The following is a 206,610-nucleotide window of genomic DNA, read 5'->3' on the forward strand; positions in this document are numbered from 1 at the left end:
ATCAATTTGCCTATAATAGGCATTTATCAGTTGGCAGAATCAATGGAGGGATGATCTAGAAATGATCTTGAAGATAATACTGGATGGTTTCACTCTATTTTCCCCAAAGATTCGACGAGAGCTTGGTCTAAAAGGTTAAACGTTGACAAAAGTTTTGACGTGGGACTACGTCTAACCGGAATATATGGGGGGTAAAATGGAAACATAAACACTGAACATGTAGGAATAATGCAAGATTTCGAATGCTTATAACTCGAACATTTTCTACTGGATCGGAAAGATGTTTGCATCAATTGATAGGGAATATTTCTACGCATCTATCGCAATTAATAAAATGTTATTTTTCATTAGGTAAATAACTGAATAACTGTAAAATGTTAAGCGTTATCTAAACGCCTTAACTGCCTCGTTTCGATTGGCCCGCTTTACGGTTTCCCTAACACAGACTTCAAACCCAAGCAGCCTTGGGGAAATCGGAATTGCAAATACACGAAAGTAGGGGGACTTTCGTTCTCTCCGAAATGTATTCCCTAACACAGACTTCAAAACCAAGTAGCGTTGGAAAAATTGACATTGCAAATACATGAAAGTAGGGGGAGCTTTTGTTCCCACCGAAATGTGTTTCCCTAACACCGACTTCAAATTCATGGAGCGTGGGGAAGTTGGCATTGCAAATACATGCAAGTCGGGGGCATTTTTGTTCCGATTAAAATATGTTTCCTCGACACAGGCTTCAGAACCAAGGTGTCTAGGGAAATTGGGATTGCAAATTCATGCGTGTCGGGAGTATTTTTGTTCCGATTGAATCTGTTTACCTATAAAGACTTCTAAACCAAGGTGTCTGGGGAAATTGGCATTCCAAATACATGCAAACTACGAGTACATTTGGACTCGCTTGCCTTTGTGCAGACCAGAGTGCGTTTCCCTAACACGGTCTCCTAAAACTGGTAAAATCGTGCAGACACTAGAGTCATGGTATTTGCTCAAACTTTTTACTTACAACGCAAATATATTGAATTCAATCCAATTCGGAAATTGTTTCATTTAATCAAAAATTTTATCAATACAAACAAATGATTACTAAGCTAAGGTAGTCCCACGTCAACCTTGCGGTTATATCATAGATACAACCCACCCTTTTTTTTTTTAGATTGAAGTTTAGGTTGTTTGCAATCAATCCGTGCTCAATTAACGTTTTATCGTGTACGTCTTGCCACTAACAATTTATGTAATTGTGGTCCAGGATATCATTATATCGATTGCAATTAGTTAACTCGAAAAAGAATTTCGAAAGGATATTTTTTGACGTAGGACTACGTCTAACCGTTCAATATAGGAACCCATTTCAATAATTCGATGTGAAAAAGTGTTCAGTTTTTGAACGTTAATACCTCTTCAACTAATAAATGGATTTTGATTCCAAATACACACATTAATAAGAAATATCCTCAGCAATTATTTATATGCTATACATTACGGTTTTCAGCTCACATAAAGTTCAAATTGATGAAAAATTGGAAGAAAGAAATCCATACTTTCCCATACATTTTGTCTGCGCTCTCGCAGCGAACAGCTATTCATTACAAGCAACCACGGGTACGGGCGAAACGTATGGACAAGGGGAACGTGGAGGACGAGAAAGAGATAACAATTAAATATAGGCGGTCGCTACAACGTAAACTATATGGCTATATAAAGAGAGCGATGGTGGTGCTTGGCCACATTCTATCATCGGATGGCAAGCAGGAAAGACACCGAGGAGCGATTATGAACGCAAAAACGTTTGTGCCAAAATAGCGGCCGCTACGAATGGCGGATTACAGATTTTCTCATAACTTCATAAATATGGGTAACAAATGAAAGGGATTGACTAGTAGAATACATATATTTATGAAGAATACAAATTCAAAATGGCCGCCACCACAAAATGATGGATTACATATTTTCTCAAAACTGCACCAATATGGGTATCAAATGAAGGACTTGTCATGAGGAATGCAAATCCAAAATGGCCTGCGGTATTTCCGCGAGGTGTCGTTGTAAGCGCGTAGTTCTAGTTGTATTCATTGTATCGAGTCATACTATAGCTTGTTGGAAAGGTATTTTTAATATAGCTATAATATAGTCCTTGACAGTGTTTTGTTTGGTTAAGTCGTTCGTGAGTTATAGTGTCGCAAATATGGAGCAAAATAAAGAGAAAATCCGACATATTTTACAGTACTACTATGACAAAGGCAAAAATGCATCTCAAGCTGCCAATCAAATTTGTGCAGTTTATAGACCCGATACAGTTTCCATTTCCACCGCACAACGATGGTTTCAACGTTTTCGTTCTGGTGTAGAGGTCGTCGAAGATGCGCCACACTCCGGAAGGCATATCGTCGAAAATTGCGACAAAATCGCTGAATTAGCCGAGAAAGACCGGCATAGTAGCAGCCGTAGCATCGGCCAAGAGCTCGTGATAAGTCATCAAACCGTTATTAACCATTTGAAGAAGCTTGGATTCACAAAGAAGCTCGATATATGGGTGCCACACACGTTGACGCAAAAAACATCTTTGACCGTATCGACGCATGTGAATCGCTGCTGAATCGCAACAAAATCGACCCGTTTCTGAAGCGGATGGTGACTGGCGATGAAAAGTGGGTCACTTAACGGGTGTTAAATAAAAAATGAGAATTTTTTCAATACCTTTCAGTAACTCAAATAAAGAGCGTAAAATTTTCTTTCTCCAAGAAAATTGCTCTTTGGGCTCCCTAGAAACATTAGGCGTGTTTGGTTTTGCTAGTTTGAATTTAGTCAAAGCAAAGATGGCGTCGAAACAGCACGTGCTCCGCGAACGCATTGTACGGTTCTACGAAACGCATTTCCAGCAAGGAAAAAAGTTCACGGTGGCACATTTTAAGGAAGAAAATGTACCTATCAGTACGGTATATCGTATCCTGGGTTCCCTGAACGTAGAGCGGAAGGTCGGAAGTGGTCGTCCGGTGACGATAATGACGAAGCAGAGGAAGACATCGTTAAAGAAGCTGTTTGACAACAAGGACGCCACCAGCCTGCGTGACGCCGGTCGGAAATATGGCTGCTCCCACGTATTGATCCATCGGACCCTCAAGATGGAAGGAATCGTCTGCAGGAAGAAGACGAGGTCGCCGGAGTACACGGAGGAGCAAATTGAAACGGTTAAATCATAGTGTCGGTGGATGACCAAAAAATACCGTGGGACGTCTTTCGTTCTGGACGACGAAAGCTATTTTCCGCTGTCCAAAACGCATATTCCAGGAAATGATAATTACTACTCCAGCGACAAGTCATCCACACCGCCTGAAGTGAAATACAAGTTCAAGCACAAGTTTGAAAAAAGGGTTATGTTGTACATCGTCATTTTCGACCGGGGCATTTTAAAGCCTTGGTTTAAGCCGAGTGGTCTGGCAATCAACCAACAAATCTATCGAGAAGAGTGCCACGATAAAATTCTGCTGCCGTTCCTGAACGAGCATCACGCGGATGGGAAGTACGTCTTCTGGCCGGACAAGGCGTCTTCCCATTACGCCAAGAAGACGCTGGCGTATCTTGAGGAGAAAAAGATACCGTTCGTGCCGAAAGATCGTAACCCAACAAACTTGCCCCAGTGCCGCCCAATAGAGGATTTCTTTGGCTCACTCAGTGCCCTAGTGTATAAAAACAATTGGAGGGCCAAGGACACGAAGTAACTGACTACAAGAATGCGGAATTGTATCCGGAAAATGGACGTAAGTGCCGTACAACGTTCTTGTGAGAGCATCGCGACAAAGTTGCGTCGAACAGCAGACCACGGCCCTTACTCAAACATTCACTGACATTTTTTTGAAGAAAATACATTATGTTATTAATAAAAAATACTGAAACCGATGAAAAAAATTAATAATTTTCTTTATATGTGATTGAAAAAATTCTCATTTTTTTTATTTAACACCCGTTACGACAACGTGAAGCGCAAACGGTCGTTGTCGAAGCCCGCTGAAGCGGCTCAGACGGTGGCCAAGCCCTCATTAACGGCCAGGAAGGTTCTGCTGTGTGTTTGGTGGGATTGTCAAGGAATAATATATTATGAGCTGCTTCCCTATGGCCAAATGCTCAATTCGGACCTGTACTGCCAACAACTGGACCGCTTGAAGGTAGCACTCATGAAGAAGAGGCCATCTTTGATAAACAGAGGCCGCATTGTCTTCCATCAGGACAACGCCAGGCCACACACTTCTTTGGTGACGCGCCAGAAGCTCCGGGAGCTCGGATGGGAGGTTCTTTTGCATCCGCCGTATAGTCCGGACCTTGCACCAAGTGACTACCACCTGTTTTTGTCCATGGCGAACGAGCTAGGTAGTCAGAAGTTAGTCACAAAAGAGGCCTGTGAAAATTGGCTATCCGAGTTTTTTGCCAATAAGGAAGCGAGCTTCTATAACAGGGGTATTATGAAGTTGGCATCTCGTTGGGAACAAGTCATCGAACAAAACGGCGCATATTTGACTTAAAACAGATTTTTTTTTTTATCCAAAATATATATTTTTATTAAGGCTCATATGGCGTCAGCCTAACGGGGCCGGGAGTTCAATTTTTCTACAATGTTTGCTTACAACTATGTTAGTAATATGTAACCGATTACTCGCGGTTGGCTCGAGGTTAGTATTACAAGTGTTCTCATAATTGGTATGTTGCAGTCTTCGATGCTCTGTACGTGTGCCCGACACGGGATACCTGCTATTGGGATGCAGCTGACCATTAATCAGCAACGCCCCCCTAGTCTGTACCCCATATCTAGCGTGGTGCGTCTTTCTCGACTCGAGGAATCCAGGATAGAATGGTCACTAGCCGGCGCAATCATCAGCTTGTGTAGAGTTGTCATAAGCGGTACAACCTTTGGCTCTTGTTGAATGATCAGTGGACTGCACAACCTTTGGCCCGTGTATCTGTAAAGAGTGTGTGTATGTATTGCCGCGACTAAGTAAAAGTTTATCGTTTGGATAGGAGGGATATGAAACGGGGACACAACGAAGGAAACATCATTAAACGTTGACATCGGCGTTTCTGAGGAACAGGTATAGATGAAGCAGAAGATCAGGATCACGGCTACCTAAGATATCCCGGACGGGGATATCCGATTGTCTGCCTTGTGCTCTCAGTGCTCTAGAGAGCTGAGAGCGAGCAGCATGGAACCGGATACACGACCAGACAACATGCTCGATGTCGTGGTAGCCATCGCCACAATCACAAAGATTGTTTGCTGCGAGCCCAATGCGATAGAGATGCGCGTTTAGGTTGTAGTGATTGGACATAAGCCGAGATATCACGCGAATGAAATCACGACCTACATTCAATCCCTTGAACCATGCACTCGTCGAGACCTTAGGGATAATCGTGTGTAACGAACGACCGAACTCATCTTCACTCCACATGCGCTACCAACTTACGAGCGTATACTGACGAGGAATGTGGAAAAATTCATTATAAGCAATTTGCCTTTCAAAAAGTGTGCCTTCTGAAGCGCCCACCTTAGCTAGCGAGTCCGCTTTCTCATTCCCCGGTATTGAGCAATGAGAGGGAACCCATGCTAAGGTAATCTTGAATAATTTTTCGACCAAAACACTCAATAGTTGTCTTATTCTTGTTAGGAAATAAGTTGAGCATTTATCAACTTTCATTGAGCGGATTGCCTCTATTGAGCTGAGACTGTCTGAAAAAATAAAATAGTGGTCGATGGGCAATGTTTCAATGATCCCTAATGCGTAATATATCGCACCCAGTTCAGCGACATACACGGAACAAGGATCTTTGAGTTTGAAAGAGGCACTGGAATTTTCATTGAAGATGCCGAAGCCAGTGGACCCGTTTATGAATGAACCGTCAGTAAAGAACATTTTATCAGATCTAACTTTCCCATATTCTGCCGAAAATATCGGCGGAATAGAATCGGAGCGTAGGTGATCTGGGATTCCATGGATTTTTTGTCGCATGGACAGATCAAAAATGACAGAGGAATTGCAGAAGTATGGGAAGCAAACTTGGTTGGAGATGCCTGGTGAAGGGTGCACGTCGTGGGTAAGGTACTCATGGTATAAAGACATAAAACTTGACTGAGGAGTCAGTTGGAGTAGATTTTCGAAGTTATCAATCACCAATGGATTCATGATCTTGCAACGGATGAGAAATCTGTAGGATAATTCTGTGAACCGAAGAGTAAGCGGGGGTACTCCTGCCAAAACTTCGAGACTCATCGTATGTGTCGAATGCAAACACCCCATGGCTATACGCAAGCAACGATATTGTATTCTCTCCAGCTTGAGAATATGAATCCTGGCAGCTGATCGGAAGCAAAAACTGCCATATTCTAACACTGATAATATCGTTGTTTTGTACAACTGAATGAGGTCTCCTGGATGGGCACCCCACCATGTTCCGGTAATTGTTTGGAGAAAATTGATTCTTTGCTGGCATTTCTGTTTCAAATACGCAATGTGTCTCCCCCAGGTACACTTAGAATCAAAATATACACCCAGGTATTTGAAAAACATAGAGTGTTGGATCGTTTTGCCGGATAAGTGAAGCTGGAATTGGGCGGGTTCGTGCTTCCTAGAAAAAACGACCATTTCAGTTTTCTCCGTAGAGAATTCGATACCCAGCTTGAGGGCCCACGTGAACAGATTGTTCAGGGTATCTTGCAACGACTTTTGCAGAACGACGGGATTAGTACCCGTGATGGAAATAACTCCATCGTCTGCAAGTTGTCTCAACGTGCAGTCTCTAGTTAGACAATCATCCATATCATTGACGTAAAAACTGTACAAGAGGGGGCTTAGGCAGGAGCCTTGTGGTAGGCCCATAAAACTGTAACGAGAAGATTTCGAGCTGCCATGAGAGAAAATCATGTGCTTTTCTGACAGTAAATTGTACAGGAAATTATTGAGAATTGGTGAAAGTCCACGATTATGAAGCTTCTCTGAGAGAATTTCCATGGAAACTGAATCAAATGCCCCTTTGATATCGAGAAAAACGGAAGCCATTTGTTCTTTGCGAGCAAATGCGATTTGGATTTCAGAAGATAGCAGCGCGAGACAATCATTTGTCCCTTTACCTCGGCGGAAGCCAAACTGCGTATTTGACAGCAAATTGTTCGTTTCGACCCACTTGTCCAAACGAAGTAGAATCATTTTCTCTAACAATTTACGAATACAGGATAACATTGAAATCGGCCTATACGAGTTGTGATCGCTAGCCGGCTTGTTGGGTTTCCGTATGGCTATCACTCTCACTTGTCTCCAGTCATGCGGGACAATATTCAGCTCCAGAAACTTGTTGAACAAGTTCAGCAAACGCTGTTTTGCCAAGTCGGGAAGATTCTTCAACAAGTTGAATTTAATCTTGTCCGACCCCGGAGCTGAATTGTTACATGAGAGAAGGGCAATTGAGAATTCCACCATCGAAAAATTCTTATAATCGCTTTGAAGTGGAATGTCGCGTACGACGTTTTGTACAGGAACGGTGTCGGGGCAAACCTTCCTTGCAAAGTTAAAAATCCAACGGTCAGAGTATTCCTCACTTTCGTTTGTATGGTTCCAGCCACGCATTTTCCTAGCCGTATTCCAAAGAGTGCTCATAGCGGTCTCCCTTGACAAACCATTGACGAACTTCCGCCAATATCCACGCTTTTTTGCTTTAATCAAACCTTTTAGTTTGGCTTCTAGAGCTTGGCACTTTAGAAACCATTCCACTAATCCAGTTTTCCTGAATTTTTTGAAAGCGGATGATTTTTCAAGGTAGACCTTTGAACATTCCTTGTCCCACCAAAGTGATGGAGGACGACGTCGGAAAGTGGTAGCCGGTACACGTTTCTTTTGAGCTTGAAGTGCGCTTTCGTAAATCAAACTCGATATAAAGTTATACTCTTCGAGTGGAGGAAGTTCATGCATTGAAACAATTGCTTCAGATATTATTTCCGCAAATGTTCTCCAGTCAATATTCTTCGTGAGGTCATACGAAATATTGACTGACTCACGAAAGCTTGATTCATTAGCGATCGATAAAATTATTGGTAGGTGATCACTACCGTGGGGATCTTGGATTACCTTCCACATGCAATCCAGGGATAACGAAGAAGAGCATAGAGATATGTCTAGCATGCTTGCCCGTGCAGGAGGTTTGGCTATTCTGGTTGCTTCCCCAGTATTCAAAACTGTCAATTTGAAGTTGTCGCACAGATCATAAATCAAAGTGGCACGGTTGTCATCGTAGAGTGATCCCCATGCTGTTCCATGGGAGTTGAAATCACCTAAGATTAACCGCGGCTCCGGCATTGCCTCGATAGTATCAAAGAACTGATGGCGACCTACCGTAGTTCTGGGAGGGATATATATCGAAGCAATGCAGAGGTCTTTGCCATTGATTTGTGTCTGGCAAGCAACAACTTCAATGCCTGTCATCGATGGGAGAGTGACTCTATAGAAGGAGTGACATAATAGGCACTCAAAAATGTGTACATCGTACGTGCTGTACGATGTGCAATATGCGTTCAACTTGTCGGTGTTCATGTGTCCTGCAGTTCACATTCTGACGCGCATTTAGCTGCGGTCTTCATCGATCCACGAGTCGAGTGATCCCCTGCCTAGGGTTTAAAACAGATGATTGTAACTAATTTTATGAACAAATGAAAATTCAAAAAAAATACCGCAGGACTTTTTTGACAGCCTAATATATATATATTTTTTCCGAACCTCTCATCAATATTGGTATCAAATGAAAGGGCTTGACCAGTAGAACACGGTTATTCATGAAAAATGTAAATCCAAAATGGCCGCCACCATAAAATGGTGTCCGCAGTAACAGAATAACCAACTCCAAAATAGCGCACACATACTTTTTTAAACGGTTTCAGCCAACTTGACCTGTTTGTATGTCTGTAGGGTTTTCTCACATTAGTAGAAAATTTCCACCGTTCCTTCTGACTAATTGATTTGAAATTTTGAACACACCTTTATCTCTGCTGTCAAAATAATACTGCGTATTCCATTATCTTGAAATCCAATTTGACCGCCGCTATAAAATGACATTGGTTTAGTCCTACGTTTTAAGTTTGAAGTCTCTATAATACAATACCTTCCTTCCTTCCTTCCTACGTTTCTCCGGTTATGTCCCGGACATTACCCATCCGTCTTTTTTAATCAAAAGAGAAAAAATACAGATTTTGAACAACGAAACACTCAAATCAAATGCAATTACTACACACAATCATAGTTCTATATCAAAATCTCTTCCGTGCCTCTAGGCCCACACCCTCAACTTTTTTTCGTTGTACTTGGAATATTATTTCAATATTTTACTTTACCAAAAACTTCTAAAGGTATCGGGCAATACTCCAATTTTTCTTGGGCTGCTAAAAATGTACGAATTTTGTTCAAATTCATTGAAAATGCAACAAGTTAATAAGTTTTTCATCGTAATCATACTATTAAGATCTACTGTGTAAGATCATGCAGTTTTTTCAATCAAATAAATGGTGTATTTGAAGGAAAAATCAAATTTTATTTTTTTTCTTTGAAACTTTATATAAAATACCGTTTTTTCGCTGCCCTAGAAATATTGTTTTAATTTTGCATAACCAAAGACGCAATAAAGTGAATTTACAAGGCAGCGGCAAACAGTGTTTTTGGGGTTAATGAGCAGTGGCAGCTATATTACCACCAATTTCCACTGTTTCACTTTTTTTCTCAGTATTAAATATGTGTTTCCCTCATGTAAGGATTATGTTCTCTGAAGTTGGTGTCGATTCGTTGCCTAGTTTCCACGACCTTATAAAGGGTTAAACTTCAAAAATATATTTATTTAAATATGGCTTCCGTGGTAACATTTATCGGTGACTTACACATTCGGTGTACTCACATACATAAATTTTGGGTGAAGGAATACTATGTTTTATAAAAGTTGAATAATATTTTTACCACACAAACAAATCCAATTTAGGTTTAGTAATCTAAGTTTGGATATTTTGCAATCTGTAAAAAGTTAATCTTCAGAAGCCACTGTTTCTAGTATGAGTTTCGCTTTCTAACAAGAAGAAGGATTTTAATACTATTTTGGGCAAGAGATCCATTTTCCAGAATGAAGAGATACCGTCGACCAAACGGCTAAATTTCTTTATTTTTTTTTCTTTATTTCGTTCATATAAAATTCAAAACCAATACACACAAAATTCATTACCAGTTCAAAAACTTTGCGGTTTGTTAAGTAAGTAAACTCATTTTTTTTTCATCAATGAATAGACATAAAATTCAGTAAATATCAAGTTAATAACTATTAATGCGGAGGTCGTTCAAAAAATAAGTTTCAGTGCCTCAGAAATCGCGGAAAAATAGAGTTAGGACAAAAAACAAGGTGATTTCCGTAATTTACGTTTTATTTTCTTTTTTTCTACATAATCGCCGTAAGTTCGAGGCATTTTTCATATCGTGGCACGAGTTTTTCTATTCCGTGCGCGAAGTGCATAGCGTCCAACTTTTTGAAGTACGATGTAACTGCGTCACGAATTTCTTCGAATCGTTGACCGTACTATTGTGAAGTTTTGGACCGGATAAGAACCGCGATTAAGAAAAAAAGGCCAGGTTTATTGACGAAAGGAGTGTTGCTCATCCACGATAATGCGCGGCCCCATTCTGCTCGCGTAACTCAACAGCAATTGAAAAAATTCAAATGAACGGTGTTCGAACCCCTAGCGACTATAACTTATTCCCGGTGATAAAACAGGCGTTCGGCGGTCAACGATTCGATAACACTGAATAAATTCGTGACGCAGTTACATCGTACTTCAAAAAGTTGGACGCTACGCACTTCGCGCTTGGAATAAAAAAACTCGTGCCACGATATGAAAAATGCCTCGCACGTTACGGCGATTATGTAGAAAAACAGAAAATAAAATGTAGATTACGAATATCACCTTGTTTTTTGTCCTAACTTTATTTTTCCGCGATTTCTAAGGCACTGAAACTTACTTTTTGAACTACCCTCGTACAAATTACAACAATTATTTACACAAAAATATTAGTAATTTTTATAACAAGATGGTTTACACAACTTATACAGTATCTTTCATGCTCCAAATAAGAACTTTTATTAATTAATAGGAGTCGTTTACGTCGACCTCTGGGAAATCACTTTGAGAAAGCCTAATCTAGAATCCTAGATGAGAGCCTAATCGTTGGTAAAAGTAGGCCTCTTTAATCTTCTCTTTTCTGATCGCTGACAGCTCTTACATCTCACATTCGTCATTGACATTTGACGTTGTTGTTGAATATGGGTGACCATGTGAAACGTAAACTTGGAACAGTGCACCCAGCAGCAACCGACACAACACTTACAATTTGGTTGTATGGTGATATTCTTCCTGCTCTCTTCACTCTGTGATGTCAACGCCATGTTGTATTTTCAGGGTTTTCAGTGCGCATTACGAACGATACACTAATACAAATAATAAAATTTAAAAAATGCAAAGAATAATGTTCATAGTTAGTTTCTGACCACTTTTTTATAACAAGTTGAAAATATATTCCTGATTTAGCGTCAGTACATTTCTTTTATTGCACTCTATACCCCGCCAACTTATGGATAACGTTATGAAGGAGTCATACTACACAATTAAATGCTGATGTCACCAGAAAATTAGACAATGTGCCAGATTTGAAATGTTGCGTTGGCTCTTTCTTTGTATTTCATAGCGTCTATTAAATTGGAACGGTAGCAGTTCATTTTATTGTTGACAAGCGCGCGATAAAAATCGTTTGGCGCCCATATTTTACGCGATTAAGTAAAAACAAGTAGGAGTGATTTCTGTGCATTTTTGGGTTATTCCATTTGGATGACGAGGTCTTTTAGGTTGACGTCAACACTATAGGATACCAGAGTTTTAATACCCTGAAGAATCCCATTCACCGAGAACAAAAGGTGGAGCGATCAAAATTTGGTTGATAAAAAATGCGTGTAGAAGTGCTGTCGATGGCGGTGAGAATGGGCCAAAAACGGAAAAAGTTACTATTAGTAAAATCTTGACAAATATTGCTAATGTTTCTGAAAGCTCTGAGCCGTTTAACAGGAGACATATTTTCAATACTTCCAATGCATAATACTTAACTGTAGTACAATTAGTTATTATTTAAATATTCATCAAAGTTTGATGTGTAGATAGCCATCAAGTAACACACAACACAAGTAACATGCCCAGAATAATACAGAACTACTATAATGTTGAATAGTGGATAGAATGATTCTTTTAAGTCTTGCCAGATGAGTTATTGCTGATTTTGTGGCTTCCTTCCACATAGCCATTTTGATCGTCAAATTGTTTCACTTTTTTACTATATTTTCTGTTCATGTTTCAAGCAAAAAATTACTGGATAAATTTCCTGTCTAATGTTATATAGCACAACAGATGTCGCAATAACGAATTTAAATAATATGCGTTTGAAATCTCTTAATGAATCGTTACATTTTTCGTAGAGTGACAATGGATGTATGGGAGAAAAGTGACCTTCGAGTTTTCAAACGGAACTTGATTAAAATAGTTGATTCCCACGAAAAACTACCCTATGCCAGATATCAGCTCAATCGGATTTCATTTACTAGTGTCGCACAGCCGTCAAAGTACGAATTTTGCGTAATTTTTCGATTTTCAGAAAATTTAAATTTTGACATCTGCAACAATACACTCTGTCCAACTTCTATAAGACCAGGTGATGACCTTGCTGCTTTGTGTCATTGTGAACAAACAATGCTTCAAGTTATATTCTAGGGTATTTTATTGGTGACTACCATAAACTGCATGATTTTCGTATGTGTGTGTGCAAGCTTTGAGCGTAAACGAATGTTTTCATATTTTTCAAGTGTAACATTTCTATAAGACCAGTTACATCTTCCGTTGTTTTAGTTGTTTCGATCAATAAATCTGGAAAATGAACTCTGTGAAGTGAAAGTGTTCATTCCCGTTTATAAGAGACATGTCAGTTGCATAATGGCGGTTGTTTGAACGTTGTGTCGGTTGCATAATTTCGGACGCTTGAACGTTATATAGGTGAATTTATACAGCGTATGAGATAATGGGCCTTATCACGAACATCACTGTCAAAATCACTGTGTTTTTGTGTCTATCATCATTGTCACGGACAGTTGCGTGTAAAAAAAAACTCCGTGAAGTGAAAGAGTTCATTCCCGTTTATAAGAGACATGTCAGTTGCATAATTTCGGGCGTTTGAACGTTATGTCGGCTGCATAATTTCGGACGTTTGAACGTTATGTAGGTAAAATTAATAAGTGTATGAGATAATATTCTATTTAATTGAACGTATGTTTCAGAATAACAAGTTTGCGATTATATCTTGATGATTCGGTATTTCAATCTATCTATTCGGACTCATTCCATGAATCATTTGCTTGGTGCGTTAGTTTGCTGAATCAAACGCTGGCAATGATGAGGAGAAATACTTGTTTGCTCTTGAATAATGTAGTTGTTGAACATATGGGAATGTAATTTTATTTTTTCTCTCTATAAATTACTCTAGAGGTAAAGCATGACTATCATGAGTTTAATAATCGATATCTCGCATACTCTTGTACTCAGCTCTGTTTTACTCGTTTGAGTGGTGATAAGTATTGAGTATAGGTCAACGTTAGAATCATTTTTTAAGAGCCATTTCTACAATTTTGATGAATAATAATATCTTCTATATCTCAGAATAAACCCGAATTTATCCATCTCATGATCAGTACTCATTTTTTCCTTGTTTGAAACTTATTATCACTTTTTTAATATTTTTTCATTCAAAGTATGTCTTCAAAACAATAGAGTTGAGAATATCTATTACGTAAAAAAACAAAAGCCTTATTTGTTATAACTATCGTCCTCTTTCGGATCTTGTCTACCAATTGCGAATGTTTGAATTACAAAACCAGCTCTGCAATGTTGGAAAAATTTTATAGTTATTATTTAATACTCAAAATATCAACAAATCAATATTATACATAATCAATCATGATGATCATTCTTTCTGATAGGAGATTATTAATTATTGTTTCTTTACACAATTATAGCGTATTTGGGCCAGTGGCCCATTTTATTGTGTTGCAACTCTCTGTTGGTCTAATCCTAAAAATAGAAACAAAGAATTGCTATTCATTCAGGATAATCGGAAGTAGACCTTTCGCCATTGTTCAATGGGTCTTCGGGAACTACATTTTTAGTCCCTTATTACATTCCATAGCGCATTTACGAATCCAAATAAACAAATTTACGTTTTCTGGATAAGTCAGGATTTCGTTCTAAAAATACCACCAGGCGGGTAAATTGCTGCTTGTTTATCTTTTGTTTCTTAAACAAGACAAGACAATATTCAAAATATTAGCAAAAAAGCTAAATAAAGACAAAATTAACCTTACTTCATTCCGCGTGACCAGCTTTCACCATCTAAAACACAAGTCTGTTTTTCTCCGTGACATGACAGTATCGTGGTACTCATAATAACACCGAGTTCATCAAAGTTGTCACGACGGATGAACTCTTCTGTATTCTACACACACGGTGACAGCCGTAATAAGGTTGTATACAATTCACTTCGTTTTCACCGTGAAGTGACGTTCGTGATCAGGTCCATCATCATATTTAAGCACAATAAATGAACAAACAGCTCTTTTGAACGAAATTGACGTTAAATATACTTTATTATAAGCATTCAACAATGTATGAATAGAATCAGGGTGGTCTTATAGAAGTTGGACAGAGTGTAGTAATTGAAGTCCGATTGAGCTAATATTTCGTTATGACGATTTTCATTGGCACCCTAAACCATACGTTTTGCCTCCTATTCCGGAAAAACTATCGATTTTTGACCAAAAAAATTTAAAGATGGCAGTAGATCATGCGTTTCCTGCAATTAGAAGAAATTTGGCATCAGATTTTTTTTTTCGAAAACCCTAATTTCCTTTATGCCCCCCCTTGGGTTTTTTTTCGGTTTTCAAAAAACTCAAACTTTCACGGCTGTGCGACATCAGTAATTGAAGTCCAATTGAGCTATGTCAAAAAACAATTTTTCATTGAAAACATCGGCTGGTTTTAGGTTTTCAACAAATATGAGAGAAAAATTGGTGTTTGAGTTATCCAAATTTAGTGTTAGTGTTCGATTTTTTCCAAAACAATTTTTTTCTTCTCAGTGTATATTTTTCCATGATGGCTTACTGGTTATCTACAAATCGTTCCTAGACAGTTTTTCTACACAACCAATTGTTTCCAATCTCTATTCCTTTCAATAACCTACATGCGAAAATGAATATGCATTTTAAAATATTCTTGAGTCCAAAAAGGCTTGAATTTTGTTGATCCATCATTCGGCGTTGAAATGATCACATTGGAGAAACTTGACAAAAATAATGAAAATTTTAACCCACCGGAAAAGTTGCGAAAATTCCAAAGATGCTTTAAACTACATTCGTAAATGCAGAGGGTTCTGAAGGTACTGTGAATTTGAAAGAGTGATGCTTCGAAGTTACATCACATATTAATCTTTCGGCAGCAAAAATTCAAAGACGAAATAATTCAAGCTGAATTTGGTATCAGCAACGTGATGCTCTTGCTGGTTGTGTAAATGACAATTGATTCAGTTGTCTAAATACAAAAAATGATGTGTATGTCATGGCTATTTATGAAATGCACATGAAAACTATTCTTCTTGAACGCGAGGAATATGTATTAACTTCACTATGAGAATCCGTATAAATATCTAAACGCAAGGTTTGGTATTCTTTTATTTCATTGCTGACTTTACGCATAGAGGAATATAAATTGGTTTGGTTTAATATTTCATTATATGTTTTTAAAGAATACTCCAACGATGAAATAATCGATCGTTGAACATCATCACTGCGGTTCGGTTCAAAATATACTGAATATTGCGCATGTTTCATGAACACGAACTACTCGAAGCAACAGCAAATATAACAGTTTGGATTCGACAACCGCCAAGTCGCCAAACCAGTTTGAACCGGATTTTCTGTGGTGTTTCCACGCTGCTATATCACGTGATATTGACGTTTTATAATTCAAAATCTTTTTTCGGTGAAAGTCAAACCAATGGTAATAGTTTATCGTGCTTTTTGGGGGAGGCGGAAAGAACTGACGCTTGCCACCTTGATCGCTATGTTGTTGATTCGTTCTGCACAAATCTTCAGAATATTTAATAAATCCTAAGTAAAATAAAGCTTAGTTTAACTAGCAGAAATTTTTCAATATGTCCAGATAGACATGGTTCTGCAATTTTTATTTCTTCCCTGAGAAATATGAATTATTTTTTGTTCTTATGATATCTCTGATGGTTTGAAATACATAGTATAAAATATCTTGAATTATAATGCATGTGAAAAATGAGTATGTATACTCAGTGAATTTATGATATTTTTTTGCGTTATCTGTTAAATACATTTTGAACACGTTGCCCAGTCTTAATGAACACGTTTTCATTTCGGAATACTTTTTCCAAGAGCACAAGATTCACAAGATTTTTTTTATTTATTTATTGTAATTTGTAATTTGGGCTGTTCAAGATAAATTGGCTAAAAATTTGCGCTACGAAGCGTCATTCATATTACAGAGGAACAATGTTGAAAAATCGATATTGTTCAATCCACGTAATTTGTTTGAACATCTCACATGCCGACACTAAGCTTTGGTCACTGCTGTCCAATCTTGTCACACAGTCAATCGTACCCAATGAACCGTGAAACGAGTACCATCCAATCCCATTTTAACATCCCATTTTTCTATGGCGAAACAATCACTGATAGCACACCAGAAGGCACGTAGAACGAACGGCAGCTTCGCAGCAGCAGCAGGGTCTCCGAAAGCACAGCTCAGACTCACCAGTACTCGTCGGACTCTAATCGAGCGTGGTTCGCGTTCGTTGACAGTGTTTCAAGCAACCGTTTTGAATTGATCGCAACGTGGTCGGAGCTAATGGTATTCAAATTGGGTGAATTATTGAATCTATTTTGCAGCCGGTGAGGTACATTTAGTACCGTTTTAATTATCCGTCGTGCATCAAGAGTGAATAAATAACCGGTTCGTGAAAATCATTGGATTATATCATGGGAATCACTACGCCGCAAGTGATAGTTCTGAGCCTGAGCAAAACAATATTATCGAATGCAGTGATTGGGAATGAGTTAAATAATAGAAACTGGGAAGCCCGTAAGAAGATTCTGTATTCAGTGGATGGGAAAGGGATCCTCAAGTATGCGATTATTGTCAATAGTGCTTTCAAAAAATTTATGTGCGAAAATTATTGTTTGTTTTAGGTTAAATGTACTGTACAAATGTGAGCAATTCCAAATGAAATCGACAAATGAAAAAACATGAGTGTTTTTGATTCGAATGAAGTTGAAGTATGAGTTTTCCACAGCATTTGGGAATTTTTTAACTCAAGTGTAATTTTTGAAAAGGACGTATCGATATTAGTAAGAGAAATCTTTGATAATTTATATCAATTTTTGATTTTTTTCATATAAAATTATAAAAAAGAAGTCATGTAGAAAATTAAAAAAAAAGAGTACAAGTACGTAACTCCTAAATACAGGTCGGACTCGATTATCCTGAATATTGATTTTATTTTTCACTCCGGATAATCGAGTCATAAAAAAACGAATTTTCTCTCGGTAAACGTAATGTAATTATGATTTGCACTTATTTATTAAACGATTTTATCTAGGTTGACCCGTTTGTTTGTTTGTGACTTCGAAACTTTGTAACTTTGTCTGCAGCGCTGTATCACATTAATATAAATTTCACCCCCTTCCTGTTGGCCGATTTATCTGAAATTTGGAACACATCTTTATCTCTGGTGTCATTGTAAAACTGCGTATTCTATGATCTTAAAAAATTCAATTTGGCAGTCGCAAAAAAAATGGCTGAATGACTTGACTTGGAGAACACGAAACATAATAAGCAACATATATTCAAAAAGGTCACCGCCACTAAATGGTCGACTATGTATTTTTTGCAATCCCCTCAATATGGGTATCGAATGAAAAGATTTGATTAATAGAATACAGTACATCATGAAAATATTCCGAAGAAAATTAGGAAAGAAATGAACGTTGGATTTTCATTATCCACAGTTTGTTGTTTCATCATATACCCCACGATTTTATTTTTGTCTCACCATTGCCCTAGACCAGGGGTTTTCAGATTTTTTTTTATAGCCAAAATATTTGACGGAGCACCTGAATTTTTTAGTCAATAAAATAAATATTATTTGCGTTGTTATTACCCAACTGGGAACAACTCTATTTCGATTGCGCGTCCAAGTTACACTACATTTGAGCCGGAGTAAACAAGATAAATCTCTATATGTCCAGTGAAATGCAATTGAAGAATGTTTTTCTCGAGTTCGGTTTTCAAGTGGGAGCATTTGCTATAAATTCACGGAGCACAAATTTCCCGCGGAGCACCATTTGAAAACCCATGCCCTAGGACCAATGAAGGAACGGATGTGATAACTACTAACTGCTACTTGTCTAATTATTTTCTAGCTTTTAGTACATTAAACCGTTTAACTTCAAAAGTTTTTTTTTACTTATTTTATTTTCTAGTTTTTAGTAAATTATCTGTATCATTAGTATACTTCTCTACATTAAAACCGTTCAACCTTTTTATTTATTTTTATTTCTTACCCAACATTCTTCGGAATATTTTGATGATGTACTGTATTCTATTAGTCAAATCATTTCATTTGATACCAATATTGAGGAGATTGCAAAAAATACATAGTCGGCGATCTTTTCTAATTTATGTTGTTCATAGTGTAGTGTATTCTTCAAGTCAAGCCATTCAGCCATTTTTTAGCGGCGGCTAAATTGAATTTTTCAAGATAACGGAATACGCAGTTTTAAAATGACAGTAAAATCAAAGGTATGTACCAAATTTAAGATCAATCAGTCATCTGGAACGGGGTCAATTTTCTATTAATGTGAGACAACCCTACAAACACTCAAACATACATATAAACAGGGCAAGCTGAATGGAACCATTAAAAATTAATGGTTTATTTGAGAACTGCGGTCATCTTGGATTTGGATTTTTCATGATCTACTGTGTTCTACCAGTCTAGCACTTTTATTTGATACCCATATTGATGGGGTTTTGAGAAAATGTGTTTGCCATTTTGTAGTGGCCGCCATCTTGGATTTGCATTTTTCATAAATAACTGTATTCTACTAGTCAAGCCCTTTCATTTGATACCCATATTGATAGGGTTCTGAGAACATATAAAATCCGCCATTTTGGATTTGCATTTTTCATGAATAACTGCATTCTTCTAGTCAAGCCCTTTCAGTTGATACCCATATTAGCTATTCAATATGGAATTATTATACAAATTATTCAAAATTTCCGACCTGTATATAGTTTTACCATAATGATGTATTTGGAAAAGTTGTTGAAAATTATAAGCAAATTCATCAAGTTTTATGAGCATGGCGGTATAATACGACAAATATATCAGAAAAGTCTATTTACTATAAAAAAGACAATAAATTAGAAATATTTTTTCAAATATCTCGATAATGGCTGCATTTAGGAGGAGATTGACAAAGAGCTTTTTTATTTTAAATTACATCAGAATTCATAACTTGTAGCTAAAAAGGATTGCTAACATACAAAAATTTGAAATTTCAAAAATTCTTAAAAATTCGATGTTCCACAAAGTTCGTCAAAAATAGTTTCACCATCTTGTACTCATTTTTATCATTTTCTACATGACTTTTATTTTATATGAAAAAATTGAAAAAAACTAAAAAATGCATACATAAATTAAAAAAGAAATTAAAATTGAAATAGACAAAAAAAGAAATGTTTTTTAAATTATCTCAAGAATGGCTGCATTTAGAAGGACATTGATAAAGAGCTTTTTTATTTGAAATCACATCAGGATTCATAATTTGTGGCTAAAATGATTGTTAACATACAAAAATTCAAAGTTTCGAAAATTCATAAAAATTCGATGTTCCACAAAGTTCGTCAAAAAAGTTTTACCATCTTGTAATCATTTTTAAAAATTGTCTACATAACTTCTATTTTATATGAAAAAAAATTAAAAATAATAATGTATTTTAGATATTGCAAATTAAAGTTTTTTTTTTGTAAATAAAAAAACTTTTTTTTCTCAGTGTATATTTTAATCATGTTTTAACATCAATACTCTATAACTCTTTCTAAGACTCTATTTCGGTACGACTCATAGTTTTTGTGATATATTCTTTTTTTTTTTTGCTGTATTATAGTGACTTTCAGCCTTTGGCTGGTTCATCACTTGGACCAACGAATTTATTCCGTTGGAAGAATGTTGGGAGTGAGAATTGAACTCGTGACCTTTAGAGGTACGTGAGAGGTACGGATGTTAACTACTATGCCAGATCGCCTCCTCATTTTTGAGATATAAATTATCAAAAATTTCTCTTACTACAATCGATACGCCCTTTTCAAAGGTTACACTTGAGTCAAAAAATTCCCAAATGCTGTGGAGAACTCATATTTCCTCCAACCCAAACGGAATACAAACTTTCGTTCGAATCAAAAATACAAGTTCTTAAAATCTGAATTTTTAGTTCGATTTTGTTTGGAATTGCACACGTACAAGTTTGTTATTTTTCGTTAGTTTTCTTATTCTCAATTTTTCAATTTTTAATGATTTTATAAATAGCGATTTTTGCTGAAAAAACAGCTAGTTTGTATTCAAATGACCGCCATTTTGGTATTTTTTAAATGTACAAGAACCGTTACGTAACCCTAACTTATATAGATTTTAAAATTCTGAAAAAAAAATTCAGACAGATCGATATACAAGATTCTAAAGAAAACATACCACCACCAAGGAACTGTTTTAGAGAGAGAGTGTGCTTGTGTGAATTAAAGTAAGGCGCATTTCAGTCCGAATATGAGAAATGTATTCTCCAGCGGTGAATGCTGTATTATTCGGTGGAAAACTGAAAGTGAAAATTCGTTGATGTAAAGAGTTCATTCTGTTTTATAGCCGAGAATAATTTGGTGTTTTTAGGTCAACAATGCGGTTCTGTCACGGACAGCACCCTTCTATTTTTTTATACAGGACTTTCAGAATCAACGCTCACGCGAAAAAAATTGGACAGCTCCTTCTAAAATTTTGTTTTCGCTCCGTCGATGGTATTCTCCACTTCAGGACAATAATAATATATAATAACATATAATAGTTCAGTCTGATCGGATGGTTTTTAGTGTCAAGATGTACAATTTACAAGAACGTGTATTTACAAGAACCGGAACCTTAATAAAACTTTGTCGTCTTTTGATAAGAATTTCAACTCGTAGTTGCTTAATAAGCCACAAAATTTCGAGGTACTTAAAGAAGAAATAACTCGGATTTTCAACAGCATCGAAGTCGTATTATTAGAGTTCTGCATGAAGAATTTTGTTCACCGTTTAAAACTCGTTATCGAAAAAAGGGGTGGTCACATCGAAAATGTTCTGAAATATGCTTTATTTTTGTTTTTCAAAATTGAAAATCGGTTCACTTTTGTAGGAGTTATTAAAATTTGTTGCGTGAGCGTTTGATCTGAAAGACCCTGTATTATAGAAGTTTTAAAAGTTGAAGTTCTATCCTTGGAATATTATGAAGCGTCTGATGAGACACGACCATACTGCTGACGTAAGATTACGGAATTAGTTACTTCAATTTGTCGGCCTTTCAGTTCGAGTATTTTCTTAAAAAGAAACTAAATATAATAATTAATTCTTCAGCAGATATTTTTAAAAGTGAATGGTTTGCATGATTTAATCGCAGCTCTCTCATATACTTCAAAAATCCAATTTGATAATTTCACACTTAACACTCAACTCAGACATGAGGTGTTCAATGCTCGGAGACCAGAGTGAAACTGAGATCGAAATCATAAAAGACACATTTTATATTCTCGCTCGGTGCAGGTGCTGTACGAGTACAATGAGCAGGGTGAACGATTTGCACAACGGTCAAGTAACATATATTTTAAATTCTGAAATATTGATTGTCTGGGACAATACTGGGATAGAAATGGAAAATTACATCTATGATACTTTTGTCTTGTGAATTGAGCCTCTTATTATTTACACCTTCTTGTTAAACGTAGTCCTACACTAAAAGTATAACCAACTCTGTTGTAGATTTTAAGATTTCAGGATCTTCTCTTTTTCACGACGTACGTTGCCGATGAAATATTCTAAACGATTGCAATCTACAATCTGATCTCATTAATTCAATGTTTTGATAAAACTTATGGTTCCTAACCATGCACATGGCAGATTCGAATTAAAATTATTCATCAGTTGTATTTTTCACATATTTTAGCAATCATCGGGATTGATTCAAGTCTAAACGTATAACAACATAGTAAGTAGCGCAACCTCGACCCACGACCTCGCCTTTTTTGCACGAACCATACAACCATACAACGGCCATACAACTTATCTATCAGATAAACAGATTGTCGCAAACTTCCCCGATCCATCATACCTATTCCAAAAGATCCGCACAACATTCTTCCCATTAATAATATTTTGGCCTGAAAGAACGTTGCAAATAATCGCAGAAAAAACGAGCATCCCTCAACACAGACTGTACAGAACAGAACATGTGCTAGGAGTGCCAAATGCTTTAGGGGTCAATTTGAATTGGAATCAGTGCGTTGGAGATTTCGCCGCGTACACAAATCGGATCGGATCATCAAACCGGAAATGCATTGTGTTAATGTGTGTACCTCATATACTGCGCCAAAGATTTACCGGTGATGATGTGTATGTAAATTGATCTCGAAATGAATGCAAAATCAAATCGGGAATCGTGCTCGGTACATTGTTCCGAACGTCCGGGGTGTTGGGGAACAATTTGTTATTTTAATGTATATAATCGGACTCGCGTGAATCGATTAAGGGCTGTGATGTGCACACGAAAAAAGTAGCTAAAGACGTCAGTGCAATCGAGTGAAATGTCGTGAATATGGAAACACCGGCCAATCTCGGTCAAATTCGCGCGAAACGCGTATCAGTGAAGTGATCCCCGAATCCTATAAATCGCCGATTGTTTGTCACAATCACAAGCAGAATGGGGTATCAAACCAGAAGATGTGAAATTCAAAGTGATATACAACATCACCAAGAGAAACCCATATTAAGCGGAGTCGACAGTTTTCAAATACACAGCTGATTAGAATAAATGATCATTGTCGGGCGGTTAACTAAGAGTTGAATAGCTAACAATAAGTTCCAGTCACGATCACGGGGAATTTTGTGTTTAAAACTTGTTTTCTCCACCAACGTTTGCAGCTTCATCGTATGGCATCGAAGCGGGCAGCAATTAGAGTGGTGTGTGCCAACCATATCAAAGGCTGCCTAATTACTTGAGTACAAATTGCTCATCTTCTCTTGGTGCATAGTGACTTAATGGCTCTTAGTGTCTCCATAGTAATGGAGGCAATGCATCTAACTTGAAACTATCATCTTCTACATAATATTTTTGCTTGATCGTTTCGATGCAGTTCATTTCTCATTAAATATTGTTGGTCGTTTATCATATTTCCATTTTTCCATTTGTAGGCTCCACTGAATTTTCGTAGGTATAAGTTTGGAAAAGTTAAAGAGAAGAAAAAAATAATTGGGTAATGTACATGTCTCAACGAACAAGATTTCAACATTTTTCATTGAGTTGCGGAAAAAACGTCTTTCGGGATAATTGAATATATTCTTCGGAATTTCTCGATCAAACATAGAACAAGGGCAGCACAAACTTGTCCTAAGGGAATCACGAATTACGGACAACAGTGAGAGTGTCTCTCAACGAGTCTACCACTTGAAAGTATGTTGAACCAGGTAAAATCGGAAGTGACCTCTTAATCATGGGAACCACAGGGTTTATTACTCATGAGCTATAATAACACTTCATTATTTTATCGGTACTTCACTTCGGTCTATGAAATAAAATTGGAGAGTTTACAATCCTATATTTATAGATAACAATTCTCGCCGTTGGCAAATTCGAAATTTCATGTGATCAAGTACCTGTAAATGACACATTAACGGGTGTTCAATAAAAAAATAGATTTTCTTCAGTGATATAGTGAAAAAATTATAAAGTTATTTCAAGCAATTAAGTATTTTTTATTAAAAACATAACGGTTATTCAGCCGTACGGCGCAACTTGATGGAGATGCTCTCACAAGAGCGCTGGACGGCATTGATATCCATCTTCCGGATGCGATTCCGGATCCTCGTGGTCAGCTGCTTGGTTTCCGTGGCCCGCCAATTATTCTTGTACACCAGGGCACTGAGGAAGCCGAGGAAATTGTCGATCGGACGGCACTGAGTCTGGTTGGTCGGGTTCCGTTTCTTGGGTACGTACGGTAAATGTTTTTCCTCGAGGTACACCAACGCCTTCTTTGCGTAGTGGGAAGATGCCTTGTCCGGCCAGAAGACGTACTTCCCATCAGAATTATGCTCCTCTAAGAACGGAACCAGAATCCTCTCCAGGCCCTCCTCCTGGTACAACTTCTGTTTGATGGCAAGTCCGCTCGGCTCGGCAGAACCATAAGATGTCCAAGACTAAATATTCCAAAACTACACAATATTTTAGGTATTCTGAGTATAAAGTAAGAGAATATCACCAGAAAAACATAGCAAGGTGTATAGGTTTCCAATAATTTCATGGGAAATATTTTTCCCAATGGACCATAAAAGTAAATAAATGAAGAGTTAATTTTTTTTTATATTGGTATTTTATTTATTGCTTTGTAATACAAAAAAAAAACATAATAAAAATTATTAAAAAAGTAAAATAAATAGTTAGTTATGGTATTCTACAAAAAAAATCGTTCACTTGTGAAGCACAAGTGTACATTGCACATAACACATTCAATATGTGGTCTCCGTTAAGTCAGATCGGACCATGTTCGACAGTTCTTCTTTTTTTCGGTTCAGAAATACTGCTGCCTTGGACATACGTTTTATTTTGACATTAATAATCGATAATGATTTTTGTAGAAGGAAAAAAATATTTCCCTTGGTCGTGAAAGGGTTAAACCAGGGCTTTGAAATTCCTTTGTCGGAGATTGCAATATACAGCATAACTCTCATCTCAAACTTATGCTTGTATTCGTACTTCACCACGGGGGTGTGAATGCCTTGTCACTGGTATAGTACCGGTGATTGCCGGGAATGTGGGGAAATAACTCTCGTCGTCCAGGACGAACGACGTCCCGCGATAGTTCTTCATCATCTACAGGCACTGAGATTTCACGGTCGCTATCTGCTTGTCCGTGTACTCTGGGGACCTAGTCTTCTTCCGACAGACGATGCCGTCCTGCTTGAGAGTTCTGTGGATGTAAGAATGGGAGCAGCGAAATTTTTGGCCGGCGTTACGCAAACTCGTACCGTCCTTGTTGTCGAACAGCTTTTTCGGAGATTGCTTCTTTTTCGTCATAATCTTCGCCGGACGGCCACTACCGGTCTTCCGCTTGACGTTCCAGGATGGCAGGATTCGGTAAACAGTGCTCACCGGCATATTTTCTGCCCGAAAATGGTCTACTGTAAACTTTTTTCCTCGACTTTCACGCGTTCCGAAGAACCGTACAACGCGCTCGCGGAGTGCTTGTTGTTTCGAAGCTATCTTTGATTGAACTGACAGCACCCGAGCAAAAAGAAACGAGCATCCCATCTCTAGGAATCCCAGAGAGCAATTCTCTCGGCCAGAAAAATATATACGCTCTTTACTTTTTTTCAGAAAGGTATTGAAATCATTCTCATTTTTAATTGAACACCCGTTAAATAATGAACTAAAATAAACTAAAAAAAAAATGGAATCAATTTTCCTTAAATGAATAAGTAAAGAGCAAATTGAAATTAATTAAAACATTATTCAAAGTATTGGCCATCTCAAGCTACTTCTTTTCCCCCATCGAATTCTGTCGAGAAGCGTTCATCTTTTGAGCTTGAGCTTGGGTGGACTGTACACTTCGTAGTTGCCCTCCGTGATTGACCTGAAAAACTAATTTGCACAAAGAACACGATAAATGACGCTTGGAATTAGCGAATCATTCTCATTGTGTAAGTTTCGGTGATTCGAGCTTTGAATAGTCAATAACGACGCCGGTTACGTCCTTACAGTCACCAGGGGAAGGGGAAGAATGTTAGTATGATATTCGTCGTTAGAAAATCGCAAGGGTCGTCTGTATAGCGTGATTCGCTTGCGATTATCATGAGAGGGAAAATTGTTAGTGGGAATGGGTGAGAGGAATCAGGATCATCCATTCTGACTTGAGAAGGTCACTGAGAAAACTGCTTTAGAAGCTCTCGAACTTTATTTTTTTATTCATCGCGCGAATTACATTTCAAATTTTTCCAACAATTCTTGACTTTTTGACTTCCTGAGAAGGTTGCCGAGAAACTCCTTTGATATTTCTCTAATGGACGATATATTTTTCAACGGAGGGAGTTTCTGACTTGAGGGTTTATCCATAATAACCATGGCTAACAGCTATTACAACCATCCTGCTTAGGGGCTTTGGACCCTCTGCTCAGGTTCTCAATAGTTTCAGGTTCTTTTTTGGACATGCTACTATAGAGATCCTTCATTCACAGGCGGAGTTGCAAAAGAAGCATCATATTTTGAAGCCAAGAACGAATCCAGCCAATTTTTGATACCCTGTTTTGAATTAAGGGGGGACCCCGGTCATCGAAAAAATAGAATTTTCGTTTTTTGCATTTTTGGGCAGCTTATGTCCTCAGAAATGTTATCCTAAAATGATTTTTCGATATTTGATTTCGTTGGAAAATTACAGTCATAATGTGAAGTCATCTCAAGGGATACAGTATTGTTGTACGAATTGTCAAACGCGTGTTTCTCTTCAACTAGTGGTATCGATATCTTTTTTTTCAGCATGTAAAACTGAATCATCTAAAGCGTTACGTTTAATATCTCATTCTTTCGACTTTTTATGAGCAGCGATTTTTCATGAAAAATAACTTATTTTTAACTGCCATTTGGCAATTTTTCGAATTTTCAAAAACCTTTATATAAAATTTATCTTCAAATATGACTTAAACAATAACCAAAATACTCAAACTCTTCAGTTTATTTGTAACATCTGAAAAAAAAGGCTATAGAACGGGTGAACAAGAACTTCCCACCCACTATTTTCCAAATAGTTTTTAAAATGAACAGCGACATGAGGTCAAGCGTTGTCATGATGGAATATTATCGACTCGTGTCTGGTTGCACAAGCTGGTCGTTTTTATGCAAGAGCTCACTTTAAACGGACCAACGGATTCGGATACTTTTTGACTTTAACATCAAAATCATTATTTTTAAAACGTCTAAACCATTCCCAAGTGGTGCTTATTCGCTACGAAACTCGACATTTTCAACGCAGTAAAAATTGCACTAGTTGTACAAAACTCAATGACTTGTGAACAATATTTGGTTGACAGCTGTCGACACTTCACGATTCAGCCTTACTGTATCGTTACTAGTATATATACATTTTTCCTTAATTCTAATATTAATAACGTAGAAATCCGATTACTCGCGGTCGACTCGAGTTTAGAAGGGTGACATATTTTTTTCAGGAAAAGGAGGGGGTATAAACTAACTGCTTTGTTCTCTACCATGAAAGCATATTCTGATAAAGAAGCAACTGTACGAAAAAGAATATCATTCTTGAAAATGTTATTATAAAATTTGTCAAATTCCAGATCAAAGTTCGTTCAGTAATTACAACTGGCACGGATCTTTGTTCCATCTTTTTATCTCATTAATTACAATTCCTTCAATCATTGTTCGCTCATCAAACAAAATGTTTTCATCTATCTGAACAGGAAGGTTTTTCAATAATGCTACTTTGAAACTGTTTTGAGAAATTTTGCCTCCTGTATTCCACCTGAATGAACTAGATTTATTAGAATAGTTTGCACTCCATTAGTGAAAAACATTTCCTCCGTTGTATGTTGAAGAATTGTAATGAAATAATCAAAATTAACCCAAATCACCCAAGGGGAGAGTAAAGGAAATCGGAGTTTTCGAAATTTTTTTTACTGTCTTCTCGAAATTCTTTTTTTGTCAAAGATCGACACTCTGAGACTTAGTCATTTTTTCGGAACACGACACAGAACGTATGGCTTAGGGTGTCAATGAAACTCGTCATATCGATTTTTCATACGGGACTCCCTGCGAATTGTTGGTTTGCGCGATTCATTTACTATTGTCGTAGATCTCAAAATTTAAGTTTTCTGAAAATCGGAAAATCACCCAAGGGGGGAGTAAAGGAATTCGGGGTTTTCAAAAAAAGTTTTTTGATGGCAAATGTCTTAAAATCGCATGAAACGTCGAGATTTACTGTTATCTCGAAAAAAAAAATCGTCAAAAATCGACTTTTCAGACAAAAACAACCAAGTGCCGAAAAGTCAAGTTTTGACAAAAAAAAATTTGAGATAACAGTAAATCTCGACGTTTCATGCAATTCTTAGACATTTGGCATTAAAAAAACTTTTTTCGAAAGCCCCGCATTCCTTTACTCCTCCCTTGGGTGATTTTCCGATTTTCAGAAAACTAAAATTTTGAGATCTGTGACAATGAAGTCCGTATGAGCCAATATTTTGCAGAGAGTATTTTATCGTGCAAATCAACATTCCGCAGGGAGTCCCGTATCAAAAATCGATATGCCGTTTGCATTGGCACCCCAAACCATACGTTTTGCCTCGTATTCCGAAAAAACGACCCAAAGTGTCGATTTCTGACAAAAAAATTTTTTCGAGATGACAGTAGATCTCGACATTTCATGCAATTTGAAGACATATGGCATCAAAATTTTTTTTTCGAAAACCCCGATTTCCTCCGATTTTCACCCAAGGGGGGAGGGTGATTTTTCGGTTTTCAAAAAACTCAAACTTTGACCGCTGTGCGACACTAGTAAATGAAGTTCGATTGAGCTGATATTTTGCATAGGGTGGTTTTTCGTGGGAATCAACATTTTTAATTAAATTCGAGATGGCCATTTTCATTGGCACTCTAATGTATATATTTAATACTCAAAATACGGTACAGATTGGTAAAAAGACGGGACAACAAAAAATGGTCAAAAAAACGGTACTGTCCCGTTTAAAACGGTTCGTTTGGTCAGCCAAGTCCTACGTATCCAACATAATCCACCGTCTTTTCTACATGAAAATGGCTCCCAAATTAATATGGTACTTTTTCAGCAGCCCTAAAAAATTGAAGTATTGTCAGACACCTTTAGAAATCTTTGGTTAAGGAAAACATTGAAATAACATTTCATGAGCGGCGAAGAAAAAAATATTGTGGGTAGCTATATACACCCATACCTCGCTTTACGGTCTAGATACGTTCCACGAAATTCGGCCGCAATGCGAAAAGCCGTATAACGAATCAATTATTCTAATACAAACTCATACAAACATGCTTAATTTGTATGTTGCTTAAGCTATTGTCTCGCAAATATTTTTTCACTTCTGTAAAAAAGGGATTTTTGAACCAATCCTCATTCAGGCCGTAAATCTAAAACGTGCCCGAATTGAAGAGGACCGTTATAGCGAAATGCCGTATAAAGAGCGACCGTATAGCGAGGTATGGGTGTAGTTGTCACGGCCTTATAAAGGATGAAAAGAAATAAAAAGTCGTCAAATCGAACTTTTTTCCCATTTAGATTTATGCGTTTTTCTTATCTAAATTTGTTGAAAAAACTTATTTAAATAGTAGTTACATAAATAAAATAAATTGGGCCTTGGAGTCGTAATTAACATTTTCTAGTATGTACAAAGACGTAGTAAGAAACACAAAAGGCAGGCTTTAAAGAGGCTGGGTTTTGGTTGGGGTGGTAATTTTTTTCCGGGTCAATGCCACAAGAGGAACCCCTTGAAGAGCAACATGTGATAAGATATATTAACTTTAGAAAACATAACATTGCAGGTCGTTATCCAATGATGGCTCATTTTACTCTCAAACAACAACATAATTTTGAATACGAATTAATCGCTGAAATCAAACAAAATAACTGCTTACCTCTCCATACAGATGCTTTGTAGAAGATATCAGTTCGAATAATCTAAAGTTCACAGAAATCAAATGTAGAATTTTCAGCAATCCACATCTGTTTCGAAAAAAATCACTAATTTTTATGAATTAAATACGAACTTGTTTATTTTTGAGGTGATATGTGAGATATTTCATGGAACTTCATAAATAAATACATGCTAGAGTAGGAGTTTGAAGGAAGTGGGAGTAAGACAAAAAAAACCTTACAGACTCCTCAAACAGCTGATAACAGGCAGTTACAATTCATCGCCCCCAACTACAACCCTGCATTTTCGCTATCACAAAGGCACTACCTCTCAATTGCTGACCGCTTCGATCGGACATGCTCTTGTAGTATCGTTCGTACCCTCGACCGCGCGCGTTTTAACTAGCTCTATTGCTGTGTATATTTCTCTCCCTCTCTCTCCTACTATGGCGACTAGTAACCGCTCCACATTGGTCAAGTGCAGTCCAACATCAGCGTTCTGATGAATCGTTCGGGGGGTTTTCTAGACGAACTCGGTTTGGAAAGATATCTTCAATTTCTTGGTAGTGAAACTCTGGACATAAGTACATATATTGAAAAACAAATTAATCGCTCGCCGGTTGTGTATTACTGGGCCTTACAACACATTGAGCCGAAGTTCTTAGATGTGCCGGGGTAGAACGGAAATTTGCAATATCTTTTGCCGCGGTCTATGATCAACTCTCTGCAGTATCCATGTTTATACATGGTAACAGGTTGTTTGTGATATCGTCGATAATTGCTGTTTAAGTGTAACACGAGTGTGTTTGTAGATGTGTACCTCCGAGATGAATGAGAACAGCTATTACAAGTTTTAATTTTTAGTGTTTTATGAGTGATTACTTGTGTTTACGAAAACTAGATAAGAAAATAAAGTGTGTCAAAAATTCCAAAAATTATAAATCGAAAGTGAATCTACATATTTAACAAATATCGCTTCGTGAAATCAACAAAGGAAACGTCAACAATAGTGCTGGTGAACAAAAGCATTCCAGCAAGGATTGACACTTCTCCCGAGAAGCAGCTGATAAATACCCGTTCTATCACGTCGAGTACGTGAGCTGCGCGGATCGTTGAAACATGACATCAATTGCTGCGGTTCCACATATAGAGACGCCCCCGTAAGTAGCTACTCTTTCCCTTCCCTTTTGGTACATATAGTTTCTCATAGCCGAACAATATTGAAACCAATAAATGATTATCGCATGGCAGGTAAACAAGTGAAAACAGAATCAAAGCTGAAGGAAAATGAGAGCTTCGAATGACATGAACTGTACAGTCTTCATTGCTGCCGCGCGGTTAAGCAACTGCCCCACCACCGCAACCACCCACGCTCCTAGCGTGTAACTATCCGCGGATATAATTATGGGTTGCTTGTGGTGTTTTTAAATTGTTCGGCTTTCGTGTCAGTTAACCGGCAATGGAGAAATGCTCAAGGTAGACCCGCATAAATTAGGTTTTTGAGGCCTAGGATTTTCGAAATTTGTGAACGTATACATTCATAGGAAAAGCAGTTGAATGAAATGAATAGCAAGAGTTTCTGTATTTCCTTGATGCTTTCATGCAAACTATTCCATGAATTACGAAGTTAGATTTAATTCAGTTAATTGACATTTAAGGGCATTTGTTGCAATCTCGGAAGATGCGTTGCGATTCTCTAAATTCCCGAGACTCATCGAAAAAACTCCTAACTAATTTCGAAAACTTCGAAAAAGTATATACAGGTCGGACTCGATTATCTGGAGTATTGATTTTTCTTTCACTCCGGATAATCGAATCCTCGGGATAATCGAGTCATAAAAATAAAACGAATTTTCTCTCGGTAAACGTAATATAATTATGATTTGCACTTATTTATTAAACGGTTTTATCTAGGTTGACCTGTTTGTATGTTTGTGACTTCGTAACTTTGTAACTTTGTAACTTTGTCTGTAGCGCTGCACCTTATTAATAGAAATTTAACCCGATTCCTGTTGACCGTTTGATCTGAAATTTGGAACACATCTTTATGTCTGGTTTCATTATAAAACTGCGTATTCCATGATCTAGAAAATACAAGATGGCGGCCGGTACAAAATGACGGATTATGTACATATTTTCTCAAAATCCCATCAATATGTGGTTTCCCAAAACCTCGTCAATATGGGTATCAAATGAAACGGCTTTACTGGTAGAACACAGTTATTTATGAAAAAATGCAAATCCGGAATGTCCGTCACCACAAGATGGCGCCATAGATATTTTTTCACAATCCCATCAATATGGGTATCTTGACTTGTAAACTCAATTTGGCCGCCGCTAAAAAATGGCTGATGTTTTGATGATGTACTGTATTCTATTTGTTGTCAAATCATTTCATTGCAAATTGCAAAAAATACATAGTCGACCATTTTGTGGCGGCAACCTTTTCGAATTTATGTTTATTTATTTATTTATTTAACATCGTCCGCGATTACTCGCACAGACTGAACTTAACACTAAGTATAATTCCCAATCCTATTTTTAAAATTTTGTTTCGTTAAATTAAAGGCGAATTCATCACATACGGCATTGAACTGTCGAATACACGAGTCAAGAGGGTTATTGTAGCCGTAGTTAGTCCTATGATACGGGACTGCTAACAAAAATGAGTTCCGAAAACGACGGGGGGGGGGGGTAGTGTTCAGCGAAATCTGTGCGAGAAGTTCAGGGCAGTCAATACATCCATCCTTGAATTATGTCAAAAATGAGCATTCGCTGCATTGTAGTGCGCCTGGAACTTAATGATTCCAATCCTAATAGCTTAAATCGGTCGGAATACGGAGGAAGATTGGCTGGATCGTTCCATGGAAGTCGTCTCAGAGCAAACCGTAAAAAGTTTCTCTCTGCACCCGTTCGATTGACAAAGCGTGAACTACGTAATAGGGGGACCAAATTGGAGCAGCATACTCTAAAATACCAGGAAATGATCCTGCATTTTTTGTCGTTGACCTGCATTCCATTATCGCCTCACCATATGAGCATTGTATTAATGTCCTCTTGAAGAGCAAAGCAATCCGAAAGCGATGAAATCACCCTGTAGATTTTCAGGTAATCGGCGAATGCAAGCTTAAATGATGAAAGCAGTAAGCTCAGATCATAGATAAAGATGTTGAACAATAGTGGTCCAAGAAGCTTCCTTGTGGTACTCCAGAAGTGATGCTGAAACTGCGAGATCTAGATGAATTGACCAAGACATATGCAGTGCGATCGCGGAGATATGAACTAGTTTTCGACTAGTAAGACGTGTGGGACAGTGTCAAAAGCTTTCGCAAAGTCAATGCACCCTGCGTCGATTTGTCGCCTTTTTCCAACTTCACGGAACAGTGTGGTAACGTAGCACATCAGATTTGCTGTGGTGGAACGATGCTTCATGAATCCATGCTGACCGTCGAAGATTATAGGAAACACCACGTTGTATAAGAGATTGCGCATCAGTCTTTCGAACACTTTGTTGAGACAGCAAAGAATGGATACTCTGCGATAATTCGTCACCTGCTAACAGTTGCCGGAATGATGTAAACAGTTTTCCAAGACGCTCGAAATGTTCTTTCCTGAAGCGACCAGATAAATAGATACGCAATGGGATTCGGAAGTTCTCTAGAGCAGTTTTTCAGTAGCAAAGGTGGTATACCGTCCGTGCCACATCCTTTTTTGATGTCTAGGCTATCAATGGCTTTCATTACTTCGTCTTCGGAAAATTCAATTACGGGTAGATTGATGTTGAACGAAGGGATGTGGGCAAAACAGTCACTTTTTGGCACATGTGACGCTTTGCTGAACACGCTCTCAAAAAAATTATCAAACATATTTGAGGCATCCGCATTCGTATTAGTCTGGTTCCCATTGAATGTGACGTTCGTGGAATGCGAGTGAAATTTTGTCGTTTCTTCACGAAATCCCAAAAGCACGATGGATCCTCTTTAACGCTGGCTTGGATCCTCAACAAGTAGTTCTTATAGCTGGTTGATAGCAATGTTTGTGTTGTTCATAATGTAGTGTATTCTCCAAGTCAAGCCATTCAGCCATTTTTTTAGCAGCAGCCAAATTGAATATTTCAAGATCGTGAAATACGCAGTTTTATAATGGCAGTAGAATTAAAGGTATGTTCCAAATTTCAGATCAATCAGTAATCAGAGGTCAAATTTCAATTAATGTGGGACAATCCTACAAACACTCAAACATACATACAAACAGGGCAAGCTGAATGAAACCATTAAAAAGTAATCGTTTATTTGGGAACTGCGGCCATCTTGGACTTTGATTTTCCATGATCTACTGTGTTCTATCGAGCACTTTCATTTGATATCCATATTGTCGGGGCTTTAAAAAAAATATGGCGCCATTTTGTGGTGGTGGCCATTTTGGATTTGCATTTTTCATAAATAACTGTTTTCTATTAATCAAGCGTTATCATGTGATACCCATTTTGATGGGATCAAGCCCTTTTATTTGATACCCATATTGATGGGATTGTGAAAAAAATATGTAATTCGCCATTCTGTAGTGGCCGCCATCTTGGATTTGCATTTTTCATAAATAATTGTGTTCAACTAGTCAAGCCCTTTCATTTGATACCCACATTGATGGGATTGTGAAAAAAATGTGTAATCCGCCATTTTGTAGTGGCCGCCATCTTGGATTTGCATTTTTCATAAATAACGGTATTCTACTTGTCAAGCCCTTTCATTTGATACCCATATTGGTTATTCAATTTTACAAATTACAAATTTTTTTATTATACAGATTATTCAAAATTTCCGAAAATCAAAAATAAAATACTCCGGATAATCGAGTCTAAAATTCCAGATAATCGAATCCCGGATAATCGAGTCTCCGGATAATCGAGTCCGACTTGTATTCCATAATACTGGTTTGTCCATTTCGTGTTTCAAAAAGTAAACAAAGGTTAGTTACGTTACGGCCAAACGTTTCTGTGTGCTCCTATGACTGGGGGAGAATTTGTTTTGTGAAGCTCAAAGTAAATTATCCATCGTTTCAGTTGTTTGCTTCATTTTTTAAGTGATAAATCATATGCCGAATACGCTATTACAATCAACTAATGTGACACGCATGAAATTTGATCGACTTTCTCAGATTCAACATTAAACGTGCATTCATTCATTGGACTTTCATGCCATTCTTCGATATAAATAAATAAGAAGAACGACAAGCACAGGAAAAAAACATTGTACATTCCAATAAATAATATATGAGTATAAATTATCACATACCAATGAATTTTAAAATTCAACTACATTCTATCCGTATATTTTACAATTGATATTATCTCAGGTGGTATATCTCAATGAAAATGTTTGTTTATGATTCAGGATATTGGAAGAATCGAGTAAATTAAGCTTTAATCATATTTGTTTCATTCAATTTTGTCTCCGAATCAGACTGTTCGTACTGGTCATGAGATTTTGTATATAATTGGATTTTTTTATTGTATTCATTTCTTATGATGTTATCGAGTATTCTGTTTCATGAGTGCTCCTAAATCGACCACAGCTTCGGTGTATTAGGAGGAAGACATTTTTCTGCGCGAAATCGATATTATTTGTCTTATTTGGCTCTCGTAATGGCATTTTTTTTTCAAACATACCACAATAAGTGCGCCGAGTCTTCTGCACGAACAATTTACTTGCTAATCATGATTTTCTTAGCGAACTTCGACAAATGATACAATTTTATCGTGGACATCCTTCAATACTAAGTAATTCCTGGACGAACTAAATTTCCAGAAAATTCATTTTCGTAGCAAACATTCAATAGATCAATATAAAATTTGGCTCTCGAGTACAAGTAGGGGGGTGGGGGTAAAACGGACATGTTAAGAAGAACTTCAATCATATCTTTGGAAACTCGTCTTCTTCTTCAATGGCACTAACGTTCCTAGAGGAACTTCACCGTCTCAACGTAGTATTACTTGCGTCATTTTTATTAGTACTTAGTTGAGATTTCTATGCCAAATAACACGCCTTGAATGCATTCTGAGTGGCAAGCTCTAGAATACGCGTGATCACAGTGCAAGTCGGAGGAAATTTCTTAGACGAAAAATTCCCCCGACCAGAACGGGAATCGAACCCGAACACCTGGCATGTTAGTTATGACGCTAACCACTCGGCCAAGGGAGCACCCCATCTTTGGAAACTCATGTTTCCCAAAACTTTGATGCAGTTTCTTGCAATTCAATATACTGTTTTTCTACCTAGTTGGCCAAAAATTTCACAAAAAAGGGTTTTTCGGTGTTTTTACTGAAATTAAAACAGACCGAAAAGTACAACTTTTTTTTTCGATGCGGGTAATATGGACATGTAGTGGGGGTAATATGGACAAGTTTGTAATATATGAAGCGTAGAGAGGAATAATTTTATTCAACCAAGGTCTGAACTCATCCCGCATGTCCGTTGTATAATGAAAAAATCGAATTAATCCACCTAGACGTGATATCGTGCTTTTCAGCAGTATAAACGAACAGACTCTCAATTATTTTGCTTTTGGTTCCAGTCAGCTTCTAAACAGTCCACATTTGGCGATTCGATTTTCATTTATAGACGCAGGGCATTCCGTAGGAACAGATTAAACATACTTTTCACAGTCCATCTAACTCCCACTGGCAACGGTCCGTTTTACCCCAGCTGTACAATTATTTCAACAATTTAAATTTTAAACTCAAAAATGAATTTACTTTTCCGTACATACCTAATATCGCTTCTCTGTTAACTTACAAACCGAAATATAACCATCAGCGAATTGAATTTTGATATTAAACCACTCAAAATGCTTAACATCGAAGCAGCTAAAATTACATCCACACCTGTCCGCATTACCCGCAGTTCCCCATGTTATTTATTCATTCAACTATGGGAAGAGAGATTGTAGAAATCGTGGAGGCGATCTGGCGTAGTGGCAACATCCGTACCTCTAACGCTAAAGATCACGAGCACTGTTGCTACATTTTCATCTGTACCGGAAAAGTTAAAAATATTTTATCATCTTTAATTTTTCTTTGAGGGTATTCTGCAAGCAGTCTAAGTTTTGCCACAATCATTCTTAAAATTATTTTCATCTGTACTATTTCTTTAAAAATCTGTATCGCAATCTGTACAATTCAGAATGTTTGTTGCATAGCAAAATATGTTGAAAAAATAGTATTCAAGCATCAAATTACTCATTTCTGTGTTTACACACTCTTACTAAACTTTGACTGCATCAGTTTTCAAAAGTTTCGTGCTGCTCGCCCTGCCAGTTTGATGAAATGCACTCGACAGTTGCCGAGAAGTGAAGCATAGTATGAATATGTGAGCGAACTGTCATTTCAGGCAACCGATTTTTGTCCAACAGAGATTTTTACGGAGCTATTTCATATTCAAGCACGATTTTAATTTCCCGTCACAAAAACCAAAAATCGTTTCCATAATCTGTACCAAAAAATCGAAAAAAAATTACCTTTCCAGATAAATCTGTACGAGTGATCACGAGCAAATAAAAGTCGACGAAAGTAAAAGAAGTAACGTGACGAACTAGCCAAAAGTGTTGAAAGTCACTATAATACGAAAAAAGATTGTAGAAATTTATCTCGCATATCTGTAATCTATGCATTAGGGTACCAATGAAAAAATCGACCCTTAAATTTAAAAAAGTTACCCCATACAAAACGTTCACCACCTCGAAAAAACATCTCAGGGACTGTCCACATACCACGTGGACAACTTTTGGGGGGGGGGGGGGGGGGTTTGGTATGGGTTATTAAGCTGTCCACGTTTGTCCACGGTCCACGGTCCACGGTGAGGAGGGAGGGGGTACAGATAATTTCCACGTGGACACATAAAATGATTTTTTTACGGCTGATCTGTAAGTTTCTCGTTTCTAATTTATTCAACCAATTCAGTAGTTACTGGTACTGTGTAGAGAGGCTAACAAACTGTTAGTATTGTTTTATTAGAAATGCTCGACATTGTTTTCTTAGTTGCGGGTTCCTATTCATCTTCCGTTTGCCGTTCTTGTTGCGAATCGTGACAACAATTTTGAAAGGAAAAACTTTGGGAAAATTAGCAAAAACCATCAGCTACTCGCAAAGCCGGTCTTTCCTCGAACAGAGTCATGCTCTGTGTCTGGTGGTATTGGAAAGGTATTTTGTGTTATAAACTTCCATTAAACAATAAGTCGATAAATTACAATAAATAAAGCTCGCAATTGGACGAATCGAAGGCAGGGATCCATTCAATATTATCAATATGATGGGCGTCGTGTTAGACCAGAGTAATGTGCGACCTGATGTCTCTTTGACATTCCGGCAAACAATTTTGAAATTTGGCTGGAATGCGCTTTTGATGTGCACCTTCAGATTATTACTTATTCAGACATGGGTCATGCGGACTCAATCGAATTTATTTTTCAAGTGTATTTTCCTTGAAAAAAAATTCTCGCAATTTTTTCCCCATACTGTCTGTTTTCCGATGCTGTCAAACGTTTCTCTTATTGAAGGCGCAAACGTTTTCATGACTCGGGCTCTGTTTATTTACCTTTTGCGACCAAACTAGAAATTAAATAAATATTTTACATTGGGTAACTCATATTTTTAAATTGTTTTAATGAAAGAAAATAGTTCAAATAATATAACCCTAGTATTCAAAATCATAAAAAACCATAAAAACATTTGGTTAGAAGTAAAATTGAATTACAATTAAGTTTAGAGAAGTTTAGAAGTCAATAATACTGAAATTTCAGTATCTATCAAAATGTATATTGTGCTTGCATCATTTTAACGCTAGCATTAATTGATTTAAAAATGTAGCTCATTCATTTTATTTAATTCGATTATTTTTGCCTTCAAGTAACACTGTTTTTCCCTTCTGATTATTGGATATCTTTTGACATTTCTATTTGATTCTTATTGACAGTAATTTTGATTCTATCCGCATGACCCAAATTCAGACCACTGCCCAATTCTTTTAAGCGCAAAAACTGCGACTCTTCAGATAGTATAAAAACACAATGATAGTTTTTTGACGAAAGATTGTAGAACAACCGGTAGAAAATATATATAATTAAGTTTTTTCTTAAAACCTGCGCGAGCTTTCCGACCAACCAAATATTTCACAAGCAATTACACAGGAAGATCATTGGTACACTACCCAGCCTAGTTTTGTGTTCTGTACAGGTGGGGTGTATCATTGTTGCTTAGATGATACCAAATAGCAAATATCAGTTTCAAACTTATGGGGTGATGAATCTGCTGATCAGCTATGTGAGTGGGCTCTGAAATTGGCCACTGATTGACGACTTTGAGATTAAGCGGCAACTTGGGTGTTGAACGTTCCAAAATTACAGCACATTACGAAACTTTTGCATAACTTGAACAGCGTGATGACAATTTTACTATTGCAATCATATCACCGTGACTTCCTTGCAGAGAATCTGCGTGATGCAGTTTGTTTGAGAGTTAGAATGTAGAATGACTCGACAAACATGTGGGCGAAGTTATCGAATACACTTATTGTAGCATTTTTAGATTATCGACTGAGTTAAAAGAAATTGTGCTTTGCGATCGTGGGATCTGATATTGGAATGCTGGAAAAACGGGAGCTTGACGCAAACAAGTGTGAAACTATTCCCTGCAGACCATTTCGTAAATTCATAACGAAATGACTGAACAACTTAGAGATGCAGAATTCATACCCATTGTCAGAGACAATTATAGCATTTTTATGAACAAAAGCTACCCGAAAACAACATAAATGGAATTCGAAATGAACTGAAGAGCGATACAAAAAACTTCCCGTGCAATGTTGAGGAGAAGAACAAATCACTACTATGGCATTGGGCACCAATGCACCATAATGCTAAAAAATACGGATTTTGGACCACCTCCCTTCTAATGTAGCGCAAAACATACTCATAAAACATTACAAGTGACATCGGCCCGTGATTACTCATTTTTTCAACATCATCAATCATATCTTTCCTCATTGAACCTCATCAAATATATTACAGTAATCCTACGTCAACTATTCAGTCATGGTTCGGAAACAACCCTTAATTTTTTTTTGTTTTTCGAAAAAAAACATAAAACAGGAAATAGAAATGAAATGATGTTCAAACGCAATTCAATTATTTTCTTGAAAATAGAATTGAGGAGGGGAGGGGAAAGGAGAGGGGTATAAGAAATGTCCACGCTTGTACACGGAGGGGGAGGGGTGTGTATGAAATCGTGCTTTTACTGTCCGCGCGGTATGTGGACAGCCCCATATGCTAAACATCAGCTCAATCGGACTTAAGGGAGAGTGGCGCAAAGCGGTTAGAGTTTGAGTTTTTTTAAAATCGAAAAACCACCCAAGGAAGGAGTAAAGGAAATCGGTGTTTTCGAAAAAAAATTTTGATGCCAACGTCGAGATCTAGTGTCATCTCGAAAAAAATGTTTTTGTCAAAAATCGACATTCGGGGATTTTTTTTCCGGAATACAAGACGAAACGTATGGTTTGAAGTGCCAATAAAAATAGTCTCGATTTTTCATTCGGAACTTGTTGCGAAATGTTGATTTGCACGTTAATATACCATATGCAAACTAGTAGCTCATTCGAACTTCATTTATTAGTGTTAAAGTCGTTAAAATTTGATTTTTTGAAAACCGAAAAATCACCGGAAATCGGAGTTTTAATTTTTTTTTAGCCAAATGTCTTAGTAATTGCAGTAATTGCATGACACGTCGAGATTTACAGTTATATCAAAAATTCTTTTTGTTAAATATCGACTTTTCAGACGGAAAAAACGACCAAGCGCCAAAAAAAATTTTTTTGACAAAATTTGGTTTTCGAGATAACATTAAATCTCGACGAGTAATGCAATTTTAAGACATTTGGCATCAACAAATTTTCTTGAAAACTCCGATTTTCGGTGAATCGCATTGGTGTAAACGTGGAGAAGGAACTTACGCCATTCAGTGGCGTAGACTTTCGGATTTGGTAAATTAATAAACACAAACGCTTATTCGTACAAGCGTCGCCTCTCTACTGTATACTGTCAACTGACATCTATATTCAAAGAAAAGACTCTCGGGGCTTAAATACTAGTTTACAAAAATAGGCTTAAACTCTACACAGAATATTTACAAATTATGCTGGGCGGAGCATCGCACCAGCAGTTAGAGTGGGCTGTGATGGCCTTGGTCAGACGCGTTCTTCGGAGAGAGAGAGAAAGCACTTCTTTGTGGGTCAAAGTAAATAGGAAAAGAAAGTGCTGAAACATGTGTGCCGGATGCGCGCCACATGTTTGGTTAAATTTCTGCTGCTAGCTAAACTCGCAGCGGGGCGGAAGGAAGACAAACTCGCCGCTGCCCTTGGTGCGCGTCGAGTTATACAATCATAAATAGTAAACGAAATAGTATAAGTGATGAGTTGGGTTTAAGCGTGATCATATTACACCTTTCCCCTTTCGGAGAATGACGTAACATTGAGAAGTCATTCAAGTTAAATTAGGTGGAAAGATTCGTCTGACCTTACAATTTTAGTGTTTATTCAATGTTTGTGATATGTACATTTTTCGTGTATTCAGGTAAAAATTAAGTTTGTTTATAAAGATTATCCTTATAATATGATTATACGGATTGTCTTCGTTGGGTGTTCTATTTGCTTATAAATATATTTATTTTTAATATTTGTTTAATATATACATTTTACATTTGATAATAACTGTCGGAAGGATTAACTGCTAACTAGGTATCCCTTTCCCCTTAGGGTGGGGTTGCTCATATGGTATTATTCTGTTTTTATGTACAGTCTGGACTTTATTGGTTTGATCATCTCTTATTGTTACGTTAGGGTGTTTAATGTCAATTATTATATATGGTCCTACGTATACTTTGTCTAATTTGGATCTGTTTTCGTTTGATAGAAATACTAGATCATTAATGGCTACTTTTGATGGTCTAGCCATGGTTTTCTGTGTCTCATTTCTGGCTTTTCTTACCTTATCAATTATTTCCCTAGCGGTATTTGATGCTATTTGTAGTTTATATTTAAGTTCTTTGTAATATAAATCCATGTTGTAAATTGGTTCTACATATGTGCTTGTTGTGAGGTTTTGTGGTAATTTAGCATTCGTTCCAAAAACTAACTCGAATGGAGTGTATGAGAAATCTGTGTGTGGTGTTGTGTTGTAGCAGAATGTGTAGTAAGGCAACCATTCATCCCAGTCACTCTGTGCTTGGTTGACGAATTGCCTTACGTACTCGTTAAGACAACGATGGTTCCTTTCCAGGCTTCCTATTGATTGAGGGTGATATGGAGTGGAAAAATTTTGTTTAAGCTTCAGTAATGAAGCTATGTTTTCGAATAACTCGTTCTTATATTCAGTTCCTTGGTCTGTCTGGATGAGTTTTGGAATTCCATAGACCAGAATTAAGTTTTCTATGAAGGCTTTGGCTATGGTGGATGCTTGTTTGTCTATTGTGGGTTTAATAATGATGTATTTTGTTAAGTTGCATTGAATGGTCAGTGCGTATCGGTTTCCATTATTGGATCTGTTAAATGGTCCAATTGTGTCAATCGATACGCAGTCGAATGCTTTTTGGGGTGTTTTAATTTCGACGAAATTTTCGTTTGTTCGTATTGTGTGTTTATTTTGCTGGCATTTTATGCACTTCTTGATGTAGCTACTGATATCTTTTTTCATGCCACTCCAAGAATAGAGTCTGCTTAACTTTTTGTATAGTCTGGTGACTCCTGTATGTCCACCAGTGGGTGTATCGTGATTGTTTTTTATAATTTCGAACCTTTCGTTTTGGCTTTCTATCACACGCTTGGGTGTGTAGAGCACTATTTGCAAGTCTTTGAGCGTGTCATTACAAATCTTCTTAAAGGTTTGCACGCTGCATATTTGGAAAATTACGCTTGATAACGCTAGAGCTATCATGCTAATTTTCAAGTTTTTGGCCATATTTTCAACTTTCTTTACTAGTTTTCCCAGGGATTCTTTTGTGTTGCTTGCATTTTCAATTATTGTCGACGACTTTTCTTCGGTTCTTTTTTTATTCATTATTGCGCATTTCAAATTTTTGTTTCCGCTAGCGTTTGTTTCTTTATTCATTTCTAATGCGCGTCCGCATAGAAGTTTAGGTAGGTTTTGCCATTCTCGGGGTTCAATAGCCTCGTACGCTCTGAGCTGATCAGACTCAGTATCGTCGGGGTTTGAATTATTGTCTGTAATTTCTGTGTCGTTATTCGTTTCGTTTAGTTTTCTAGTCATTGCTCTGGTTTGTATACCCAGGACTTTTATAGTTTTAAGTGCCTCGGAATTAATTGTTATTCGTGATAGCGCATCTGCAGTCACATTTAGCTTACCTTGAACGTATTTTACATCAAAATGGAATTCTTCAAGATCCAACCTCATTCTTGTGAGTTTTGATGAGGGGTCTTTCATTGAAAATAAATATACTAACGGTCTGTGATCCGTTTTTACTGTGAATTTCCTCCCGTAGAGGTATGGTCTAAAGTACGTAATTGCCCAGTGAATTGCTGTCAATTCCTGTTCAATTGTCGATTTATTGGCTTCACCTTTTGTGAAGGCTTTGCTTGCGTATGCAATGGGTAGTTCTATACCGTCGTTTTCTTGGGCTAAGACGGCGCCGCATGCTATTTTTGAAGCATCGGTTATTAGGGTGAATTCTTGTGTGAAATCGGGGAATTTGAGAACTTTTGGTGAGATAAGTTCGTTTTTCAATTTATTGAATGCATTTTGGCATTCGGGAGACCAATCAAATTTTGCGTTTTTTCTGAGCAATTTGTTTAATGGGTACGCTATTTCTGCGAAATTTTGTATGAACCTCCGGTAATAGTTGCAAAAGGCAACAAAACGCCTCACTTCATCTGCTGATGATGGTGTGGGGTAGTTTGTTACCGCTGAAAACTTAGATTGGTCGGGCTGTATACCTGCCGCTGAAATGTTGTGACCTAGATATGTTACGTCTGGTCTGAAGAAGGAGCATTTTTTGGGATTTAATTTTAAGTTGTAGTTTTGTAATTGTTTGAAAACGTTTTCCAAGTTAATAAGGTGATGGTTTATTGAGCAGCCGACGACGATGATGTCGTCGATGTAAAGGAATGCACATTCAGGTGGGAGTCCGCTAAGTGCTATGGACATCATTCTCTGAAAGCTATTTGGTGATATATTTAGACCGAATGGTAACCTATTGAATTCGTAGTGGCCGTTAGAGGTCGAAAATGCTGTGTACTTTTTTGATTTTTCGTCAAGTTTGATTTGGTGGAAACCTGACATTAAGTCTAGGGTTGTAAAATATTTGGCTCTGCCCAAATGATCGAGGATTTCGTCGATTCTTGGTAGGGGGAATTTATCTGGGGTTATCTTTTTATTTAGTTGTCGAAAGTCAACCACTAATCGCCATTTTTTATCTTGAGTATTTGATTTCTTTGGGACTAAGAGGATGGGAGAATTGTATGGTGAGGTGGAATTTTGGATTATTTTGTTATTTAGCATGTGGCTGATTTGGTTATTTATTTCTGAAATTTGTGCTTCCGGGGTTCGATAATTCTTTATGTAAACGGGTGTCTTGTCTTGAAGGTGAATGGTTTGCTTGTAGAAGTTGTTGGTTGTCAATATGTCGTCTTCTAGTGCAAAAATGTCGTTGTATTTAGTGCATAATTCTGTTAATTTCTCCTGGGCATGTTGGGGTGTATGATTCAAATTGAGTTCCTTAATCAGTTTCTCGTGTCTACTTTTTGGGTTTTCTCCTAATTCCGTTGTAATGTGATTTATGGTGTATTCTTTAAGGGGGATAGTGGTGGGGGCGAAGGTTTTTGGGATTGATGTTGGTGTGGTATTTGTGTTAATTATTGTAATGAATTGTGAGTTTGGGTTTATTATTGTGTTTGCGCAAAAAATGCCTGGTTTGATTTCTTGTGCGATCACAAGGGCATCATCGTTTAGGTTGAGTGACGGGAAGTGTTTTATAATTTGGCATCTAGGGGGAATAATGTAATTGTTTTCCCAGCTATCTTGAATCGGAATTTCAATTTTGGTGTTTTCATAGTTGAAGGTCATTAGCCATGTTTTGAGGCATAGGTTACATTCATATTTGGTGAGGAAATCTCTGCCTAAAATGCCATCTGCAATTATAGGAAACTTGTTGTTGACGATTTGAAATTGGTGTGGAATTTGGATATCGTCAAAAATGATATTTGTATTTGTGCTCGCTATGGATTCGGTCTTTCCCTCCGTAACTCCATTAATAATGCATCTATTTCCGGGGTGTATTAATTGTTTTCCGTTAATTTTTTCTTCTTTTACTATTGAGATGTCAGCGCCTGTATCAATTATTAATATACATGGTTTGCTTGACATTTGTAAGTATAGTGTAACGAACATTGAACAATTCACGTCGCATTTAAAAATATTTAATGTTGGTCTCCGTAATGTTTGTTTTCCTCCAATGTCAATGCCGGTTCGGACTGGAGGGCATCCGTCGGTTGTGACTCGTTTCCCGTTAGGCGGATGTATTGCTGAGGGCGGTTAAAATTTGTATTCCGCCTATTGTTGTTGTTGTTATTTCGCTGTGGGTTTATGTTTGAGAATTGGTCTCGAACTTGGTTTTGCTGGCCAAAACGGTTATAGTTATTACGCGGTTGGTTTTGGAAATTATTTTGGTTGAAATTGTTGCGGTTGAAATTGTTTTGGTTTCTACCGCGGTTATGGAAGTCGTTTGGCCTGCGCCTGTAATTATTATAATGTGTGTCAACGTTGTTGTTGAAACGGTTGGCGTTTCTGTTGGTTTGCGAGTATGCAAATACTGATGCGCTCGCATTATTTAAGTTTTCCTCCAACGCTTTAGTCATCGCGTCGGAGTATGAATTGAAATTCCCTGCTCTTATGATGAGCGAGGTTTTTTCGTTTTTTAACCCTCCGGCTAAATGTTTGACGCCTTCTTTGTTTGCCATAGATTTGGCAACTTGGGGCGGAATTTCTTTAGCGGTGTACGCTGTTTCCAAACTGAACACCAATTTTTCTAAATCCAGGCAAAATTGTTCGATTCCACCGTTTTGTTTCAAGTTAGCCATTTTAGCTAGAACTTGTTCCGGTGGGCTGGTCGTTATTTTAGCTTTTAAAATTTTGCTTATCTCGCTCACCGATGTCGGTGTTTCAGTGAATGCATTTCTCGCCCGTCCCTCTAGTTTGGTTAGTATGACGTTAATTATGGTTGCTTTGTTTTCCGGTGTTTCAAATGTTTTCACCAAGTTTAAAGCGTCAGCGAAGGCTTTCAGTTTGTCTATGTTTCCGTCGAATTGCGGAACTATAGACGATGTAGTCTTGATTATTTCGAGTATGCTAGCCATTTTCGGTTTTCTTTGTAACCTGAGGCAAAATAGGACGGCTAGCGCAATTTCCTTGAGTGTTCTTGGTCTACTCTTTTCGATTGACGCCTTAATTGCGTTCAAAAGTTGGTCCGCCTTTTCGGTTATTTTTATGATTTCTGAGCCGTGGGTTGTGTCTAGTAACGTAGACGACAATTTTTTAATCTGTTTCACGAGCGCTTCCGCTTCCGTGAGGCGTTTGGCTAAAGTACTTTTCCTTAGTTTTCTGACCAGTTCCTGTTGTATAGTCAGGTGTATATGTTTTAGTTTTTGTATATTCAATTGGATGAGCTTTGTTACTTCGTCCATTCAAGGAGACAAGGAAAAATGGTTATCGGTAAAGAATTTATTATGCTGAGGCTGCGTTCGAACGCATGTTTTAAAATTTTCGAATTCTTTTAGACGGTGTCGACTACGGCTGCGTGAGCTTTTGCCGCTTGCATAGCATGTGCATTCATGCATGCCTTATATGCTTTGTATATTTTCGAAATTAGTAGTATGGATGTGAGGGCAAGTGTGACGCAGATAATCGCTCCTTGAGCTTCGTGCATTACACTGTGGTTCTCTAGGTGATTTAAAATTTGGATTTGAGCGTCGCCCGTGTTACTAACGGGTTTGGTATTAAATAACCCCATTTTCAACGGTACATATGTAAAACCAATTTTGTGGGTATTGTAATTGCTTTTTTTTTTTTCTAATTCCTACTACCTATTCCTACTGCCGCGTGGGTTTTACGATAAAAAATATTTTGTGCCTCGACTATAAATTTATTACATGATATCCGTATATAAAAGGATTAGACTAACTCGAGTCTGACTTACGCCACGTTTTCTCCGCAAGTGTCCTCTTCTCGGGGGTGGGGGGGGCGTGGGTGCCTCTGCTTCCGTCAGATCTCAGGGGTGTCCAGTTGGATCCAAATCGATGTTCATTTTTTTTTTTTTTGAAATACTGCTTGACTTGCGAATGTTATTTATCCAGGTGGCTACTGTCAGCTTCACGATTTCACTTGTGTCTGCGATTCTAATTTTTCGTAAACGGCTTCAATAGTTTCCGCTGGGGTCCAATTTCTTCCCCGCTTTGCCGATTTTCACTTTCACCATCTTTTCGCTGAATGTTTCGTTACTCAATTTATTCACACTTGCACTGCGTCCGGTTGGTTTAAAAGTTCATTTAGCGAATTTTTCTTAGCTTAAATGATTCATATTCACACCGTACCCGGTTGGTTGGGACCTAACACACACAACACAACAGTAGGCTTCTTCTTCTTCTTGTTTTTTAAAAGGCTTTAAACTTTGCAGTTCACCATTGCCTCTGCTCAGTAGGCTCTAAACTCTGCGTTTAAATTCACTTTAATACGCGATAACAGCATCGGATCTGTCGGTTCACTCGTGACTCGGTGTCACTGGTCGCCATGTAAACGTGGAGAAGGAACTTACGCCATTCAGTGGCGTAGACTTTCGGATTTGGTAAATTAATAAACACAAACGCTTATTCGTACAAGCGTCGCCTCTCTACTGTATACTGTCAACTGACATCTATATTCAAAGAAAAGACTCTCGGGGCTTAAATACTAGTTTACAAAAATAGGCTTAAACTCTACACAGAATATTTACAAATTATGCTGGGCGGAGCATCGCACCAGCAGTTAGAGTGGGCTGTGATGGCCTTGGTCAGACGCGTTCTTCGGAGAGAGAGAGAAAGCACTTCTTTGTGGGTCAAAGTAAATAGGAAAAGAAAGTGCTGAAACATGTGTGCCGGATGCGCGCCACATGTTTGGTTAAATTTCTGCTGCTAGCTAAACTCGCAGCGGGGCGGAAGGAAGACAAACTCGCCGCTGCCCTTGGTGCGCGTCGAGTTATACAATCATAAATAGTAAACGAAATAGTATAAGTGATGAGTTGGGTTTAAGCGTGATCATATTACATTGGGTGATTTGTCGATCCTCAAAAAACTGAAACTTTGGCCGCTTTGCGTCACTCTCCTTTAAGTCCGATTGAGCTAATATTTAGCATAGGATGTTTTGTCGAGGTGGTGAACATTTTGTATAGGGTAACTTTTTGAAATTAGAGATGACCATTTTCATTGGCACCCTGATATGCATATTCTGCATAGAGCTTGTCAAAAAATCGCTATATATATTTCATTCAAATAGATATTTCTCTTTAACTACGCCTGAGAGAGATGTTACGAGCAGTGTTTCCACACGTACAGATTAATCTGGAAAGGTACAGATTTTTTCGTCATTTTTGGTATAGATTCTGTACGGTACAGAGTACAGATTTTCGTCAAAAAGTACAGTTTGGTACAGTTTTTTCCGTGTGTGAAATTTCTTACATTCTAACAAAGCAACATTAAGGTAGATGACGACTTTTACGCCGCTGTATAGCTTGGAGCGATTTTTTTATTTGAATTCATGATACTACGCAATCTAGAATCAAAAAAACTATGTATCAGCGTTATGAAACACACGAATGGCTTGCAAATGTAAATGTAGTATTTGTAGTAAATACATGAGTATTTTTTCATGCTAAATTTCTACAACGAGTATTTTCAATGGTACAGATTTTTGGAAGAAAAGGAACAGATGAGAAAGATTTTAACCCCTCTAGTACAGATTAAAATGTGGCAACACTGGTTACGAGTGAATGATTGTGTTCAGTAATTGTGAACATAATTGTAATCATTATTTCCCAATAAAATTTCCACCAATTAAATGAAAAAAGATGTACTGAAAAAAGCTCCAATTTGACGCAAACCTATTTCTTATATTTCTTATATTTCTCCCATATCCTGCAATTTCCAACCTAAATTAGGGTGGTCTGAAAAGTGGCCTTTTTCTCGATTTTGTCGAATATTTATTTTGAAAAATGGCAGCTTTTCAATTACATTGCAGGGGGTCTCCGTAGCCAAATTGGTTGCGCGTTCGCTTAGTAAGCGATCTATCGTGAGTTCAAAACTCAGTGCCCTCATTGACTATCTTTGTGTTGTTACAGAATACTACGTCCACGCAACAATCATCAGCGATGGAGATCGATCCACGGTCTGATTTTTATAGACTCGGAAACTACTGAACCGATCGACATGGAAATTGGTATGTGAGGGTTTTTGGGACCGGGGTAGGTTCTTATGATAGTCACAAATGAAACATAAATTTTGGCATTACTGGAGAATTAATCAAGCAAACGAAACCAAATTTGGCATGTGGAGGTTTTAGGATGCAATAAATGTTTCTATGGTAGTTAGACATTCCTCCCCCCCTCTCTAAGGGGGGACTGCCATACTTATGAAACACAAATTTCTGCGTAACTCGAAAATTAATCTATCAAATGGAGATGCCGAAGCCAGTGGACCCGTTTATGCATGAACCGTCAGTAAAGAACATTTTATCAGATCTAACTTTCCCATATTCTGCCGAAAATAAGCGCGGAATATAATCGGAGCGTAGATGATCTGGGATTCCATGGATCTTTTGTCGCATGGACAGATCAAAATTGACAGAGGAATTGCAAAAGTATGGGAAGCAAACTTGGTTGGAGATGCCTGGTGAAGGGTGCACGTCGTGTGTAAGGTACTCATGGTATAAAGACATAAAACTTGACTGATGAGTCAGTTGGAGTAGATTTTCGAAGTTATCAATCACCAATGGATTCATGATCTTGCAACGGATGAGAAATCTGTAGGATAATTCTGTGAACCGAAAAGTAAGTGGGGTTACTCCTGCCAAGACTTCGAGACTCATCGTATGTGTCGAATGCAAACACCCCATTGCTATACGCAAGCAACGATATTGTATTCTCTCCAGCTTGAGAATATGAATCTCGGCAGCTGATCGGAAGCAAAAACTGCCATATTCTAACACTGATAATATCGTTGTTTTGTACAACTGAATGAGGTCTCCTGGATGGGTGCCCCACCATGTTCCGGTTATTGTTTGGAGAAAATTGATTCTTTGCTGGCATTTCTGTTTCAAATACGCAATGTGTATTCCCCAGGTACATTTAGAGTCAAAATATACTCCAAGGCATTTGAAAAACATCGAGTGCCTGATCGCTTTGCTGGATAGGTGAAGCTGGAAATGGGCGGGTTCGTGCTTCCTAGAAAAAAACGACCATTTCAGTTTTCTCCGAATTCGATTTCCCAGCTTGAGGGCCCACGTGAACAGATTGTTCATGGTATCTTGCAAGGATTTTTGCAGAACGGCGGGATTAGTACCCGTGATGGAAATAACTCCATCGTCTGCAAGTTGTCTCAGCGTGCAGTTTCTAGTTAGACAATCATCCATATCATTGACGTAAAAACTATACAAGAGGGGGCTTAGGCAGGAGCCTTGTGGTAGGCCCATAAAACTGTATCGAGAAGATTTCAAGCTGCCATGATTGAAAAACATGTACTTTTCTGAGAGTAAATTGTACAGGAATTTATTCAGAATTGGCGAAAGTCCACGATTATGAAGTTTCTCAGTTCCATGGAAACTGAATCAAATGCCCCTTTGATATCGAGAAAAACGGAAGCCATTTGTTCTTTACGAGCAAATGCGATTTGGATTTCAGAACATAGCAGCGCGAGACAATCATTCGTCCCTTTACCTCGGCTAAAGCCAAACTGCGTATTCGACAGCAAATTGTTCGTTTCAACCCACTTGTCCAAACGAAGTAGAATCATTTTCTCTAACATTTTACGAATACAGGATAACATTGCAATCGGCCTATACGAATTGTGATCGCAAGCCGGCTTGTTGGGTTTTCGTATGGCTATCACTCTCACTTGTCTCCAGTCATGTGGGACTATGTTCAGCTCCAGAAACTTGTTGAACAAGTTCAGCAAACGCTGTTTCGCCAAATCGGGAAGATTCTTCAACAAGTTGAATTTAATCTTGTCCGACCCCGGAGTTGAATTGTTACATGAGAAGAGGGCAATTGAGAACTCTACCATCGAAAAATTCTCATAATCGTCTTGGAGCGGAATGTCGCGTACAACGTTTTGTGCAGGAACGGAATCGGGACAAACCTTTCTTGCAAATTTGAAAATCCAACGGTCAGAGTATTCCTCACTTTCATTTGTATGGTTCCAGCCACGCATTCTCCTAGCCGTATTCCAAAGAGTGATCATAGCTGTCTCGCTTGACAAATCATTGACGAACTTCCGCCAATATCCACGCTTTTTTGCTTTAATCAGACCTTTTAGTTTGGCTTCTAGAGCTTGGTACTTTCGAAACCATTCCACTAATCCAGTTTTCCTGAATTTTTTGAAGGCGGATGATTTTTCAAGGTAGACCTTTGAACACTCCTTGTCCCACCAAAGTGATGGAGGGCGACGTCGGAAAGTGGTAGCAGGAACGTTTCTTTTGAGTTTGAAGTGGGCTTTCATAAATCAAACTCGATATAAAGTTATACTCTTCGAGTGGAGGAAGTTCATGCATTGAAACAAGTGCTTCAGATATTATTACTGCAAATTTTCCCCAGTCAATATTTTTCGTGAGGTCATACGCAATATCGACTGACTCACGAGAACCTGATTCATTGGCGATCGATAAAATTATTAGCAGGTGATCACTACCGTGGGGATCTTGGATTACCTTCCACGTGCAATCCAGGGATAACGAAGAAGAGCAAAGTGATATGTCTAGCATACTTGCCCGTGCAGGAGGGTTGGCTATCCTAGTTGCTTCCCCTGTATTTAAAACTGTCATGTTGAAGTTGTCGCACAGATCATAAATCAACGTGGCACGGCTGTCATCGTAGTGTGACCCCCATGCTGTTCCATGGGAGTTGAGGTCACCTAAGATTAGCCGCGGCTCCGGCAATGCCTCGATGATATCAAAAAACTGATGGCGACCGACCATGGTTCTTGGAGGAATATATATCGAGGCAATGCAGAAGTTTTTGCCATTGATTTGTGTCTGGCAAGCGACAACTTCTACGCATTCGTTTTATTCAATTCGCTTGTTTATCATTTCGGATATTATTCATAAATGCAAGGAAAGCCCATAAATTATTTTTTATTAGAAAGTTTCACTGAGCCTAAAAAGGATAAGTTATGAACCCTTAGCTGTGCAGAAGCAGTTCAAACGGGTCATCAATAAGTGATTCAGTGATTTAGTAAAAAAAATTATTTCAAGCAATTCTGTATTTTTTATAAAGAACATAACGGTTGTTCTTCAAAAAAAAGTGAATGTTGACAAAGGGACCGTGATCTGCCGTACGGCGCAACTTGGTGGAAATGCTCTCACAAGAGCGCTGAACGGCACTGACATCAACACTGCGTTTCATAACTATAGAACCACTAATTTTTCCTGAGTTTCCATAGACGTGTAAGAAGTCGGTTGAATTGAAGTATGTGGTGTTGAATATAATATCTATCTTCATTTATAAGACTGGCCATTTCAACTTTATTGTTGTGTCCAGGAACGAAACATTAAAAAAACTAAAATTACAGTGTTTCATAACTGTAGAACCAGATGGAAAAACTCTGACTCCTTTACAAAATTGACGTAAATTTCACATGAATTACAATCAATCAATTAAAATAACCCATTCGGAGTGGTTTCGACCAAACCGCGCCATGTTGTAGTGTGTATCTCGTTCTACGCAGAGGATATAGCTTGTTTAAGCTCTTCAAATCACTCATACTGCTTGTAAGCGGCATCTACTATTCATACGATCACTCCTCATAAGTTCTTGATAGGGTTTTAATTTGGTAAACAAGCCAATCAGTCCAGAATCTGAACCCCCTATACATTAAACCATGCCACGACCTTCTGGATTATATGAATTGATGCCAAATTACCCAATTATCACATTGTTTTTGATGCAAAAACAGAAGTAAATAATTCTGGAGTTCTTCATTGCACATCTCACTGTGCATTAGTGATCGTACGAATAGTAGATGCAGAATGAGATACACACTACAACATGGCGCAGCTTGGTCGGAACCACCCCGAAGGGTTTTTTGAACAGATTGAGAACTAAAGAACTAAAAAAAGATAAAAAATAGAAACTTATTGTAATGCATGTGAAACTGACTCTAATATTGTAAAGGAGCAAGAGTTTTTTCCCACTGGTTCTATTATTATGAAACACTGGAATTTTAGTTTTTTTTAACGTTTTGCGCCTGGACACTACAATCAAGTTCAAATGGCCAGTCTTATAAATGAAGATAGTTATTATTTCCTACACTATATAGGGTAAATGATCTTGGTTTGTCCGATTTGGGGTGTTTTTACGCAACTAGTAAATACAAATCGATTTTTCTTCATGAAAATAACACATAATCGATACGAGTTTGGGTTTGTTGAAAAGCCCCAAGTGTCTAGTTGCTAATACTACCATAAGGTGTTGAAATTATTCAAATTTTTATGTTTTTCAACGATTTTCCTTAAAGAGGAATTATGATCATGGTTTGACCACCTCTGATCATGGTTTGCCCAAAAAATGATCATGGTTTGTCCAGTTTTAGAAATAACCATTTTTGAATGAAAACATTCGAATTCACAAGTAGATGTTGTATTTATCATTGCTTGAGTTTACTGTCATCATATTTATCCATTCATAATTTAGGCTTTCTTCAGAATATTGACTTTTCTTGGGCATTTTGAAAGTGTTATCCTCAACACAGGCAAAACAGAGAAACTTTATGTCTGCTATATGCGAAGGACATAATAAACAAACTGAAGCGCGCCAAGCTTATCCCCATAGAAATCATGTGGATAACAAAAAAAAATTGTATTGGACAACTCATGATTAGAATTGAGTTCATCAAAATGCGTTAATTTAATAGTTTAACTATGTAAATCTGATACAAATAGTGTGCAAGTATGTTGTTTACAATATTTGTAAGTGTTCTAATCCAGAAAAGGTCTGAATACGTGCCAAATAATCATCTGGTGATCGATTGAATGTTAGCTCGAATGAGGGGTGTATTGACACAAATAGAAGGTGTATTTTATAATCCTTTAAATGATGTGATTCCGTGAAAATAGTATATATAAACTACTGTAAATCATGAAAAAGACAATTTTATTTATATGTTTTGAAACATTCGAATACCTTATTTGACAGAGGAACGCTGAATTAAAGCATTCAAAAAAGTGGACAAACCATGATCATATTTTCGACTGGACAAACTAAAACCATTTACCTTACTTCAAATCATCCGACTTCTTAGGGGCTGTCCACATACCACGTGGACAGAAAAAGCACGATTTTAAACTCCCCCCTCCCGCTCCGTGGACAAGCGTGGACATTTTCATACCCCTCCCCCTGTTGTCCACATGGACATTTCTCTTGATTTTATTAGAATAATTTAGGAAATAACTTAATTGCGCATGAATTAAATTTTAATTCCATTTAAGTTTATTTTGTTTCAAATTTTACTTGCTGAACCCTGCCACGTTTGCCGTGGCTCATTGGTGTTTTATGACAGAAAAATGAGTAGTAAAACAAAGCAAATATTCCATATGAGTTTAACTTTGAAATACTTGTATGTTTTTTTGTTCTTTGTTTTTAAATGGCTTTAAACTTTGCAGTTCATTCGCCTCTAATTTAAATACAGGGTGGGCCATTTAAAGTGGAAGGATTTGTTTTTGCAATAGCAAAGTAAAGAATTGGAATCTTAAAATTTTTTTTTTGAAATTCATTTATTTTGGTCCAAGGAGATTTGTTCTAACTACTTTTTGATTATGATATCTCGTAAATGACCGCCTCTGGCCTTGACCGCAAAATGTGCCCTTTTTTCGGCATTTTCCATCACTTTGCCCAATGTTTCGGCCGATATGGCAGCAATTTCTTGTCGGATATTGTCTTTCAGCGCAGCCAGGGTCCTTGGTTTACCAGTGTATACCTTGGATTTTAAATATCCCCATAAAAAAAAGTCAGGAGGCGTCAAATCAGGTGATCTCGGTGGCCAGTCATAATCGCCGTTTTTGGATATTAAGCTTCCGGGGAACATTTCGCGCAATAATTTGGTCGTGGCAGCCGCTGTATGGCATGTAGCGCCGTCCTGTTGGAACCAGTAATTGTCCAATTCATTTTCACGAACAAATGGCAATAAAAAATCGCCTAACTCTTGCGAACGATGGCGACCTGATGTCGATGGAGTCTCTGCAACACTGGCTCGAACGGCATCAATATTCTCGTCGAAACGTCTTGGTCGTTGTCTGGACAGATGACTGGCATTACCAACACTACCAGACGATATAAATTTGGCATATAATCGACGTATAGTGTTGTCTCCAGGCGATGTTTTAACTTTATTTTTATTTTTCCACGTACGTTTAGTTAACACAATTGAGAAGTTATTTTGAATGTACAGCTGAACAATTTCAGCGCGTTGTTTAGGTGTGTATTGTTCCATGGTTAAAATTGTACTGAAATGACGCTTCCAACGCGGTATGACATTTGTTAATCTGACATCTCTGTCAAAAGTTATGTGGTTGCCAGATGCTTCCACTTTAAATGGCCCACCCTGTACTTGTAATACTTTGTTTTTCTATTATCTTCGAAGATATAAAGGCTATCTGGTTTGTCAACACGGAAACGCGCAATATCCAGTTGAACAATCCGCATCCGAATATAAATTACAAAATATCAAGGATTGATCTTGAGCAAAGCCAATCGAATAAAATTAAATAGATTTAAAATCACTATCAGACACAATTTAAGTTCACGATTTTTGAACAAATGCAAAGAATTGTGTTGCTGTCACATAGAATACATATTCAATACTAGAAAGTTAATTTACTTTCACAGATATATTTCAGAAGTGTGCTCATTTCATCTGGAAATCTTGAAGCTTCTTGAGGCGTTGGCAGTAGCAACAACAATTTTTGAAGTGGCTCGTATGTTGTGTTATAATATGAGCTCCATCAGAGCTCGAGTTTTTGAAGCGCACAAAAACGAACAGAACGATTTTATATACATAGACTCTTTTTCTATCATTTAAAAAGAATTTCAAAAAAAGAAAAAAATAAAGTAGGAAGCATGTACTGATATCTATAGATCCTCACTTGACAAAGGATGAGGAGTAAAAGGTCGAAATTTTTCAGAGATTTCGGAACGCCTGTATCTTTGATATAAACGATGACATTAAGATAAAAAATACAGCATTTTCAAGCTACAAATTTCTAGTGTGTAATGTGTATATGTGTTGTAGATAAAATACTTTGCAAGAAAAGATTAAGCGTTTATAGTGTGTTTTCAAAGTTTCTCTAGATTTTGAGAATATATGCTTAAAAAGCAATCCAATCAACATGATTATTCCGCGTCCATTTGATTCATAGAGAGTTTCAGTAGAACTATTTACTACAGAGGTATTCTCTATCGAATGAAAAATTATCCTTTGATTTCGAATTAAGAATATTTCATGAAATAATGAACGCACAGCAAATCGATGGTCAAATCTACTCATCGCAATCTTGGAAATATTTAATACATGGTCCAGTTGATGCTTTGACGAATGCATTATTTTATAAAAGAGTTACAGCGTTTCAAAGATTACTCAAAACATTTTCGACATTTCGCCACAAGAAATGTCTGTTCATTCACACGATCAATTCACATTTAGTCATCAGCGCATTAGAAACCTTTTCCGCAATAGTTTCAAAGGGTACTAATAACTTATTTAAAATATTCTCAATATCTATATATATATATTTTATTTTTCAACTGCTTATTGACCATCCTGCATTGAGTGTCTAAATAGCTTCCAAAATACCCGTGGGAAAAAAACATCAGAAAACTCACAACTCAAAAATTTTTAACTAATCTTGCACGATAAGTTATTTGTATTGCTCTTTAGTTTTTCTCCACTTAAATCCTTATCAAAACGTCACAGTTTACCAGAGAGCAATTCAACGCCAAATTAATCCTCCGCTGCCCCGATCCCATTTTATTGAAATTTTGTTCATTTTTTCCAAAAATGGCCCTGAAGCCTGTTGCCCGATTGAAACATTTTTTTTTTGAGAAATTTATTAGCCTTCTATTATTTTTTTTTATAAATGTTCAAACTATTGAGAAAACTTTCTCATAAATTGAATAAAATATCGAAAACTATTATATCTGTTTAAAATAATATTATTATATATAGGTTATTAGGTAATCGATCCGAAAAATTTTAAAAGATAGGGGATCATAAAAAATCTTCCTCGCTGATGATCAAATCTTAACTACGAAAGTATTATTGAACTTTTCCTAGAGACCGGTTTTTGCCTTAAAATGACTGAACTAAAAATTCAAAAAGTGCGCACGATGCTTTCATTTGAGGAAAATTTGCATAAAATTATGTTGTAAACACATTTAAATTAGTGGAAGATAACAAGAAGGATAATAGTGTGGTGTCAAGGAAGGAACTGTAGAGTGGTTGGAGAGCTTCCAGTTTATCATGCATTTTTGGAAAATTAATTAAAAACACAAAATTTTAGGTTGGTTCCTTACATTTAAAAGTTGATTCTGGGTTCTATCAATTTTGGAAGTTTTACAATTGCATTCTATGCAAAAAAATTTTATCCTTCAAATGAACAGTATAATTATTCTAAGGAGCGTACTTTCTAAATTAGAGTCAGTTCAAGACATAAAATTAGACTTAACAAAAATTCAACAATGTCCTAGTTGAGAATTGACTACATGCGTAGGATTTTTTCATCAAATATGATCATCTATCACCTCCTGAAATATTCTATAATTCTTTTCAGAACACTGGCTCAATTGTTTTAAGTTGACGACTAGTGATGCATAGACAATCTCCTGCAAATGTAAATATTTATTCCTAGAAATTAATGAAATGAAAATACTTTGGAAAAATGATTTTACACGCAATTCTGTATGAAAAACTAAACAGACGTTATTATCATATATTGTTCTCGGGATATAACAAAACGTGTAGAAAATTATATTTGAAAAAAATCATTTACGCATATCATGGAATCGCAACCATTATGGAATCGTTTTATTTTTATAGTTTTGGCTATGAGGGCTATGAACACCCCGTAACTATAAAAGTTCGATCATAGGAAATAGTTGGTCATTCACAATTTACGTGGGATATTTTTATAATACAGATTTCACTGAAGAAGATCCATTATATGAGAGAAAATATATTAACGTTTGACTGGGCAGCACTCTCAGGCTTCTCAATCCGTTCATTGATAAATACGGTAAGAAAATTCTTCCTGTCCACGTGGACTTAGTCTATACCCCCTCCCCCTCTCCGTGGACAAGAGTGGACATTTTCTTACCCCCTACCCCCCTAAAGTTGTCCACGTGGTATGTGGACAGCCCCTTACATATCTCTGGAAACTCATAAAGATGGAGTGGTTCTATTGTTATGAAACGCAGTGTAGTATTTTTTTTTTCAAGGTTTACGTGTCCCGTTTTTATACCAGATCTATTTGGTCAGACTATTAATGATACTAATACGAATTCAAAAAAGTTTTCATATTGGAATCAGGGGTACGACTTAAACGTCAAATCCCTCATATTGCCAGTGTACCCAATATTGCTGCGGTTCACTGGCATTTTGGTTCTATCAATTACTGTTGTTTACAACTCGGTCCGGTTATATAGTCGAATAGTGGCTAACTTGAAACTCCATGTTAAATGTGAACACCTCTATGTGAAACCGAAATATAAAAATCGCTCATGCAGTTAGAATAAAGCAGCTCATTTTTCGATTTCAATCCTCGTAAAAGATATGTTGGTAAACAAATGACGCCATATTGATTTTGATTTTGGGTAGTCTATATTCAATTGATGTCTAACCCCTGATTGGAATTTTTCAAAACTACATCATGCAAAGGTTTGAGTCTTAACTTTTATAGCACTAACTAAATAATACAAAACACAACTCAGTCTCGCAACTGTATTATCGACATTTGTTCGATGGTAACGTCGCAAACCACGCGATGGCGCTTCAACAATTTCCATCGCTTTGTAAATCCAACCCACCACTAGGCCCACCGTTTTGATAGCTTCCGACTCACCACTCAACCCAACAATTCTGTACAATGTGACAGCTGTCTGCGCAGAACAAACCCAGTCAGAGACAAGATGGTGGAGTTAACAGACTCGTAATTTACACTATATAGAAAAGACGTATGAGGAATGGCAAGACGAAAAGTTTGGATTTGTTTATGTTATTACTTACGTTGGTATGGTTACACTTGATTTCGTCGAAGGTATTTGAAGCAGTATAATAACAGTATAAACAGTTGTCGTTGAAAATAGTAACCTAGTAACCTTTATGCATATGCTTCCGCCAGCTGGTTCGGCTAATGTGATTCAGGGAGTGCTTTGATCGTGGAACCGCCACTGGCGCATAATTTGCAGCTTTGTTTCTTGTGCTGGTTCATAACGACAATCAACCGTGCCGGCGAAACTGTAGTCAATGCTTAGTGTTGTTTGGATACCATCTATGTAAATAAGTTCAAACTTACGGGATACGTCCGAACGGCAATTCTGACATTACGTTTTACCTTCCACTTCACTTTCCTTGGTCAGAGAGTGAGAGCTCTTTGTGTGATTCGCTTGTTTTGCTCCCTATCTCTATCGCTCAGTTTGGCATTCACTGTATCGCTGACGACGGTGGTCGGATTCACGGATTCAGAGTGCTAAGGACCGAGTTCAGAATCAGTCACGTGTCTGCTGGTGTTCTTGTTATCGAATCGCCAATAACAAATTCATTGCCCTGTGAGGAGTTTTGCCAATTCATTAAGTTGTTTGAGCTACGTGACACGGAGCGTGTTCAACGGGAGAAACGGTGTTTTGGAGTGAAGTCGGGTAAAAAATATAAAGCGACACATCTTTGGGATACGAGATTCGTATGCCCCCCATTGGCTACTGGTGTGAGTGCTGCTCTACTCGGAGTAATTAGAAGTTTGAGCGCTTTTGTGTGTTGTGCTCGAGGGGTTTGAAGGTCGGAAAGCGTGAAAAAAGGTGCTGTGTCGAAGGATTGGAAACGTGGAGAATTTTGCGACCGAAATTGAAAAATATTGATCCCCTCAGCTCAGGTGTTGTTCCCACCTAATTTCTAGCGCAGAAGTGAGTGGACAATTCGTTCTGGGAGGAGAAAGCAAAGTAAAAAGAAGTAGATTCAGTCATTCTCTCCCTAGTGTTCGAGAAGAGTAGTGAGTGGGTTGTGTAATTTCTGGCAATACAGGGGAACACTGACCCGCGAAGAGCGCAATTCGAAACAGCTCGTTTCTTTGATCCCATAATTGAAAGCAGGCTTTACGTCGTAAACTAAATCAATCAAGGTACGTATCCCCCCAACTTTGTGTCAAACTTCAAATCACCCTTTCTTTGAACACCTAGACTGAAAGTCCCTTTCTCTGGTGATTAGTGCGTCGCTCTAAAAGTGATTTCTGTGCCTTAGCTTAGTGATTAATACTAGCGCATCTGAATCGTTGTCTTCTCCTAATAGATCTATACAAACCTCTAACATCTTAACCATGCGTGTGTGTGTATATATTTAGCGAGTGATAGAAGAAGTTCTGCGAAACAGCAAACTCCTCCCTCCTGTGCTATCTTGCACGTTTTAGACTAGAAAGTGGCTGTAATATTTAGTCTTTTACACATCGGCGGAATGGTCATAATCGCGCCCTGGTTTATGTGTGATTCCAAAAGTTTACTGACGACATACGGTCTGTTTTGAGTATTGACTTTAGGGTATTTATTTGTCTTCGAGCGTCGTTTCGCTGTGTAAACAAGTACTATCATGTGATTACATATCCCTCTGTAGTACCATGGCAACGATTAGTCTAATGAGTTTCTGGCGAAAACGCCGCTCTTCGAGCGCATAAAGTTGAGTTGAGCACCGTGATTGCACAAATTCAGCGAACTCCGAGGATTCTATTCGACAGTCTACAAAGGAACATAGAGGTGAGGGTGTAAATCAGGATTCACGTCTCTCTTGCTTCTGCGAAATTCAAGAGATAAAGTACTGATCTTATGGGCTTAGTAGGCTCAACCTTTTTGTTTTTTAATTATAACTTTCTTTTACAAAGAATGGTTTTCGAGAGGTTGAATAATTTGTCGAGGTAGGGGAAATCATGGAAAAACCGATACTGTGGGTAAAACCAACACCCCATATTTTGTCAGTTATAAGCAATTTTTTGAAAATGTTCCAATGTCCCCTGTACATACTTGTCATTTCTTAAGTTTCGAGGTACCTCACATCCGAGATGAAGGATAGAAGGTGAAAAGATTCACGGGTTTTGGGTGTGTAAAACTTTGATTAAATTAGTAGCCAGGAAGATAGGCAGTTCACATACTAGGCATACCTAGTCAGTTACTCAAATGGTACAAAATTGAATGTGTCAACGAATAACGTTGAAAGAGGATATACAGAAACTAATTACGTTATTTAATACATTTTTTGCGTTATAAAAAAAACAGAACATGTCACGTACTTGAATGTCTATTTTTTTTCTTTGATTTATTCTTATATCAGAAAAAGTATTCTAATGTCTACTATGTGTGGATTTTAGAGCAACTTCATGGAAGTTTATCTCTTGTCAGCATCTGTAATTACTTTTTTCACAAATAAGGTGCTGAACACTTCATACGTCTAAAACTAAGACGCAAGCGGAAAACTATTCGTCTCAATCTAGGTCATACGGAGTTAATTCAATTTATTTTTCAAATGCATTTTACATGGAAAAAACTTGCAACCTTTTTTTCCCATGCACTGTCAAATGTTTCTCCGTCAAAGGAACAAAAGATTATGTGATTCTAACTTTGTTCATTTACGTTTTTGGTCGACGTAACAAGAAGTAAAATCAGCCGGGTGCTATGATTGATGCTAGGATCGTTGGCCAAATCTCAAGCAGAACTGTCAGTGGGATACCCAGTTCATGTGAAAACAAAGGGAAAATGTCAGTGGGATACTCAATATGTTGGCTTCTGTCAGTTCAATAGGGGTTCTCTGAAGACGTCACCCGGGTGAGTAAAATTAAATTGAAATTAAGTTTAGAACACCTCAACATTACTAATGTTTCAGTTTCTGCTAAAATGTCAGTTGGGCCCTTATGATTTTGAACGCTAGCATTGATTTAAGAAACATAAACTAGTTCGTTCAATTCATCTGCTTATTTTTACTTTCAATAACAACACTTTTCCTATTGAATGGACTATTATAAGAAAAGTAACATACATAAACAAAATTTGTAACGTCACAGATTTAAAAAACTTCCCACCACCCATTTTCCAGTAGTTTGTGAGACGGTAGGTTGTGTTGTTGCTTATCATTTTTTTCGAAAACACTGTTTTGAAATTTCGAGTCCATTCGGGGTAACACCGACACCTGGTTTGCGTTTCACAGACAGGAAAAATGCATTCTTACTTTTTGTAGATGCCTTGTGTTTATGTTCGACAGACAAAACGGCAGAGATGAACTGATAAAACAGCCAAAACCAACATTGGATCGGGCAAGTCAATAAAAAAATTCAAGGGATTGTATCCGAGACACGACCGCTTGGGACGTAGGACTACGCAATCTTTTGACGTAGAACTACGTCTTTCAGGAAGGGTGCCATATCAGAAAACAGGTCACGTTTCTATGAAACAAAGTCAACGTTAATAACTATTTTCACTGTGAACGAATTCTCATGATTTGCATACCAATCGAATCGGAAATTACCATACCAATCGAATCGGAAGATTTGTTTGATATGCTATACATTACAATTCGCTAATCTCTAAATGGTTTAAATTCATGGAAACTGGTTTAGTAAGAAAACGTGAATGTTTGAAGGTATTGATAACAAAAAACAAATTTTGGGCGAGACGAAGTTTGCCGGGTCAGCTTGTGATTCATAAATCCATTATGATTTCCAACCGTGCGAGAAGCTCCATCAGTCGTAATGGATGCTAAGTTTTATTGGAAATTATGTTTTAGTGATGAAGGACTTGGACGAGTTGTATATAAAGGGTGTGTCACATCAAATTGCATCACGGAAAAAACGCTGTAGAAATTCAATTTTTAGGAATTATATCTTCAGCTTTCGCTTATAATCAGATAAGAGTGTATAGATCACGTTGGCCATGCTTCACTGTAAATTTTTCGTAAATTTGGAAAATGTCGTCGAACGAAAAAGAGCGTCGTGAATTAATCCTGTGCACTCATTTCGAGAATCCGGAGTTGTCACATCGGGACATCGGTAAGATGCTGGGAATCGTCCAATCCACGGTCAGCAGAGTACTAAAACGATACTTCGAGAACCTAACCATCGACCGAAAGGTGAAGAACGGCAAAAATGGATGCTCCGTCAGTGAAAAAGATCACAAGCGCGTAGTTAAGCAGTTTAGACGTGATCCGAGAAGTTCGGTCCGGGATGTCGCCAATAAGCTGAATTTGTCAAGTTCATTCGTCCAGCGGACCAAGCAGCGGGAGGGCCTGCGTGCATACAAGGTTCAGAAGGCTCCTAACCGCGACGAAAGGCAAAACATGGTGGGGAAGACGCGAGCCCGGAAGCTGTACACCGAAATGCTGACGAAGCCGCATTGCCTGGTAATGGACGACGAAACCTACGTCAAAGCGGACTTTCGTCAGCTGCCGGGCCTGTTGTTCTTCTCCGCAGAGGACAAACTCAGCGTTCCGGAGGAGATTCGCAAGCAGAAACTATCCAAGTTTGCCAAAAAGTACATGGTGTGGCAAGCGATCTGCTCTTGCGGAAAGCGGAGCGCCCCCTTCGTGATGACCGTCACGGTAAACGGGCAGGTTCACCTTAAGGAGTGCCTACAGAAGCGCTTACTACCACTATTGAAGCAGCACGAGGGCCCGACCATCTGCTGGCCGGATCTCGCTTCGTGCCACTATTCAAAGGACGTGTTGGAGTGGTACGAAGCCAACGGGGTCACCTTCGTGCCAAAGGAAATGAACCCGCCCAACGCGCCGGAGCTTTGCCCAATAGAGAAATATTGGGCGATTATGAAGCAGGCCCTCCGGAGGAACCCAAAAGTTGTCAAATCGGAGGCGGACTTCAAGAGAAAATGGATTTCTGTTAAAAAAAAAACTACAACCTGACGTTGTACAGAACCTTATGGACGGGGTAAAGAGGAAGGTGCGAGCATACGGGCTTGGGCTCGAAGTATGAATAAAAAGAAAATGCCAAAAGTTGTTTAATAGTTTTTATTTTACTGTCTAAAATTTTCAAAAGGATCGGTCTACTGGGCGAATTTCTACAGCGTTTTTTCCGTGGTGCAATTCGATGTGACACACCCTTTATATTTCGACATGTATTTTGTACCTTCATTGATGTAAATTTTTTGAAGATATCTTCTTTATTAGACATATCATGCAAACACATCCTTATTGATATACATAACTGTGCGGTATCAGTTTATTCGTTGAGTTGTACTTTTTGCTTCTGTTCTACTTGTAATTGTGTTGCTTGAAAGCGACTTTTTTATATTTATATCGTTTCAGATTCATTGTGAAAATTTTAAAATAATAATTCTCCTGATGCACCAAACTCCTTTCACTATTTTCAAAAGGTTTAATATGGTTTAATAAAATTTTAATTTGCTTCAAATTATGCAATTGTGGCTGTTTTCGACTTCGAATTCGATCTCGAGAAAACTCGAGAAAAAAAACTCTGTAAAACATTCATTTGAAGTCAACGATAGTTTCATTTTATTTTAATATTTTTTTGGGAACGGCTCCTTTTGTACATGACGAATTTTAGTAACGTGTGAATAACAGACAGCCCGGCGATTACGAAAAGCTACGCGGCCAACGGTCCCTCGCGGTCTACGCTTTGGCCACTACTGCGCTATAGCTTCTCCTCTCCAGCATGCGTTCTTATAATGCACCTTACGGAAGGAACCCGGTTTTTATATTTATGCAAAACCTATGGCCTCAGAAATGTTGTCCTAAGAGGATTTTTCGATATTTGATTGGAAAGTTACAGCCAAAAGTATGATGCCACCTCAAAGGATATAGTTTAGCTGTACGCATTTTTAAAGGCGTTTTTCTCGAAACCATGTTGTTTTTCAGCTGGCGGTATCGATGTATCAGGATCGATATACTGGACTGATTTAGCTGATTTTTTTCAGCATGTAAAAATAGATTATAAAGATTATAGATTAAATTAATAATTTAATCTATAAGCTTTAATTATAAAGATTATAGATTGTAAAACGTTACATAGCCGTTTTTTATATATATAATTTTTTAAATGGTTTATGAGCTTTCAAACAGCGATTTCCAAGAAACATTACTCATTCTTAACAAAAATGGCCGCCGTTTTCGGATCTTCAAAATCCCATTTGTGACGCTCTAATTGGTATTGTTCCAAAGTTCGTTCGTTCGTTTGTTCTGCGACACCCCGTTGTTTCAGAACCGATACCATCAGTAAGGTTCTATGGTGGATAGATACATCTCCATCCTCAAATTTCAGTATAACTCGAGAATTAATCAATCAAACGGAACCAAACTTGGCATGTGGAGGTTTTAGGGTGCAATAAATGCTTCTATGATGAATAGACACTTCTCCCACCTCTCTAAGGGGGGAGGGCTGCCATACAAATGAAACACAAATTTCTGCATAACTCGTAAACTAATCAAGCAAGTGGAGCCAAATTTGGCATTTAAAGGTTTTAGAGGGCACGAAACGTTTCTATGGTGTATAGACACTCTTCCTCCCTCTCTAATGGGTGGAGAAACTGCCATACAAATGAAGCATCAATTTCTGCATATCTCTATAACTAATCTAGCAAATGGAACCAAATTTCACGTGTGAAGGATTTAGGGGGCAGTAATTGTTTCTATGGTAGTTTGACAATCCCCTTTCTTTGAAGGGGAGAGGGGCAGAATAACCCGAGAACTAATCCAGCAAATGTAGCCAAGTTTGGGATGTGAGGGTTTTAAGGTACGAGAAATGTTTCTATGATGGTATGACACCCCTCCCTCCTCTGGAATGGAGAGGGGGTCCCATAGAAATATTACACACAAAACTTTGAAGGGAAATGGGAAAATTCGGAAAATTCAATTCCCATATGTTCTATATGACTTCAAATTTAATAGATCTTTGAATAGCTGAAAATCTATATAGAAGAATCAAAGAAATATATAAATCGTAAAGGAGTATATTTGGAAAATTAATTAAATCATTATTGTTGTTATAAATCAAAGCATTGTTGAGTATGTAGAACATTCATACCTGATTGAGATATCAGCAGAAGATTTTTCGAAGATTCCTCTTCGAAGATTGTCGAAAAGCAGTGACAGTCGGAAGAAAATGCCTATTTGTTTCGCATCATTGTTTTTTTCACAATGAATAAATTAAAAATTGTCGAAAAAATGAGTATCAGGAGGCTTTGCTGACCCACATTTTAAGGAAATCTGCAGCTGAGAGTAATCCTTTGCTTGTGGGATTGTGAAGTGAAAGGGGTGCTTTGTGCGTTTCAAAAGTGACTCAAGCAATAATTTTCAAGGGCTTGAAATTATTGAGATTCATCAAAAATACATGAAATTGGGTGCCACTTGGAATGCGACCCATAATGTTATGAAAAAACAAAAACAAACGAGAAATAGGTTTTGCATCGAATTTTTACTGTTGGCGAAGTCATTGCTATTCAGGGTCTTCAACACCAGAGCAGATAATCAATGAAGTGAGATTAGAATCAAAAGAATGTTTTCCATGATGAGTTGTTGTGATCGGGTCACACTATCACGATTTTAAATACAAAAATATTTGTAGCAGATTTTACCGACAGGCGCGTGTAGGTTCATTGATATGGAATGTGAGTGTAAATACAAATTTAATCGATAGTATAAATCACTATAACAATATCAGCAAAAAATACTGATAAGAGCATTTCACCTGCAAACGTTCATATTCGAACTGGGGATCTGTTATACATGTTTCTATTTTTGTTGTCAATTATCAATCGCCAATCGGTTGAGCCAAGTGATATGGAGTCAGATGAGACACTGGAATGGTGACAATTTATGCAGATAGTAGAACACGTTGGGCAAATAATGTATCCAAGTCGCATCCCAATTATTAGTAAATGTTGTAACTCGTAATTTCAAAATAAGTGAGGAGATTTTATGAACAACGCAAGAAGACTAAGTATGTTTCAACGAGAGCTTCTGGTTGAGAATCATTTCAACTATCTTCCGATAGTAGGGAATCAATTCAATACATTACAGGCCCTCCAGTATGTATCTTAATAACAAAAGTTCGTCAAAAACAATTAGAATCACAACAAACCTCAGCGATATATTTATGAAAAATTTCATGAAAAGGCCATCACGATGAATAGTTTCGGCAAACTTTTCCGATATACATTCGTAACAAATCTTTCAAAGTACAAACGTTTACAGTGGAACAACTTTACGAATCAATCTCTCTAACAAACTGTGGCTACAACTCCATATCGATTAATTGATCCATAATTGGGGCAATCAATTGTCTAAAAAAAAACAAAAACACTTTTCGTCATCATTACATTTCGTACATCATTATCGTCTCTTCTCATCTACATAGATTATCTTGTCACCTTATCATTTAGTGCTTGCTTTAACTGACGTACATTGCTTGTCGTGTCGTGTTTTTCATCGCTCCGCTTTTCCGCATTACTCGATCTAAGTGTTCATCATTAGGGCGAAGTCACGTCACGTTTTTTAAGGCCGTCACGAAATAAGGTAACAGAGTGAAAAAACCTATAACGGAACATGAATCAGACCTCATTATAATTGCCATCCATTAAACATGTATAGGACAGCACTACTATTACGCTTATATCGGTCTGATTCGACCAAAAAACATTCCCCATTCATATGCGCCACCCTGCCTGGCTGTCGTTTGCCAGTTTTGGGGCTGATGACAGGCGGCTCCGTGAATATTTCATATGAATTTTCAGCCACGTTTTGGGCATTAGCTTTAGTTTTTGCGCTTCCGTTGTTGATTTTTTTTTTGAACTCCAACCATACTACTGTTAGCGATTGTGATTTCTACCGGTTAAAAAAGGATATATAATTTTTCCAATTCGGAATGGATTGTGCTGGTGCTAGTGTTACCAGGACAATAGATAAACTTTCAATAATTGATAAGCCGGTTCCAGTTTAGGTTCACCTTCTTTACGATGATTGACATACGTACTTGCGGTGAAAGTAAAAATTAGTATTTAGTTGGGATTTCTATCTTCTCGATTGTATTCCGAGTGGCAAGCTCAAGGATACGTGTGAGCCAGTGGAAGACGGAAGAAATCTCTGATGAAAAATCTCCGACCAGGACGAAAATCGAACCCGGAATCCTCAGAACGATAGGTGTGTGACTCGGGTGTAGGAGCAGACACTATTTCGATACATATAAATATTCCGTGTGCTCTTTTGTACGGGGTCTCATTATGTTGTTCATATTTTCTGTAGTTTTGCCAAGACTTAATCGCATTATCCACATTTTTGAATGAAAAAATTCGATTTTTCGATTTCGATGTTTGAGTTTACTGTCATCATATTGATCCATTCATAATTTAGGCTTTCTTCAGAATATTGCCTTATCTTGGGCATTTTGAAAGTGTTCATCTCAACACACTCAACACAGAGAAACTTTATCTCTGCTATGTGCAAAGGACACCATAAACAAACTGAAGCGCGCCAAGCGGTTGCCATAGAAATCATGTGGACAAAACAACATTAGTGAATTGGATAACTCATGATCAGAATTGATTTCATCAAAATGCGTTAATTTAATGGTTTAGCTATGTAAATCTGATACAAATGGTGTGCAAGCATGATGTTTATAACATTTGTAAGTGTTATAATCCAGAAAAGGTCTGAATACGTGCCAAATAATCATCTGGTGATTGGTTAAAAGTTAGCTCAAGTGAGGGGCGCATTGACACTAATAGCATGTGGATTTTATAATCTTTTGAAACATGTGGATCCGTAAAAATATACTATAAAACTACTGTAAATCATGAAAAAGACGATATTATTTATATGTTTTGAATTATTCGAATACCTAATTCAGCACAGGTGCGTTGAACTAAAGCATTGAGAACAGTGGACGAACCATAATCATATTTTCGACTGGACAAACCAAAATAATTTACTTTATGTGATTTGGCTTCGCTTGCCAGTAGCAAAACTTTCTCCACTAAGGATGACAGCTGCGCTTATCTCGAGCACAAGAATGAATCATCAAACAATTATCGTCAAATGATTCTACAATAAAAAAAAAACATATCAGGGCGACCAAACTGGTAGAATGGCTATTTCAAAATTTTGGTAGCATTATAAAATAATATCCGCAGTTATAAACAACCGACTTGAATTAAATTACAGCGTAGTTCTACGTCAACAACGTGGTCGTGTCTTGAACACAACCTCCTATAATTTTTTCAAAACCTCTACTCGTGATTATCCGTATTAAATTACCTAACGGGCAATTCTGGCGATATTTTTGAAAAAATCAGTGTTTTCGGACTGATTAAACCAGCGCACAAAAATGTTCGTTTTGATTTCGCGAACAAGAAAATGTAAACAAAGGCGCGGATTGCGTTAAACCATTCGAATGTTCTGGTAATGGCTATCATCGAGTGGGCTATGTGGAAGGTAATGTTTACTGAAAAAATATATGACGTCAATTCACCATTCCTAGTAAAAGTAATGGTTTCCGTTTTAACTATTTAGGAAAAATTAAAATTTGAACCACTAATATTTTAGGCAGGAAAAAATAGGAATGAATAAGGAATGACATTTTTTCTATCTTATTATCTCAATGTTTAATTTTTTATATTATTTTTTCATTCAATATAGTTTAGAAAATAAATAAAAAATATTTTATTTATTTCATAGGATTGGAGAAAGTTTAATCGAATTGCTGTTGTTGTTTTATGAACATATTTTCTGAACCGAACTCATCTACTTTACAATTATTCAATTCAGTGGGTGGATCGATCAAAGCTTAGTTAAATATAATTAAATGCATACTGATTATGTTATTAGATGATTACTTAAATGATCAATCTTTCTTTTGGAGTTCAATGACTGCAAAATACAGGAAAAGTGTTTCTTGTTTTTCAATGGTACCTATGTTCCTAGAAAAAATTCCGTCGCCTCAACGTAGCATTTCTTGTGTCAAATTTTTTTAGGACTTAGATGGGAATTCTCTGAGTGACACGCTCTAGAATACGCGTTTTGACCAGCATATGTACAAAATTTCCAAAAAATCGGAGAGGGTCGGGTCAACTTCCAGTTTATTTGGCGCGGAATTGCTGGAAAATCTCAGAATGTTGGATACCCTCAAAACCCATAATTTCAACAGATTGGATCAAAAACTTCATGAAAACTGAAACTGAAACTTTCCAAGAGCGTTGCTAACAACTTGATCAAACGACTAGTTCTGTACGCAGACGATAGTTGCGCATAGTTATTATCGACTAAAAATAAATCATAAAATAAGTTACATAACTTTTGTTCATTACTGATGTTGTTTATTGATGACGTTTAAGATTACTATAGAATAACAATGAAATAATAAACTATACAAAAATCAATGACTAATTTCTGACTAATAATTTGACTTCTGTGTCATACAAACACCAAAAATTTACTATTATTTAGAGAATATAGACATGAATATATTTTATTGCTGGGGAAGAACAATCTTCAGAAGCTTTCCCATTAACTGCAATTAATTGAAAAATTACAAAACAAAATGTATTTGGTCGCAGTAATATATTATAAACAGAGAACCAAGTAAACTCTTTCGTTTCAACACAATTCTGAGTTCTAAGCAGAAATGGAATATTATTTTCGAAAAAAGTGGCGCGTGTGTGTGTGGCGGCTGTCTTCAATGCTTCAAGCCTTTTCGATGCTGGTGCTTCCTTTTCGCCTTCTTCGATGGATTCCCTTTTGGCCTTAGGGGGAATCTTTAACGAACTCGGCGCACCAATGCCAGTTGTGTACACAAACAGGCTCTTGGTGACACCGCTCATCATCAGCATTTCATGATGAACGAAGTCAGTTTCGCAACAACAACGATAACATGGTCCAATCGTTGTATAATTACTGAGTGGATTTCCGTGTGGATTTTCTCCAGACTCATTTGTTTAGAAGTCTGTGTTAGGGAAAGACACAGATTCCAGCGATCGTACATCAACCGCTGCGCAATCATAACTGAGTGGATTTCCGGACGAGCACTCGTTTAGGTACATATTTGTGTGGTTTAAATAGCCTGTCTTAAAAGCAATTTTAATGCTATTGAAACAAGTTTTTGGATCAATGATTAACAAACATATAACGCATAGACATTTTTTCTTCTGAATGAAGTGTTTATCATACCGTTTCGTTCAGTTGTTTAGGAACGTACGGTTTTCGAAACTTTGAACTTACACCCAGTATAGAATTGAAAAACGTAGTCCTACGTCATAAAATGTCCGAGTATCAAAAAAAGACGCAATGATGAAATTTACAAATTTTGAACAAATATAACATGCTTTTATGGAATTCTGTGGTTCATAACTTACAAGAATGCCCTCTAGTTCTCTAGGAACGGCAATTTTTCATGTTAGTAGTTGAAATTATCATCGTAAGCACTTAAGCTTCGCATTTAGATTTATTACGATGAAACATATATCCGCTAACTATCCGTTTTACGGCCATTTTTCAAAAAATTTCAATACCGAGTGAATGAAGAAAATCAATAATTTCTCATTAACATGAGATGAGCCATTCCACAAAAGCTCATAAACACCAGTTTTTCAACAGGCGAAATACATTATTATTATTACTTCGAAAATTAAAAAAAACGATAACAAAAAATGATTTAATATCGAAAAACGATTCTTCGTAAACCATGCTTCAGTGAACAGTTTTCTACTGTAAACTAGATCTGCTAGAGGTTACCTGTAAGCAAAGAACCGACTGAAAACATTAGCAGACCTTGTCAATTGTGAGTATTGATGAGCAATATACTTCTGTATACTCTATTGGTCCGTTTCAATTTTAAGAAGTCTGACTTGAACTTTGAAAAAGTCCAAAAACGTTGCAATTAGATTATCGTGAAGAATTGTTTATGTAATCTCATTCAGATATTTTTTCAACGCGGAATTATCTCATATATAGAGGAGAGACTAGAACTTGTAGTTTTGATATTTCTACAAGTGGTTTCGAAATTATTCATTATCTGATGCTGACTCAAACAGTTTCTTTTAAATCGAGAGTAGTGTTCCTTTTTCTATACTGGTATTATTGTACGATTGTATATACCGTACGATGTCTCCTGACGATGAGATTCTGGTTCTTCAGCATGAACCTTCTTCCACTTTTCCGTAACTGTCTGTCTGGAATTTATTTAATGATTAGCAGAACAATAAAAATTCCAACTACTTTGCTACATGGGCTGAAAAGTCCTGGGATTTTTTATGAAAACAATCGTTCATGGGCAAATCTGTATTTATTCCTCAACAAAGTTTCCTTCGAGGGCAATACACTTGGTATAGCAAGTTTCCAACATTTCGCTTCCCTTTCTGTAGTACGAAACGTCTATGTCTTCGAAATATGCCTCAGTGCCACTCTGCAGACTGCCTGTTGAATTCAGGAGTGTGGTAATGGATGCACGTTCCATCCATTGTCACAAAACGTCGAAAAAAGTTCACACGATTACAACGCCAATCGGCTGTTGCATCATCAATGCGCCGCTGTTTTTGGTCGACGGTTAGCAAACGCGGCACCCATCATTTTCAAAAAGCCGTGCAAAATGTATCCCACTCGTTCTTTTGAAATGCTTTCGGCCTCAGATAACTCGCGTAACTTAAATTTAATCGAATCGATGCACTTGTTTTACGATCTCTGGATTCGTAGCCTTTTTTGGCTTAGGGATATGCAGACAGGTCCAATTGTCTGAAGTAACAGAAACTGCGATTTTTTTGTTTAATGTTTGCTTTAATTCTAATTCATCAACTCTGTTATAGATATCAGGTACAATCTGTTAAGAAATATGAATGCGATTTGCAATTTTAGAAGTATTTATGAAGTAAGCACCCTTCCTATGATAATTAGTGGTACGTCATATGGAGTAGCCATTACTACATTAAAATAATAATAACATTGGTGTCTTTAAAATCCCAAAACAATTTTTAGGTGTTATTCTGTTGATGTCAACGATGAACATGGGCAATGATGCCGTTCCTGCTACCGAGCTGAAATCGGCATAGAAATTCTAGCCATTTTGGTTATCGCTTGAAACTCTTCTGGATGTTGGTATTCGAATTTCAAAAAATACCAAAAATATAATTGGATCAATGGAGCAGGAATATAGAAGAACAATTTTTGATAATCCAAGTTGGTGTTATTAGCCACGTCCTCTCTGTCACTTATGGTCAGAAACTGTTTTGAAATATCGTTCCTACTGTTATTTATGACACGGTTATTTTGGCGCAATTATTCTGCAATTACTTATTTTGGTTATTAGATTTTCTTTAGGTAACAATTTTCAGTGTAACATAATTCCAATGTAATCCGATTTACCGATAGAGCAAACATCAATAACAGAAGGGGCATTCCCAAAAATGACAACATAATCCCGGTTTTGTTTATATTTGAAGCAAAACTTCTACATTTGAACTACTTGTTATCAGATAGCAAACCAAATACTATGACTAATTCGTTCCAGCAACACTGCATCCCACTAATCGGTAAACGTCATTCGCCCTACATATAATACACGAATATCCTTTCCGGCGCTGTTACGTCGAACTGCCGCGCCGTGTGTGTATTGGTAGTGCTAACACGGTGGCGCTTCTGCCAAACAGCAATGAGCAAGCGTTTTCTCACAGCAGGTTTTTCCTCCCATCGACCACCCCAAAATTTTTGCTGCGACTGTATGGGTGCTCGCTGAGCAGCAGCACAGAATTGGCTGCCACATACCGACTGGAGCTGTCATTCTTACGAGTATCCTTCCAAGTATCCTTTCGACAGAAGGCCTTGTGCAATCGTTACACAACTCTCGGGGGCTTCAAGCCAGTCTACTATCAGCTAGAGTATCCTTTTGGTTGTGCCACTGGAAATTAGTGCAGCCGTTCGGAGTAGTGCAGTTCTTGAGAGTAATCCATTTGTGATAAGAGCAGGAATTGCGAACTGAACTAGATCAAAGGTAAATATTGCACTAGCTTTTTCTGTGGTTCATGATTGCCACTCTCGATGTGGCTTTAATATGGCTTTCATAGTGTTTCTGATGGATGAAAAAAAAACCTTCGTAGAGTTCGATAAATGTGCAGCATTGTGTAACGTTAGTAGCTTCTGCAAGGCGCTATGGGAAGAACATTCCTATCTGAAATTCCTACCACTCGATGGTTACGGCTTCCTAGTTAACCAACTAAGCAAACGACATTGGGAAGCATTTGGTTCCGTGAAAACGGGGTTTTCCGGTCATCGAGCAGGGTTTTATGTCACGGAAGGTTACATAAGAGAACAATCGGTCAGTGGACCCGCACACAAAGATTGTCTCGGTGCCCCACAGATTGATATACACGCACTAAACGTCGTGAATGGTGCATGTGTCACAAGTGTCACCACTACCACCGCGGATGACTAGAGTAAAAACAAGCAGACATGCTGACAGCAGTAAACGAGTCCAGGACCAGGATCCCATGCAGCAGCAAAACATCCGAGGGAAAGGATCGATTGCCAAGTGTTGCTGCTGTTACCAATACCACTGTGCTGTTCATCCTTTCCGTATTTTTATTCTGACGTTTGTGAAACGTGACTTGGAGGAAAATTGTTTTGACTTTTACGTTCGACCCAGCGGCGTTGGGGGGAAATGGAATCCCGTTGACGTAAGCGAAATGGAAAATCAGGACATAGGCTGACAAAATTTCGGTTGCTTATGATTGTGGCTGATGAAAAAATGGTCGAATGTTATTCCTGTTTGTGGAGCTAGATGTCAATCGATTTGCTACAAGATATCGCTTCGCATGTGCAAGTAACAAGAATCATCTGATTGATACTATTATTTTGTTTGGGATGTTATGTAACTGGTTGCATTTGTAGTTGCGTTTTTTCGCTCAATCGATTGTTCTCAGGATAAATAGTAATCGATGTACGATTCATATCTTACGGATAGAATTTTGTTTGCCATTAAAACAATTTCTGTGAATCAGAATGTGAAATATTTTTCTTCTGATATTTCTAGGACAATAAATGTGTTGTTCATGTTTTGATACCAACTAACCGCCGGTAATATCGATCACTTGTTATGATTTCGAATTTTGTCGATTTGGACATCGCTCCAGATTTTTGTTTTTATGTCGTTGACAAACAAGAAAATTGGAAATTATGATTATTGAGAGCCATTAATAGTAGATTTCAGGGAATTTATTTGAAACTAGCTAACCCGGCAAACTTCGTCCCGCCCATTATTTACTTGATTAATTCTCGAGTAATGCAGAAATTTGTGTTTTATTTGTATGGCAGCCACCCCTAAGAGAGGGGGGAGGGGTATCTAACCACCATATAAACATTCATTGCACCCTAAAGTTTCCATATGCCTAATTTGGTTTAATTTGCTTGATTAATTCTCGGGTAATGCAAAAATTTGTGTTTCATTTGTACGGCAGCTCCCTCTAAGAGAGGGGGAAGGAGTATCTTAACACCATAGAAACATTTATTGCATCCTAAAACCTCCACATGCCAAATTTGGTTTCATTTGCTTGATTAATTCTCGAGTAATGCAGAAATTTGTGTTTCATTTGTATGGCAGCCCCCCCTTTGAGTGGGGGAAGGACTGTCTAACCATCATAGAAACATTTATTGCACCCTAAAACGTTCACATGGCAACTTTGGTTTCGTTTGATTGATTAATTTCCGAGTAATGCAAAAAATTGTGTTTCATTTTTATGGCAGCCCCCTCTAAGAGAGGGGGAAGGAGTATCTTATCACCATAGAAACATTTATTACATCCTAAAACCTCCACATGCCAAATTTGGTTTCATTTGCTTGATTAATTCTCGAGTAATGCAGAAATTTGTGTTTCATTTGTATGGCAGCCCCCCCTTTGAGTGGGGGAAGGACTGTCTAACCATCATAGAAACATTTATTGCACCCTAAAACTTTCACATGCTAACTTTGGTTTCGTTTGATTGATTAATTTCCGAGTAATGCAAAAAATTGTGTTTCATTTGTATGGCAGCCCCCTCTAAGAGAGGGGGAAGGAGTATCTTATCACCATAGAAACATTTATTGCATCCTAAAACCTCCACATGTCAACTTTGGTTTCGTTTGCTTGGTTAATTTCCGAGTAATGCAGAAATTTGTGTTTCATTTGTATGGCAGCCCCCCCTTAGAGAGGGGGGAGGGGTCTCAAAATATCACGAAAACCTTCCCCGGCCCCAAAAACCCCTACATACCAATTTTTATGTCGATCGGTTCAGTAGTTTCCGAGTCTATAAGAATCAGACAGACAGACAGACAGACATCACTCCATTTTTATATATATAGATATATATTTTTATCTTCAAGTCATCATTCTGTATGAGAACTGCACATTGAATTTAATTAGTAAAGAATCTCAAATTTTTCTATTCTTCATCCAAACAACAATTTTCAAACGATATGTCCATTTGTTTACATCACAGGCTTGCCCATTTTTTGGATCGAAAAATCTTTTTTTCTCGTTCTATGCTGAAAGCACAGAAATCTGAAATGTGAGTATTCTTTGAATGACCGTAGAACAGAATGTACATTTAGTTCCCAGTCATGAACTTGAGAATGCCATATTGTTTTAAAGAATTGTTTGACGATCTTGTACATTATTTGCTCGAGAAAAACCATTCATGACCATTCAAAAACAAGTTTTGTAAAAAAAAAATCAGTTCATTTATCCTTAAAGTGATTATTATATGAATCATTGATATTTCCTCAAGTATCAATGAGTGTAATATCTCCCACATCCCAACACAATACAGGTCGGTCTTGATAATATACAATTTTAGACTCGATTATAAACAGTTGAACTTTTTTTTAAGCAAAAATGAATTATTTCAACGTTAAAGTGAAAATAAATTGTCTATTATGAGTACAGTGAAGTGAAAATCGTGATTTTGGTAGATTCTAGTTCAAGATTCACAAGAAATTGTGTAAAATGAGCGGATTTAAAGAGGATAGGAGTTGGGTGTCAAAGAACGAATTGTAGATCGATTAGAGAGTTTTAATTTGGTTGATAGAAACTTTCAACTTTATTATGGATTTTTTGAAAAAAATAAACAACATCACCATAACTGAACTTTAAGAACCACTAACTTTTACTTTTTCCCCTTCTGAAAAATATAAAAAAAAAATTCTTGACCCGATCATGTATAGTGAAAAGAAATCGGAGACTGTATATTATTAATAATTGTATTAAATTCTTCATTTATTATCTAAATTTATATCATCGCCTTCAAAGTAGGCCTTTCTCTGAAGTAATACTCTTTTTTACAACGAACAATCCAGTCATCGATATACTTTTCATAGCTGGATTCAAAAATTGCCTTCAGTACACGCAGCGAATTCGTTTTTATGTCTTCAATGCTGTCAAAACGGGTCCCCACGAAGCAGTTTTTTGAGTTTCGAAAATATGAAAAAGTCAGACGGGACCATATCTGGAGAGTACGGTGCTTGTTCGATACATTCGTGCCATTTTTGATCAATAATTCGTTCACAATGATCGATTGATAAGCTGATTCATCATCGTAGTGCAAAATTCAAGTGTAATTCTTCCACAAATCTGGCCATTTGCCACAAATTTTCTCTCTCAAACGCCTCAGCTTCAACTTTTCCGCACAAGAAATTCTGTTCACAACACGAAATTTCACACAATATCTTTTTTTTATAAATCGTACAGGCCTCAGTTACATAAAGTTATGGGAGCTAAATTCTATAATTAATTTTAGTTCTAACGCATATTTACAATTTAGCTTATTCTGCGGTAAAAAGGATGCGGAAGCCGATTACTCGCGAACAACTCGAGGTTAGTAGGGTGACAATTTTTTATCAGGGAGAGGAAGAGACATAAGGAGGATTGGACAATACAGATGATTAAACACGGAGATCGATAGTTTCGAGGAAAAGATAGATTTGGGACATGTAATCAAGGTCTAATTATTCCAACACATCCCGCACCGGCACACTGGGTTGTTTCCCTCGAGCCCGTGTAACTACCTTTTTTGCATCACAAATCAAGTTTTCGTTCCACTTTATATGGACGCAAAAATAAGATTGTGTACGCAGGTAAAGAGATTCATGTCATTGGGAGTAGAAGTGTGGATTAGAGTCAGGTTGAATGAAGAGACAGATTTGTATTCATTAGTCACGTAATCATTTACTAGAATAGTTCATCAGTCATCCTCGCTCTCAACGCTGGTCAATCGATTTTCTAGGCAATTCATATCATGTTGACGGCGAATGCCGAAGTAGTCCTAATTGAAGCGAGTCTACTGAGAGGAGAGTCGATTTTAATTTTTCATTTTCGAAGATTTCGGACCCTGATGGATATTATGCAGTTTAGGAAAGTATAGTCGAAAAATGAATAATTTGAGGCTTGCAATAGATATTTTAAAGTTACAGATTCCGGTACAGATGTTTGAAAGAAAAAGTACAGATGAAAAAGATTCCGGTACGGATAGATAGATGTTGCAACACTGGATCCTTCCCTGCAGTTTTTTTGAGTTATTATAGAGACTTTCAGTCTTAAGCTGATTCGTCTTTTTACCATCCCTAAAGTACCCGTCTACTGCTGCAATATTAAATTTAAAAAAATCATGTAGAAATCTTTTGTGTGTTTGGAACAAATGAAAGTCGGATGAAGCCAAATAGCGAAGCGACTAAATGTGCCACGCTTCTTCAGTGGCACTAAAGTTCCTAGAGGTACTTCAACGAAGTATTTCGTAATTTTTCGCAAAATTGCTGCGGATTCTTTTGTACTCGCTAAAAAAGCGGGCACCGTGTCGTTATCGTCACCGACGATCCAAGTTAGCTGCGAGAATTTTCGATGTCATTGGGTCTTGTAAGGACTATCTTGTACTAAAGACTACTTAATTCTAAAATTTCTATAATGCTCTGTAATGTCGGTAAGAACGGGGCTTCTCAAAGTCCTGCGTTGACGATGCGGTAGTGTCTTGGGTTTTCCATACTTATCCATATTTTCTTCTTTTATTCAGCTGTGCTAACTTCTATTCGAGGATTCTCAGCAGTACTTCTCAATCGACCGCAATTGAATCTCCAAAATTTCGGTACAAAATTGACATCTTTTGTCTCGGGCTGTAGATATGCGCAATGACATGAAGTCAAATCCGACTGGACAATCTTAGGACCGTTGTGTGACTTCAGAAGTGGAAGAAGTCGCATTTGGAGACACAGCAGACCTGTTCATAAATGATGTTAGTTGTCACGAAAGGTGCGTCTTTCGTCTTCTGCACAAACGGATCACTTACCAAAACATGAATTTCTTGTTAAACCTCCATATTTTGCTGTTCGTCGAGGTTTAGTGCTCTCTGAATCTTAAATGTACGGAATCCAGCGGTTTGCTTTTTTCCAGTGGTTCTTATTCCTCTGATCAGTCAGCAGTAATCCAAACATTGTAGTACAATAGAAGCGATGTTGTTTTTGATAAAATCGATTGAAGGATTATAGGCAGGATTACTGTTGGATGGCGCTTTAATACTGATGTTATTGAATAATCAATAATGGATCAACTGATACAAACATGATTACAGATAAAAAGTACCCAACCATAATGCAATTCTCGTATTTACTCAATCGATAAACTAATCATTCAGTATGGATTTATCTCCAACCCAAAATCAACCAACTGCAATGCAACATGAGGCTTTCTGCGAAACTAGATTTCCCCCCACATAGATAATCCACAGTGTGTGCCTGCCTCTAAACCACATTCACGAGCCGATATTGTCTTTTTCCTTCCACTTGCACTCTAGTGCGCATTCGAAATTAATTTATAGTTTGTGCAATTCAATGTCGCATGACACTAGAATTATTCTAGTTGTGGTTGTCGTTGTCGAGTGAATGTGTGTAGCGATTCTCGGTTTCTCGCCACAGCAAGTTGCATATTTATGCGGCGAATATGCACCACTTTCAACATATTGCTGCTCTGGCCTCCACATAGACAGAGAGCCAGCCAGCCAGTCAGCCAGTCCGTCGGCAGCCTGGGAGTCGGCAGAATAAAATGATAGATCAAACCGTTTCTATTCGAAGTGGCGCCCTACTCTTGGTGCAAATAATGCAAGCCAGTGAACTGCGAAGAACACATAACATACGGAGGAAAGAAATATGAAAAAAAAAACAATTCGTGATGACGTAATGATAATTTCATGTAAAGATTATTCCAAACACGAACGGAAACACAGTGTTTGGGATCATTGTCACTCGCGAATGTACGAAGGCCTCGACTTGAAGTTCATGACGACCGCAGCTTTACGAACTCACCTACCCTGCGTTCGGAGGAAGTGACACTTGCGAAGTTTTTGGGGGAGGTGGAAAAACCCCACTCCGACTATTATTATGTGATTCTTCATTGAAGTGCAAAGAACCCGCACCGAATGTGGAGGAAACACTAGTACGATGATAAGCTGCGGTCAGATGATAGTGGCCAACGGATATTAGACCCATTAAATCGCTTGGTTATTGCATTGAAGCAAACCAATTGCTGCTGTTGCTTCAGACTACATAAATTTATGCTCAGTGGCGCCAGCCACCACAGTCGCGTCTCTTCGGGGCGCTGTTCTCACCCTCCCAAATTGTGTTAGCTGATGAGATTACGCTATGCGTACGAGCTCCACTGAACATACCGTCTTTTTGACAGCTAGCGAAAGGGCTTTTCAATAATAAAATTATAACTCCTACGTTCTTATGCTTATGAGAAAACGCGTGTGGGTGTATGCGTTGAAAATAATTGATGTGCCTTTTCTGTATGCTAATTCACTGATATAGGATGTCATATTTTTTGTCGCTTATACTGTTGCTTCAGAAGAAAATATAGGGAGCAGTGAGCGTGAGTTCTGAAAATTGAATCGGTAAGCAATTTATTATTGCCAGAAAAGTTATAAGCTTGCTGAAAACGTTGCCGAACAAAATGGGTTCGAGGAATAAATTTCTTCGATTTTTTCCTCATAAAAAAAATCTAGCCTTCGATGTGATATTCAGTCCGCTACAAAGTTTAGAGCTAAAACATAAATTTTACATTTTACAAGATTTGTACACAGATTTGCATTAATGCAGGAATCCTGCAAAATTTCATAGTAACTCTTTGCTATAAACCAAGCGAAATACCACTGGAAATACTTGAGAATCGCAATCCATTCTCATTGTAAAAAAAAAACGGTGATTGGAATTTTCAATGATCATTTATGATTGATATGGTGGAAGATTGTTTCAAATTTATTTCCCATTGGTACATTCTGCCATGTTGAGGGCAAATTACCGACACCAGGGAGACGAATCTCATTTTAACCCACATACTACATACGAGGGCAGTCCGATAAGTAATTAGCCTACAAAAAAAACCAAAAAATTTGTCTGCAAAGTAGGTCTCCATGGCGGCAACGACCTCCTCATTTGACTCAAATGTCTGCCCGGCGAGTGAGTTTTTCAAGTTTGGAAACAACAAAAGTCGCACGGGGCCAAACCTGGCGAATACGGTGGGGCTGCAGTTCGTAGTGCAATTCGACCAATTTGGTCGTGGCGAAGGCGGAATTTCAATTTTTCTAAAATCCGCGGACACGCCCGCTTCCACACACGGTCAAAACAAAACTACGAGTCCGATTCGGCTGAAATTTTGACAGTAGCCATTTACGAGAATGTACTACACACTAAGTAATCTCTCTTGCGATACTTACACCATCGGGCGACGAGGCTAAGTACTTATCGGACCGCCCTCGTAAGTTGGGGCAACAGCTTGACTTCGGTTCCGAAGAAAGACGTAACCAAGAATTCGTTGCCTAGAAAATCGCAGCGGCCCCACGCCTGTTTGGGAGGGAGGCTGTTCCGCTAATCATTCAACTATCCGCTATCCACTATAGAAAATGGTGAGTTTTTGGTTTTATCTGTTTATTGGCCTCTTGGCGAAACGAGAATAGAAACAGGTGCTGAACCATCTGTCAAGAGTTTTTTTTTAATCGGACTGGAAACACGCATTTAAAACATCTGTCTGAGGATCTGATGATTTAAGAATTAGAAAATGTAAAAATCTGTTAATCTGAATCCGACTCTGAATCTGATTGTTGAATCTGAAACTGGAAACGGAATCTGGGATCTGAATGAAGATCTAGATCTGGAATATGAATCTGGAGCAAGAATCTAAATATAAAATATCTGGAATTGGGAATCTGAAATCTGAATCTTGAATCCTGAAATTGGAGTCTTGAATCTGAATTTGAATCTACAGTATGAATTTGGAATCTCGAGAATCTTGTTTCTGATGTAATATATTCAAATCAGTTATTTTGTATCTGGGAAAGGTAACTTATTCACGGCTTTCTTCGGCTTTCAATCAATCTGGATTCGTAAAATCAAAGAAAAAATATATATTTGGCTCAAAATTTGAAATTTGGAACTGTGTCTAGGATTAGTATTTAAAATTAAAATTTTTATATCTGTCTCTGAGATTTCAAATAGAATTGAATAGGTAATATTGTAAACAAATCTGAGTTTAAATTTTGGAGTTTTTGGCCTATAGTCTGAACTGAAAAAAAACATTTTGGAACCTCTCAGTATTGAATTAATGCTCGCTTACGAGTAAAAATAAAAATAAAATATCCGGAATCTGAATCTGGAATCCGAATCTGTAATCTGGAGTCTGAATCAAAAATTTTAAGCTGCAATTTGTAAAACCACTCTGAAATCTAAATTTGAAATTAGAATCTGAATATTATTCTGAATTTGAAATCTAAATCAATGATCTGAATTTGGAATCTAGAAACTGGAAACTGAATCTTATTTCTAAATACTAAATATATCCTTGAATCTGAAATTTTGAGCTGGAATTTGAATCAGGAATCGAAAATGGAATCTGAATCTGTGTCTGAACCTGAATCTGAAATCTCAATCTGGAACATAAATTTGGAATCTGAATCTGGAATTTGAACTTCAAACTGATAATCTGAATCTGAATTCTAACTCTGGATTCTGAAATTCTAATCTGAATCCAGGATCTGGAATCAGACTCTGTAATATGAATATGAAACCTAAATCTGGAATGTGACTCTTGAACTTGAATCTGGAATTCGCTTCTGAATCTAGAATCTAAATCTGAAATTTGGAATCTGAATCTAAATATGCATTTGAATCTGAACCTTTATATGAGAAACTGATGCTGAATCTGTAATCTAGAATCTGAATTTGGAATCTGAAATCTGGATCTGGAATGTAATTCTGGAATTTGGAATCTGAATCTGAATATGCATTTGAATGTGAACCTAAATCTGAGAATCTTAAGCTGAATCTGGATTCTGCATTCATGCAATTTTTATTGCATCTTCTATCAATATCTGAGAATCTAATTATGAAATTTAAATCTGGAATCTGAATTTTGAATCCGAATCTAGAATCTAAATCTGAGGCTGGATAGAAATCTGACACCCAAATCTAGGAATCTAAATCTGAAATTTTATCTGAGTTTAAATACGAATTTGAATTCTAAACTGAAAATCTGAATCTGAGGTCTAACTCTGGAATCTGAATCAGAATGTGAAGTCTGAATTTGAAATCTGAATGTGGAATTTGTTTCTGAGTCTGGAATCTAAATCTGAAATTTGGAATCAGAATCTAAATATACATTTCAATTTGAACCTCAACATGAGAATCTGAAGCTAAATAAAAATCGGAATCGGAATTCTCAGAATCTGGAATCTGAATATGCATTTGAACCTGAGAATCTGAAGCTGAATCTGGAATCTGAATCGAGAATCTAATTGTGGAATTTGGAATCTGAATCTGAATATGAATTTGATTCTGAACCTAAATCTGAGAATCTAGAGCTGAATTTGGAATCTGAAAGTGAATCTGAATCTGTAGAACCTTAATCAGGAATCTGAATCTGACATCAAAATCTGGAATCTGAATTTGAATCTGATCTGAGTTTGAATATGAATCTGAATTTTAAACTCTAAAGAATCTAAAGCTGAATCTGGAATCTGAAGTATGAATCTAGAATATAAATCAGGAATTTGAAAGCTGAATCTGAATACGCACTTGATTCTGACTCTAAATCTGAGAATCTGAAACTGATTCTGGGTTGTGGAATTTGAATTTGGAATTTGCAATCTGAATCTAAATATGCATTTGAATTTGAACCTAAATCTGAGAATCTAAAGCTGAATATGAAATTTAAATATGGAATTTGGAATCTGAATATGCATTTGAATATGAGCATGAGAATCTATATGAGCATGATATGAGCATGAGAATCTGAAGCTATTTTTGGAATCTGAATCTGGTTCTAGAATCAGAATGCGACTCTGGAATGTAGAATCTGAATCTGAATATTCATTTGTGTCTGAACCTAAACCTTAATCTAAATCTTAGAGTTTGAAGCTGAATCTTGAATCTGGAAACTCTCTGCGATCTTTAAATAAATAATAAGGATTCGAATTCTTTCATAATTTTTTATTTCAAGATTTAAATGATTTGTCCTCTTTGCGATGGCTTTCATTGATAAATAACTCAAATGACAGATGATAGTAAAAGTGATCCTTTGGGAAATGGGGAAATATTATCTGGCAAAACTGTCAATGAAAGACAGCTTTAAAAACTAGTCCAGCGGAAATTTATGTTCAGTAGCATTGATAAAGGTGATTTCCGCGAGTGAACGATTAGTGGTCACACGAACCGGGGTAGTTTCGAATTGTACCCCAGATCATGGCAGATGAAAAAACTGCCAGTACTAAAAGACGCGTACCTTTGAACCTATCAATCAAGAATATGTGCGATACGAAAACAGAACTCGAATAAATTTCTAATTAAAAAACGCAAGTGTTAAGATGATGTAATGCGAGTATGAAGAACTTTTTGAACGTTTTTGCCATTGGAGAAGAACCGTTGAAAATCAAGAAAAATCCAGAATAAAAGCAGGTTCCTTCATTCGTGAATAATTTTTTTTTAAATTTGTGGCACTGCTTCAAACCGACGATGGTGTTGTGGATGGAAGATATCGCACACAGCGGTGCTATTTTGTTCAGTAGATGCGCAATGCAGCACATGTTTTCACGTCGTCTGGTGGAGAGTGCTTCTGTATTTTTCTATCACGCCCACATATTATTGTTGTTATCAAAGGTAGCCAAAGGCAGATTTAAATGGTTACGAGAAGTTGGATAATAGTGCTGGTGGAACAAATAGTTTATCGCTTGTGATCGTGTGTTTGTCAGCGGTTCAAAAATGGCCGGGATAGCGATCGCGCTGGATACTCAGTGCAATGCGTGCTCGTCAAAGGGAAACAAATTGCAATAAAAGCTAGTGTATTGTTTTCGTGTCAATCAATTACATAAGCTACTGCTACAAAACCATGCCCTTCCATCGGCCCTTCTCAGGGCCATCAAACGTTTTTGATAGATTGTTATATTCTTCTAAAACTCCAATGCATTTTACAACATATCTTACGTCAATAGTGTGGTCGAGTTTTGGACATTATTGGGTCATTCCTCAACGTCAGGGCAATGAACTGATTAGCGGGAGACTGAAAAAAAACTCTTCCTGCTGCCCTAAAAAAGGCAGATATTGCTTTCCGGGGCTGTGTGCCCAGTCCATTATCAATGGTTTATTTCTCTTAAAGGTAAGAGTACACTTGGAAGTCAAAACATTAGAACAACAAATTATTAGAACAACAATTAGAGAATATATTATTGATTTACCACTTGAAAAAGAATATCATTAAGAAAACAATCGTAAATATGTAATTCGATATCGATAGCTTTATTCGATAGGTAATTCTTTGTCATTTACCTTGGAATTTCCGTAGTCTAAAAAGCTGCGCATCCGCTTACCAAGCGAATGATCCTGAATTCAATCACAGGAATTTTCAATTTTTAATCATTTTCAAGATTAGAGACGAATCAATTTTGTAATTTAGAGCCCCCATAATAGAAAAAAATCAATCAATCAAATAACGGGTTTTGAATAAAAAATGAGTATTTTTCCAATACCTTTCAGTAACTCAAATAAAGAGCGTAAAATTTTCTTTCTCCAAGAAAATTGCTCTTTGGGCTCCCTAGAAACAGTACGCGTGTTTGGTTTTGCTAGTTTGAATTTAGTCAAAGCAAAGATGGCGTCGAAACAGCACGTGCTCCGCGAACGCATTGTACGGTTCTACGAAACGCATTTCCAGCATGGAAAAAAGTTCACGGTGGCACATTTTAAGGAAGAAAATGTACCTGTCAGTACAGTATATCGTATCCTGGGTTCCCTGAACGTAGAGCGGAAGGTCGGAAGTGGTCGTCCGGTAACGATAATGACGAAGCAGAGGAAGACATCGTTAAAGACGCTGTTTGACAACAAGGACGCAACCAGCTTGCGTGACGCCGGTCGGAAATATGGCTGCTCCCACGTATTGATCCATCGGACCCTCAAGATGGAAGGAATCGTCTGCAGGAAGAAGATGAGGTCGCCGGAGTACACGGAGGAGCAGAATGAGACAGTGTCGGTGGATGGCCAAAAAATACCGCGGGACGTCTTTCGTTCTGGACGACGAAAGCTATTTTCCGCTGTCCAAAACGCATATTCCAGGAAATGATAATTACTACTCCAGCGACAAGTCATCCACACCGCCTGAAGTGAAATACAAGTTCAAGCACAAGTTTGAAAAAAAGGTTATGTTGTACATCGCCATTTCCGGCCGGGGCATTTCAAAGCCTTGGTTTAAGCCGAGCGGTCTGGCAATCAACCAACAAATCTATCGAGAAGAGTGCCTCGATAAAATCCTGCTGCCGTTCCTGAACGAGCATCACGCAGATGGGAAGTACGTCTTCTGGCCGGACAAGGCGTCTTCCCATTACGCCCAGAAGACGCTGGCGTATCTTGAGGAGAAAAAGATACCGTTCGTGCCGAAAGATCGTAACCCAACAAACTTGCCCCAGTGCCGCCCAATAGAGGATTTCTTTGGCTCACTCAGTGCCCTAGTGTATAAAAACAATTGGAGGGCCAAGGACACGAAGCAACTGACTACAAGAATCCGGAATTGTATTAGGCTGTCAAAAAAGTCCTGCGGTATTTCCGCGAGGTGTCGTTGTAAGCGCGTAGTTCTAGTTGTATTCATTGTTGAGTCGAGTCATACTATAGCTTGTTGGAGAGGTATTTTTGCGCGCTATAATATAGTCCTTGACAGTGTTTTGTTTGGTTAAGTCGGTCGTGAGTTATAGTGTCGCAAATATGGAGCAAAATAAAGAGAAAATCCGACATATTTTACAGTACTACTATGACAAAGGCAAAAATGCTTCTCAAGCTGCCAATAAAATTTGTGCAGTTTATGGACCTGATACAGTTTCCATTTCCACCGCACAACGATGGTTTCAACGTTTTCGTTCTGGTGTAGAGGTCGTCGAAGATGCGGCACGCTCCGGAAGGCCTGTCGTCGAAAATTGCGACAAAATCGCTGAAATAGCCGAGAAAGACCGGCATAGTAGCAGCCGTAGCATCGGCCAAGAGCTTAGTCACAAAAGAGGCCTGTGAAAATTGGCTATCCGAGTTTTTTGCCAATAAGAAAGCGAGCTTCTATAACAGGGGTATTATGAAGTTGGCATCTCGTTGGGAACAAGTCATCGAACAAAACGGCGCATATTTGACTTAAAACAGATGATTGTAACTAATTTTATGAACAAATGAAAATTCAAAAAAAATACCGCAGGACTTTTTTGACAGCCTAATATCCGGAAAATGGACGTAAGTGTCGTACAACGTTCTTGTGAGAGCATCGCGACCAAGTTGCGTTGAACAGCAGACCACGGCCCTTACTCAAACATTCACTGACATTTTTTTGAAGAAAATACATTATGTTATTAATAAAAAATACTGAAATCGATGAAAAAAAAAATTCTATGTGATTGAAAAATTCTCATTTTTTATTTAACACCCGTTAAACATTAAGGGCACTCTATTGTGGTAAAAATCGAAATTATATTTCTGTCGCGGTCTCAATTAACTGGTACGTGCTGTCCGACATATTTTTTCAAGAAAACGAACCAATGATTCCACGGTCCAACAAGCGCAATCAACGAATACCTTTCAGACTTGGGCTTGGGCTCGAAGTATGAATAAAAAGAAAATGCCAAAAGTTGTTTAATAGTTTTTATTTTACTGTCTAAAATTTTCAAAAGGATCGGTCTACTGGGCGAATTTCTACAGCGTTTTTTCCGTGATGCAATTTGATGTGACACACCCTTTATTTGATCTTGAGACTTTGTCCCAACGTAAAATTACGTAACTTCCGCACAACATTTTCATACAGTTTTGACAAACAGAGTAGACGGATTTTTGAAAACGGTTCAACAATATTTTATCAATATATCGAAAATAAGACATACATTTCCTCGTGTCAGAGTAATCCTCTCACGGCGGTACTGTTATGGAAAATTTTCTGAGATTGTTGCTGTCACACACTACTGTAGAATTTGTATTCAACATTTCATTCATTACTTGGCCCACTGCCAGTGGCTTACTAACTTGTACACTAGGGTGGCAGCGAAATTGGACATGTCAAAAACTGGCCATGTACATTTTGTTGATTGGTTCAAAAAAATGACCCGAGTTTCAGCTCAATCGGACATAATTTAGGGGTGTCTCAAAGCGCTTAAAGTTTTGTTTTTTTGATCCTCGAAAATCTTCAAAGGAAATTTGGAAAATCGTAATTTACGTAATGCCGGTTTTTGAAATTAGATGATGATTTTTTTTTTGCATACATCCATTGCCACCCTATTGCACACGAAAGAAAGTCCTAGTTATGAAAATAAATGTGAGAAATAATCATTTCCACAAGAACACGTATTAAATAGGCCCTTTGCCTAACCGTTGCCAACATAGCCATAGCCGCGCAATGTTTGGGCTCCAAATTCAGCAATGTAAATCACGTTACCTTCCAATCGCGTAGCAAGGTTATTTTCGCCACGTTCTTTTCATTTCTCCCCCGAATTTCGTTGTTAGAGTTTAATGAGCTCGTTGACGGTTGATGGCCACAAGTTTTGGTGGTATATACACTTTTTTCACGCTTTTCACGGGAAGCGGTGAAGGTCAGCCCCAGTGTTACGGGGATTACGTAATCGAGAAGGCGCGATTAAAAGCGAGCGAGGAAATAGAAACACGATATATGAAGAGCTGGTTTGGGAGGAAAGTTATTGCTGCGCTAGATGTGGAACTTCAAATATTTTATATACATTTGCTCCCTTTCGGAATGATTTCTGGTGGGCGTTTAAGTGTTATGTGAGGGTAGAACGAAGAACTATTTCAGCCTCATAAAAGTGGTCATTCGATTACGTAAAAAATTGGTGCGAATTCTCATTAAAAACACGGTATATTTGGTTTGTTTTCAGTTTATAACATGATTATAAAACTATCGTTTGTATGTCTGATTATTCATTAGTCACCAAAAATCATTCAATTCGTTGATTTTGTCACACAAATAATACCAATTGTTGGCAGAACGCTTCGAATTACGACCCCACTTATGAAACCCCTTTTCTAATGACCCTATTTATCCTTCAAAGAAGTGGGAACGGAAATGATGAGTTCACACGAACGAAAGGACTGTTCGAATGGTTTTGCCACTCCCCTAGAAAATCGATCATCATGTGCGTGTGTGTCATTAGAATCGCTCTTTGGACTCTTTTCAACGGGCGAATTAACCCCCTGCTCTTCCGTTAACACCATATCACACATTCTCGAAGAACTCCTTCTCCAAATTCAACAAAACGCCAAACCCATTCGAATCTTGTTCAGCGGAAACAGGATACAACCCGAGAAGGATTTCAGTTGGTCCAGAAATAATAGTCCTTTCGTCAACTGAAAATGACATGGGTAATGACTAAACTCGATTGACGGTTGTATAGATTCCATTCGGGGAAATTTTCATTAAAATGCCACCCTCATTTCACCTTTCAACCATGACCGCTGATAAATTGTCGCTTTGAGTGTCGGTGTGTAGTAACCTTCAGAAAGTACCAAAAGCCTTCGTGGTGTATTCACTGTATATTTATGGCTGACATCACTTTTATGTATTCTTTTCGAACGAATCGCTGCACGTTGAAAGAAGCAGCGCAACGCGAAATCGATTTTCCCTTGACAATTGTGGATCCATTCAGTAGTTTGATGGGCAAGTTATTATTTATTTTTTGCTTGAAACATTGAAACGAATGAATGCAGCACAATTTTCTCTGCGTTGAAAAACTTAAAAAACATGCTAACTACGTCCACCCATGGATTGATTGCGCTTTCGTGTGCAGCAATTTGATTTTAATCTCATTTGCCTCGTTGAGCTCACTTTTAATTATTATTCCACCATTTTCACCCCGCCAGCGGTTGTTGTTTAATCGATTGGGTATGGTCGCATTGCTCGCGACCGGTGATAAATAATTTGTTTGGACTGAATAAAGCAAACTTTAGTCGCGCTTGCAAAACAAGTCCGCGCCGTACGGGTCGTCAAAAACAGACAAACAACTCTCCACGGCTCAATTATCGGCCACACGACGACTAATAATAAAAGCAAAGAATGATATCAACTTCATTACTGCGTCCCCTCGTCACTAGACGACGGCGGCTAGCTGAAGCTACAAATTGAATGCGCAAATGTGGGCCTTCGCCAAGCGCAGAAATGTGTCACGATAAAGCCACTGATAAACATACCAATGCACTAGCTTTACTGTTCAGTTGAACTGTTCACAACGTCTACATATTTCCCGAGGCGCATTTGAATCATTACGCTTAGCCTCAATCAAAATCACTCCCCAGCGGAACGCCTCCCCTCTCCCCATCGAAGATTACAAACATCCGCTCATATTCGAGTGGAACCTTACCGGTTATCTATTGCTTGCCCGGCTGATTCCTTGACCGGGGACGACGGATGGATGGTAAAATTGCAATCCGGAACACTTTGTTCTGTTTACTATGAGGTTCACGTTTCAACAAGAACATCATCCAACATTCGCTACGCTTCTGACTGATGTGGTTTGGAGCAGGTGGCATCATAAAGATCGTTATTGAATTTCTCGCCGGTCTTACACAATCGGCTGTTCAAGTTTGTGGCGTATTGCTATCAGATACACTGTTGTCAAGGCCGCAGCTGGCAGAATCTCAGAAGATAGCTGCCTATATCACTGCTTCACTTGTTGACTTTAATATCGTTATTCTGCCAATTTTTCGAATTTATACGTATCTTGGGGATGCATGTGACCATTGTCTTTATGTATGTTTTGAACATACTATGTGTTTCAATTGACTGCGTTAAAAAAAACAAATCTGTTCCAGATAATGTTTTTCGGAATATTCCCTATTATCATTTGAGGGGCTCAGAATGCAAGGGGTGTAAGTGACTTGATCGATTTCTCTTCATCAACTTTTTATTTAGTTAATAACTCAACTGCAAATACGTTCCAATTTAAGTTTGCTATACAATCCGATAGATGAGGCTCTGACCTATCTTCCACATTGTCAAATACAGCTGGGAATGTATTTGCAGCTAAGTTATGACCAAAAGAGAGAGTCGAGAGAGTTTTCTCTACAGAAATCTATCAAATCACTTACACCCCTTTCATTCCAAGCCCCTCATTTATATTCTTTTGCAAAGCATCGAATACTTCGGCAAACAACTAATAATTGTATGTCATTATGAATTGAATATTCTACGTCCCTCTGATGGCACTTTCCAGCTCATGACAGATTTCGCGCCAACTCGACCAGATGTTGGCATGACCCTCTCAGAACCTTATGAAACATTCTGGGCGTGAAGACCTTACCTAATTAAGCAACTTGGCATACATAGTTTTCCGATTTTTCTTAATAATATTTGTTTACTTGAAAATGGTCCTACAAAAAAGTGATCTATGCAAGAGTTTTAGGAAAATAATTGAATTTTCAGAAAAAAATTCTGAAAAAATATTTTTTGAAACCCTACACTGAAAAATATCGATTTCAAAAACTAAAGGTCGATTTTCTCAAAATCGTCATCTCAGATTTTGATGAAATGGTAGATAATGATGCCCTACAAATCTTCCATGCGTCGCAACTTGTGCATATTTAAGGCAAAAAAGTTCTTCTAACAAAAACTTTTTAAATATTTTATTGAAATTAAGTTTATTTCTTTTTTCAGTGCAGAAAGCCAACCCAAAAAAAAATCATAATAATAAAAATGTTGAATAAGTATTTTAGAGGCCTTTATTTCAAATCAAATGTTATAAAACTTATGACATTTTTTACATTAAATTATTTTTTATTCATCTAATCTTATATTATATCGAATGTTAACTTATATTCTACAAGATACAATAATCATATCTTTCCTATTTTTCCTTTTTTTCTAACATTTAGAAGATTTTAGGATGATCTACTGAATTTGAAAACCTTTTAGCTGCAATTTTATTTTCATCTACAGGAATAAAGCAATGAAATTTGTGTGTTCCCGATATTGTTTTCGCGTGATTATATAGTTCATCAAGCTCACTCGCCTTTTTTGTATGCTGTTCTTTGGATACGTAACAGAAATTCAATTTCGTGATACATTTGTCATTTTGTTTAACTGCACAATCATAAAGCTCTAGTGCTGTTTGGATTGTGTATCCGTAATCTTGGGCAATACTTGCTCTCTTTGCCATTTGTTTTAGAGCCCCTCCTATTGCATCACAGGGTCCTTTCCCGTGGGAGGTGGCATAGAAATGCCATTCTGCTTCTAAAGGGTGTGTCACATCGAATTGCATCACGGAAAAAGCGCTGTAGAAATTTAATTTTTAGGAATTATATCTTCAGCTTTCGCTTATAATCAGATAAGAGTGTATAAATCACGTTGGCTATGCTTTACTGTCAATTTTTCGTAAATTTGGAAAAATGTCGTCGAACGAAAAAGAGCGTCGTGAATTAATCCTGCGCACTCATTTCTAGAATCCGGAGTTGTCACATCGGGACATCGGTAAGATGCTGGGAATCGTCCAATCCACGGTCAGCAGAGTACTAAAACGATACTTCGAGAACCTAACCATCGACCGGAAGGTGAAGAACGGCAAAAATGGATGCTCCGTCAGTGAAAAAGATCACAAGCGCGTAGTTAAGCAGTTTAGACGTGATCCGAGAAGTTCGGTCCGGGATGTCGCCAATAAGCTGAATTTGTCAAGTTCATTCGTTCAGCGGACCAAGCAGCGGGAGGGCCTGCGTACATACAAGGTTTAGAAGGCTCCTAACCGCGACGAAAGGCAAAACATGGTGGGGAAGACGCGAGCCCGGAAGCTGTACACCGAAATGCTGACGAAGCCGCATTGCCTGGTAATGGACGACGAAACCTACGTCAAAGCGGACTTTCGTCAGCTGCCGGGCCTGTTGTTCTTCTACGCAGAGGACAAATTCAGCGTTCCGGAGGAGATTCGCAAGCAGAAACTATCCAAGTTTGCCAAAAAGTACATGGTGTGGCAAGCGATCTGCTCTTGCGGAAAGCGGAGCGCCCCCTTCGTGATGACCGTCACGGTAAACGGGCAGGTTTACCTTAAGGAGTGCCTACAGAAGCGCTTACTACCACTATTGAAGCAGCACGAGGGCCCGACCATCTTCTGGCCGGATCTCGCTTCGTGCCACTATTCAAAGAACGTGTTGGAGTGGTATTAAGCCAACGGGGTCACCTTCGTGCCAAAGGAAATGAACCCGCCCAACGCGCCGGAGCTTCGCTCAATAGAGAAATAGTGGGCGATTATGAAGCAGGCCCTCCGGAAGAACCCAAAAGTTGTCAAATCGGAGGCGGACTTCAAGAGAAAATTGATTTCTGTTCAAAAAAAACTAAAACCTGACGTTGTACAGAACCTTATGGACGGGGTAAAGAGGAAGGTGCGAGCATACGGGCTTGGGCTCGAAGTATGAATAAAAAGAAAATGCCAAAAGTTGTTTAATAGTTTTTATTTTACTGTCTAAAATTTTCAAAAGGATCGGTCTACTGAGCGAATTTCTACAGCGTTTTTTCCGTGATGCAATTTGATGTGACACACCCTTTAGTCCGTAAACTTTTTTGAAATTACACAGACTGGCGAAATTTTTTTGTTTTTGTAGTGGGCTGCTGCTCCATTGGACATGAAAGTTATTTTTGTAAAATCGATTATTTTTCTGACAAATTCTATCAATTTTTCTATAAACAACTGCACTTCAACAGCGTCGTGTGTTAAAACTTCTGAAATAACTAGAAAGCTGATGTTTTCTAGTTTACCATCTTTTTTGTTGTATATTTCAAATGGGTGAATAGTTGCTTGCGAGTTTTTCCAGTGAATTATGAATGAATAATTCTCTTAATTCTTTTTTATTTCGCAAAAAAGCAGACTGCTGTTTGTAAATAGAGTCATGCTCTATGAGTTTGTCTACTTTATCAATGAAATACGTCACAAATTCATCGGTTGGTTTTAAAATCGTTTCCAAATTACAACGGCCTGTGGTCAGTCATCGTTGAAAAACGATTTCTTCTTTTCCGGTTTCCTGTAATAAAAGAGTTGTTTCTTCGTGAATTGATGTTTTGAAACACAATCCTTACAAGCACGAAGATGGCAATCTGTCTTCCGTTTGGAACACTACATTCGCTACCGGTCATGACTGGTAATTTTTAAACAGCCATTCTATTCATCCTTTGATAGATACTCAAATCTACAACAACTGTTCGATACCTGACCGACCGATCAAGAGATTTTTGTTGTTGCTCTTTGAATTGAAACATATTGTATTTGACTACAAAATTAAGCTGAAAACTATACCTTAGCACCCAAGGGCCACCATAAATCCATTTCTACCTGTTATTGATGTTTTCTGAACCTGTTATTGGTTGAAGCTTTCATTAAAAAATAGCAAACAATTTTTTAGAAACAAAAATATTTTGAAGATTAAAATTCGATCTTCTCAAAACATTTTTTTTTCAAATTTCGAACGAAAATTAAATGAATGGTCCATACAACTACCAACAAGTCTCCCATGGAAGAAAGGCACTGTTACTTTTGGTATTTTTTTTGAAAATTAAAAAAAATTAACTCTTAAAACGAAAAGTAGTTCCGTTATATTTTTGAAAACATAGCACTTCAATTGACACGAACATTTTTTTGAGAGCATACCAGATTATATCTGATTTTACGAGAGCACACTTATTTAATTGTGGGCCATTCGTTATTTAATTGAAATACATAATTGAAGTTCCGATTTCGATTCCGATTCAGAATCTAGATTACTTATCCCATTCACTTTTGGCAAGATAACTACCTACATCCGGGAAAATAATTGGGGTTCGAAGAGACAGACGATGGTTCCTCATGAAGCTAAAATCTCAATCTCTTCCTTCCAGTTTTGCAACTTGGTTGAATTCATGCCGGAGGTTGTTGGCTTCCGCAAAATCAAACGCCAGACGACGTAAATCTCTGAGGGTCATACCATAGAAAGCTTTGTCCAGTGCTCTGGAGTGGGCCGCCAGATCCTCAGACTGCTCACTCATAAATACTTGTCTGAACCCTAGCAGAAGTAGAAATATCAATGAAGATTCAAATCACTCACTTCCTCAGAGCTGGTTCAGAAATACCGAGGTCTGCCGCAATCCGATGCTTCAAGACTCCCTCCCGAAGCCTCTGTCGGGCCATTTGAGCATTTCTGGGGTGCATTTCTTCTCGTGGGTCCCGTCGAAAATTTGGTTGAACACATTTTATATTTTTTTTTTCAGAGCAAAACTCTGGTGTGAACTTTTGCCCCACAGTCACTGCGCACCTTTGCCCCACAAGCAATTGTTGAACTAACCGAACTTTTAAAAAAAGCTCTTGAACTTTTTCACAAAAACGAATACGCACTCTACTATAGAATGAAGGTTTCCTTGACAGTTTAGAACTATCCACTTATTTTAGGTAATCTCCAAAACTGAAAAAAATGGATCAAAACATCGCAAAACTCTTCTTACCTCATAACTTTTTGCCACTCTTATGAAATGTATCTTGTTTTATATGTTTGAGCTGCTGGTGTAATAATGTATCAAACGAATACACTGTTTTTTTTCCAAAAACGTTTATTAATCAGACTCAATTACTTATTATCTAACGTTTACAGAGTCAAATTTCACCTTAAAATATAACTTATTTTCTATATTATTAAGACTAACAATTTAATAATAACTGAATCCAACACTAGATTAATTGGACAGGATTAGGATTTAGGACTAGGATGGAGCGAGTGGGGTAGTTTGGTTTGATGAGGAGGGAAGGGATCAAACAGAGATATCATTTCTTTTGATAAATTGGTAAAGAGAAAGCATAAGGTTGAGGTCGCGACTAGCTAAGATGTCTCTAACCGGTAAGTCAGATTGCCTTCCTAGTGCCCTGAGTGAATCCGATAGGTGAGCCCTGGCATTATGAAAGTTTCTACAGGACCAGACCACATGCTCGATGTCATGATAACCATCACCGCAAACGCAAAAATTACTATCAACGATCCCGATGCGATACAGATGCGCATCTAACAAGTAATGATTAGACATGAAGCGTCACGCGAATGAAGTCCCGACCTACATTCAATCCGTTGAACCATGCGTTTGTCGATACCTTGAGAATAATTGAATGTAACCAGCGACCCATATTATCTTCACTTCAATTGTGTTGCCAATTGCAGAGTACATAACTACGAGGAGTACAAAAAAAATCATGATAGGTTATTGGTCGCTCAAAAATGGTGCCTTCCAAATCCCCGAGCTCAGCTAACGAGTCCGCTTTCTCATTACCTGTAATGGAGCAATGGGCTGGGACCCAGGCTAATGTAATCCTATAAGATTTTTCCACTAGTCTACCTAAGAGCTGTCTTATTCTCATAAGAAAATACATGAGGCTCTTATAGATTTTATCGAACGGATAGCTTCTATTTAGCTGAGGCTATCTGAAAAGATAAAATAGTGATCAATCGACAAGGATTCAATTTTCTCCAAAGCGCGAAATATTGCGGCAATTTCCGCAACGTACACCGAGCAGGGATTTCTCAACCTATAATAGGCACTGAAGTTTTCGTTAAATATGCCAAAACCAGTGGAGCCATGAATGCATGATCCATTCAGATTCTATCAGAACTTACTTCGTCAAATTTCGAAGAAAACATCCGTGGGATAAACACAAAACGTATATGTTCTGGAATATCGCGAAATACACTGTTGTCGAAATTATATGCGCACCTTTGCCCAGCACGACTCTACAGCCCTTATAGTGAGCCATATAGGGATTCAAAATAGATGATAGCTGATCATATTTGATGAGAAAAATCCTTCTACGCATACGTTCAAATCTCAACAATAACAGAGTTGCAGAACTTTTTTTTTTTGTTTCGGACTCTGTTGCCTTAAACTGGCTCTACATTAAAAAATACGTTGCGTAAGTCAATTCTGCTGCCTTCATTTGAAAAAATGAGAAAATTTAGTACAAGATATTGCAGTGTAAAATGTTAATTAGTGGATTTAAATAACTGTTTTGGAAGTGAAAATTTCAAAGTTAGTAATTTTTAATGTGGGATTATCAATTTTATACCAAAAATTGTTATTGAACTTGATTGTTTCTATCAATAAAATTAAAGTTCTCAAACTACTCTACAATTCGTTCTTTGACACCTAACTTCTATCTTTCTTAATTTCGCTGCAATATCGATGTAAACAATTCCTGGTGAAAATCCAAGTAAAATCTTCAAAAATCACGAATTTACCCAACTGTACATATAATAGCCACTTAAATTCCACATTAACGTTCAAAGGTTACATTTTTTCCTAAAACAAGTCATATTTGAAATGTAAAAAAATATTTTTTTTTCAAACTGTATATAACCGAGTCCAAAATTGTATATAATCGAATCACATATAATCGACTCTGTATATAATCAAGTCCAACCTGTACTTAAATTGTTGATGATTTTTTTTTAAATAATATTTCTCTATACACCATAATAAGATGCACTTTCAGTATTTTTTTCAAATTTTCACCCCGAAGCTATCGAGAATGGCGTGAAAAACATTGAAATGTATGTTTTTTACTATAATTTTTTGTTGAACCTCATAGAGGTTCAAAAAAATAGTAAAAATTTTGTAAATACAATATTTTGCATAGAGCGGGTGATTTGGTTTGGGGGCTTTTTGCTTCCTCACCCAACCAGGTCCTCTCTCTAACATTATTTTCAGTAAAATCTTGCATAAAGATATCTGATCATTTTTTTACAATTGACTCCGAATTTGTAGCAAAATGATTCTTTCTAGGCGTTCGTTGTAATTATGGCTAGAAAAATCCACACAAAGTTGTTTGGACGTCACGGAGCTGCGATTGTAGTCCTTTGGACTGGATGTCGTTTAATAACGATTCTATTCGAGCAATCCAGCGATCGATGCCGGATGAGTTATTCCTGCATCCTAGATTGGAACGGTCCAAAATTTATTTGAAAGAATGACTTTTATTCAGAGGATTTGCACTTTCCAATAAAACAACAATCGTTGAAAAATATTGAACAGCGCTGCCTTAAAACGCCTTTTTTAAATGTGAAATTAGTAATCGAACAGCGACAGTTTGCAATTTTTTTGAATTTGGAGTGAAGCCAATCATATGCCTTGAATGGAAATGTTCTGCTATCTCTCGATTCTGAAAACGATAACCGATAGTATACGAATTTGAAATTGAGCTCAATTGGGTTATGAGCATCAGAGCATTCCATTAAGAAATGTTATCGTTATCTCAATCCATATTGTAACTTGTATCATTAGGGCTAGGATTCAGTCTGTCGATATTCATAAATTAATTTCGAATCGAAACAAAGAAAATTAAATCAAAAGTGATGTTTTGAAACTGTCTGAATCATGTAATCATTCAAAAAGAAATCATTTGTAGAAATAAACACACTTTTAATAAACCATTGATGCACGCCGTAATGATCACCTAATTTCGAATCGATTCCCGTGGTCTGTGCATGCTTCGATAAACGACTCAGCAGCGAATGCTGTTTGTCGTAGCTGTTAGGATAGTTATGAATGGGTGCAACAGTTTCAATATCTTACCGCTTAGATGTGAACGTTGCATCCCGAGTGCAATATTAATCCACTTCTTTTACGTAACTCACGTCACGAGTGTTGGATGGTGTCATTTACACTCTCGTTCACATTGTAGCTGTTACTGCTGAGAGGGTCTTCGGAGCACAATCAGTTATGAATGGCACTCTGCATGAATTGAGTTGCTCCTTAATGGGATTACTCCAGATGTGAGGGGACCTCGAACGGCGCCCCCTTCCTTCGACTTATTTGCATATTCGAAAGCTCAATAACTGCCAGCTGTTACGCTGTCTTACTATCTTACAAAAACACAGTCAGTGACTGGTAGTTACTCGGTTGAAATATCATCGGTTATCGAGTGTTTACAGCAGCAGGATTCAATCACACCTACCGCACATATATTGTACTTGAAATGGTATTAATGTAGAAGATAGGAGCCTGCTTGGGTGTACTATTAGAGTGACGAATGTTTGCTTAATTTGTATGACATTACTGGAAAGACGACTTGTGGTTCTCCAGACAACGACGACTCTGATCAGATTGAACTCATATTGCGAAAAGCAATATAATTTCAACAAATTCCAATTCCATTAGAATATTTGAAATTTGTGATATAATCAAGTTAATTGAATTTTTGTGTCTCTGTAACTTACTCCCAATCAAGAACCTTGTTTCTGCTGGAGCTTGCAGCAATCGAACGAGCAAACGAGACCTCTGTATTTGCCCTAGCACAAATTTGGCAAAATTGATTATTGATTCTTGATGCAGCCATATTTATTGCTTTATCATTTCTTGCAGACGCACCCGCACCAATAAATTACTCTTTTTCACCCGAATACATCTACATGAAAACAAAATCGTATTAAAGGAAAAAAAATCGTCTTTCGTCGACAAAAAAAGTTTCCCATCTTTTTGGTAACGAAAAAGCCCTCTGGCGCACAGTTGGATAACGACGAACGAACATCCCTCCGACATACGCAGTTTCGCGTCTGCCGTCGTTTAAGGATACGCAGTAAAACTCGTCTGACGATGGCGATCAAGCCGGCGATAAAATGGCTTCGAAAAGATAAAAATATTCAAATGGCTTCGCAGCAGAACCACCACCAGTGAGTGCACAATGTTGTTTGCACAAAGAATAATATTTCCATTTGTCTTGCTTGCTGCTCTGCTGTCTGGAGGCGCCCTTGGGATGGACACTTAGTTGATCGAAATGGCGTGTGAATCCTTGTGTGTGCGGGGGGCTGGAAACAACGACGATGGAAGGCTGATCTCGCACAGAACGATGCAGCAGCATATAGAGAGCTGTTGGAAATATATTATACGGAGCCATTTCTGTAGATTAAATTCACATCAAATGACGCACCAGTCGAAGTGTGCTGCTGCACTTCAGAGGTCGACCATCTAAGTGAATTGGATAATGCAATCATTTCAAATTAATAAATCTGAAACGGTGGATAAACAACAAAGGCACTTGTATTCTGAGTACGTAGTTTTGCTCTCTATTGCTTGGTGGAGTAAGTTGGTAAGACAATGTTCTTATTGTCTTTCCGGGTTTACACAGTTTCATCCATAATAGCCGTCGTTTGAAGATACACTGAATTGCACTGGAGAGTGGCAATCCAATCTAATTGCGTTGTATGCAAATCCAAATACAGTACAAGAAATTCCTTTAGGTGTATATACGTCTTCAGATCCCACATATAGCCCATTGAACTGCTATTAGCAAAATTGTATTGCATTCGAAAAAAGGGCTTCATGTTGCTTCGAGGCGTTCTGTTTCGATTCTCAACAGTTAAATAATTTTGAGAAACATATTTCAGGTAAAAATTCCTACAAGTTTGATTGTAGTCAAAAAGTGATATTAACATAAAGTATTATAAAATGAATATTGCGCATGTATAGCATTTATCAGAATAGTTTTATGACACGAATGCCACGCACTTTAGTGGTAAAGTGTCACAAATAAATAAATAAATATAAGAACAGTTTCATAAACTCCATTTGGTGTGTAGTTATTAGGATTACCCAACATTCGGATCGAATTTTACTAATTATACGAGCAGACTAATTCCTAGGATGTTTCGCTCGTATAATCATGATGTGAAATGCTGGAAGAAGACATTTTCACAGAGGGCAAATATTTCTTAGGTTCATTTTCTTCTGATTTTTATTTCAGATGGTTAACGCGTGATTCGAAACATGTTTAAAAGTGAAAAATGCTCTGTTTGTATTATCATTTCATCATGGAAAGAAAAATACTCACGCCCAAGGAACGCTTGAAAATCATAGATTTTTTTAATCGAAATTCGTACTCTGTGGATAATTTGATTTACAATCCGGACAAAATCGACTTTTCCGTTGCTACATATTCTACACAATGTAATACAAATGCACAAACAAATATTTTTCGTTCGAAAATGTTTGAACAATTTTGAAAAAACATGTAGAATTTTAGGATAACGTCCTATTACTTAACATTTTCTAATAGATGAATATAAGAAACAATTGAAAGGCTTGAGTTTAGTAATGAAATAAAAATAATATTGGTTCTCAGAAATGTTACTTATCAAATTCTAAATCAAATTATTCATCGCACTGACGATTTTCTCATACCGTTTAACTGGACAGATTATTCCATTGAAAATGTGCATGGCTATGCTTTTAGGCCAAAAACAACAAAAATGCCGACTCGAATCGTGTCACTTAAGCGGCTTGGGCCCACCTCGATTCCTTATCTTTGTTAGACGAAGACTTCGCCCCCATTAAATTGACCTTAGAATAAATTTCATTACGAAAAAATAATCCGTTTTGACAGGAAATTGTAACACTTTCGTCGCTGATGCTTCTGGTGTAGCACGTATCCTCGTTATTATGCTATGTTATTTTTTATTATGGTATTTTGAATTTTAGAGGCTTAAAAAGTCCAACTTGGAATGTTTTAATTAGAGGCGAAGAAAATTCCGAACCTCTTGAAACAACAAAAACAGCAGTTTAAACTAAACTCTCGGCCTTCAGGAACCTGTGATATGAGTGATCCACATCAGTAGAAAATCAAGCACATATGCATAACTCATTGCATAGCCCCGTATCCGTACTATATGAGCACCTGGGAGTGCACAGATGGCTTGTGTCAATCGACCAATCAGAACGTGGGATTTTCGTTTAGAATTATGCGTGAGATATTTCATTTGTTCGATAGTTAGTTTCATGAGATATATACTTTTCTTCATTGTTATAAACTGTTATTGAGTGTCCAAATCGATTGATGCAAAAATCTCAGGAATCTCAGAATATGACTGACCAATAGGCTTTCAAAATTGGATAACTTTCGCCATGCGGCCATGCGGTGGTTTTTTAAAATGTAGAGCTCATTCCCTATGAATTTTGTTTGTCGTTAATAGAATAATGATTTGTGTCCTCTGGGTGCTTTAAGAACAGCTGCTACTATCACCTTTTTATTTTGATCCAGAACACGTATCATAAACTCCGGTAGATTAATGTCAAAGGAAACCGAATCTAGCAAATAAGGAGGGATTATGCGACAATTCCTTCTTATCCGTCAATTTTGTTATCGCTAAATTGTTTTTTATCAAATTCGTTACTTCTATGGTTCACTACTCAATGATCACAAAGGCACTGCTTATTTAGTTTAAAACTAAAGGTGTTTGCGAATGCTTTGTCATGATCAGTGTTGTCACATATTCATCTGTACTGTAATGGTTGCTGTACTTTAACTGTAATCATCAAGGTACATATGATTACAGTTCTTACTTAAAATTGGTACCATCGAAATATTCGTAGCGCAGATCTGTTGTATTAGCATAGACAACATTACTCAAGTCCCGAATAATCCATTTGTCGAATTTCATGCCAACTCTACTGGCCGTTGGCAGCACCATCTCAGATATCGGTGAAACGTTGTGGGCTTAAACACATGGGTCTTTCAAGCAATTTTGCGTACGCGAAATTTTTTTTTAAAAATAGCTTGATTTTTGAGAAGGGCCAAATTTTTTTTTACAAAAATTTATAACTCAAAAACTGTAATACCCAATAAAACATTTTGGTCGAAAGATAAAATATAGTAAATTGTTGAAATTTTCATAAAAAATACCAAAATATTTTTTGAATACAAAATCGTTGTTTTAAAAATTAGAATTAATTTTTCTTTAAAACGTATTTTTTTAATTTCTCAGAAATTATTTGAATGGGCAGTACATTTTTCAACAAGTCGTCCATACATCGGAAGATGGCCACTTTTACAGGGAAAAAGTTTTTCTAACAACAACTTTTTCATGTTTTCTTTGAAAAAATTACAACTAATCTTCATTTTGTTCAAAGTCAAGATAACGATACAGTGTATTCGATAAAGTTTTAGATCTCATTTAAGTATGAACTCTCATCGAAGACATAAACTTTCTATCTTGTATAGTTTCTGGAATATAATGCATTTTTGTTTGGAGACTCCTGAGAAAATAATGTTTTACTCGTTACATTTTTGTGTGTAAATTCTCGCGTTTGACATGTTCTTGACATGTTTACAAATAGAAAAAAGGTAGCAGAGCATGTAAATCGCGATAATTTTATGTATGGGATATTCGTATCTATTTCATTTTCAGAATTTTGAAACAAAAAATGTTTTCGAGAAAAATGGATTTTAATTGTCAAAATATTTTTTTAATGATTTTTTTTGTTTCCAAAATTTGTTCGATATTTCTCATGAAAACTCAAATAATTTCCAACATTTCATTCTTTGACTAAAATTTTGTAGATCTGATAGATTTTGTGTGAGAGTTTTTTTTTTCCAACTGATTTTTTTCGAAAAATCTTAATTTAAAAATTATAAGATCTACGAAATGTTTGTAAAGGAAAGAAATGTAGGAAATGATTTAAGTTTTCATTAAAAAATATCAAGAAAATTTTTGAAAAAAAATTTAACTGAAAAAAAATGTTGTTCAATGAATTCATTTTTTATTAGTGCTCGATCCTATGCACTTCATTGAGTTGCTATTTATCTCTCAAGGACTATCAAAGGACGATTCCCAAAGAGAAGTCCCCGAAATTATTCTGAAACAGACCTAAACTGCCGTTCTACGCATAGATGTCCCATGTTCCAAAATCATCAACTGAGAAAAACCCATTCAAAGTTTTCTAGCATATTTATCTACCAGAAGCTTTAAACATTATGGTTTAGCAGTATACTGGTTTTTTTATAAGCAGAAAACTATTGTTCAATGAAATGTGAAAATATCCCCTCATTTGATTCAATCAATCTTGATTACGGGCTCAAAAATACATGGTGGTACAGTTATACCTAGAATATTAACATTGGACAATTGAAATTGATGTTGTTTTTTGAAATACTGGGAACAAACAACAAGTTTTTTTGTGTTTTTTCCGAAATATGATGCATCGTTTCATGAAGAAGGGAGTGATCTGCAATACTTTGCAGAATATAAATCTCATTGTTATTAGGCATTCGCTAACAAGGTGTACACGTGTTCTGTTAATCTTTTTTTTTTGTTTATTTGAGAATTAGTTCGTTCTTCCAAACCAGAAATGAGTACATTAGCCCTGCTGAAAGCGTGACATAAAATTCTTGTACTTGAATCGATTCATTTGATATGGATCTGCAAAAAATACATGGTGGGACAGTTATGAATAGAATATCAACATTGAGCTTGATGTTGTTTTTCTTAAAGCAGAGAACAAACTATAACTTTTTTTCGTGTTTTTCCGAAACATCTTTTTTTGTTTTGTGTTTTTCATAAAACATCGTTTTATGAAGAAAAGTGAAAATTGTCAAACAGTGACATGGGACAACTATGCGTAGAACGGCAGTAAAAATATTTTTGATTTTTAACGATCAGAAACCGTCAAGGGTTGTCATCCGAAATCGATTCAATCATAAAAATTCTTTTACTTACTGCTTATTCTTGCAGGAAATTTTCCAAATTTTACAATAACGATGATCCTTGGAAATGTATAAAAAAAATATTTTAAAATTCATAATAGAAAATACAAAATATAAATTGTCAGGTCACGCCAAAATGAGTTATCCTCGTTTAAAAAATTTTTAAACATTATATTTTATATTTATAATTAAAAAAAGGTTTGAAAAAACTCTTTTTCCAATAAATTAAAAAAAAAATTCCCTTTTTGTATGATTTTATAACGAATGGCCAGAGCAAAAAAAAAAAATGATTCATCCGTAGCAGTACCATCTACAAATTGGGTCACGCATTTTTCAGCAAAAATCATATTGCTTTTGATGATTTATAAAACATTTTCATGTTCTTAAAAAATGGTATGCTTTAGCTATGCAGTGGTGTACACACTTTAGAAATTAATTCCCATCTGTGTAACAGAGAATTTTAAGTCAAAATTATATTGCTGTTCCAATGCTCTGTACGTGTGCCCGACACGGGATACTTCCTATTGGGATGCAGTTGACCCTTAATCAGCAACGCCCCCCTAGTGTGTACCTCATATCTAGCGTGGTGCGTCTTTCTCGACTCGAGGAATCCAGGATAGAATGGTCACTAACCGGCGCAATCATCAGTTCATGTAGAGTTGTCATGAGCGGTACAACCTTTGGCTCTTGTTGAATGATCAGTGGACTGCACAACCTTTGGCCTGTGTATCTGTAAAGAGTGTGTGTATGTATTGCCGCGACTAAGTAAAAGTTTATCGATCGGGTATCCCTCCTATCCGGGGACCCTCCTTAACACGGGGACACAACGAAGGAAACATCATTAAACGTTGATATCGGCGTTCCTGAGGAACAGGTATAGATGAAGCAGGAGATCAGGATCACGGCTACCTAAGATATCCCGGACGGGGATCTCCGATTGTCTGCCTTGTGCTCTCAGTGCTCTAGAGAGCTGAGAGCGAGCAGTATGGAACCGGATACACGACCAGACAACATGCTCGATGTCGTGGTAGCCATCGCCACAATCACAAAGATTGTTTGCTGCGAGCCCAATGCGATAGAGATGCGCGTTTAGGTTGTAGTGATTGGACATAAGCCGAGATATCACGCGAATGAAATCACGACCTAAATTCAATCCCTTAAACCAAGCACTCTTCGAGACTTTAGGGATAATCGTGAGTAACCAACGACCGAACTCATCTTCACTCCACATGCGCTGCCAACTTACGAGCGTGTACTGACGAGGAATGTGGAAAAATTCATTATAAGCAATTTGCCTTTCAGAAAGTGTGCCTTCTAGAGCGCCCACCTTAGCTAGCGAGTCCGCTTTCTCATTCCCCGGAATCGAACAATGAGAGGGAACCCATGCTAAGGTAATCTTGAATAATTTTTCGACCAAAACACTCAATAGTTGACTTATTCTAGTTAGGAAATAAGATGAGCGTTTATCAACCTTCATTGAGCGGATTGCCTCTATTGAGCTGAGACTGTTCATAATGAGGAATCAGATATCTAGATTTCAAATACTCTAATCTGTTATTTTCATTCTCGGAATATTGTATTCCATATATTGATTTTGGTATATAAAATCAGTTCCTCATCAGGAACCAAATAGATAGATATAAACATATATAATATTTTAAATTTAACACTAGAATTAATGAAAAATGATTATATATACTTGTAACAATACAGATAGGAGTTTGGCTCCTTTAAACTTATGTAACTGAGCCTGTAAAAATAAACGATTTAATTAAAAAAAAAATTTTTTAAATTCATATGGCAAATCTGGTTTTTTTGGTATAAAGAGTTTCAGTTCAAATTTGGGATCAAGATACTGGATTTGAGTCTATGGATCATTTAATCTGAAATATCGATAGCGAAGCCTTTCTATAATAAACCTATATTGAGCTGTGTCACCTGACGTTGGAAAAAGTTTGCAGCAATAATTCATTCGTTGAAATTCTACAATTTATCTGCAAGAAATCACATTTAATTGATATGTTTATATTCTCATTTTGCAAATGTCATGTTTGCTTTGAAAAACATTTTGTGTTATAACATTCATTATCATTCGTCGATGGGTTCAAGTCGAATGCATTTGAATGAACAAATGACGCATCCAATATTGATAAACAATGCTGCAATATTTTGTTTATGGAATTATTCCTGATCAGTTAATTTATTTTCCTTATTCTGCCAGTCAAGTCTTGTTTCCAGTAAAAATAATTCCACGAAACAAACATGATTTTGCGTTTAGTCTTGATATTTACACATTTCCATTGATGCCTCACCTCTGAGTAACGTTTGCTCCCGAGCAAAATCAACCGTTCATACCGGAATTTAGTTAGTTCATACTGGAAATTGCTGGATTGTGGCAGCTTGTCATCGCAGCAAGCAACCAGAGGAGGAGGACCGGTTTGCGTTGTGTCCCACTTAACACTTCTTGCTGTGGCATCACGAATATCTTTGTGCAGAAAAACGTAGCTGCATACGTACGGTTTGTTCAAACCACTTGATGAGTGGTGCTTTTGATGATATAGATCTGTACTGTCGTCGCATCTGTTCTGTCTGCATTCTATTTTCCTAGCCGCTCTAAAGATGTTTCTGGCTCAAAATGTATGAATTTCTCTATCACCATTTATTCAGTTATAGCTCTTCCAGATTAATCTCAACTGAAACGGAATAGCGACGAACGCTATTTCAACAAGTAGCACGCGTAGCGTATATCAGCTTTAATTAGATCCAATTTAGGTAAACGACTCGAGTTTCCTGTTATCTCGACGCTAAAAGTGGATATTGTTTGTACCCGATGTGGATGCAATCGTCACCGGCTTAGAAGTGTCGACGATTACTTTGCTTTTCTCGTGAACAACCCAGTCTCTCCTTTGTAGACGAAAACAGTTATTGCCGGTCCTACGAACGGTGAAATACTAAACATCGTATCAGAATATCAATTGAAATTAACGACGAAACAGATTTCTTTTCCGTGTGGAAACTGTCTTTCGTTTGCGTGAGAACATTTTCCAAGCACTCATTGTGTTTGTTTCCTGTAACAGATTTCCAGATTTAGCTGATGCAATTCTCCTAGTTTTGACATTGTTATCAATTATCACATGTCGTTCGTATTCCATATTAGCGAGCCAGTGACGATATTGAAACATTGTTATTGCCACACTTTACATGTATTACGTAGCGTAGATGTTTAACAGAAGTTTGTAGAAGCTCAGCGATATTATTCGCCAGACAATTAGTATGTGCTGTTTTGCAACCTACAAATCCCAATTTATTTGATTTCGATTAGCGTTTGTCCCATTTTTACCGAAGTAGATATATTAGATAACAAATGGTAGCACCATGTTCACTTCTGAAAACATTCTTCTGCCGGAGGCAGTAAAGAGGAGATATTTACGCGAGTTGCTCATTCAGTGAAACTGAAACAAAAACCGACATTGGCGCTTATAACATCCATAAGCCACAGCTCAGCAAAACAAGTAACACTCATAACACCACGCATTACAAATATTGAATCTGCTTTTTCATTCGTTTAGCTTTTTTCTCCGGTGCTGGAAATATAACTTTTATGTATGCTGCTTCAATTCATTGATTTTGGCTCTTGTTTTCTGTTTGTCGTTATTTTACCCTTTGTTTATATCCTTTGTGGTTCGACTTTTGCAACTTCCCGATTTTTATCAAATATGCGTTTTGAACAACAACATCAAAAAAACAGTGATTTATTATTTTATTTTTCTCTCTTTTTCTCTTTGGTTTCTGAATTGGTTTGAATCTGCTACTAATCAAAATTTAACCACCCTGTCTCGGGGGCCACACATTTACCGATAAAACACGATCAATCGCCGACTGCAACATTGTACGCACGCAAACAAAACAAAACAAAACAAACAAACAAACAAAAAATTGGCTTCTGCTCAAACCGGGAAGATGCCCCAATCGGACGGGGGTTACGTATCGCTGGGCGGTGGCCCACACTCGGTTTACAATACGACCACGGAGCCGCATTCGGGCACCAAATCGGTGATGGAAACGGTAAAGCGAGTAATCGGTTCGGCCATTGGTGCCCAGGACAAGCACGCCCTCCTCGAGCGGGAAAATGGAACCGGTGCGCAGCCGTACATTATTAGCAGCAGGTAAGGCATATGGAGTTTGTTTTTTGTTCCTTTCGTTTTCCTCATCTATTTTTCTTTCCATCTGTCGTCCCACGTTCATATTTTTCCACTAACCTCACCATCCACTCCCAATACGAGATATCATCACACACACACACACACCAGCAGATCCTGCCTGCATGAATGTGCATCGTGAACGATTTGATACTGTTTGAACTTTTTTTCTGCAGAGAACATAGTATTTTCTGGCATGCTTTCGATATGAGTGAATTTATGTGTGTAAGGCTTTTCGAAATGCAATTTTATCAATAGCTTCTTCTGATCGTCTGTGCTTTCATCCGAGAGAACACACGTGTGTCGTACCCAATTATAATCGAACGGGAACAATAACTATGCATTTTGTTTGATGAAGATCCCAAAAACACTGAACTGATATTGTATATTTTTCTCATTTCTATGCTGATTTCGATGAAGTTACAAAATTTGTTACTTTTAAATCGCTTGACCGATTTTGATCGTTCCACAACAAATGAAAGGTGTTTCAATGAACTTTCTACAAATATTTCATGTATATTATCAAATGTCTACTTTAAAATTGTGGAAAGCTATTTAAATTTACAGTTTCTGAGGTGATCAAAGACACTCGGACGCTTAAGGCATATGATGCAGAAAACAGGTTCAAACTTTATGCATAGGTATTATTTAGTATTATTTAGTTGATATTTTTAATAAATTAGTTCAATATGATTGATTGATTGAAAACATAAAAAAATCATCGAATAAAATACTTTTCAAATGAAGCGAATAAGAATCAAACTTCGGACACTAAATCAAATTTCGGACAGATTGAATTCAAATTTCGGACACTTTATTTTGTAATTTTTAGAACGGAAATTACATTACACTTGATAATATTTTATAGTCAACTGCGAAACACTTACCAAGCAATCACAGTAAACTGTCAACGATGATGAGAACTGATGAAACACGGGAGAAATTTTAATACTGATGAACGAGTAAATTCTACGTGCTCACGTTAAGGAAACGTTATACACAAACGATAATAAGTACTGTTGTAAGATTTCTGCCGATTATGTTATAATTCAAATGTAGTTCTCATATGAAATGATAGTGAAACCAAGGGATTACTGTAAAGAAGCAATTGTGATATTAATTTTATAGTTATAACATCAGTACATTAAGAATTTCAAGATATCAGAACAAAGTGTCATAAATATGATTTAGAACGGTAGTCATTTTTTTTTATTTTTGAAGACACAAGACTTTTTACATCAGAATCCTTATTGTTATATGTTATGTAAAAGTCTTATCATTCCAAAAAATATATAGACATATAAAAGATCTCAAAACCTCAAGAAACATAGAAACACATTTTGAAATTTTGTGTAAAAAAGTCTTAGCTTTCCTGAACCAATATAAACAGGGTCTCTTTAGTCTGAACATCTCGAAAAACACCAGAAACTTGATATTGTTAAATCTTTCGTCCAAGAGTAGAAATTCGGATCATCAGTAGCGGTCCAGTGTTTTTCCCAGAAAATTCACTCAAACGCCTTTCATACACTGATAAAAAATCCTAAATCGGTCTAGTGATTTCGATGTAACGAATTCTCTAAAACGGTGTTAATCGGCAGAATTCATAAAAAGGCCAAATTTTCGGCCCATCCTTATTCAGGATTGTTTACCCTAAGCACGAATTGAAAATTTACATTTTAAAATGTTTTCGAAAAGAAATGAAAATATAAGAAGGTCGAGCATAAACAGATTTTTGTTTTGTTTTAGTAGATCCTTTTTTTATGGACTTTCTGTATAAGTCATTTGGATTTTGAATCAGCAGACCAAACTCAAATCCAGTATTTAATCAGAAATATGAATTATGTTATCTGAAATCCGAGCTGATGAGGAATCTGGATCCAAATTCTAACGATTCTGCATCTGGGATGCAATGTTCTATTAATGTGGGACAACCCTACAAACATTCAAACATACATAGAATCAGGTCAAGCTGAATGAAACTATTTAAAAAATAATAAGTTGTTTTGGGACTGCGGCCATCTTGGAATCGGATTTTCCATTATCTGCTATGTTCTACTAGTCGAGAACTTTCTTTTGAAACCCATATTGATGAGGTTTTGAAAAAAAATATATATGCCACCATTTTGGGGTGTCGGCCATTTTGGATATTACGTTTATCGAGAGAAAATTCGTTTTTATAATGACTCGATTATCCGGAGAATTCGATTATCCGGAGTGAAAAAAAAATCAATACTCCGGATAATCGAGTCCGACCTGTATTTTAAATTCATATTGCAAATCTGGAATTGGTAATCTGGTATTTTGACATAAAGAGTTTCAGTTCAAATTTGGGATCAAGATACTGGATTTGAGTTCTTGGAATCAGAGTCTGATGAATCTGTATCGAAAACTGGATCTGAAATCCGACAATCAATCATTTAATATGAATCTATAGCCGTTTTTTAAATCTGAAACCAGTATTCGAGATTTGAGTCCAGTATCTCGATTTGAAATATGAAATCTGGATACAGAAACTCGATTCAGATTCGGGGGTCAGAAACGTAAATCTAAATTCAAAGCATGCATTCGATATGGAACTTAGATTCCGGATCTAGACCTGAATCAATATTTGAAGCTTAATTCCATATTTTGATATAGAATCTGCAATCAGGAATTGAATATCTAGATTTTCATTACTAGAATCCGTTACTTTTATACTTGGAATCTGGAATCAGGATTTCAGTGTGATTGTAAATTCGAATTACGAATCAAGATAATTGAATTTGAGTTTACGAAATCTGAGTCTATGAGTCCAATGAATATGTATCTGAAATTGATATCTGTATCATGAACCCATGATTCAATATGAAATCTATAGTCACAGTTCGAGTACGGTATATGAAATCTGGAATCCGAAATTCGAGTCTGAAATCGGAGGTTAAGAAGTGTAGATCTGAATTCGGGTAAGGTTGTATTCGATACGGAAACTTTTATCTGGATCATAGTTTGAAGCTGGATTTTGGATTCCAATTCATAGTCAGGAATCGGGTATCTAGATTTTCTACACTAAAATCCGTTATATTTTTCAATATTTTAGAATGTAGAATCAATTCATAACCAAATCATAATCATATATCTAGATATACAGCCATTCCATGCCAAACCGATATAGTGGTTCTCAGATTTTCATGAAAAGTGATAGTTTTGTATTAGACCCGTATTTTTATTTTTTTTCATTACGGTGCCCATTTCTATTTTAGCGTGGTCCGAAAAATCCTCTTTTTCATCTTTTTTCCAAAAATGACTTTTTTCAAAACTTCATAACGTTTGAACAACTGAACTATAGAGTCTGTTATATATTCGTAATATTGTAATTTGGATTTTGGTATACATAATTCAAAATTTAAATTTGAACCCGAGATTGCTGCATTCTAGTCTAAGAAATCTGAGATAGACAAATCTGTATCGTATTCTGGATCCGAAAGTGACATCTGGATCGTCAATATATGTTTTAATTTGAAATCCATAGCCGCAACTAGGTTCTGAAATTATGATAAGAAATTCGTGTCCGGTATCTCGATCAGAAATATGAAATCTGGAATCTTAAATTCAAGTCTGAAACCGGGGGCAAGAATCTAAATTCATAAATTTGGATGTAAATCAGGAATCCAAATGGAAGTTTATAGCTGGATTTTTTCATCATTTGCATACTAAGAATCTGAAGTTCCAAAATTAGATTTTTTTTTGTGTACAACATCTAAATTTTAATATTCTGAACCCGAGCAGTTCAGATATCCGACTTAGATGTTCTCATATTGAAGTCTGGATCGAGTTTATGAATCTGAGCCTATGAAATGATCTGGATCGTGATACGAAATTCGAATCCGATATTTCAATCAGAAATATAACATCTGGAGTCTGGAATTTCAAATCTAGAATTCATGTCTGGAATCGGAGTAAATATTCCTAATTAAGATATGATATCTGTATCCGTAATGGAGTCTAAATCTATATTTTAACTGTCTGAAACTAGAATTTAGGAGTCCGAATCTGTCTAAAATCGTGACTAATTGAAACCCAGAATTCAGCTTCAAACTTCGATTCAGAATCCAGGTCCCATCAGATTTGCACACCAATTCCAGAGTTTAAATCTATATGTCGGATCGACATTCCTGACTCGACTTTCGTATCTTGATCACAGATTTAAATTTTGGTTGTGGAACTCAGTTAAAACTAAAGATTCATAATCCAAATATCCAGATACGATACAGATTCAGGTTTGACTGTTAACTTCTATAATTGGGCTGTAGTATCTATAGTAAGAGAACTGATGTTTTTTACGTTAAAGCCTGTAAATCATCGTCTTTGATCTAGATTTGAATCAAAAGCTGAGCCTGAAGTTTTTCCTTAATATTATAAAACATTTCATACTCAGTTTTTGGTTCATATTTTTTCATTTAACAATTTTCGTGCCACATCTTCCATATTCGCCCGAAATGGCCGACATTGATTTTCTACCAAGGAGCTGGAAGCTTAGAATTCGATTTTTCTCATGGCCGGAGAATAACAGGATGGGGACGTTGACAGGATGAAGTCCGTCTGGGAACGTTAGTGTCGTGCAAGATAGCGACATTCTATTACTCCCTTTTGCTCACGAAGCTTGTATCCTACAGATCGTCATTTGATAACAAAAAAATGCTGCCAAAGGTACATTCTTCTTGGAAAGAGATAAAACTAATGTGCAATTCATATTCAAACTAAATACTAAATTTATGTTACTTGTTATTCTGAACCTGTTAATCGTGAAAGCAGAATATTCCGATGGAACCGATGGAACGTAAGTATCAAAACGTGAAAGTAACCGTGTAGTAACAATTTCTAAATTAGGAGCAAACTATGGTGGAATTGATACGAGTTCTGATTTAAACCTATATAATGATCATGTCTTATAATTCGGTGGTAAACAGACCGTATGTTCCTAGAGGACTCACGTAATTTTAATAGTACTCCTTCAGTATTGGTTAGTACGATTTGCAGTTAGAACTAATTTTCTGCTGTCATTTGAAGAAAACGGCTACCGAATTACATCAAATGTTCGTCGAATTTTACAGTGAAGATACTCTTGCCGAATTGCAGTGCTTCGAATGATACAAAAAACTCAAAAGTGATTGATTTTGGCATGATAGACTATCAAAACAAAGTTGGAGATAGTCAAACCCTCCCGAATTGGTCAAAGCCCACCAGAAGGTTTCTACAGAAGAGAAAGTAAGTTCCAGATGTATTGAATTAAAAACATCTGGTAAATCAAGAAAGCACTTGCGGAGGCCAACACAAAGATTATAATTTTTTATGGAATTTCGAGTGGCAATGAAATGTGGTTTATTTTGAGAATCATAAGCTTCGAAGATCATGGACATGTCCAGCTGAACCATCAGCATTGATTCCACGGACAAATCGCTATGAACGGAAAGCAATGGTGTGTATTTGGCGAGATCTATTATGAACTACCAAGAGCTACCATTTGAGGCAAGTTTTGCGTCAAAAGCAACCAAAATACAGAAACAGACAAATCCAGTTATAATTTTTCATGATCTATTATGCACTGCTGCTTACTCACCAGAGTTAGCTCAATCTGATTACTACATATTTGCATCACTATGACACATACTTATGACGAAAATGTGGGTAAAATTGCTTGAAAATTGGTATACTTCCAATCATCTTTTTCAGCATGGCATCCACGTACTATAAAAAAGATGGAATAACGGTACATAATGATGCGAATAAGGATTTTCTGATTTCGGTATATTATTACTGTCGACATGGACAAAAATTTTGAATGGTAGTGAAACTAAAATAAGCTATTAACACTACTATACAATAAGGCAGTTTTGAATTGTTAATTGTTAATTGTTAATTGGAAGTTCTTCATTCTTTACTGAAGAGGATACTATAAGGAAAAATAATATTTTCTAAATTATTATCAAGAACCATTATCAGAAACAATTTTAGTTTAAGAACCTTTCTTCACTTGCACAAAACTTTTCGAACTATGACAAGGAGATTTATTTGATGCAGAAAAATTAGTTTTCATTAATCATATTTTCTTGGAAATATTTTTATTTCTTCCGTGTACCTGTATAGTACATAAGTGTTAGCTGATATCTGCAATTTTTCCTCACATTAATGTAAATTGACATTAATCCTTCTCATATGAGAGGAAACCTCGACTGGAAATATTGATTGTTTCATTTTCTTTACTGTTATATTTTCGTCATTTTGGTTTTGTTTAAACTGCCCTTAGCGCCCCTAAACACAAAATGTAACTTATTTGTAAATAATTTGCTTCATTACTTACAAGGCAACGCAGTGCAAATTGAGTCGAAACACGTTTTTCTCGAAACCTTGTTTTTTCGCCTGAATGTTATATCCTCACCTATTGTAACCTCGATGTTTTTGATTTTTTTATGAGCATTTTGAATTGTTCATAGCAATAGAAAAAAAAGGAAACCAATAAAGCCGCAATTATAAATAAATTCTAAAAACTACTACGCAACGCGTTGGAAAATACATATTTACGTCTTCTTCTTCTTCAATGGCACTAACGTTCCTAGAGGAACTTCGCCCTCTCAACGTAGTATTACTTGCGTCATTTTTTATTAGTACTTAGTTGAGATTTCTATGCCAAATAACACGCCTTGAATGCATTCTGAGTGGCAAGCTCTAGAATACGCGTGATCACAGTGCAAGTCGGAGGAAATTTCTTCGACATATTTACGTATTCTAGTCAAATTTTAGCTAAATCAACCGTATAGTTCCCGACTTTTAAACTTTCCTCCAATATGCCCGCACGAAAATAAAATGAAAACACCCAAAAAAGCGAAGTTTTTTTTCCTATGGATATTGAGATTACACATACCAAGAGAGGATTTTTTTCCGTCGCTACGTAGGGGAACTGTGGGTAAGACGGACAACTGTTGAGTTCAATAGTTGACATGAATTACATATTTATGCTGATGACTTAATCTACATGCTATTCTACGATATTTGAACCATCATATAATTTTGACGTCCTTGAATGAAATGAATGTAATAAACCGAAAATCATAAGTAATTTAACGTGTGGATTTGCGTTTTCGAATAATGTTTTTTTTCTTTATTTATTTCATTTGTAAATGAGTAATAGAAGATTTTTCGTCAAATAAATTTCTTCCGGCTCGAACTGTGGTCACGCGTGTTCTAGATGAAAAGCACAGAAAACATCCAAGAAATCTCAACTGAGTACCACTAATAAAAATGACGCAAGTTATAGCTACGTTGCGATGGCGAAAGTTCCACTGGGAACCACATCCACTAGGAACGTTAGGGCCATTCAATATATATAGGGTTGGGGAAAAAGAAATGTCGTATTTCTGATCGAAATTTGACGCTTTATTTAGCATACTAAAAATTATCCAATTTAGATCAAATATGCGCCGTTTTTTTTCGCAAACTTGTTGCCATTTAGAAGGTAACTTCATTATCCCCCCCTTTATAAAACCCCCTTCCTTGTTTGCAAAAAACTCCGACAGCCAGTTTTCGCAAGCCTCTTTTGAGGCCAACTTAGTATCACCAAGAGCGGTTTACATGGACCGGAAGAGATGATAATCATTTGGAGCCAGGTCCGGACTATATGGTGGGTGCAATAGGACATCCCATCCGAGCTCCCGTAGCTTCTGGTGGGTCATCAAAGATGTGTGAGGCCGAGCGTAGTCCTGGTGAAAAACAACACCATTCCTATTGATCATTTCTGGCCGCTTCTGGTCAATCGCCTGCTTCAAACGGTCAAGCTGCTCACAGTAGAAAACCGAGTTGAGGGTCTGGCTATAGTTGAACAGCTCATAGTGGATGATTCCCTTCCAATCCCACCAAAAACACAGCAAAACCTTCCTGGCCGTCAATCCGGGCTTGGCGATGGTTTGGGCCGGCTCATCGCGCTTCGACCACGACTTTTTTCGCTTTAGGTCGTCGTACGTGATCCACTTTTCATCATCAGTCACCATCTTCTTCAAAAATGGGTCGAGTTCGTTCCGTTTCAGCAGTGCATCGCAGGCGTTGATTCGGTCTTAAATATTTTTTTTGTGTCAACTCGTGTGGCACCCATACATCCAGCTTTTTTTGGAATCCAATCTTCTGCAATTGGTTCCAACGGTTTTATGGTCAATACCCAGTTCGCGAGTGCTCACATGCCGGTCTACTTGGATGATTTCAACGATTTTATCGGTTTCTACGACGATTGGCCTACCAGTACGGGGTGTATCTTCGACAGCCACTACACCAGAACGAAATCGTTCAAACCAACGCTGTGCTGTGCGAATCGTTACAGTATCGGGTCCATAAACTACACATGTTGGTGCTTCTTAAGAAATACAACCATCTCTGTTTTCTCCGTTGAAAATATAATGCCTCGTTTATAGTCCATTCAGATAAATCATCTAAAAAAAAATGCAGCGGTCTCTGTGAATCGATGGTTTTAGCATCTGATATAGATATAACTTAAACGCTCCTCTAACGTCTAAGAAAACTTGAATTTCTAGAGCAAGTAACGCGAAACTATCATTTGTTCACTTGTTTTTGCGTACCCCATGGAAAAATATTCTAATCATTTGTCTAATCGTTAAAGAATCTTTTATCTAGTTACTTACGGATGCAAGAATAGAGACTGGCATGTACGAAACTGGTACGCCGCTTTGATGCGGGTTTATTTAAGTTTTGGATATCTATTAATCTCACTCGTCTTCTTTCGTTAGGAACAATATTTTGTTCATTAAACTTATCAAACAATCTTGAGAAGCGATTCTTGGCAATGCGTGGATGGTTCTTCAAAGAAAAATTAATTAATTGTCCGTTTTACCCTCACCCGCACTTTAAAAAATATTCCATTTTTTGGATCAGTGACCGTTCAGGCTGTCTACTGCCTGGAAAAAACCTTGAAAATGAGGGAATATCAGGAAATTCAAACAATGTTAGGGAAAATCTAGAAATATAAGGGAATTTCGTCAACGTCCTTTCACGCTTAATATGATGCCTAGGACTACCAAAATATGTGAACGGAAAAAATGTCAAACGATCATTGTATTTTACATTTCCCTCTGAAATTATTGCTCATCTCATGTTTACGTAGTTCTCGAACCGCAAAAGTTCATTCACCTCTAGTATCTGAAATGATGATTCCAGATACTAGAGGTGAGGCTTCTCAGTTTAAAAGTACGCTTTAGGGAAACATATTTCGGCCCGCACAACGACAAGAGAGTACAAAAGTACTCAACACCAAAAAATACCACCGACTTGCATGTATTTGCAAAGCGGATTCCCCTAGGCACATTATTTTTGAAGTCCGTGTTAGGGAAACACAGCTCAATGGGAAAAAAATACCCCCAACTTGCATGTTCTGACAAAGCGGATTCCCCCAGGCACATTGATTTGGAAGTCCATGTTACGGAAACATAGCTCAGTGGGAACAAAAATACCCCCGACTTGCATGTATATTTGCAAAGCGGCTTTCCACAGGTACATCGATTTTGAAGTCTGTGTTGGGGAAACCGTATATCGGGCCAATCAAAACAGTTAACAGGTAGGGCGTTTGGATAACGCTTGACATTTTACAGTTATTCAATTGTTCGTCTCATGAAAAATAACATTTTATTAATTGTGATAGACGCGTAGAAATATTTCCTATCAGTTGATGCAAACATCTTTCCGATTCGTTAAGAAACATTCGAGTTATAAGCATTCGAAATACGGGTAGGGTTAGCACACAAATCGACAGAACAAATGTATAGGAAAAAAAGAAATTCTTCCAGTTTTCTTGAATTTAAACCGTTTAGAGATTAGCGAATTGTAATGTATAGTATAGTATATCATACAAATCTTAGAGAATTTTCGATTCGATTGGTATGCAAATCATGAGAATTCGTTCACAGTGAAAATAGTTATTAACATTCACTTTATTTCATAAAAACGTGACCTGTTTTCTGATTTGGCACCCTTCCTGAAAGACGTAGTTCTACGTCAAAAATTTATTAGACTAGTTTGACTCTCTTTGGGGTTGTCAGTATGGTCGTTTTCTTTTGTCTGCAGGCGAATTTATTCCTAGCTGTTCTTGTTAGTATTTGGCAGATATGTTTGCGTAAACAGAAAGAGATGTACGATAAATTCATATAGCTGTTTGGCATTGTTCCCCGACTGTCAACTGAAGCGAAAGTATAGAGGGTTGGCATTATTCACCTTTTTTGACGTGGGACTACGTCTAACCGGAATATATGGGGGGTAAAATGGAAACATAAACACTGAACATGCTGGAATAACGCAAGATTTCGAAAGCTTATAACTCGAACATTTTCTACTGGATCGGAAAGATGTTTGCATCAATTGATAGGGAATATTTCTACGCATCTATCGCAATTAATAAAATGTTAGTTTTCATTAGATAAATAACTGAATAACTGTAAAATGTTAAGCGTTATCTAAACGCCTTAACTGCCTCGTTTCGATTGGCCCTCTTTACGGTTTCCCTAACACAGACTTCAAAACCAAGCAGCCTTGGGGGAATCGGAATTGCAAATACACGAAAGTAGGGGGAATTTCGTTCTCTCCGAAATGTATTCCCTAACACAGACTTCAAAACCAAATAGCGTTGGAAAAATTGTCATTGCAAATACATGAAAGTAGGGGGAGCTTTTGTTCCCACCGAAATGTGTTTCCCTAAAACCGACTTCAAATCCATGGAGCATGGGGAAGTTGGCATTGCAAATTCATGCAAGTCGGGGGCATTTTTGTTCCGGCTGAAATTTGTTTCCCTAACACACTTCAAATCCATGGAGCGAGGGGGAGTTAGCATTGCAAATACATGCAAGTCGGGGGCATTTTTGTTCCGATTAAAATATGATAATGTGAGACGTTAGTGCACCCGTGGCCGAGTGGTTAGCGTCTCACATTATCATGCCGGGTGTTCGGGTTCGATTTCCGTTCTGGCCGGGGGATTTTTCGTCAAAGAAATTTCCTTCGACTTGCACTGTGGTCATGCGTATTCAAGAGCTTGCCCCTCGGAATACATTCAAGGCGTGTTATTTGGCTTAAGAAATCTCGACCAAGTATTAATAAATGACGCTAGTTAATGCATACGTTGAGACGGCAAAAGTTCCACAAGGGAACGTTAACGCCATTCAAGAAGAAGAAAATATGTTTCCTCGACACAGGCTTCAGAACCAAGGTGTCTAGGGAAATTGGGATTGCAAATTCATGCATGTCGGGAGTATTTTTGTTCCGATTGAATCTGTTTACCTATAAAGACTTCTAAACCAAGGTGTCTGGGGAAATTGGCATTGCAAATACATGCAAACTACGAGTACATTTGTACTCGCTTGCCTTTGTGCAGACCAGAGTGCGTTTCCCTAACACGGTCTTCTAAAACTGGTAAAATCGTGCAGACACTAGAGACATGGTATTTGTTCAAACTTTTTACTTACAACGCAAATATATTGAATTCAATCGAATTCGGAAGTTGTTTCATTTAATCAAAAATTTAATCAATACAAACAAATGATTACTAAGCTAAGGTAGTCCCACGTCAACCTTGCGGTTATATCATAGATACAACCCACCCTTTTATAAACTGCTTTCTATGTTACAGAAAATTTTACTTTTATTAAAAATGTCGAGTTCAAAATTTTCATTCTCTTTATCTAGAAGACGAGGAAAGCCGGAAGAAAGATGCATTTGCGTTCAATGAATCGAGTTTACTAAATCAAATTTAATGAAATGGCAATTTGAGAAGAAGAAGAAAAATCTCTCGAGGTGCAACGAACAAAACTTTGGAAAACGCACAGAAGGGAACCGCAGGATTGCAAGAAAAAAAAGTTTCAAAATCGTAATAATCACGTGAAATTGATCCGAATCAAAATGAGATGACTCGTATTGTATAAGTGTTTAGAGATCCTTCAACATAACATTTAACTGTAATTATAAACAATTTATAACAACCAATTATTGTAATAAAAGTTTCTTATCTTTTACGACACTTCTCAGTCTTCGTTTAACTCAATCAAAAAACAAACAATTCATTTATTGGATTCTTTCGCAGACGTTCATAATTTTATTTTTTTAGCTGATTGAATGAACTACAGCTACATAACTAGTAGAAAAAATTATTATTCAATTTTTGTAGGATTTTATCAAAACAGTACACTACAGCACTGTTTCATGAATTCCCATTTATATAAACGAAATTCTTCTTAACCTGTTTGCCTCACTTTCCCTTCGTATTATCCTGAATTTGCCGGGACAACCTCCGTCAGCCATCTCTCCGAGGGAACTCTCATCTCTCGCACGGGTCGACAAGGACGAAATTGATTCATGAAAATAATATGACCTTCCCACGTTCGGCTCCGAAACACAACACATACGCACATGTGTGCTGGAAGCCGACACTCGCTGTTAACGTGCAATAAAACAAATTCGGCGACAGAAACCGAAACAGGCCCCGTTGGGTTCTGTTTCAGCACGTGTTCGAAATTATTTATACCGGAACGCGAAACTATGAAAGCGAGTCGAAAACTTCCAGGCTTCAAAAAGAAGGAAGGACTGAAAAGTGTACACATGAGTCGGAATAACACGGGCAACGAACGTCGTCCAGGATAACTGTTTGTTTTCGTATGCAAATTTACCGATTGCGTCAGATGGAGAAAAACACTAAGACAATCGTTGTTGGGGGCATATGTTAAAGTTTTTAAATGAAATTTTCTTATGAATTATAATTTTTCCGGAAAATTCAAGCTAAAACCATTAACATTATGACAATTGTAATAATAAATCTTCCAAACTGAAAGATAAGATTTGAACACGGAAAAACCTGTGTAGCGATGGCAAATTGTGGAAATTCATTAGAGGGGCTTTACTCATCTGCTCCACAGTGACACTCAGCATTTTCTCAGCCTCCGGAAACGAGCCAAGATTCGTTCAGTGAATAATGGATTTCGTAAATTCACTGGAAGGAAATACTATCCGCCGGAATATGTTGGGAGTGGCACTTTCGGCAGACCAACTTTGAACGTGAAACGCCTGCCCACGTGGCAACACTTGTAAGACATGGAATCCATGGGAAACTTGTCAGCTGGAAAATTACTTTTGTTCGCGCTATGAGAGGGGGAAATGATGCAGATACTCACACAACAATTACGTAACAAACTTCTGGGATCGTGTTGGCTTTGAACAGCAGCTCGGCTGTACAGAAGTGCGCGGCTTTCGGGGTAAATATTTTTCCTGCAGCCGCAGCGCTGCGCTATCCTGCCACACAACGATAGCCTTTTCGTATAGCATCCATCGTTCAATTTGGTGGAAGGATGTGTTTTTGTCCGTAACCACCGGAATTATTGGCTTTGTTGCTACCGGATTATTTTCCCAGCTGGTTTCTTTTTGTTCTGCTCGCTCGAATTCCAACGCCGCGAAATATGGTTTTTGCTAGTATTTTGAAACTGTTTCTCGAATGAGTTTGATTAATGTTGCTTTCGAGACAAACAAAAAGGACAGCCAGCGAACTGACGATAGAGCACAATGATGGCGTCTTGTGCGATGTTCAGAACTGTACGGAGATTATCTGATGTATCATGAGATGTGGATGCTTCAGATTCCACGGAAACTTTAGCTTTAGATAGTCTTTGTTTCATTCATTTATCAACTTCAAATGAAACGGTGATTGCATGGCGTTGGTTATAGTTTTTGCTGGTCAATGAGAAGTAAAAACGTTGGCTGACTTCTCTCCATTATTTATCAAATCATTTTTCTGTGATTTGGTATTTGAAATATATTACACCATCTGTTGGATGTTCATCAGATGAAACATTGTATTGTTGCGGCTTTGGTTATACAGGGCGGACTCGATTATATACAGTCTCCGATTTCTTTACATTATATATAATCGAGTCATTTTTTTTAATTGTTTTACACATATATTTTTCGTTTTTTGAATATAAAAGTAGAATATAATTTTTGATTCATCCCCTTTAAAGTCGTAAAATACTTTTCTTATATAACAAATTCGTATTCTTCCAGGAGGTGATAGAGGATAATATTTGATGAAAAAAAAATCCTACGCATATATTCGAATTTTAACAATGACAAAGTTATTGAACTTTTTCTCTGTTCCATGCTCTGTTTGCCTTTAACTGGTTCTCATTCAGAAATTACACTTCGTAGAACAATTCGGTTCCTTCCATTTGAAAGATCAGAGAATTTTATATAGGATATAGTTATGAAACTTCCGAATTAGTTGATTTAGGTAACATTTTAGAAGTGAAATCTTAAAAGTGAATGGTTTTTAAGGTGTTCTTCTAAATTTAATTCAATAAATACATAATAAACTTGAATAGGTTTACCAACCAATTTAAAGGTTTCTAACCGCTATACAGTCCGTTCTTTGCTACCCAACTTTCTATATTTTTTAATTACGCTGCAATAGCTTTTTAAACAATTCCTGAGTGATTTTCAACTAGAATCTACCAAAATCAGGATTTTCATAGCGCTGTACTCATGATAGCCAATTAACTTTCATTTTAACGTTGAAATAGTTCATTTAGGCTTGAAATAAGTCATATTTTTTAACTGTATATATCAGTCCGAATCATATTTCGGACACTCTGCAATAATAACTTGAAATGCTTAATGCCCTGATGATATAACTAAAGAGTTACTCTAAAGAATCAATTGAGATATAAATTTTATAGTTATATCATCAGGGCATTAAGCATTTCAAGATATTATTACAGAGTGTCCGAAATATGATTCAGAACGGTAATCAAATCTAACATTGTATATAATCGAATCATATATAACCGAGTCAGTATATAATCGAATCTGTATATATCAAGTCCGACCTGTAATTGGTATTGGGAAGTTCATAACCAACAGCAACACATTTACCCGAATGTAACAAATACCCAAGTGCAACACTTATCCGAATGAACATTTACCCGAATGCGGCATTTACCCGAATGGTCCGAATGAAAAAAGGAAAAAAAATCCGACAAATCTGGTTATGAGTTTTTTCGAAGCTCCTGGTAATAAATAAAATTTAATCAGTACAACATGAGAGGGCTTAGGGGGGTCTCCGTAGCCACATTGGTTGCGCGTTCGCTTAGTAAGCGATCGATCGTGAGTTCAAAACTCAGGGCCCCCATTGACCATCTTTGTGTTGTTACAGAATAACAACGTCCACGCAACAATAATCAGCGATGGAGATCGATCCACGGTCGAAATAAGATCGATTCATCCATACAACTGGTCTGCTCTGCAAGACACATCGGGCTGCAGTTCTATAAATAGCTCAACAATGATCAATCAACTGTCTCCGCTGTCCAGTCTAACTGGATAATGGAAGAACAGAAGGAAAACTCTTACGCCTAAATGGCTACTGTGTAAATGTGTACCATATGCAATGGTATAGAAGGGAATACTCTAACGCCGAAAAATGGCAATTGTGTAATGTGCTAATTATAGATATGATAAACATGTGACATTTACACGATTAAAATTCGGCTCTGTTACTGCTAAAATGCTAGTGAGCCTAAAATAAACAAAAGGGATTAAAAAACATGAGAGGGCAATAAAAATACGCAGTAGTAATGCGGAGATCAGAAAATGATGCGGCGCCGATTCATTTTTATGAATTAGTGTAGGCACAATTAACATACCGTCTTCTTTCCGTCCCGTATTGCTCTTTAAGGCTAAGAGATCTTTTAGAAATGAACACGGATTTTTGATTTTTTTTTCCAGAAAATAAAACAGGTAATTTTACCATGAAAACTATAAAGCATAAATGTATTAGAAATGTGAAAAGAAAAAAAAATGGCTCTTACGTATTAACCCCACCGTAGCCCAATTTTTATAATGAATTTATTTTTTCGTAATGAAATTTATTCTGAGGCCAATGCAATAGAGACGAAGTCCCATCTAACGAGGTAGAGGAACCGAGGCGAACTCAAGCCGCCGAGATGACGCAATCCGAGTCGGCCGCCGACCCGCCGTCGGTAGCAGCAGACTGTCGCAAGCAATCCTGTGTTTCATCGATAGCCCAGTTAGTTTGAAACATAGGATACAATTCTTTAGTTAGGTCCGACCGAGCGTTAACGTGCGTCGGACCGCATACGTTTACCGGGTGTATTAAGTTTACCCAGTTAATCTTTGAAATATTGACGTAGGGCTACGTCTTTGATTTCTACATAGGGGGGATTTCAAAATTTACGATATATCTTGTAATATAATATATATCATTAAACGGCAAATTTATCCAACGACTTTTCAGCTGGAGACATCAACAGCGGAAATAGTAAAACAAATGAGCAATTCAACGAATGATAGAGTGTAGAGTGTTTTGCGAACGAATGCAAAGGTAAACCATGTATTATGCATTCTTTCTTTCAGATTGGTTCCCGTGAATGTTGTATGCAACACAAGATTGTGTGCAATAATTTGTTCTATCAAACAAATTCGACATCCAGTCAATGTGTAGAAATAAGGGTGATGTAGGAGGTGGAGTGGGTTAGTAAGATGGAATTCCATAGAAATTCATTATTTCATTAACATCTTTATATCAGCGACACCAAGGTGGTATTGTCAGTGTGTGACGTAAAATATAGTTTGCAAATGAACATTATATCACCGAGAAAGCTACTACTCCCGATGACTTACAATACCATAGCTATTCATTAAAAATAAAGCATCTTTATGATTTCATGGGTATTTTGACTCAAAATATCACGAAATCGTAAGTATTTAAGAAAGAAACATTTCTTCTTGATATTCAATGTAATCAATGACGACATTTTTTTTTTGTTTACCAAACCGTTTGTTTACCCTTTTTTGTTTTTTTTTTGTTTTGCAAGGGTTAAAAAAAACAAATTTTTGAACAATGAAAATTACAGTCATACGTCAATTACAGTCCTACGTCAAACTTACGTCCGTGCTCCTGGGTTCAGACCCATTCATATTTCAATGTAAAGATTTTTATTCATTATTAGGAAATTTGAATACTTTTTGAAATATTTCTTTAAATTTCCTCATTCGGAATTATTTACCATTCAGGTAAACTTTCTATCCAGATAAAAGGTATTCGAGTGATCTTGTTTCTCGTGAACCCTTTAGACTTTTGCTTTATTGTAATACCTACTTTTATCTCGACTGCTTGAAATTGACAGCTTTATTCTATGTGTATGGTCCACGTGATCCAGATGACTGGATAATGTTTGAAATCGAATTTAAAGGTCCATCATTTATACAAAATTAATAATTTAATTAATAGAAGAGTGAAACTATTTATCTTTTTCATAGTTTTAAAAATTATAGCACCCAACATTTCGTTTTTGCTCTACCCAAATATACGAGTTTTTGGTGCATAAATGTGATCATTTTAATAACGCTTATCAGAATTTCATAAAAATATACCTTCTTATTGAATATAGCTGTAAATGGTACAATGTTGCATTCGGCCAAATGTTCATTTGAGTAGATGTTCCATTCGGGTACCTGTCGTATTCGGGTGTCTGTTACATTCGGGTGATTGGAACTCGGGTGAATACCATTCGGGTAGCTGTCGTTCGGGTAACTCTTTTTCGGGTAAATGTGATACATTCGATGTAACCTAGATCAACTTATGATTCTGTTTGTTATCAATAGAAATCCATTTTTCATCACTAGTTACGATGCGATTTGATAGGTAAACGCTTACATTGATGTCTTCTCAGCAGTGATTTGCTGTTGATTTTATATTCTTGTCTTTGATTTAGATATTGATAAACATTTTCCTTTTTTGTATTTTTTTTTTTCTCTACACGGGTTGAGTTTTCCAGATCACATTCATTACTTCTCACTATGATTGTTTTCGATTGGAATTCCTTTTTAAAAATGCCTCCCTTCCTTCATCCAGACCATGCTCGTGACTACGGTCAACCCAGTCTATTCTAGTGACCCCTTCTGGCACGGGAATGAACAAAAGAAGTAATACTGAATGAATGAATTTTCAAATGTAAAAAAGGTCAGTGCGAAATGTTATTTTATAACCATTCTTTTGAGCTCCTTTTGAGATAGAACTCCTTAGGCTAGATCTAATCCACATGAAAGGAGATGAGTGAAAGTAACTTGTGATCTAGTGAAGCTGGAATTCCTTTGTAAATTCAAGGCTAATGCTGACATAGATATTGGGTTTAATTCCTGATCGGTCAAGGATTTTTTCGGGTTGGAAATATTCTTGACATGCCTTGAGATAAGTAATGGGCCTGAAGTATCGGCTAGAGTTAGGCTTGGGTTTGCTCAGCTGCTTGAACTCGGAAACGATCGCATCGTGGCCGGGGATCTAATAAAGCGGGAATTCCCTTGTAAATTCTTGGCTAATACTGATATAGGTACCGGATTGGAATTTCCTCGACGTGCCATGGAATAAATACGTTCATATAATGGCTTAAATTGTTCTTTCGATTAGTAATCTATGCCTGCGAGATAACCAGTCCGTTTTCTTTTCAATTTAGCTTGCCTACTGGTTAGGTGATGAAAAAATGTAAATACCGTAATATAATTATTATCAATAAGAAAACTCGTTCCGCTCAAACCTTTGCAGGGGAAAGAGGTGGGACCATCATCATATATTATATAAAAAAAGGTTGAGGAAAAAGTAATCCATTATTTGTGGGTGAAATTCAAAACTATATTTAATATGCTTTGGATTGTCCGATTTGGATCAAATATGTACCGTTTTGTTGCCATTCTAAAGGTTGCTTCATAATGTCTTCATCATAGAAATCTTGGTCCTAATAGGCGATAAACTATAGCAATATATTTTTACAATCTTCTCTTCATCCCAATTTCTTATCACTCTGGTAATTGTGCAATGCGAGTTAAAGGTTGTTTTTTGCTTGGTGCCGGGTCCGGACTCTATGGTGGATGCATGAAAACATCCCAATCAAGCTCTCAGAAATCTGTGGCCTTACGCTATCCTGATGGAACGCAAAACCTTTTCTGTTAGCCAGTTTTGAACGTTTCTGGTCAATCGCTAGCTTCAAACGGCCCAATTTTTGACAGTAGAAATTTAAATTTAGTATATTGCACTAAAATAAAAATAGAAAAAAAATTAAAAATAAATTAAGTCGCACATATTTTACTGTTGCAGTATGGACACCATACACACCAATCGCAATTTCAACGGCCTGGCTTGCATTTTCGCAATTATAAAAGCAAAAGTGTAAAATGTACCGAACTTTCTCTTTGTTGACATCCATTGTTAACACACTGTAACTCACAACTGAATGGACCAAACAAAAAACAGAAAAAGAATTTATTTTAGTGTGAAATGTCACCTTTATAACGAGCCTATACCTGAAATTGTATGATCGATTTTACGCGAGATAAAGGGTGTCACATCAAATTGCATCACGGAAAAAACGCTGTAAAAATTTAATTTTTAGGAATTATATCTTCAGCTTTCGCTTATAATCAGATAAGAGTGTATAGATCACGTTGGCCATGCTGCACTGTCAATTTTTCTTAAATTTGGAAAAATGTCGTCGAACGAAAAAGAGCGTCGTGAATTAATCCTGTGCACTCATTTCGAGAATCCGGAGTTGTCACATCGGGACATCGGTAAGATGCTGGGAGTCGTCCAATCCACGGTCAGCAGAGTACTAAAACGATACTTCGAGAACCTAACCATTGACCGGAAGGTGAAGAACGGCAAAAATGGATGCTCCGTCAGTGAAAAAGATCACAAGCGCGTAGTTAAGCAGTTTAGACGTGATCCGAGAAGTTCGGTCCGGGATGTCACCAATAAGCTGAATTTGTCAAGTTCATTCGTCCAGCGGACCAAGCAGCGGGAGGGCCTGCGTACAAACAAGGTTCAGAAGGCTCCTAACCGCGACGAATGGCAAAACATGGTGTGGAAGACGCTTCGTGCCAAAGGAAATGAACCCGCCCAACGCGCCGGAGCTTCGCCCAATAGAGAAATATTGGGCGATTATGAAGCAGGCCCTCCGGAAGAACCCAAAAGTTGTCAAATCGGAGACGGACTTCAAGAGAAAATGGATTTCTGTTCAAAAAAAACTAAAACCTGACGTTGTACAGAACCTTATGGACGGGGTAAAGAGGAAGGTGCGAGCATACGGGCTTGGGCTCGAAGTATGAATAAAAAGAAAATGCCAAAAGTTGTTTAATAGTTTTTATTTTACTGTCTAAAATTTTCAAAAGGATCGGTCTACTGGGCGAATTTCTACAGCGTTTTTTCCGTGATGCAATTTGATGTGACACACCCTTTATTCATCACTGAAGCCAGCTATCGAGAAAATGATTGATAAGGTTTTCCCCAACCTAGTACAGGGAAATTTCGATATAACGTACCCTCGTTATAACGTACCCTCGATATAACGTCACTCGATATAACGTACATTTTACCTCGATATAACGTACACATTTCCAAAGGGTAAAGGAAAAAAAATTCAATATTTTTTCCTGATAGAACAATGAATTATCTGTATTGTGATGCTAACACAAGTTCTGTACCTTCAATCAATCCCAAAATACAGCTGGTTTTGTAATTCCGGATTCTAAATGAAGTTAGTTTTAATCAACAGTACGAAGGGTAACATCATGAGAAAGGCTGGCTTCGTCTTCTGTTTGAAGTTATTCATTAACTTTAATAAAACAGCAACACAATAATGTATTATAGACTACGTTTGTGAGTACTTTATTATGCTTCGATATAACGTACAATTCGATACAACGTACAATTTTGAAAGTGAAATGTACGTTATATCGAAGTTTACCTGTATGATCTTTCTAAGTTTAACAAATTAGAAAAAAATAAGCAATCATACATTCTTGCATGTTTCTTGCTTTCAATTTCTCCGAGCGTTCTCATCACGACATCATCCATCAATCGTGAAAAAACTCGTGATTCCAAACTCCACAATAAAACTAGATTTTCTTTGGAATCATACAATCGATTTCAATCAGGGACGTGAAATCAAATTTGATTTTTCCTAGTATTTGGGAGAAAAGAAAAATCTTCCAATTATTTTTCATCGCGGCTTTCGATACTTTTTTTCAGATCAGACACATCCTTCTCAAAAAAAAAAAAAAAAGAAATAATATGAATTTAACCCTCCGATCGGGTATCTGTCGAATAACTTTTCATATCCTTTTATGCAAATTCGAACGAATTTTGATTGAATCGCGTGGATAAAATGGATAGCTTCGGGTCGTCGGGGGCTCGTGTGCTTACTTGATGTCGTTTCATTCTGCTGCCTTAGCCGTCGCATCGATTTTTGTCGACAAGAGTATTCAATTCTCTGTAATGTAAGAAACACAACGATGTCGTATGGTGCTAATTACGACGCTAATCGACAGCGCCACAACGCGTGACCTAGCAGGAAACGGTAGCGTCAGCGTTATGTATGTGTCGCTAATTAAATGCATTAAAACGTCGCTCTTCATTATTTATGAGGAGCGTCGCAGCTCACCACGTATTTGCAACGGGATAAACATTTCAAAATGTGAAAGGTACGCGAGGGTTAATTTGCGAGCTCTCTCGCTTTCTATACGATGTGTGTAAAGGTGCAATTAAAAAAATGAGATGTAAGATTACTCACAGACAGATAACAAGTTATAAGTGATTGAAACGTATGTCTGCGCCTCGGACATGTGCATACGAGTTCTTCGCAAGACAGCTTATTCCTTCTTCGAAAAATCATTGATTGCTTTTACGTAGGGGTGGTAACCGGCGTTAATAATAAAATTGGGTACTTCTTATCGTAACTTTCTCCAGTTTTCGCAGGCTTAGCGTTATCCGGATGGAAGTTAACGAAGATATCCGCTGCTCTGCAGATCTATCAAACGTGTTGGTTACACTTTTATTGTGTACAAGACAGTGCTAACCACAGATTCCATCAATTTTGCTATTTGTGATATACTTTTTCGATTTGATTCGTTCGTTGGGCGTCGGTGTTGTGCTGGGGAAATTTATGAGGCAAAAAATGTAATATGAAGAATCATTCTTCAAAAGAAATTCTATCACGTCCGATCATACTCAACCACATTTGAATTGAAATTGTTTTCAGTGTTACCACATGTGAACATCATGGTCACAAAGGCCAATGAATCGAGGCCAAATATTCAAATCCCCCGCTATCATACGAGTAATATAACCAAACACAAGGCAACGCCTTGAACATTACTTTATATAGCATGGATATGCCACTTTGCACCTTTTTCAATTGAAGCAATGTTGAGGTTTGTAGCTTGCCCAAGTGTTATTGATACCAAAATCGACATCGATTGCATCCGTTGTTTTATTGCGAAGAGGATTTTCCCTTTGGGTAACACTATAAAGGGTAAAATCGGTCCGGAGCACATTCACGGGAGCACCAGAAAATGTGTTAGTAGTATCGTACTAAATACTGATATGAAATCTGTAGACATAAAATATATATTTAGGATAACAGTCATGTGAAATACAGAAGTTGACCAAAATATTATACTCGAATCAAAAAAGACGGGTGGGTAATGTCGGGGACATAACCGGAGTGACGTAGGACTATACAAAGGGGACAGCTTTTGTTAAATATATATTTTAAATATATTGTTTTATTTTGAATACGTGAATACCTACCTATCTACCTGAAAAATGGATTAGTTTACTGTTTACTCTTTATGAATATGTTGATGGTTCTGAAAAGAACCTTTGGTGTTGTGTTTTTGTTATCACTCGATATTCCCATCTTGTTCGGTTAAACCTTCCTGTTTAGCTATTGCGTTTGCCACTCGCCACAGCTTTCACAGTTGGAAAATTTCTTCCCATCCAGCTTGTGACATGTTGTTCAGTAAATTACATTTAATGCGACGTGCCGGAGAAACACTTTGCCACTCACTGAAACTAATTGTTGCCTTGATGAGCGCTGAACCGAAGCTGCTCTGTTCTTGATGCGGGTTTTCTGATTGTCGTGAGCAGCTTTGCAAGCCAACTCGAGCACTCCGACGGCCGAAACTTTTTTTTTTTTTTTTTTTTTTTTTTCTGTATTATAGTGACTTTCAACGCTTCTGGCTGGTTCGTCACTTTTCCTTCCATTTTGGAAGAATGTCGGGATTGAGAATTGAACTCGTGATCTTGAGCGTGAGAAGTATGGATGTTACCTCCACGCCAGATCGGCTCCACTACGGCCGAAACTCTATAATCGCTGTTAGGTATACTGGTGCTCCGGCACCAATCCGTTCGGCCTAGTTACCCTTGCGGAGCAATCAGTGAATGCGACCAACAGGGAACTGGAGACCCTGCACGGTTCGAGTGAGACTTTGCCTTTCCCTTAACTTGTCCTCTTTTGTTACGTCCACGATGCCGATGCCGTACAACCACACGGGTTTGCGGTTTGAAAGAAAATAAGATATTTTTTTGGGGACCGCGTGTTTTATACTCTAGCGGTACACACTCACAGGATAGAGACAAATCGGCAGACTCAGCCAGAGGGGCGAGTCCAACGAGACGAACGAATGAGCGTTAAAAGGGAGCGATGGCAAAAAAATACATTCATTACGATTTGTTCGCTCGTTGGATTCACATGCAGGCTAAAAAGGGTCCTTTTCAGGATCACAAAAATATCTTCAATCTAAAGAGTTTATTGTTTTGTTATCACTCGATATCCCCATCTTGTTCGGCTAAACCTTTCTGTTTAGCGATTGCATTTGCCACTCGCCACAGCTTTCACAGTTGGAAAATTTCTTCCCATCCAGCTTGTGACATATTTTACAGTAAATTATATTCAATGCGACGTGCCGAAGCGCCACTCAGTGTCGCATTGGAGGCGATTTCAACCTGCAATTGAACATTTGCGATGACAGTGGTACAGTGTCGACTTTCAATGTGGGGTCATAATTTGGATCTCTATGTTTACAAAAATGTCCAACTAAATAAGTCGCATTACATGTCCGTCCAATTAGCTAAATGTCGAACTATTTGTAAATTACTGTACTTTCAATCTGGAAACAATTTAAGAATTAGTGAAAATTGAATAATCAGGAAAGTCCCCAACTATCAATAAGCTCAGAACAACTGCCAAATTCACATACTCATTAGATCCTGGCAAACAAATTATGAAAAAATCAATTTGTGTTTTATTATTATTTTGGATATTATTTTAGAAAGCATTGAACTGTATCTCCTAAACTCTTTTTTGGAAGGTTTAATGGCCCTGAAAAGCGCCTTGTTTTATGGAATGGTTCCAATTTAGAAAACTTAGTACTCGTGGTTTGGAAAAAAACCATTTCGAACGCCCTCGATGCCGCCTTGTTCTGGATTTGCCACCAAAGCAGTTTGTATAAAGAACAAACTTTTTTCTTCTGCTACCTGATGCCGTTTTGCGATTGCGTTTGCCACTCGCCACTCGCTGCAACTGCCTGTTGTTGTCTTGATGTGTTCTGTTCTGAATGCGGTTTTTCTTATCATCGCGAGCAGCTCTACCAGCCAACTCGATCACTTCGGCGGCCGAAACTATATAACGCCGGCTAGGTGGACTGGTGCACTGGTACTAACGTGCTCGACCTAGCTACCCTTGCGCGGAACTCCAGATCAACACGGTTCGAGCGGGATTTTGCCTTTCCCTTCACTTTTCCTCCTTTACTATGTCCAGACATGGCTGCTTGGGTTGGTTTGTTGATGTGTTGTGATGCGAACCGATGTGGTGTACGGTTTGAATGAGAATGATCGTTACGGCAGCGGAGCGGGGATTTTTAAGCTGACTGGCTGGCTCGAGAATTACGCATGTGTGAGACTGCGACCAATGTTTCGTTCATCTTTCCTTTTTCCTTTCCAATCGTGCTTCATTCTATTTCGCTGCTGCTCTGGTTGCCCGTTTTGGTCGGTACGATTTGAGGAGCACAAAATGGACCAATCAAAAATGGGCACATAGTGCATTTTGACAATGCTTGATATTTCACAATTATTCAATTATTTATCTCAAGAAAAATGAAATGTTATTCGTTATGATATATGCGTAGATATATTTCCTATCAATTGATGCAAAAACCTTTGCGATCTATTGAGAAATGCTCGAGTTATAAGCGTTCTAAATCTTGCATTTTTTCCTACTTGTTCAGCGCCTGGATATCCATTTCACTCCCTATATCTTCCGGTTAGACGTAGTCCTACGTCAAAAGAATGAGGTTATTAAGATTCAAGCTTATAAGATTCAAGCTTCATAATATCGCTCCTGTTGGCATACCATTCCCGTTCTCCCTGCGTTCATTTTTGGTACCGTTAAGCCCATTCCAACAATTTAGTTCACATCGCAGCTGTTAGTTTTGGATTTTTGCTGGCTATTGTCATTAGACCTTAATTTTTACAAATATCCGACGTACCGTTTTGTCTCAAATTTCGAACACTTCATTTTTAAATCAAATTTACTAAACTTCAATAATTGATTAATAAATATTCTGACATTCCTTGTGGTATAGGTAAGAGGCACGTTGGAAAGAACAATTTCGATATTGTGTTTTCCGTTTTCCTGTCTGTGAGCGGCAATTATGACCGTCTTGTGAAACCAATTGGTTGTGATCGAAGGTTGTATTATAAAATGTAATCATGACGAATTTCATACGAATTTTTCATGACTCGACTGGCCATTGACCGCACCATTTCAGATTGCAGTTATGGGTGTAAAAACATTGGCCATTCAGTCAACTTACACATTTAAAATATTCAAATAAAAAAGTCAGAAAAGTTTTGAAAAAGAGCTCAATTTGAAAAAAAAATACCTAAAAAATTTAGTTCAAATAATGAAGTGTAGGGAATTGAATTTTCATTAAAATAATGCAAGAAAAAATGAAAAAATTACACAGAAAAATATGTTTGGTTTTTAATTCACTCATTTTTCTCAAAAACAAAATTTTCGAAAAATATAAAAAAATATATAAATAGCCATATAATAATAAATTTTTTTCATGTTTTCTTTGAAAAAGTGGCAAATCCTAATTTTGTTTAAAGTCAAGATAGCGATATGGTGTATTCGGATAATACTAAAATGTAGACTTTTGTCGGAGACGTCAACTTTCTATATTTTATAGTTACTGTAATACAGGGCGGACTCGATTATATAAAGTCCCTGAATTATTTTCACTGTATATAATCGAATAAATTTTTTTTAGATTTTTTTCTATACATTTATTTTTGTTTATTTAATATAAAAGTAGAATTTAATTTTTATTGCATCCCCTAAAGCCAGAAAACACCTTTCTCATACAAAAAAAAAAGATTTATCCAGAATCTCGAGGTGATAGACGATCATATTTGATGAGCAAAATGTGTCTACGCATATGGTCGAATTTCAACAATGACAAGGTAATTGAACTTATTTTTTGTTCCGGGATCTGTTTGTCTTGAACTGGGTCTACTTCGAAAAGTACACTACAAACGCGCTTCAAACTGATATTGTTCGGTTAATAAGATGGTGTCAAATGAACGGCATGCAAGTAAACACAGCCAAATGTAAGGTCATCACCTTCACCCGTGGTCAGTCGCCGATCAGATTCGAATACTCGATGGACCAATTGACGCTTGCAAGAGTCGATTCTATCAATGATCTTAGACTGATGTTAGACAGCAAACTACGATTCAACGAACACATATCCATGTCGATCGCAAAAGCTAATGCCATGTTTGGATTTTTACGCCGCAATACAGCACAGTTCGACGACGTTCATGCGCTAAAAACTTTGTATTGTTCGTTGGTTCGTAGTGTTCTTGAATATGGAGTACAAATTTGGGCTCCATATCATGCTGTCCACATGTCACGAATTGAACGAGTTCAAAAAAGATTCGTAAGATTTGCGTTACGCCGACTTCCATGGTCGAGTCCTTTTTTTTATCTGTATTATAGTAATTTTCACTCATTTGGCTGGTTCGTCACTTTTTACTTCTATTTTTGGAAGAATGTCGGGAGTGAGAATTGAACTCGTGACCTTTAGCGTGAGAGGCATGGATGTTACCACTACGCCAGATCGCCTCCACAGTGGTCGAGTCCTGACAACTTGCGTTCGTACGAGCAGAGGTGTGCGCTCATCGGAATGCAAACGCTATCGAGTCGACGAGACTTTTTACAGAGACTCTTCGGTTTTGACGTCATTCGTCATTATATTGACTGCAGTAGTCTGCTACAGGTTGTCAATTTTCATGCTCCAGCCCGCCAGCTTCGCAGTACTAGCCTTTTATGGGTTTCAAGGCACCGTACTGCCTATGGCTACCATAGCCCGCTTGACAGATGCTGCAGACTCTTCAATGACGTTTGTAGATATTTTGATTTTAACGTTAATAGAGTAGTCTTTAAGAATAACATTAAGTGTCCGTAACCAATCTGTGTGACTTTGTGTCAAAGATGTTGATAAATAAATAAAAAAAAAATACATAGGACTGCTTCTTTTTGAAAGATGATAAAATTTAGTACAATATACGGTTGTAGAACATTTAAATAAGTGGATTCAAATAACATTTTTGGAGTGAAAAATCTAAAAGTTAGTGATTATTATGAAGGGTATTCTAGTGTAGAGACACGAATTTCGGACGTGTTTTCGAGCTTCGTAAAAATAAAACAAAAAATACTTCCAGTATCCATCATATCATTATTTGTTCATCTATCTTTTAACAATAAAACGGACGAACGGAGATAAAATATTCATAACTAGAATAGTTGAGAGCTGATGAAGTGAGAAGGTTGAAAAAAAGTTGTGTCATGGCGTACACGATTCCAGCCCTTCTGGTTATCTGAAACAAAACAAAATCGAACAGATTCTGAATCAGTAAAGATGCCGCTATCGCATGAACCTCGGACAAGTCAAAAACATCTTTTTTGACAAAATGGCTGCTGTTTGAAAAACAAAATGCGGTTTAAAACCTTTTTTCTTAAGTTTCCCGATTTTTAAAAAATTGTAAAACTTCGAAATTCCTTTTTTTAGAGGTTCATGCGATAGCGAGATGCCTGCAGATTGTATCCATACACATTCGACATGAATCTGTTCAATAGAATTTGAGATATCGTGTACGCCAGTTTGAAAAAAAAAACTAGTTTCGAGAAAAACACGTTTGAAGTTCATTGTTATGACCGTACCAGGTTAGATACCGCATCACTAAAATGGCTGTAACTCATTAAAAAATAGGATTTTTGATATATCGTTACTATAGTATATTCTTGAATGCCTAAACTACAAAAAATTGGAGGAAAAAAATTGTTTTTTTTTCAAATTTCTAAACTAGAATCCTGCCTTGAGGTGTTATTAGTTTTATCCCTGAAAATCATAACAAACTTAATTGTTTCTATCGGCCAAATTAAAGCTCTCTAACGCTCTAAAATTAGTTTTTTTTGACACAGATATGTTTTCTTATATGTTTCTTAATTTCGATATAAATTCATATGAAATAATTCCTGGTGAGTTTTGGACTAAAATTTTCAAAAATCACGATTTTTACTCCACTGTATTTATAAGAGCCAATTAACTTTCACCTCGTCATTGATATGTTGTATATTCTTGAAATAAGCTATATTTAGAATATTTAAAATTTTATTTATTTTATTTTATTCAAAATATTTGTTTTCAAACTGTATAGAATCGAGCCTAAAACTGTATATAATCGAATCATATATAATCGAGTCCGGCATGTACTTCAAAAAAGGCCTCCATCGATGCTTTCATATTCTTTTTAGCTAATCTGCTGCGAATTTTATAGAAAAACTAAACGCTTTTAAAATGTATGATTTATTTTATTGCCCAAGATGTCCTGCACATAAGAACATCGAACAGTAATCGGTAATGCGAACTCGATTGTTCATTCCAAAAGTTCTGTGTGTACGCGGGACTTCTAAAGTTGCCGTTTAGAATAGGATATCATACTTTGCTTCCCTTTTCTTTCAAAATTCAAAGCATTATCATGATCTTCAAACCCTATTCCCTGCCAACTGCTTTCTGCCATCCTTCGAAAAAGTGCATTCTCGTGTCGAACAAAAAAGATTGGTTTTTGAGGTGATCCAAGAGTCAATTCAATTTTTTCAATTCATAACACCGAAGGCAGTTGGTTAAGCATTAGCAATTTTCAACCCTTTATAAGGTCGTGGGAACTAGGCAAGATATCGACTTCAACTTCAGAGAACATAATTCTTACATGAGGAAGAACACATATTATTACTTTTTCTTGTACTTGAATCGATTTATGTGATATGGATCTACAAAAAATATATGTTGGGACAGTTATGGATAGAATATGGGATAATTGAGCTTGATGTTGTTTTTCTGAAAGCTGGGAACAAACTATAACTTTTTTTGTGTTTTTCCGGAAGACTAGGCATAAGAACATTGTTTTATGAAGAAAAATGAAAATTGTCAAAAAGTAACATGGGACAACTATGCGTAGAACGGCAGTATACTCGCGTGAAAAATCGAAATTTGTGTACTCTGGACTACTTGATCACTCTTTCCAGTTAGGTATAGTTTAAAGTATGTATTAGACTTGTATCAATTATGTTGATTATCTAAATCGGTCCAGTATTTAAAAAGTTATGATTTTTGAAAAAAATCATTTGTGGGAAACTGGGGAAAAATTATTTTTCGGTCCATCGGTTAACTTTAAAAATCATAACATAAAAACGAAAAAAAACATCTCTGACTTTTGGATATGTTATGTAAAAGCTCTCAGCTTTCAGGATAAAATATTACAAAAAAAAGCGCCCTCTAGTCCAACGCCATGAAAACCAAAAAAAAAAAACAAATACAATTAATAATTATGAAAACAAAATTCAAGCTTTTCGAAAGTATAATAGTTCACCAAGAACGATTAGCTAATTGACTTTAATTTGATATGTCGATCATTTTAATTGGTCCAATAGTTCAAAATAAAAAAAAAGTCATTGGAAAAACGTGGAAAAAAATATTTTTTGGACCACTCAAAAATAGAAATGGCAACCTAATGAAAAACTAAAAAACAATACGGATCTATTATTTTGTGGAAAAGAACAAAAGTAACAATTTTAACAAAAATCAGAGAATAACTTTATCGGTTTGGCATGGAATGGTATGTACCTCTCATTTGTTATACAAAGTTCGAAAATGGATATTTTATAGTTGAAAATATGTTTCGACATCAGTATACAAATGGTAAAATGTGTTTCTCAAAACATTTTCAAGAATTTCGATACTCTACATTGAAAAGTATCAGCTTTATGCCTTCTGAGAATATTTTGTACCACCGATAAACGCTGCTTCGGTCCAAGGAGGCTTCTCCGTATCCCACAATCAACATTCAAAAGGCATCCGCACACTTAATTTCGTTTTTGACACTACATTTGATACTGGTTCTTTGATCTATTTTTTGAATAGGTAAAAATCGAAGACGAGCCTAGACACGTGCAAGCAAAGCGGCTGTCAACAATTAACTGAACATTCAAAATGGCCGAGCTTGTCGGCATAAGTGAGAGACATGAGTACCAATATAACGCCACTAAATAATCGAAATTCGAATATACGTAACCCGCGAAAATTCAAAATTCGCGATACTTTTTGAACATACCTTGTACATAATTCTTGAAACTCTGCTTATATCTATTATATACTTACATTTTAACTTATTCCACTGATAATCTAAAGGTAACCGATCGACTCACGAAGGAAGAAGATGCGGGTATGAGGATGTGAGGATAATCACACACGAAGATCGATAGCTTTAAGGAAAACATAGATTTGGGATATGTCATCAAGGAATCGAGTGTTTCAAAAGTAACGAATTTTCGATAGCGTCCGTATTAACAAAACTACCGATAAATCAGACAACTCCTTTTTCTGAATCAATTTCAAATGACAGACGGCAGAAGATTCTTTCTCACTATGGATTTTAAAAGCAGAGCTCGGAGCCTCGGATCAGGGAGGGGTGGCATTTCACATTTCGAAACGAGTGATTTTTGTTCGTTTCGACCCCTTTTGTCATTATGAATCTCGAAGCGAGCGAAACGAATAAGGCAGTAGTAGAGTTTCGAACAAAGTTTGACATTATGTAACATTGTGTTCGAGCATTTTTTAACTCTAAACGAGAACAAATGGACAAGAAATGGTTGATCGTCGTATGGGAAAATGCTAGTGAAACGTTGGTGAGGCGAACCACCCCAGGAGGCTGAAAGCCTCTCAAATAAAGAATAAAAAAAAAAGTGAAACGTTGATTTTAATACTAAACCTTACATCGAAGAAAATTTCAATTGTATTTCCTTTGATTTCGACTTCTATTTGTACAAGTATGTGAGTATAAATACAATACTTGTATTTCAGCACTATGGAATCACAAAGAAATACAATAAGCATCACATTTGCAATACATTTGTTCATTTCTCGTAGGCCTTAGAATAGGTATATGAGTACCATCAGTACACCGGGTATCTTAAGTTTGTCGAAGAAATTGCTTTGTTTCATTAAACGATGTTGTATCCAATTCGATTCATTTTTCGTTTAAGCTTCTTTCCATAAGCCTCTTTCCAGAGTTGGCATCATTTCATTGAACACTGATGAAGCTGTTGGTTGAGTCTTACCAAGTAAAAAAAATTCTCCTTCATTACATTAATTTGGTACTACCAGAAGCCAGAAGATTCAAAACGGCCGCTAATTTCAAAGCTGCAGGAGTAGCAGTGCTTCTGAAAGTTGTTTGGAACACGGTTGTATCCAAAATATTTTTAACTTCTTCTCGACTACGCCTGATATACTGCCGAAACCTTGAAACAAATGAATAATTATTATCATTTATATCGGAAACGTATATAAGACAAACTCACTCATTTCACCGCGAAAGAGAGTCACTTTCATCTCTCAACTCCCGCATCTTTGGAATAAACGTACTTTCTTCTTCACTATCGCTATCGTCAAAAAACATTTCGCGATCTTTTTTTAATCACAATTCTAATAGAATACCAAATTAAATTTGTTTTTCGGCATTGATATTTGCAGTTATATCATTCTTACTTCCTTCTTTTCAAACCAAAAATTATGATCAAATTTAAACAAAGGCAGTGCTTATTTCATTTCATTTCTGATTTTTTTCCATGACCAGTTTAGAGTAAATTGGCAATGAATCGGGTCAACTAACACAATGTGTTTTTATAAAAATCAGTTATCCTAATCGTTGTCCGCACATCTGTCGAGAACGGATAGTTAGACTATGAGCTGTCTTCCTAATGTTATTCGTCTCCACCCAAAAAGTGTTTTTGCGACGTGAAAAACTGAAACATTTTTGAAGGAAAAAGGTAAAAATCGGAATAAATATTTTCCATCATGTATGCTATACATTTTATACGTTTTTTTTTTTTGCAAATGGGGAATCATTTTGAACTAAAATTATGTCGTTATCGTAACTTTATTGATTGCTTTTATTTTATTATTGAGGCTTTAAAATACAAACTTCATTCGCTTTTAGCCTTGAAAAAAAAAAACAATTAGAAAGCCAATCAATCGAACTCACGAAAGTTTGCTTAGTAAAAAAGTGAATATTTAAAAGTATTGACATCATAGAATAAATTTTGGGCGGACCGAAGTTTGTCGAGTGTGCTAGTAACACAAAAAAAATCGTAAAAACTTTTTTGTTTGATGATTCGGATTCGGTTTGATGATAGTCAAGTATGAATCATACGTATTTTTTGCATTTTTTTTTTAAATTCACTGGCTGACCCAGCGAACGTTGTTCTGCCATTTATATTATTTCTAGAGAATATTTTGGGTGTTAAATAAAACATAACTAATGTATTTTAAGCGTGTTTGAATGTTTTAACGAAAAGAACGAATGAAACCATTTCAACGCAAGTTGGAATGATGTTTCATGATGCAAAGTATTTCATTAACGTAACTTATATGTTTGATCTCTCAGAAGTTAAATGCAAAAACAAAAAGTAGTAGATTTCCGTCGTAAAGTTGAAAAATGAAATAAAGGAAATCAATATTCATATCATTCAAATGCTGTCTCGTTGTAGGAAAAAACACGCTTCTCTTTTTCAATATGCATGGCTAAATTTATAACTGCTGGGTCTCGTTTATGAATTAAGAAACCAACGATACTCCAGAAAAAAAAGGGGCTGTTGTACCGTTCTTATTTGGAACCGCATTACTTCGTTGTTGTCATTCAATCGAGGAGTATTCACAGCGGTATTCAAATTAAGTATCACAGCCATATTGCCACTTGCTGTATCCACGAACTTGCAAATGAATTAATTGCTCTTTGCTCAGCTGAGGCGAAATGGTACTACTCAACGATTTTCAATTTCAATGTCTGCGTTGTTGATATTTGTGAACAACACTATCAGTATTTATTCGTTGATATATTAGCTGTTCGCCTACGCTTGCGATCGTGTCGTTGGTGAAATCTCTAGGAAAACGCTTTGTTCATATTCCACCTATCATGCAAGGCGATAAAGGTTTCGAATCACCGCATGGACCATTCAATAATTTTGATTCTGACGCTGTTACGGCGTTGCTCATGATAGCGTTTCCCAAGTGATTTTTTTCTTCATCAAGCCACTTATGTTGATAAGGTCGTAGGAATCGCAGTCGTTCGCTCTCTACCTTCGCGTACATCTTCTTCTTCAATGGCACTAACGTTCCTAGAGGAACTTCGCCGTCTCAACGTAGTATTACTTACGTCATTTTTATTAGTACTTAGTTGAGATTTCTATGCCAAATAACACGCCTTGAATGCATTCTGAGTGGCAAGCTCTAGAATACGCGTGATCACAGTGCAAGTCGGAGGAAATTTCTTTGACGAAAAATTCCCCCGACCAGAACGGGAATTGAACCCGAACCCCCGGCATGTTAGTTATGACGCTAACCACTCGGCCACGGGAGCACACCTTCGCGTACATGTCGACCATGAATTGTTGGTACATCTCACGACATCATACACATAGAAAACATCGAGCGCACTCTTTTATTTCATTCATCTGAATATGAATAGCTATAGCTATACATGAATATTATTTCAAAATGAGTAATCAATGAGATCACGTTGTCTGATGTTTGTGCAATATTCATCTTGTTCTTTCAGAACGGTCGGGCATTTTTCGCCAATGATATTTCTTCTGATTTGCATTGTGGTCACACACATTCTAGAGCTTGCTAGAATACATTCAAGGCATGTTGTTTGGTATAGAAATCTAAACTAAGCACTACTTAAAATGATGCAAGTAATACTACGATGAGAAGGCAAGCGTTGGAAACGTTAGTTTCCATTAGTTTTTCCAGTTAGTTCTATTGAAGAAGAATGTGGAGAGAGTCGTATGAACGATGTGCGCTAACGATGGATTCCAGATCATTGTTTTGACGTAGGACTACGTCTTTCATTTCTATACCGGGGTGTAAAATCAAAGTTTCGAAAACGAAAGCGTTACGCCGGAGACCGAGATTTTGAGCGTTAATAGCTCCTAAACAACTGAACGAAATGGTACGATAAACACTTCATTCGAAAGATAAAATGTCTACGCGTTATATACTTGTTACTTTTTGATCCAAAAACTTGTTTCAATAGTCTTAAAATTGCTTTCAAAACAGGCTATTGAAATCACCAATCGGTATATAAGCGAGCGCCGCTCGGAAATCCACTCAGTTCTAATTGAACAGCGATTGGAGCATGTTGTCGCTGTTGCGGTGAAGCTCTTTATTTATCATGAAAGCGCGGATGAACGGTGTCACCAAGAGCCTGTTTGTGCACCCTAGGCCAGAAAGGAATCTATCAGGTGGAGAGTGATGCCACAAACGGTTCCCTGGGAAGACATCGCTACACACACATACACGCGCGGCTATTAACAGGTGGTTATCGAGTTGGCATTAACCACTGGTGGGCTTCCAGTATCGAGGAAAATGTGGAAATATCTAATCGTTACTGAAAATAATCTGCCAGTTTCTTTGGGAAATATATTCATGTGAAAGAGTTTAATTGAATGTTTTCTATCCATGTAACACTGTGACCAAATACATTTGGTTTTGTGATTTTTCAATCAATCGCAATTAACAGGATAGCTTCTGAAGATTATTCGTCCCCATCAGTAGGATATTTCCGTATCCAATATTGTATGCGCCCGCAATCGATTATTGCTCAGTCGCCGAAAGTTCCGAGCTCAGAGAGTTCATTCCCCTCTAGTTTGCCTTCCAAATTGCCATCGTAAACCACACCTTCTCTCGATTCAATCACACACAAAAAGCATACTTAAGCGATATTCTGGTGGTGAGACACATTCATTTTTCGTGAGGACATCGACAAGACAACATCGTTGCCTAACGTGCTGGAGGTGGTGGACGGCGAAGGATCGACACATACACGCGCAGAACTCTTTCCGTTAGGATGCCATTCAGCATCGAGAAAGTTCCGGAAAGATCTAATCATTGCTGGAAAATAATCTGCCAGTTCCTTTGGGAATTTTCAAAATATATTCATGTGAAAGAGTTTAATTGAATGTTTTCTATCCATGTAACACTGTGACCAAATATGTTTCAATCAAGTGCTATTAACAGGTGGTTATCGAGTTGGTATTAACCACTGGTGGGCTTCCAGTATCGAGGAAAATGTGGAAATAACTAATCGTTACTGAAAATAATCTGCCAGTTCCTCTGGGAATTTTCAAAATATATTCATGTGAAAGAGTTTAATTGAATGATTTCTATCCATGTAACACTGTGACCAAATATGTTTCAATCAAGTGCTATTAACAGGTGGTTATCGAGTTGGCATTAACCACTGGTGGGCTTCCAGTATCGAGGAAAATGTGGAAATATCTAATATTTACTGAAAATAATCTGCCAGTTCCTTTGGGAATTTTCAAAATATATTCATGTGAAAGAGTTTAATTGAATGTTTTCTATCCATGTAACACTGTGACCAAATACATTAGGTTTTGTGATTTTTCAATCAATCGCAATCAACAGGATAGCTTCTGAAGATTATTCTTCCCCATCAGTAGGATATTTCCGTATCCAATATTGGATGCATAAAACCTTGTGCCTCCAACGTAACGCTCTCGTTTTCGAAGTTCTCCAAATATTCATTCATTCAGAATGAATTCAGATTCAACTTCATACAAATGATCTCTAAATCTACGATAGTCCTACGTCACCCTTGCGGTTATACCATAGATATAACCCACTTTCTGTTTTTATCTTCGAATCACAATTCTCGCGTCATTGTGCAGACACCTTCTATGATTTTGTTAACGCTTGCGCACTGAATCAAAATTGATGACAATAACGTCATTTTGTAAACTGAGCAAGTGTGATTTGAAGTACAGGTCGGACTCGATTATATACAGTTTCAAAAAAAATATTTTTTTATAGTTCAAATACGACTTATTTCAAGAGAAAATGTAACCTTTCAACGTTAATATATTGCGGACCGCTCACGAGTTTTTTCGTGTTTCGCGTTCCGTCTGTTACGGATGGATCACGAAATCACCCGTGTTTTCTACACTTGATGGTTAAATCCTTGGTTTGCCAAGAATCTAACAAGGCCTACCGATGACTCGCCTTCGTCTCATCCACATCGAAGGAAACGATCTCATTCGCGGAATCCGAACAAATGAAGCGTTCAAGTTTGCCCCAAAACGTGCGGTCCTTAATGTGTTAAGATGAAATTGAAATTTCACTAGGAATTGTTCATATTGATAATGCAGTCAAATAAAAAAAGATAGAAGTTGAGCGTCAAAGAACAAATTATAGAGTGGTTTAAGAGCTTCAATTTGATTGATAGAAACAACCAAGTTTAATATGAATTTTTGGGATTGGGAACTTTTGAATTTTTCACCTCCAAAATGTGTGTATTTAAACTAAATTAAATGTTCCGCTGCTATATCATGTACTAAATTTTCTATATTCTGTACTAAATTTTCTCAATTCTTTTTTCATGGTTGAAATTCGAACATATGTGTAGAAGGATTTTTTACATCAAATATGATTAGATATCACCTCCTGAGAGATTCTGGAAAAAAATAATAAACCAGTTCATAAGATTTTTTTTTCATTTTTGCTCTACTTTTTAAAGCCTTTATAATAAAATAAAGAATTCTCTTTTCTTAACGACTTGCATTTACCTTAAATAAAAAAAAAACCCAAAAATCACGATCTAATTATTTTTTTTTCTAAAATTCAGACAAAAATGTGGTCAGTCGCCGTGGAAAAACAGGAACTCAACTATGCATACTCTGAGAGAATTTTTCCGTTGAAGAAAATGATTCTCTCTTGCACTGATACTTTCATATTTTTGAATTCATGATTCGTAACACAATCAAGGTTTTTAATATGGCAACGAAATCTCAATTAACGATTAAGACAACCAGTAGCACGAGAGTAATTTGAAAGAAAAGTAATGGATAAATATGCATCTAAAGAAATTTCTGAATTGTCCTTTCTCCTGAACACTAATGAACTGCAGCTAGAAATAAACTCTGCTATGGATATCCAAGCAGTGAGATGATTGAAGGGATCAATAGCATAGATAGATGAATTGCTATTCGATTTGGTTTCTGGTCACTTCTCCGTGACAATGGTAACGCATTTATCTAAACAGTTTTCCCAGGAAACATCATGTATCCGGCAAGAATTGAATCCCCTTGCCACCACATTATGATAGAATGATTGTCAGTTGTAAAATTCACCCACACTCGAATAATTCATGGCTGTGATGTCGATGATTTTGATAAATATCGAATGAGCAAGTGTGCAGCGATTAGATTGCTTTTCCCCGTATCTTTGTTGAGAGATTGGTTCACTACTGATCGATCTCAATGTGGTAATGGGGAGGAAAACAACTGACTCATCCATCCTCCAACGGTTGTTTCTTTTGTTGTGGGTTTTTCGTTTGACTTTCCGCAACGATGATCTGGTTCTGCGGAAAGATATACTGGCGATGGTTGGAATATGGTGAGCAGGAAAATACAGTTTGGTTTTTACAAGAAACTATATAATGTTAGCATCAGTTAGTTAAAAAAACAGCCATTTTAACAACTTTTGTTTTTGATTTTGTGGAAAGATTGGTGTTACATTTATATTTGTTAAAATATTGTTAGCGATCAATCCAAACGCCGTAAACTAATTGCGATTCTGCACGATTTACGTTGAATATGTGATTGGAATTTACGCTTCACAGTGTCGCATCCGATGTTTTCCACGTGCCAAAGCAGTATCGATTCTGATGTAATTTAGCATGTCGTTCCGCTGTGTCGCATCACCGCAAACCACAATCGCTCATTGTCACCCATAACATTATTTTAATAGCGCTACTAATAAATATCAAACGAAAATCATTATTGGAAAATTGGCAAGCTTCTGCTGCTACTCGCAAACATATACACACACACCTCGTTACTAAAGTTGCTCATCGCCATTTGCTCTTCAAGCTTGCTCGAAATACAAAATTCGAATTGCAAAAAAAATCAAGCAAAGCAATGCCAGAATAATACACTAATCTCCTCGCTCTACTTTTCTCTAACTCGATTAGTTCTCGTTTCATCCCCGTTATCCCCGGCCCTTTATTGTTTCTGTTTTAACGATTACCCTTACCTTCTTTGCTTAAACTCTGTTTCTACCGTCCCCCCACCACTCCGGAAAACTCCCTCTCATATTATGTTTTCAGTTGATTTTATTTGTCTGGCCTCTGCATGTAATAGTATTAATTTCAGGGACCGTGACAAGACCGGCAAAGCAGCCATCGTCAGAATGCCATCCGCTCCAGCTCACACTGCCGAGGAGGCTCGTCTATTGGGGTAAGCACAAAAACCAAAACAAGACAACAACTGCAACAAACTCCCAAGCAGCGATCGTTAATTCTCTGCCTAGCGTTTCAAGTTTCTTTTTTATACTAATTTAAATAGATTTGTTTTTGCGTGATTGATTTTGAAATGATTTCTAGCCCGCCAACATCTTGCATATTGGTTTTAGATCCTAAACATATTCAAAACAGCATTCCACAACCGCCTCACATTCATAATCACAACAATCAAACAAACAGAAATAAGAAGGCTTGTACAGTTCGTGAGCAGCTCTCATTTTCCCAACGTTAGGTTGTTCTATAATACATAATATCACACATAATTCTGATGACAGTAAGCTCCTCACGTACAGATATTTTACAGATGAATTTCACTGTACACGTTTATATTTAATGAAGACGAAGTGTCAAGTATCACCATCAGTGTTGTCTGGAAATGAATGGCCTCCAACGAGGTGACGAATACGCATCATTTCCACGGCTCCCGGCGGATCACACACACACACACTTCATAGTTGCAAAACCTTATTTGTTTCCGTCAATCGTTAATGGTATGCAAATACCATGCATAGAGGTGGGAGTTTCAGTACGTTGCAGTTGGCTACATACCAGGAGAATGCAAATACGAAATATGTCTGAGGTGTAAGGCATATGGTTTGATTCCGGTAGTACACACAATCGCGCGTGCTTCAGGCACCAATAAATCACTAGCAATTGCAATCGAAGGTGAATTATCTACCACCAGCATGGGGTTTGCAGCGAGTCATTTCATCTAGACCGACAGATGGTGAGGCACGAATGATTGAATGATATTGCAATGCCACGCTTCTTGCGGATTTGATGCTATGTATTTCCCGATGTTCATTTTGGTGTACACATTTACACAAAAACCTCAGTTCTGTTCTTTATTAAGTTTTCGAAATCTTGTATACCTATGGTAACTGCACACAGCAGTGCCAGAGGAGTATTTCGAAGTGCATAGAAAAAATACCATTGGCCAATGACATGATATTTGTTGGACACAACTAGTGAACAAACTTATTCTCTTGATCAAAACAGAATCAAATATTACCCTACATATTTTCTGTTTAGATTAGATTTTTCATGTTGTCATATTTTGTGAATTGAAAAGAAATTAAAATGTAAAAATGACGCGGAACTTTCTGATCCATCATACTATGGCTAGGAAGCAACAGGCAATGTGGTATTACTAACTTTATTAGTTTATGCTACGCAGTTAAAATCACATACACTTGAGAATGAAACGTTTTATTTCGCAGGAACGTGAGGTTAGGTAATCGAAACATCATTGAAATATTTCTGCTTCTTTGTAATTTAACAAGTTACCTGTAGAAACACTTTAGGGCAGTGTTCTAGTTTAGAAATTTGAAAAAAATCAAAAATTTTTTCTTTCATATTTCTGTAGTTTAGGCATTCAAGAATATCCCCGAGAAAGGAATTATCGAAAATCCTATTATTTACCGAGTTAGAGCCATTTTAGTGATGCGATACTTAACCTGGTACGACCATAATAATGAACTCCAAACGCGTTTTTTCTCGAAACTAGTTTTTTCAATCTGGTGTACACGATATCTCAAGTTCTACTGAACCGAATCATGTCGAATTTATATGGATACAATCTGCATCCCTCTCTATCGCATGAACTTCTAAAAAAGGATATTTTTTAAATTTTAATATTTTAAAAAATCGGGGAACGTAAGAAAAGACGTTTTAAACCGCATTTAGTTTTTCAAACGGCCGTCATTTTGTCAAAAAAGTTGGTTTTGACTTGTCCGAGGTTCATGCGATAACGGCATCTTCACTGATTCAGAATCTGTTCGAATTTTTCGTTTCAAATACCCAGAAGGACTGAAAACGTGTTCGCCATGTTACAACTTTTTTTTCACCTCTCTCACTTCTTAAGCTCCAACATATTCTGGTTATGAATGTTTTTCTCCTTTCAATTTATGTTTTATTGTTAAAAGATAGATGAATAAATAATGGTATAATGGATGGTAAAAATATTATTTTGTTTTATTTATACAGAGCTCGAAAAAACGTCCGAAATTCGTGTCTCTACACTACAATACTCTCTTAATGGATGTAGACCCACCTGTCACATTTCAAATAAATGCACATGGGACCTCGTTTACCATATGCACATCTGTACTGAGTTTTTTTTTGGGGTTAGTATTGATGCAATGGTTTGTCCCGTTAAACCTTCCTTCGGAGGACTTCGAGTGTTTTGGCTTTTTCCGTGAGATGTTTTGTAGATCTGAGAAAAATCAACGACACTATCACTCAGCATGTAGTGGAAATGAGTCCATACTTTTTTTTTATTGTGTATGATAGATGATTAGTACAGTCCTCGTTAGGCATCGAATTGGTCAACTGCACTCATTCCATTGTTATACATTTTGCACTGATGGGTAGAGTTCCAATGAAAATGGTCATCCTGAATTTTCAAAGCGAACTTGATTAGAAATGTTGATCCCCACGAAAAACTACCCTGTGCAAGATATCAGCTCAATCGGAATCCATTTAATAGTGTCGCACAGCGGTCAAAGTTTTAGTTTTTTGAAAATCGAAAAATCACCTAAGGAGTAGAGAAAGGGCTTAAAAAAATGTTGATGCCAAATGTCTTAAAATCGTATGAAACGTCGATATTTACTGTTATCTCGGAAAAAAATTTCGTCAAAAATCGACATTCCAGACAAAAACGACTAAGTGCCGAAAAGTAAATTTTTGACAACAATTTTTTTTTTCGAGTTAACAATAAATCTCGACGTTTCATGCAATTCTGAGACATTGGCATCAACTTTTTTTTGAAAACCCCGAGTTACTTTACTCCCCCTTTTGGATGATTTTTCGATTTTAAAAAAACTAAAATTTTGAGATCTGCGACAATAGTAAATGAAGTCCGTATGAGCTAATATTTTACAGAGGGTATTTTATCGTGCAAATTAACATTTTGCATGGAGTCCCGTTTGATAAATCGATATGACGATTTTCATTGACACCCTCAACCATACGTTTTGCTTCGTATCCCGAAAAAACAACTAAGTCCCAGAGTGTTGATTTTTGCTAAAAAAAAATTTCGAGATGACAGATCTCGACGTTTCATGCAATTTGAAGACATTTGGCATCAAAATTGTTTTTAGAAAACTCCGATTTCCTTTACTCCTTTGGGTGATTTTTCGATTTTCCAAAAACTCAAACTTTGACCGCTGTGCGACACTATTAAATGGATTCCGATTGAGCTGATATCTTGCACAGGGTAGTTTTTCGTGAGTATCAACATTTTTTTTCAAGTTCGCTTTGTAATTCGAGGGTCACTTTTTTCCATATATCCATTGGCACTCTAATGATGGGGTTGAGATATCGTACATTTTGTTCAACCGAGATGTACCTGCTACATGTACCTTCACCAACGACAATTCTGTCTTTTTCATATAGACAACCGTTTTGTGAATTTTACACATCAGAATGCATCCACTGAAGCTCCATGCTTGTACTTGCTTGGACTTTTCAGAAATCTCCTTTTAGAATATTTTCATCCATTGAGAATTGCTTCAAATACAACTAGGGAGGCGATCTGGCGTAGTGGTAACATCCATTTCTCTCACGCAGAGATCACGAGTTCAATTCTCACTCCCGACATTCTTCCAAAAATGGAAGTAAAAATGACGAACCAGCCGAAATGTGTTGAAAGTCACTATAATAGAGACAAAAAAAAATATTCAAATACAACTTCAAACAAATGATTACTAAGTCAACGGTAGTCCCACGTCAACTTTGCGGTTGTAACGCAGATGTAACCCACCTCTATTTTCTTCCATATTATTGAAACCACTCACGATACCTTGTTCAAGAGCTTAAGCGAGTATGAACATATTTCAACAAGATTTCCTAATATTTAAGCATAAAAACTAATGTCCCACATAAGAGGATTTTATGGATTTAGAATGCAGACATTAATCAAATAATGTTTATTGTATGAAGTATATCATCTATGCGCTAAACGCCTAAACCAGTTGCTAAACTATTTGGTGGAGAGTGAATCTGTATTTTTGCATCACATCATTTCTGCATCTGTACACGGGTGTTAGTTTTAAATTTATAAAACGAGAGCGTTACATCTCGGTGCAAGGATTTGAGCGTTGATACCTGTTTGCCGGCCGAACGAAGTGACGTGACGTTAAAAAGATGATACAATGAATTGGCGAACTGCATAATACCAGAATTGTAAAAAGAAAAAACAACCAACCGGCAGGCTATTGAGATGTAGATAGTGTAGCCAGTGTAATTTTTTAGTTGTAACCCGCTATAATCTAAAGCAATCCCACTAATTGACCGATTATGCTTGGCTCCACAAGCAGCATAAAGTTAAAGCAATTCTACTTCCAAGTCAGCGAGAGGATCCCTCGGGATACCGTTTATCATATTTATCGTCATCCCGAGCGTACACTCACGACTGTCACGATTCTTTGACACATTTGGCCGCAGTGCGACTGTCGGCAGTGCATGACTCGAAAGTAGAACATCTCTGTTGCATACATACTCACTCAACCCTCCGGAGTGTGTCAGTGGGTAGTCAGTCTCTTGAATAAATGAAATACCTAAGCACCAGCTTAGGCATCCGGATCTACCCCATCATCAGCATTATCATCGTCCTTTGGCTTTCGTGCTCGTCGTCTCTGATGTTCGCGGAGCTTTTTTTTTCTCCCGGCTTGTTGTAATCTCTCTGACGGATGCATGATTTTTTTGTTGCTTTGATCGGGTCGTTATCTGGGGTGCTCGTTTTTCGTCCTGTCGGCATTTTGTCTATTGTCCATCGGGCAAAGAAGAGATCTTGTAAGCCACCAGAAAGCATTCGAGAGATGCTGCATGTGAGCTATCTATTATCTAAACAAGCATTCATATTTTGCACAAAAAAGAAATAACACTTCATATTACACACCATGCATTGACAGTGCCAAAATGAATTAACAAAGTTGGGATAAAGACCTAGTAGATATGTGAATGGTTATGGCTCACAAATGTTGTGCTTCAGTATTGATTCAAATAATTTCTCACTTGCAAATAAAGATGATATGATTTGCTTGGAATGCAATTTTTTTTAATTCAAAAGACTAGGATCCTTCATCATTCATCGTCTATATTCCAGTTTTCGAAAACCATGAACCCTCGTCGACTCATACTTTTTTACGGTTGTACATTTAAACGCTACGGAAGCACGAACAACGGAAACGCGAGAATGGCAAACATCATTAGCGTTTCTTTAGCAACAATGCTGGATTCAACCGAAAGAAGCATCAGCTCCTTTCATCTGCTATTCGCGTGCACGTGCAAGCATGAGCAATGTGACACACTGAGAGTGTTTCGTATTAGGTTGGGGAAAAATAAATCCTTCATTTTTGTGCAAAAATCAAGACCTTCTGGTCGAAGGTATACCCTTTTGTTCGATATCTTGTGCCATCTTGAAACAATAACAACAAAAAAAGCAACAATAGTGTGGTGCATTCTTGATATAAAAATTACTGTAAATTTTGTATATCTATATATATATATATATATATATATATATATATATATATATATATATATATATATATATATATATATATATATATATATATATATATATATATATATATATATATATATATATATATATATATATATATATATATATATATATATATATATATATATATATATATATATATATATATATATATATATAAATGGATTTCTGTCTGTATGTCTGATTCTTATGGACTCGAGGGGAGGGGAGGGGTCTGTCTTTTTTGTATCATATTTTCTGTATCAAACTTTTATTCCATGTAACGGAGAAACATGTTATTTGCAAGTATTTGAAAAATATTGAACGAGTATTGTGTCTGAAAATAATCTGATATTGTAATGATGAGTTTTGGTAGAAATACTAGGAATTTTTTAGTAAAAGGTAAATTCAACGGGGTCGATTAGAAAATCAATCAATGAACAGTTCGGCGATTGGACTCAAGAACTTGCGCTTAGTAAGAAAACGTGAATGTTTGAAGGTATTGATTTTTTTTATTGCTGTTGATAACAAAAAACAAATTTTGGGCGGGACGAAGTTTGCCGGGTCAGCTAGTATCTATATAAATAAAAATGATTTGATGTCCGTTCCTCACGATTTAGCCCGAGAACGGAACTAAGGATTTGAACAGTCAATATCAAGTTTTATTAGTCTGCAGCAGATTTATATGCCAAAAAAGAAATTCTACACCACGAATATAGATCACATACAGAAAAAAATGGGTGGGTTATAACTATGACATAACCGCAAGGTTGACGTGGAACTACCTTAGCTTAGCAATCATTTGTTTGTATTGATTGAGGTTTTGATTGAATGAAACAATTTCCGAATTCATTTTAATTGCAGTGTGAGTGAAAAGAATGGATAAATTCCATGTAAGGTCAATTCATTGTGATAGATTATTCTTCGTTACAAGTAAATTTAATGACAGTCCTTTTACGTTTGATGTGATTTCTAGGACAAAATATATGAACGGAAGAATTATCGAGCGATTATTTTATTTTACATTTCTCTCTGAAGTTTGCATCTCTCAAGTGTACGTACTTCTCGAACCGCGAATTTGCTGGATTTGATGAACTTCAGGCACTCAGTTTCGATTTTGTCGTCGTCGTACGTCGAACGTATATTGTTTAATCAATAGGCGTTATCGCAGCAAACGATTATCAACATTTTTCATAATCATCAAATGGTATGCGTAGAAACTCAGTGAGTAGAGGATATGAAGGCATATCCTTCTATGCAACCTTGAATAACCGAGCCAAAGCGTTGTGTTCGTAGCCGCTTTTGTAATCCGTGTTAGGAGAACGCTTTTTGGAATGCAAAACAAAACATGCGGGTGCAGAAGTATCCCCGGTTTGCATGAATCAACAACTTCAACTTCTACTTTTATACTGCTTTAGACTTGAATGTTCATTCGCCTCTAGCGTCTGCACGATTTACCCAAGTTCTTAACTCTAGAAGACCATGCTAAGGAAACATATTCTAGACTGTACAAAGGCAAGCGAGTATAAAAATTGTTCGCATTTTGCATTTATTTGCAAAGCCGATTTCCCCAGACACCTTGCCAATTTCCACATGCTCAATGGATTTGAAGCCTGTGTTAGGGAAATACATTTCAAACGGAACAAAAATACCCCCGACCTGCATGAATTTGCAACGGCAATTTCCACACGCTCCATGGATTTGAAGTCTGTGTTAGGGAAACACATTTCAGTCGGAACGAAAATACCCCCGACTTGCATATTTGCAATGCTGATTTCCCCCAGGTACCTTAGTTTTGAAATCTCTGTTAGGGAACACATTTCGGTGGGAACAAAATCTCTCCCTACGAAAGTATGTATTATGTATTTGCAATGCCGATTTCTCCAACGCTGCTTGGTTTTGAAGTCTGTATTAGGGAACATATTTCGATGAGAACAAAAGTCCCCCTACTTCCATGTATTTGCAATGCCGATTTCCCCAAGGCTGCTTGGTTTTGATGGCTGTGCTGGGGAAACCGTAAATCGGGCCAATCAAAACGAATCAGTTAGAGCGTTTAGATAACTCTTAACATTTTACAATTATTCAATTGTTTATCTAATGAAAAATAACATTTTATTAATTGCGATAGATGCGTAGAAATATTCCCTATCGATTTATGCAAACATCTTTCCGATCCAGTAAGAAATGTTTGAGTTATAAGCATTCGAAATCTTGCATTTGTTTCTGCATGTTCTGTGTTTTGGTTTTCATTTTACCCCTTATATATTCCGGTTAGACGTAGTCCCACGTCAAAAATAATTTCTGTGTGGACTTGAATGTCCGAAATCATTTAAATGAAAATATCAATTGTTGGTGAGACGAAGATCATCGGCTGAACTGGTACGAGCTAATTCTCACAGCCATCTACCGAAAGAATCGCATTTTTCCTCAACCTGATATTATCTGCATAATGTATGGATAACAAAGCTAAAATTTTATGCATTATGGGTATGAAAAAATATCCTGACGGAGAACGAAATTGCCCAACAGTACATAGACGTTATTTTTTAGCAAAGCAAACTATCTTTGTTCTTCCCCATCTGAAATACACCTGCCATTGTTAAAGTGTTCTTCAAACGAAGTCCAACAATGGTTGGGGCTTTTTCCAACTTGTTGCAGTGGGAGAGCTCCACCGGAAATACATTGCCATTTATGTTCGCTCGTTCGTGGAAAAGTCAAGCGAAGAAATGGGAAGTTGACTTTCCCGTTAGGATCCGACGGCACGAAATTATGCACCATCATCATGCATCAAATAGCAACATCTTATCCGTTTGTGAAACTTAATACCATTTAACAGAACTGCTCTCATTGCCATCATCGCCCCCGGACCAGCCACCGTTATCATCAACGCCGCCTCCTTTAGAGAGCAATTATAAATTCATCAGTCACAACGAGTGCACGTCCCGATAATCGAAACTTATTCAACTGGATAATGGGATAAGGGTTCCCTTTTCTTTGTGCATGCTGCTATGCTGTCACCACCCAGAAGAAGATGAAAAAATCCCCATCACTATGATCCCTTGAAGGGAGTGGGAAAACATGACGGAAAATAGCAACATTTACCACTCGACGAGACAATATTGGGATGGGATGGTTGCAGAATGATTGATTCCTCACTTCGTACAAGGCTTTTAATTGATTGATTCTCGTTGAAAGTATCAATTTTTAGTAGGAGTGCTAATGGAATCCATGTTGCCTACGGGTGGATAAAATTAATCAATTAAAAATCTCATTCCTAAAAATGTTAAGGCTCAGCTTCATAGAAACGAATTAAATACTGTCCAGATGCCAAAATCCCACTATTAAATGTCTTAAGGAGGTATTCTATTGTAGAGACATGAATTTCGAACATTTTTTCGAGCTTCGTAAAAATAAAACAAAGAATATTTTTACTATCCATTCTATCATTATTTGTTCATCTATCTTTTAACAATAAAACAAAAATTGAATGGAGAAAAAATAGTCATAACTAGAATAGTTACAAGCTGATGAAGTGAGGGGGTTCAAAAAAAATTGTGTCTGGGTATCTGAAACAAAAAAAATCGCAAAGATTCTGAATCATTAAAGATGCCGCTCGGACAAGTCAAAAACATTTTTTTTGGCAAAATGGCGACCGTTTGAAGAGAAAAATGCTGTTTTTAACGTGTTTACGTGTTTTTAACGTTTCCCTATTTTTTTCAACATTAAGATTTAAAAAATATAATTTTCATGCGATAAAGAGATGCGTACAGACTTTATTCATATAAATCCGACATGAGTCGGTTCAGTAGAACTTGAAATATCGTGTACGCCAGTTTGAAAAAAACTAGTTTTGAGAGAAACGCGTTCGAAGTTCGTTGTTATGGCCGTACCAGGTTAGAAATATTTTCTTGCCAGGTTAGATGTTTTTTTTTTTTTTTTTTTTTCTTTATTATAGTGACTTTCAACACATTTCGGCTGGTTCGTCACTTTTACTTCCATTTTTGGAAGAATGTCGGGAGTGAGAATTGAACTCGTGATCTCTGCGTGAGAGGTATGGATGTTACCACTACGCCAGATCGCCTCCCAGGTTAGATGTATATTGAATACCTAATATATTCTTGCATGCCTTATCTACAGAAATATGAAGGAAAATTTTATTGATTATTTTTCAAATTTCTAGATTAGGATACTGTCTTAAGATTTTACAGAGCCCTCGATTCACCGTAAATAGTTCATGGCGGTCGACATTTTTCTAGGATGTTAGTTATTTTTTTTGCCTATTCCAACTGGTAGTCCAATCAAAACTTTGCGAATACTGATTTCTCTCGCAATTATTATCTTTTGAGTGAACCGACAAGAAAAAGTTCGGCTTCGTCAAATTGCATTCTCAAACGAAGTTAAAGCTTTAGTATATAAAAATGATTGGAAGGCCCAAAATTTGAGACAGTTGATCCGTTGTATCCGGAAGTACCTTAAGGAAGTTGATACGAAAGTTGTAGAACGTCCTGGCTGGAGTAATCGGAAGACATTGGCTTTTTCCATTTTTGAATAATACTCGTACAATTAAACTTAATGAAATATCTCTCTTTTATGTTAATACCATATTTTGAGTAAGCTGTTTTCCCACTGAATACATTGGGTTATTCGGAAGGTTGATACACTGATCAAGAATGATCTTCAGTTCACGAAACGTGAACAGATGTCTAAAATCACTACACCTGGTGGAACTTGGCTGCCTAAATCACTTCGATATATGGGCTCTAAACAATATGACCGAGAGCTTGCGCAGTAACTCATTTTATTAACACAACGAAAACAGTAAACGGAGCAATTCCTAACGAGCGATAATACTAATTTTTTTTTTTTTTTTTTTCCAAAATATATATTTTTATAAAGGCTCATATGGCGTTAGCCTCACGGGGCCGGGAGTTCAATACAATTTTTCTTATTATCTATGTTAGTAATATGTAACCGATTACTCGCGGTTGGCTCGAGGTTAGTATTACAAGTGTTTTCGTAATTGGGATGTTGCTGCCTCCAATGCTCTGTACGTGTGCCCGACACGGGATACTTCCTATTGGGATGCAGCTGACCATTAATCAGCAACGCCCCCCTAGTCTGTACCTCATATCTAGCGTGGTGCGTCTTTCTCGACTCGAGGAATCCAGGATAGAATGGTCACTAGCCGGCGCAATCATCAGTTCGTGTAGAGTTGTCTATAATACTAAATGTTTAATATACAACAATCCAAAAACTACCATTAGCTACCCCTGGAGCCCGTCTTCGCCAGAAGAAAGTCATGTTTTGTGTCTGGGGAAAATGAATAGGAATTCTTTATTATGGACTTCTACCAAGCAAACCAGTCGATATTTCCAACAAGTACTGCTCGCAAATAGACGAATAAAGGGCAATAATTCAGGACAACGTAAAAAATAGACCAAGAGAAATACGTCGTGTCCTACCAAGACAATGCCAGACTTCATATATCTTTGACAACTCAACATTTTTTATACCAGCTAAAAAGTTCGAACCAGATTATATTCAGTAACAATTATTTTATATTACACATATGACTTTTTTCAGGGAAAAATTTAACATCGTTTAGTCGTGGTTAACTCTAATTGAATGAACTGTTCAAATTTATATTTTAGTGAAATTTAAAAACTATGGAATTTTTTTGTGAGAGAAAATGTTCAAAAAGTGTGAAAAAAATGAGAGATATAATCAGGTCCGCCCTGTACCGACCAGATATCGCAACCTCAGGATATGAAATTCAAAGGATATCAGGATATCAAATTCTTTCAAGGGCGTAAATCTGCTCTGATTTCGTTTAAATCTCCTATATGTATTCCTCTTTGAAAAAAATTGAACGTTTCTTCTAGTTGCGTGCATCAATGATGGTGATTTGGAAATTCGATTTTTCTACCGATTTTGCCAGGAATAATTATTTCTCAAAATTCGTTACATTTAAACCGCTGAACCAATTTCCGTACAAGAATATTGAACCGAACTCCGAATGTCTATTTTAGGCGAAATTATAAAAAAAAAACTTAATGTTGTCGAGTATATATGGAATATTGCATTTTAGGCCCCACCGATGGCAACTTATTCAGACGGTCAAGGCGTAAAAGTAGATAATTTTTAATTTCTATTACACTGTCTTGTTCTTACCAGTGAGCAACGCAACGTGAACTCCCAGGATGAACTCCATGAAATGATACAGAGCTCCGTTTTTCATGCTGCCTGGTTTAGAGTACCTGTGTATTTTTGCATCACATGCATACTTTTATCTTGATTTTTTATGCGTTGCCAAATGTAGATTGAAATGGTCACCATCAAGCAAACAAAATATTGTTCTAATGAGCGATTTGTAAAATGTCTGATTTCTATAATGTTTTGCTGGAAGAGCGCTTGTGTGAATTTAACAATTTGTTTAGACGTATTAGGCACGTTTTTCGATGGATCATTCAATTATCGCAAATTCGAGCACAGCCAGTTTTTTTTACGCGATTTTTCGTATCAACGCGGAGTTTCGCACTAACGCGGATTTTCGTATTAACGCAGTTAAAGAGCGAAACACAACGTGTAAATTGCTATTCCTATGAAAAGTATATAGTATGAGTCTACTATCTATGACTATAAAATAGACAAACAGACAAAGTTTGGTTTTGTATCGAAGATTTCAAGAGGCTTCGCCTCCTGAAGGCTCCATATTGTTCGTTGGTACGACCAATTTTGGAGAATGCTTCCTTGGTATGGTTACCTCACCAATTGACATGGAGTTTGGGAATAGAGAGTGTTCGAGGTAAGTTTGTCAGGCTTACATTGGCTTACATACCTGCCATGGCAAGATCCGCTAAACCTTCCACCGTATTCAGATCGTTACAATCTGAATTGAATTTCGTGTAAGTGAATCAAGTGGCTTATTCTTAACGCAGATTTTCAAATTAACGCGGTTTTCTTTACAAGATGCGTATTCCCCGTGTAAAAAAAACAGGGTGTATTGTATTTAGGTTAAATGTAGCATCAAAGTGCAAGATGTAAAAAAAAAACAACTTCCAGTGGTGAAAGCTGTGTTCTTCTGTGAAAAATTAAAGGTGAAAATTTGTTTTCCTAATAATTTTTGCCTATACTTCCACAAAATCTCACCGACAATAATTTCTTAGTCCTACGTTAACAATGCGGTCATGTTTTGAATACCACTCTTCTTTTTTTTTTTCCAAAAATGGGCTTTGCCCGTTGAACCCCGAATTGTTCTTGCTGCGCTTTCCATTCAGCTTGCATCAAGAGCGTTTTCACAATATCATAATCGGTCCCAGCTCCCAAAGATACTTATTGCATGAGTAAAAAATAGTCAGAAATTCGACTAGTCACATTTTTTAAAACATCCGAAAGCTAACCATACATATTTTTATTTTCTCATTTTGTAACTGTCAGTCCTAGTCAGTCAGCACTTCCTACCAAAAAACTCAACGTCGGCCCCAAGTGACCGATGCGGGGCTAAAACTAGTCAACCAAAAAAATTTTGTCCCAAAAATGAAAACATGAAAAATCGTTGGAATTTTTAATTAAAAATTATCAAACAATTTTTTGAAAAAAATTGCGCCGAAAAAAAGGTCTTCTATCTTTCTTAATTTGGCTGCAATATCGATACAAACAATTCCTGGTGAAAATTCAAGCAAAATCTTCAAAAATCACGATTTTTACCCCACTGAACATGTAATAGTCACTTTAACTTCACCTTAACATTGAAAGGTTACATTTCTTCATGAAATAAGCCATATTAGAACTATAAAAAAATATTTTTTTCCAAACTGAATATAATCGAGTCAAAAATTGTATATAATCAAATCACATATAATCGAGTCTGTATATAATCGAGTCCGACCTGTACTGTATTCTATTAGTCAAATCATTTCATTTGATATCAATATTGAGGGGATTGCAAAAAAAAACATAGTCGACCATTTTGTGGCGGCGACCTTTTCGAATTTATGTTGTTCATAGTGTAGTGTATTCTCCAAATCAAGCCATTCAACCATCTTTTTGCGGCGGTCAAATTGAATTTTTCAAGATCATGGAATACGCAGTTTTATAATGACAGTAGAATTAAATGTATGTTCCAAATTTCAGATCAACCATTCATTAGGAACGGGGTCAATTTTCTATTAATGTGGGACAACCCAACAAACATCCAAACATACATAGAAATAGGTCAAGCTGAATGAAACCATTCAAAAAGTAATTAGTGGTTTGGGGACTGCGGCCATCTTGAAATTGGATTTTTCATTATCTGCTATGTTCTAACTGTGTTCTACTAGTCAAACCTTTTCATTTGATACCCCCATATTGATGGGATTCTGAGAAAATATGTAATCCGTCATTTTGTAGTGCCCGCCATTTTGGATTTGCATTTTTCATAAATAACTGCATTCTACTAGTCAAGCCCTTTCTTTTGATACCCATATAAGCTATTCCATATAGAATTATTATACAAATTATTCAAAATTTCCGAAAATCAAAAATAAAATACTCCGGATAATCGAGTCTAAAATTCCGGATAATCGAATCCCGGATAATCGAGTCCGACCTGTATTAGATTATCTTTACATTGGATTGAGATGGTTTACCAAATTCATAGGAGTCAGCAAGTACGATAGAGCTCTGTGAGAAAATAAAGTCCTTGTGGAAAAATCATTTGGATTAATGAGAAGAACACTTAAAAAATCAAATTATTGTCTCGCAATGCTCTAAAAAATTCAGGAAAATATTACGCAACATGTAGAAAAAAAGACAAATACGAACGCATTTAAAAAGAAATTATAGCAGAAGTGGGTCTCAAAGATATTTTTTTCAAAATTTCGAAATGCCAGAAAATATATAAAAACAACGTATTTAAAAACATTTTTCATTAGATTTTTTGATGAAAAAATTGTTTGAAGATATTTATCGATACACCTTAGTAAGATGTACTTTCAGTATTTTTTCTTATTATTTTCTCAAAGCTATTGAGAATGGCATGAAAAAAACGAAAAGGTGCATTTTTCACCATATATCCTATGGTGTACCATATAAGGACTCAAAAATGTATGGTACTACTGCCAAAATGTCGAAGGATTCTTTTTTCGAGATAACACCATATCTCAACGTTTTATGCATTTTTAAATCATTTGGCATCGATTTTTTTCGATTTTCCTAATTACATGTAACTGTTTTCCCCAATCTTATATAAACGTATATCTAATATAGACCGAAATAAACGGTGTTTCCATTCTGATAAGTGTGAGCCAAAGATACCGCTGCTGTTTTAAAAGTTATACATTTTCGCATAGAAATTTTCATCACAATGATGTCAGACTGTCATATTTGTTCTTGAAAGAGGAAAACAAGTTATGAAAAGCGATAAACCTCTCCGAGCGCCTTTTTAATCACAAGCAACACCCAAACAATGACGCAACAAGGCACATGCTTCATCGAATATTAAAATTTCATCTGTTTCCACCGGGGATGTGTGTGTGTGGTAAGATATAGGAAACGCGCTTTCAACACGTACTCACTACCGCTTCGAGTATTGCATATTTCAGCAGAAGCTTTTCAGCGAAGCTATGCTGCACTTTCGGTGAAAGCAGTAATGGCAATGCAATTAAAATGAAATATGATTTCGGTGAAATGCTTTTAGTTGGTGTAATGAGCAGTGTCTTCTCCAACTGTCCCAACGGAGCGTATACTTATGAATGCTAATTGAATATGTCGTGCATTAGTTTCAACAATGTTACTTATTCCAGCCACAACGATGACAAAATGTATTCTAAAGCGCAATTCGTTAGTTTGGTTTACCTTAATTTTATTTATTACTTGGTGCTTTGAGTTTTTCTCTGGAATATGAAATCGGGTCACCTTTAAACATTTCGCAGGAACGAAATTTCATCAGAAAATTCACCGAATCCTGTCGTCTGCCATAATTCACTTTGCCAACTGTTCTGCCTTGGTTACAAATGTGAACAGATTTCCTTTTTTTTCTCGTCATCGAAAGTACGAATCGTCGAGAGTAGGAATTTTGTTCGTGGAATGAGGTCAATTTATCACGCGTCCGGCGTCAGAAACGAAAACCGACAGAAGGAGGTACCGACGGCCGCCACATTGGCTGGTAACCATAGCGTCCTATTTTCGAAACAAAGTACTTGCGACTTACCCTGTGGGAGATTTCCACCGAGAAAAAGAGGGTGGTTGGGTGGGGTGGTACACTCGACACATGGGCATTACCACTGGGGGCCAGTTTAGCGCGGAACATAATGCAGGTTGGGGCACACAGATGTGGTTTCACAGCATGGAAAACCAACGCTCGCTACGGCCGAGGAATTGGAAAACCAATTTCATGTGGCTTAGTGTAAAGCTTTAGAAGGCGCTGATAAAAATTGTAACTGAATGGAATTGGTTTCACAGTTTCTGGCAAGCAAATGAATATGTCTAGTATTATGTTGTACATTTTTATTGTTTTTATAGAGTCGCAAACAGCCGTGCTGCTGATGAAATAGTAAATTGCTGCACTGCCTCGTGTGCAATTGTTTAGTGACGAATAATTACACATAATGAATTTCAACAAAAATTATTCCAACATGAAACCCATGCGATAATCGATGAAGCCTAATGATAGCCGCGAACAGCGATCGGGGCTGTTGATATACGAGCTCTAGTGATGATGTTGATATAGAACCCAACCAACAATTAATTAATGAGACCGGTATCATTTTTCTTTCTCCCCACAGAGCCATGCCAGTAGACCCAATGGACGACATCGAGCTTCGCTCCGTACAGCTCCAGTATCCGAATCAACGCGGGTCCATCGTTGGACAGTGCGACCTGCGACGGGTTCCAACCGATAGGGGCGACATCCTGGTCGCGGTGCAAGGTGATACAACGAAACCGGCTATCCTAACCTATCACGATCTGGGATTGAATTGTAAGTTTCCGAGTCTAGTTTCTTTCTATTTTTCAATTATTTTCGATCCAATTAGAAAACAAAAGACCTTGCAAGCTAACAACGCTGGTGTCTGATGGATATCCTTTCTTCTCGGTACTCGGTAGTTGTTGTAATTAATTACATAGTCAAGTGAAATTTATAGACTGACGTCGAATTTGATTACCAGCTCCAATCACTGCCGGGTGTATTTTCATATCGTTCCCCATCTTTTTCCCACGCCTGTAGATGCATCGAGCTTCGCTGGATTCTTCAACTTCCCATCGATGCGTGCCCTGTTAGATAACTTCTGTGTCTATCACGTAAACGCTCCCGGACAGGAGGAAGGAGCACCCACGTTCCCGGAAGAGTAAGTATCCACTCGCCTCGTTCGCCTGGCAAATGCAAATGGATCCAATGGATGGAATGGATTTTACCACTTCACTTGACGATTGCAGCTATGTGTATCCGACGTTTGACGAGCTCGCAGCGCAGCTACTGTTTGTTATGTCACACTTCAACCTGAAGTCCCTCATCGGGTTTGGCGTCGGAGCGGGAGCCAACATTCTAGCGCGGTTCGCTCTGTCGAATCCGGATAAGGTAAGTCCGTACAGCGCGAATGTGAAGATGTTCATTCAGTTTGTAAGCTGTTCTGTACGATTTTTCTAATGACATTCGTATTCTTGAATCAAACTGAAAAAGTGAACAGAACTATTCCTGCAAACATTCTAAAATCGCAATTCAGTTAGATTTACGAAATCAGTCCTTCTTCTGAATTGGTTTGACGCAAAAAAAAAATGTTCATTCAATGCTAACAGCGGGATTTTTGTGCTTGGAAATTACACAATATTTTCCAATCGACTAAATAGAAGGCATTCGATTGTGAGAAGGTTCTGTTTGATGAAGATTCATCCGTTGTCACGGTCGAAGTTCCTCTCGGTACTTATGGCGGGTTTACATTAGGGAGATCTATAGCTATAGATGGATTTATTCACGTGAAAATAGGTGTAAACGGATGAGAATAAATATGATACACTTATTCGAGGTATATATAACTTGAATAAATTCAGCATATGTAAACGCTTGTGAATTTCTCACTGGTGAGAAATCACTAAAGTTGGATGCAGTTCTACTTCAGGTGAATAAATTCACCGAAGATATGAATATATTCATTATAGAAGTTCACGCTAGTGTAAACGGATGATGCGATTTCTATAAATCTCATCATATTTCTTCACATGAATATATCCCTAGTCTAAACCCACCCTTAGGCTCGTACATCGTACAAGTTAAGCTGGATTTGCCTAATTAGAAGTTTTTTTCTCTAAAATTTATTTAGAAAACAAACTGGGTCTTACTCGAGATATCTCTTCAAACTGTGACCTCATTAAAACTTCTGGATTGGAAATTTTCTGAATGAACTATCATGATTGAGCAACCTTGAAGTCACGTTAGGAAAATATTTGAGATGATTAGAAAAATTCGAAAAAAATTGGCTATGCATATAAATATATAAAAGAGAGTTTTTCCCGTATAACTCATCATCACGGAAGAACGGCTGATCAGATCTTCTTCTTCTTCTTCAATGGCACTAACGTTCCTAGAGGAACTTCGCCGTCTCAACGTAGTATTACTTGCGTCATTTTTATTAGTACTTAGTTGAGATTTCTATGCCAAATAACACGCCTTGAATGCATTCTGAGTGGCAAGCTCTAGAATACGCGTGATCACAGTGCAAGTCGGAGGAAATTTCTTTGACGAAAAATTCCCCCGACCAGAACGGGGATCGAACCCGAACACCCGGCATGTTAGTTATGACGCTAACCACTCGGCTACGGCTGATCAGATCTACGTCGTCCATATACAGGGTTTTCCATTTCGGGCTTCCGAAAGTATACAGCCCTGCGCTGACAACCGTTTGACATAGTTGTCAACCAAAGCGTCATATCGTTAGTTGAATGTCTGCCATTTTACAATATTTATCGTTTTAGCATCGCACAACGTGTTAATTTTGTTAAATTATACTATAAAAATGATGAAAAACCGGCAAATGTTTTTCGAGCATTACGGACGGATTTTGGTCGTCATGGACGGCCTACAGAGCACACAATCGCTAATATAATACGTAAATTCGAACAAACTGGATCCGTAGCGGATATTGTGAAACCTGTGGATCATCGTAATGTGCGTTCGGCCGGAAATATTGCTGCTGTTGCTGCCAGTGTGGAGGAGGACCCGAATGTTTCGATTCCACGGCGTGCTCAGCAATTGGGCTTGTCAAACACATCATTGTGGCGAATTTTGCATTTGGACTTGCACCTACATCCATATAAAGTCCAACTGGTACAAAAATTAGAGCGTGGTGACAATGGAATGCGTCGGGCATACGTCGATTGGGTGAACGAACAACAGCAGCAAAATGCTGAATTTTCGCATCAAATTTTCTTCAGCGATGAGGCACATTTCGAGCTCGGTGGTTATGTGAACACCCAAAGTTTCCGTATATGGGGCTCTGAAAATCCACACGTGATTGTTGAGAGGCCATTGCATCCGCCAAAAGTCACTGTTTGGTGCGCATTATGGTCTGGTGGAGTCATCGGGCCGTATTTCTTTGAAAATGAGGACGGCGAGACGGTAACTGTGAATGATGAGCGCTATGGCCGCATGTTAACCGATTTTTTTTGCCACAAATTGAAGATATGGATACGGATGACATGTGGTTTCAGCAGGACGGCGCTATGAGCCACACAACGCGACCGAACAAGGCCATATTGCGAACGAAATTTGAGGGACGCATAATTTCACGTTTTGGTGATGCCAATTGGCCGTCCAGATCATGCGATTTGAACCCGCTAGATTTTTTTTTGGGCTATGCGAAAGACCGTGTCTGTGCCAACTCTCCGCAAACTCTTGAACATTTGAAAGACAACATTCGTGAAGTTATGACCGAGATACCGCCCCATATGTGCCGAAAAGTCATCGAAAATTACCTGTTCCGGATCAAGGTGTGCGAGGAAGCCCTAGGTGGACATTTGAATGATGTTGTATTTCACACATAATGGCATAAACCAAACTTTAATTTGAAATAAAAGTTTCATCGAAATTCGAATTCTAAGTATGTTTTATTTCAATTTACTTTCGGAATTTAAAGTTGGAAAACCCTGTATTTTGTGAGTTTGTCTTCACCCAAACTAGAATGATAGAGTACTTTGGAAAATATTTGAGATGATTGGAAAAAATCGAAAAAATTGACTGTGCATATCTTTATATATAAAAGAGAGTTTTTCCCGCGTACGTATAACTCATCATCACGGGAGAACAGCTGATCAGATCAGCGCGGTCAATATATTTTTTGAGTTTGTCTTCACCCAAATCATTTTTACAGATCTGAACGATAACATACAAACTCTCTTGAAATATATTCATTATTTGTACTAACCAATATTCTCTAGAAATAAATTATATGGCAGAACAACGGTTGCCGGGTCAGCTAGTATTTTCTAACGATATCATAATCCAATAGTTTGCCTGAATTTATCTATGATTTCCGTCGCGTAGATTTCTCGGAATAAATCCACGTTTCATCCTCAGTCACAATTTTAAGGAGAAATAGAAACGGCGAATTGTAAAGAGAACGTAGAATTTTATTTGACAAAAATCTCGTCGACAAAAATTCTATGTTGGCACAAAGCTCCAGACTCATTTTTGTTGAGACAACACAAAAAAACTCTTTTTCTTGGATGTTGTATGATTTTTGGAAATTAACGGAAATAAATATATAATCTATTCTTTTAACATTGCTCATAGGTTCCTGTAAAGAGTTTTCTCCATCAATTTTCACCGTCTTATGCCAATCTTTCTCGAATTTTCTAAAACTTGTTCTCACGTGTTTCCTCAGCTTAGCCTTCGTCGAAACTCAGAAAGTTACGATGAGACGAAACTCTGGGCCGTTTAGTAGATTCGTCTCGTTTAGTACATTTGCTTGATCAAGAATAGCAACCATTTTTAGTCAAACTGTTTCCCGTAGATTTCGCCATTCGTTGTCGTAATAAACGGACGAGATATTTTTCCGCATTCGTCTATGGTCTAGCGAATTTTGCTGTGTATGGTCTTTATTGATTCGCCGATGTATAAAACTGTGGTTCCGGCAGTGTTTATGATCGAGTTTGAAATAGGCTTCGTCATCCTATCAGGTTTTGGAAAATCGCGATGATTACAGATTGATTGTCATAGTTGAAAGACATTGGACGGTGCACATCGAATATCTGCGACTGCATGTTGCTCCATCACAAGGCCTTCTGAATTGTGCGGGATAGGACCATATACTCACGACGACTTGCTGCTTTCTAACGTTCCTCGTTCCACGTTGGCTTCTTCTTGTAACGTTAGTTGACATTCGGTTATCAGGTTATCTTCTCCCCAATCAGCATCTTCTTCTTCTGAGATGGCACTAACGTTCCCAGTGAAACTTTTGCCGTCTGAACGTAGGTATTTATTGCGTCATTTTTTTTATTAATAGTGCTTAATTGAGATTTCATATACCAAATAACATGCCTTCTGGAGTGGCAAAGCTCATGAATACGCTGGACCACAGTGTAAATCGAAAAAAAAAATCGTTGACGGAAAATCGCCCAACCAAACGGGAATCGAACCCGAACCCCCGGCATGATAATGTGTGACGCTCACCACTCGACCACGGGAGCAATTCTCCAATCAGCATCACTGTAGTCAATTAGCTCGGTTGAACCACGTTTGCAATACTCCAACTTCGTCGTCGATGCTCTCTTCAAATAGCAGATAATCTTCTTCGCGGCTTCCAAATATTGGCGACTTGGAGTGGCACTGAACTTATTAACAACATTAATCGCAAAAAAAAAATTCGGGCGAGTTACCTGGGCTATGAAAAAAAGACTTCCGAAAGCTTCTTTGGAAGGAACACTCTTCATCTCCTCAACTTCTCTAGGATTCCTTTATCCCATCGATTTGTTCAGTCGTACAATTGGATCTGCAGGATATAGATACAGTGGATACAGTGTGCGTTTCATTAATTCCAAAGCGTTCGATGATGTCTTCTATGTATGTTTGGTGATCGAGCCACAGCTTTCCTTCTGCTTGATTTCTCGTTATCCGGATACCCAAACAAAACTTTGCTTCCCCGCTTCAGTTTTCTTCTTCAGTTTTCGGTTTAGATTCTGATCGTTGGTGATCTCATCGCTCAGTTATTCTTGCAAAAATGCTCTCACGACGTCCATCTGATCGATGCCCAGATCGTATTTCATTGCCTGCGTCATGAGAACAAAGATCGTCGTCGCATACTGCACAGCGGGAGAATACACCTCGTGGTAATTCAGGTCTCTGCGAGCATCCTTTCACGACGAGACGAGCTTTGAATCGTTTGAATGGTCCCATCAGGTCCGCGCTTCGTTTTGAGCATCCGTTTGTTCCGGATAGCCGTTCGCCCTTCTGGTAGATCCGCAAGCACCAACGTGTTGTTCTCGTTCAGTGACGCCAACTCATCGTTCATTGCTATTGCTAGAACCCAATGGTCCCTGTCAGGCCGTTGCAGAACATCCTCGTTGGTTCTTAAATCATCCATCACAATTTCTGCTCTTCTTTTCTTCTTTTTTTTCAATGGCACTAAAGTTCCTAGAGGAACTTCGCCGTCTCAACTGAGTGTCTCTTGCGTCTATTCTATAAATACTTAGTTGAGATTCCAATACCAAATAACACGCTTTAAATATATTCCTGGGTGGAAAGCTCTAGAATACGCATGACCACAGTGCAAGTCGGAGGAAATTTCTTTGACGAAGAATGCCGGATGCCTTAACGTTCCAGGAGTTAACGGAAATATACCTATTCCGTCCCATTATTTGTACGCAGATTATCCAAATTTCCGGAGTGCTTCGAATAATTTCCGGAGTGCTTGAAAATGCCTGGTTCTTTCACTCGAGTAAGTACGCGTGTACCTTCTTACTGATGTCATGCAAGAACGTAATGAAAAAACGGCCGGCTAACATGATTCGGATCACCTTATTTTACACCGGTAATGACAAGCTCTCCGCTTTCATTCCAGACTTCGAATCTTTTCGCCGTGAACGTCACCTTGGTTCCATGCTTACAGATGGAGCTAACCAACAGCAGATTGGATACTAGGTCCGGCATTTTCAACACATCAGCAGCATCCACGTTTCCTTCCAAACTTTCCATCGCCACTGTTCCCTCTCGAAACGGTTTTCATGTTGCTGTTTTCTATTGTTTCAACGTAATGATCCACAGCAACTGAATTTACCAAAGGCTGGTCCGCCTGTGCTATATGGATGGTGACAACGGAATCGAGATACCACTCATCGGTCATAACGACTCCTATCGCAAAAACGCTGCACAGCCCTTTTCGGTTGTCTGCCTTCACCCTCGACTTCTTGACATTGAAATATTTGGCTGCAAAATACCTGGGCTTCTCGCAATTCTAGTACACTTTCTTATCTTTTCCACTGTCCTTTGATTCGATGAGTTGATTCGACTTGCCTTGCTGTACAGAGCACCTTCTGGGATTTGGCTGACCCAACTGCGATTAAGCTCCCAAACGAGTTGCGAGTTTGTGGCTCGTGCTCATTAATTCGTCCATTTCTATGTCGTGTAGAAAGATGATAGTTCGTATCAAACACTACTCCCACACAGTTTAGGAATTGCTTGTTTCATATTTCTTCGAGTGATGAGAGTGTCAAAGATGGACACTTCAAAATACACCACTTAAATATGGCTGGTTACAAAACCAATCTCGATGTGCTGGTGCTACACGAATCAACGAAAAAACCTCATGGACCGAATTTCAATCTGCAAATCGCTGCTGAATCGCAACATAATCGGCCTATATTTAATGTGGTGTGTGGAAAGTAATGAAAAGTGGATCCCTCACAACAACTTCAAGCGAAACCTAGCGCGGTCAAAAAGCAGCAAGGCTGTGCGCAAATTATGGCCAAACCAAGAAGGTTTTGCTGTAGTTTTGATGGTATTGACAGGAAACCATCTACTAAAAGCTGCTCCCATACGGTCTGAAAATCGATCATCCCTAATAGACAAATCGGTGCATATTTCACCTGAATCGGATCATTCTAACTATGTTTAATATGATCATTAAATGTTCAAAAAATAATGGGTTCCCCAACCTAATTCCTAATCTCAGAAACTGTTCGTATTCAACAGCAAATATATCCTCATAGAATCAAATTCGAAATTCTGTTCTATCTATTGTTTTGTAAATAACGGAAATTTTACAAAACCTATTTTAACTTGAAAATTAAAGGTCCGAATATCATATAATTTCGGTAATTATTCTTAGGAGGCCAGCACATAGTGGTCCATGGTGAAGGGCTGTTCTCACACCCCTCTCTCCAAAAAAAGTTGTATTAAGATGAAATAGATCGGTTCAGTAGAACCTAAGATAAGCGCATATCAGTTTGAAAAGAAAAGGAGTTTCGAGAAAAACGTGTTCAATATTTCGAGTCAACATCGATCCAGGTTACCGGGTTTCTAAAGTGAGTAGAACTCGGCAAATAAGGAAAGTTCAGAGGCGAATGACCTATTAAGTTTAAAGTTTCTAAAATACAATGAACTAAACTAAACTAAACTAACGAGAATTCCGAAAAATCCTTCCATGGGCATATTCTTAAATGTTCAGAAATATGAACAAAAAAATTTATTTTTTTCAATGTCTGGACTAGAATAACCCCTTAAACGACTCAGTTTTTGAATAATAAATGAGAATCATTTATGTGTCTCTAAAAGTAATATAATAAAATAATAACAAAAGTATATTTTAAATTTCCCTGTGATTTTTTTTCATAAAGCATTTTTTTGTGGCCCTATCTGTATAATACCAAATTATGAGTCTGTCTACAGGGATGGACCAAATCAGGGACAATTTTGAAGTTGTCCATTTTTCAACAATTTAACAATACCATTCTCATTCATGAAGAAATTGTTTACTTGATTATACTAGCAGGTATATATGAATTTAATAGACTTGTCGTCATTGCAAACTTTTATTTTTTACCATTGTGATAAAATTAAATTAATTATATTTATATATACCTACTAATAGTTAATTTTTGAAATAGAGAAACTTTGACAAAAATTACTTTTGTAATTAATACATACCAATGTTTGGTATTTTTAATATGCGAGTAATATAAACAAAAAAAAAACATCTTTCAGGTTGGCGCACTCTGCCTAATCAACTGCAGCTCCACCGCTGCCGGTTGGATCGAATGGGGCTATCAGTTGCTGAATACACGTAATCTCCGCTCGAAGGGCATGACACAGGGCGTACTGGACTATCTGATGTGGCATCACTTCGGCAGAAATCCGGAGGAACGAAATCTCGACTTGGTGCAGGTAATGTCCTGATGGCTGCTTAATAGCGAACGATCTCTCGTTACTGATATCTTTACTTTCCACCCACCGCCCCATTCCAGCTGTACAAATCAAACTTCGAGCGTTCGATAAACCCCGTTAACCTGGCTATGCTGATCGATTCGTACATCAAGCGGACCGACCTCAACATTGCTCGGACACCATCGGGCACACCTCAAACAGGTAATTGACGTACCGATAGATGGTTCACTTCTGTCGGAACGATAACTTCACATCGTTTCTTTTCTTCTCACATTTCTGCATCGAATCCGTAGCTGCATCCCTGAAAATGCCAGTATTGAATATTACGGGAGCACTATCGCCACACATCGATGATACGGTCACATTCAACGGTAGACTGATGCCAGAGAAGACTAATTGGATGAAGGTAATTTGTTTTCAATATCTCCCTTTCACCTCGTGCCACTAGCTGCACGGTGGGTGGGGCTTTCCCAGTAAAAAAGGATTGCTCTGCCCTGTTGTGGTCGTAGTTTGTGTGTAATTAGGCTGATGTGGTAAAAGAAAGCGAATAATTTAATGATCATCAGCGTTAATCTGATAAAAGTTTTTACTGCTTACTTTACTAATAAAAGTCGATGTAAGTCGTCGATGTGAATAGGTCGACCGTTTGTCATGAGGATTATGCTCCTGTATTCCACTAACGAGTCACAAATCATTGCTGTACGGAATGTAACGATGTTAATTTACGCTTACGACATCGTTCCGGTACCACAAACAAAAACAATCTCAACAAATTGGAAGTCTGTCATGTAGGAATTTCAGTGAAACCACATTAGTCATAAAGAAGCGAAACTTTTGCCATATTACGTAATGACTCCGAGTCGAGTGCGACTGTTTTTGAAACTATTTTCACCACATGGTACCATCCTTGGTTTGCCACCGAGAGTCCTTGAATTAAGATTGAACAGAGGCTAAAGTTTTTTTATCGTTGGGTATGTATCTAAGTTGCTACTGGCAAGAGGAAATATACAGTTCGGGGGAGATGATAACAATTCCATTTACAATTTATACTCTCTGATTGCTTAGAAACGATAAAAATGTGGCAGATTTTAACCTTTTAGTGTCTTATTTAGGACGGATCAAAAGAATCATTAATACATTGAAGAAAAATAATTCACACTGAATTGCATATAATGAAATCAGTCGAAGACCATCTAGAATCGACCAACTAGTAGCGCTACACATAATTGAGAGTGCATTCAGATTCTTAGTTATTTTTACTGTTTTTTGAAATTCGTTTATTTTCACAGGCTCAGTTACATAGGTTTTAAGGAGCCAAATTTTAACCTATATTTTTATTACTTACTTATTACTAAGTTAAGTCTTGTTATCAGAACACTGCGCAAATCGCATTACACACATCCCGCGTGAAAACGCCCATTCAAACTTATAAACAAAATGAAATGTAGGGAAATACACAAACACGATTTCACCGTCAGTGTATGAATTTCATTCTTTTACGTGGAAAGAGAGTTCATTTCGTGAAAAAAGCCAAGTCACGGACACAGCAAAAACATCTAAAATAATGTTATGAATGAACGATTCAATGTATTAATTTCACGGATAAGCCTACAACAACTTCTCTGTAAAACAATGGTATCTCCGACTTCTCTATTTAAATCAAACATCGAGAGAAATAATCATTGCAGGGAAGAGACATGTTTGCGTCCGTCAAGAGAGGGAATATATGCGCGATATTCAAGAGTGAAATGCTTTTCAGCAAAAATCTTTTTTGCGTGTTTCCGGTTTGACACACTAACCCGCAATTTGTTCGGTCTAACTCTGCGAATTTTATATACGGAAGTTTTGCAGATCTTTCATGATTTGAATCACGTTAAGATATTTCCATTTGGTTTTGGCCGGAAGACCAGTTCCAAGTGCATTTTCTGGAACTGTTCTGGAACTGGCTCTGAGAGGCAAACCAATCCACACACTGCCGTCTGTGGATTGGTTTGCGAGCGAGCTATTAATGCCGATGCACGGATAGAAGATCACAGCGCTCGCTGTGATCATATTTCTCCTCTCGCTGGCTGCGATTCCCTTCCTTGCGCACTGCACTTCTCAACGGATAATGCACACTATAAACGGGGGGGAAAGGGGAAAGTGGTTTTCGTAGCTCAACTTATTGTTGTTCAAGATAGCAAGCGATTTTTATTATGAAAATTTAAAATAGTACATTTTTCATTACTAGAAAAAAAAATTATAGGAGGTTGTGTTCTAGACACGACCGCATTGTTGACGTAGAACTACGCTGTAGTATGATTCAAGTCACTTGTTTGTAACTGCCGATATATTCGCCCTGAAATGTTTTTTTTTATTGTAGAATCATTTGACGATAATTGTTTGATGATTCATTCTTGTACTCGCAATACATGCTCGAGATAAGCGCAGATGTCATCCTTAGTGGAGGAAGTTTTGCTACTGGCAAGCGAAACCAAATCACATACAAAATTCCAGAACGACATTTACTTCCTTGGTGACTTAATGAACGAAAAAATTCTATCCGTTAATCTCAACAACCTCGAAAAGAGTAGCACTGCTTCATTGTGACCAAGATTAGCGCAAACGCAATCCTAGTTGAAAGCAGTTTTGCGACTGGCACGCGAGCCCAAATAAAATAATAACTTAATATGACTTATTGAATAACTTGGTATTCCCCAAATAATTTTTTGGTGCACAACCTTAACACCTGCTTCACCATAGCGTCAGTTCAATGCATTGATGACAGAAAACAAATAATTGCTTGGAAAAAGGCTCAGTAGAGATTCATTACCAATACCCTAGCGTAAACACTTCCCTCCTGCTATCACCCCTCCTTGTTTATATTTATCATTACTACATAATTTGCAACACCAAACACCGTCAATCATAGCATAAAAATTGGGCGATTGTTGCATCGTTATAGGGCCAATGCACACGGGAGCAGATACAAATGTGGTTTCAGCGTAGCCAAGATGTACTATTTTTACGTACGGGTTATGAAGGACGCACGTTCGCACACAAATATCCATATATCGATGGCTTGAAGCAACTAAATATACACACACTTATCTCCGTTTTGCGAACTTCTCAACAGAAGCTCTTTCTGTTAATATTTCCAGTCTAGATTAGCTTAGCTGTCATCCTTTGTGGAGAGAGTTTTCCTACCGTCATGCGAAACCAAATCACTGACAAAATTCCAGAATATTTATTTGGTGAGCCCCACACAATTGTGTAGCTCAGAGAACATTAATGCAATGGCGTCAATTTGATGCAATGATTGCAATGCCAGAGACATCAGCGAGTGAGTAATTTGATCGCGTCTACAGCTCAATCCGAAACGAAAACTTGTGCAAAACAAGGAAGAACAAGAGATATGCTTTGCTTTGAATACAGAACGATACTGAAAGTTTGCCTTCCTTCCTTGCTTGAGACCTTAATCTTCTTCATTCGTTCATTCGTCTCTAACCTTCAAAAAGACCCTTGGAAAACTTTACTTCATCCATTGTATTACTCCTCCCCCCATTGCCTTGAGAAAGGCATTCGATCACTCGCCGTCCAGCTCGCCCAGCAACGATGTTGTTCAGTCAATTTCCTTACAAAGAATGAAAGTTTGCCTCAGCGAGATCCACTGTTTTTACTCTAGGCAAATATTCCCCTTCATTCTTCTTCTTTTCCTTTGTTCACGGATACCTTAAATCTAACGATTTCCCTTTCGTTGCTTGTCGATAAGTTGCTCGTCATTGACAGCTCTGTTCGGGAAAGCACACAAATGGACAGAACAAATGTATGTGGAAATAGGGTTGTTTCCAATTTTCATCAATTTAAACCATATACAGATTGTGGGATCGTAATGTATAGCATAGCAAACAAATCTTAGGGAATTTCCGATTCGTTTGGTATGTAAATCGCCAAAATCCGTTCGTGGCAAAAATAGTTATTAACGTTAATTTCATAAAAACGTGACTTGTTTTCTGAATTGGCACCCTTGATAAAAGACGTAGTTGTACATAAAAAAAAAGTTGAAAAGTCTTGAAAAGACTTTTTTTAGTGATGAGGTAAAGTGGTTACATAAGGGGGCAAAGACAAGAAAACACACATAAATCTATCCTTTCTAGCATGTGCGAGTGACATATCGTGCTAGAAAGGATACATTTATTTAAATCATTATTGAAATAATAGGTACATGTATGAAATTAGCTAGGCCTATTTACCTAGAGTCGTAATTGAAACTTTCTAATTGGTACAAAAACGTAGTGGGAAACACATGAAGTTTTGACGTAGGACTACGTCTTTCATTTCTATACCGGGGTGTAAAATCAAAGTTTCGAAAACGAAAGCGTTACGCCGGAGACCGAGATTTTGAGCGTTAATAGCTCCTAAACAACTGAACGAAATGGTATGATAAACACTTCATTCGAAAGATAAAATGTCTACGCGTTCTATATTTGTTACTTTTTGATCCAAAAACTTGTTTCAATAGTCTTAAAATTGCTTTCAAAACAGGCTATTGAAATCACCAATCGGTATATAAGCGAGCGCCGCTCGGAAATCCACTCAGTTTCAATTGAACAGCGATTGGAGCATGTTGTCGCTGTTGTGGTGAAGCTCTTCGTTTATCATGAAAGCGCGGATGAACGGTGTCACCAAGAGCCTGTTTGTGCACCCTAGGCCAGAAGGGAATCCATCAGGAGGAGGGTGATGCCACAAACGGTTCCCCGGGAAGACATCGCTACATACACATACACGCGCGGAATTCTTTCCGTTTGGATGCCATTCAGCATCGAGAAAGTTCCGGAAAGATCTAATCATTGCTGGAAAATAATCTGCCAGTTCCTTAGGGAATTTAAAAATACATTCATGTGAAAGAGTTTATTTGAATGTTTTCTATCCATGTAACACTGTGACCAAATACATTTGGTTTTGTGATTTTTCAATCAATCGCAATTAACAGGATAGCTTCTGAAGATTATTCTTCCCCATCAGTAGGATATTTCCGTATCCAATATTGTATGCGCCCGCAATCGATTATTGCTCAGTCGCCGAAAGTTCCGAGCTCAGAGAGTTCATTCCCCTCTAGTTTGCCTTCCAAATTGCCATCGTAAACCACACCTTCTCTCGATTCAATCACACACAAAAAGCATACTTAAGCGATATTCTGGTGGTGAGACACATTCATTTTTCGTGAGGACATCGACAAGACAACATCGTTGCCTAACGTGCTGGAGGAAGTGGCGGCGAAGGATCGACACATACACGCGCAGAATTCTTTCCGTTTGGATGCTATTCAGCATCGAGAAAGTTCCGGAAAGATCTAATCATTGCTGGAAAATAATCTGCCAGTTCCTCTGGGAATTCAAAAATACATTCATGTGAAAATTTGAATGTTTTCTATCCATGTAACACTGAGACCAAATATATTTCAGTGCTATTAACAGGTGGTTATCGAGTTAGTATTAACCACTGGTGGGCTTCCAGTATCGAGGAAAATGTGGAAATATCTAATCGTTGCTGGAAAATAATCTGCCAGTTCCCCTTGGAATTGAAAATTACATTCAAGCGAAAGAGTTTATTTTAATGTTTTCTATCCATAAAATATCCATATAATACATTTGGGTTTGTGATTTGTCAATCAAGTACAGTTAGCAGGTTAGCTTCTGAAGATTATTCTTCAGAACAAGGTTTTTCGTATCCTATATTGGATGCATAAAACCTTGTGCCTCCAACGTAACGCTCTCGTTTTCGAAGTCCCCCAATCTCTAAATCAACGATAGTCCTACGTCACCCTTGCGGTTATACCATAGATATAACCCACTTCCTGTTTTTTATAATGAGGTTTGGTTTTAGTGGGGGACATATTTTTCCTGGGTCAAAACCACAAAGGGACTCTTTTAAGAGTAGAAGGTTTTATCACATTAGATCTGCTTTTGAAATCAGAACATTGTCAGCAGGTGTGGGGAAAATCGCATCGAAATTCGTTCAACAACACTCATTCACAGATAAAACTCACCCTTCTATTCTCCGTTTATGCCTCACTTGATTTGAGACAGAAAACATCCACCTATCATCTTCGCAAAGTTCATTCTCGAGTTTAACGGAAAAATACTTTTTCGATTCCGCTCATCTATTCTCAGAGAATTTTGCATTCTCTCATTTGCCTCTCGGAATGACGTTAGATTGTGAGGGAATTTGCTTGAGAATTTGCTTTTGCTTGAGCCAGCGAGTATCTCTGTAAAATCATTCGTTTTTCACTCAAATAGCAATCATTGAGCCTCGATCGCAGCAGTAAAATATAGGTAGATAGTTGAAATCGAGTTGTTTCCTGTGCACTATTGCAATGACATTTTTTTCTAGTATGAAACGATCTAAACCAACGCTAAAGACCATATTAAAGCAAGTTATTGGTGAGAAAATCATACATACACGCAGAGTCTATTTTGATTCACCAAATTTCACTAGAAATTCCCTACTATGGCCGAATGGCTCCCGAGAGAGCGATTTTTGTTTTTATTTATATTCTGACATGCGACAGCTCCACAGAAGTACAGGGTGACTTAAAAGTCATGAAATTCTTCAAACATAAGGTGACTATCAATACGGTGTCAATAGTCAATAGTTATACTATCAAACAAGCAGGTGACCACTTTACCCCACGTGACCACTTTGTCCCCATAACCCCTACCGTAAGAGCGGAAGAAATGCTTCAACCAGGAAGTGAATAAAGGTATCAAAACAACGGTAACTCAAACGTGAACAAGCTTACGTCTGACAGGTTCGATCTTCAAACGAATGACTTGGTTATTATGTCTCAAGTTAAAATAGATTTATACGTAAGCGATCATGCGTTTAATCTCGAACTCTTAGTTTGTTTTTTTTTCTCATTATAAATTGCAGTACCACTGCAATAACAAAAATATGGGCGATATTGGGCTGTTTTTTAACCGCCTTTAGCTAATCTGAAGCGTTTGAATAAGCCAAATATTCAATAAATCAGTCAGTTCAGCTTCTCTAAATACTTTTTTTTCAATTTTCTCCTGTAGATCTCCGACTGTGGTCTGGTATTGGAAGAGCAACCGGGCAAGCTTGCCGAGGCGTTCCGATTGTTCCTGCAGGGCGAAGGCTACGGTAAGTGTTAACTTTTTCCTCCCAATACAAGTGTTAGAGAACAGGAAACTACCCACAGTACAGGATTGAGATTCGAACTCAAGAAGAAAAAAAAACAAATCAGAATAACCAATAAAAACACGTTATCGAGTTAGATTGTGCGCATTCAGTACACATATGCAGCATGTGTAAAACATGTGACTAAACGTTAGAGTAAAATATTTACCAAAAAAAGCTTGCTCATCGATCACACATAGATCAATGCTAACCTTATTTTGCATTTAGGCCAACAACAAAAATCTTATTTCAATTACATTTTACCACCAAACTCACAAATTGCGCCTTAGGAAAATTAGTTTCAAGATTTTGCAACAAATCAAACCTAACTCAGCTCAGTTTCTCATCAAATCAGCAAAAAAAAACTCCATCACCCTAGAAAATCTAGCACCTAGAATAATTTTAGTATGTGTTCATGTACAAATCAAACGATAGCATTGGTTTCATTATAAATTAATATGATCGCTCTCTCCGTATATGTTCGATATTTGTGCTAAAACGATACAATCATTCAGTGTTTTTCACTTTATTTGCAAATGCGAAGCAAAACCTAGTAAAAACAAATCAATAACTTGCACGCTTCAGCAAGCTTGGCGCAAAACAACTAATGACCTATATAAAAAAAAAGCTTTCGAATGACGAGAAATACAACAACTTTTGGAATATTTCCCCCCGATTATTTGCAAAAAAATACTGTGTCTGTTCCAACCTCGTGAGGTTCGTTGATAGTCAAGTAAAAACAAATTGTTTCAATAAAAGTTGCCCGTTTCACCAGACGGAAAGTAGCAGCTAAACGCGAAAGCTTTCAGCTGAATCGAGAAAATATACACATTGGCTTTTAATTACACTCATCGTCCCTCCGTCGTCTTCGTCGTCGTCGTCGTCCCCCTTTGTCCTTCGTGTTGTTCGATTTCTACCCCTTCAAGTTCCGATTCAGTTTCGCGAGTATTTAAAGTATTTGAATGTATCCCACCAAACTTTCTTTTTGCGTATTTTTTTTTTATTGTCTGTAAATTTGTTTTGTTAATGTAGAATTTGTTTTGCTTAAGGTTCATTTACTCTACTGTTCTCGCGATGTGTGTTTGTTGTTGTTAATTCCAGATAGTTTTGCCTTTAGTATCTAATGACATTTATTCACTGAGATTTTAGAAAGATACCCAGTTTCTTTTACTATAATCGAACATCCATTCATCCACGATCATCAATTTATTTTTATAACCTTTTTTTGTAACCATTGAAAAACACGTTTTTCTATATTATCTGTTCTTTTTTCTTTTTTTGTTTTGTTTTTATTTAGCTGTTGGCGCTTTGCAAAAGATAGGGAAGCTATCCCGCTCGAGTACTGTAGAAAGCTTAACTTACTAGTGAGTCATCGCAAGAGTGAGAGAGTGAGAGAACGGGAAAATCTCCGAAAGAGTGTGTGTATGAACCGTGAATGATTTCGGTTGTGTATCCCTGCTAGCTATCCCACACCGAACAGCAATCCTTCATCGAGTTGTGTCCGTGCACAAATAAAATTCCAGAACAGCTACAACTCCAACAAAACCACGCGCACGCACCCGCATACACATACGCACTTAGATTTCCGTAAAAGTTTGTGTCCTGTTGAACATGTGTTGTGCTCATAATCCTGACAGAGAACAATCGGTGGTTACCAATGGATATTCGCCGGAAGACACCACCATGTGAATGACATTCTTCCTCGTGCTCTTGGCGTGACAAATTCGAATTTGTGTACTTTCCTCGTTTCCTTCCCTAAATCTCCACAACAATGTTGTTTGCATAGTGCCATTATGCTTGAAAATTATTGGCCACGGTTAATGTGTGGTGTGTGTGAACCGTATAGAAAACTTTTTTACGAAATTATGAACGAGACTAATCTTAAGTATTCCGCAGTTAGAAATTACCCCAAAGTAGAAGAGATTAGATTCAATCCTGACATGAGACGTTCAAATATTCATCATAGGCGCATTTCGTTTGCTTTCTTTTATTATCTGACCGCTATACTGGTAACTCTGAGTTAGTAGATGAAGAGCGCACAAAGCGTATGTTTGTACGTAGTAAATTATTTGTATCAAAAGTATGTGATTATTCATTACATGGTGCGAAGTTTCAGTTCTTGTAATCATACAAATTGTTCCTTCTCATGTTATTAAATGTTAACATTGATAGAATCCACACGAATTTACCCTTTCTGTTTTCAAATCTTGGTTTGCATGACATACGGAACAGTTTCAAAAACAATCCCCGCTGCTGATCAAAGGAATCCAACAAAATGAGTTTTTGCTGCAACGCGGATTATCTACTGTAATTCACTAGAGAAACACATACCGACATAAGAGTTCAATCAAACCGTATTAGATTCAAGTTAGTCTAAGTCCAGTTATGTCAACCAAATCCTCGTTTCGTATTAGATTTTATGTTTGTTTTAGTTTATTTAGTTTAAGTTATTAGTGTCGTAACATTTGATGTAACACGTTTATTTGTCACATTTGATTACACATGTTTTATGATCGAGAAAATAATGAACGAATCAATCATAGGCTAAAAGATTATTGTATGTACTTTTCAGTTCAATTCGATTCTACGATAGAGCGGAAGAGAAAAAATATAAATATATATGATATAGCAGCATTTTTTGTTATTTGTTTAGCTTTTTCTTCTTTTGTTTGATGACATAGTTCTCCTTTGATTATATGTTTTATATGTTTTACTGCGAATAGGCGGGTTTAATTTAATCAAATATAGAATGCGACCAATTCACAACAATGAACTGTTGTGTGCTAGGTTGAGAGATAAATAGAGGAAGAAACAGCTTTATTTCAACAAATTATTGTTAAGTCTGTGTTATCCCATAAGAGCCTTTCGCATGAGAATGAAAAGTTCAGTTGGTTGGATGAACCTACCTTGCGGTTATACTCGTTTTCATTAAACTTTTCAAATAAAGTATTCAAAAAATGACGGATGAAACCCCACTCGAACGGAGTATTAACGACCGTGTGGGGGTTGTTTTAAGCTTCGAACTTCCTTCCTCTCTCTCCAGTAGTTCAACGGGCATGTCTTCTTTAGAATTGATGAAAACTGATTGAGAGGAACTATACTTACAAAACTATTGAAACGGCGATACCGTACCTTCGCAGAGAGGAGAGAGAATTACGGTATACGCGATATTGTCAGCAGTTCCGCTAGATTGGCTGGGAGATTCTTATGCATCCACTATCATTCGACACCTAGTGATTATCATCTGTTTTAGTTTAAGGTACCAGATTACTATAACAGGAAGAATAAAGAAATGAGAATAGAGACGAACCAGCTAAGGAAACTAAAAGTCTATATAAAAAAGAATTCAAAACGAAGACATACGAAGTCACTCTAGACATTTTTTTTAAATATGTGAAATAATGGATGTCGTTAGGACAGTTGATATATTTTTTGCAAAGCGAATTCATTGGTCTACGCCAGAGACGATCAATGTCTTTGATACATCTCATTCGCCAAGAAAATAATTTTTATCACTAAATTGCTTCCTGCTTCATCTCGTTCAACCACCTCGCTCACTGTGCTCTTCTGCTTCTTTCTCCCACCGGATTCGACGCGAACACCATCTTTACGGGGCTCATGTCCAGCCTTGACGACTTTCTAGATGTTAGGTTCGCCTTGGAGTTTCGCCAGTTCGTGGATCATGCTCTTTCCTCAAACTCCTTTTTCGTGTAAATCACCGTTGAGTGTTCTGGGTACTCTCCGTTCGGGAGCACCAAGTTCTTGCTAGTTCTCTTTGAGCATAGTCCATATTTCGTGCACGTATAAGACTACCGGTCTTATCAAAGATTTGTACATGGTACACTTCGTACAGGTCGACGGGGATTTGCCCATAGTAGCCATTACTTCCGTTAACTATGCGTCTCCAAATTTCATGGCTGTTGTTCAGCCAAGGTAGACACATTCCTCTACTACTTCGAGCTCGTCACCATCGATCGCAACAGTACAACCAGGAAGAACTCTGTTGCAATCGTTTCCTTATGCTAACATGTATTTAGTCTTAGACGCATTGATCTCAAGCCCAATCAGTCCTGCTTCGTGTTTCAGTCGGGTGTACAATTATGTTACCGTCGCATGTGCTCTTTCGATTATGTCTACGTCGTCGGCGAAGCAGATAAACTGACTCTAGACTTGTTAAAAATTGTTCCCACTCTCCGCATAACACCTTCCAGTGTCACGTTGAAGAGCAGACAGGAGAGTCCATCGCCTTATCGAAGTCCCCTGTGAGACTCAAATGGTTCCGTCAGATCGTCTGAGATCCGCACATCGATCATGGTTGCCTGAATCAGCCTTGTCGGCTTTCGAGGGAAGCCGTGTTCGTCCATGATTCTCCATAGCCGGTCACTTGTAATATAAACGGCTTTGAAGCCGATGAAGATGTGGTGCGTAGAGACCTGATACTCGCGGCACTTTCGGAGGATCTGTCACAGTGTAAAAACCTGGTCCGTCGTCGAGTAAGCGGGCATGAATCCGGCCTGATAACTTCCCACAAATTTGTTTACTATTAGTGATAGACGGCGAAAAAGTATCTGACAGAATTTTGTAGACACCATTCAGGAATGTGATGGCACGATAGTTCCCACAATCCAACTTGTCAACTTTTTTATAGATGGGACAAATTATCCCGTCCTTCCACTCCTCCGGTAGCTGTTCTGTGTACCAGATCCTGACTATAAGCCGGTGCATACACTCTACAAACTTCCCGGACCTCCCTTGAAGAGCTCCACTACGAGGTTGCTGTGTGGTTCTTTAGCTGATTAATGGCCTTCTTAACTTCACCCATCGTCGGGGGTGGTACGTCGTCGTTGTTCACTGCACCTGTGTAGTACTCATTACCGCCATCTTGATCTCCTGTCTGCTTGCTGTAAAGGTGTTCCAGGTTTGTGGTGCTGCCTCCACCTTTAGATCACCTCACGTTCGTTCCTCAAGATGCCTTGTTCCTGCGCAATTCTGCCCGCGGCACGAAGCCTTTGTGCGAGGCGTTCAGTTTATTGAAGAACTTCCGCGATTCTCGAGAACGATAAACCAGCTCTTTCTCCTCACACTCTTGTAATTGTAGATTGTAATTGCTGCCTTCTCTTCACTCTGTATCGTTCCACGTTTTGTCGAGTCACATGGCTGCGTGTGCTGTATACTTCTCATTCTGGAGTGCTCGGCACTCGTCGTCAAACCATTCCTCAAACAGTTATCCTCGTTGTTCATACCCGATGACGGTCTCTGCTGTGCTGCCAATTGCTGCTTTCACGGTGTCCCGGCATTCATCGAGGGAAGCAGCTGCGAGTATATTGCAACAACATTCGGCTCCTGCAGTCGTCGTAGGTGATACCGTGGTGAGTGCTGGTGTCTTATGTTATTGACGACTGACAGTATAGAGCGTAGTTTAACCATCATCAGGTAGTGGTCTGAATCGATGCTTGCGCCACGATAGGTTCTGACGTCGATAATATCCGAGAAATGCCGACCGTCGATCAAAACATGGTCAATTTGTGTTTCAGTTTGCTGAGGTGATCTCCAGGTATAACGGTATTGAAGGCTGTGCTGGAAGAAGGTGCTACGTATGGCCATGTTCTTGAAGGCAGCGAAGTCGATAAGTCTTAGGCCGTTTTCGTTGATTCGCTGATGGCGTTGAACCTACCAATTACCAGTCTGAACTCCTCCTCTTGGCCGTGATGTCGTATTTTAGGCAGCGATCGTATTCACGCTCTAGCTGCGCGTGGAATTCTCTTTTATCGTCATCGTCGGTAATGCATCGTCATATGATAATGCTGATATTGGAGAAGTGGTCTTGCATCATCAGTCTGCACATTCTTTCGTTGATCTGCCACCAGCCAATCATCTCCCCATCACGATGAAAACTGTAGCCAGCTCGTGTGTGTTGCCACAACTCTGGTAGATGGTATAACCACCTTGAAACGATCGCACCATCGAACCTTTCTAGCACACCTCCTGCAGCGCTACGATGTTGAAATTGCTATATATTTCCGAAAGAATTCGGGTGCTCGCGAAAAAGTTGAGAGACTTGCAGTTCCATGATTTTCTGTTGGCCTAACACGTTGTTTGGATTAGCTTGGATAAGCTTGTTATAATTCGTGCGAAATTTGTTGCTGATTTTGTAAAGAAATGACACGTAGTGTATTAATTTTTTTAAATTGCTCAAATTTCAATTCCTTGCGAAAGTGTACATTTTTGGAAAAAGTAATGCAAGTGAAAAAATAAATCTTCGCGTTCCTATGTCTGTTCTCAGCCACCAAACCTTTTTTACCGTGCAGAACTGTAGTGAAAAACCAGGACCTTATTTTGAGGGACTGTGTCGAAAGATGGCACACGAACGAGAGTTTTAGAATATATTTTTTTATAAAAACAGCATTGATAAATCTTCACAAAGTGCTTTATGATTAGTTCTCTGACATCAAATTGCTAGATTATTTACTTCCGTAGCAATTTCATTTTGTGCATCTTCAAAAACCACGAATTCTACCATTGTGTTCACACTAACAAGTATTAAAAAAAAAATAGACAGCTCAAACTTTTTATTGTCAAATACGCAGAACAAGCATGATAGGAAAGTTTGAAAACTATTGAAAATGAAAAACAGATTTCGTTCATTTTTAAATATAGATGTTAATTTTTTTTCTCAAATATTTATTTCACGTATCCACGTGGACATTGGCTGTACCCCTACCCCCCTCACTGTGGACAATCGTGGACATTTTCGTAACCCATATCACCCTAAAGTTGTCCACGTGGTATGTGGACAGCCCCTAACGGGGTTAAGAAGGCCACTATCGTAAGAGATCTGATTTGCCATAAAAGATATCATTTCATCGCCCGTCACACCACTTGATTTGTTGGTTGCATAACTCGCATTCATGATAAATTTGATTTGTTTTTGATAATTATTATTAATTGCGCATTAAGCCCGTTATAGTTAATTAAGGGAAAATAACACCTCCCACTCTTGTCACGATTGATCTAAAGTACCACGGCTTTGATCTGTAGTACAATTTTGCCGGAAACAACAATCCTCTATACGGCTATAATCATGTGGCTGTCATACCCATAGTGGTGACCAACGTTACCCCGCATGATTTTAGTAGCACCATATCTTTTTTTATTTATTATATAACATTATGAAATAAGAAGTAAACTTTCTGAAAATCAACATGATTGTGGGAAGCAACATAAAGATCGATGCTGATATGAAGAAATGCTTCATTTTTTTATATGTTAAGGAATCAGATTATCACAGCAAACGCTGATTATGCTATTTTCAGTGGTTCATAGGTTGCTTTGAATGAACTGAGAGATTGTACTCTCCTTATTTGTTAACAATGGGGTTCAATGATAATCCTGACCAGTATACATTGTGTTCAATTGTGCTCCATGCTTGTGGTGGCCGTCTTACCCCGTGCTCCCATACGTAGAATTGGATTGTTTTATTCAATCAAAATGAAACAAAGTGCGATGTAAACATTATAGAAGGATTCGATGTCTGTTACAGATGATATTCGTTTTATTCTTAATCAAAATGTGTCCTAATGAAAACATCCCGGAACATAAATGTACGCTATTGATTGATCAAAATATTCTAGAGATTACCCTTATATTTGATCCCAGGAGTTTTAGTCACTCCATATATTTTTAATGTCTCATTTTATTCATTAGTTTTTTGTGTGGTAGGGATGATATGAAGGTATAAAATGAATACAAATAGCTTCGACTATACTAAAGGGGATAAATTGGGAATTTTAGGGCCTGTCAAAAACAAACAACCAACCAACCTTTGACAGAACAATGTTTTCGTTCCTCACTCATTTCTTCTGCGTGTGAATTGAAATTACAAATAATCGTTCATAAGGTAAACCTATCGTTTCAAAGCCCCCTCTATTTCTAAATAGCACCATTACATTATTATGGATACGATTAATGTGGTGTATATGTAAATGTTACTCGTGTTATGACTATAGCCGTCTGTGAATTTATAATCAAATTGTTGCTATCAATCATCACCATTACCATCACCATCGCTTTATCACCGGTTTACATCCATTGAATGTAACTATCACATTTTATCATCACACCTAGATATCGCTTGTAATATGACATTAGTTCTCTCAGATGCTTCTCATAAAATTATGTTTTTTCAAGTATGTATAATTTTACTTTCTCGAAACAGTTTGGCTTGTATTATACACTTCAGTTTAGTATCGATTGTTTTTGAATCTGAATCTCACCTGTTCGGGATGATTGATCGATTTGCTTGCCAGTAAACTATTGGAAACTATAGGAGAAAACGAAAATATCCATTGATTAGATTGATTGATCTTATTTCCGGAAGCCCAGCAGCTGGTGCTCGGTTTAAGGTCACACTGATTTTCCAATTGTTGCGCGTCGTTTTTATCGTATTTGGTTGTTTTTCGCCAACTGTTTCTTCCTTTCTTGTCAGTTTCGATTTTGGTTTTTGAACGCTCATTTAGCTCCTCAGCTCAGCATATTCGTGTGTTCGAAATTCAATGCAATTATCAATAAAAAAAATTGATTGCTTGCGACTGCAAAAACAAAAACAAAAAAAAAACAACTGACGGCAAAATCTAACAAAAACGAAACAAACCAAAAATTCAAGCCAAGTACAAACAGCAATGAATTTTTGTGCGGAATCATATTAATTAAATGTAATCAGTGTATATTTTCTACCAAATCCAGAGAAAATATAAAAATCAACAAATTATAACGACTAGCTCATTTGCGAACCATCATCCCATCAAAGACACGCACCTCGCTTTATTCAGCTACAGCTATTAATCGTACTAATGGTGTTGAGGCAGCACCAACATTTTCACCACATGCTATAAACCATACTACTACTGCAACAACAACAACAACAACTAACTACAACAACATCAACAACAACGACTCCAACAATGCAACCCTTCGGCGCAACAACAACATCAACAATCAAGAATTCGACAAGCTGAACGCGAACGGAAGTGGTGGAGGATGTGGTGTCGCCACGAGCGGTGGAACGGGGGGAACCATCGATAACAACAATCTACCCGTGAGCGCGACGACCGGTGCGGCGATTCGGATAACCGAGAACCCGCTGCCCGAAAACGTGGCGTGCTAGAGAATAGACATATCGGGCCCGGCGGGCGGCGGATGCGGAAGCTTAACCAGCGGACGGTCGTCGTCGCTGCCGTCAGCGGGCAAGTATTATGATGATGGTGGTGGTGTGGTGGAGGAAGAGGAGGTATGGACGAATCGTCGCTATCGGGTAGAGAAAGTGCTGTTGAATGCTATATTTTCTATACAGATGTAAGAAGGAAGAGAGAGAGAGAGGATAGAGAGACAGGCCGGTGGCTAACAAAATATGAAAACGAGAAAAAAACGCTTGATAATGAAGAGATACTGATTATAGGCTTATCATAAGGTAAAACATTGCTGCTATGAATATCACACCTGACATGGTCTGGCGAAAGGGGGATGAAGTTGATGCCAAGCATTGTAGTTTCGAGTAACACACTAATAAACAGTGGAATGAAAATTGTACATTCCAATCAAACTAGTTTCCGTGACAAGGTTGTGCCCACAATGAAAGACAAGTAATTGGTAAATCCCTCGTGATATTATTTAAAATAATTTTAATTAAATTAGTTATTAAATATCACCCATAAAACGTTCTGGGAAATTACTCTCGTTTGAGTGATCTCAAAAGGATCTCCGATAGTGTAATCTAGGTTAATCTAATGTTCTTCTGAATAATTATTCTGCTGGACTCAAACTGACTTCAGATCGCAATTAATTGGGCCTATATCATATCAGACAGAAATGAGAGATTCCCTGCTTTCGATGGAGCGACCCATATTTTCCGAAAATACTACACGCTGTCATACTAATAGAAGATGATGCTGAATCCTAGCACGGATCTTTTATTCATCCGTTACTACTTGGTAACATGCTAGAACATCTTTTAATTTTGCATTTTTTTTAAAATAAGATGGATGTATGAAGATGTACTGTAGCTTCCGAGCACGAATTCGACTATTAGATACTGCTTCAGCACACGATAGGGTCGTTTGCTGACAAGTATAGAATGATTCCGAATTATTCCAGGGCTGATTGCAGTTTTGACAACCTCAGCATTCTAGGACTCTCGGTTTGTCTCGATTGCTATTTCTATTCCTTCGAATGCAGCTGCCCATCAGACGATTTAGCGATTTTTGTACAATGTAGGAAAACTTGTAAAACAAACATCTGTCAAAGTATTACAGAATCGACCACTGTGTGTCCCCTCTGCTATAAAATGAGCTCCAATTCGGGATTCTAAATTACAAAAAGAGTCAGTCGTTCACATTTTTTAGATAAGAGAGACATTCGCCAGTAATAATGCAAATAATCTGAATCATTCGAATATTTTACTACAGAGATATTCTTGATCGAATGAAAAATTATTCTTTCCCTTCGGATTATAAATATTTCATGATATAACGATCGCAGAGCAAATCTATGGGTAAATGTGAAATAAATGTGCAAAATGCAAAATGTGAAAGTATGAATATGTTCTATACAATACCCAGTCATTACTTTGGCAAATGCATTGTTTCATGACAGAGTTACAGCGTTCCAAAAATCACCCAAAATTTACGACGTCGCATTCCGTTCCTCTATTTTTTTTTTTTTTTTTGAGTGCAGTTCTTTGTCCCCTCCGGTATATGATCGATCACTGCAAATGCCGGTTCATCTTCACTCTGTATTTCCGATTCATCTTTAGTCGGTAGTCGGTAGCTTTAGTTCATCTTTAGTCGGTAGCGCAATACGAAACCTTTTCCGCCATAGTTCGGAGAATTTTCTAAGGGTCCTTATCGAACATTCTGCGTTGAGTGTCTAGATGACTTTCAACGTGCTCGCGGGGAAAAGTGACATCATACAACTCACGATTCATTCATTCCCAACTATGAAATCAAGCTCAAATCTTAACCATGAAAGAATTATTGAATATTTCTTGCGACCTATTTTTTTTTGTCTTAAATTGACCCAAATTAAAAAGTACGCTACTTTGAACGACTTAATTGCATTCATATGAAGGATGAGAAAATTTTGCGGAAAGAGCTTCATTTTGTTGATAGTAACGTTGATAGTTTATCATGTATTTTTGGCAAAAAATTAATATAAAACGAAAGCTTTGGAGTTTTTCCACCTCTAAAAGGTACTTCAATCCATCAAATTAAATGTTTTGCAACTGCATTCTGTGCGAAATTTTCAGAAAAATCAATATTACAATACTGGATTAATTGATTAAAGTTTGACGACTAGTGGTGCATGGATCATTTTACTCAAATGTAAATTTTAATTCCTAGATATCGACGAAATCCCAATACTTTGAAAAATTGCAACTTTTCGAAAAAAGAAATACAAAAAATTGATGTTACACTAAAAACTATACAGACATCATTATCCTAAGGCCAACTGTTCTCGAGATTGTACAAAATCTATATAAAATTATATTTGATGAAAAAAGCGTAAGCGTAATATTACGAAAACTCAACCATAATGAAATCGTTTAATTTTTATAGCTTTGGGCTATGAACGTTTATGCATAACCCCTATCTAAAAAAAGTCATAGGATCATAGGAAATAGCTCGGTCGTTCACATTATACGTGGGTTATTTTCAAAATATGTATTCCAATGAAGAAGAACAATATTAGTAAAACTATATGAAGCACTCTCAGACAGCTCAATCCGTTTATTGATAAATACGGCGGAATGTTTTAAAAGTCTTGAATATGGAAAAGTTTTTATTTAATTCAGAATGTATCGGTGATTATATTTGAAAAAGTATTTATTTATCTTGTCCACGTGAACATAGTATATACCCCCTCACCCCTCTACGTGGACAAGCGTGAACATATTTATACCCCGTACCCCCCTAAAGTTATCCACGAAATATGTGGACAGCCCCTTATTGAGTTACACCGAGTAGAATCAGTGGTGGTTAGCTCTACACGATCTACACTCGACAAAATTAAAGGAACACCTGACAAGGATTCGTGAAAAATCGGAATGGAATGTGCATCATTTTCAATTTTATTCTCATCCGTTGGTGGGTATGAGGATTGCAAGGAGTGAGGACACTCACACATATCCATAAGCATTCCCACATATACGCATATTGATACCTATAAACTCATGAAAACGAAAAAGAATAATCGTTCATTCCGAGCGAGCGCATGGCATTTTGTACTTCTAATACAATTTGCGATGAGATGCTCCTCTAATTTACTTCAAACTTTGAACGATCGGCTAAAAAAACGGGTGAATGTATCAATATGAAATGTTCGTAGGGGTTTAGGGGATACACTAAGTACTTACTGCAATATTTGCAATCGATTTTCTAAAACACTACCAAAAACATGCACCAAATGAACCTTGTACAGAATTTATTGGAGTTTTCAGTACTACTTGTACTGCTTTTCAATTTGCGGTGCGATAACATGATAGTTTTTTCTTAAATAAAAATATCTCTGTAATACACGGTTCCACAGCAAGTAAGATAAAAATATGAACGTAGAATATTGTTAATCTACACATTTGAACATTTCAAATTATGTGTTTTCGACACACAACTCTGCATGAAAAATTACATACACTCAACTGGAAAATTAGAGGAGCAAAGTGTTGTATCGAAGTCTGTAGTTGATTCTTGATATGCTGAAATTTCCACGAGACTGTTAAAACTGTATCGTATTCGTATTCTGTTAAAAAAGTATCGTATTCGTTGTTCATTGTAGAAGGAAGAAGCTTGAGCCTAGCTTGAGGAAAAAGCATTTATTTTTAAATTTTATTCTTGAGCTTTTAAGTTATACTTTACAAGCAGTCCCGGCAAACTTCGTCCCGCCCAAAAGTGATTTATTATTCAAATAATTTCAAACATTCACATTCGCAATTGATATCAATTGTTCAATCAAGTGAATGAATGAACCCGTTTGGATTCAATACCTATTATTTAATTCGTAAAGTTTATGTTGAGTCAGTTTATTTTATTTGGGTAAACTATGGTTTGTTGTCTAGTGCGGAAGGCAGGGGTTCCACTGAGTAACTCTTAGTCAACATTTAGCCGGCGTCATTCCATTCCAACATGATGCGATGCACCCCTGCTACATAATCGATGTGTTGCACTTTCTGGCGGTTTCTTAACCTTATTCCGGAATCCGATCGGATTTGAAATTCGATCGAATTTTGCGAATCGATCGAAAAAACTTTTACATTCTGAAATCCGTTTAATCCAATCGTCATGTGTAAATTTGTTGCAACGTTGTCTTAAATCCAAACAAAAAAACAGAACAATTCATCTGTGTTTCTGAATCAGATTACTCTCAATTAAGGGGATGTTCTAGTGTAGAGGCACGAATTTCAGACGTTTTTTCGAGCTCCGAAAATATTAAACAAATAATATTTATACTACTTAATCTATCATTTTTTGTTTCTCTATCTTTTCACAATAAAACAAAAAAAATGAACGGAAAATAATATTCATAATCAAAATAGTTACAAGTCCTTTCTATGGTATATTCTTGAATGTCTAAACTTCATAAATATAAAGAAAAAACATTATTTCCAAATTTCTATACTGGAAAACTAATTTAAATTGGCCGGCTCGAAGGCAATTTGAAATTGTTGAAATCCGAATGAAAATTATTACTTTACGTTACTTATATTTTAAACGAGTAGTTATGTGAGAGTTGAGTATTTTTTTACAAATTTTTCAGCACTTCCGCTGAAACTTTATCAATAATATCAAATTATATGAGATATAATTTTCGTTCAAGATTTTTTATCACTTGCCGAAAATGTGTTACTGCGATAAAGTCAATTTTCAATCATGATTTTCATTTTGAAAGCGTGTTTATTCCATCCGAAAATTCATTTACCAATGGTTCGGGGCCGACTACCGTTCTGTATTACCCCTGTGGAATTCTAGTTCAAGTAAAAATGAAGGTTTTAACAAGCAAACATGCCACATAAAGATGGTCATGCGAAAAGCATGGGAATTCTATTGATCTCAATACGTCTAGAGATTGATTTTGTGATTTTTTTTTTGTGAACTTGAACTCCAAAGTTAAATCAGTTATTATCAGTGAACTTCGAAATTTGCTTCACGTACAGCCGTGTTTCATTGCTCAATATCGGTTGATTGAGGCGTGATGATAACAGGTCCAGTCTCGCAAATACTGTTTTCATAAAAAACCGTCAAACCTCAATAATTTCTGGCGAGTCCAGTCTCGTCTTTGTCAGATTGTTCAGGAAAGTTTATGACGAGATGGACTCGTCATTTCCGTTCAAGGGGTTAAGAGAGGTAAAAAATATCAGTCCATCGTCTCCTCGTGCAAAGTGATTCTTGCGTATTAGTACAAGAGTACCTAATAATATTGTGTCAAATACGGCGTTCACAAGTTCAACAACAACGTTAAATAAATGGTTACTTTTTCCAAATTAATCACACAATCAATTGATTTGAACGAATGGTATTGTCCAGGAAGTGCATTTTCAATTACGAATTTCAAACATTCGAAATCTTTATTTTTAGTCAAATTGCGCGTGTACTCAACCAATCGTGTGAATTAAATGAAAATTTGGACGATGTATGAAAACACATTCCTAAATGTATTTTTTGTGAAACGACAGAAATCCTTTGGAAACGTCAACTAGCGTGTTTTTCTTTATTGTCAATCACTAACAAATCTCTGCAGATAAATCGTTTTAAAACTCGAATACTCGTAGTCAACAGCAGCTTCTTCACATAATGCTACAAAGCCTTGGGCGGAGATGAGCACAACAATATAAAGATAGACAAAATCGGGAGATTCATTGTTGATTTATTAGCCAATTTTCTTTAATGTTCCGAGTTTAGGAAACGTCAAGGATAATAATTGATTACACAGGGGTAAGATGTGTTCGTTTTCATTTAGAAAGAGTTCACTCTTTTTTTGAAAATTTAGTTTTGCGTACCGAATATGTTTAACTATACAATAGAATAATGCCTTTTTTCGCAAAGTGTGAACAAATATTGAACGGAAACTGTGTTTGATGATGATTTTATATTATAATGGTGAGTTTTCGTGGATTGCAGAACAGAGCAATCAAATAACAGGATATAAAAATTTCCTTTCGAATTTTATAGATAGTTTGGATCCCAAACTCGTATGTCGCCACCTGACGTCGACACTGTACATTTGTCATCGTGAATCGAACTTCGAGTTTCGTTATGCGAACGCATACGGTTTCACAAACCGAAAATGAATTATTTTGTTTTGAGGAGGCTGAATTGAATGACTATTAAAACCGAATAAAATTGAAGAAAAAACTAAATCCCATAAATACCGCCTAAAATAAACAATAACATTACTACAGAGACGAATATCAGCGAATGTATAGACAAATGGTTAAGTAAATATGGTAAAATGGGAAAAAAAATCACTAAATTTTTACGATTTCAAATTCCCTACGGGTCAGCTAAGCTGATAGAGAGTAATTTGCCTCACATGTATGAATTTTGTCACCAGACGTCGACACTGTACATAATTCATTGCCGATTCGCAATGATGAAGGTACAGTGTCGACATCTCCTGTGAAGCAGTTAACTTTCTAATATCAGCAGTCCCGAATGCAGTTTTAAATTGTTAAAATTTGAATGAAAATCATCACTCGATATTATCTGATTTTTTTTAAATCACGTAGTCTAGCCCCTCAATCGACCATTTATCTATAAATTTCTAATGTTTTCCATCACTGCGGTATAGAAGGTAATGAAAAAGCCGATCTCTTAGCAAGATAAGGATCTTCAACTAAATTCGTCGGGCCTGAGCCATTTTTTGGATTATCCACATCAGGGGTTCTCAAACTGTTTTGGGCAAGAGACCCCTTTTCCAGAATTGAGTCATACCTTAGACCCCCATAGCCAATTTTTTTTAAAACCATCAGTTTAGTTTTTTTTTCTATTTATAAATAAAAAAAAAGGAAAGAAGATTATTGTGATGGAAATATGTCAGAGAAAACCTTCAGTAAAGTAATATTTTTGCTATTCTCTGCACTGAATATTATTTTAAACCTTATTTTTTACTTCTTCCATTCTTTACATATCCGAATAAACCAGCTCTTGAAAAGAGCCGTCGAGCCGCTCAAATGAGCCGGCTTTTTTCATTGAGCGCACGGCTCTGAGTCGCTCACTGAAATGAACCTTTTTGCCAATCTCCATGCAAGAGACTCTTGGTGGTCAGTGAACTCAGCGTGTAGAAGTAATCGAGTAAAGGAAGGAAGGTCTTGAATTATAGAGACTTTAAACTTTTGCAGTTCATTCGTCTCTAGAATCGAGTAAAGATTTCGACATTTTTCTCATATAGCTGAGCAAATAATCGAGGGTTCCAAGAATTGGTTCGAAAGTTTTTGATAGCACTCGTAACATATAGTAAAGACTGATGCAATCTAGTGCTCAGATTTTTTGCTACTAAATGCTGTCTGTAAATCACGCAGTGAATGGCCGGTATCTAAATGTTCCTCCATGGAATAGCTTTTTCGGTAAAAAAAAAACCGATCGATGGAGGCGATCTGGCGTAGTGGTAACATCCGTACCTCTCACGCTCAAGATCACGAGTTCAATTCTTACTCCTGACATTCTTCCAAAAATGGAAGTAAAAGTGACGAACCAGCCAAAAGTGTTGAAAGTCACTATAATACAGACAAAAAAAACAAAAAAAAACCGATCGATTCTCCTCTGGTATCAGTCTTCATATATGTAGCAAAAATCATTTCTTGGTACATATTTTCATCTTCAATATATCGAACATAAAATATTTTGTTACACCATGCACATAGATGACCAAGTATTTTGGAAAAAAAAATTCAATCAATTTATTCCAGTTCACTTCATTCACAAATAGCTGTGTAAATACCTTGTAATCTCTTGAATTGAGTTAGAAGTTTTTTTTTTTTTTTTTTTTTATATCTGTATTATAGTGACTTTCAACACTTTTGGCTGGTTCGTCACTTTTTACTTCCAATTTTGGAAGAATGTTGGGAGTGAGAATTGAACTCGTGATCTTCAGCGTGAGAGGTATGGATGTTACCACTACGCCAGATCGGCTCCCGAGAGTTAGAAGTTGAGTACATTATCATTCAAGCTTCAACGTATTTCAGAACGCATTTGAACTAAAGGCAAGCTTGTTATACAGTAAAATATCAGGAGCATGTTTGGACATGAATTTGATGATGACTGCCTTTGTGTCAAATCGTGTATAGGATCCTTTAAGGACTCGTACGCTCAAGCACATTATCTTGCACGAACCTGTTCACGTTTTTTTACTTGCCGAATTTTTTATCTTGTACGTTTTGTACTTTTTTATTTTAATTTTATGCACACTCGTCGTCTTGTTGAGTTTTTAAAATTTATAGCAATAATATTTTCTACTAAGATATTAGTCATTCTCAGCGTTTCCACATACACAGAATATTCAATATTTTACAGATTTTTCGCCAAACTACAGATTTTCTGCAAAGACACAGAATTTAAAGATATTTTTTCCAAATTCAAATTTAAACGTTAAATCAATCACAGTTTGTTTTCCCTGTCTACCTTCTTACTAACAAACTTTCCTTTTTTATCGTTGAGTCATGAAGATATGTACACTGATTTATAAAAATGTTGAACCATGTGAAATGTCACTTCATTTCTCCATTCCTGCTAAGGATGTTTTTGGGACACTTTTTGATAATTCCACATTCATCAGTGTGAGTTGAGTGAATATTCGCGCTTCACAATGCCAACAAAACAAAGTTCTGAAATCGGTTGGCTTTCAAAATGATGGACTCCATTTTGAAAGCAAAGAACATGCAGGATCAAATGTGGCAACCCTGGTCATTCTTATAATAGGGTGTTCACGTAACACAACTTATGGAGCATCTTAAATATTTCAACTTGTGTTATTTTATAGGGGTCGATATTCAAACCCTGTCGACCCCCAAAATCAATTCTTGTTTCTGTAGACCCCTGGGAAACTCAAATCGACCACTTTGAGAAACCCTAATCTATATCATGCATGAAATCGGAGCTCAAAACCTGGGAAATATCAATGATTGAAGCAACTGGAGGGCTCTATCAACACCAAGACAATCCAAATTATTCATTACACCTTGTAACAGAATAACACGCAACCTACTCAGCTTGAATAAGGCAGATTTGAGTACATTAAGCGGACACTGTCCAAGCAGGTATCACCTTAAAAAAATCGGAACACTGGCAGATGATAACTGTCTTTCTGCAATTTCGAAGCTGAGACTTCGGAACATTTACTGTGTCAATGCAGTACACTAATTCAGCGAAGACTGTGAATTCTTGGAAAGGGCATTCTTATGCCTAACGAGATTTGGTCTGCTGAACCAAAACAGGTAAGGAACTTCATACAGGAAGTCATACCTTCGTGGGGGGATATGCAAAGTCCTGGTGCGACTATCACTTATTCCCTGAGTGATGGAACGAACTGACATGGCATACATAGCAAACTGGAGTGCACTACAATAGATCAAACTAATGGTCGCAATGGTACAATGCTCCTACAGAAGAAGAAACATTTTTTCCATCACGACTCACCATTATGATATATAACTTTTATCAGATTTTTCTAGCGTGTTACTCTATCCCGTAGAATACATATTTGATACGAAAAAGTTAATTTTCGATACGAATTTTTATTTGAAAAGTGGGTTTATTCCAAATGAAAATTCATTATTATTTTTGCTTCCCAAATCGGAGTATGACCGTCATTACACCTCATTACCGTCAACGCGCTTGCGCAAGTTTATAATTCCAATGCGGTGTGAGATTCATTCGTATTATCTCCTCCTATTTGAGCTGAGCACCACCAGGGGCGACACGAACCATCTATTTGCCACCAGAGTGAGCTGAACGAAACTCAACGCTGTGCCCAGGATGTTTGGCCACAACTTCTGTTCCTCTTTTCCCAGTCACGATATCATTAGGGTTGCTTAATTTTTTCTCAACAATATAGCACATAAAACAAATTTATTTTAAATAAGAACGTGCAGCAATAAAACAGAACTGTGAAACGAGTAAAAAAACTATTGGAATGTATAAAAACAAAGAAAAGAGAACGAAATAATTACTGAAATATTATAATGGTACTAACATTTCTACGATGGCACCAAAGATCGAAGCTTGTTAGTGTTCCTCTGGGATGACTGCTTAGAATATCAAATTGAACACAATATATCTGACACAGTGTGGTTAAAAATCAATGTTTCTGTGAAGCATATGTATGCATATCGTTAAACGAAGGCCACGATCGATTACTTTAACACCCAAAATTACCCACTGCAGAGAGCCAACCAAAGATCACATTTTGTTTCAAATTGTAAATTGCAAATAGCTTTTGGCAGAAGTTGGTAGAACGACACCGCTTGCGGGGGCACATCCTTAACACAGCCACAACGTGTGAATCATCTCACGATGAGAGAACAAATCAAATAAATTTAGTCGATCAGTTCAATTATCTTAGAATCCTAGAATCCTATGTGAGATCTAGTCTAAGAACATGTGTTTTGGGTGATCCAAACCTAACCGAAACCAAATGTAACAGACTCGAAATGTTAGTGACGACCGGATTGTTCAACTAATATACGACCGTACGTGTTTTGTAATTCCTAGTAGTGTATCACTTTGTTGTATCTGACTAAACTGCCATAACGAGAACACACATGAATCGAAACAGTTGACTACTTTGTAACTTGTGTAAAAACAAATAGAACCTAGAACAAGCGTTTGTTACCGTATGCTGTACTTTGACAATTTAAACACTGTCTACTGTTGAGTTGGAATTATGTTCTCTTGATAAGACAAAAGCTGATTATGTTTCTAAAGCGCGGAGAGCGAAGATGGGGGTGTTGTTTGCGAATTGTAAGACCATTGTTCAAACCTGTTGAGCAGAAGGACGTAGTGAACGAGCATGAACACAGAACCACAACAACGTTGTTGAGTAGTTAGTTATGGGTATGATAACAAATTAAAGCAAAAAAACAGAAAGAGCTAAGATGTATTGATCGCTTTCTCGGCGTAGAATGAAACTAGTAGTGGGAGGGGAACGAACAACGTTTCCTCCGAAAAATGATTATGTCTCGAAACTTAGTCCGCTTTTGGTCTCTAAAACTTGCTTCAAAATCTTTGACTGTTTATCTGTGATTTATTCGGATATAGAATCAATGTAAAGCTATACGTTTGTAGAATCGTGGAGTCAACGATGAAGAACAGTGGTTCGACGTTTGAGAAACACTGGGATGAAATGAAGAAAGCTAATCGTAAAAATTCCATTCTGTTCTCGAGCGTCAAACCACAGATAGACGAAAGGTATAATGCCGAGTAGGGAATACGCATTTACCCGATTTCATAGTGTCCATCATAAATGCTGGAATGCTGGGAAATGGAAAGAATCATAAAACAAATCAAAACCGCAAATTATAGCAAAATACACACAGAAACACATTACAACCAGTAGAATCAACCAAAGAGTGCATAAACTTTGAATGTTTATGAAACAGAAAAAAATGTTTATATTAAACTATTTGACCACCCCCCAAATAGTAAAGTTGTTCATGGTTCCTCCAGTAGAGAAAACGAATATATCCCCAACAAGTTAAATAGTGTTGAAGCAAATCTAGTTTCGAGCCAGCGTCAAGACTTCAGTGCATGACAGCGGCTGGCCTTCGAGATGATATCGGTACCAAGTGGTACCCGTAATGAAGTAGTAGTGCAGATTGCAGCAGACAGTACTAGCCGTAGATATCCATTCAACTGCAGATAAATGCTTTCCTTTGAATGAACACGATACACAGAGTATAAACCAAGCAACTAGACGACTTTCACGCGTATAGTAATCTACAGTAACGACACAGATTAAAAAGGCAGCTGCAGGGTATGTAAAAGTAGCTTTGAAAAAAAAAACACAGGACATCGAATCCTGCCTTTTTTTCGTATGCTTGGACGCTACTTAGCCATCTTGACAATATCCTAATCCAGAAGCCCGTATGGCACCTAAAATATAGTTTACGTTATTTGCACCCTCTTATTTCGATGACTGAAGTACGAGGGTTTCGAAGTGGACCGGGGTAGTATCTGCTTGAAACCCCTTTCCGTGGACATCGAACAACCGAGGCGTACAGGTCTCCTCCGCGAGCGTAGAAGAATCTAATGGGTAAATAGAACTTTATTTTTCACTTGAGTGCCTGACCATTATAATATATTTAAATAAAAACGAGAATGAGCTCGAGAGATCGACAAAAGCACGCCTTGCAATAGTTTATACGTTGCCGTTTAATATTTAGAGAAAAGAACATTGCTTTGACGCTGATTGAGTTTATCATGCCCGAATGAATGAGATGTCAGCTACCATATATTCCGTACAAGTAATTGCATTTCATAAACTTCCTCTTTCCGAGACGGAGCTCGAAACTATAAAACACAACAGCAAATCTAGAGTTGAAATTTATTTGCTGCGAAACGCACATTGCATTCTTACCCAAAAAACAAAACAAAAATACAAATTAACACACCGTAAACCCAGCATGCATATTGAAAATAAAAACATTCAGCAAATATAAAAGTAACTGCTAAGAGAAAACTCTAAAAAAATAAACGCAATGAATATGAATGACATATGAACTTTTTATGATGGTACACAACAATAACGAAGAACAAACAAACAAATAACACATAGATAACTGCAAAACAGGAATCCCGAGCTATGCTACAATAAAGGAAATAAAAGAAATAAACGGACAAAATATGTGGTGACGGTACCGGGAAAAAACAGATCTTGAGGAAATATGCGACGAAATGGAATTATTTGATTTCGCAATCACGTTCTGTTACAGAGACATCAATAACACAATGATAACAATAAAAAGTAACACTAAATGAAGGCGGAGTTTTACTTGCTTATGTTAGTTTTTGTTTATTTATTCTTCTCATATAAGGTAAGTTTCGGGATGAGTATTGTGATGACAAATTTCAAGTTTTTCATAATTTGGCAGTTTTTTTTTCAAATTTTGGGTTTCGTTTTTGAAGATGGATCTCAACAATCACATAAGAGTAGCCAAATTTTCTTTTTTTTCCTTTTTTTTCTATTCCGGGGTAGCTAACTCATTAGATCACAAGTGGGATTTAGTTAGGGATACCATCCATCCTGATTTAGCAGTATATGTCCTGATTCTGAGATCATTTTGGAGCGTTCTGAGTTCTCTTTCATATTCAAGCATTTGTACTGATTTTCATATGAAATTTAATTTTGTTCTGACGAATTATATTTTTTTCTCAAGTGTATTTTGTTTTTGAGTAAAATATTTTTTATTGGCAAAATTTTGTGAGCCTTTAAACAGTGATTGTTGCATCTTCCACGAGATCTTCCATGTGTTTTCATTCAGAATTTTCGTTTCACAGGCCATAGTGCGTTTTTTGGGTTTTGTCTCGATACTCTAAGTGTTTTTTTTGTAAATATCTAACTGCTTTCAGCCGACGAATTGCGCCGGAAGTAACCTTTGTGGACACAACGATTATGAGGCTAAATGTTGAATATACATTTAATTTTGTAGAAGCAATGAACGATAACAAATAATTGATTCGGAAAAGCATATCCAAACACCAAAACATTACAGAAATATTCAATTGGCATCCACTTCAAAATCCGTGCTGTATCATGTGGTGGGATCCAGTCACTCAGAAGACTTGGGCTGCAGAACGAGCTCGTGTGTATTATACCGTGATGCACCATAAGAGCTTTACATCCATGGATTGTACTCCGGAACTTTTGCGCATGATGTTTGGTGACTCGGAATTCACAAAAAAACTCCTGCGAATGACAATGGTTTGGTGATAATCTTTCTCTTCTTTGTTTTTAAGAGGCTTCAAACTTTACAGTACATTCGCCTCGAGAACATAATCGTAGCTGTGACTTGTGTCCTGATTTTTAATTACGACCAGATGGTATCCCTAGCTTCAATGGCTACAAATCCTTTGGATAACCGGAAAAAGAGGTAAGAGTTCTTGGGTTGAGGCATGCTTAGAACTATATGTGAAATGTATGTCCTCAGAAGATGTAGGGCCCGTGGATGATGATTTGTCGCTGATCGCACTGTCGCTTCAAATAGGCAGCCAAAAAGGGGCTTGAATATACCCCCTACATTTAAAATTCGGATCCATATCGATTCCCCTTGTCCCATTTGTATGGTGGTATAAAACAAGTGGATTCGGATTTCTTCTTTTTTCATCTCCATTTATATTACGCGAGCCTCTTTCCAGCACTTCAGTGCTAATCACCGACATCAGGGAGGCGATTTCATCTGTATCCTATCCAACTCATGAACCGTTATCGCAGCAAATGATTTTCAACATTTAGCCTGATCACCAAACGGTATGCGCAGAAATACGACATGAAGGGATATCTTCCACTGCAGTCTTGAATAACCGAGCCAAAGCGTTGTATTTGCATCCGCTTTAGAAGTCCGTGTTAGCAAAACGCATTTCGCATTCATAGGAATATAAAAGAACCGGCAGCTTGCAAGTATTTGCAATGTCGATTTCCCCAACTCCTTGGTTTCGGAGCGGGCATCCGCTTATATACAGATTCATGTGATTTCAATAGCCTGTTTTGAAGGTAATTTTGAAGCAATTGAAACAAGTTTTTAGATCAACAAGTAACAAGCACATAACGCGTAGACAGTTTTTTCTTGAATGAAGTGTTTATCATACCATTTCGTTCAGTTGTTCGTGAGTAATTAACGCTCAAAATCTTGTTTCTCCGACGTCACGCTCCCGTTTTCGAAATATTGAACTAACCCCCAATACAGAAATGAAAAACGTAGTCCTAATTTTATCTAAATAGAATGTTTCTAAGGCTTGTTTTCGACTTTCAATAGTGGTGAAAAAAATTGGATTATGGTGAACGAATTCGAATTCGCATTACTGTATATTGCAATAGATTGTTGGTGCAAAAATCTCGTAAATTCATAAAGAAACGATTGTGCAATAAACGCTCAAAATTTGAAAAATTTCGTGAAGCGTCCGATATTTTGTTTACTAATTTTTACCCATAATATATTAATAATATATTTCCATCTACAGGGTGGGCCATTTAAAGTGGAAGCATCTGGCAACCCCATAACTTTTGACAGAGATGTCAGATTAACAAATGTCATACCGCGTTGGAAGCGTCATTTCAGTACAATTTTAACCATGGAACAATACACACCTAAACAACGCGCTGAAATTGTTCAGCTGTACATTCAAAATAACTTCTCAATTGTGTTAACTAAAAGTGCGTGGAAAAATAAAAATAAAGTTAAAACATCGCCTGGAGACAACACTATACGTCGATTATATGCCAAATTTATATCGTCTGGTAGTGGTGGTAATGCCAGTCATCTGTCCAGACAACGACCAAGACGTTCCGACGAGAATATTGATGCCGTTCGAGCCAGTGTTGCAGAGACTCCATCGACATCAGGTCGCCATCGTTCGCAAGAGTTAGGCATCTTTTTATTGCCATTTGTTCGTGAAAATGAATTGGACAATTACTGGTTCCAACAGGACGGCGCTACATGCCATACAGCGGCTGCCACGACCAAATTATTGCGCGAAATGTTCCCCGGAAGATTAATATCGAAAAACGGCGATTATGACTGGCCACCGAGATCACCTGATTTGACGTCTCCTGACTTTTTTTTTATGTGGATATTTAAAATCCAAGGTATACACTGGTAAACCAAGGACCCTGGCTGCGCTGAAAGACAATATCCGACAAGAAATTGCTGCCATATCGGCCGAAACATTGGGCAAAGTGATGGAAAATGCCGAAAAAAGGGCACATTTTGCGGTCAAGGCCAGAGGCGGTCATTTACGAGATATCATAATCAAAAAGTAGTTAGAACAAATCTCCTTGGACCAAAATAAATGAATTTCAAAAAAAAAAAAATTAAAATTCCACTTCTTTACTTTGAAATAAAATTTTCAGACATTCGTTCGAAAGCTACTGTCATTGTGCGTCTTTTTCAGTATATGTCAAAAAGTTGAAGCGTAAACAACATAGTTTTTTGCCTCTTCGAATATGTCGAATTTCGTACCAACGAGAGTGTTTTTGCGAGGAGTGTTACTTCATTACTTCAGTATGCAGAAAAAAGCTCCGGAAAGTCATCGCATTTTGGTGGAAGTTTATGGTGACCATACTCCAACTGAGCGAACGTGTCAGACGTGGTTTGCACGGTTTAAAAGAGGTCATTTTGGCTTGGAAGACGAAGAACGTTCCGGACCGCCAACAAAGTTTGAAGATGAAGAATTGGATGCTTTACTCGATCAAGATTCGTCACAAACGCAACAAGAACTTGCAAATACACTTGGAGTAGCTCAGCAAAACCATACCAGATCGTTTAAAAGTAATGGGAATGATCCGAAAGATAGGACATTGGGTACCGTATGAGTTGAAACCACAAGACGTCGAACGCCGTTTTTTCACGTGCGAACAACCGCTCCAACGGCATAAAACAAAAGGGTTATTTGCATCGAATCGTTACTGGCGTTGAAAAGTAGGTCCATTATGACAATCCTAAACTTCGGGCAACGTATAGATACCCCTGGGAGTGGTGTACTATGAGCTAATAAAACCGAATGAAACCATTACGGGGGATCCTACCGATAACAATTGATGCGTTTGAGCCGTGCACTGAAGGAAAAACGGTCACAATGCGAGCAAAGACACGATAAAGTTATTTTACAGCACGACCGC

The 206,610-nt window shown here is 37.3% G+C and overlaps 1 protein-coding gene and 1 non-coding gene across 10 annotated transcripts; one reads left to right on the plus strand and one right to left on the minus strand.

Annotated features, from left to right (window-relative positions):
* Positions 1–8,490: 8,490 nt before the first annotated feature.
* Positions 8,491–8,643, minus strand: LOC129780774 (5.8S ribosomal RNA). The gene has a single exon (XR_008744027.1). It is a non-coding gene; the product is annotated as a 5.8S ribosomal RNA (ribosomal RNA).
* Positions 8,644–30,536: 21,893 nt separating this feature from the next.
* On the plus strand, positions 30,537–202,419 carry LOC129779604 (protein NDRG3). 9 transcript variants are annotated; one of them, XM_055787172.1, is made up of 11 exons: positions 60,098–60,801; positions 109,607–109,812; positions 148,554–148,637; positions 164,975–165,168; positions 165,415–165,535; positions 165,624–165,765; positions 173,380–173,559; positions 173,640–173,760; positions 173,853–173,965; positions 180,618–180,702; positions 189,603–202,419. In XM_055787172.1, exons 2-11 carry the CDS (start codon positions 109,607–109,609, stop codon positions 189,899–189,901), a joined length of 1,545 nt encoding a protein of 514 aa, XP_055643147.1. In that variant the 5' UTR covers positions 60,098–60,801; the 3' UTR covers positions 189,902–202,419. The 9 variants fall into 9 exon arrangements, with proteins under 9 accessions (XP_055643155.1, XP_055643147.1, XP_055643148.1 ...); XM_055787173.1 differs by having other exon boundaries at positions 60,100–60,801; positions 148,542–148,637; positions 189,738–202,419; XM_055787177.1 differs by lacking the exon at positions 189,603–202,419 and adding an exon at positions 189,545–189,600 and having other exon boundaries at positions 60,104–60,801; positions 148,542–148,637.
* Positions 202,420–206,610: the final 4,191 nt, after the last annotated feature.

The sequence above is a fragment of the Toxorhynchites rutilus genome, chromosome 3 (genome assembly GCF_029784135.1).
Source record: "Toxorhynchites rutilus septentrionalis strain SRP chromosome 3, ASM2978413v1, whole genome shotgun sequence".
NCBI lineage: Eukaryota > Metazoa > Arthropoda > Insecta > Diptera > Culicidae > Toxorhynchites > Toxorhynchites rutilus.

What these genes read in the sequence shown, in the direction of transcription:
- LOC129779604 (XM_055787172.1), top strand. Translation starts at nt 109,607, where the DNA reads ATGCCCCAATCGGACGGGGGTTACGTATCGCTGGGCGGTGGCCCACAC. An exon ending in CCGTACATTATTAGCAGCAG is followed by an intron (nt 109,813 to 148,553) that starts GTAAGGCATATG and finishes TATTAATTTCAG; the next exon opens with GGACCGTGACAAGACCGGCA. An exon ending in CTCTGTCGAATCCGGATAAG is followed by an intron (nt 165,766 to 173,379) that starts GTAAGTCCGTAC and finishes AACATCTTTCAG; the next exon opens with GTTGGCGCACTCTGCCTAAT.